The sequence below is a fragment of the Pristis pectinata genome, chromosome 16 (assembly GCF_009764475.1).
Source record: "Pristis pectinata isolate sPriPec2 chromosome 16, sPriPec2.1.pri, whole genome shotgun sequence".
Taxonomy (NCBI): Eukaryota; Metazoa; Chordata; class Chondrichthyes; order Rhinopristiformes; family Pristidae; genus Pristis; species Pristis pectinata.
Genome location: NC_067420.1, coordinates 43025786 through 43238250, shown reverse-complemented (window position 1 = coordinate 43238250; position 212465 = coordinate 43025786). Strand labels below are relative to the sequence as shown.

At 45.4% G+C, this 212465-nt stretch overlaps 3 protein-coding genes and 1 long non-coding RNA gene across 7 annotated transcripts; all 4 read right to left on the bottom strand.

The window, feature by feature from the left end:
• Nucleotides 1–565: 565 nt before the first annotated feature.
• On the bottom strand, nucleotides 566–3067 carry LOC127578684 (uncharacterized). Its single transcript, XR_007957558.1, has 3 exons — nucleotides 3013–3067; nucleotides 1457–1721; nucleotides 566–725 (listed from the first exon to the last, which is right to left on the bottom strand). It is a non-coding gene; the product is annotated as an uncharacterized LOC127578684 (long non-coding RNA).
• A 4020-nt stretch (nucleotides 3068–7087) lies between these two features.
• On the bottom strand, nucleotides 7088–8200 carry abraa (actin binding Rho activating protein a). Its single transcript, XM_052031686.1, has one exon. The coding sequence runs from the start codon at nucleotides 8198–8200 to the stop codon at nucleotides 7088–7090; it is 1113 nt and encodes a 370-aa protein (XP_051887646.1).
• Nucleotides 8201–25500: 17300 nt separating this feature from the next.
• angpt4 (angiopoietin 4) lies at nucleotides 25501–93627 on the bottom strand. 4 transcript variants are annotated; one of them, XR_007957556.1, is made up of 10 exons: nucleotides 93345–93627; nucleotides 75516–75671; nucleotides 70472–70593; nucleotides 62382–62614; nucleotides 55258–55376; nucleotides 52559–52660; nucleotides 44336–44502; nucleotides 36428–36558; nucleotides 25979–30839; nucleotides 25501–25818 (listed from the first exon to the last, which is right to left on the bottom strand). XR_007957556.1 is itself a non-coding variant. In XM_052030950.1 (9 exons), the coding sequence occupies exons 1-9, from the start codon at nucleotides 93624–93626 to the stop codon at nucleotides 30679–30681; spliced, it is 1473 nt and encodes a 490-aa protein (XP_051886910.1). In that variant the 5' UTR covers nucleotide 93627; the 3' UTR covers nucleotides 25501–30678. The 4 variants fall into 4 exon arrangements, 3 of the variants coding, with proteins under 3 accessions (XP_051886910.1, XP_051886911.1, XP_051886912.1); XM_052030950.1 differs by having other exon boundaries at nucleotides 25501–30839; XM_052030951.1 differs by having other exon boundaries at nucleotides 25501–30839; nucleotides 55258–55373.
• A 13394-nt stretch (nucleotides 93628–107021) lies between these two features.
• Nucleotides 107022–147070, bottom strand: rspo4 (R-spondin 4). Its single transcript, XM_052031685.1, has 5 exons — nucleotides 146866–147070; nucleotides 128809–128988; nucleotides 123972–124115; nucleotides 116403–116591; nucleotides 107022–107383 (listed from the first exon to the last, which is right to left on the bottom strand). The coding sequence occupies exons 1-5, from the start codon at nucleotides 147068–147070 to the stop codon at nucleotides 107292–107294; spliced, it is 810 nt and encodes a 269-aa protein (XP_051887645.1). The 3' UTR covers nucleotides 107022–107291.
• Nucleotides 147071–212465: the final 65395 nt, after the last annotated feature.

Below are 212465 nucleotides of genomic sequence, written 5' to 3'. Positions count from 1 at the left end.
CCCTCACCATCCGGGACATGCCTTCTCCTCATTACTACCATCGGGGAGGAGGTACAGGAACCTGAAGACCCACACTCAACGATTCAGGAACAGCTTCTTCCCCTCCGCCATCAGATTTCTGAATGGTCCATGAACCTATGAATGCTACCTCGTTATTCCTTTTTTTTGCACTATTTATTTTGTAATTTATAGCAATTTTACGTCTTTGCACTGTACTGCTGCCACAAAGCAACAAATTTCACATCATACAAGTCAATGAAAATAAACCTGATTCTGATAGCAACCCAGCTGTACAATACTGGAAACTGAGACCGTGATACCCAGAGGTTGGAAGCAGGGTGCTCCAGTTTCCTCTCACATCCCAAACATGTGCTGGTTGGTAAATTTATTACCCACTATTAATTGTTCCTATTGTGTAGCTGAATGGTGGAATCTGGGGACAGCTGGCGGGAATGTGGGGAGAACTAAAAAGGGATTAGTACAAATAGGTGCTTGCTGGTCAGCACAGACTCGGTGAGACACAGGGCCTGTTTCCATGCCACGCAACTGCACGACTCACCACAGCTTCCAAGCGATTTCTGTACACCTCAGCCTGGCTCTGCTCAATGTAATGGATTTTAGCATGCCGAGCAGCGGGAATGCCACCATATACCATCCCAACAGCTCCAGCCACAATGGCACTCTTCCAGATGTTGATTATTTCCTCAGGATAATTCTTCATCTCACTGTGTGCACAGTACGTATTCAATTAATGTTTAATTGTTGCTTGGTCAACCTCATTCTCATTTTAAAAAGGAACTGTTGTGAATTTTAGAATGTGAAGGATGATATTGCCGAGGAATAAAGCACACTACTTTTAATGGAGACACAAAAGACAGAAGATGCTGGAAATTTGGAGCAACACACAAAATGCTGGAGGAACTAAGCGGGTCGGGCTGCATCTATGGAGGGAAATGGACAGTCGATGTTTCAGGTCACGGCTCTTCATCAGGATTGCTTTTAATTTTAAGTCCACAATTGACAGATTTTGTTAATCAAATATATTTAGGCTTACAAGATAAAGGCAAATATATGGTCACAAATCTGACAATCTGAAATATTAACTCTGCTCTCTTTCAACAGATGCGACCTGATGTGCCGAGCATTCCCTAAAGTTTCTGCAGTAAAAACAACCAAACTGCTGGAGGAATTTAGCAGGTTAAGCTGCTGCAGTACTTTTATTTAAGCTACTTATCAATGAACAGATTAGAGAAACTAAATTGTCTCCCTCTGTTAGAATGTTTCATAGCCAGAAAGATTGAGACCATCCAGGTGATTTCAAAGGACCTCATTTCACCACTTAGTTCCCTTCTCCTCCCAACTTCTGCTTTCTCAACAAGCAACTTTCTATGAATACATGTTAAAGTGACTACACTTTTCCTGGTTTGCACCAAAAACTGACTGGATTTATACTTACCCTCGATTAAACAGTTCCCGGATTCTATCCCATCCAGTCTCAGGGACCTGGGGGCTACCAATAAATTTTGGAAGCTTTTCATCCTGTCTTCCGTCTTCCGCAGCACATACTCGGGGTAAGCGGAACATTTTACAGAAGCAGGAGTTGTGATAAATCCACAAATGACCGTCACCTGGCAGTCTGTGATGCAGAGGCAAGTTTGAGGTCTGATGCTTTATTTCTCCACCACAATTGCCCTTCATTTAGCCCAAGGTGCAAGGACTCACTGTAAATCAACAATACAAACCAAATCCCATCACTTCCTTCACCAAACTAGGTTCCAGCAGCAAAACCAGTCCTCAACATGCTGACTATAATTGACAATACACATTACAGGATCTCCTGGGTTACAAACACCCCGTACATACGATGCAGCTGTTGGGAGACCAGCGGATGGATTTGCCGGCTGCTGCAGGTATCTTCTGCTGGGTGGGAATGGGGCACTTCTGCGTGCCTGCTCTCCCCAACCTACCCCCCCCCTACCTGAGCCTTAACAATCGGTGGAGCCGAGCAGAGCCAGGAACACTGAGCAGACTCACTAGCTCACTCACTGAGTCAGTGAGGCCAGCTGGAGGCCACTCTTCCCACCACCTGCTTGCTCTCCCATCACACTGTTTCTGTGATCCTCTTCCCCACACTTGTTGTTCGTTTCCGACTAATGGACAGTTCGGGTTATGAAGGAACCCTGTTGTGACCTGGGGACTGGCTATACCCATTTATGCTTTACAAACTCCCACCCCCTCACCCCTCCACCCCCCTCGCCACCACTCACCCCTCTCCCTTCACCACCTCCCCTTGCCCCTCTCCCCACCTTCACCGCCCTCTCCCCAACACCCCTCCCTTCACCACCCGCTTGCCCCTCTCTCCCAACACCCCTCTCCCCATCACCCCTCCCCCCTTGATCTCTCCACTGACCCCTGCCCCTCGAATCCCTACTTCTTCTAATCCCTGACCCCTTGCTTCACCACCTTGCCCCCCCTCCCCTCCTAGGCCTTTCCTCCCTAATTACCTTTCAGCCCTTACCCCATCTCATCATTCCTCCCTCCTCCCCCTCCCCCTCCTCTCCCCGTTCCCCCCTCCCTCCCTCCCTCCCCCCCCCCCTCCCTCCCCTCCCTCCCCTCCCTCCCCCCCTCCCTCCCTCCCTCCCTCCCCCCCTCCCTCCCTCCTCCCCCCCCCTCCCCTCCCTCCCCCTCCCTCCCCTCCTCCTCCTCCCTCCCCTCCCTCCCCCCCCTCCCCCTCCTCCCCCCCTCCCTCCCTCCTCCCCCCCTCCCTCCCTCCTCCCCCTCCTCTCCCCGTTCCCCCTCCCCCTCTCCCCGACCCCCCCCCCCTCTCCCGACCCCCCTCCCCCCCTCCCCGACCCCGGTGACATTGGCGGCTCCGCGCCGTCCTGCTTGAAACCCGCGGCCCAGTTGCCGCACGTTGCCGGCCGGCCGACGGACTATGAGCCACTTCACCCCCCCCCCCCCCCGGTCCAGCCAGGAGATGTGCCCCGGTGCCCGGCGTCAAGGAACCAGCACCTTCCACCGGCGTCCGGCACCACTTCACACCGGCAGGCAGGAGCAGGCCCGACGGAGTCACTGCGCAGACTCGGGGAATGTGGCATCATGGGAATTGTAGTCCAAGGCCAGCAGAGAGCGCATGCGCCCTCTGTCCGCAGCAATTTGGGTGCAATGGGGGAAGGTCAAGGCAATGGAGTTGAATTGGAAAGGTGGTTCTTTATATTTGGCCCCTTCGTGTGATCCATGGGAATGGCTGGTGATTTTATTTTGTAGATAACTGTTCCTGGGGTGGCTCCCCAGTCCCTCTGGTGTCCTTGAGGATGCCAGTGCAAACCCCATGCTCCCCTTCAGTGGAAACCTGGGAGCAGACAGGAGACGCAGGCAATCCTTCCCCAAGTGCCCCTTGCTGTCTGTTTGCCCTGTGGAGCAGCTCCACTGGGAGGTCCCACAATGGGATGGATGTTCCTTCCCCCTGCCCCTTGCATCCCCATCACAAGTACTCTCTAACCCCACCATCGATGAAGGGCAGCCAATAATTGAAGCACTTTTGAATCGGAACGGGTTCCTAGTGTTAGGAATGGAACGTTGACTCCTCCAGGCTGCAGACTTTGTAACGAGTCCATGAATCTAATTGTTTGATGGTCAATTTGGCTCCTTGTAACATCCTCCATATTATACCCAGTGGAAAAGGTGGAGAGCCTTCCACTGGGGACACCCCCTCCCCCCTACAACCCCCACCCCTCCAATCCTGTTCTCAGGTAGCTCCTGAGTACCTTGGCCCTGATGGGACAATTGAGGGAAGAAATGGGGAACGATAGGCAGAGAGTGTGAAGGAGAGCACATGGAAGAGGAAGGTGAGAGAAAGGGGGGAATGGGGGAAGGAGGGAATGCAAGGGAGCAAGGTGGGAGAGGTCATACAGGAGGCAATGAATGGGGAGTGAGGGGCTGAGAGGTTAAGAGAAGTAGAATGTGTTGGGATGGTGGGAATGAGAGAAAGTGACTGGGAGCAAGAGGAGGACAGGGCGAGAGGTTTGAGGAGGAAAACCACCAGCAGCGTACTTAGTCCAGTCTGAAATAGATCTGTTTCCTCTATCTGTACGCACACATATGTCTGACTAAAAATAGACACAAAATATAAATACGTGAAGCAGGTGTTGGTCAGAAATAAAAAAAGGGGGAGGGTGTGGTTAAGGAATTAACAGAGGAATGAGTAAAGAGAGAGAGTGGATGGGATTGCGGGGAGTAAGAGAGGAGGGAGTGGGGGCAGGAGTGGAGTGAGGTGTTATTGAACAATTTAAATGTCCCCGATACATCCTGGGTTTATAAAGTTTACTCTGTAATGTTTTACCTTAAAATGTCATCTCCACATCTCCGTGGGCACCAACTGGACAAGGTGAACATATTGGCACAAGACATTATACTGAGTCCATTTCCAGGCACCTCGCTTTGCAAAGGAGGTGAATGTATCGGCAAAGATATAGAGAAGATTTACCAGATGGTACCAGGGATGTGGGTCTTCGGAAAAGTGAATGAGCCGGGTTAGTTCTTTTTAAACCAGAGTTGGATTTGACTGTTTTTAATTAGTTTTTTAAACATGTATAATGTTTAATACACCTCAAGTGGCAGCACAAGGAATGGCCGCTTACTAGCTTATTGGTTCGTCCATCAGGTGAATATGTGGTTTTTTCATTGGTTGGTTTGACCACAAGTATCTAGTAGGTTTCCTGATTGAACTATTGTTAGCTAAGGAGCGTCTCTTATCTCAGGTATAAAAGGTTTGGTGAGCTCATCTTTTGTTCCCTTTGTCTTGGCTCATCAAAACTGGTGACAAGTCCTCTGTGACTATTTCTTTGTTTTAAACTTTTCCAATAAAACTTTGAAGCACCAAGTTGTTTTCAACTCATTCCTGGACTCCTGAAAGAACCTGTGGATTCGAAAATAACCAGATCCGGCACCAGTGAAGTAATGAGATTAATAACGAGAGTCAAAATCATTAAGAGCTTGATAGAAAATGTCAGGACACGCCCGCTTCTCGTTACTGCCACTGAGGAGGAGGTACGGGAGCCTGAAGACCCACACACAATGATTCAGAAGCAGCTTCTTCCCCTCCGCCATGAGATTGCTGAACGATCCATGAACCCATGAACATTACCTCGTTATTCTTTTTTTGCACTATTTATTTATTTTTGTAATTTATAGTAATTCTTATGTCTTTGCACTGTACTGCCGCAGAACAAAAAAATTCACGTCAGTGATAATCTGATTCTGATTCTGGTGGGGGCGGTTGTATCAGTAAGTTGAAGAGAAAGCAGAGAGGACGTGAGGAAAAGTAAATTCTACAGTGGGTTGTGATCTGGGTCATGTTACCTGAAAGGGCAGTGGAAGTAGATTCAACATCAGCTTTCAATGAGGAATTGGAACAGGAAAATTATAAAGAGGGATGTATAGAAAGCAAGGTGAGCTGACCAATCGGATAAGTGTTTTCAAGATTTGATAGTATATAGGGAGTACTAGCAGATCTACAGCACCACAAGGATGATCTTCTTCTATTCTGAATTATTCCAAGTGCAAGGCTTTGAACTGGTAATTGGTTTATTAATGTCACATGTACCGAGATACAGTGAAAAGCTTTTATTTCCATGTCATCCAGACAGATAATTCTGTACATGTACATTGAGGTAGTGCAAAAGGAAAAAAAAACAGAATACAGAATATAGTGTTATAGTTACAGTCAGAGTGCAGTGCAGGTAAGCAAATAAGGTGCAAGGGCAACTTTAAGAGATCAAGAGCTTATCTTTAAGAGTTTATCTATAAGAGGTCCATTCAAGACTCTTTAAACAGTGGGATAGAAGCTGTCCTTGAGCCTGGTGGTACGTGTTCTCAAGCTTTTGTATCTTTTGCCCAATGGGAGGGGGCAGAAGATAGAATGACCGGGGTGGGAGGAGCCCTTGATTACATTGGCTGCTTTCCGAGGCAGCAGGAAGTGTAGACAGAGTCGATGGAGGGGAGGCTGGTTTTCGTGACGGACTGGGTTGTATCCACAACTCTGCAGTTTCTTGTGGTCTCGGGCAAAGCAGTTGCCATACCAAGCTGTGATGCATCCGAATAGGATGCTTTCTTTGGTGCATCTGTAAAAATTGGTGAGGGTCATCGGGGACATGAGAAAAAGAGGGTGTGTGAGACATGGAAAGATAAGCTTTAGTAACACTGGTATGATTTTATGAGTGTGAAGAATTCTGACTCTTTGCATGTAATGTGTTCTAACTATTTGACTGTGGGTGCATCACAACTGGTCCCCCTTAATAACCAGAGGTTCTCATGCCTGAGCAGTGTGGTGTTAGTGAGCAGATGCCCAGGCAACTTGTTTCTTCTCCTGCCAATGACAATCTGTGAACCTGGCTGAAATCAGCTTACTCACTATGGTTTGCAGCTGTAATATGGGACCTTCCAGTTTATTATTTGTGCATGAATTTTACCAACTGAGTCTCCAAGGAGATAACTGTCATCAACCAAAGGATAATTTGAAAATTCTCTTCAGAACATCTCTCCTCTCTTCCTCTCTCTCCTTCATGATGTTCCTCTAGCTGCCAGTAAGTTTTAAATTGCACCTGTGCACACATGTACTTGTGCATATGACAATAAACTCAACTTTGACTTTCACTTTTAGCCTACCTCTTCAGTCATCTGTCCCAATATCTCCTTCTGCAGTGGAATGTCAGATCTGGTTTGAAAATATTTCTGTGAAGCATGTTGGAACACTTTAATATATTAGTGAAGCTGTACTAATGCAAGTAGTTGGTCTCTAGCACATTTGAAGAAATGGGTTATCTTTAAGTACAAAGATGCTGGTCCACTGAGAATCAATCATTGTTCACACATGTTGAATGAATCTTTATTCAAACCTTGAGCACAGCTCATATTCAATCAAAACAGCTGACACAGGAATTCTAAAGTGCTAACATTGGTAGAAAAACTGTACAAAATATACTACAACAGTCTCTGCTCCAGGGAGATAAATACACTTTCACTTTGAAAGAAGTAGAATAAGAACCAAAATCTCTGCATTTTATTGAAAGGCACTTTTCATCTGATTCTAATGCTCTGGATTTTGTAAATCCATGAGAGTTATGATCACATCATCATCCTTTCCCTGCCATAACATTTCACCCGGAAAATCCACCAGCCCATGTTTCCTTGCCCTCATCAGAATCCCAACCACTTTATCTGAGATAGTGACATATCTATCAAACAGTCTGCCAAAGGTGACTCTGGTGTTCCCATCCTTCCCCTGTACCCCCAGCTCTCCGATGATGAAGCACAGTTCCTCAACCTCTCTGCGGATGTGTCTCTGAGCTCGCTCGCCCCTCTCTGCGGACTTGCTCCCCTCTTTTGGCTGCCCGTAGCCCCGGTCGCCCTTCTTTAGACGGAAGGACATGGCATAGTCGTAGTCAAAGTCCTCACTGAAAGGGTTGAGCTTTTGCTTCTCGATGTGATCCTCTGCCCACCTCAGCCAAGCCTTCCTCAACTCCCCCATTGTGCGCACCTGGACACTTTGGACCAGCTTCTTCCTCTTCCCTCTATCGTCTGCCCCGTCCTTATCGTTGGACTCTTCCTCATTCCCCTCTTTCCTCTTCTCTCTTCCACCATCGCAGGCCACATTGCCTTTGGACAGCAGGTCCTTTCCTTCCTTCTCCGCTGTCTCCCACGACCGCACAAGCTCTGACGCCTTGCTGAGACGCAGCCGCCTTCGGGTGGGCGACCTGTCGCCCAGAAACGGCTTTGGTGCCTCCTCTGACACTGGCTGGTTGAACCGACCAGCCATCAAACTCACCAGCTCGTTGCCCTTCGCAGTGTGCCTGGCGCCGACTGTTTTATTAATGGGGACGGTCCTGATGGCCAATTCAGTTTTCTGAGTTTCCTTCAGCTCTTTGCTGGAAGCCACATTTTCCCCATTGAAGCTGCTGTTTTTTGGATTGATTTGTGGCACTTTTACTGTCTGGATTTCAGTCACGCATGCGTTTGACTTCTTGGCATCTTCCTCCACAGAACTACTGGGTTGCCAGCCGAGAGGTTGTGTTTTCTGTCTATGTGTGTGATCATTTGCCCACTTCTGCCAGTTTTTCGCCAAGCTGCTCACCATGGAGACGCACCGAAACCTTCTGACAGCTTTACTGACCGCTCTCGGAGACCTGAGCTCAACGTTCATCGTTTGAGTGTACGGACCCTTTGAAGAGCACGGAGAGTGAGGGAAAGGAGGCTCAGTCTTGATCCTCTGCTTCTCGGGACTGTTTTCAAGTGCTTTATATAGAGCACTGCCTGGAAGGTATTTTGAAAGTATGATCGGTATTTCAGATTCACGACAAGTCCCTGGTTCCGACTGGCTCCCACACATGGAAATGTCCCCTCCACATTCCCAGATGTGCCTTCACTCTCTCTCTCTCTCTCTCTCTCTCTCTCTCTCTCTCAGTTGGCTGTGTTCCAGACACTGCATCAATCTGCCAAGCTAGCGTCTTACATTCTGCAATGAAGTGACAGGTGAAGCAGATAGTGCCAACTCTCTGATCTAATCAGTTGAAGGCCAGTTAAAGTCGATCTCAAGATGAAAGCTCTGTCACATGGAGTAAGACAACACGACCGTGTAATGTCTGGAGAAGGCCATTCAGCCCCTCGAGTCTTTTCCATCATTCCAAGAGATACTGCTTGATATCAGAATCAGATTTATTACCACTTAACACACGACGTGAAATGTGTTGTTTTGCGGCAGCAGTACAGTGCAAGACATAAAAATTATTATAAGTTACAAAAATAAATAAGTAGTGCAAAACATGAATAACGAGGTAGTGTTTATGGACTCATGAACCATTCAGAAATCTGATGGCGGAGGGGAAGAGGCCATTCCTGAAACATTGAGTGTGGGTCTTCAGGCTCCTGTACCTCCTCCCCGATGGTAGTAACGAGAAGAGGGCATGTCCCGGGTGGTGAGGGTCTTTAGTGATGGATGCCGCCTTCTTGAGGCATCGCCTCTTGAAGATGTCCTCGATGGCGGGGAGGGTTGTGCCCGTGATGGAGCTGGCTGAGTCTACAACCCTGTTCACAAATCTGTGACCTTCCTACATTAATCCTCCCCACCAGCAGCGTCCATCTCCCCGAGTCACCATATCTTTCAATTCCTTCCTCCTTTGTGTTTATTCAGCTTCCCCTCTACAATTCACCTCAACAAATTCCTGGGGCAATGAGTTCCACATTCTCACGGCATTCCGGGGAAACAAAATTTCTGAATTCCATTCTGGATTTACTGCTGCTTATCTCAACTCGATGACCTATTCATTCAATCCCCCAATCATCTTTTCAAATTTCTCTCTTTTCTCATTTTTTCTTTTCCATTTATGTATTTTTGATCTTTGCAGTGTCACTTCCGGTTTATCAGAGTTTAGAACAACTGATGTGAAGAAAACAGTCCTTTCCATGTAGTAATTGGAATTGGTATTGGTTTATTATTGTCACTTGTACTGAGATACAGTGAAAAACTTGTCTTGCATACTGTTCATACAGATCAATTCATTACACAGTGCATTGAGGTAGTATAGGGTAAAAGAATAGAGAATGCAGAGCAAAGTGTCACAGCTACAGAGAAAGTGCAGTGCAGGCAGACAATAAGGTGCAAGGTCATATCGATGTAGATTGTGAGGTTAAGAGTCCATTTTACTGTACAAGGGAACCATTCAATAGTCTTATAACAGCGGGATGGAAGTGGTTATGATAAGATAAGATAAGATGTAGATAAGATATCTTTATTAGTCACATGTACATCGAAACACACAGTGAAATGCATCTTTTGCATAGAGTGTTCTGGGGACAGCCCACAAGTGTCGCCACGCTTCTGGCACCAACATAGCATGCCGACAACTTCCTAACCCACACGTCCTTGGAATGTGGGAGGAAACCGGAGCACCCGGAGGAAACCCAAGCAGACACGGGGAGAATGTACAAACTCCTTACAGGCAGTGGCTGGAATTGAACCCGGGTCACTGGCACTGTAATAGCGTTACGCTAACCGCTACACTACCGTGCCTGCTGATTATGGTGCAAATACAGACTCACTAAGGAAGTTGGATAAAACCTGGAAGGAGGAAAGAATTGCAGGGATATTGGGGAAGACTAAAGTACAGGAGTAACAAGATTCCTCTAGGAAAGGGTTGGTGTAGACGGAATGGGTCAACTGTCCCACACTGTGATGTGTGATCCTCACCAGGACTGTTAATGGTCAGCTTATCGAATGCATCTCCTTGTAATGTCTTGTATTGGATCCCTAAAGGCAGTAGAGAAGGACAGGGTGCATTGCCTTTGGATTCTTACACCATTGGTTTGGAGAAGGGCTGGTGAACCTCAGGCTGGTTTGGCCTTGTCCTTGGAAAGTTCACACTTCAGGTCGAAGTTTATTGACCATCAGGTAAATGGCTCAAAATGGTGAGAGTATTCATCGATAAGAATCAGGGGGCAATTAACAATGGATTTTGGCCATGACGGTTTCTCGTTCTGCAGCTTTGTGGGAGCTTGCTGTGTGCAAATTGGTTGTCATGTTTCCTTCATCACAAGATGCTGCACTTCAAGAAGAATGCCATCGGCTGCAATCACAAGAGACTGCAGATGCTGGAATCTGGAGCAACAAACAATCTGCTGGAGGAACTCAGTGAGATGAGCGGCGTCTGTGGAGTGGGAGAAAGGACCTGTCGACATTTCAGGTCAAAACCCTGCATCGGGACTCAGTCCTGTGTTCTGTCACTGAGTTCCTCCACCAGCAGATTGTTCGGTGATTGGTTGCAAAGTGTTTTGGAAAGTTCTGAGGCTGTGAAAGGTTCTGTACTCAAACGCAAGGGACTCTGGCAATGACACAAGTAGCATGGCATCATCCAGAACCTTTCTGGTAGGGAGGAATATTCCTAGACTCTTGCTTCTATGTGTCACTTGTCATGCCCTGTGGGTTCTTAATACTTCACAAGCACTGACGAATGGTCAATGTTTCTTGGTCAATACACGGCAATTGTAGTGATCAGCGCAGACAGTGTAAGTGGTAGGGACTGCGATGACCTCAGCCCAGTACAGAATGCTTAATGGGGATACTTCTGTGATGAGGCAACAGGCAATAATAGACAGGAAAATGACTTCAGAATGACCGGTGTGATATTTCTGTGTGGATGGACACTGCATGCATTCTCCTGTGTTCTTTTCCACTAATCCACAACAGTAGATTACATACACTGCTGTTCCTGATGAGTCACATGCTCCGTTCAGCCTCTTCCCTGTAAACAGTACCATAACTCCTGACATCATGTCCAGAAATGTAATGATAGGCTTGTCAAGCCTTAAAGGGGCAGCAGCTTCAGCAGATTTTGGTGCCTGGTGGATTTAATGAAGCTCTTTGTTATTAACGATTGATTTGTCCACTGATGAGACATGGTATGTGTGTAACCCATCCATCTCCTCTTACGTTAAATAATTGCTTTACACAATTGCGCAATGTTAAAATCTTGGTGGCCAATTCTGCCAATATTTGCCTTGACCATGTCACAGTTAGGACCCAATTCATTAGCCACGGTACTGCAACCCCGTGAAGCCGTTTTCATTGTTTTGGTGTTGGTGGCAAGACCAGCATCAATACCCATCCCTTAGCTGTCCATTGAGGTGGTGGCAGTGAGCTGCCTTCTTTGCACCACTGAAGGCTGTGTAGTCAAGATGGTGCCAGGAGTTTGGAAGGACCGGGATTCTGACCCGGTGACAATGCAGGAAGGGTTCAGGACAACATCAATAGGCTAAAGTAACCATTTCCCTATTGAGTCATACACCTTTCTATATTTGTCTTTAAGCAGAAGGCTGTAAATTACTTAATAAACTCTGACGATGGAGAGGGTACGATTCTACCAGCTATCTGGTAGCTTTGATTTCACTCACAATGTGATTTTAGTATAAATATAGATTGTCTTTCCTTTTAAACTGTGTCTGGGGAACCAATGCAGTTAATTCTCCTTGTACGTCTGTCACCAGTAATTTGTAACCAACACCATTTGAGAATAGCATGCAGTTTCCATTTAGTCATGGTTGGGAGGCGAGGACAGTGACAGACACTGTGGCCCAGACTCACTGCTTCTACCTGGCAGAAACTCGCTGGGAGACCGGGTGGTTACAGGTACAAAGAGTGCTGTTTCTATAGCACCTTTCAGACTCAACACCTCCACAGCCACTGCAAGACCAATGAACTAGTCACCATTGTAGTGTAGGAAGCAGGCCAGGTAATTTGAACACAGCAGGCTCCCGCAATGTGATAACAATCAGACGGCTAATGACTTCACTGGAATCAGATTTCTATCATATTGTGCAAAAAAAACAAACCTCTGGAGGAACTCAGCGGGTCAGGCAGCACCCATGGAAGGAAATGGACAGTCCAGGTGAAGGGTCTCGACCCAAAACGTTGACTGTCCATTTCCCTCCACAGATGCTGCCTGACCCACTGAGTTCCTCCAACATTTGCTCCAGATTCCAGCATCTGCAGCCTCTTGTGTCTACATCCTACAATATTGTGGTGTTTAGCAAAGGCAACCAAGGACAAAGTTCTACCCCAGTTTTAGTCATGGAATCATTGAAGTTTACAGCACAGGAGATATCTATTTTTCCCCATTGTGTCCATATCAGTGATGTTGATTGAGGAATAAATATTGGCTCAGAATACTGAGGTGGATACCCTGCTCTTTTTCAAAATATTGCATTGGGATCTTTTACATACACCTGTGAGATCAAATGGGGTTGGGAGTGGTGGAACTAAAAATCACTTTACACATCCCCATTCCCCATCCCCAGGAGCCCTGAAATTCCAGGGATCGAACTTCTGTCCGTTATGCTGGAAGCTACTTGCAAGGACATTCCAGGCAGGGGGAGACAGAGGCAAGGGATGCTGATGATCTCCCAGACCACCTTAGGATTTGGACTACTCTAGTCCTGTTGGCATGTCTACCACCAAGCCCCAAAGACGGAGACACCCCATCACCCGTGCATATGTTCCTCCCCACACCATTCAATCTGGCCAAGGCTCCAAGACACTTGTCCAATAGCCACATCCTAGCTGCCAGTTTGTCTTGCCAGAGTTGAGGAGTCTTTGGGGCTTGTAGTCCCAAGTAATCCCCAGTCATACCCTTCTCTGCCAGATAAATTGCTTGGCAGTCAATGAGATACTTTTGATCTGAAGCCACTGCTTAGGAAAACGAAGCAGCCAATTTGTGCTCAGCACTAATTTACATAACCTGATAATTAGCACTGGGTTGAGGGCTAAACATTGGCCAAGGACCCAGGGAGTAGTTTCCAGCTCCTTTTCCAAATAATGTCATGGAATTTGTTGTATCAGTTTCTGATTATGTTAATTGGTAATTGGTTTATTATTGTCACATGTACTGAGATACAGTGAAAAGCTTTGTTTGCGTGCCATCCAGACAGATCATTCCATACATAAGTACATCGAGGTAGTACAAAAGGGCAAACAATAACAGAATGCAGAATATAGTGTTACAGTTACAGAAAAAGTGCAGTGCAGGCAGACAATAAGGTGCAAGGCCATGATGAGGTAGATTGTGAGATCAAGAGTTCATCTTTATCGTATAAGAGATCGGTACAAGAGTCTTATAACAGCGGGATAGAAGCTGTCCTGGAGCCTGGTGGTACGTGTTCTCAAACTTTTATATCTTCTGCCTGATGGGAGAGGGGAGAAGAGAGAATGACCGGGGTGGGAGGGGTCTTTGATTATGCTGGCTGCTTTCCCAAGGTAGCAGGAAGTGTGACAGAGTCAGTGGAGGGGAGGCTGCCAGAATTGCACACTCTCAAGGGAATCTGAATTAAATTGTCCTGCAGGGACAACAGAGCAAGCTAGAGAATGGACTTCCTCCCCCCACCCCTCCCCGCACACAATAATAAAACTAGCATAGCAAGAGGTCATGGATGTGCTCCACTCTGATCTACACAGGCATGCTCCTCCAAAAACCAGAAAACCTAAATTCCTGCTCCCAGCCCTTTGTCCTTCTCTCGCTGGACCCAGGCTCCGGAATTCCTTCCCTAAATCACCCCATTTCTAGCCCTCCCCTTAAAATCTGCCTCTTACCGGGCTTTGGTCACCTGGTCTAATATCTCCTTATATGGTTTGATGTTAAATGTTATCTGAAAGTTCCTTCAGAGCATCTTAGGGCATTTTATTACATTGAGGGGATTATAAATGCAAGGTGCCGTTACTTGCCACAAACAGCCTTGGAAACGGATCTGTGCGTTTCCGGCTGTTGACAAAAGCGTTTAGCACACGGTGAATGGGACTGACTCACCTGCACACTCTCTGCACACACTCTCTACGCACCACAAGTATTTATCCAAATAAGGCAAGTGTTTCTTAACAGTAGAAGTGAAAGGGGGGCTGGTGACTGATTCTTGGGAACAGGTGGGTGGTTTATATTGTGGGGACACCGATCCAAGTATTTGAGTCGATGTCCCAGGGAGGTGATTGAGAGCTGCCCTCTCTCTCGGGTTAATTTATGAGACCCGCATTCTGCCAGAGATGTGTGCTCTCAAAATAAAAACAAGATTTGGACTCTGATTGATATCTGCAGCATATGACGGGCGCCAGTGTTCACTATCTATAGAATATGCTGTTGATGATGTTTGCCCGGGAATGTAATTGCACTAAGGTGTTCTTTTTCACATTATGCAGCTGAAAATGGAGTTTTTTTCAAAGTGAAACATAGCCTCTGCTTTCAGGTCACTCAGAAAATCTGAGCAGGACTTTCTCCCCAGAGTCCGACTTGTAATGTCCGTGTCACTGATGTGTGAGATGACTTCATTCCCAGTGCCGCAGGGGAGCTTGGAGCTGGATGTCTGGGTTGCGAGCTCCCAGGACAACATGGTTTGACTCCCCCGGCACTGTTGTCAGAGACCTACATGTTAACATGCGTATCTGTGGCTTGTTCCCTCACATTAAGGTTACAGCCCCCAGCTCTCTTCAATTGTGTTCAGTTCTGGTCACCTCATTATAGGAAGGATGTGGAAGCTTTAGAGAGGATGCAGAGGAGATTTACCAGGATGCTGCCTGAATTGGAGAGCATGTCTTATGAGGATAGGTTGAGCAAGCTAGGGCTTTTCTCTTTGGAGAGGAGGACGATGGGAGGTGACTTGATGGAGATGTACAAGATGATCAGAGGCATAGATCGAGTGGGCAGTCAGAGACTTTTTCCCAGGGTGACAATGGCTAACATGAGGGTACATAATTTTAAGGTGATTGGAGGAAGATATAAGGGGGATATCAGGGGTAAGTTTTTTACACAGAGAGTGATGGGCGTATGGAACACACTGCCAGCAGAGGTTGGGGGGGCAGATACATTACAGACATTTAAGAGACTCCTAAACACATGAATGATAGAGAAATGGAGGGCTATGTGGGAGGGAAGGGTTAGATAGATCTTAGAACAGGATAAAATGTTGGCACAATATTGTGGGCCGAAGGGCCTGTACTGTGCTGTAATGTTCTATGTTCTATCCCCACCCACACCCAACACCACCACTCTCCCCCCCTGCCCCCCCCAAAACAATCCCCCATCAATTCCTCGCTCCTCCTGACTCTCGGTCTCCAGCCTCTCTCCCCACAGGACCACGACACTACCAAGTCTCAGACTGTGAGCCCCCCGCCCTGCTTCGAGCCTATGGTCAGCCTCCCAGAGCCGGCTGCTGGACAGGATGGTTAAAATTCCCACTGGCCCACTGTCGGCCAGGGCACACAAGAATTTCCCAGTAGATGGGACATGGGAACAGTGGTGCCGATATTCCAGCATTCATAGAATCTTAGGAATTTACAGTGCAAGGAGGCTATTCGGCCCATCATGTCCATGTTGGCCAAATATGCTCTTCAGGTTAATCCCACACCTCAGCTCGTCATCCACAGCCCAGCAAGACCCACCAAGCCATCTGCCAACTGTACTCAGGGATTTGGCCTCCAACACCAGTGAGATCCACATAGCGGGGAGGGTTGTGCCCATGATGGAGCTGGCTGAGTCTACAACCCTCTGCAGCCTCTTGCGATCCTGTGCATTGGAGCCTCCATACCAGGCGGTGATGCAACCAGTCAGAATGGTCTCCACTGTACATCTATAGAAATTTGTAAAAGACTTTGGTGACATACCAAATCTTCTCAAACTCCTAACGAAGTGGATCCACTGGCGTGCCTTCTTTGTGATTGTGTTAATGTGCTGGTTATCAACCTGTTATTTTAATGCCTTCATTGTCCTCTCCAAGTGCATCACCTCATGCTTCTCCAGGTTAAATTCCACATTGTTTCTCAAATCAGCTGGTCTGTTGATATTTTCCTGTTACTTTACAACTTTCTTCCTCACTGTCAATCACACTGTTAACTTTGGTAGAAGCAGCAGATCGCTTAAGTATGACCCCCTACGTCAACATCCAAACCATAAAGGCCAGGGCCCAGTACTGAGCTTTGCAGAATCTCACTTCACGCAGCTCTCCAAGCACTGAAATTCCTGTCAACCATTATACTTTGTCCTCTGCCACTGATCCAATTTTTAATCCAACTTTCCAGCTTCCTTCGGGTTTCATCCACATGGTCCCATTTCCTCCCACATCCCAATTGTCCCTGGTGTAGATGAGTAGTAGAAAAGGGATTAAAGTCGCAGAGTCATAGAGTCATACAGCACGGAAACAGGCCCTTCAGCCCAACTGGTCCATGCCGACCAAGATTCCCATCTAAGCTAGTCCCACTTGCCCATTTGGCCCATATCCCACTAAACCTTTCCCATCCATGTACCTGGACAAGTACCTTTTAAATGTTGTTAATGTACCTGCTTCAACCACTTCCTTAATGAATCTTTTCAATAGCAGGGAGACCAAAACTGAACACAATATTCCAAATGCAGCCTCACCAACATCCTGTACAACTGCAACATAACATCCCAACTTCTATACTCAGTGCCCTGACTGATGAAGGCCAGCGTGCCAAATGCCTTCTTCACCGCCCTGTCCACCTGTGACGCCACCTTCAGAAACCATGTACTTGTACTCCTAGGTCCCTCTGTTCTACAACACTCCCCCAGACCTACCGTTTACTGTGAAAGCCCTACCCTGATTTGTCTTCCCAAAATGCAACACCTCGCACGTATCCAAATTAAATTCCGTTTGCTATTCCTCGGCCCACTTACCCAGCTGATCGAGATCCCTCTGTAAATCCGGATAACCATCTTCACTGTCAGTGACACCACCTATTTTAGTATCACCTCCATTCAAAAGGCCCCCTCTACAGTCCTGAAACAAAGTTTGGAATTCTCTATCAAGCCTGATCCCACTCCATCACAGCAGGAAGAGTTTCCAGAGTGTGAATCAAAATCAGATTCAGATTTATTATCATAAGATAAGATAAGATATCTTTATTCGTCACATGTACATCAAAACACACAGTGAAATGTATCTTTTGCGTAGAGTGTTCTGGGGGCAGCCCACATGTGTCGCCGCACTTCCGGCACCAACATAACATGCCCACCACTGCCTAATCTGTACATCTTTGGAATGTGGGAGGAAACCCGAGCACCCGGAGGAAACCCACGCAGACGCAGGGGGAGAACGTACAAACTCCTTACAGACAGTGGCCAGAATTGAACCCGGGTCGGTGGTGCTGTAAAGCGTTATGCTAATTGCTACACTACCGTGCCTGCCATATGACGTGAAACTTGTTGTTTTGCAGCAGCAGTACAGTGCAAAGGCATAAAAGCTACAAATTACTAAAATAAATAAATAGTGCAAAAAAAAAGGAATAATGAGGTAGTGTTCATTGGTTCATGGACCATACAGAAATCTGAGGCAGAGGGGAAGAAGCTGTTCCTGAATCATTGAGCTTGTGTCTTCAGGCTCCCGTACCTCCTCCCCGATGGTAGTAACGAGCCAACATGCACCTTTGATGGAGTCTCCTCACCATTTCACCCTGTGCACTGCTGCAAACCCTCCCCACTCTGAGTCTGGTCAGCCTTTAAAATGCAAACCAGCTTATTTATATCCTGCAGTGCTGGCGAGCAACAGAAAGTCACTGGCACAGGGCAGCTGAATAATTTGACAGGTGTTGGGGAGTGGAAACAAAAAATGATAGCTCTTGGTGTCAGGCAGACTTCATCGGATCATGGATACTGCTACAGTTTCAAAACCCGTTCCTGCGCAATAAGGCATCTGGAAAGCTACTCAGCTAACTTACATTTCAACATATTGACTGGCTTATGACGTAGAGTACAAGACATGGAAAGTGGCACTGGGTCACAGAACCCTACATATGGCATGAACGAGGGCGATTGACCCATTCCCCATCTCACCTCAAGACCTCTCCAGAAGATAAACTCCCCAGCTCCTTCCCACAACCTGCAGAATTTACATTTCAAATATATATCCAATTCTCTTTCAAAAGTTCCTGTTGAATCTGCTTCCACTGCCCTCCTGACCACACGTGCCAGAGTACAGCAGCGCAACGGGTGAAAGTTTTCTCCTCTCTTCCCACTACCTCTCTAGCTGAGCCTCAAATCTGTATCCCCTGGTTACTGGAGACACAAGAGACTGCAGATGCTGGAATCTGGAGCAACACACAGTCTGCTGGAGGAACTCAGTGGGTCGAGCAGCGTCTGTGGGAGGTAAGGGAATTGTTGATGTTCGGGTCGAAACCCTGCATCAGGACTGAGAGTGGAGGGGGGAGATGGCCGGTATAAGGAGGAGAGGGGGAGCGGTGGGACAGGAGTCCGAGGCGATTGGAGGACTGGGGAGGGGTGTAAGACGACGGGCGGATGGTGCCAGGTAGGGGAGGGGAGCGGGGGTGGAGTTGGGAGACGGCGGCAGGTGAAGGATAGATGGAGGCAGACAGAGAGCGCGGAAAAAGGGAAAATAAACAGATGGAGCGAGGAGGGGGAAAGGGGAGGGTGGAGGTGGCGACGGCTGCTGGAGGGAGATCAGCAGGAGCACAGAGTGCTGCCGGTGCTGGATTCGGGTAAGTCACGGAGGCGAGAACGGGATCCATCAGGGGAGAGGTGCACGGCAGTTGGACCCAAATGGAGGGGTGTGGGGAGGTGGGGGGGGGACCTGCGTGTGAGGTGGGCGGATGGAACCAGGAGGGGGGAGGGGACAAAGTGGGGCTGGGGGGAGGGTAGGGAGGGGGACAGAAGATTGGAAGACTGGAGGATCAGTGGGGGGGAAGGGGGGGGTGAGGGAAAAGGAACAAAAGTGGTGGGTTACTGACCCCCGTGGTTACTGACCTCCTGCCACCACTCACCCCTCCCGACTCACTTCATTGTTATCTCTCATGATTCTGGATAGCTCAGTTAAATTTTCCGTTAACCTTCTCTGCTCCAAGGAGAACAACCCCAGCTTCTCCACTCTCTTAAATTTACATTTTTTTAAATTTTTTAAATTTTTAAATTTTACTTACAGTGTGGTAACAGGCCCTTCCGGCCCAATGAGTCCGTGCCGCCCACTTTAAACCCAAATTAACCGACCCATACGTCTTTGCAATGTGGGAGGAAACCGGAGCACCCGGAGGAAACCCACGCAGACACGGGGAGAACGTACAAACTCCTTACAGACAATGGCCGGAATCAAACCCTGATCACTGGCGCTGTAATAGTGTCGCGCTAACCGCTAGAGTACCGTGCCGCCCTGGGGCAAATCTCGTCTGCACCATCTCCAGCATCCCAAGCCCAGACCGCGGTGGTACAAAGCATCAAATGTAAGAGAATAACAGGGCTGGATGGATTCCACTGAAAGAGAGCTGGAAAAAGGCAAGTTCAAAGAGCAGGCACGGTAGGGGGCAGGCATGGTAGTGTAGTGGTTAGCGTAACGTTTTACAGTGCCAGTGACCTGGGTTCAATTCCGGCCATTGTCTGTAAGGAGTTTGTATGTTCTCCCCGTGTCTGCGTGGGTTTCCTTCGGGTTCTCCGGTTTCCTCCCACATTGCAAAGACGTACGGGTTAGGAAGTTGTGGGCATGCTATGTTGGCGCCGGAAGTGTGGTGACACTTGCGGGCTGCCCCTAGAACACTCTACGCAAAAGATGCATTTCACTGTGGGTTTCGATGTTCATGTGACTAATAAAGAGATCTTATCTTATCTTTTGATTCAACTGAAGCAGAAAAACAGGAACAAAGATTGAGCCCAACGACACTTTGAGTCTGCTCCACCATTTTAAAAAACCATCGCTAATCTGAGCACTTCTGTTTACTTTCCCTGTCTACTCCTTGTTTGAAGTGGGCATGGCTTATGCCAGCTAAACCGGTGAAGAAGCCACAAGGCTTTCCTGCTCACGTCACTGGAGCAGGATTTAACCCACAGCTGAGTCAGCACAGCTCACTGAACGCGGCTGACGGAATTAGTTTATGAACAGGTCGACCAGCAGGTGGTGACAGAGTCACAGCTACAAACAGCTTCGTGATGAAGTAGAGACAAGAGGTTCTGCAAATGCTGGAATCTGGAGCAATACAGACAAAATGCTGGAGGAACTCAGCGGGTCAGGCAGTATCTATGGAGAGAAATAAACAGTTGACGTTTTGGGTCAAGACCCTTCATCAGGACTGGAAAGGAAGAGGGCAGAAGCCAGAATAAGAAGGTGGGGGGAAGGGGAGGAGCACAGGCTGGCAGGTGACAGGTGAGTCCAGGTGAGACGGGGAAGGTAGGTGGGTGGGGGAGGGGGGGAGATGTAAGAAGCTGAGAGGTGATGGGTAGAAGAGGTGAAGGGCTGAAGAAGAAGGAATCCGGTGGGAGAGGGCAGTGGACCGTGGAGTAAAGGGAAGGAGGTGGGGAATAGAGGGCCAGGTTTTCCGCCGTGGTAGTCTCCAACCTCGATTTCTCTAACTTCCAGTAACCCCTCGCCTCTTCCACCCCCTTCTTTTTTTTCCTCATCCCCCCTTTGCTTTCCCTCATTCCTGAGGCCCCCTCACCCCTTCCCTTTCCCCTTCCCCTGCCGTCATGACCTGCCCATCTATTCCCCACATCCTTGGCAGAAAGAATTCAGATTCAGATTCAGTTTAGTTTATTGTCATATACACCAGGGTGCAGTGAAATTCCTTGCTCGTGTGAAGCTCACAGAGTAAACAGTGTACATAGCAATAATAAATACACCAATAAATACAGCAATGAGCGCAAAACAATGGAATGGTACCAAGTATAGCAGCGAGAGAGAATAAATTGCAGGAGTACAGAGAAATAAGTGGATTGGGAATGGGACCAATGGGATTGCTCTGTAGGGAGACCAATGGGCTGAAAGGCCTCCCTCTGAGGTGTAACCAGTAAGTAAACAGTGCACTCTAACTGGTATGAACATGCTGGGCCGGATGGTCTCACTCTGTGCTGTTCATCTATATCATTCATTGATAGCGGTTTCTCTTGAGCCCAATATTTTCTAAAATTTATTCATTTTTGGAGATTTGGGCATTGCTATCAAGGTGAGCATTGATTACCCATTCATAGAGTCATACAGCACGGAAACAGGCTCCTCGACCCAACTTGTCCATGCCGACCAAGATGCCCCATCCAAGTTAGTCCCACTTGCCCGCATTTGACCCATATCCCGCGAAACTTTCCCTATCTATGTACCGGTCCAAATGTTCTTTAAATGTACCCGCCTCAACCTTACTAAGATCATGGCAGCTCATTCCTTATTGGCCATGATCTTAGTAAAAGGCAGGGCAGATTTGAGGGGCCAAGTGGCCTACTCCTGCTCCCCATGTGTAAGTCAGTGTCTGTTGCCCTTTAACTGAGTGGTTTGCTGGGTTTTTTCCAAAGAGCAGTTAAGAGTCAACCACATAAGTTGGCCTGGAGTCACGTACCGGCCAGACTGGGTAAGTTCAGCAGATTCCTTTTCCTGAATCAGTGAATCAGATGGGTCTTCACAACAATCCATCGGTTCCATCCCACCCACGGGCCAGAGTCGGCTCCCTTTTGGATCGTCACTCTTGCCGTGCATCCCAGCACAGAACCGGCAACACCAACTCTCCATTCAATCACGTCAGATAACATATTAACACACATTTTGCATATTGGGTGGGGGAGGAGCTCTAAAACGGGTCCTATTAGCTGCAGAAGATTTCCAAACCAAAACAAAACAAATGCTTGTGCAGATAGAGTCTTGGAATGCACAATGCCTGGAGAATGTCAATTGTAAGCAAGGCCCCGAACATGATCTTTGCAAGCTGCCGGGGCTGGTCTGACATTGTCACGGGAGAAGAATGTTGCTTTTTAAACGCGAAAGCCCTTGTTGATTTAGATCTGGGCTACGTGGTCAGAGCACGTCAGGCAAACCACCGGCAGTGTCAGGCCAGGAGCGTAGACTGAGTCGGCCTCTTACTGAGGGAATGTGCGGTTCCCACGGAGCAGCGTAGGAGGGAATGAGTGCGAGGTACGGTGTGCTGCTTCCCCACAGTGAGTGTGGGAGGGAGGGGAGTCTCGTCAGCTCTGTCTGAGCGGCTCGGTGCACTGATGAATAGACCTTTTCTCTCCAGTCTGCTGGTAAAAGTGAAGCCGTGAATCATGCTCAAGATTTCATGTCCACTCAACGGGACTCTCAAAACCAAACGGGACATGAGAGACCATCCCCATAAAAAAGGGCCAAGGACGGGAATGGTCTCCACTTAAAGGCAGGATCAAACCCAGGGTCTGGGTTACGCATTCCCATTGGCAGTTTATCACCTCAGCAAAGCCTAGAAGTGCCCCAAGTGTCCGGCTATAGCATACTGCACGCAGGCCCAATACACGGGCACAGAGTGGTACACGGGCCCAATACATAGGCACAGAGCAATATACAGGCCAAATACATGGGGAAAGAGCCATACACAGGTCCAATACACAGGGACAGAGCCATACACAGGTCTAACACACAGGCACAGAATGGTACACAGGTCCAATACACAGGGACAGAACAATACACAGGTTCAATATGCAGGGAAAGAACAGTATACAGGACCAATACACAGGCACAGATCTATATACAAACCCAACACACAGGAACAGAGCTGTACACAGGCTTCCCACAGGGGCTCAGTGCTGCTCATAGGCCCAACACACATGGCTAGACTGTACACTGCCCTTAGTGGAGGGATAGAGATGTACATGGGCCCATCATACAGGGACAATGATACATACAGAGATGACACATAAGGATAGTGTTGTACACAGAACCGACACGGAAGGAATAATGCTGTGCACACGCCCTACACACAGGGACAGAAGTGTCCATGCATGCAACACATGTGTAGAGACCTGTACACACAGCCCACTCTCAGGGATGGAGCTGTACACAGGTCTTAAACACATGGACAGACATTTACGCAGGCCAGACAGGCACACAGAAGTCTGGCACAAAGGGACAGAAGTATATACAGGCCGAATACACAGTTGCCGAGATGTATATAGAACAGGCAGACACAGGGAAGGAACCACGCACAGCTCTGTACATAACCCTACACAAAGTTTTGTACATAGCCCTACAGAGAGCGCTGTATTTAGCTCTGCACACAGGGACAGTTCTTTACACATGAATGACATATGGGGTCAGTGTTTTATAGAAACCTAACACAGAGACATGCACAGTGCTGCTGGGATATCTTTTTCTGGTTTAATGGAATCACTACTTGTCACAGGCCAACACCATTGATTAGGATGACTACTTGTTCTGCAGACTCTTTTGTTCAGAGCTTCTCACAGATCAGTAGAATCAATCTAGTGCTTCTCACCTGTTCTCAGTAAATTCAACAGGTCCCAGGTCATAATCATGGATCCTTGCATTCTTCCAGCACTTAGCCTCCAATGGACCTGTCTGAACCAGCCATTGCTTCCTCGATTTAAGACATTCATTTAATGTTTATCACATTGAGCATGATGTGGGGTTGCCAACTTTTGTTAGATATATTCTTGGAAGTTGCATCGCTATGACATCCCATTTATAACCACCCCACTTCACCGCTGCCCTGTGGACCTCTCAAAACATCCTTCTTCATGGTGCACTGCACTTCTGCAACCGATGAAGAAACAAATAAACTCTTCATTAGCCAATCAGATCCTTCTTCAGTCTTCATTATCCAGTCAGATGATTCTTCACACCTTATCCAACTGGATCATTCTTCATGCTTTCTCAAAACAGCCTTTACTTCCTACACCTCCCATACTCTTAAACCAAATAATTAAAAGTATTCAAAGAAAACAAAAAGCCCAATGTTTCAGTCACTTCTATAATTTTTCTCCTGGGCTTTGCTTGGGAGCTCTGTGCTGGAGATTAATCTTCCATTTCTGGAGGGTCCAAGTCCATTCTGGAGAATTGGCAACAAGTTGTGACAGGTTTACTGCTGAGTGGATTAAATTCTCCCATTATTTCCTCATCCTTGAGAAAAAAGACTGCCATGAATCTACCAGTGAAAGGGGACATAAAAGTGTGGCCCTAGCAGGGAGACCTCAGTACAAGAACCAGACTTGTTCTGTATTTCACAAAAGCCGGATGCGGGGATGCACTGTCACAGTGTGATCCAGAGGTTGCCTTTCCCTTTCCCAAGGCTTAATTTACTATCTGGCCTCAGAGATAGTCTCCAGGACAATCCTAATTTAGTTTCCTTATTTACGAGAAATATATGAACCCAGGTCTTATTTCAAACAATGAAAAATGAATATATGCAAGATTGAACGTTGGGGAAATATAAAAATCTATCTGGCAGGCAACAACGTAATTAAGATCAAAGTTTGACCTACAAACTAAAGAGAAAAACGTAGAACAGATCTCCTCATTCAATCGAAGTGTATGGAATTGTTTCGTTCTGTCTGAATGTCTGTGGGTAGGGCAAAACCAAATTAATCTGGGGTGGATTTTTTTGATTTTCAGTGTCTGGGCAAGAATCCCATGAAGTGATGCTCCCAACATCATCAGACCTGCCAATCAAATTAAAATCAGATCAGGTTACAAAGGACGGGTGACTTACTGACCCGGTTATCCTCGGCTTACCTATTATGTTGCTGCCAGGTTACTGGTAGTTTACTCCATTACCGCCAAGTTAATGCCGGGTTATCTGAAGGTTACTGCCGGGTGTAAAAGCCAAAAATTACCAGCGGAGGCAATGGAATCAGATACAATCACTATGTTTAAGAGGCATTTAGACAGATACTTAAGGCATAGAAGGATACAGTCCCAATGCAGGCAAACAGGATTAACGTAGCTGGCAGAAAGGTCGGCATGGACGGGGTGGGCCAGTTTTGGTGCCATATGACTCTATGAAACTCCCGAGCTCCATGAGGTTTGATTCTGTATGTGCAATATTTGAGATCATCTCCACTCTGTTCTCGTCTCCCAGGAACTCCCTTTGTTGGAGATCAGCCACATCTATCCTATACATTTTATTGTCATTTAAATCTCAAAGATAAGTTTTATGAACTGGAATGTTTTATTTAATAAAATATTATTTTAATGGATTTTCCAAAGTCATTAATATAAAGTTTTATTAATTGAATCAACAAGTACATTATAGTCATTGAGTTATACAGCACGGAAACAGGCCCTTCAGTCCAACTCGTCCATGCCGACCAAGCTGCCTTCCTGAGCTAGTCACATTTATCTGCGTTTGGTCCATATCCCTCTAAACCTTTCCTATCTTGCTACGGCAACTGCTCTGCCCATGACCGCAAGAAACTGCAGAGAGTTGTGGACACAGCTCAGCCCATCACAGAAACCAGCCTCTCCTCCACGGGCCCTGTCTACACTTCTCACTGTCTCACTAAAGCAGCCAACATAATCAAAGACCTCACCCACCCTGAACGTTCTCTCTTCTTCCCCCCCCCCCCCCAAGCAGGCAGAAGATACAAAAGCCTGAAAGTACGTACCACCAGTCTCAAGGACAGCTTCTATCCTGCTGTTATAAGACCATTAAATGGTTCCATAGTACCTAAGATGGACTCTTGACCTCACTATCTACCTCATTGTGACCTTGCACCTTACTGTCTACCTGCACTGCACTTTCTCTGTAACTGTAACACTTTATTCTGCACTGTGTTATTGCTTTTACCTTGTACTGCCTCAATGCACTGCTGTAATGAATTGACCTGTATGAACGGTATTCAAGATAAGTTTTTCACTGTACCTTGGTACATGTGACAATAATAAACCAATTTAAATTTATTTCATTTATCCACATACCTGCGTAATTGTACCCGCCTCTACCACTTGCTCTGGCAGCTCGTTCCACATTCCCAGAATCAGAATCAGATCACTGACATATGATGTGAAATGTGTTGTTTTGTGGCAGCAGTACAGTGCAAGACATAAAAATCTATAAATTACAGAAATAAATAAGTATTTCAAAGAAAGGAGTAATGACCCACCATTCTCTGTTGAAAAAACTTGCCCCTCAGGTCCCCTTTAAATCATTCCCCTCTCAGCTTAAACCTATGACCTCTATTTGGACTCCCCTATAAGTTTACAACCATTACAGCCATAACTTTGTCATCGGAATTGAAAGAGAACATTAATTCCTATGTCTCATGTGGAATATGCAATTCCACTGATCCACTGTTTTCTTGGGATCCAAACGCTCTCTACTCCCAATTTATTTCTTGAGAAAATGGTTTACTTTCCCAGAAATGGAGTGAGCTGGGGGTGGGGGGGGGGGGGGGTGGCTGGCATCTGACTGAGGTATACAAAATTATGAGGGGCATAGGCGGTGCAGATGGTGAGAATCATTTCCTCTTTAGAAACATAGAATATAGGTTTAAGTTAGGGGACAGGGAATTTCAGGGAGTTTCGAGGGGATTTGAGGAATGATATTTTTTCACGCAGAGGATGGTTGAAATCTGGGACACACTGTCTGAGGGGGTAGTGGACACAGAAACTCTCACAACATTTAATATGTTTTTAAATGAGAATTTGAAACACCGTGCGCAGAAGGCGATGGGCTAAGTACAGGAAAATGGGATTAGCATAGATAGCATCGGTACTTGATGGCTGGCATGGACGCAATGGGCTGAAGCGCCTGCTCGGATGCCGTGTGACTCTATGAACTGGAGAGGGGTTTTGATGGAGTAAATTAGCAGAAACTGTGGGGTCAGTAAGCAGAGGATGTGGATGAAAGTTAAAAGGTAAAAGAACCAAAGGGGAGAGGAGATGGTACTTGTGTAGTGTGTTGCCTGGAAGCAAATTCATAGGGATCTTTCAGAAGGAAATGGATAAATTAATTAAAAGAAGCTATTTCTGGGCGTTTGGGGAAAAAGCAGGAGTGGTAATTGGTGAATGGTTTATCATTGTCATAGGTACTGAGAAACAGCAAAAACCTTGTTTTGCAATGGCATCCAGACAGATCAGTCCAAGACATCAGTATGTCGAGGTAGTACAAAGGGAAAAGCAGAATACAGAATAAAGTGTAACAGTTACAGAGAAAGTGCAGTGTAGGTAGACAATAAGATGCAAGGGCCATGACGAGGTAGATTGAGAGATCAAGAGTTCATCTATAATGTACAAGAGCTCTGTTCAAGAGTCTTATAACATCAGGATAGAAACAAGTAATCTTACAGCACTTTCAAAGACCCCACAAAGGTAAATTGGACCAAACAGGCACTTTATTCTACATTGATTAAGGCTTTTCCTTGGAACTAGGAGGGGAAGGCCATTCGGCCCAACAAGTCCGCTTCACCATCCAATTTCCACATCTATTCTGTTGAGTTTCTTTTGTACTTTCTCTGCAGTCTCCAAATCCTCCCTCAGATTAAGCATCCGGTAACTTGGATCTAACCCATGGCTCTGTGGTCCATCATCTCCATCGGAAAGGCATCTGCACATTATTCCCACCCAGTTAGGAGTGCCATGGAAGCAGCAGGTCCATGGGATGTGCATTGACAGCTGGAAATGTATGATTCTGCATGGACGGGTTCATTGTCTTGAGCAGAACTCCTCTCCGCACTTGCAATACATCTGCTGTTTTTACAGAAGAATCCCAAAAGCACTCAGGCGGACAGATGGTGAAGGGCTCAAACGTTCAGGAGATAAGGTTCTGCCAGAACGTGTAACAAGTGTGAGCTGATTTATCCCAGTACCACAGACATCTCTTCATTTTCCAATGTATTTGGGATTTTCTCTTTATTATTCACTTACAGGATCTGGATGCCAGTGATAAAGCCAACATTTATTTCCCATCCCTAATTGCCCTTGAGAAGGTGGTGGTGAGCTGCCTTCTTAAACTGCTGCAAGTCTTTCTGGTTAAGCTTCTGTTGGGTAGGGAGTTCCAGGATTTAGACCCAGTGACAATGAAGGAATGACCATATATTTCCGAGTCAGGCTGGTGTGTGACATGGAGGGGAACTTGCTGGTGGTGGTGTCCTTGGAACTGCTGCCCTTGGCCTTCTTGTTGGTGGAGATCATGGAATTGGGAGGCATGATTGGAGTAAACTAAGAGAGTGACAGCAGAGCATTCTGTAGATGGCGCACACTGCAGTCACTGTGTACTGGCAGTGGACACACTGAATGTTTATGGTGGGTGGTACATTGGTGCAACAGTGACCTGGGTTTGATCCTAACCTTGGCTGCTGGTCTGCATGGATTTTTCACATTCTCCCTATAGTCGTGTGGGCTTCCATCAGGTGCTCTGGTTTCCTCCTACATCCTATGCAGATGATACCAAAATCAGTGGTATCATGGACAGTGAAGAAGGTTATCTCACATTGCAACTGAATCTAAATGAACTGGGGAAGTGGGCCAAGGAATGGCAGATGGAGTTTAACTTGGACAAGAGCGAGGTGTTGCATTTTGGTCAGTTAAGCCAGGGCAGGACTTGCACAGTAAATGGTAGGGCCCTGGACAGTGTTGTAGAACAGGGACACCTAGGAGTACAGGGTACATAGTTCCCCGATAGTGGTGACACAGCTAGACAGAAGGTGTTTGGCACGCTTGACTTCATTGGTCAGGGCATTGAGTACAGAAGTTAGGACATCATGTCGCAAGTTGTTGGCGAGGCCATTGTGTATTGCGTGCAGCTCTGGTCACCCATCTATAGGAAGGATGTCATTAAGCTGAAAAGGGTGCAGGAAAGATTCACGAGGATGTTATCAGGACTGGAGGGCTTGAGTCATAAGGTGAGACTGGATAGGCTGGGACTGTTTTCCCTAGAGCGTGGGAGGCTGAGGGGTGACCTTATAGAGGTTTATAAAATCATGAGGGGCATAGATAGGGTGGAGGGTCAGTCTTTTTCCCAGGGTAGGGGAGTCCAAAATCAGTGGACATAGATTTAAGGCGAGAAGGGAAAAATTTAAAAGGGATGTGAGGGGAAACTTTCTCACACAGAGGGTGGTGGGTATATGGAATGAGCTGCCAGAGGAAGTGGTAGAGGTGGGTACATTTACAGTGTTCAAAAGACATTTAGATGGGTACATGGAATGAAAAATTTAGAGGGATTTGGGCCAAGCGCAGGCAAATGGGACTAGCTTAGATAGACATCTTACTCAGCATGAGCTCCTGAAAACTTTCCTTCTTAAAACCTTCCTAAAACTCCAACCAAATATCTGGTCACCCATCCTCAAATGGCTTGTCCTCGAGCGCTGCCTGACAACGCCCCTGGGATGCAGCTTCAGATCTGACACTGCACCTAAGGTGCTTTATCAATGGTGGTTGGTAGCATTGGGTTTAACTGGTTAGGGGCATTGTGTTAACTAGTTGGCAGCATTGGGTTTAACTGGATTCGGGTATTGGGTTTAATCGGTCAGCAGAATTGGGTTTAACTGGTTAGTGGTATTGAATTTAACTGGTTAGAGGCATTGAGTTTATCTGGTTGGATGCATTGGGTTTATCCGGTTGGATGCATTGGGTTTATCCGGGTGGGAGCATTGGGTTTATCTGGGTGGGAGCACTGGGTTTAAGTGGTTGAGGTGCTGAGTTGATGTCGAAAGAACGGGTCAGATTTAATACTTGACATTTTTCCAAAACCTCTTGCATGGTGCCTGCATTTTGAGGGCCAGCCAATGGGAGCCCACTGTTATCAACATTTACACTTGATCCAAATCATAGCTGACATTTTAAATTAACAAGTGATTCATCGGTTGCAAATATCTTGTACAAATTTGCATGATTAAGTGGATTTGAAAAGAAGAAAAACATGCTTAATGAAATTCAGAACAGCTCAATAACAATCTTTCATTTACGACTCCTTCCAGAAGCATCAGAATTGAGTTAGTTCCACTGCAGGGGATCCTCTGGAGTTGACTTGTAAAATCTTCAATATCTTTGAACATTCATGTGCGTTCCTTAATGCAAAGACCTGTTCTATATCTCCTTCCAAAATGTTACAAGATTAGAGGACATTCATTTAAAACTGAGGTGTGAAGGAATGTCTTCTGGAGTTCTCTACCCTCAAGGGTTGTGGAGACGAGATCTTTGGGAATATGTAAATAGGAAATAGATTGATATTTGAAAGATCAAAGAATTGAGGGCTATGGGGAACTGGCACAGAACAGATCAGTCATGGTCTTATTGAATGGCAGGGCAGTTCCCCATACTCTTCCTGTGCCTGCCATGCCCCCCATCAGTGCTGACAATCCCACTCTTTGCCCCCAAGCCCACGTCCAGAGAATATTGTCCTTGGGCGCCCTTGACCTCAGCTTGGTGTCAGCCCCACACGTTCGGTCAGAAGTCCGAGGGCCTGATCATCATGGTGGTGGCCCGCAGGGAGTAGCTGGGGCCCCTGAAGTAGTGCCACTTGATGCCGTTGAGTTTTCGCTTGTGGTTGCCGGCTGGGTAGTACATCCCGTTGAGGTTGGACAGACCGCAGGCATCGAACCACCAGCCTGTGAGGGGAGAGGGGCTCAAGGTCAGTCATAACCCCAACTGCGTTGGTTTAACCTCACCCCCTCCCTTCCCCACTGTTTAGAGGGCTGAGGGTGGTCACATGGAGATACACAAGATTCAGAGGGAGTGATGCAGTGGATGCCTCAGTCCGGGGAACGGTCTCAGTAAAGGATTTACACACAAAATGCTGGAGGAACTCAGCAGGTCAGGCAGCATCTATGGAGGGAAATGAACAGTTGATGTTTTGGTTCAAGATTAGAGCACTAGGGTGACATAATAACACACAGACAGAGCCGCTGGCTCACAGCTCCAGTGACTCCAGTTCAATCCTGACCTCCGGCGCTGTCTGCACGTTCTCCCGGTAACCAGGTGGGTTTTTCTCAGGTGGTCCGGTTTCCTCCCACATCCCAAATCCTGGGTTAGAAGGTTAATAGGCACTGTAAATTGCCCCTAGTGTGTAGGTGGGTGGTAGGATCTGGGGAAGTTAATGGGAGTATGGGGAGAATAAAATAGGATGAGTGTTAATGGGTGTTTGATGGTTGGCGTGGACTCGGTTGGCTGCAGGGACTCTCTGACACTTACGGAGCTGCAATCATTTGGACTGAGGTTAAACTGAGGTCCTGTCTACCCTCTCAAATGTGCATTGAAGATCCCACAGCACTACCTTGGAGAAGAACAGGAGAGTTCCTCAGAGTGTCTGAAGGCCGATATTCATTATTCATTATCACAAAATCAGATTACCCGGTCATTGGTCCCTCTCTACCCGAGGGAGCTTGCTGCACACAAATCAGCCGCTGAGTGTTCGACAACAGTGACTACTCTTCAAGAAGTACCTCAGAGTCATAGAGCACTACAGCACAGAAACAGGCCCTTCAGCCCATCTAGTCCATGCTGACCTGATCTTCTGCCTAGTCCTATATACCTGCACCCAGATCATAGCCCTCCAAACCCCTCCCATCCATGTACCAATCCAAGCTTCTCTTAAATGTTACAACTGAACCCGCATCTACCATTTCCACTGGCAGCTCGTTCCACACTCGCACCACCCTCTGAGTGAAGTAGTTCCCCCTCAGATTCCCCTTAAATATTTCACCTTTCACCCTAAACCTGTGACCTCTAGCTCTAGACTCACCTAACCTGAGGGGAAAAAGCCTGCATGCATTCACCCTATCTATACCCTTCATAATGTTGTATACTTCTACAAGATCTCACTTCATTCTCCTGCGCTCCAGGATATGAAGTCCTAACCTATTCAACCTATCCCTGTAACTCAGGTCCTCAAGTCCCAGCAACATCCGTGTAAATTTTCTCTGCACTCTTTTCAAGCTTATCGATATCTTTCCTGTAGGTAGGTGACCAGAACTGCACACAATACTTCAAATTCAGCCTCACTAATGTCTTGTACAACTTCAACATAACATCCCAACTCCTGTACTCAATGCCCTGATTTATGAAGGCCAAAGTACCAAAAGCTCGCTTTACGACCCCATCTACCTGTGATGCCACTTTCAAGGATCTATGGATCTGTATTCCCTGGTCCCTTTGTTCTACCGCACACTTCAGAGCCCTGCCATTTACTCTGTAAGTTCTACACTGGTTTGTCCTCCCAAATAGGCTGCAACTCAGTTAGCGGTGTTGTAACCGTTGTGTAAGGCGATACAGGAATGCAAGGCTTTCCTCTCCTGGATGAGCAGGATTAGACCATACACCTCAGCCACACACGCCTCCTAACGGACTGAAATAGAAAGCAGCTGGGAGCAGGACACCTGTTGACCTCAGGACCAGCTCCCCCTATGAGGGGAGGTCTGAGGCAGACCAATGTAATCGCTCTAGATTTAGACCGCACTGCAATGAATACTTTACACGGACAACTGTTCCACATTCTGCCAGTCAGTCTGGCTGGAGGAAGCTGTCAATTTGACAAATTCTGCTGTGCGCACTTATTAAAACCCGTGAACGCAGTGAAATATTAGCCCCATGTGGTTAAATAGGCTGCTTTATTCCCTTCACTGGTGACCTGTATACCCCACTCATCTGTTTAGCAAGAAATCTCTCCCACAACTCATGTAACATTCCCTTCCCTGTGAAACCTGCTGCTTGTTGGAGCAACCCCCAGTCTCCTGTAACTGTGTCCGAGGACCCGTACTGACTGCTGGTTATAGGGACCTTGGTGGGGAAATGGGGAGCATCACAAAGGTAAGGGGATGGCCTGCAATTTAACCAGCACTGATAAAGGCCATACAGCACAACAATTCCGTGCTGGCCTTGCCTTTCACAACCTCAGGATGTCCCAAAGGACATCACAGCCAGTAAGTTACTGTTGAAGAGTAATCACTGTGTTAATGTAGGGCACACCATAGCCATTGTGAGCAGAGTAAGCAACACGATGATGACAAGATGTTCTGTGGTTTGAGGGATGAATATAGCCCAGGGCACTGGGAGATAAGCACACAAGAGATAGGAGCAGCAGCAGGTCCTGTGGTCCTTCGCGTTTATGCTTCCATTCCCCTGTCTTTGAACTGGTGATTGTAGAATCTCTTACATCCACCCAAGAGGGAAGATGAGGTCTTGGTTCAACAGAAGAATGAAAAGCAAGTGATTATTTAAATAGAGTGAGATGACAAAATGTTACAGCTCAAAGAGATCTGGGAGTTCTAGTGCATGAAACACTTGGAGTTGGCATGCAGGTGCACAAGTAATCAGCAAGGCTAATGGAATGCCGGCCTTTATTGCAACGGAATGGAGTGTAAAGGTAGCGAGGTCTTGATTCCATTTACAGGGTACAGGTGGGACTGTACTGGAGTACTCATACAGCTTGTGCCTCTATACTTAAAAGGATTGGAAGGAATCCAGAAAAGGTTCACTAGGTCAACTCCTGGACTGAGGGGGTTGTCACATGAGGAAAGGTTGAGCAGGTTGGGCCAATACTCACTGGAATTTAGAAGAATGAGAGGCGATCTTATTGAAGCAGGTAAGATTCTGGGGAGGATTGATGTTGGATGCTGAGAGGATGTTTCTCCTCGTGGGGAGCTAGGGGATATAGTCTCAGAATAAGGAATCATCCATTTAAGATGGAGATGAGGAGGAATTTCTTTTCTCAGAGGATTGTGATGCTTCAGAATTCTCCACCCCTGGGAGATTGACTATCTTCAGGATGAACATTGACAGAGATTTGAACTACAGGAGGAATGGAGGGAGCAGAAACGCGGAGCTGAGACCAAGACGGGATCCGACACAATCTGAATGAACAACAGAGCAGGCTCGAGTGGCTGATGCTCCTGCTCCTGCCGCAGTCCCTTGGTACCGCACTGGAAGTCCTAGCCTGGATTGAGTGTTGGTGTCTCTGTCATGGGCCTTGACATCCTTTCTGAAGGTGGGAGTGCTCAGCTGGAGGCAAGGATCTCAGGAAGGGGAAGGTGCAGGAATCTCAAGCAGTGAGGAATCTGAAAGGTTCTGAGGGTTACATGGGACAAAGAATCGCAGAATCTTTTGAACTGATAAGACACGGGAGGTGACCATTCAGGCCATCGTATCTATGTTAGCTTCTAGTACAGCAATTCAATCAGTCCCCCTCCATCATGACTTTCCCACTGCTTATCAATTCCCTTTCAAAGGTTCTAACTGATTGTGTCCCACCAGGCACGGAGTTCCAAGAACAGATCTGCTGGCCCAACCAATCCATTCTGGCCCTTTTGCCACCCCCCACCCCTCCTCAATTGAGCTCTAAAGGAACTCTGAATGTAAACAATGAGCTCTCTGGGTGTGACAGGAATCTCCGTTTGGGAGGAACCTGGGGAGCTGGTGGGGAATATGAGCCATGTTTAGTGAATTTAGGATGTGGAGAGTCTTGGGAAGTCCAAATGTCTGGAGACTATGGGGGCATCCTCCAGGTTATCTCGTCTCCAAAACTGCAGGCACCAGGCCCTCAAGTTTCTGATTCCAAGATCCAACTTCAAGGGAGCACAAGGCATCGTTGCCTTGGCACATCCTGGAGGATTCTCCTGATCTGCTGCTCCAGCTGCGGCAGAGGTTCCTGTCCAAAAGCTCATATTTCCAGAGGGAAACATCATCCGACCCCCTTCCCCAAAAGAAATCACCAGCGATAATTAAATAATTCACAAACCCCTTTGCAACTCTCAGAGAACAGTTGCAAAGAAAACTATCTCCTTTAAAACACGACTGAAACCATGGAGACACAAGAGACTGCAGATGTTGGAATCTGGAGCAACAATCTATCTGCTGGAGGAACTCAGCAGGTCGAGCAGCATCTGTGGGGGCAAAGGAATTGTTGATGTTTCGGGTCGAGACCCTGCAGCAGGGCTCAAATGAAACAGTGTCTCACGAGTTACATGGTCTCAGTGTGACAAAAGGGTGGGAGGAGGCACAACACAGCCTAGCGTTACTGTGACTGACTGTGGAGGTGGGAACACTTGGAAAATGGCATTGATTTATCGGGAGACTTTTGGGCTCAAATTCCTCTGGTGAGTAATTGCATCTTGCGCCAACTGGCCCATTTTATGAACTGGCAAAGGTCCAGTGAGTGACACCACATTGTCCTGGGGTTAGGGGAGGACTTCATGAGCAGGGGGAGGGAACAGCACAAACACTTCCTTCAGATTCAGAAAGACACATAATGCTTTACTAAAAAATAGAAAATTCCAGAGCTAGACATCCTGGAACCATGGCAACTTCACAGAGGGTTGGTTTATTTTGTGGCAGAATTGTCAAGGAATTTCACAGTAACAGGAGGAGGCCCTTCAGCCCATCGAGCCAGCCTCACCAGTCCTTGGCCGAGCCCTGGCTCGGCTCCATTCACCACTTGTTCCCCATCCCTGCAATGTAGAATTGGGGCAGCACAGCGACACAACTAGTGAAGCCTCACAGCTCCAGCAACAGGGGTTCAATCCTGACCTCAGGTGCTGTCTGTGTGGAGTTTGCAGGTTCTCCCTGTGACCGTGAGAGCTTCCTCCGGGTGCTCCAGCTTCCTCCCAAAAGATGTGCGGGTTGCTGGGTTAATTGGCTGCTGTAAACTTCCCCCAGCATGTGGGTGAGGGGTAGAATCCAGTGGGAGGAGAGAATGCGGGGAGAATAAAATGGGATCAGTGTAAATGGGTTAGTGGATGGTGCGGACTAGCTGGGCTGAAGGGCCTGTTTCCAGTTGCATGGCTCCATGAATTTCCAAGGAAAGGGTTAATTCTAGATTTCAATGGGCTACTGCCACGAATTTCCTGGGGTTGGGGAAGGTTCCTCTAATCAATTGCTGAAATCTGAGTGGTGAGCCCCATTTCCATGGTTTATCTGGAAGCTTCTCCCTGTGGTAATGATAGATATTTGGGAGATGTCTGCCGCAGCATCGAGGGAGTGCCCGAGTGAACGGAATCAGGAACGTTGACTCTGTTCCTCTCCTCACGGTTGCTGCCTGACCTGCTGTGTGTTTGCTGCTGTTCCTTTAGACTTCCAAAGATCTCTCAGTTCTAACGTTAAGCGTGCTGCATCGGGCAGGTGTACTGTCATAGTGATGAACTGGGCAGCGATTTGGTGGGGGGGGGGGGGAATGGAGAGTTGGGTGGAAACCCTCCCCACGTACCTCCAGTTAATAACTGCGCACACTTGCAGAGGCAGTTGTCGTTGTCTGCATCCCTGGTGCTGAAGCTTGCGCCATGCGCTGCCAGGCTGCTCCGCAGTCCTCCTGTCCCATTGTATCCCCTCAGGTACAGCCTGTGGGAAAGACACAGAGAACTGTGAGAGGCCCCAGGTACCCACCGTGGGAGAGGCTCCACGGCTGGGAACAGGATGCTGGTGTGGTAGCACATTGTCATAGGTCAATACAGCACGGAAACAGGCCCTTCGCCCCAACTCGTCCATGCTGAACAAGGTGTCCACCTAAGCTAGTCCCACTTGCCCATGTTTGGTCCATATTTAAACCTTTCCTATCCATGTAATGATCCAAATGTCTTTTAAATGTTGTCACTGTACCTGCCTCAACCACTTCCTCTGGCAGCTTGTTCCCTATACCCACCAACCTCTGCTGAAATTACCCCTCAGGTCCCTTTTAAATCTTTCTCCTCTCACCTTAAACCTATGCCCTCCAGGTTTTGGTTCCCCTTCCCTGGGAAAAAGTGTGCACATTCACCCTTTCCATGCCCCTCATGATTTTCTACACCTCTACAAGATCACTTCTCAGTCTCCTATGCTCCAAGGATTAAAGTCCCAGCCTGCCCAACCTCTCCCTGTAACTTAGGACAACATCCTGGCAACATCCTCGTAAATCTAGTGGAGTTCCCAGGTTGTTAAGGATTCTGGGCTACTGACCTGGAGACATGAGTTTAAATCCCACCACGGGAGCTGGCAAATTTTGAGTCAGTTAATTAAATAAGTTTAGAAAAATAAAACTAGGATCAGTAATGGTGACTGTGTTGCATGTGTGAGAGAGTGAGAGGAGGGTGTGAGTGAGTGATTGGGTGAGTAACTGAGAGAGACAGAGAGATTGGGCTTTGAAATTTTGCCCAAACTCTCTGCTAAAATGTTACAGGGAGGGGTCCTGAGGTGAAGGAGGGGTGACATGAATGGGGGACCGATGCAAAGCCTGTTGTCAGGAGAGTTTTGATGACAGTGTTGGATAAACACTCCGTTTGACAAGCTACCGGGCCAATCACATTCCTTATGGAGGAGAAACAAAGGACTGCAGATGCTGTAAGTCGGCTGGTTTGACGACAATGTCAGGGTTGGCGCAGAGGGAGTGGGGAGCAGAGCGTTCAGAAGGGGTGAGGTTGGAGTGGGTGAGAGGAGAAGAAAAGTCGAGACGGCTGATGTCACGCCGACAGTCGGCTGTGAATAGGTCCAGGGGAGGTCACAGGCCCGGCGGGGGAGTCCAGGTGAAAGAAGAGGGCTTGAGGTGGGAGAACGGGTCATCAGAAGGGGGAGAGGACTCCTTATCGAAGAAGAAGGCACGGAGGCGGAGGGAAAAGAGCTCGGCATCGTTCCTTCTGGTTACTGTACTGATTCCACCACAGAACACAGTGTCAAGTCTGGCTCAAATCCACCCTAGGAAAACACACTGCTGTTTGTGTTGGCTGCAGGATTGAGGATTTGTTCTCTTTTTGACAAAAATAAGTCCCTGATTTACTTAGTCTGTCAGTGCTTCACATGTCCCAATAATCCCAGTCACAATCACTGCTTTTGCTGCTCTCTCTTTTTCCCCCTTCTCTCGTTCCCTCTGCCTCTCAATTTCACTCTCTCCTCTCCCACTGCCTCATACTCTCACTCCATCGTCACTCACTGTGTCTCTGTCTTACTCTGGGTGCCTCTCCTTGTGTCTCACTGTGTGCCCCTCTCTGTCTCACTCCCTGTGCCCCTCTCCCTGTCTCTCCCTCAGCCTCTCTGTGCCCCTCTCTGTATCTGTCTCACTCTGTGCCCCTCCCTGTGTTTCTCACTCTGTGCCTCTCCCTGTCTCTCTCTCACCCTCTCTGTGCCCCTCTCTGTATCTGTCTCACTCTGTGCTCCTCCCTGTCTCTCTCTCACCCTCTCTGTGTCCCTCTCTGTATCTGTCTCACTCTGTGCCTCTCCCTGTCTCTCTCTCACCCTCTCTGTGTCCCTCTCTCACTGTTCCTCTCTCACCACATGTGTCTCTCTGACACTCTGCACACTTTTCTCTTGCACTTTTGCTCTCCCAACTGTCCCTGAACCTGCCTTTGCCAGTGTTACTGCCTCCACCTCCTCTCCCACTCCTACAGTGAGGAAACACACACCGTGCTGGGCTTCTCCCCAGCAGCATCCCCACAGCAGGGCAGCCCGTCTCCAAACCCCACGTCTGCTATCACGAGTGTATCCCAGGATCACTGTTGGAACAAGTGACAATGCTCCAACAACAACAGCCTTAAGGTTCATATACAGCCTGGAAGCAGGTCATTTGGCCCTACTGGTTTATGCTAGCCCACTCCGACCCAATCAGCATCACCTTCTCTTTCTTCCTCCCTCATCTGTTTATCCATCAGATCTTTGCTCTGTGACTCAGCTTTTTCCACATGGAGAAGGAAGGGAACAGTACGTTTTTGTGATCTATTCATTGATAACTGTTTTTCGTCTTTTGAACAATTGTCTAACAAATACAATTTGCCTAGATCACACTTGTTTCGATATTTGCAAATTAGAAATTTTTTAAAAGCTACTATACCCTCTTTTCCCACACCTTACGAAACTGAAATTACAGAAAAAATTTTTGGTTTTAATCCTTGTCAGAAGGGCTTGATAGCAATAATTTATGATTTAACTATGAAAGTTCGTTCAGAACCACTGGACAAAATTAAGAATGAATGGGAGAGTGAACTCTGGACATCTTTACCTACAGAGACTTCGAAGAAAATTCTTCATTTAGTTAGTACATCTTCAATGTGTGCCAGACATTCTTTGATACAGTTTAAGGTAGTTCACAAGTCCCATATGTCCAAAGATAAGTTAGCTCGTTTTTATCAACATATAAATCTTATATGTGACAGATGTAAATCGAAGGTGGCTTCTTCGACATATATGTTTTGGCCCTGTCCTCTTTTGGAAAAATATTGGAAAGATATTTTTAACATTATTTCAAATGTATTGAAGATTGATTTACAACCTCACCCTATCACTGCAATTTTTGGTTTACCAAGGATAGAGTCTGGCCATCTATCTGCCTCCGCTAACTGTATGATTGCCTTTGTTACATTAATGGCCAAATGATCCATTTTGCTTAAATGGAAGGATCCAATACCCCCGACTACTTTTCAATGGTTCTCTCAAACTATATCATGTTTAAACTTGGAGAAAATTAGGAGTGGTGCTGTCGATCCTTCACTTAAATTTGAGGAAGTTTGGAGTCTATTTATTCAATATTTTCACATGATATAGATCCCCTTATAATAACCTTTCAATTTAGAGGAACGGAGTTGATGACATAATATTGCTCTGTTTCTACTGAGAAATTTTAGTCCAGTTTTTTTTTGAATTTTTTTTCTTTAGCTTAATTTGGTTTGATATATTGTTTCTAGTTTTTCTTATTGTTCTGGGTTTTTTTCTTTTTTATATTTTATAATAAATCTTTTTCTTTTATATTATATTCATTCACTAACAGATCGTTGGATCTACAGATTTTTTTTATACTTTATTGTTCTTTATGATTATCCATGTCATGATTATTCTCCTGATCTCTTTGTATTACATGTATAAACATTGATATATTAATCTGTATTAATTTGAAAACTAATAAAAAGATTGAAAAAGAAAGATCTTTGCTCTGTTGGTAAAGTGAAAGAGTTGCATTCGTACTGCACCCTACACAATCCCAGGATGTCCTGAAGCATCTCACAGCCAATGAGAAACTTTAGCGTAGCTACCGTTATAATACAGGAAATGTGGGAGACATCTTCCCTGCAGCAAACTCCCACAAACCGTCATGTGACATTCTGCTTCAGTGACTTTGGTTAACACAACAACACAAGAAAAAAGCAGGAGTAAGTCACTTGGTCCCTCAAACCCCCGCCATTCGATGTGATCACGGCTCAGACCTCATCTACTCTTTTGTGCCAGTTCCCCACAGCCCTCAATTCCCTGCTCTTACAAACTACCTCTCTTTAAATACCCCCAGTGATCTAGCCTCCACAACCCCTAGGGCCAGAGAATTCCAGAGATCCACCATCCTCTGCGAGAAGAAATTCTTACACAGTTTTAAATGACCGGCCCCTTATCTTCTAACTACATCCCCTCATGCAGGACCTTCCCACTAGTGAAAACATCTCGACATCTACTCTATTATGCTCTCTTAGATTTTATATGTTTCAATAAGATCACCTCTCATTTTCTAAACTCCAAAAAAATACAGTTCTAACTATATTAGCCGCTGGTGATAGTGTAACCCTCTTTTCCCAGAAATTAGCTGAGTGAACTTGTTCTGGACTAGCTCCAAAGCCAATATCTTTCTTAAATAGGGGGACCAAAATTTGCGCAGTACTCCAGGTGCAGTCTCACCAGCACCATGTACAACTGGCACAATACTCTTCCATTTCTAAACTCAACCTCCTTTGCAATAAAGGCCACTGTACCGTTTGTCTTCTTAACTACCTCAAATAACGATGAGTCGGAGTACAGGAAGGAGATAGAGAGCTTAGTGGAATGGTGCCATGACAACAACCTTTCCCTCAATGTCAGCAAAACAAAAGAGCTGGTCACTGACTTCAGGAAAGGGAGTGGTGCACACGCTCCTGTTTACATCAATGGTGCTGAGGGCGAGAGGGTTAACAACTTCAAATTCCTAGGAAGCGAACATCACCAAGAACCTGTCCTGGTCCAACCACGTAGATGCCATGGCCAAGAAAGCTCACTAGAGCTTCTACTTCCTCAGGAGGCTAAAGAAATTGGCATGTCCCCCTTGACACTCACCGATTTTTATTGATGCCACCATAGTAAGCATCCTATCTGGATGCATCACGGCTTGGTACGGCAACTGCTCTGCCCGGGACTGCAAGAAACTGCAGAGAGTTGTGGACACAGCTCAGCACATCACAGAAACCAAGCCTCCCTTCCATGGACTCTGCCTACACTTCTTGCTGCCTCAGTAAAGCAGCTAACATAATCAAAGACCCCACCCACCCCAGGCATTCTCTCTTCTCCGCTCTCCCATCAGGCAGAAGATACAAAGCCTGAAAACACGTACCACCAGGCTCAAGACAGCTTCTATCCCGCTGTTATAAGCCTATAACAGTTCCCTAGTATGATAAGATGGACTCAAAATCTCACAATCTACCTCGCACCTTATTGTTTGCCTGCACTGCACTTTCTCTGTCACTGTAACACTTTATTCTGCATTCTGTTATTGTTTTCCCTTGTACTACCTCAATGCACTGGTATGCATTGATCTGTATGAATGGTATGTAAGACAAGTTTTTCACTGGACCTCGGTACATGTGACAATAATAAACCATCTCAGCAATGTATCTGCTGCACCTTGTTGCTAATTTCGTTTCATGCACAAAAACACCTAGTTTGTACTCCACTTATTTGCAACCTCGCTCTAGGTAATAATTGGCCTTTTGATTCCTCTTTTGAAGTGCATGACCTCACACTTTCCCCCATTAAACTTCATTCACCAAGTTTTCCCCCACTCACTCAACACACCTCTATCCAAACATGCTCCCACAAGAACTGAGGGAGGAACTTTTGCCAGGACACGAGGGAGGGTTTCTCTGTGCCTCTTTGAGAACAAAGCAATTTCTGACACCCAGTTTGAAAGAGAAACCACGGGCTTGGTTTACAGTGGCCGGTTCTGATTGTGTGGAGCTCCCTCGGTACTGCACGGGTCTCAAGTCTCTGCAGACAGATTTGAACCCAGAACCTTCCGAGGCAGGGGAGGAGATAAGATAAGACAAGGAGATAGGATAAGAAGCATTTCTAAGATTTGAGGGTGCAAGTGGGAATTCCAAGCCCACCCACTGTGGCAGAAACTAGCCAGGCTGGGGAGGGGTAATTTGGTACATTGGTTTATTATTGTCACATGTACCGAGATACAGTGAAAAACTTTGTTTGGCATGCCGTCCATACAGATCATTTCATCACATCAGTGCATCGAGGTAGTACAAGGGAAAAGCAGTAACGGAAGGCAGAATAAAGCGTTACAGCCACAGACAGTTTTCCTCACCCGCAGCCCCTGGACCTGACCAGTCGCCGAGTCACCCTGCTCACCTGAGCAGCCGCCGGGACACAGAGCCCTGCCCAGGAGGGAGGCGCTGGATGGAAAGATGGAGTCAACCCCATCATCCTCTGGATCAATCAGCTGCACTCCAGGAGACCAGGTGGGTAGTGAGCTGTGAGGAGGCCGAGAGATGGACACTCTGGAAGGAAGGTCCGGTAAAACCCCAATAATACGCTATTCAATTGTGTGGAAATCGATTACTCAGCAAGTGGCTCACCTGTGACCTGGTTCCCACTCCCATTGAACTGACTGGGCCCTGGTTCCTGCTCTCTTTAAACTCACTGGGCCCTGGTTCCCGTGCTGCCTTTACACTCACCTTGGCCCTAGTTCCCACATTTCCTTTAAACATACCAGGTTTGCTGGAAAATTTATTATACCATTGCATAACATCTGAAAAAAATGGGAATTAAAACTGTTTCCATTGGTAAATCCAATAGTCTAGAGAATCTATCAAAGTTCCAAGTGTGTCGATTAACAGAGTTTCACCACAATTGATGAATTGCAAGATCCTGAGGGGTCCTGGAGACACAGGGGATGCTGGAATCTGGAGCAACAAACAATCCGTTGGAGGATCTCAGCAGGTCGAGCAGCATCTGTTGGGGGAGAGGTATTGTCGATGTTTCAGGTTGAATCCCTGATTCAGAACTGGACAACTCTTTCATCCCAGAAATTAGCTCAGTGAATGGTTTCTGGACTGGCAGAGGTCCTGACGCAGGGTTTCAACCTGAAAAATCGACAATTCCTTTCCTCCCACAGATGCTGCTCGACCCGCTGAGTTCCTCCAGCAGATTGTTTTGTGCTCCAGAGGGATCTTGACAGGGTGGACGGGAGAATGTAGAACTTGGGGTCACTTTTTAAATGTACACGTTCACTCCTTTAAGAGGTAAGATGACTTTTTTTCCTCTTTCGGGTGGGGTTGGTGGGTTGGGTGCATCTTTGGAACCCTCTCCCTCAAAGGGTGGTCTTTAACAATGAGGTGACCTCCTCCAAACATCCTGGGAGAGAGGTTGACAGGATAGATGTCGAGAGGTTGTTTCCTCAGGCAGGAGAGACCACCAGGTGAACACAGTCCCAGGTGAAGGGCAGTCAGTTAGGACCAAGATGGGGAGAAAATTCACCAAGACTGAAAATCACTCCCATGGATCACTCTGAATGTCTCATTGATGAGAATATTCAAATCTGAGATCGATAGGTTATTGAACTTGAAGGTGGGTCAAGGGATTTGGCGATCTGCAATCTCATTCAATGTGTAGCAGTCTTAAGGGGCTGGTTAACCTACCTCCGCTATTATTTCTTAAAGCTCATTACGCACAAGGGCAGCAGCAGTGAAGTGGTAACAATAAGCTTTGTGTTCATCTAGTTCAATTTATCTTGCTTTATTTCTCCCATCTATCACAATCGTTCCGTGGAGAGATGTTCTGCCTATTTACTAGCTTTCCATTTCTACAGGGTTTCCTTAATAATCGTTACGAAGACAATAAATTCACTCATACAATCACTTTCTGTTCCTGCGTTATATTGGCCACACTTGGAAAATGTCTGGCAATCCAACTCCGATGACATGCTGAATAATGGGAGTGAGAGACCAGGTGGAATGTGATATCTCAGCCTGCGAGCTGTTCATTTTACTGTGGGTGACTTTTATTGGGCTCCCAGTGACTGGCTTCCAACCAGAACCCACACAGCAGTTGTAACAAGAACAGAAAGGCTCAGCAGGTCAGACAGCACCTGTTGAGAGAGAGGGGTTAAGTTTGGGCCTGGTGAACTCTACAGTACCTGTATTTCTGTCTCTCGCTGCTCAAGTGGAACTTCTCGTACAAGCCATAGACTTGGTTTTCATCCCAGTCCCTCAGCTCGATCCGTAAGGAGTAAGCCCGTTGATTGGTCAGCAGGTAGATGGCTTCATTCCCCAGCCAGTGCTCGGCTGAGATGTCCCCGAAACCCTACGAGAGAAACTGGAAGTTGAAGCTGTGTGCGGAGGAACATCGCTCTACTGAAGCAAGGCAGGTACTACAGCGTCACTGACACAACCTCAGAATGGGCCAAAGCCTCTGGCAGCCAGTACAGTACATTGTTGGTGTAGAAATACAATAGGAAGTCACTAACTTGTTGATTTGCCAACATTGTTTTTACACAAAGAGTGGCTGATATCTGGAACTTGCCAGCAGAGGAAGTGGTGGTATTAGATACATTTATACTTAAGAGGTATTTATTAAGACTCTTAAATATACAAGGCATGAAAGGATTGCTGTAGATGGGTAATAAGGTTGGTATAGACATGGTGAACTGACGGGCTTGTTTCTGTGCTGTACAACTCTGTGAAATAACTGTGGACTTGCTAGTTAATCAAAGTTTTCCCAGTACAATTGCAATCCACAGCTAATCCCTTCATTTAAAATGTAATTGAAAGCACAAAACTGTAATCCATTCACATCTCCTTTCAGGCGTCCCAGAGAACTTTACTGCCAATTAAGGACATCGAAGCTCCCGTGATGTACAGAACAGGGTAGGCGATCTGCACACAGCAAGCTCCCACAAACAGCAATGCAATGATGACCTAATAAACTGGATATGTCCAGCTTCTTCTCCAAAACAGTCCAATGAGATCTTTAGCTAACTCTAGAGAAAGCAGATGGGTCCCCAGCTTAATGACATCCACAGAGAGCTCCTCTGACACTGCAGCACTCCCCAAGTATTGAGCTGGAGTGTTGGCCTGGAATAGTGATGGGATTTCTGGGATCTTGCTGTGTGCTGGTTGGTTGCTGCATTTCCTGCTGTACAACAATCCCTCCCTTCCCCTCCAGTGTCTGAGGACATGGTTATCTACTATGTAAAATATTCTATGAGGAGAGAAAGGACAAATTTTTCAGAACGTTGATGTGGGAGCTACTATGCATGAGCTTTTTTAACTTCAGTAAAACCTTTGACTTTATTAATTAGGAAGGACTTTGGAACACCCTCCCAAATTGAAATGCCCATAAAAATTCACCTGTTTTATGTTTCCTCCAAGACAACATCCAAGCTGTGAGACTGGCAGGCATGGTAGTGTAGTGGTTAGCATAACGCTTTACAGTGCCAGCGACCCGGGTTCAATTCCGGCCGCTGTCTGTAAGGAGTTTGTACGTTCTCCCCGTGTCTGCGTGGGCTTCCTCCGGGTGCTCTGGTTTCCTCCCACATTACAAAGACGTACAGTTGTGGGCATGTTATGTTGGCACCGGAAGTGTGGCAAAACTTGTGGGCTGACCCCCAAAACACTACGCAAAAGATGTATTTCACTGTGTGTTTCAATGTACATGTGACTAATAAAGATCTTATCTTATCTTATCTTATCTAATCAATAGGGTCTACAGCAGAGCCAAGTGTCAAACAAGGATGCTCCATTGTCCCAATCTTCCTCTCAGCACTCTGTGGTGGCACCATGGGTAAAGAGAAGGACAAAAGAAAATAGAGTAAGGGTAAGATGGAAAGAATTTTAGAGTGAGTGACTTGAGAGAGGGTTACAAGGGGGCAGCTGAAATGGCAGTGGAGATCGACTGTGCTCCAGGTCAGGTCAGTTCTGTGGACTGGAGGGGTCTCGCTGTGTTTAAAAGCTTTTTTTTGAGCTGGGAGTTGATTTTGCTTTGCTCAAGGCTTTTTTGCCAAATTGTTTTGGAACGTTATCAATATTGCCCAAATGGGGTGCCCCGTGAGAATGCCCCGACCTGCTCTGAGCCAGGGAGATAAGATCACTTCGCTCAGTTCCACTCTCCCCTTCCACTCAGGCATTGGGGAGAAGGTACGAGAGGGAAGATCTACCAGGATGGTTGGTGAACTGAGAGGATCGAGCTGTCACGAATGAATGAGCAGGCTGGGTGGGTCTCTTCACACCCGTCGAAGGGTCCCAAGGGTTGCCCTGACTATGGCCTTTAAAGTACAGAGAGGGTTTGACAGGATGGACTTGTGGCAAAGCCAGAAGCTTAAATGTCATAAACTACAAATGTAAAAGTCTGCAGCTGCTGAAAATAAAAATCTGCAGGTCGGTAGATTAATTGGCCCCTGTAACTTACCCATAGTGTGGGTGGGTGGGCGGAGACTTGATGGTTTCATGAGAGAAGACGGGAGACAAGGTAAAAGTAGGGAAACGGGACTGATGGGAATGCTCTGAGAGCTGGCATTAGGTCAATGGGCCAAATGCCTTCTTTCTATGTCAGATGAGAATATTGAATAGGAAGCAATTGGGTGATGATCGGATCCATCTCCAGGTCATTACTGACAACAGAGGCAGCTGCCGGATCGAGAAGAAATCTTAGCACCTAAATGAACTTTGGAGAGCAGCCTAAACTGGCCATCACCTTCCACGGGGCTTCAGGTCTGACAGCGTCAAAGGCCATCAACGAATCAATGGAGATCCCAATCCAGCCCCAACACTTCCCCGGATTTGGTGGAGGATGTAGGGTGGAATGAGCTGAAACTGCACTGAAATTCCACTGAGATTCCCGGCAGTGTTCCCAGCCACACTGTGCTTAATGAAACTCTGAGCTGTTTATATTTCACCAAATCTTTTGATAAAATAGATCGGGAATTTCTGTAAAGATGTTTGGTGAAATGATTTGCCCCTTAAATGGCCTTACAATGTAACCACCCGACCTCAATATTCCAAGGCTGACAACTTAAACCAATCCTGCTGCTGATTTGAGGTATGAAGAAATTCCTTCCTTCCTTTACTGTTTTATATATTTTATCACCTCTGTGTGTACAAATAGGACCTTTTATGTTAAATTCCCATCTCCTTACCTGCACTGCTCCTCTCCCAAACCATCTCCACCCCAGTTAACGAAACCCCTTTCCCCACCATCCATCCAACCCTCTCCCCGTACCTGGACCAGTCAGGAGCCCCCACCCACTCAGACCTACCTTCCCCACCCACCCAAATACCCTGGCTTTTGCCCACCCATATTTACACCCCTGCACAATAAAGCTCCCCCCAAACCAAGCTCCCCCCAAGATCCCTGCCTCACACACACCTACTTCCACAAATCTCTCTCCTCCCCACCCTGTGCCTCACACTCCTGCTCCCCCCATAACCCCTTTCTCCCCACCCACCCAAAACATCTCCACTGCTTCCCAAATCCTTTTTGTTCATCATCCCGGCCAGAACAACCAGGCTCAAGGACAGCTTCTATCCTGCTGTTCAAACAGACCTCCTGTACGATAAGATGGACTCTTAACCTCACAATCAACCTCGTTATGGCCTTGCACCTTATTGTCTACCTGCACTGCACTTTCTCTGTTTATTCTCTGTAACACTATATTCTACATTCTGTTACAGCTTTCCCTTGTACTAGCTCGATGTAAGATATCTTTATTAGTCACATGTACGTCGAAATACACAGTGAAATGCATCTTCTGCGTAGAGTGTTCTGGGGTCAGCCTGCAAGTGTCGCCATGCTTCCGGCGCCAACATAGCACGCCCACAACTTCCTAACCCGTACGTCTTTGGAATGTGGGAGGAAACTGGAGTACTTGGAGGAAACCCACACAGACATGGGGAGAATTTACAAACTCCTTACAGACAGCGGCCAGAATTGAACCTGGGTCGCTGGCGCTGTAATAGCGTTATGCTAACCACTACACTACCGTGCCTGCCGTGTACTGATGTGATGAAGTGATCTGTCTGGATGGCATGCAGTTTTTCACTGTACCTTGGTACATGTGGCAATAATAACCAATTCCAATTAATTAACAATTACCTTCCACCGCGCCCCCCCCAAGATCCTCCACCTCTCTCACCCGCCCACACAAAACTCCTCCACATTCCCCCTTCCAACAGACTCTTCCAGATATCCCCAAAATCCTCCCTCACACACCCAACACACCTCCCTACCCTTTGCACCTCCCCTCCCAAGCAGAGTCCAGGAATTAATCCAGGGACTTCCAGTCTCTCCACCACTTCAGTAGTTTCAATCCCCCCCCTCTAATTTACCCAGGCAGCGATGCTCACAGATTTACATTCCTGAGAGCCCACACTGCATTCAGTAAAACCCAGAGCTCGCTGTTATTTTTAAACTTGGTCTGACTCTTCTGGGCTCAAATCTTTCAGTGTAATCGGAGATCGTTCCCACACTATCGGCATCCAGTCACACGCTGTTTACCCCAGAACAGGGGCAGTGACCTGGACCAGTCACGGAGAGCCGCAGCTTAAAGGCACATTGAATCAAGTCTCTACATCGTGCTGAGCTCTGGTGTCAGACCCAGGTTCATGAATGGCTCAAAGCCAAAGCAGCCAGAGGCTTCAAACTCTGGGAAGTGTGAGAACAAATCCTCATCTTGACCTTGATCACCTCCTGAAGGGAAAGGCTTGCCCTGAAGCACTGTGCCAAGGGATGTGATCACTGTTGCTTATCTCAGGACAAGGGCTGCTGGATCTCCCTGTGGTGACAGTGAGGGGAAGCTTGCAAGAGCAAGGGCAAAGCCAAGCTCTGTCTCCTCCCAATTGCATTTATTTGTGACTGACGCCCACAAACATAAGACAATCATTAATAATTCCTGCAGGTATTCTGGGAGAGATCTCCTTCCCTGGATTTTCTATAGATATATAAACAGGAAGAAAGTGGCTATGTTAGGTGTGGGACTTCCAGAGAATGAGGTTGGTGAACTGAGGAAACAAAAAATGAGCAGATATGTCAAATCAATTTTTTGCATCAGTCTTGTTCATGGAGAACACTGCAAATATCCTTAAGATAACAGATGGGCTAATTTCAAATATCAGGTCAGAACTTGTAAAAAATCCCAATCATAAGAGATAAGGTTTTGGAAAAACTCATGGGGCTAAGGATGGACAATCACCAGGATCCAATGGTCTGCACCCAAGGGTTTGAAAGGATGTGGTTGCAGAAATTCCCCTGGAATGCACTGCCGGGGGCGATAGTGGAGGCAAATACGACAGAGGCGTTTAAGAAGGTCTTAGGCACTTGAATCTGCAGAGAATGGGGGATATAGATGTGTAGGCAGAAGGGGCTTGTTTAGTAGGCTTTTAAATTGCTAGCTTAATTAGTTCAGCACAGCATCATAGGGCAAAGAGCCTGTTCCTGTGCTGTACTGTTCTATGTTCAATGCAGATAGTGGGCCCATTGGTTGAAATTTTTCAAAGCTTGCTAAATTCCAGGAGGGTACAAGAGACAGAAAACAGCCGTGACTCCCCTGTTCAATAAAGGGATGAAGACAGAAGGCAGGGACATATAGGCCAGTCAGTTTAACACTTATTGTTGACAAAATGCTAGAGTCATTTAGGAAAGCTGAATATCATCAAACCTAATCAACATGGTTTTATGAAAGGTAAGTCATGTTTGATGAATTTGCTTGAATTCTTTGAGGAAGTGACAGGGAGAGTTAATAGAGGAGAACCTGTAAATGTAGTATAGTTAGATTTCCAGAAGGCATTTGACAAGGTGCCACATAAGAGGCTGGTGCATAAATTAAGAGCCAAAGGTATTGGAGGAAGTGTGTTGGCATGGATTGAAAACCGACTGTCACGTAGCAAATAGAGAGCTGAAATCAATGGGTACTTTTCAGGCTGGAGGGACATTACTAGTTGAGTGCCCCAGGGACGGTTCTTGGCACTCAATAGTGTATGGTTTACATTAATGACTTGGCAGAGGGAGCAAGATGTAAGGTTTCCAAGGAGACACAAGAGACTGCAGATGCTGGAATCTGGAGCAATAAACAATCTGCTGGAAGAGCTCAGTGGGTCGAGCAGTGCGTGGCTTGACCTGCTGAGTTCCTCCAGCAGATTGTTTGTTGAAAGGTTTCCAGGTTTGCCAATGATACAAAAATAGGCAGAAGGACATGTTGTGATGAACACACTGTGATTCTGAAATGGGATATAAATAGATTGAGTGACTGGGTGAAAACCTGTCAAATGGAGATTAATGTGGAGAAGTGTGAGGTCACGCACTTCAGTGAGAGGAATCAAAAGAAAAATTATTATCTAAATGGAGAGAGACTGCAAATGAGTGAAGTTCTGAAGATCTAGGTGTTCTAGTGCATAAATCACAACAAGTTAGCAGGCAGGTCCAACAAATAGTTAAGAAGGCAAACAACACGTTGTCCTATTGTATAACTTGTGTTAATATAAGTTTACGTTAACATATGTTTGTAATGTACTGTGCTGCTGCAAAATAGCTAATTTTCATGGCATTTATCCCCTTGGTATGGATGCCTATGACAACAACAATAAATTTGAACTCTTGCGAAGAGTTTGGAGTTTCAGATTGGGGAGTTTTTGTACAGTTGTACAGGATGTAGGTGAGGGCTCACCTGGAATATTGAGCACTGTTCTGCTCCCCTTACCCAAAAAAGGATACAGTAATCCTGGGGTCAGTCCCAAGGAGATTCACCGGGGTGAGAGGGTTGTGTTATTGAGATAGGCTGGACAGTTTGGGTTCAGAAGAATGAAGGATAACCTTATACAAACATATAAAATTCTAAGGAGGCTTTTCAGGTTAAATGCTGAGATGTTTTCACTCGTGGGAGAGTCACGAACAAGGGGACATAGTTACAAGATAAGGGGCAGGTCATTTAAAACTGAGGTGCTACGAAACATCTTCTCTCAGAGGTGGGGTGAATCTCTGGAATTCTCTGCCCTGAGGGAGGTGAAGGTCAGTTCATTAGATATATTTAAGGTAGAGATAGATAAATATTTGAAAGATCAAGGAATTGAGGGTGATGGGGAGCTGGCACAGAAGAGGAGTTGAGGCCAGCATAGATCACCATGGTCATATTGAATAGGGGGTAGGTTTGAGGGGCCGAGTGACCTCCTCCCGCTCCTGTTTTCTTGTGAGCTGGAAGAGCAGGGAGTGGTGGGGATGAAGAGAAGAGATGTAGTTCAGGTGAATCTGGATAGATACACGAGGGGGAAAGGAGCAGATGGTGACTGGAAGAGATGGGAGAAGATAGCCAAAACGCTAGCACAGTGCAGATGGGCCGAAAGCTCGAACCTTTGGGCATTCGACATACTTCAATGAGGTTGGGTGGATGGGCAAAGGAAGTTGGGGAAAAGTAGACAGCACCTCATCTCCCTCATGGGTACACTGTAGCCTTCTCGACTCGATATGTGTTGTCCAACGTCTGATAACTCACACTCACAACTGGCCATCTTTGCAGTAAACTATCATCTGTGATAACTGCTCAGTTACATCCCCCCTTCCATTCGCACACCTTGACCTGCTACTTGGAGAAAAAACACCCCACTTCCTAGTCACCATCTAATTGCTCTTTTAACAACTCATCCACACAGCCATGTTGGGCTCAGCCTATCAAAGATATTCCCTTTGTCCTAGCCACTCTTTCCCTCCTTCTCCCAACTTAAAACTAACTTTTCTCTCTGATGAAAGATCTTCGACCTGAAATGATAACCCTGTTTCCCTTTCCACAGATGCTGCCTGACCTGTTGAGTGTTTCGAGCCCCTTCTGATTTCCAGCATCCCCGGAAGGTGTGGCTTTCAAAGTGGACGGCCCAATTCCTGCCTCAGCCCTGAATTAAATTCCCTCTTCTGCTCTGCTGGGATTGCTAACAGGACATACAATGAGAAATTTGTAAGGGTTTTGACACATTGCATAGGGATGAATGTTTTTATCAGATGAGGTGCCTGTTAGGCAAGGAGAAGTAATCGGGAATTGGCACTGAGTGTTTGTAGGCCCTTGCAGTACAAAACTGTAGGAGTCCTGCTCTGTTGGCAGTGTCTTCATTTGAGTGAGGCGTTAAACTAAGCCCACATCTGATGTCTCAGGTGGATGAAAATTCTGAGAAGACTCATTCCTCAACCAACTGCATTGATACAGATGATCTGGACATTCATCTCAGCACAGTTTATGGGATCTTGCTGTGCACAAAATGGCTGCTGTGTTTCATACATTGCAACTACACTGAGAGAGCACTCCATTGGCTGTGAAGTGCTTTAGGATGTCCTGAATCTGTGAAAAGTGTTGTAGAATTGAAAGAATTATTCCCTTTTTACTCACCAGTTTGTATTCCTTCCAGTTTTTCTGGAAGTCCAGGCTGCCATTAAATCTCCTCTGTATCACTGTCCAGCCCCCTGCACTCGTTTCCATGTCGCAGTAAACCTGCACGGGAAAGCAGAGAGAGAGAGAGGAACATTCATGGGAATCACACAAAGCACTGGAGGAACTCAGCGGGTCAGGCAGCATCTACGGAGGGAAACGGACGGTCGACGTTTTGGGTTGAGACCCTTCATCTGAACTGAAAGATGGAGGGGAGATGGCCGGTATAGAGGTGGAGGGAAGGGGTGGAGCAAGAGCTGGCCAGTGATAGGTGGATCCAGGTGAGGAGGGGTGACGGGCAGATGGAGGAGGGGAGAGTGGAGATAGTGACAGAGGCTGGGAGGTGAGAGGTGGAGGTGACACAGGGCTGGAGGTTGGTGAGGCTGCAATCGGAATATTGTGTTCAGCTTTGGTCCCCCTGCAATAGGAGTGATGCCATTCAGCTGGAAAGAGTGCAGAGGAGATTTACGAGGACGTCGCCAAGACTCGAAGGTTTGAGTTACGGAGAGAGATTGAACTTTCTTCATTGGAGCATTTGAGAATGAGGGGTGATCTTATAGAGGTGTATAAAACCACGGGGCATAGATAGGGTGAATGCACTCAGTCTTTTTCCCCAGAGTTGGGGAACCAAGAACTAGAGGGCATGGGTTTAGGGTGAGAGGGGAGAAATTTAATAGGAACCCGAGGGGCAACTTTTTCACCCAGAGGGTGGTCCGTATATGGAACAAGCTGCCAGAAGAAGTGGTTGAGGCAGGTACATCAACAACATTTAAAAGGCACTTGGACAGATACATGGATAGGAAAGGTTCAGAGGGATATGGGCCAAACATGAGCAAATTGGTCAAGCTTTATTGGGAATCTTGGTTGGCGTGGACCAGTTGGGCAGAAGGGCCTGTTTCCGTGACTCTATGATGAAGTCTGATAGGAGAGGAAGGTGGAACATGGAATCGAGTATGAACAGGCATTGAAGTGGAATGCAAACTCAAACATCCTGGACAATTCTGTCGGGGATCCTGGAGTCTAATTGCAACAAAGAGCAAATACCAAAGACATCACCATCTTGGGACTACTGTTCCACTTCTGCACGAACTCAAAAGGAAAATGGGGGGCTATGTGGGAGGGAAGGGTTAGATAGATCTTAGAGCAGGATAAGATGTTGGCACAACATTGTGGGCCGAAGGGCCTGTACTGTGCTGTAGTGTTCTATGTTCTATGTTCTAAAATACAAACAGCTCAGGATGCTGCCGACCCTGCCATTACAAGAAAGTCGTTCATTGTCCATCACAGAATAACAGTGTGATCACCTTAAATAGTGGCACAAATCTTTGCTTGACATTGACAGTATGAGAGTGTTGCTGACAAGGGCAGTACTTATTGCCCATCGCTGACTGCCTTTGGTAAAATGATGCTGAGTGGTCATTGTGGACCGCTGCAGTCCTCCTGGTGAAGGTGCTCCCACAGTGCTGGGGAGGGAGTTCCAGGATTTAGACCCAGTGAGTAACCAGACTCTTCAACCTTGCAGCAACACGAGAGGGGAAACTCGAAAGGCTGGAGGCCAGAGCCACACTGGAGGGGTACAGCTGGCCAGGCATAGCCTAAAGACCAAGCCCTGTAGGTGGTGGACCTGGAACTCCCATCTTCATCGGTAGGGAAGTCGTCCAGCAGATCACTTGTCCTCTGTACCACCTGTGACACTAGAACATGGTACAGGAGGCCACTCAGTCCAACATATCTGTGCCAGCTTATATTAAGTGATTTAGTCAGTCCCAGCTACCTGCTGCCAACAATTCTCTCTGAAATTCCCTCCTCAGAGCCCTGACTGACTGTTTCTATCTCCCTGTGCGGACAGTTTCAGATATCACCACTCTCCATGTAAAAATGTTTTTCTTCACATCCCTCTCTTGAATCTTTTTAATCCATGCCCTTTAATCTTTCTTCCCATCTCTGTCTGCCTCTTTGTTGGCTCAACAGGGTTGTCATTGCTAATTGGATGCAATTCTCAGGGTGTCATCACATGAACCCCCACCCCAGGTTCCAATCATCCATCTCCAGACTCCATGCCATGATCCCACCCACCTCCAGCTCCAACTCTGAGGTTCCATCCCATGTTTCCGTGGCGCCGATCACCCGGTCTCGGGTTCCCACCCACGACCCCCTCCCCAGCTCCAACTGTCCACTCCCACACTCCATCTTATGAGCCCCTCCAGCCCCAATCACTTGCCCCAGACTCCCACCATCGCTTTCCTTCTCACGCCACTTAGTGTTCCCACCACCAACCAGTGACCAAGTTGTCCACCGATAATTCCTTTCTCTCAAGTGAACAGCCTTCACTCCTCTCCACATTCTTAAAACTGAGAGGCAAACATGTTCAAGCAAAAGCTCTTTCTACACCCCACGATTTATCTGCCGTAGATCCCTCGGCACAAGGTCTTCGAGATTAACATACGGTCCTGGCAATTCCAGAGCCGTCTGGGAGATTGTTAGACCAGCTAATATGTAAGGGGATGATTTACAACTGGGAATGTTTAAAATGACAAAGTGAGTACATTGTGATGTGACTACCCACCACTACATTGCTGGTTCCCATTGGAGTCTGCTATTGATTTACTGATCAGTACTGGTGCAGGAAGCTTGCCAGAGGGATGTGTCTGACTGATTACCTTCCGAGGGTCTGTGGTGTTCTCAATACGGATGGTGTAAACGCCGCTCATGGTGGCACCAGACGCTGAGGCCTCTGCGCAGTCTCTGTAGACCTTCTCTTCTTCCTTCATCCCTGCTGCTTGATAAAGGGAAGGAGGAAAGTGGGAAAGGAGAGAAAGAAGGAGAGGAGGAGGAAAGAATGAAAAGGTGAAGGAATGAAAGAAAGGGAGAAAACGAGAGAAGGAATGAAGAGGGAAAGGAAAGAACAAATATCAACAATGAGCTGGCAAAAGGGAGAAGGAAGATGACTTGCTAGAAAATTGCTGTAAAAATGCAATGGTCGGTGAAGGGAAGGCAGTCGTTGCCTGAGGGAGGTGTGGGAATCCCTACTTCACCAATCACCCTGGAATTCAGGCACGGTAGTGTAGTGGTTAGTGCGACACTATTACAGCGCCAGTGACCTGGATTCAATTCCGGCCGCCGTCTGTAAGGAGTTTGTACGTTCTCCCCGTGTGTCTGCGTGGGTTTCCTCCAGGGGCTCCGGTTTCCTCCCACATTCCCAAGACGTACGGGTTAGGAAGTTGTGGGCGTGCTATGTTGGCGCCGGAAGCGTGGCGACACTTGCGGGCTGCCGCCAGAACACTCTACACAAAAGGTGCATTTCACTGTGTGTTTCGATGCATATGTGACTAATAAAGATATCTTATCTTTTCCTCCCAGATGGTCCCGTTGTGCTGGACTCCCACCCCAATCTCACCAACATTGCAGAGGCAGTGTGGGACCTGCACCGAGGGCAGCCCAGTCATCATAACCTGGCCTTCCGCTCACAGCTGTGGTGACAGAAGATTAAAGGTAGCAGGACAGCTCAATAGAGTGGTTAAAATGACATGTGGAATGTTTTCCTTTACATTGTCAAGGCAAAGATTGTAGAGGTTCTGAGAGTCAGTGACCTGAAACAGTAACTGGTTTCTCTTCCCACAGATGCTGCTTGACTGGCTGAGTTCTTCCAGCCAATCTGTTTTTGTCAAAGATTATAAGAGTGGTGAAGTTGGGCAAAATATTGTACAGAGATGAGGCACTATGGAAGATGATTTGAACTGGAGAGGGTGCATAAAAGATTTACGAGGATGTTGTCAAGGAAGAACTGAGGGAAGCTCAGATATCGAATAACGTCAGTAAAACACACGAGCTGCTTATTATTTCAGTGCTGTTTGTGTATAAATTGGACGTTTCCCACATTGCAACAGTGACCACAGTTTAAAAAGGCTTCATTGGCTGTAAGGTGCTTGACAAGTTCGAAAGGTCTTCTTAGAAAGGAGCTCTTCCGCTGGAAGTATCCAGACTGGTTGCATCACGGTCTGGGACGGCAATTCGAATGTGCAGGAACATAAGAAGCAGCTGGGAGTAGTGGTCTCTGCCCAATACATCACGGGCACATCCCTCCCCACCATCAGGAGTATCTACAGGAGGCGCTGCCTCAAGAAGGCAACATCTATCATCAAAGACCCCACCCTCCAGGCCATGCCATCTTCTCGCAGCTCCCATCGGGCAGGAGGTACAGAAGCCTGAAGTCCCCACACCACCAGATTCAGGACCATCTCCCCTTCACCCACTTGGTTCTTGAACCAACCGGCACAACCCTAATCTCTACCTCAGCTGAGCAACACTATGACCACTTTGCACTACAATGGACTTTTTTTTCGCTCTAATTGTGTTCCTTCTTGTAAAAATTGTGTATAATTTATGTTTAATTTATGTTTTTCTTGTGAATACTTCTTATACGATGCTCTGTGTCTGTGATGCTGCTGCAAGTAAGTGTTTCATTGCACCTGTGCACACATGGACTTGTGCAGATGGCAATAAACTCGACTTGTCTTGAAACCTAAGTTGGTTCATTTTCTTCACACTGCACCTGGGAATTGGCCTTACTGATACTTCGTAAGGTTTGGGCCTCTTGGACATTGTAGGCGGTAAAAAAAAGATCATTTTGCTTCTCGGGATGTTAATTCACATTAATCATCAATCAAAATGCCTGGGTTTAAAGTTCATTGGATCAATGCACCATCATTGTGCACGATCTACCTTGTCTCACGATCTACCTTGTTGTGACCTTGCACCTTACTGCACTGCACTTTCTCTGTAGCTGTGACACTTTACTCTGTACTGTTATTATTTTTACCTGTACTACCTCAATGCACTCTGTACTAACTCAATGTAACTGCACTGTGTAATGAATTGATCTGTATGAACGGAATGCAAGACAAGTTTTTCACTGTACCTCAGTACAAGTGACAATAATAAACCAATACCAATACCATTGACAAGGCAGATTACTCCTAGTGACTTGTCTTTACCCTGCCGACAGTGAACAACTGCACATAAGTAGAAATAGGACACATTTTTAGTTTATTTACTTAGGAGGGAGCAGTGATATGGTCCTGATCAGTTCAACACCCTCAATGGCCTTTAACTCACAGGGGCCAACACACTATACAGAACGGCAGATCTACCTGCTCAGTGGACAGCAGCTGACAGCACATCATTTACTGACCATCCTTCACTCTCCAGGGGTCATTGTTTACAGCCAGGCAGCTTGTAATTGAATGAACCAGCCTGAAGAGCAGTGAGAGTCAAACAACTGGGCTATGCCTGGAATGACAGCTAGGGTAGACAAGGGAACAGCTTGCATTCATTGGTTCCTTCAACAGTGCCTGGTCCCTCCCAAGAACCCTGAGAGGACACCTTCATCAGAAGAACTGCAGGCATTGAAGGTGGGGACATACCACTGCCCTCTCAAGGGTAGTTAGGGCTGGGCAAGAATGCTGTAAATCCACATCCTGTAAATCAATTGAAAAAAGAAAGATTTAGCTTCAGAACATCCCAAAGTACATAGAGAACTAACTTGGACCAGGGTCACCCTTCACGTTTTAAACTCAGGTGATACAAGGCCATTTTATTTATGCAACCTTTTCGTAATTCCACCCTTGGGTTGTGTGGCCTCTTGAACTGGATATTCTGTCCAATTTGCCACAGAGCCCAAGAGGTTTCCTCCCCACTGCTGCCTCCTCACAACCTGATCAGCCAACGTTGGAGCGTAAAGAGTAGATGGACAACAAAACGAAGCTTGCTCGTCAAGCCCACCCCCAACTTGCCTCATGACAGCCAGTCCCTCTCCCCATTCACACAGAGAAGAATGGGGTCAATAACTCCAGGACATGGATTTACAGACATTTGTGGAAGGATTAGAAAAATCTGAGGAAATTATTTTCGGACAAGGAGGGATGGGGGTCTGGAACTCACTGCCCGAAAGGGGGATGGTGGCAGGAAACCACTCCCCCTCCCCCGCCCCTCGCATTTAAAAGCCACCCACATCAGCACTTGAAGAAACGTTACACATTGAGCTATGGACCAAGATCTAGGAAAAGGGAATATCTGAATTAGAATCATAGAGCTATACAGCACGGAAACAGGCCCTTTGGCCCTACTCGTCCCTGCTGACCAAGTTGTCTACCTGCGCTAGTCCCACTTGCCTGCAGTTGGCCCATATGCCTCTAAACCTTTCCTATCCATGTCCCTGAACAAATGTTTTTTAAATGTCGTAATTGTACCTGCCTCTACCACTTCCTCTGGCAGCTTGATCCATATATGCGCCTCCCTCTGTGTGAAAAAGTTGCCCCTCGGGTCCTTGTTAAATCTTTTTCCTTTCACTTTAAAGCTACGCCCTCTAGTTTTGGACTCCCCTACCCTGGGGAAAAGACTGTGGCTATTCACCTTATCAATGCCCCTCATGATTTTATAAACCTCTATAAGGTCACCCCTCAACCACCTACGCTCCAGGGAAAAAACTCCCAGCCTATCCAGCCTCTCCTTATAACTCAAACACTTCAGTTCTGTAAACATCATTGTAAATAGTTTTTTGCACCCTTTACAGTTTAATAACATCCTTCGTATAGCAGAGCTACCAGAACTGCACACAGTACTCCAAATGTGGCCTTACCATGTCTTGTACATTGCTTGTTTAGTTGGCAGGTCAAGCAGCAATTTGTGCCAAAGATTTCCAAGGTTCTGTGATGTAATCTTCTAAGAAATTAGAGAAGGAAACCCAGAACAAACAGGGAACAAATCCCCTCTGATCACTTAGGCGACTGATCCCAGCTCCAGGAGCTGGTGGTTGCCAAGTGTTATTTGGAAAGACTTCCCAACAAGAGGCAAACATAAATGGCTGATCTGACGATGGGGCATCCAACCTCGGTGTTTACCCATTCAACTGATCCCCAAGTCTTTCCTCCCACTGCTAGAAAGTTCATCAGCAGCTCTGACCAGGGAAAAGCAAACCCAGTGAATTGACTCACGCACTGTAACTTAGGTTTAAAGTGAGAGGAGAAAAACTTAAAAGGGACCAGAGGGGCAACCTTTTCACATGGTGAGTGGTGCATAAATGGAACGAGCTGCTAGAGGAAGTGGTAGAGGCAGGTACAATAATGACAGGTACATGGATAGGAAAGGCTTAGAGGAATATGGGCCAACACGGGCAAAGGGGACAACTCATTTAGGCACATTAATCAAACACAGCAGATGCTGGAAACCTGAAACAAAATCAGAGAACGTTGGAAACACTCAGCAGGTCAGGCAGCATCTGTGGAGAGAGAAACAGAGTTAATATTTCACATCAAGAATTGGAAAAGTGAGTGTTTAAGTTACAGAGAGGGGGAGGGGTGGAGAGAACAGAGGGAGTGTCTGTGATAGGGTGGGAGCCAAAGTAGACCAGGTAACACAATGCCTTCAGAGCTGTGAATTAATGGATGAAAGAGGGCAAATAGGGAGAAAAGAAGAGGTTGGAAGCATTTGAAGCAACACGTAGAAGCTGCTGGAAACCTGAAACAAAAGAGAAGACTGGAAATACCCAACAGATCAGGCAGCGCCTGTGAAGAGAGAAAAACTGAGAGAAAAACCTTACAATAGAACTGGGAAGTTCCGATACAAAGAGGAATGGCTGGTTATCTGAAATTCAATATTGAGTCCCGAGGACTACAACAGCCCTGGATGGAAGACAAGTTGCTGTTCCTCAAGCTTACTCTGGGTATCGTTGCACCAGTGTGGGAGGTTAGAGTGGGAGTGGGATGGGGAATTAAAGTGACGGAAGTCACATGTGGCCCAATCTGCCTGTACATCAGCAGCTGAAGTGAGGTTATTTAAGGTGACATCTTGGATGAAATGAGTCCTTAGCCATCATTTTAAGCAAACTGAGACTGAGCACCAACAGCCACATCTCAGTAACAGACACGTTGTTGAAGTTTATATGTTCTGTTTGTCTGCGACAAACTATTTATCTTGCGATTGTTGTGAAGAAATTCCCTCTAACGACATGTCTTTCTTGAGCCAAACCCCGAAATATTTGCTGACTGCATTTCTGGGCTTGACCCCTGACCAGATTAAACATTCTTGCTCAAGAAACGCCTGAAGCTTCAATTCCATTTTTGGTAGAAAGCTTCGTTTAAGTGTTTCTGCACATTTCCACAGTCAGCACTCTTTAGATGGAAGATAGGAGATAGCGTTAACTTGAGATGTCTCTGCTATTGTCACAGAGTCATAGAACTACACTGCACTTAAACAGGTCCTTTGGCCCAACTCGTCCATGCTGACCAAGTTGTCAACCTCAGCTAGTCCTATTTGCCTGCATTTGGCCCATATCCCTCTAAACCTTTCCTATCCATGTGCCTGTCCGAACGTCTTTTAAACATTGTAATTGTATGCGCCTCTACCACTTCCTCTGGCAGCTCGTTCCATACACCCGCCACCCTCTGTGTGAAAGACTTGCCTTTCAGGTCTCCTTTAAATCTTTCCCCTCTCACCTTAAACCTATGTTTAGACTCCCCTACCCGGGGAAAAAGACCGTGACCATCCACCTTATCTATGCCCCTCGTGATTTTATTAAAAAGGTCACCCCTCGGTCTCCTACACTCCAGGGAAACAGTCCCAGCCTATCCAGTCTCTCCTTATAACTCAAGCCCTCTGGTCCCAGATTGTGTGGCACATCAGGGCATAAGTGCACCCTTGTTGGAGGGTGGGTTTCTGTCGCTTGCTAAGAGAATAAGAGCGTCTAGTTTATGAGTAATATACTGACACGGAGGGGGAATTAACTCATAGAAAACAGAGTCAGGATAAATGGCTCATTTTTGGATTGGCAATTGGTAACTTTTGGTGTGCCTTAATGTAGATTGTAAAGAGCTGACGATTGAGATTAATGCTCAATCTTCAACTCTTTCCGATCTACCTTAAGGACCTGGATGAAGGGACTGAGGATATTTTGGTGATGATTCAAAGATAGTGAGTTAGCAAGTCGTGCGGAGGACACAAAGCGATATGGGTGGGTGAAGTGAGTGGGTAAACAGTTAACAGAGGGAGTATAAAGTGAGAAAATACAACAGTAGGATGGAAGTTATTATTTAAGCTGTTGCTATACAAAGTCATTTGGAGATCCCAGTCATGAAACACAAAGGGTGGTATGCAGGTGAAGCGAGTAATTAGGAATGTTAATGGAATGTTGGCCTTTATTGCAAGTGGGTTGGAGTATAAATGGCGGAAAGTCTTGCAGGGTAGTGGTGAGTCTCCACATGGAGTACTCCATACTGTTTGGGTCTCCATAGTTAAAGGAGTGTGAAGGGGAGGTCCACAAGGTTAACTGTGGGGTGATGGGGCTGACGTATGACAAAAGGTTGAGCAGGTTGGGCTTTGACACAATGGAGTTTAGAAGAATGAGGTGTGATCCCACTGAGACGTGTAAAATTCTGAGGGGGCTGCTGAGAAGATGCTTCCCCTTGTGAGGGCTTCAGAATAAGGTGTTGCCCATTTCAGAAAGAGGTAAGGGGAGTGAACTTCTCTCTTTGGAGGACTGGGGCTCCTCAGTGACTGAGAATATCCAAGGCTGGGGGCGGGGGAGGAAGATATTTGGAGAGGAGTTAGGGATCGAGGGGGAAAGTCCGCGAGGCAGAGGATCAAGCCTGAGAGATTCCTGCTCCCGTCTCTTATATGGTTCTCTTCTTAAACGTTTGAGGACTGAGACGAGTTCTCCAGGGTAACCAGTGGCTTCCTCCTCCTCAGCCCCAATGGGTGACTCCAGTACTGGTTCCACCCTGGCCCTTACCTTTCCCCTGGGAGACCAGAGTGACGAGACGTTGGATGTTGTCCACCAGCTGCAGCTGCTGGTGCTGGAGGCCGCTGTTGTTCCTGCTGGCCGCATGCAGGCGTGTCTCCAGCTCCCTGACGGTGCTGATCTGCTGGGCCAGAAGGTGCTGCAGCAGCTCCCTGTCCCTCTTGATGGAGCCCACCTCACTCTGATGCCTGGCCTCCATGTCCAACACCTTCCTCTCTAAAAGGCTGAAGCAGGCGTCACAGTTAAGATCAACGAACCTCTGGAGTCTCAATAAGTTCACCGACAAACAATACCATACTTCTTCCATTTAGATAGCACCTTTTAGACAGCAATGAGCCCCCGAAGCCTCGTTAAACCAAACGGCTCTGTGGGCACATACAGTAAAACTCCGATATTCTCTGGCAGATTTTCCGGACTATTGGATGATATAATATTAATAATATTATAATAGTATTAATAATGTTATGTAATTAATAATAACATAATAATGTTATTATTAATTAACATTATTAATAATGTTATATTATTAATACTCCAGCACACTCTTAATTCATGTTGTTTTCGATGATACACAGCAGTGCAGTAAATTTTCCAGTCAACCCAGTGACTTTAAAGGGAGTTGAGGAACCGGGGTCCTGGTGCGTGGGAGGGAGAGCGGGAACTGGGGTGGGAGCTCAGAAATCAGCATCCAGTGAGACAGATGCCGAACCATTGGGTTTTCCAAACAATCGGATAGCAGATTATCAGAGTTTTACTGCATTCAGGCAAGCTCGGTCACAGAGCAAGGTTTTAAAGGAGGGTTGGAGAGGATTAGAAAAGATTTTTATTTTATTCATTCATTTTTCAGGATCTGGACATCACTGGTAAGGCCAGCATTTATTGCCTATCCCTAACTGCCCCTTCAGACCCACTGGCTTGATTGGTCAATTCAGAGAGCAAGTTTTTTTAAAGAGTCAGCTACATAGGATGTGTCTGGAGTCACATAAAGGCAAAACTGAGCAGGTTTCCTCCCCGGAGGACATTAATGAACCAGATTTTATTTTACAACAATCCAGTAGTTTGTGTGGTCTTTATAAATCATGGTAGTTATCGGAACCTCCAGATTATTACCTGGGTTCAAGTCCCACCGCTGCCGTGGTAAGATTGCAGTGACTAGGGCCCAGGCAGTGTGAGCATGGCTCACTGATACAATCCAGATGGACCAAATAAAACCAGCATCAAAGCAGAGCAGAGCTCTGGGATGGCTGGAGATTACAGAGGAAGGAAATGATGAAGACTGAGTTGGAACCCTGGGAGCCAACACAGGTGAGGGGTGAATGGGTCTTGGTGTGAGTTGGCACAAAGTCAGCGGAGTTTTGGTTGAGCCCAAAGTTTATAAAAGATGAGAGTTGGGGTTTGGAGGGGCTGCTGTGTGCTGGAATGGCTGAGTGTGGAGGTAGAAGGGATTCAGCAGGAGAGGAACTGAGGCAAAGATGGGCAGCGTATCCGAGGAGGCTGTTACTGCTCAGAGTGAGGGAGCGGTGAAGTGGTTGGAGTCAAACAGCAGAAAGCTCACCAGCACCTCTACTTCATCAGGAGGCTAAAGAAACTCGGCACGTCCCCTTTGACCCTCACCAATTTTTATGGACGCACTATAGAAAGCATCCTATCCAGATGCATCATGGTTTGGTACGGCAACTGCTCTGCCCGAGACCACAAGAAACTGCAGCGAGCTGTGGACACAGCTCAGCACATCACAGAAACCAGCCTCCCCTCCATGGACTCTGTCTACACTTCTCACTGCCTCTGTAAAGCAGCCAAAATAATCAAAGACTCCACTCACACCGGACATTCTTTCTTCTCCCTCCTCCCATCAGGCAGAAGATACAAAAGCCTGAAAGCACGTACCACCAGGCTCAAGGACAGCTTCTATCCCGCTGTTATAAGACTATTGAACGGTTCCCTAGTACGATAAGGTGGACTCTTGACCTCACAATCTACCTCGTTATGACCTTGCACCTTATTGTCTGCCTGCACTGCACTTTCTCTGTAACTGTTTATTCTGCATTCTGTTATTGTTTTCCCTTGTACTACCTCAATACAGTGCTGTAATGAAACAATCTGTATGGATGGCATGTAAAACAAGTTTTCACTGTACCTCGGTACATGTGACAGTAATAAACCAATTCAGTTCAGAATGTCTTAGTTACACACGGTCTTGTTCAACCTCAGGAAATGTTGAACCAGAAACTCGTTTTAACGGTAGGTAGTGACAAAGTAATCTCCACTAAATCAGTCCTTTAAGACAGGGATTTTGGACTAATAGCAGAGTTTCTTTGGAACCGCTGCAATTAACTGAGTCTTTCCAGGAGAGGTAGCAGTGGTGAGTAAATCTCCTTCATCTGTGGTTTCATTAACGTCAGACTTACTCTGGGTTATGTCCTGAATAAACCTGCCAGCAATAACCATGTCTGATGTGCCCAGATTAGATGCTGATTAAAATTCTCCCTTACATTGGCTCTATTAAGAAAATCTTGAAACAATTGCTTCATAATTAGGAAGCAGAACTGGAAAATATTAAGGGGCGCAGATCGATTGCTTAGTGGAGTCCATGCTCGGTTGGGGAGGAGGGGAGACACCATTTCCAGCCATTGCTTTACTACCGATGACAAAGATGAGACAAGAGCCAGGGTTAATACAAGACCCAAGTGTAGCAAGACATTTAACTCATGATCTTTGGCTCTCTCCTGCGTCTATTTCTTACCCTTCTCATTGACTCTCAGAGGTTGAGAGGAGATTTAGTTGAGATGTTCAAAATTACAGGGTGTTTTGACTGAGGAGAGAGGGAGACCCTGCTTTCAATGACAGGAAGCAGATGGACCAGAGGACCCTGATGGCACCAGAAAGGAGATGAGAAACATTGATTAAGGCAGTGAGAGTCTTTGGTCAGGAACACACTGCTCGGAAGATTTCTGGACCCTTAATAAAAGTTTTCAAAAGCAAACAGGGTGAATAATGGGGAAAATGCAGGGGAAGAGAGGAGGAGTGGGAGAATGGGATTAATTGTTCGTTCAATGATCTGCCATAGGCACAATGGGCTGAATGGTCTCCTGCACTGCGTCAGTCAGTGATTCTATGCTGTGTTACCTGGTTCACTGCATTCCACTTTGCTTTCTGTATGCGTGAGTGGCTGCAAGTCTACGCATGGGAAACGACTGAGAGTTTGGGAGATTGACAAATGGATTATATTACATCCTCAGGTCACAGGTCAGCAATACAAACCGTGGCCCAGCGACCTCCGTGAAGATGCTACTCCCAGTGCTGGCTTGGGTCCCATTCTGCTGAATGGATTCTGACACCTTTGTGCAGACTGGTCTCTCACATGGCTCCCCCATTAATCAAACCCCTTCCTCTCCCTCAGCTCAATCATCACAGCTCTGGCAGCAGCTTAAGGACATCAAAATATTCGGGGAGTTCATGTATGTCAAATTGATGGATGGATTTTCACCTTTGCTCCACCAACCCTTGTATACAGAGCCACTGAGCAAAATCTGCAGTTTTCGTAAGATCTTATCAGATGCAGAACAAATCGAATCATTTGGATCACCGGTTATTGTATCTTCGTTGTGCTCAGAGCCAAATAAGGCACAGTGGGTTCTGTGAGTATGCAGGACAGAGGACTGGGCTTCACAAAGTTGGCATCCAGGCCAAGAAAAGCAAACCAACTAACTAGTCTAAACCTTGGGCAAAACAGCACAGATTATACACAAACTGGTCGAAACACCATGCTGTAAACTACCCCCACATACAAACACATTTCTCCATACACAAACACATTCAAATATACTCACATATACATGCACAAATATACACACTCACATTAAAGACACTTACACATGTATACACACTCACATAAAACACATGCTCACACAAACATTCAACACATGTATACACCCACATTCACACTCATACAAACACACATTCAAACACTCATATATGTGTATATAAACACTTACACATATATACAAACAAATGCACATTCATGTGTACACACACAAATGCAAACTCATATAAAATGCACAAAGGCCTCGAACAAAAACTTCAATCAGCAGGGAGAAGATCCGACAAAAAGGGAGCTCAGTAAAATATCACTCACCCCAAGGGGTGGGCTTCCTGAGGAGTGAGGTTGCATTTAACATGTGGGCAGTGCCTCCTATCTGCGGGGGATCTGCTTTGCCCACTGATAACCCAGATGCAGTGGGGACGCATGGAGGGAGCTGCTTTAGTTTCAGATGAAAACTTCCTGGCGGAAGGTGAGAGCCAGAAATCGGTGGAGACGGAAACTGGCAACCGCTGGAAAGGTGAATGAGGAAGAATCTCTGCTTTGGTCACTGTTTCCTGCCCCATGATCCCATCTCTTCCAGATGTATACAGGCCCTGCGGGATTTTTCTTGGAACCCCCACCTCAGCTGCAAATTTTTCCAGGAATGCCGATAAAACTGAGGTTTTCTGGAACTTCCTTGGAAGTACTGTCCAGAGAAACCTCCTTTTCCTGAGCCTCACCAAGGAACTCTTCCCTTGAACTCTCACTCAGGAACAGCAAGAGGATATTCAGCCCTTTGAGGTTATTCTGCCATTCAACTGGATCATGGTTGATGTCTGGCTTAAATCCAATTAACTGCCTTGGTTCCATAATTTGGATTCCTACCTCAATGGTTCATGTGCTGCTCTTACCAAGGAGGATTTATGAGTAATCTGGCCTCTGAATCAGAGGATAGTGGGTCCAAGATCCACTCCAGACTCCTGGGCACAAACACTCCATTGTGGTACTGAGGACAAGTCACACTGTTGAAGGTGCTGCCTTTGGGATGTAAAAGATCCCACAACATTATCTCACCAAGAGCTGGGAAGTTCCTTACGAAAAGCCGGTGGAGGCAAAAACCCTCATCACGTTATCATGTTTAAGAAGTTTTTGGATGTGCAGTTGAAGAGGCCGTGACTTGCTACAGACCAGTGCTGGAAGGTGGGAGGAAGCTGGGAAGTCCCTTCTCAACCAGCATGGGGACAATGGGCAGCAGGGCCAGTGATGTAAATATTTACCGGCTCACCTATCACTTGAACAGAATATCTGGGTATTTTCACATTTTGGGAGCTTGCTCTACATAAATTGGCTCCTGGAAATCCTGCCTGCAGTTAGGGGGAGTGAAAAACCAGGGAGATTTATTATGAGAAATACATAACTGATGAACTAGAATGAGTCAAAATAAATGCAATTCACTTATATTGCACAAGGACTCTGCTGATTCACATCATTCAACACGTAGCTGTCTTTATTACCTCAATAAATGAAAGCTGTTATGACTTAGGATCTTGTTGTGTATTATAGCCCGGGTTCTTGCAGTAGATATTTCAGCTGGTTTTTGCTTGTTTAACTAATGGCTATTTTTATTCACTAAGCCCCGAGTGATACTTTCACTGCCAATTGACTAATGATTTACAGGATTGCTGGAATAAACAGTGCAGATGAGAGCTATCGCTGAATCTCTGGGAGTGTGACTGCCAGGGAGGTTAATGCTAATAGTTAGAAGGCTATTTCTGCGTGTTGCTGTCTAAACAGGATGTCTGACTAGCGACAAGGCCTTGAGTTAGCAGTGCTCACTTAATGGACCAATCTCTCTGGTTTCCAGGTGATGCTAACGACACAGAGCTCACAGCTCCAGAAACATGGGTTCCACTCTGACCTCCGGTGCTGACTGTGTGGAGTTTGCACGTTCTCCCTGCGACTGTGTGGGTTTCCTCCGGGTGCTCCAATTTCCTCCTGCATCCCAAAGATGTGTGGGCTGGGAGGTGAACTGGCCACTGTAACGTGTCCCTAGTTAGGTGGGTGACAGGAGGATCAACGGGGGAAGGAAAGTTGATGGGGATGTGAGATGTAAATTGGAATCAGTGGAAGTCTGGTGTTTGATGGTTGATCTCAAATACAGTGGACCAAAGGACATGTTTTCTTCCTGTATGACTTTAAGTGTGGTTGTCAGGATGCCCTGGAGTCATTAGAAATTCAAGGTTCAAAATGCACTGCAGCAACTCCTACACAGTCTCCCAAAGCTGCAGCCCCTTCTGCCAAAGAGGAAAAGGGAACTCAATAGGAAGGATGTGGCTGCACTGGAGAGTGTGCAGAGGAGATTCACCAGGATGTGCCAGGGATAGAGGACTTTAGTTATGGGGAGAGGTTGGATAGGTTGGGCTTGTTTTCCCTGGAGCAGAGGAGGTTGAGGGGTGACCTGATAGAGGTGTCCAAAATCATAAGAAGCCTAGATAAGGTAGATAGTTAGAATCTTTTTCCCACGGTAGGGGCATCAAAAACAAGCACTTAAGATAAGTGGAAGGCATTTTAAAGGAGATTTAAGGGAAAAGTTTTTTTTCCACAGAGAGTGGTTGACATCTGGAGCGCGCTGCCAGGGGAACTGATGGAATCCGATACAGTTACAATGTTTAAGAAGCATTTAGACAGACAGTTAAATAGGCAAATACAGACCCAGTGCAGGCAAATGGGACTAATTTAGTAGGGCAAGAAGGTCAACATGGATGTGATGGGCCGAAGGGCCCACTTCGGTGCTGTACAACTCTATGACCATTTGGCAGCAAACACACAGAACACCACAGCCTTCAGGTTCCCCTCCAAGTCACACACCATCCTGACCTGGAATTATATCCCCAGTCCTTCACCATCACTGGGTCTAAATCCCAGAACTCCCTCTCCAACAGCTCTGTGCAGTACTTTCACATGAAGGATTGCGGCAGTTCAAGGAGGTGGCTCACACCCGCCTCAACGGCAATTAGAGATCGGCAATAAACGCTGGCCTTGCCAGCGAAGCACGGATGCTGGGAATGAAGAAGAATCGTTCATCTCCTGGACTTCAGGGCAAATAATTAGACAATTGCAGTGTTTAACCACATTACAACACAGACTCCACTTTTAAAACTTTCCTTAGCCTGGAAGACATTTTGGGAGATCCCGAGGTGGTGAAAGGCACTACAGAAATGCAGGTTTGTTCTGTGTTGTGGAAGGTGAAGATAGGATCTGCAGAATCATTCAGGAGGAGCGATTGAATGATGGGTTAGAAGGATTGGTTTACGTGGAATAAAATGAGAAAACGCTGGAATTACTCAGCAGGTTAGTCAGTATCTATGGGGAGAGAAACAGACTCAGCGTTTCAGATTGATGACCTTTCAGGTGGATTGTACGGGCTGAAATAACTTCTGTATTGCCGCATCACTGATTATTTTTATACTCTCTTGAGACATGAATATTACAGGCAATGCAAGTACATATCTGAGGTCCGGATTTTAGACCCAGTGATGATGAAGGTCCGATGATTTATTTCCAACTCAGGATGGTACGTAATCTGGAAAGGAAACTGCAAGTGGTGGCACTGCCATACTCCCACTGCCTGTGTCCTTCTTGGCAGTGAAGGGGTTGGGATTGGGAGGGTGCTGCTGGAGTAGCCTGGGCAAGGAACTGCAGTGCATTTTGTAGATGAAACAGCCACTGTGTGCCAGTGGTGGAGGGAATCAATGTTCGGGGAGGTGGGTGAGGAGACAATAAGCTGGGCTGGCTGCTTTGCCCTCGTTGGCGTTAAGCTTCTTGGGAGCTGTTGGAGTTACTTCCATCCAGGCAAACAGGGAGTTTTCCATCACATCCTTGATTTGTGCCTTGTGGATGGTGGAAAGGTCTTTGGGTGTTAGGAGGTGAGTCACTCACTGCAGAATACCCAGCCCCTGACCTGTTCTTGTAGTCGCAGTAGTTTTGTGGCTGGTTCAATTGAGTTTCCTGGTCGATGGGTTGCTGATGGCGGGGGACACCAAGTGTGAAGATTGGAAGACTATGTGCCTGAGGAAGAACCTTTCAATCTGTACTGCAGTCAGCTCCGGCCTCAACACCACAACTCTGTGTGTCGACACTCTCCCACACAGCTCACTGGGGCTTCTACTGACACAAACCGCCAGCCAGCTCGGCAGTGTGCGATAATCCCTGCTAAAGTGAGCTCCGTGGAGACTCCAGGACCCCATGGACTGCGAAAGGAGAAGGAGCGAGGACTTACCGACTCTGCTCCTGCATCCTGCTGATCTCGGCGGTTTGCAGCATCAGCTGTTTCTCCAGCTGGTTTCTGGAAAGGGAAATCTCCAACAGCCGAATTTCAATCCTTGACGTCTGGTTTAAAACCTATCGGACAGAGGACACGGGTCAAGAGTCAGCCCTGTGGGGGGAGCACGGGGGCAGAGGAAGCAGCGGGGTTTGAAGTGGTCGAGCTGGGGCAGCAGGGAAATGGGAGGGCGGGAGGGGAGTTGATGTGGTGGTGGGGGGGGGGGGCGGTGGAAGGAAGGACCAGCACCTGCATAAATGTAGGATGGGGCTGAGGGCAGAAGTGGGAGGAGGGGGGCAGACGGTGGGGTTGAGGCTGGGGAGCAGAGCTAGTGTGAGTGGGGAGGACCAAGGTGAGGTTGGGGCTGGGTGGGAGCAGGGGTGTGGATTGGGGAAGGGCGGACATGTGATGGGGTTGGGGTGCATCGGGTTAGGGGCAGGCACGTGTTCTTTCAACAAGCTTCCCATTGAATGTTGCCCAGATGTCCCTGCAGAAACTCTGGAGCACTTTTCCTGACATGGTGGTCCCCTCTTTGCATGAATGTTGTTGGGAGCCAGACCCCAGAGAGCCAACAGGGACAGGGAACACTGCTGAACTGTGGCTGGAGTTCACTGAATTCTCACAAGGTCCCATTAGACTCATCTCAGCTGGATGTGAAGCCTTGAACAAATAAGCAGCTGCACTAAGAGCTGTTGGCTGATCGTAAACCGCAGTGGTGTTGTGTCCTCGTTAAATGTGATACCTTCAGTGCCCTGGTGCCGCTCTCACTAAAGGCACAGCAAGGACAAACTCCCACTCCTGACTGGAAGGGGGGAGTTGGTCTCCACTGGGCAGAGGTGAACAGAGAGACTATTCAATGCTTGTGGGCGGTTCCTTGGATGTCCTGCATTTACTCACGTCCCTGGAGCCACATTTTTAAATCCATTTGCCAATAAAATTCTTTCCAGCCCAATCTCCAAATGCCACCTGTCCCCCAGCCTTTTGGGGAAGGGAGCTCCTGACTTCCGTTACCACTTGTGGGCTCCCTGCCAGCACCTCTCAACAACCTGACATTGCCCACTTACTCTGGACTCCCCCCACCAGAGGGAATAGTGTCCCCGCCCCCCACCTCCCTCTCCCCCACCACCCCTACCTCCCCCATCTCCACCTCCCCCACCTCTGCCTTCTCCACCTTCTCCCCCATGATCATCTCCCTCACAACCGCCAACTCTACCTGACACAATCTGGCTTCACTAATTAACCCCGTAAGCCCTCCTATCATTGTGATTCCTGCCACCACTGTAGAACATGCCAATACTCAGTGTCCAGGTTCATAGAGACCCACAGCACGGGGGGAGGCTGTGAGGTTTGTGTGCCTCTGCCAAGACCACCCTGCTTTCACCTCATGTATTCTGCTCCCGATATTTATTTATTTATTTGTCCCTGTTTAAAAGCTGCCTCCCAATCTCTGGGGCCAAATGTACTGCACAAACTTTCTACATAAATCAGAGTTGTTCTTCTGCAAGGGTTCTGTGGTACTTACTCTTTGTCTTGAGTTCTTGGTGATTGTGAGTATTAAAACTCCTTCCATGCAGGAGCTCACCAATATGAATCACATACCAACCAGTGCTGATCTAGCTCTGTGAATGGCCGCCCTACATGGGGAACCTGGCCAGGGGAATCAATGGGGTGTGTTATCACTGGTGATTGTTCTTAACGTTCAATAGCATTGCTACCTCAGCAAGTCCCATGATTGTTCTTATGTTCAATAGCTTTAATTGCTCACCATTTGAAAATGTTTCCTGAAGCTGCTTGTTTGTGAGCCTTTTATTCTTCTGGTTCAGTTTTCCACCTTGCTCACTCATCTGCTGGACATCAGCTTGTCTCCGATGCATTGCTTCACTCTTTGTTCCACTTACGTCACTTCCTCACAGCATGTGTCTTAAATTTGATTATATTATGTAATAACAGAGTTCTGAGGTTTTTTTTAAGTCAAGTCCTTTGCCACATTTTGAATAGCAGGGTTATGGTAGCTTAGTGGTTAAGGTACTAGACCAGGACTTAAGGTTTTGGACCATTGACCCAGGGACGTGAGTTTGAATCCCACCAAGGCAGCTGGGAAACTTGAACTCATGTAATTAAGTAAATCTGGAATTTAAAAAATGAAAAAACTGGTCTCCAAATACAAGATAGACAAGATGTTTTAAAATGTTATTCATTCCTTCATACGATGTGGACATCACCAGCAATGCCATCATTTACTTCCCAGCCTCAATTGTCCTTGTACTATGGAGGCATTTAAGGGTCAATATTGTTGGGTCTGGTGTCACATAGAGGCCATAACCGGTAAGGACAGGAGATCATCTCCCCTGAAGGACGTTAGTGAACCAGGTGCATCTGTACAACACTTCATTGGTTTCATGGTCACCATTACCGTCCAGTTTTTTATTTTTTTTAAATTCCAGATTTACTTAATTTCATGAATTCAAGTTTCCAGCTACCGTGGTGGGATTTGAACTCGCGTACCTGGATCAATCGTCCTAAACTCTAGATGCTGGCCTCGTGCCTTAACCACTAAGCTACTGTACCCTCGCTATTCAAACTCTGGGCTAGACTTGGAGCTCTCTTTATAAATAACATATTCAGATTGAAGAGATAGACCTTAAGGGAGGGACATGTGGAACAAGGAGTGAAGCAATGCATCGGAGACAAGCTGATGTCCAGCAGATGAGTGAGGAAGGTGGAAAACTGAACCAGAAGAATAAAGTGACTCACAAACTAGAAGTATCAGGAAATATTTTCAAATGGTGAGCAATGGAAGCCAGGAGGAAGTCACCCTATTGAATGTAAGTACAGTCATGGGACTAGCTGAGGTAGGCCTTTTGGTCAGCATGGACGAGTTGGGCCGAAGGGCCTGTTTAAGTGCTGTATAATTCTGTGACTCGATGACAATCACCAGTAATAACGTACCCCATAAATAGCATCTGGGCAGGGCTGAAACCAAACACCAAACTCAGTGGACAAGAGCAGAGAGAATGGCAAATGATTAAGAAAGCAGTCACTAGAACAATTCAGAAGGAATATCATCAAGGGTAAACAGACGTGTGATTCAGAAACGTAAGCAGTAAAACTCAGGATAGGATCAGAGCCACTGGTGTATGCAGAGGATAAACTCAGAGGCAACTCAGATAGCTGGCTGGAATCAGGCCATGTCTCTGGATGACACCCGGCTGTTAAAATGGCCCAAATTAAGAAATGCAACAGGATCCTAGAGTTGTTTTGTAATAAGGTCTCTCAGTACGGTTGGTGTGTTTTTAAAGAACCTCATTTTGGGAGCTTGGACAGAAAAGTCTGAATTCCAGACGATATTTTCAGAAGGACAATATTGCTGCTGTTGTTGGTGTCACCGTTCCTTACAAGGATAATGATGATTCCTTGGGTAAGGCCTTCACTGAGAAGTCACATAATACAAATGTCTTGAAGATGCAATGAAGGAGCACAGCCTGGCAGAGGATTCATTTTCAATAGTAATTTTACCTCGGTGTTCACCAATGGGACACGGTTTGGTGGACAGAACATTAGAAGAAGTCAAGAAAGATTATTTAAGATATAAAGAGGAGAGGATAACTGGTAAATAAATCAAACATACGGAGGAAAAACCTTCTGGTCGAGATGGATTGTATCTGTGCCATTATCTATTAATAAGAAAAAGGAATAATGCCAGAAGTCTGGTGAGCTAAGTTTATTCCTCCTATACATAAAAAGATGGAACCAGCCAGGAAATTGCAGACCGATCAGTATGTCAGAGAAAGGCAAGGTAAATGGAATCCTTACTCGATGATCTAATAGGAAAATACCTAGAAGAGAAGCATATACTTCAGATCCATCAGCCTGATTTCCTCAAGGGAAGGCCATGCTTGAACAATTTTATTGAATATTAGAGCAGCTGAAGGTAATGTAGTAGATAGTGAGGCTTCCCAAAGGCCTTCAATAAGTGTCTGCGTAGTGGCGTCATGGGTAAAGATCAGAAGATGTGGGGTTGAGGCAATGAGAACCAGAATGAACAGGGAGATGCTGACAAACAGAAAACAGAGAGCAAAGGTTGAACATAATTATTGGGATTGGTAAGTGATGGGAGATGGGGATCCAGCAGCAATTGATGCCGCAACTATTGCATCAAAGGGGCTCTGCCACGAGATATCACACCCAAAACTTTTCACTTCAGTCACCACCTTTTCTGTAACACGCTTCCCTTCGAGAGTGCTGATCTTTCCTAAGATCCTTATCAACACCCAGTCAGCCAAAGCAGTCACCACCTACCTTCCACGCTTTACAGACAGTGGGAGCAGCTTGAATGGTGATTTTCAACATGAACTGAAGAGGAAAGGAAGATTTGTTGGGGAAAGAAGGTCCAACTGCAAAGATCCTCATCAGTGTTTCAAGATTCAAAAACAACCTGCAATACTTTGCAGCTTTTATGCAGAGAGATGTCCTAAAGAGCTTAACAGGAGTAACTAGAAGACAAGATTTGACACAATCCGTTTAAGAAGGTGGGATAGGTGACCAAAAGAGGTAGGGATTTCAGGATCACCTTAGAGGATGAAAGGGGGGTAGAGAAGTGGTAATGCTCAGGGAGGGAACTCCTGGACCTTGGCTATCGATCGTGGACTGAACTGGGAGGTATCCAAGAGGCCAGAATTGGATGATCACAGAGATCTCAGAGAAGGTCAGGGAAAGAGGCAGAAATGAGGTTAGGAACAGATTTTAAAGCTGAGAAACTGTCAGGCTAGCTGCCAATCCTGGTCACGAATTCAGGGAGAAATCTTCCCCATAAAAGCTGTGGATTTTGGAGTGGTTGAAGTGTTAAGGACTGAGAAGATTATTCTTTTATGAGGGGGCGACTTGGAGCAAAAGCGAGTAAATGGTGAGTCTGGGCCAGGAGGGGAGGGGAGGGTGATGGTGATGGGTCAGGACACTGGTGCAGAGATCTGAAGGCAAGGGGCAGTGTCTGCGCACACCTCACCTGAGTTTCAATGTCAGTCAGCTTGCGGGTCTGCTCCACCGTCTGGCTCAGCAGGTTGGTGCTGATCTCCAGCATGGTCGCCGTGTGGTTGTGCACAGCACTCTGCTGCAGCTGAACCATCTCTGGTCTGATGTTGTCCTGGATATAACTTTCAAGCTGCAAGAGGATTAAAACAAGGGTTATCGGAGCGACTGTCCAACTCCCTCTTACGTGAGGTCCACACATATATGGTCACAGACAGAAAAAAAAGTCAAACTGCAGGAGGAACTCAGTTGGTCAGGCAGCATCCTCAGGGGAAAGGAATCGTTAACGCTTCCAGTCGAGACCCTGCATCAGAACTAGGGTGGAGTTGTGATGCAGGGTCTTGACCCGAAGCATCAACTACCCCTTTGCCTCCACAGATGCTGCTCGACCTGAGTTCCTCCGGCGGTTTGTTTTTTTGCTCCAGATTCAGGCATTTGCAGTCCCTTGTGTCTCGTCACAGAGAGGGCTGGTCCAGGGTAAGGGGATGCGAACACATAATCAGAATGACGCTCCGGTTGGGTACTGGGGGAGTGCGGCTCGGTTGGAAGTGCTTGCACGAGGTGTTAACCTCAGGGCCACATTAAAGATCCTGCAGCAATCAGTCAAGAAAGTGCAGAGCAGATCTCCGCAGTGTCCTGGCCAATAGCTTCCCCTCCATCAACACCGTTATGAACAGTTTATCTTGCTTTATCACATTGCCGTTTGTGAGATCTTGCTGTGCAACCGTCGGCTGCTGCACTTCCCCACATTGAAACAACCACCAGCAAGGTGGGAGGGAGGAAGTTTAAAGGGGAGCTAAGGGGTAAAGGGGATCTGAGGGGTTAATGTTTCAACTAAAGAGTAGCTGGTAGCTGGAATGAGTTGCCAGAGGACGGGGTGGAGGCAGGAACAGTGATAATATTTAAGAGGCATCTGGACAGGTACTTGAATGAGCCGGGCACAGAGGGATTTGGAAGTGATACTGACAGTGGGATTTGTAAGGACGGGAATGATGGTCACATAGACATGTTGACCAAAAGGCCTATTTCTATGCTGTATTTTAATTGATTTCTAGAAGCTCAAGGAGTTTTTCAGTAAACTATTTTTAAAATCATTTAAATCTATTTAAGGATAGTTAGAGACATTTAATAACAACCCAAAGGCCGAGATTTTGCTCGTAGTCTGCTCGGTCTTGTGAAACGGTCATCACAGCTGGGTTTCTGGATCGATGTGTCCCACGGAGCCACAAGAAGGGGGCAAGTGGGAGCGGTAGACCAGAGAGCAAACCACTGGCCCTCCAACCACTCCACAATCCAACAAGGTCATAATTCATCCTTGCCATTAACTACTTTCCCATCCAATCCCATATCATCTAGTTCCCTCAGCACCCAAAAACCTAAAAATCTCAGCCATGGACATACTCAACGATTGAGCTCCCACAGTTTTCTGGAGGAGAGGATTCCAAAAATTCACCATACACTTTTGAGAGAAGAAATTCTCATCTCTGCCCTTATGGCTGAATCCTTATCCTGAGTCCCTGGGCCTAAATTTCCCCCTCGGTCTCCACCGTGGAACAAGTGTGAGCATCGAGGAGGTAGATATGGTTACATTGCTGCACATTGATGTGATATCAGGATGAAGTTAGCCTGAACTTATGCACTGGTCCCCTGGTGGAATTGTCTCAGAATTACTCAGCGGCTACAGTCTGGTTCCAATGGTTGTCTGTGGTTTGGAAAGATGCCCTAAATTCAAAAACCGTCTACTGATTAACCAAAGGTGATGATGTGGGTTATTCAAATACCAAAGGAATGAGTATTCCTGTTGTCTGAGCAGTACTCTTCCCCAAAGCCACGTAAACCTCTCCACGAGGGCAAGTAGGAACATAAGGGACAGGTGGAGTCCATTCTGTCCCTCAAGCCTGTTCTGCCATTCAGTGAAACCAGGACTGACCTATAAATCAGACTCAGTTACCTGCCTTTTGCTCCATATCCCTTGTTCACCTGCCCAACACCTGACTTCCAATCTATTCCAAGCTCTATCACAGGAAGAGATCACCAGGAGGAAACGATTCTAGGATGGGCTCAAAACTTCCTTGCAAAAAAATGCAACATTCCCACTGATTCCTGGGAATCTCTGGTCTGTGACCACTCAAAGTGGAGAAGGAACATTTGGATGCTGTTGAGAACCTTGAGTCAATACATCTGGAGCAGACAGAAGCCCAGCCTGAGTGGTGGAAGGAGTGCATCACCTAATGATCTACCCACCTGCCTGCCCTATCGGGTATCTCCAACCCCACTGTGGCAGAGTCTGTGGTTCTCACATCTGCCCCATCAGAGCCTACAGAATGGAGTGAATGCAAGTCACCCTCAATCCCAAGGAACTGCTGAAGGAAAGGAAGATCCTTCAACACCCTCTCTAACAAAAATCCATTGGCTTTGGTCCAAAGGCACTCTATTCACTTAATTCTGGTACAGCCTAGTCCTCATTTTAAGGATGTGCTGTTACCCTGGCTTCCCCAGAGGAAGCAGTTGCTCTGTGTCCAACCTTATCCTTACAGTGACTTTAACTACAGCACATCACAGTCTCCATATGCAGGCGAAAGAATGAACCCAATACTGGGAACCGGGTAAACGCCATCTCACGTTTTGATAACCTTGAGTTAACAACATGACATTTAAAGAAAGATTTGCAGGTTTGTGCTTCAGATTGATATCAGGCCCTAACTGTAACCAGATGGTAGGTACATTTCCAATCAAAACCACCATCACTGGCTCTCCCAAGCTAATTCTAACAATTCACTGAACTGTGATAACAGAGAGAAAGGCAATCAGGGAATGATTGAGGGGCCTGAGACGCTAGCAACAAGCTGCCAAACTGATAAAAGTTTGGAATTCCTCATAAAGTTCTGGAGCTGGGGGTGAGGGAGAGCTCACAGAATTCACAGCTCTGAGAGTGGTCCACCTTGTGTTTTTGCCCCCAGACCCTCTTCATCCCACCCTTCAGTGCTTCCTTCTGTACTTTCCTCTTTTTTTATCCACTTTCCCTCCATCAATCCCTAAGGGACCAACTCCACATTCCCATCACTCCTGAGTAAAGAAGTTTCTTCTGAAAACCGTTACATTTACTGGTGATTGTCTGATATATATGACCAGTTGTTCTGTTTTCCAAGTCCCAACCCCCCCTTGGTCCATCCTATCCAATCCTTTCCTAACTTTAAATTTCAGGTCACCTCAAATCTTTCTGCTTCCATTCAGCAGATTTCCAGCTGTTCAGTTTTTCCTAACAGCTACAACCTTTGGGGACACAAGACACTGCAGATGCTGGAATCTGGAGCTGGAGGAACTCAAGTGGATCAGGCAGCAGTTATGGGGGGAAATGGACAGTCAACGTTTCGAGTCAAGATCCTTCATCTGGACTGGTGGCACTTCAGCAGTCCTGATGACGGGTCTCAACCTGAAATGTCGACTGCCCATTTCCATCCAAAGATGCTGCCTGACCCGTTGAGTTCCTCCAGCCCCTTTGCGTGTAGCTACAACCTTTGGCTTTATTGTCCTGGATGGTGTTGAGCCTCTTGGAATCACTGGAGATGTACTCATCCAGGTAAACAGAGAGTGTTCCATCACAGTTCTGACCTGGAAAGGCTTTGGGGTGTCAGGAGTCGAAGCACTCACCACAGGATACCCAGCCTCTGACCTGCTCTTGTAGTCACAGTATAATACAATACATCCACAAATAAAATGGTAAATTGGTTTATTATTGTCACATGTACCAAGGTACAGTGATAAACTTGTCTTGCATACCGTTTGTACAGATCAATTCATTACAACAGTGCATTGAGGCAGTACAAGGGAAAACAATAACAGAATGCAGAATAATGTGTTACAGTTACAGAGAAAGTGCAGTGCAGGCAGACAATAAGGTGCAAGGTCATAACAAGTTAGATTGTGAGGCCGAGTCCATCTTATCCTACTAGGGGACAATTCAACAGTCTTATAACAGCGGGATAGAAGCTGCCCTTGAGCCTGGTGGTACGTGCTTTCAGTCTTTTGTATTTTCAGCCCAATGGGAGGAGGGAGAAGAGAGAATGTCCGGGGTGGGTGGGGTCTTTGATTACGCTTTACTGAGGCAGCGAGAAGTGTAGACAGAACTGCACATTCAATATAAATTTATTGGAATGGAAATTTGTGAAATTTCAGCAGGATCTCATTGAAGACTCTGCGAGATCTTTTTAGTATCTGTTTTGTCTGATCATTTATCGCAGTGTTGTTTGTGGGAGCTTACAATGCACGATTTAGACTCCATGCTCTGTCTTTCTTCCTGTCTCCCTGTAACCCTATCCATCACTCACACTGAAGGAACTGCAGTGCCTCATTTACTGTCACCAGGGAGATGACCCATTTAGGAATAAGACTGCAATGGTAACCAAAGGCAACCACTATGTATTTAACTGTTGGGTATTTATCCGTTGTAATCCCCCAGGGTAACAGGAGTGGTGAGAAAGAACTCATAACTGAGATGAAATGCAAACTAACTGAGAGTTGCAGAGTCCAGACCTCTGCTTCCCAAAGCTCTCCACCCTGGGCATCCAGACCCCGAACCTCTCTATCCCTGGGCATCAGACCCCGAACCTCCCCACCCCTGGGCATCTAGACACTGAACCTCTCCATCCCTGGGCATCCAGACCCCGAACCTCTCCATCCCTGGGCATCCAGACCCCGAACTTCCCCACCCCTGGGCATCCAGCCCCCAAACCTCCCCACCCCTGGGCATCCAGACCCTGAACCTCTCCACTTCTGGGCATCCAGACCTCTGCTTCCCAAACCTCTCCAACACTGGGCATTACTTTGCCTTACATTTAGGATTGATGGAATTTCATTAATTAAGACTGATGTTCAGGATTGGTCAACATGTTAAACATGGCTTTGGATTCCTTGTGCTTCTCCCAAGATGTCCCAAAACACCCTGTGAAGTGCAGTGGCTGCTATAGTACAGGTAACTTGGCAGTCAACCTGTTGCACAGGAAGCTCCCACTAACAGCACTGTGATTATGAGCAGATAATCTGTTTTAGTGATGTTTGGGAGATAAACATCACCCTGGACTCTGGGTCAACTGTCCACCTCTTCCTGGAGGGACACAAGATCTTTTATATCCACCTGAGGGAGAAGATGGCCATTCAGTTTAATGTCTTATTATGAGGAAGGCACCTCTGACCTTGTGACCCTCCTGCATTAAAGTTCCAGGACCGGGAAAAACTTGGGGTGACTTGCAATGTTCAAAGACGACTGTGTGGCATCGCTGCAGATCTTGCCGTGAGTTCCTTCAGCCACAGAGAGACAGGACAATGCCACAGAGTCCTGTAAACTGTATCCAAAAATAGACATTTTTATGCATTGACTCTGTCAGTGTGGAACAGATGATCCCTGTTAAACAGAGACAGTGCAATGCAAATTGAGATGAATGTTGACAGCTCACTGTGTGTACATTCCTCTCGCTTCTCCTCACCCTGCATCCCACAGAACTGCTGCTTCAATCTGCCTCCCATGTGGCTTATATTATCAGCAACCAGAATGGAATTCAATCAAGCACAAATGAGGCAGCAAAACTGTTTTAAAGTGCTGTGAAATAGCCATAGATTTACCAATCACAACAACATGGCCCATTATGCTGCCCCAAAATAAGAGATTCCTCTCATTGCCGTGGAATCAGACATAACATCAAATCAATGCCATACTTTGGCACATCCCCTCTGACCCGCACCAATTTTTATTGATGCACCATAGAAAGCATCCTATCCAGAAGCATCACAGCTTGGTACGGCAACTGCTCTGCCCGAGACCACAAGAAACTGCAGAGAGTTGTGGACACAGCTCAGCACATCACGGAAATCAGCCTCCCCTCCATGGACTCTGTCTACACTTCTCGCTGCCTCTGTAAAGCAGCCAACATAATCAAAGACTCACCCAACCTGGACATTCTCTCTTCTGCTCCCTCCCATCAGGTAGAAGATACAAAAGCGTGAAAGCACGTACCACCAGGCTCAAGGACAGCTTCTATCCCGCTGTTATAAGACCATTGAACAGTCCCCTAGTACAATCAAATGGACTCTTAACCTCACAATCTACCTCGTTATGACCTTGCACCTTATTGTCTGCCTGCACTGCACTTTCTCTGTAACTGTAACACTTTATTCTGCATTCTGTTATTGTTTCCCCTTGTACTACCTCAACGTACTGTGTAATGAAATGATCTGTATGGATGGCATGCAAAACAAAGTTTTTCACTGTACCTCTGTACATGTGACAATAATAAACCAATTTACCGATTTATTGGCCCAGATGGTCTACCATGTACACCTGTCTGTGGGGCAGAGACCAGCTGAATTTTATCCTCCACTAATGTTACAAGCAATTACCGTTTGTAGATTAATGTTGCTTTGATTGCTAAACCAAGCTAAAAAGCAGAGCGGTCCAAAATTAATTGAACATGAATTGCCAGGGGGCTGGTATGCTTGGGTCTTTGTGGGCAAATGGATTTAGTGAATGGATAGCAATCAACATTTAAAGATTTGTTTTAACAATTGATTTAAAAGCATATGGTTACAGTTAGTACTAATGACAACTTTCATCTTTTCTATAGCGCTTATAAACATAACAAATTATCCCAAGGGCCCTCTCAGAAACAATTACCCAACAAAAGAATTTGAGGAGAGGGCATGTTTTCTGCAATTTGATTGGGTCTTCTTGAAGTGCACTCTGATGCTCCTGGAAACAAGTCAGGAAGAAAATAACTTGTGGTTTATGGAATGGGTGAGAGAACTAGTCTAACAAATGCCGTACTTGGCTCCTATTTTCTACATTTCATTCAACGTACATTGGACATTATGGGCAGCACAGTGGCACCACTATTAGAGTCACTGCCAGAGACCCAGGTTCGATCCTGACCTCGGGTGCTGTCTGTGTGGAGCTTGTCGACATAACTTGTTAGGCTGGGCCCTCTGTGATGCAGGGAATAGCATCTGTTGTGCAAGTTAATACAGGTGGGAATCACTACAGTCAGATAACACTCACACTCTCAGCATGTTACTTTCCACTATGAATGGGAAATCTCTTCTGGTGACGGGTACCAACCCAATCCCTACTTCTGCTGACATCACTGACTCCAAGATTTCATTTTTCTCAATCTTGCACATACAAACACTGGAGGATTGGGAAGGGCAAGGCTCAATGAGAGAGCCCGGACAGCTTGGTTGATGTCTTGCTCTGACAGATTCTGATGACATCACTGACATAGCAGTGCACGTCAGTCTCTGCAACTGACTAATGATCCCCCCTGCTACCACTGAACTGTGGCCACAGAGAAGAAGCATTTCACAGAAGCAGACAGAACTCCCAGAATGATCAGCAGCAGAGTCAACCTATTTCAAGGAACCATTGATAATTCAGTATAGATTCTCATGCCCCTTCTCTGACCCTCTCTCTGATCACCCCCAGAGTTAACCCCTCTGTCACTGATGACAGTGTGTTCGGCCGCTGAGGTCCTGAGATCTGGAACTCCCCCCAGCTCCATCTATCTCCATTTCCTCCTTAAGTTATACCTTAAAATCTATCTCTTTGAGCAATCGTTTGGACACCTCCTAGCACCTCTTCAGTAAACATTGCTGACGAGAGGTCAACAACATGAGACGTTAACGCAGTTTCTCCCTCCACAGATGCTGTCTGACCTGCTTGACAGCACAACCATTTATTTCAGATTTCCAGCATCCGCAGTATTTTAATATTGTACAGATATTTCCGTGTGTGAGCCACTGTCAACTTCAGTTGCCAACCCTCCTGTCAAGCACACTGGGGTATTTGTGTTACAGTAGAGGCGTTATAAATGGTGGCATCGTGACCCCCTTCCCCACCCACCGTCTGCAGTTGACTGGCTTCACCATTGACCAGCCAGCCTATCCATCCTAATGACCCCCAGGTTCCCTCTATCATTGGTCACCTGCCCATGAAACCTCACCTCCCTATGACCTTATTACCTGATTGGCTGATCCTTGCCTCTCAGAGTCCTTGTACCACGTCTGAGATTTTAATAAAAATGTTGAAAGGGATTTTTCAGAAAGTACAACTATTAACGCCACTTTGATGTTTCCCTGGATCCACTTGCAGTGGGGTGAGGGAGTGGGCTTTACTTCTGAAGGGTGTTCTAAGGGTTTGCCAATCCAGCCTGAGGCTGTGTTACAGGTGCTATGTAAATGCAAGTTGTTGCTAGCAACCTCAAGAAAATTGGGTTGGTTGTGATTCATACAAGCTCTCACTGCCTGATCTCCTTTCATAGAAATTTTACAGAAATAGCAAAATAGACCAAGCAATCAAGGAGATAATGGTTATCTCTCTTGCAGGCTATCCCAATGGTAATCAACAACTCAGCCTCCTTGTTAGTGCAAGGCAAGTTTAAAGGGTCAAGCAATTCTTGGGGAGATGTAACACAGGACACCCTCAGTCAGAGTGACAGCGCGGAAAGCTGTTGCACTGTAGCCATGTACTTTACCTATCCGCGGGGTGCATTAGCAAGGGAAGGAGACTCCATACAGCCATGACGCTAAGGTCAGGGTGGTCTTTCAACACTGACTAACTCCAGTTACTAAAACACCCATGGTATGACACATCTGCACAGGAAGGATCTGAAAGTTGTTATGGTGTCATCACTATGTCTAGACAGTGTGGGGAAGCGATTAAGTCAGAAAACTGTGATGTGTCTGTTCAGTACTGTCCCACAGATTCTGCTAAGGTTTGAGAAAGCACAGCTACAGCAATCCCAAGCACTGAGTGACAGTAATTCGAGACCAAATGTGCACCAATTTCACACCAGATGAAACCTGGGTGGACACTGCAGTACAGAGGGAGTGCTGCTCTGTTGGGGAAGCTGTCCTTAGCTAAGCCAATAAACTAAGACCCAGTCTTCTGTCTCAGGATAGACCCTGGTCACCACCATGTGCTTTACTTGACCCTGAATTAAGTTGCTTGAAATCAAAGAATCGAAGAGATGTTCAGTTCAGAGTGACCATTGGATCCCTCCACTCTGAGCCCACACAAGTATCAGTCAGCTGTGTTCTGGACCAACCGTCACCTCTGAAGTGACCGGTCAGGGTGGTCCTCCTGACTGCTCACCCTAGGCCAACTCTCCAAACTGATGCTGTTCAAAAATCTGCTGCCCACATCCTCAATCGCACCCCCAACACCGACCTCTCCCCCTCACGCCGACCCCTCCCCCCCACGCCGACCCCTCCCCTCCACGCCGACACGTCCCCCACGCCGACCCCGCCCCCCACACTGACCCCTTCCCCACACGCCGACCCCTCACCCACACCAACCCCGTCCCCCACGCCAACCCCTTCCCCCTCACACTGACACCTCTCCCCCTACGCCGACCGCACCCCTCCACACTGATCCCTCCCCTCCACACACTAACCCCTCTCTTCCACACACCAACCCTCCTCCCCCTCACACTCTTTCCCCCTCACACCAACCCTCCTCCCCCTCACACTGATCCTCATTTCACACCGACCACTCCCACTCACACACCAATCCCTTGTCCTCACACATCAACCCCTCCCTCCTCACACACCAACCCTTCCCTCCTCACACTCCCCCCCAAACACTGACCCCTTCCTCCCTCACACCTCTGCCCCCCCTCCCCAGCTCCTATCCCTTATGCAGGCCCCTTCCCCTCCACACAAGGCCCTCACCCACAGTTAGTCAATGGTCAAAGTCAGCAACCCAAGTGGCATCGGAGGCCTTACATTGGACCAGAGTCCCACTGTAACGTTCTCCCAGATCCACCACCGATGAACCTTGTTTCCTTCAGCAATGCCTGACCTGGAAGTTTTGACCCCTTTATATCTTGTTTCTGTTTCTCTGGTCCCTGATTGGTCAATTGACCTCAGACCTTTGGCCATAGATTTGTCATCTGCAGAGCTTGGAACTGATAACTCACTGAAACTTCCACCTTCACATTAAAGAGAGGCAGCTGTCAAAATGTTACAATGAGTCCAAAGCAGGAAAGATGATATAGAACATAGAACATTACAGCACAGTACAGGCCCTTCGGCCCACAATATTGTGCCGACATTTTATCCTGCTCTAATATCTATCTAACCCTTCCCTCCCATATAACCCTCCATTTTTATATCATTCATGTGTCTATCTAAGAGTCTCTTAAATGTCCCTAATGTATCTGCCCCCACAACTTCTGCTGGCAGTGCGTTCTACGCACCCACCACTCTCTGTGTAAAAACTTACCTCTGACATCCCCCTTATATCTTCCTCCAATCACCTCAAAATTACGCCCTCCTTGTGTTAACCATTGTCATCCTGGGAAAAAATCTCTGACTGTCCACTCGATCTATGCCTCTTATCATCTTGTACACCTCTATCAAGTCACCTGTCATCCTCCTCCTCTCCAAAGAGAAAAGCCCTAGCTCACTCAACCTATCCTCATAAGACATGCTTATGGAACATTTAAGCCATAAACTATAATAATCTCACCCCAAAAATGTACTGCCAAACATCACTGAACACTCAACAGAAAACTAATCTACAAATGGCTGTCGAGGACTTTAGCAGCCCCAATGTCCTAAGCATTTGAGTTCCTTGGCTGATTGAAACATTGGTGATGATTTATACATAAATATGCCCACAGCTCAGTGAAGTAGTGGGCAAATTCTGACAACACTACTTCCTAAGTCTAAACCACTGCAGACTTTGTGAGCATCGACAAGGTCCCACGTCTCCACATTAGTTTTTGGGCTTGTCTAAGATGGAGTGTCAAGGGCATTTGTCTCCAAGTTGTTGTGCTGGGGTATGAACTGCAGACATTACATGATAGGTAGTGCAAGTTACCTGGACAGATTGATCCAGGAGGCAGTTGGTCCCCTTCGGTCAAGCAGCAGTGTAGAAGTATGCAATGGATATAAAGACTGTAAGAGTTGGGCAGATAGTGGCCTGATACAGGAAGCATGGCCTCTGTGCCTACTTGTTGCCTGTGTGGATGAGAACCAATGCTGAAGGAAGGGTGGGTACTGACAATTGCACCACACTGTAGTGGGAGGAATATTAAGTAAGGTGTTAGTGGGGGAGGTGAGTACGTGGGAAAATGGGAACAGCTCTCGGCAGCCATGTTGCCTGCCCTGTGTTGGGGCAAAGTGACAGAAAAGAATGGGATGGGAGGGGAAGGATACCATTGTTGTTGCCAAGATGGGAGTCAGTGAAGGATCTTCTTCTCAGAAAGCATGAGGAAGTAAGGACTGAATTAAAATGCAGAATCACCAGTGGATTCACCATGGACTGCTACCTGAGCCACCTGCAAAGGGTTTGGATGGATCAGAGAATTAATTTGTGGCACAAAACGATTTTTAAGTGGAGCAACAGACGTTTTCTGGATGCAATGACCTTGTATGTCAAGTTGATCGGGGAGATGGAGTGAAGACACAGATCAGCCAAGATCTCAGTGAACACTGGATTGGGCTCGAGGGGTGAATGGACTCCCTCCTTCTCCTGTTTGCTGACCGAGGATCCTCCAGTTACATCACCTCCAGACTTCTTTGTGAAACATGTTGCCTCCTGTCACGGGGTACGTGGGCGCAGCTGCTTCACACACCAAGGGCAGAACACCATGAGATCTTGCAGCTGTGGACCTTGCAGGTGCCTCCCTCAGATTCAGTCCCTGAACTCAGAGGGTGTGATACAAACCAGACTAGGACACTTACCCTGGCTCTCTAATTGTGCAGCCCACACCTCATCACTGAAACCCCACCCCTATCTCTGATGTGACCTACAACGTCAACACTGCCCTACTCCTGGTTGAAAACCACTCATAAAAATACCACAAATGAACAAGCAGCCCTTCATAAGATGACCAGAAAGGGCAGAGACATCTTTCTGCATTCATAATGGCACCTGGAGAAAATTTTCTCCCCAATACATTCCAGTTACATAAAATATTAGGGCCATCTGGTCCGGGTTGTTATCCACACGGACTTCCTGTTCCTCCATTGTCCACCAGATTCCTTCTTCCTCTAGTATTAGCTCCCTGGATTCCTGACCACATCTACTGGGGACGCTTGTTATACAGATGACTCGTAGTTCTGGCTGAAACCACAAGTGGAAACACCTTCTCACTGGGTCATTTCTCAGTCTCCTTAGGCCCTGGGGCAACAAACAATCTGCTGGGGGAACTCAGTGGGTCGAGCAGCATCTGTGGGGGGGAAAGGAATTGTCAACATTTTGGGTCAAGACCCTGCATTACTACTCTTAGTCCTAAAACATGGTTTCGACCGGAAATGTTGACAATTCCTTTCCCCCCACAGATGTTGCTCGACCCACTGAGTTCCCCCAGCAGATTGTTTGTTGCTCCAGATTCCAGCATCTACAGTCCCTTGTGTATCCCGTGGCCCCAGCTTGTTCCCTCAGTCAGGACATTCTCTCAGTTTTGTTATTATCTTTATGCATTTTTTTGTACTTCTATAGAGCAAGAGGCAGCCCTCTGCAAAAGTGCTATTGGTGGGTTCTGAGCGTGGTCTGTGACCAGACCCCAGCGCTCCTCGCCCTCCCTCTTTCTCCTGGGTCAAGGTTAACACCCATCTGAGGCATCGCACTCATTCACGGCCTCCTGCACCAAACTCCTGCACAGGCTCAGGCCCGTAACCCAGGCAGACACGTCAGCACCATCACCTGGGAGTGCCACAGTGCCAGAGGAGCTGTCCTTTCGGTGGCACCCGTTTTATGTTTCACCCAGCTCCAAAGAAAGGGAGTGATCTAGGTGTCCTGGTCGACACCCCTCCCTCCACCAGCCCCCATCACTTTGGGATCTTGCTGTGCAAAGTAGAATCCTGTATGTGTATGCAAAACCGACTGAGCAATTCCACTTTCACACAAACTGCCTTTTTATTAGGCACCCGGAAGGTGGGGGGTTGGGGAAATGGGGTTGCAGTATAGGTCAGCCACGGTGTATCTGAGTGACAGAACGCCTGCTGCCTGTATCGCTTGATACCCTGCAGTAATTTCACAGCATCTCCCAGGTCCACAACCTCTTCTGCCTGGGCAGAAGGCACAGGGGACATCATTGCCTGCAGATCCCCCAGCATGATTTGGAGATACATCACCAATGGTGTCCTACTTTAACAGGGGCTCCACAGTGGATTGGATTGCCCAGTCTGTTGACATCACCTTTCCAAGGGTGACTGCTACACCTGTGTAGAGATCTCTGGCCTTGCTCTTGGCCTTTCAAACCACAACAATTAATATGGTCAATATTACTCCTGGACAACTGTCCACAACTCAGTGACAATTGCTTGAAGTTCACCCTGTGATGTGGATAGGCTGCTTCATCATAATGGGGTCTAAATCCCAGAACTCCCTCCCCAACTACATAGTGGGAGCACCTGGACCAGGAATGCAGGACGAGTGGAGTCATCGAGCTATACAGCACGGAAACAGGCCCTTTGGCCCAACTCGTCCACGCCGACCAAGTTACCCAACTGAGCAAGTCCCATTCGGCCTAGATCCCTCTAAACCTTTCCCATCCATGTACCTGGATAACTAATAGAATAAAATTATAAGAGCAATAGATCGGGTAGATAGTCCGAATCTTTTTCCAGTGGTAGTGGTAGCATAAACAAGAGGGCGTAGGTTTAAGGTGAGAGGAAGGAGTTTTAAAGGGGATCTGAGGGGAAAGTTTTTTACGCAGAGAGTGGGTGATATCTGGAACGCGCTGCCAGGGAAGGTGGGTGGAATCAGATACATCACTGCGTTTAAGAGACATTGAGAAAGGAACGTAAATAGGAAAGGCATGGACCTAATGCAGGCAAATGTGTGGGCAAAAAGGTCAGTATGGAGGTGATGGGCTGAAGGGCCTGTTTCAATGCTATATAACTCTGACTCGGGAACACCCTGAGGATGGACGGAGTCCTGTCTTGAATTCACTCCAGTACGAGCTGAGATGCTGAGTTCCTGAGTTTTCTTTTCACTCAGTGTGTGCCAGGGCCCCTTCCCTTCCCTCGGTCTACACTTCTTGCTGCCTCGGTAAAGCAGCCAACATAATCAAAGACCCCACCCACCCCGGACATTCTCTCTTCTCCCCCGTCCCATCAGGCAGAAGATACAAATGCCTGAAAGCACATACCACCAGGCTCAAGGACACCTTCTATCCCAGTGCTACAAGACTCTTAAACAGACCTCTTGTATGATAAAGATGGACTCTTAGCCTTACCATCAACCTCGTCGTGACCTTGCACCTTATTGTCTGCCTGCATTAAACTGTAACACTTTACTAACACAGGGCAGGCACGGTGGTGTAGCAGTTAGTGTAACGTTATTACAGTGCCAGCGACCCGGGTTCAATTCCAGCTGCTGTCTGTAAGGAGTTTGTACATTCTCCTCGTGACTGCATGGGTTTCCTCCGGGTGCTCCGGTTTCCTCCCACATTCCAAAGATGTATGGGTTAGGAAGTTATGGGCATGCTATGTTGGCGCCGGAAGCATGGCGACACTTGCGGGCTGCTCCCAGAACATTCCATGCAAAAGATGCATTTCACTGTGTGTTCGATGTGCATGTGACTAATAAAGAAATCTCATCTTATCTTTATTCTGCACTGTTATTGTTTTCCCTTGTACTCCCTCAATGCATTGCTGTAATGAATTGATCTGTATGAATGGTATGCAAGACACGTTTTTCACTGGACCTCAGTACATTTGACAATAATAAACCAACTTACAACTGCACCCCCACCCTCTGCTGCCCCTGCCCCCACTTTGAGCACTTGTCACCTCCAGTACAGTTAATTGAGGGTGTGGCTGGTGAATGAGACCCCCAGTAATGTTGCAGTTTGGTTCCCATAATCCTCTAAAAATCCCCCCACTCTCTACTAACTGACAAAGGATATCGCCCTCCATGAAAATTTCTTCATTTTTTAATATAAATTGGAGGGACATTTTCTGAAGGTTGCAGCCTTTGATGTCTCCCACATCCCTACAGCTCTGGTTCCCATTAAAAGCTACACATCAAACCCCGGCTTCCCCTTTATATCGGCCCTGCATAACCTCACCACACAGGGTGCTGCTTCATCTGAGAAAGCCTGTGTGATGTTGTAAGGGATCCCTGGCCGCTGTGAGGGGAAAATCTCCAGTTCGGATTCCTTGGCAAGGAAAGGTGACATGACAGTGCCCAGTGGGATTGCCTCCCGAGCAGAAGGCTATTTTCCATAGGTCAACATGAGCATGGATTAAAAGCCGGTGCCAGCACCCACTGTGCCAGATATTCTGTCACATTCCACAAGTACTTCTGCTGGGAATAATGCAAGACAACAAGAACTGTTTGAACTCCCATCACAGACTCTCACAGCAGGGGCTTCCTTTATCTACAGCTGTACAAACACAGACAGCCCTTAAAGTTCTCATCCTACTTTTCTGATCCCTCCGCTACTGAGGAGACCCAAGAGACTGCAGATGCTGGAATCTGGAGCAACACACACTCTGCTGGAGGAACTGAATGGATCGAGCAGCATCTGTGGGAGAAAAGGAATTGGAGACGTTTTGGGTCGAAACAGTCCTGATGTAGGGTCTTGACCTGAAACATCGACAATTTCTTTCTTCCCACAGATGCTGCTCAACCCGCTGAGTTCCTCCAGCAGATTGCTGGTTCCTCTTGTACTGAACCTCCTCTTGGTGAGACCCCAGAACTCCTCCATTCCGTGACCACCTCTGAATTGAATCAGTCCACCACCAGCACATGTGCCTGGGCCCTGAGCTCCAGAATACCCTCCTGAAATCTCTGTAGCTCTCTTGCCCTTTACACGACCATCTCTGGACAAGTCATTGGCCACCTGCCCCAACATGGGTCAAGAGTCGAACTTGCAGTCAGTGACATTCGGAAGTCTGGGGAAAGCATCTAACCCACATAAAAGGATGATGTTCCTGGGATGTGTTACCAGAAAGGACACCATGAAAGTGAGCTGTTCGGTTTGTGTTCGCTCCTTGATCATGGTCAATGTTTGACCCATGAGGTGTGCCCAAACAGGAGTGCTCTTCCCTCTGTAAGTTGGTGGGTTGGAAGCTTTGCCCAGATTTCACCATGTCTCTAATGCAAAGTTCCATCACAACTGGATTTAGATGGGAGTTGATACAGAGACCTGCAGGATACCACACAGCTACCCCGTGTCCTATTTGACTGTGGGAGCCCGTGTGTCACAAAGTCACGTGTGGGTCCAGGCACAGCACTCTGGAGGGAGAGAGACACCAGGCTTGGGGGAAATTGGAGAAGATTTACCAGAATGGATCTCAGGCTCCAGGCATGAAGTTATGAGGAAAGATTCCACAACCTGGTGTTTTATTCTCTGAAATTTAGAAGGTTAAAAAGGATTGAAATTTCTCAGTCATTGAAGAGAATTGATGGGAAAATGCAGAGAGATACTATTTCCACTGGTTGGAGAGAGTTGGAGTCAAGTCTTGGATTGAACTTAGAACAGGACAGAGCCAGGAAACACTTCTACAGGCAGGGGAAATTTTCTAATCTCGTCATAAAAGGCAATTGATGATGTGTTAATTATTCATTTTAAATCTGAGACTGAATTTTTTTTGATAAGGACATTGGGAAAAAGTGCATGGACAGTGTTAGGGCACAGATCAACCACTATCCCATTGAATGGGGGAACATACTCGAGGCATCATGTGGCTCCTCTGCTCCTGTGCGCCCTCAGAGGGGAAAGGAGTCAAACATGGGGCAGGGAGTCAATGACAGGGGAACAGAGACAACTAAGAGAGCAGGGGGTAAACCAGAGGGCCAGAGAGTCAGCCCGGGGTGGGGGTGGGAGGGCAAGGAGTAGACTGTAGGGGCAGAGTGGCAACTGGAGAAAGTTGTGGGCTTGTCCTTAAGGCCAGGAAGGTTCACTGCTGGCCATTCAAGGAAGGGTCTCTCCTGTCTTCACGCACCCTGGCTTTGCACGTGACTCCATCCCCCCAGCCAGCTGGCTGACTCCCTGCATTTTCCCCGAGTGACCTCCTGCAGCCTCCCAAGCCAGTTGTTGGGTGCCCGTCGAATGAGTGATGAGTGCCTGTTTGGATAGTGATGGATGCTCGTGGGCAGCTGATGGGTGTCACTCTGGGAAGTAACAGGCACTGCCTTGGGAACGTTATGGGTGCTCCTGGGCAGTGATGGGTGCCCCCAGGCAGTGATGGGTGTCACCCCGGGTAGGTGGAGGGTGTCACTCTGCAGTGATGGGTGCCCCCAGACAGTTATGTGTGCTCCCGGGCAGTGATGGGTGTCACTCTGCAGTGATGGGTGACTCAGGCAGTGATGGGTATCATTCTGCAGTGATGGGTGCTCCCAGGCAGAGATGGGTGTCACTCTGCAGTGATGGGTGCCCTGGCCAGTTATGGGTGCTCCTGGGCAGAGATGGGTGTCACTCTGCAGTGATGGGTGCCCCTGGGCAGAGATGGGTGCTCCTGGGCAGAGATGGGTGTCACTCTGCAGTGATGGGTGCTCCCGGACAGAGATGGGTGTCACTCTTCAGTGATGGGTGCTCCCGGGCAGAGATGGGTGTCACTCTGCAGTGATGGGTGCCCCGGCCAGTTATGGGTGCTCCTGGGCAGAGATGGATGCTCCTGGGCAGAGATGGGTGTCACTCTGCAGTGATGGGTGCTCCCGGACAGAGATGGGTGTCACTCTTCAGTGATGGGTGCCCCCGGGCAGAGATGGGTGTCACTCTGCAGTGATGGGTGCCCCCGGGCAGAGATGGGTGTCACTCTACAGTGATGGGTGCCCTCGGGCAGAGATGGGTCCTACCTTCTGCAGCCACTGGGTGTTGTTCCCGGTCGCCGTCTCCAGCCGCCGGAGTTTCTGCGCCGAAGTGTCCGCCTTGCCCGGCGGGGCGTCCCGCTGCAGGGAGTTGGTGCCGCGCCGCTCGGCCGCTCCGCAAGGCTCCAAGTCGGGCAGCAGGAAGGTGAAGCTGCAGTGACCCCGCTGCACTCGGTGGGCGCGCCCCGCCGGCCCCCGCCGCTCGCCCCCGCACCGCCACAGGCTCAGCCAGGCGCCGAGGAGCGGCAGGGCGAGAGCGCGCACCCGCATCCTGCCCCTGCCCACCCCACCCCTGGCTCACCCCACCCACCCCACCCACCCCTGGCTCACCCCACCCACCTCACCCACCCCTGGTTCACCCCACCCACCCCACCCACCCCTGGTTCACCCCACCCACCCCTGGTTCACCCCAGGCACTGAACCCCAACTCACACCCAGACCAAACCCCGGCACAACTTCCCTCAGCTGATGCCTGCAACCCTCACCCCCTCCCTCCCTCACCCCCTCCCCCCTCACCCCCTCCCTCCCTCACCCCCTCCCCCCTCACCCCTTCCCTCACCCCCTCCCCCCTCACCCCCTCCCCCCTCACCCCCTCCCTCCCTCCCCTCACCCCCTCCCTCCCTCACCCTCCCTCCCTCACCCTCCCTCACCCTCCCTCCCCCTCCCTCCCTCACCCCTCCCTCCCTCACCCCTTCCCTCACCCCCTCCCTCCCTCACCCCCTCCCTCCCTCCCTCACCCCCTCCCTCCCTCACCCCCTCCCTCCCTCCCTCCCTCACCCCCTCCCTCCCTCCCTCCCTCCCTCACCCCCTCCCTCCCTCACCCCCTCCCTTTACCCTTTATTACTCGTTTTCACTTCCTCTCCTTGTATCTGTCGCTCTTTGACTCTATTTTTGTCCCCGTCTCTCTCTCTCCTTCTGTTTCTCCTTCTTTCTGTCTTCCTGATTCTCTCTCTTCTCCCTCTTTCTGTCTCTCTTTTTCTGTCTTTTCTCCCTCTCTCTCCGTTCCCCGTTCTACTTCTCTCTCGCTCTTGCTGTCTCTTCCGTCTGCCTCTCTCTCTCATTCATTCTCTCTCCCTATGTAAATATCGCCCCTCTCTCCCTATCTCTCCCTCTCCCTCTCTCTATTCCCCCGCTCTATCTACCCCTCCTTCTCTCCCTCTCTCTCTCTCTCTCTATTTCTCCCTCTCTCTCTATCTCTCTCCCCCTCTGTCTGTCTATCTCACCCCCCCCCCCACCTCTCTCTCTCTCTCTCTCTCTCTCTCTCTCTCTCCCTCCCTCTCTCTGCAGCGCTCCCAGAGTAGGACTGGGGAGCCAGGGAAGCAGCGGTGATCCCCTCCCTCCGACTGCCGAGCCGAGCGGCGGGAGACGAGCCGCTGCGTTGATTGGAGGTTCGGACCGACCCCCGGCGGCCGCTGTCAACCCGCCCACCGAGAGCTCGGGCGGGGAGAGGAGCGGAGGTCAACGGGGGGACCGGCATCGCCACCGCCGGGTCCGAACCGGGAGCCCCCACCCGACCAGGCACCAGCTCCACGTGTCTCAGTTCCAGACCGGTTGCAGAGTTTGTTTTAAAGTTTGTAAGTTTGTTTAAAGTATGGTGGAGGGGCGGTGGGGAGTGGGGAGCACAGGGAGGGGGCGGTGGGGAGTGTAGATACGGGGAGGGGGGTGGGGAAGAAGGTGTGTAGGTGGTGAATGGAAGTGATGATGGGGGTAGGGATGTACAGAGAGCACTCGCTTCACCTCATTAAGCATACACACACCTCTGCCCGTACACCTCCCTCCCCTGTAAAAAGAAAAACAATGCAGAATATAGTGTTACGGTTATAGAGAAAGTGCAGTGCAGGCAGGCAAATAAAGTGCAGGGGCTACGAAAAGCCAGGGAAGAGGTAGGGAAAGATAATGCTTTTGCAACTGTGGAATTTAAATTCAATTAGTAACCCAGAATTCAAAAAAATATACTAGTGATTGGCTCCAGACCAATGAAGTCCCCTGCCAACAGGTCAAACATAGTCTCATACAGCACAGAAACAGGCCCTTCGGCCCACCACGTCTATGCTGACCTTTTTGTCCATCTCCTGTGGTGGCATCCGTTAGTCTCGTGAGACTGTGGATCTGCACATGGAGAGTCTTGCTTCAGTCGGTAGTGGTAGAGCAGCGTCTCTTGTGACTGTAGAGGCTGACACGGGAGTGACCATCGAAACTAATCCAATTTGTCCTCATTAGGACCATCTCCTTCTCTGACTATTTAGGTGTCAGTCTAAATGCCTCTTGAACACAGTGATCACCTCCTCTGGCAGTGCTCTCCAGATTTCAACCACTCTGTGTAAAAAACTTACCCCTCAGAGCCCCTTTAAAACTCCTTCCTCTCACCTTAAACCTATGCCCTCTTGTTTTTGATACCCCTACGATGGGAAAAATATTTGGATTATCTACCCTATCTACACCTCTTATAACCATATATACTTGCAGCAGGTCACCCCTCGCTCCAGGGAAACCAACCAAGCCCATCCAATCCCTCCCCATGAACTAAAGTCCTCCAATCCAGGCAACATCCTGGTGAATCTCCTCTGTACTCTTACCAGTGCAACTGCATCCTTCCTATAGTGTGGTGACCAGAACTGCACACACTACTCCAAGTGTGGTCCAACCAGTGTTTTGTAAAATTGCAACATAACATCCTGACTCGTATATTCTCCGCCCTGACCTATGAAGGCAAGCACGCCGTGCGCCTTCTTCACCACCCTATCTGCCACGTTGCCACTTTCAGGGAACTATGGACGTGGACCCCTAGGTCTCTCTGTTCATCAACATTCCTTAGTGCCTCACCATTTACGTCCTACCTCTATTAGACTTACGACTGGAGGTAATGTACGGTAACCCACTTCTCATGTTCTATCAATCAGCTTTACTGTAGTGGGAAGATCGTTGGGGATGAGGCACAGCTCTGCAGTGAGAAAAATTGAGACAGGTGTTGGGGTGATGATGCAGTCATCAGCAACTGAGATTGAGCCTGCTGTGGACACATTGGTTAAGGTCATAGTTTACCCGCCACCATGAAGCAGTGGAGATGAATTTCTGTGGACAGCCAAATTTGAGAAGGATCTTCAACACCCTCTCGATGGAGTCAAAGCCTCCTGTGGGCCAAAGCCACTGGTAGTGGTTGATGGGACTTCCTGCTTTGCTGATGGAGTTGGTGGCCAGAAGATCTCATCCATTGTGTCTCTAGATGGATGGAATCCCCACTGTGATTTGGGGAGCAGCTCTTCAACCACTGGTTGGGGAGAATTCTGGCGATGACCTTCCCTGGGGCAGATAACCGGGAGACCCTCCTGTTACCATCGCTGGATTTGTCTCTTTTCTGGAGGATGGTCAGAATTATGTCTCTGAGGCCCGCTGGCACGTCCTCCGCTTCTCACACATGGGGGTGAGATTGTGAACAGGGAGTTGAGATCTCTAGTGAATTGTAGCACTTCATTGGGGAGACTAACTGCTCCTGAGACCGTGACTGTTCCCCAATTAACATTTGACATTTCCAGCTTCTCATAGGTCTGGGGTGATGTGAAACTGGGCTGGATAGTTTACTGTGGGATGGAGCCAAGGGCACACATCAGGGACTGTGTCTCAGATGTGCTTGGAAAAGCCTCGGGGGCATTGACTGCCCCTCTGCCCTAGATAAGCTCTCCTCAGGCATGGTAGTGTAGTAGTTAGTGTAACACTTTACAGCGCCAGCGACCCGGGTTCAATTCCCGTTGCTGTCTGTAAGGAGTTTGTACATTCTCCCCGTGTCTGCGTGGGTTTCCTCTGGGTGCTCCGGTTTCCTCCCACATTCCAAAGACGTACAAGTTAGGAAGTTGTGGGCATGCTATGTTGGCGCCGGAAGCGCAATGACACTTGCGGGCTGCCCCCAGAACACTACGCAAAAGATGCATTTCACTGTGTGTTTTGATGTACATGTGACTAATAAAGATCTTACCTTATCCATTCCTGCTCGCAGTGGGATGGGTCCTTGGGTGTTTGAGCCACAGATAGCTTTGACCTGTGCTGAAGAACCTATGTATATCAGTAAGTTCTCTCCTATCAACATTTGTGGAATTGGAATTAGTTTATTACTGTCCTGTGTACTGAGACACAGTGAAAAGCTTTTGTCTGCGTGCCATCCAGGCAGATCATGCCATACATAAAGTTCACTGAGGTAGTAAATAGAAAACAGAATGCAGAATATAGTGCAGGAACCTGTAGACCAGTTTCATTCCCCTTGAGTTGTGGTGAAGTTTCCAAACCAGGAGTGTATTTGCATTTGAGGTTAATTAGCCTCAGGATCTCTGGGTGCCTCTCATCAAACCAGTCCTGGTGTTTTCTGGTAGGGAAGCCAAGAGTCTCTGCACAGTTGATTGTGATGGGCTCTGGAGACATGTTGGTGTGTAGGCTTTAAATCTTCTTGTGTCCCTGTGGTCAGCCACAGGGAGAGTCATCGCCAGGGCCCCCCTCAGCCCCTTCCTCCCAGTGAGGGGTTCAGAGGGCTATGGGCCAAATGCAGGCAGATGGGACCAGCTCGCTGGGCAACACAGTCAGCATGGACGAGTTGGGCTAAAGGACCTGTTTCCTTGCTCTATGGATCTACGACTCCAAATGCTCCACTCCTTCTCATTCAGTGATGTGGGGTCTATTTTTGAGACCGAACAGTTGATTTACTTAGCAGATCAGTCAGGGCACAAGGGTTGGGGCATTATGTTGCAGTTGTACAAGATGTTGGTGAGACCATACCTGAGTACTGCGTACAGTTTTGGTCGCCCTGTATAAGAAAGACGTCATTAAACTGGAAAGAGTGCAGAGAAGATTTACGAGAGTGTTACCAGGACTTGAGGACCTGAGTTCTAGGGAGAGGTTGGGCAGGCTAGGACTTAATTACTTGGAATGTAGGAGACCAAGGGGTGATATAGAGGTGTATAAAATCATGAGGGGCATAGATAGGGTGAATGCACTCAGTCTCTTTCCCAGGGAAAGGGAACCAAAAACTCAGGATCTCTGGGTGACTCTCTGGGTGAGAGTATAGATTTAAGGTAAGAGGGGAAAGATTTGAAAGGGGACCTGAGGGGCAACTTCTTCACGCAGAGGCTGGGGGGTTTATGGAATGAGCTGCCAGAGACAGTGGTGGAGTCAGGTGCATTAATAACATTTGAAAGACATTTGGACAGGTACCTGGATAGGAAAGGTCTAGAGGGATAAGGGTCAGGCAAATGGGACCGGCTTAGATGGGAATCTTGATCAGTATGGACAAATTGGGCTGAAGGGCCTGTTTCCATGCTGTGTTACTCTATAACAACACAGAATGAGGCCATTCAGCCATCAGGTCTATACTGACTCCCACCAGAACGATCCCAGTCCAGGTTTTTGTCCAGTTATCCATTCTCTCTCACCTGCCAATCAACTCTCCTTTGATACTTTTTTTGGCACTTACCTGCACTTATTTACAGCGGCCAATTAACCCATCGACCCGCACCCATCGACCTGCGCGTCTTTGGGATGTGGGAGGAAACCGGAGCACCCGGGGGAAACCCACACGGTCACAGGGAGAACATGCAAACTCCACACAGACAGCGCCGGGGGTCAGGATCAAACCACTGTGCTGAGATAATTTGTTGATTGAGGAATAAATATGGGAGATTGGACACCATCCTAGTGAGGTTTTCCTGATATAGTCTTCTGAAATGTTTCACATTCACCCATTGTATCAGCTCCCCTGGGACTCAGCACCTTTGACTGTGTGGCACACCCTCTTTGTCACGCTCCCTGGGTGTCCCTCTGGGTCATCTGCAGTTGCTCACCACCAGTAAATTAGGGAATATGTGTGGAAATGAGGGAATGAGTGAGTGTGACTGAACAGGGGTGAGGGGATGTGTGAGTGCGGGCATGAGTGTGAGTGAGTGTGGACTGAGAGGGTTAAGTGTGAGCGAGTGTGAGTGAGTGTGCACTGAGTGGTGTCAGCACCGACCGAGGACAGTCTCCGGGACCGGGGTGGACACCCCTCCGCTTCCAGCAGCGAGAGCTCAGACAGTCCCGGGGAGGTGGATCCGGAGACTCCTGGACCGTGCAGAGGGAGCTCGGGGAGGGAGCGGGTCGGTGGGAGCTTCAGCCCGACAGGTGCCCGGGGCTGCTGCACCTTTGCCCTGCCTGTTGAGCAGAGTATTAAGGGCCGATTCCAAAGCAAACGCCAGTGGGTTTCCTATCATCAGGAACGTTCATCAGGACAGATGGAGTTACACTGACACCCTGTGGGCATCGCTGGAACGGGACAAGAGGGCCAGAACAAAGAGGAATCATACACGCCGGGCACTCCTGTGTTCATGGCGTATCTGTGTGCTTTAATGTAGCATTCACAGTGTATCTGTGTGCTCTAATTCCGTGTTCACAGTGTAGCTGCGTGCTCTAATTCAGTTCACAGTGTACCTGCGTGCTCTAATTCAGTTCACAGTGTACCTGCGTGCTCTAATTCAGTGTTCACAGTGTAGCTGCCTGCTCTAATTCAGTGTTCACAGTGTAGCTGCCTGCTCTTATTCAGTATTCACAGTGTACCTGGGTGCTCTAATTCAGTGTGCTCAGTAGCAGACTCAGCTGGTAGCCAGTTTGAGAATTATTTATTGCCATAATATTAATGGTTAAATAAAAAGCAGTGAAATATCCACTTGTTAAATGTCAGTGCAAAAGCTCAGAAAGAAACATATTTTACATTAGGTTTTTGCACATTTCTGATGGGGATTAAGCACCTAATCTTTCAAAAGCTGCAAATATTGTTTAATGTGAACTTTAGGAGCAGGTAGGTTGCTTTACAAGGAAAGGTTGACAGGCTATACTTTACACCTCAGGCAGCTGAGAAAAGTGAGAGGAGCCTTAATTGAAACATATGATCAGCTCGAATGTGGGGAGGATTTTTCCCCTTGTGGGAGAATTGGGAGCAGAGTACTGCTGGTTAATAAGGTGTTCAAGATAGAGATGAAGCAACATTTTTTCTCTCATAGGGCAGTGAGTCTTTGGAACTCTCTTCCTCAGAGGGCAGTGGAAATACTGCCCTTTAAAGGCAGAGGTAGATGGATTCTTGACAACAAGAGGGGAAAAGGTTGTCATGCATAGATGGGAATATTGGGCTGAGGTTACAGTCAGATTGGCCATGATCTAATTAAACAGTGGGTCAGGCTCGAGGGGCCAAATGGCCTACTTCTGCTCCTGATTTGAATGCCAATATTTATGAATGTTTGTATGTTTCTGTCACCTTGCATCCAACAGTTAATCAGCTCAGGGATGATCTGTGCCATAACTACTGCACTGATCTACCTTTCTTTAAAATTGCCCAATGAAAAACTCTCACACTCAGAGTTTTCACTGGGTCCCATATACACAGTAGCTCATGGAATACATACCCTCTGCTGCAAGGTCCTGAATCACAGTTTCCACTCTGCACAGGCATCCCCGCAAACATCTTGCACACTAACAGACACTCCCACCTCACCCCCACTCTCAACCCTCTCCCACAAGGACTGCCTGCAGCTGTCAAATGATGAGCTGGGCTGTGTTACAGGAGCATATCCCTCCTCTGACCTCTGAACAATACATTACTATAGACACAGGGAGAGGAAAAACAGTCCTTGTAAGCAAAATAAATACAGTGGTTTAAGTAGATAACAAGTTTGTTACTTTATCTGATCATGTTAAACACAAAAAGGGTTAGAATTACAAAAACACGGCAATAATAGTTTATCTACAACATAAATTTTCACTGGGAAGAATATATTTATATAAAGCAAAGTGATGCATTAATTGCACCATGAAAATCATATTGCATATTATCTTAACAGTTAAATAACTCTCTTCAATACTGTAATCTTATTCTACATGCTGGAGTGCCAGGGATCTGCTGGGTGAAAAAGATTGATTTGCAAATGAATTTAGAGTTTACAAGGATGGGTGAAGTCAGCACAATTTTCTTGTATTTTTGTTAAAAAGTAGGAGGCCATTTGGCCCATTGAGTGTATACTGGCTCTCAGAGCAACACCATCAGTCCCATTCCCCTATATATTTCCCTATAATCTATTCTCTGTCACATGCCCATCAATTCCCCTTGATTTCTCCTGCAACCCACCTACACTAGGAGTAGCCTACAGTGGCTAATTAACTTGTCAACCAGCACAACTTTGGGATGTGGGAGGAATCTGGAGCATCCAGAGGAAACCCACACAGTAACAGGAAGAACATGCAAACTCACACAGACAGCAGCAGAAGTCAGGACTGAACCCGGGTCGCTGGACCTATGAGGCAGCAGCCCTACTTGAGACACCATCGTGACATCCCAGTTCTGATGGGGATTATCTCACAGATCGAGTTTGAGCTCCATACCACCAATTTTTGGAAGTTTTTTGTGTGTCCATGTAATAGTTCAATTGACACATGTTGTGCATAAACTATTGCACTGGACCACCAAAAATAGAACCTAGTGCTTGACTTTGAGACTCAACTGGTCAACATGTTACATTCAGTAGGTTTAAGACCCTTGAGACGTTAATGCTGTTTCTCTATCCACAGATGCTGCCTGGTCTACTGAGTGTTTCCAGCATGTTCTTTTTCTTTTTCAGATTTACATCATCTGCAGTTTTTTTTAATGTGATTTTCAATTCATCTTTCAATCCGGGTCCACCTACTGCAACTTCGTACTTTGTCTGCCTTGACCTGGATTTTGAGTCAGTGGTGACGAAACAGCACTCACTATTCATTTCCCCCCATAAAACGTACACAGGAATTGGAGTAGAGACTTGTGTAACAAGGTCTCTGATCCACAGGTCAAGCAACAATGAAGTTTGTCAGCCAGTCAGAATAAAGAATCCTCACCGAGTTCGTGCAGGGGAGAGATTGTCTTTGGCACCGAATTGGTGGAAGAGTTTTGTCTGCACCTTGTACTCTCTTCAGTCCCACTGATGTCAACTGATGGTCACAATTAAAGCAGATGTTTATCCCAAAGGCAAATTTCTGCCACATAACCAATGTCGAGAACTGTAAATTGGACTTAAATTTGGTCTGGAATTAGTGATAGAAATTATGAAATAGAGAATGAGCTGTGAATGTGAATGAGAGAGGGAAGAGCTAGAAAGGAAATATTTATTTTCAAAATCTGGATGCTGCTGGCAAGACCAACATTTATTGTCCATCCTTTATTTATGTTGGTTTATGTTGGTGTATTATTGTTACATATACCAAGGTACAGTGAAAAATTTGTCATTCATACACATCAATTCATTACAACAATACATCGCGGCAGTACAAGTTAAAACAATAACAGAATGCAGAATAAAGTGTTACAGTTACAGAGAAAGTGCAGTGCAGGCAGACAATAAGGTGCAAGGGCCATGACGAGGTAGATTGTGAGGTCAAGAGTCCATCTTATTGTACTAGGGAACCATTCAATAGTCTTATAACAGTGGGATAGAAGCTGTCCTTGAGCCTGGTGGTACGTGCTTTCAGGCTTTGTATCTTCTGCCTGATGGGAGGGGGGAGAGGAGAAAATATCCAGGGTGGGTGGGATCTTTGATTATGCTGGCTGCTTTACTGAGGCAGTGAGAAGTGTAGACAGATTTCCCCAGAGAAGGTGGTGGTGAACTGCTTTCTTGAACTGCTGCAGTCCTTCTAGACTTAAATCTTATCTTCTTAAGGAATGAGACTCCACATTTGTAAAATTACATTTTCAGATCTGGAGAGGTTTTTTTGACTTTAATTATCATGCTGTTAAACTTTAATTTATCCCTGAAAGCAGTATGCCAAACTTTTCTGCAAGAGTGGGTCATCTACCTCAACTTTGAAACGCTGAGTACTTTGGTCAGGATCGTTACGGTGTGTTATGGTGAGGGACATATCACTAACAGTAACCTCCAGGTTATTGCGATTAACCCTGCACATACAGACACTGTAAGCTGCTGTCTGATTCAGTTCTTAGACGCACCATTATTTCCACTATAAAATCTGGGTCACTGTGTTTAATTGGGGAGATGGATGAGTTGCAGGATTCAAATTCTGAACCCATTTCCAATTTCTTAACAACATGAATAACAACAGCTGCATAGGTATCGCACCCTTAACATCCCCTAACTGGCTTGCCACCAAGGAGATATCAACAGCTTGGTCAAAGAAGTAGGTTTTAAAGTAGAATTGTGGAGGTGGGTTGGAGGGAATTCCAGAGCTTAGAGGGTAAAGTCCAATGGTGGAGTGAAGGAAGTGTGGACAAAGTATATTTGTCAGTAGGCACAGGAGTTTTTGGAAATTAAAGAACGAAGAGGTGAATTAATTGAGGCCAAAAAGATGAAGGCCGATATGTTAGATGTAGATGTTGGTTCCTCCAGCTGGAGACCCTAGAGCCAAGGGGAACAGTCTCAGGATAAAGGGCCAGAATTTAGCTCTTGGAGGGGGAGACACGCCTTTACATGAAGGGGTATCTATCTAACTTGGAACTCTCTGCCGTAAAGGGCTGTGATTGGTCAGACATTAAGATTGATAGAGATTTTGAGCACCAATGGAATCAGGGGATATGGGGTATTGGGCAGGAGTGTGGACGTCACAGGCTATGATCCTGTTGAATAGTCGAGCACATTGTAGAAGTGGAATAGCCAATTCCTATTTCTATATTCTATATTCCTATTGCTTGATCAAATTGGTTGTGGGCTTTTGCTGCCAAGAATGACATTTGTTGCCTACATCTCGTTTCCCTTGAGAAAGTGGTGGTGAGCTGCTTTCTTGAACTGCTGCAGTCTTTCTGGACATAATTCTCCAAAGAAAATGAACTTCTGAAGGAACGAGGCTCCATGCTTGTAGAATTACATTTCCAGAACTGGAGAGGTAGTGGTTATTGTGTTGAATCACATATCCCTGAATGCAGCAATAGAAGCTTACTTAGAAAGTGTTTCTCACAATGTTGATCCAATTACATAGTTCAGTCGTTCTTTGCTTTTGCGTCTTAACCTGGGCTCTGATGAAGGGTCTCGGCATGAAACATCGACTGTTCACTTCCCTCAAATGACCTGCTGAGTTCCTCCAGCATTTCATGTGTGTTCCTCCCCTCCATGGACTCTGTCTACACTTCTCGCTGCCTCGGTAAAGCAGCCAACATAATCAAAGACCCCACCCACCCCGGACATTCTCTATTCTCCCCCTTCCCATCGGGCAAAAGGTACAAAAGCCTGAAAGCACGTACCACCAGGCTCAAGGACAGCTTCTACCCTGCTGGTATATGACTATATAACAGTCCCTTAGTACAATAAGATGGACTCTTGACCTCACAATCTACCTCGTCATGGCCCTTGCACCTTATTGTCTGCCTGCACTGCACTTTCTCTGTAACTGTAACACTTTATTCTGCATTGTTATTGTTTTCCCTTGTACTACCTCAATGCACTGTGTAATGAGATGATCTGTATGGATGGCATGCAAAACAAAGTTTTTCACTGTACCTCAGTACATGTGACAATAATAAACCAATTATTTACCAATCTATGTTACAATTAAAGAATTACTTCAGTAACAATAACGTCAGTAGCTAACAGATTGTGAGGAAGGGGTTCAGTAGTGGAAACTGCAAAAAAATGGTGACTATTTTGAGAATGGAAGACTCCAAATGGTGTACACTGTTGAATCACTCGGGTTTGATTACTATTGTATGAAACTAAGCCCAACAGGTAGTGTCTGTCAGGTAAAAGGAAGGCAGGAACGGAGGGAGAGAGAAAGAGAGGGAGAGAGAAAGAGAGAGGGAGAGAGAGAGAGAGAGGCTACATTTAAATGGCTACATTAAAGAGATTGTAGATGCTGGGATCTGGAGCAAAAAACAAACTGCTGGAGGAACTCAGCGGGTCGGGCAGCGTCTGTGGAGGGAGATGGACTGTCAATGTTTCAGAAGGGTCTCAACCCAAAACGTCAACTGTCCATTTCCCTCCACAGATGCTGCCCGACCCGCTGAGCTCCTCCAGCTGCTTTTTGATACATTTAAATGGTGCCTTTCACAATTGCGTAACATGCCTTGTTTTGTTTGAGGCAGTGATCAGGCTAACAAGAGATGGAGTGGCTTTAGGGGACAGAAAGGGGAGGGGAGATGCTGAGGTACAGAAGGGAAAGGGAGATGGAATCAAGGGAGAGGGGTAAGGAGAGAATGGGGGAGGAGGGGCGGGGAGGGGCAAGGGAGATGGCATGAGCTACAGGAAGGAGAGAGGGGGGCACGGGACAGAAATGAGCCATTTAAGGGGGAAAGGGGTGAGGGGGAAATAGGAGAGCATGAGTGGGATGTGGGGGATGGTGGGCTTTGTGAGGAAAGGTGGTTGAACTTACCTGGTTTTAAAAATGCCCCAGTTATCAGCAAGAAATTAACAGACCATAATGCAACCAGCAACATGAGTGCACTTACAGCAGGGGTCATGGTGCAGTGAGATCCACAACCCAGCCTTTCCCCACACCCCAGCCCAGCAATACTGAGACTAATTGCTAAATCTTAATGCATTGCTCCACCCCGATCTCAGCCAGGTAGGGTCCTGGGGTTGTGTCTGGACACAGACACAGAGCTGGACCTGATCCCTCTGTAAGTGAGACATCCTAGTGGACGAAGGGGTGTAATCCATGGAGCAGAGATGGAAGAGTTGTAGGTGGAACTTTCCAAGCCAAAGAATCATGAATTCAGCTGATCTTGCACGAGTTCACAGCTGGGCCACTTCTTGTTTCTGTTTTAACTTTGTTTGTTGTTGAGTGTAGAGTCCAGGATGGTCATTTCCACCTCTGTCCTGCCCATCTTCAACTCCTGTTCATTCTCAGCGAAAATATTCACCAAAGGCTGTTGTTCTAAATGGTTCCAGATGAGGGAGCAATGTTCATTCCTGTGGTCTGTCTGTTAGTCTTGGACAAGCCTGTAATTGGCTTTGACAAAGTCTCCTGCTAAGGATTAACCAACACAGTAGTTTGGGATTTCTAATATAGCCTTGGAGGAGCAGTGGGGTGTAGTCCAGGCACGTGCCGTGGATCAGTTAATGTGTGCAGTTAGGAAAGGAATGCAGTGCAAAGGTTGGAGCAACATGCAAACGTTATTCCCAACATGGAGATGTTGTTTTCCCAGAGGCACAGCATAGGATGGAGGAGCAGAAGAGGCCTGCAGCCTGTTCTAATAGTTCGACAGATCATGGCTGATATTTCCTCTCCTTCTCTGACATTGGTCTATATCAGTACAACTCCTTACACATGGTAACATATCCAAGACCACCTCAGAGGGACAGAGCAAGTCAAATTCGATACTGAGTCATGCAAGGAGACATTAAGAGGTGTCCAAAAGTTTAGTCAAAGAGGTAGGTTCTGAAGAGCTTTTGAAAGTGAGAGGATGTGGGGAGGGAGAGCCAGGGAAGCAATGATCTGGGGAAGAGGGCAAGGAGAGGTGAGAGAAGAGTTCAGGAAGGAAAGTTGTGGTGGGTATGAATTGAGGCAGGGAGGGGAGAGGTAGAAGCATGGAATGGGTAGAGATGGGAGGGGGATGGAGGTGGGAGGGGGTGGAGGTGGGAGAGGGGTACGTGGAGTGGGATGGAGGGAGGGTTGGTGGGTTAAGGACTGACAGTTGATGACACATTTACCATTGGTGGAGGGACGGAACTCAGGCTGTGCTTGGGGCCCAAACCGGCTCTGTCACTGACTATCGCTCCTCCTCTCAGTCTCAGCATTGATGACTCGCTCTGACCCCTGGCATCGACGGCCTTCTGGAGGGTGAAAGCAGTTCCAGGTTTGGGGAAATCTACACAAAGTCCAGCATCTGCTTCTGACAGGAGGATATTCCTCCTGTTGGTCCTTGGTGCAACTTCATTGTACTCCCGAGTCCTCAGGTTCCCACCTTAGGTCTGGGACACTTGCCCCCTCCCCCTCTTGATCGGCGAGTCCCGGACGTTATGAGGAGTCGTCGAACTCCTCTGATCTTTTTCCATTGGCCAGACCTTTCTTCTTCCATTTGTTCCCTCTGGTTTTATGCACCTTTTTGTCTGCAAGGCAAAAGGGAAATAATTTTGTGGTTCTTATTTTCCTTTGATGATAACCTGGAGTCAGACATGTTACCAAGAACTCACTAGCCTCTGGGACTCGTGTCAAATTACCTGGGCTCACCAACCAGTGCAAACCACGAAGTGGGTTATAGTGTCTTAACAATTGCAGGTCCACCAGGAAGCCTGAACTAATATATTAATGAGAGGGTCTGTAGCCAACTATGACAGGATATATTCCTGGAGATTGGGTCATGTGACACCTCATTGAGTATCTCAATATTACCAAGCCTTGGAAGGAATATTTGACTTCCTCTTTTAAAGAGCAATGAACAACACAACTTTGAATTTCAAGTAGGAATGGAAAAGACTTCTTACAGCAACAGTTCAACATGTTCGACAAGCCAACCATGTAAAACCCAACCTACTCAAATTTGAACACAATAACTACAAACTTTATAGTTACTGGAAGCAGACCGTAACCAAACCTAGAACACTTCAGGAGTAAAAGGGCACTAAAGCTATAAACAATTCAGTTATTGTGCACATATTTTTCTAATCTGTGGCCGGCTCCATCAAGAGGTAAATTAACCCACTAAGCCCAGCATGGGGCTGAATGTTTGAAGGGAAAATAAAAAAGTCATAAACCACTGAGCTCCAGATTCTTCACACTCACGATCCAGTGGGCAGCAGGAAGGGAGAGGGGTGAATTGGGGCAGTGTTTGGGGAGGGGTTGGATGGGTGGCAGCCATCACTGAAAGTCAAACATCTCACCTTGGTCGGAGTTGGATTGAACATCTCCTCCCTCACATCACTTACCTCTCCCACCACATACATACCCCCATAGTTCAAGGGCTAAGCAATGATTTTTAGCACTAACCAGGTCATGGAGCACCCTATACTCCACTTCTGATATTCAGTCCTAATTTCACCCAGCTGGAGGACATCGGCTGTCTGGTACTGCACAACTGTATCCTTCACATGGCTGACTTGGAGCAGTGATCATAAATCCACTTTGTTTGCCTACAGTCCTATACTCTTGAGAAGAGGGCATGTATCCCTCTGTAGAGTGGGTGTCAAATTAGCAGAGGGAAGAGTATTGTTTGATTAGATTAGATTTAGTTAATTATTGTCATATAACACCAGGGTGCAATGAAATTCCTTGCATCAGGCAAAAGGTACGAAAGCTTTAAGGCACGTACCAACACACTCAAGGACAGTTTATATCCCGCTGTTATCAGATTCTTGAATGGACCTCTTACACGATAAAGGTGAACTCTTGATCTCCCAATCTACCTTGGATCTTGGCATGGCCGTTACACGTTATTTGTTTACCTCCACTGCACTTTCTTTGTAGCTGCAACACTATATCCTGCATTCTGTTCTTGTTTTTACTATCTCGATGTACTTATGTATGGAATGATCAGTCCAGATGGCACGCAAGCAAAAGCTTTTTACTGTATCTTGGTACATGTGACAATAATAAACCAATACCAATAGCTGACAGAGTAAACAGTATGCATGGTAATGATAAATACAACAATAAATACAGTGAGCACAAAAACAGCAGATTATATTGCAATCTGAGGTAGTGCAAAAAAATACTAAAGTGACAATAGCAGAATAACCAGGGGAGGTAGAGACAAGAGTCTGAGAACGTAACTGAAGGGGATGTGAAAGAGATGATTAGTTCAGGAGTCTGATAGCAGTGGGGAAGAAGCTATTCTTCAGTCTGGTCTATAGTTGCCTCAGTCACGCTCTGCAGAGCTTTCTGTATAAAATGCTTGTATTAAATAGCCACAGCTATTTGAATCTCCGGTTCAGAGAGTCCCATGTTTTCTGTGGCAGGTTAAAGCAGGAGGCTTCATTTGCAAGTAGGAAAGTTTTGATGCAGAAGTTAGATGCTTATTCTGGATGGTGACTTTATTCCCGTTTTCTCTGAGCTCCCGCACCCTTGTAGCAAACAGAACATGCAGCATCTGTGGGGGCAAAGGGATTGTTGACGTTTCGGGTTGAAACCGTGCATTAGGACTAAGCCAATGACTAACAACTGTCACTGGAAAATGCTGGAATACATTATTAAGGATATAAAACAGGACACTTTGAAAATCATAAGACAATCAAACAAGAGTCAACATGGTTTTATGAAAGGCGTATCATGTTTGACAGACTTGCTGGAGTCCTTTGAGGATGTAACAAACAGGGTGGATAAAAGGGACCCAGTAGATGAAGTGTATTTAGATTTCCAAAAGGCATTTGATGACATGCCATATAAAAGGTTACTGGAATTGGTGAACTAACAACAGAGTTGGGACAACCAGTTAGTAGTGGGGGTGCCACAGCAATCAGTGCTGGGGCCTCCGTTATTTATGTTCTATATTAATGTACAGTTCTGCAATGTTAACCAAATTTGCTGATGATACAAAGACAGGTGGGTTAACAAATTGTGAGAAGGACACAATGAACCTGTAAAGGGATATGGATGGGTTAAGTGAGATGGAATATAATGTGGGAAAAACTGAAAGTAACCTTGGAATTTCCTTCCACCTTGGAAGGAAATTCTTATTTAATTTGGAGTGGGAATATAAAGATTGCCACAGAAAAAGATCTGGGGGTCCTATTAAATGAAACACAAAGGGCTGGCATGCGGGTACACTAATGGAATGGTGGCCTTCATTGCAAGCGGTATGGAGTATAAAAGTAGGAAAGTTTTGATGCATCTTTGCAGGGCACTGGTGAGTTCACTCCTGAAGTACTGTGCGCAAGTTCCGCTCTCCTCATTTAAGAAGGATGTCTCTGTATTGGAGGCCGTGTAGCGAAGGGTCACTGGGTTAATTCTAGCATGAGGCGGGTGATATATGAAGAAAGGATGGACTCAAGGAAGTTAGAAGTACGGGAGATGACCTTGTTGAAACGAGTAAGATTTTGAGGGGGATTGAGAACATGGATGCAGAGGAGGCATTCCCCCTAGTTGGTGAGGGAGGGGTGCTAGAACCTGGGGGGCATGTCTTCAGAAAAAGGAGCTGCCCATGTCAGACAGAGATGTGGAAGATTCTCCTCTCTCAGAGGACTGCGAATCTTGGAGCTCTCTACCTCTACTCTGTAGCAGAACTGTTCATTTTATGTAGTCATTGAATACATCCAATGTGATTGACAGACACGGAGACTGAGGGGTATGAGGTGAGACAGGGAAAGCTGTGTTGAAGCCAAACGTGGACCAGCGTTAACATTAGATGGTGGAGCAGGTTTGAGGGGCCAACAGGCCCATGCCTAATGCTTGATTCTTAGGTTCTTAGAAGCTCAGGTAGGCACCTTGGTCGGCATGGATGAGTAGGGCCAAAGGGCCTTTTTCCGTGTTGTATAACTCTATGATTCTTAACTGGTGTAGAATCCAGAGTTACAGGGAAACAGGAATTGTGAATATAGCTTGGCAGCCATGCTTAGTGGAATGAATTTCCAGGCAATCTTTAGTTTCAGACAAGGGTTATTTATAACTATTCCCTAAGAAAGGTCCTCTACTGAACCGGGTAAACAAGCAAATAAGTGATTCTAAAAATGATCGCAGTCTGACCACAGCCCAGGACTAACCTGCAATAATTCTGAAATGGCAGTTCCAAAACTCTGAGTTTATCACAATTAAAACATTCAGGAAATATTCCCCACAGAACCACTTGCATAAACTGGCCATTAAAAGTAGCCAAGACCTCCCCTGCATCTGACAGTAAATTACATCCTACTTAAATCTGGCTATTAAATGGATATATAAAAAATCTGGAGCAGAAAGAATATTTAGACATTTCTGCAGAGTCTTTTTTGAGGATTTTGGGAGAATCTACTTAAGGTGACCTACCATTGACACATCCACGAACACGTTAAATCACTTCCTAAATCATAGGTGAAATCTCTCTCAGTGTAGACACAGTTGTGATGGAGGAAACAGGACAGCCAATTTGTACTCAGCAAGCTCCCACGAACAGCAGTGATAACACCAGATCACCTTCTTGTAGATGTTGGCCCAGGGGGAACTATTAGCCAGAACATCAAGAGAACTCCTCTCTGTTCTTTTCTGAAATAATACCACACAGTCCATCTACACACAGGGGCAGACTGTTCTGCGTATCTGTGTGGGGTGATCTTGGAGGACAGGAGAGTCACATGGTGTGTCTGTTCTGTAACAGTGATGGAGATTGGAACCCATAGTCTGCTGCAGGACAATACTCACCGTGTATGCAGATTAAGTCTTTTGCCTCGTAAATAAACCACAGCAGCTTTAGACGGATTTGGTCAGTGTCTTCATACATTTCCAAAAACATTTTACATTTACTGGAGGGAACAGATAGGGCCTGAAGCCTCTTTGTTTAGTTGGATACACAAGATTCTATGTACATAACTATGCATTAAGAACTAACCCTGATATCATCATCAAACCTGCTGACAAGGGTGGTGTAGTGAACTATCTTGCAGGGACCAAATGTTAGCTCTCAGACATATTTTCATATCACCCTATGGAGGTTCAGCTTGTCACTGAACACTCTAACAAACTTCTACAGACGCACTGTTGAAAGCATCCTCACTGGTTGCATCACGATCTGGTATGGCAACTCGAATGCACAGGAATGTAAAATGCTGCAGAGAGCAGTGGACTCAGCCTATACATCCTTCCCCACCATCAGTGGTATCTCAAGAAGGCAACATCCATCATCAAAGATGCCCACCATCTGAGCCATGCCATCTTCTCGCAGCTACCATCGGGCAGGAGGTACAGAAGCCTGAAGTCCCACACCGCCAGGTTCAAGAACAGCTACTTCCCTTCAAACATTCAGTTCTTGTACCAACTGGTAAAACCCTAATCACTACAATTTAGCAACACTATGACCACTTTGACCACTTTGCAATAAAATGGACTTTGTTTTTTTGTTCTATTTGCGTTTTTTCTTGTAAAAATTGTGTATAATTTATGTTTAATTTATGTTTTTCTTGTGAATGCTGCTTATATGACACTATGTGCCTGTGATGCTGCTGCAAGTAAGTTTTTCATTGCACCCATGCATACATGTACTTGTGCAGATGACAATAAACTTGACTTTGACTTTGGACCATGACCCTGCCATCAAGTATCAGGCCATTAGCTCCCAGACAGTCAAAGACCTCTTCTCCCCAGTCTCCAGCCTTGTTTTGCCCCACACTTGCTTCTACCTCCATCCCAAGATCCACGAGCGGGGCTGCTGGAGCAGACCCATTGTTTCCATGTGCTCTGGCTCTTCCCACCTTAACTTTATCCTTTCTCCTCTGGTCCAGTTCCTTCCCACTTACATCTGGGACACTTCTGATGCCCTCACCATTTTGATTCCGATTCAGAGTCAGATTAGTTTATTGTCATATACACAGGGTGCGGTGAAATTCTTTGCTTACATGAAGCTCACAGAGTGAACAGTACACATGGTGATAGTAATCACAACAATAAATACAGTGATGAATGCAAAACAGCAGAATGGTGCCAAGATTGTCATGCAATCTGAAGTTGTGCAAAAAGAAATGCTAAAGTGACAACAACGGAATAACTGAGAGAGGGGAAGTTAAGAGTCTGAGAACATGGCAGCACCACCAGGAAGGGGGTGTGAAAGAGGTGATTGGTTCAGATTTCCGATAGCAGTGGGGAAGAAGCTGTTCTTGAGTCTGGTTGTCCATCCTTGATCCGACAGTTTCCAATTTCCTGGTCCCAACCAGTTCTCCTTCACATAGACACACAATTCCTCTACATCTTCTGCCCATACCAGCAGGGTCTGGGGACCTTCTGTTTCTCCTGTGTCCAGACACCCAACCAGTTCCCCACCGCCAACACTTACTCGCTTGGCTGAACTCATATCGAACAACCCCTCCTTCAACTCCACTCACTTTCTCCAGATCCCAGGTGTAGCTGTGGGCACCCACATGGGCGCAAGCCCTGCCTGTCTTTTTGTGGGATACGTGAAGTAGCCTTTGCTTCTGTCCTACTCAAGGCCCCTCCTTAACTTTTTTTTCCAGCACATTGGATTGTATTGGAGCTGCTTCCTGCACACTTACTGAACTGCATTACTTTTGCTGCCAATTTCCACTCCGGCCTCACCTACACCTGGTCCATCTTTGACTCTTCCCTTCCCTTTCTGGATACCTCCATCTCCATCTCAGGGGATAGGTTAGTGGCAAACAGACTCCCACAGCTAGCTCAACAACTTCTTCCTACCCTGCCTCCTGTGAGTAACTCCATTCTCCAACTTCCTCCATCTCCATTGTATTTGCTCCTCTGAGGGACTTTCCACACAGGTGCACCTGAGGTACCTTCCTTGGAATGGGTTTATCATTGTCACATGCATCAAGATCCAGTGAAAAACTTAGTTCTGCATGCCATCCATACAGATCATTTCAAAACATAAGGGTAGTACAAGGGAAAACAATAACAGAATGCAGAATAAAGTGTTACAATTACAGAGAAAGGGCAGTGCAGGCAGGCAATAAGGTGCAAGGGCCATGAACCTGGTTTTCCCTCCATCATAGTTGACAGAGCCCTTGACTGCATCTCACCTATTTCCTGCAACCCCACTCTCACCACCCCTCCTGCTAGAAAGAGCAAGGGTAGAGTTTCCCTGGTCCTCACCTTCCACCCAACCTGCATTCAGTTCCCATCAACTTCAACAAGAATTCACCACTAGACATATCTTCCCCTCACCTTTCAACATTTTGAAGGGAGTATTCTCTTTGCAACTCCCTGGTCTGCTCTTCTATCCCCATCAACCATTCCCCTTCCTGCGGCACTTTCCCGTGTAATCGCCTGTCCTTTCACCCCCTTCCCTTCTCACCACCAAGGGACTGAACAGTTTTTCCACGTGAAGTGGCAATTCACTTACACCTGTTCCAATCTTGTGTACTGCATTTGTTGCTCACAACGTGATCTCCACTACACTAGAGAAACCAAACTCAGATCGGGCGGCCGCTTTGCGGAGCACCTGCGTTGAGTCCGTAAAGGCAACTCTGAGCTCTCCGTTGCCTATCACTTTAATTTTCCATCCCATCCCACTCCGACCTTCCTGGACAGTTATAATGAGGCCCTCTGTAAGCTTGAGGCCCAGCACCTCAGCTTCTGTCTCAGCACATTGCAGCCTTCTGGACTTAATATTGAATTCTACAACTTCAGATAACTTGTTTACTCTGTCTGTAGCAGAACTGTTTGTTCTCTCTCTTTCTCCCTCTCCCCCTCCCCCTCTCTAAAACTGCACTGTTTAACTCATCAAACAGAGGACAGCACCTCCTTACAGCAAGCCTGGCCCCACCCTAGCATAGATGTTCCCTTTGTCTTATCCACCCCCCCCCCACCAATCTTCTCTGTAACTTCTTTTGTCTCTTTCCCAGTTTTGATGAAGGGTCTTTGACCCGAAATGTTAACTGTCTTCCTCCCTCCACAGATGCTGCCTGACCTGCTGAGTCCTTCCAGCATTTTCTGTTTTTATATGAGATTTCTAAACATCCACAGCTCTTTAAAAGAAGAGATTCCACCCCAACTCTGTCTTAAGTGGGCAACCCCTTACTCTGAAACTATGCACATACTTCTAGATTCCTCACGAGAAAAAACATCCTCTCAGCACCCACCCTTCAGAATCTTATCAGCTTCAATGAAGCCATCTTTTATTCTTCTAAACACCAATGGCCTGACCCAACTTGCTCAATTATCCTTCATAAGACAATTCATTTGAAGAGTTAACCCAGTGAACATGGTGGAAGTACATTCCTCCTTACGGCGACTGTCATAAGAGAATGTGAATGTGAGGTGTGCTCTCATTGATTGTCTGTATAGATGTGGCAAGACTTCCATCCCTCCTTCTTGCAACAAAGGACAACATCCCATTTCTCACCCTATTGCCGTACTTACAGGCTAGCTTTCTGTGTGTCGTGAGTGGCATTAGTTTGAATAGGAAACTATGAAAGAACATAACAACAGCTTTAGAGCTATAACAATCACATTGGAAGCTATAGAGAAGGTGCAGAGGAGATTTACCAGGATGCTGCCTGGATTGGACAGCATGTCTTCTGAGGAGAGGTTGAGTGAGCTAGGGCTTTTCTCTTTGGAGCAACACAGGATGAGAGGCGACTTGATAGAGGTGTATAAGGTAATGAGAGGGACAGATAGAGTGGACAGATAGAGTGTAAAAGCACCTTTTTCCCAGGTCGGCAATGGCCAATACCAGAGGACATCCGTTTAAACTGAGTGGAGGATAGTTTAGGGGAGATGTCAGAGGTAGGTTTTTCACACAGAGTGGTGGGTGCCTGGAACGCACTGCTGGGGGTGGTGGTAGAGGCTGATACAATAAGGACAGTTAAAAGACTCTTAGATGGCACATGGATGTAAGAAAAATGGAGGGTTATGGGCTGTGTAGGTGGGAAGGGTTAGATTGATTGTGGAGTAGGTTTATATAGGTCGGCACAACATTGTGGGCTGAAGGGCCCGTACTGTGCTGTTCTATAACAGAAAAGATGGAGGGGTGCTGATGGGTTAGGATGTGCCTTGGTCCTGGATGTAAAGACTGAGCTTCATAGACCCATACAGCACGGAAAAGGAACATTCAGCCCACTGCATTCACACCAACCATCAGGCTCCCAAATGCACAAATCCTCCGGTAAATCCCATCTTCCCATCTCGTGTCCCCATCCAGTTCCCTCCCCTGATTCACCTGACACTCACCTACACAACTAGGGGTATTCACAACTAGGCAACTAACTTACCAAACAGCACATCATTGGGACGCGGGAGGAAACTGGAGCATCCAGGGGAAACCCACACGGCCACAGGGAGAACGTGCAAACTCCACAAAGACAGCACCCAGGGTCAGGATTGAGCCCGGCCTTTGGAGCTGTGATGGCAGTCCCACTGTATGGATCAATTGTCCTTGATTATCTGTAATTTTACTATGTGACTCTGGTAATGTAATTTATTGTGCACAACAGTCCAACCGTTCCAGGAAGGAATCACAAGTCTGTTTAAGCATCTTACCTCCGGGGCAGTGTCTTTTCTTTATTCTGCACTTCCTTGACATTGTCAGGGCGACACAGGGCTCAGAACGATTCAATGAGGGTGAGAGCTCTTGCCGTGACCTGGACTCAGACCCCCACTTGTAGCCACAAGTCCGCTGGTTCCTCATGCAGGGACTCCACTCACTCCATGGCCCAACTTTGCATCCATCTAAGGAAAAGTCAGAGAACCGGCAAAATAATCACCAGATACCTGCCATCCCAAGAGGACTTGGTTGTGGTGCTGCCAATGGTGACAAGGTAGGTCTGTTTCCTCAGGCTACAGAGTCTAAAACTGGGAGCACAGCCTCAGGGTGAGGGGTTTATGGCCGAGATGTGTGGCGCTGCAGGTAGAGCTGCTGCTTCACAGCTCCAGTGATCCCAGGTTCAATCCTGACCTCTGCCACTGTCCGTGTGGAGTTTGCACGTTCTCCCTGTGGCCAAGTGGGTTTCCCCCGGGTGCTCCGGTTTCCTCCCACATCCCAAAGACGTGCTGGCAGATTGATTGGCCACTGTGAATGTGTAGATAAGCAGCACAAAGAAGTATCAAAGGGGAGATGCCGGGAGGTGAGAGAGAATGGATAACAGAAAAAGAAAGGGAGGACTAGAACTGATGGGATTGCTCTGCTGGGAGTCAGTATGAACCCGATGGCTGAATGGCCTCATTCTGTGTTGTGGCAAATAAATCAACTGGTTGGTCATAAGAACATAAGAAATAGGAGCAGGAGGAGGCCATCTGGCCCATCGAGCCTGCTCTGCCATTCAATAAGATCATGGCTGATCTGGCCGTGGACTCAGATCCACCTACCTGCCTTTTCTCCATAACCCTTAATTCCCTTACTGTGCAAAAATCTATCGAACTGTGTCTTAAATATATTTAATGAGGTAGCCTCTACTGCTTCCCTGGGCAGAGAATTCCACAGATTCACTGCTCTCTGGGAAAAGCAGTTCCTCCTCATCTCCATCCCAAATCTATTCCCCCAAATCTTGAAGCTATGTCCCCTAGTTCTAGTCTCACCCACCTGTGGAAACAACTTTCTTGCCTCTATCATATCTATCCCTGTCATAATTTCATGTGTTTCTATAAGATGCCCTCTCATTCTTCTGAATTCCAGCAAGTATAGTCCCAGGAGACTCAATCTCTCCTCACAGGCTAACCCCCGAGGAGAGATTGAGTCGCCTGTTCTCAAAAGTTGACCCCACATCACTGAGTGAGGCATTTCTTCAATGCAGCTGGCTAACCCAAATGATACCTTCAAAATAGACCAACGAGTATTTATCTGATGGGATCTTGCTGTGCATCAAATAGCTTCAGTGTTTCCTGCATTATTCTTCTTTGTAGGACGTCTCTGTAAATTACCCTAAATGTATGTGGGTGGGTGGGAGGAGAACCAGGGGGAAGTTGATGGGTATGAGAGAGAGAATGGGTTACAGGGAAATAAGTGGGGGAATAGGACTGATGGTATTCCTCTGAGAGCCAGCATAGACATGATGGGCCAAATGGTCTTTGCCTATAAGAAGACATGAAATAATATGAAATATATCAGAAGATTGAAGATCTTCAGAATTCTCCACACCAGGTTGAGAACTTTCCTGGCTGAGACCTATAGATTCTCGGGCTAAATTGGAGTTCTGGGGACTGGCTGGGAGGTGCTGCTGAGGCAGAGGATCTTATTACAGGATAGAACTGAATCCCGAGGGACTGAATGGCTGACTCTTACTTCTTATACAAGCTTAGAAGTTATTTAATTCTAACCAGCTCCTCGAGAGCCAGGTACAGAAACTTTTATTCAGACAGTCTTTATTACTAAGAAAGGGAGACTTGAATTTCTATAGAACCTTTGCCCTCACCATCCTATTCAGATACATCACAGCTTGGTATGGCAACTGCTCTGCCCGTGACCACAAGAAACTGCAGAGAATTGTGAACACAGCTCAGCACAGCATGGAAACCAGCCTCCCCTCCATGGACTCTATACCTCTCGCTGCCTCGGTAAAGCAGCCAGCATAATCAAAGACCCCTCCCACCCTGGTCATCCTCTCTTTTCCCCGCTCCCATTGAGCAGAAGATGCAAAAGCCTGAAAGCATGTACCACCAGACTCAAGGACAGCTACTATCCCACTGTTATGAGACTATTGAACGGTCCTCTGGTACAATAAGATGGTCTCTTAACCTCACAATCTACCTCACCTTATTGTCTACCTGCACTGCATTTTCTCCAGCCATTATCTTGCATTCTGTTATTGCAAGATCTGTAGGGATGGCATACTAAACAAAGCTTTTCACTGTATCCCTGTAATAAACTAATTACCATTAAACCAATGCCATAGTGCTTTAAGGCTAATGAAACATTGAAATGAAGTTAATTTGTAATGAAAGAAAAATAGCAGCCAATGTGCTTCCATAAATAGCAATGTGACAAGGAACCTGATTATTAACATCTTATCCAAAAGAGTGTCTCTAGCAGTGTGGCAATCCCTCAGTACTGTAGCGCAGTGTCGGTCTAGCCTGTGATCAAGTTCCTGGGGTGGGGCTTGAACCACAACCTTTTGACACAGAGACGAGAGTGAGCCAATGCTGGGATGTGTTTTTATGTGACTTGAGGTTGAAAATGTTTCATGCAGGAACTGCTATCTGGGGTGCACTGTGGAAGGAGATTGGAGAGTAATTTTCAGAAGGAAATGGAATAAATAAGGGGAGAAATTTGCAAGTTCTGGAGAAAGTAGCGGAGTAGGTCTAAATGGAACTCTTTCAGATGGCTATCACAGACAGGTTGGACTAAATATCCTCCCTCTGCTCAACTAATTCTCTGATTATATAATTTGGAATCTCTTCAACCAGAGCACTCGAAGTAATGGAGGGGCAGGAAGATTGTCTGCAACTGGAATCACTGAGGCAGGAAAGAGGTAGAAAGGTGAGGGCTAATGTCATGAAAGAGGTTTAAATAACTCATTTGATTCTCCTCGGGGTGAATAACTCACTCCGAAATTCCCTCTAACCTTTGGTAACCTTTCCCTCAGGTGGAAACACCTCCAGTTCTACCTCACCAAATCTCTTCATCCTTTCAAACGCTTTCTTTCAGGTCTCACCTTCCTGTTCTGCAGAAACTTTCCTAAGGCTGTTCAGATTTTCCAGATGATTGGAACCTCTTGGTTCTAGTTCTATTTTTGTGGATAAGAAAATAAGAAAAAAGGATCATATTTGGGCCACGACCCCTCAAGCCTGCACCGTCACTCAATGCAGTCATTGGTGACCTTCCCCAAGCCTCACCTCCTCCTGTGCCACTTCCCCAGAGCCCTCTATTCCCCACTTTCCAAAAATTTAGCTGTTTCCGCTTTAACAACCCCCAATGATCCAGCCTCAGCAACCCTCTGGGGCTGAGAATTCCAGCCTCTGTGAGAACAAGTTCTGATGGATACATCTCCATTTTAAAAGTGCCCATTTATCTTGTAACAGTAGCCCCCTGTTTGGGGTTCTCCACTAGTGGAAACATCTCCACATCTACTCTGTTGGGCCAATCAAGTGGGCTGATTTCAGATAGGTGGCATCGAGCTTCTTGAGTGTAGTTTGAGAGGATGGAGATACTTTGGAGCATCAGGAGGTGAGTCAGTCATCACATGAGAGCAGCCTCTGACCTGTTGTAGTTGTAGGGCTGTTCCAGTTAAGTTTATTGTCAATGTGACCCCCAGAATGTGATGGTGGGAGGGAGCAAGTGATGGTGATTAGGTGGTTAGACTTTCTCTTACTGGAAATTGCCATTTCCTGGCAGTTTTGTGCTGTGAATGCTGCATACCACTTATCAGCTCATGCCTGAAAATTAGAGTCATAGAGTCATACAGCACGGAAACAGGCCCTTCGGCCCAACTGGTCCTTGCCAACCAAAATGCCCATCTAAGTTGGTCCATTTGCCCATGTTTGGCCCATATCCCTCTAAACCATTCCTATCCTTGTACCTGTCCAAGTACCTTTCAAATGTTGTTAATGTACCTGCCCCAATCACTTCCTCTGGCAGCTCGTTCCATATACTTGGTGAAAAAGTTGCCCCTCAGGTTCCTATTAAATCTCTCCCCTCTCACCTTAAACCTATGCCCTCTAGTTCTTGATTCCCTAACCCTGGGAAAAAGCGTGTACTTGTTCACCCTCTCTATGCTCCTCATAATTTTACACACTTCTAAAAGATCACCTGTCATTCTCTTATGCTCCAATGAAAATAATCCCAACCTGCTCAACCTCTCTCCAGTCCCTCGAGTCCTGACAACATCCTCGTAAATCCCCTCTGCACTCTTTCCAGTTTAATGGCATCTTTCCTATAGCAGTGTGATCGAAACGGAACACAATATTCCAAATGCGGTCTCACCAATGTCTTGTACAACTGCAGCATAACATTCCAACCTCTGTACTCAGTGCCCTGACTGATGAAGGCCAGCATTCCAAAAGCCTTCTTCACCACCCCATCTACCTGCGATGCCTCTTTCCAGGAACCATGTACTTGTATTCCTAGGTCTCTCTGTTCTACAACACTCCCCAGGGCCTTACTGTTCAGTATGAAAGTTCTACCCTCATTTGTCTTCCCAGGTTTGCCGAGGTTTTGCTTCACACAAGCCTGCCTCATCCTCTGAGGAATTGCAAAGGGAATTGAACATTGTCCATTCGTCAGCAAATATCCAAACTTCTGAACTTATGATGGGGGAAGGTCATAGATTAAGAAACTGAAGATGGTTGGGCCTAGGGCACTACCCCGATGAACACCTGCAGTGATGTCCTGGGGCTGGGATGATTGACCTCCAACAACCATACGTTATGGTATGACTCCAGTGGAATGTTTCCAGGACTCTGCCTGAAATGTCTCTGTGGCAAGGAGTTCCAAAGACTCACAACCCTCTGAAGAAATTCTTCCTCATCACAGTCTTAAATGTTTTCCCCCTTATTATGAGACCATGCCCTTTGGTTCTGGACTCTCCCATGAGAAGAACTATCCTCTTTGCATTTACCATCTAGCCCCTAAGAATCTTCTGTGGTTCATTCTTCTAAACTAAACGAGTCCTAACCTGTTTAACCTTTCCTTGTCAGACAATGCCTCCATATCCAGGATTATCCCAGTGAAACTTCCCTCAATCGCCCCCGATGAAATAATATCTTTCCTTAAATTAAAGCAATCATTTCACCTCTGGAATTCAGTTCTTTGGTCCATGTGTGTGGACCACAATGATGCTGGAGGCAATGATCCAGGCAAAATCCAAACTGAGCATCGGTGAGCAGGTTGTTAAGTGCCACTCGCTGGTAATTTTGAGGACACTTGCAATCACTTTGTTGATGATTGAAAATAGACAGATAGGGTGGTAATGAGCCGGATTAGATCTGTTCTGCTTTGTGCACACTGGACATACCTGGGCAATTTTCCAAAATGTTTGTTGGATGCCAATTTTGGAACTGTACCAAAACAGCTTGGCTAGAGATGCAGCTTGTTTTTTTGGATGCTATGAACCCACTAGTCCAGGGTGAATTTAATGCATGGGTCACAAATAGGGGAAGTCACTGAATTAAACTCAATCTTACAACAATCTCAAGGCTCAAAGTCTTTACAATCTAAATTGAAAAGGTCTTCAAAAATGTTTCATCAATTTCCACTGAATATCCAGCTATCATAAATCCACAGAATAAAACACTGTATGAGCCCTACAATGGGCCAGGTGAATTACTGATGAAAGAAACTCTGTGCTCCACTAAAAAAATTGATATAAACATTGGCACAGTTCAATGGAACTTTACTCCCTCGGTCATTCTGGATTGGGAGCTCTGGAGAAAGGCTTGAATCTAAATACTGGGCCAGGGTGGACAAAACCTTGTGTCCAACCCATGCTGTCCCTGTGCTGGCAGTGATTGACGGGACAAGGTAGAGGGAGCTTTACTCTGAATCTAATTGGTCTGTCCCTGCCCTGGGAGTGTGGGGCAGGACTGTGCAGAGGCAGATTTACGGTGTTGGAACAGGGTAAGAGTGGAATTATCTCAGAAGTTATTGTTTTTCTTTCTGATTTCCAGTAGTTTTGCTTTTTAATCTCTGGTCAGTTCTGATAGAACCTTATCTTTCCTGTCTCCACATGGGCTAACTGAGCAGCTGGAAAAGCCCAGCACTTTCCTTTATTTCAGGTTTCCAGCATCCATAGAACCATAGAACAATACAGCACAATACAGGCCCTTCGGCCCACCATGTTGTGCTAACCATGCCTAAGACTATCTAACCCCTTCCTCCCACATATCCCTCTACCTTAAATTCCTCCATATGCTTATCTAACAATCTCTTGAACTTGACCAACGTATCAGCCTCCACCACCACCCCAGGCAGCGCATTCCATGCACCAACCACTCTGGGTGGAAAACCTCCCTCTGACGTCTCCCCTGAACATCCCACCCATTACCTTAAAGCCATGCCCTCTTGTATTGAGCATTGGTGCCCTGGGAAAGAGGCGCTGGCTGTCCACTCTATCTATTCCTCTTAGTATCTTGTACACCTCTATCATATCTCCCCTCATCCTCCTTCTCTCCAATGAGTAAAGCCCTAGCTCCTTTAGTCTCTCCACATAATCCACACCCTCTAAGCCCTTTGATTTTTTTGTCTGTTTTCTCTCCCTCCGGTTGTTCCTCTACTCCAGACAGATTGGCTGCCACAACAAGCTTTCTTCACCCACTCTCAGTCAACACCAGTCCACACCATCTACTTTCTCTTAGTCTCCATCTATCTCAGATATTTCTTTTGTTCTTCCCGCCCTTCCTCTGTTTTCCCAATGTTCCCAGTTGTGATGGAAGCCCATTGACCTGAAACATTAAGTCTCTCTCCGTCTCCATGGACGTTGTCTGACCTGCTAATTGTTTCCTGCATTTTCTGATGTTACTTCATATTTACAGCATCTGCAGTATTTTATCCTTCAGTCGTCCCACAACCTGTGCATCACCTCACCTACAGCAGAAGATTGGCAACAATTTCTAAATGCAGGTGACCCCTGCATTACAGGCACTCAGGTAACAGAAATTCGCCCTTACAGGATTCACAAATCACTGCCCAAAAAACTTGAGATACAAAATAAAATTCAGTCTTACAGAATCTATGTGAAAAAAGTAAATAAGAACAAAATTTATTCTTTTTTAACTCATGTTTCACTCACAAACTATCACACCTTCAGTCCCACTGAAGCAATGTTACAGGTGACCTCCACATTACAGCAGATCAGTTAACAGAAATTCACCCTTATGGAATTCACAAATCCGTCCCAAAATTTTTGACACAGGGAATAAAAATTTACTCATGGAATTTACGTGGAAAGAAAAAAATAAACACAAAGTTTATTTCCTTTTCTTGACACATGCACAGTTGATGTGGCTTTGCATTACAGAAAATCACAATACTGACCATTTGGGGTTTGCCTGCATTTCCTTTACATGCATTTTGCAATTATAGTGCACCGTGGATCTGATGTTCCAGACTGTGAGACTTTATTCTGTAATGGAACAGTCACACCACATCAGCATTAAGAGGATGAAGGGTGAATGACATACCCACACATTCCATCAGTCGGACCTGTGGAGCTGACCCTTTTGGACAGGCCGTGTAACATTTGCCCTTCAGCAGGTAGTGGTCGGGACTACACTTGATGCAGAACTCTCGGCTGAAGCAGGTTTCACAATTCGTGGCCTTGCATCCTAGCAGAACGAGAAAATGGAGAATAAACCTTTTACTCTGGAATTGAAATTGGTATTGGTTTATTATTGTCACATGTACCAAGATACAGTGAAAAACTTTGGTTTGTGTGCCATCCAGATAGATCATTCCATACGCAAGTACATCGAGGTAGTAAAATGGAAAACAGAATGCAGAATATAATGTTACAGTTACAGAGAAAGTACAGTGCAGGTCGACAAATAAGGTGCAAGGGCCACGATGAGGTAAGTTAGGAGTCTTTTAGTGTGTGAGAGGTCCGTTCAAGAGTATGATAACAGCGGGTTAGAAGCTGTCCTTGAGCCTGGTGGTTCAAGTCTCCCACACTGCTCGGCACCTTACAGAAGGTATCAAGGTGTTCAGGAGTAGGTGTGAAAATGAGGGTTGATAAACATCAGGAAAGCTTGGGAAGGCTAGAGCTCTTTAGAAAGGGAAAGATGAGGGTTGATATGATAGGGGCTTTAAAATTAAGACTGGCTTTGATACGTTAGATGTAGAGAAGGTGCTTCTGTTTGGGGAAGGGTTCCAGACCAGGGTCCATTAGTTGCCAAGTGCTGCTGAAATCTCCTCCAACATTTGGTCCCAGTGACATGAATGGAGACAAACATTGGAAAGGACCACACCAGGAGACCAAATCCCTCCCATTTGTTCAGGACAACAACCTAAGATGAATTGCTAGTCCTTGGATAATCAAGCTCTTAGTCCACCTCTGTTTCCCTCAAAGAGCCAGAAGCAACAAATTTCAGCATTGATTTTCATAGTAAGACAAATTTAACATACTGTAGTTTGAGAGTTGAATTCCTTCCCTAACTTCAATGGAACCAAATTTCAGAAGTGGAGTTGAGAGACAGAGGGAGATGATCAAGAATCCCTGTTATTGGAACTGATTCCCTAAGCACAGCACTAACTAAGCTCTGGAATGCAGGGCTAAGCATGGAGAATGCACTTCAACCACAGGGATTCCCCAATCTCCTCCTCCCTCTGCCTCTCCTTTTCAAGAAACATTGTGGTCCTTTATGTCTGTAAGCTGGTATCAACAGCATGACATTGAGAGGTGATGTCTGTGTGGTGGCACCTCACACAGTGAGCTGACTCTGTCGGGATCCCTGGATTGTTTCAGTTAGGAAGGGGTGACAGAGCCAGATCCCACAGCTGGTCAGGGGTGGCACATTACTCAAACCACCAATGCAACCCCAGTTAAAATAACATCTGGTAATCACTTCATCAAAGCTTGTCAATCTGAGTGGCTGGATCAGAGCTGAGCAGCCATTACTGGACAGGTCTTTACTATTAATCCATCTGACCTTCCCAGGGTCCTCACCACCTCCAGCCACATCTACCTTCGCCCCTGTAGTTAGTGGCTGAGATTCTAAGCTTGTCCCTGATTCACTGCCCTTCTTGGCACTTCTCTGGCTTTTCATTCCTTGCACTGGAAAGAGCAAAGAGTTGAAATAGTTCCTTAAGTGAAAAAGTGGCCTTAATTGGCTGCAGTTTGGAAGGAAAACAACTTTTTAAACAGTGAAGCCTCTCACCAAATCCCACTCCCTTAAGATCTCTCCAACCACAGCCCTGAGCCAATCATACTAAATGAGGAGGTTCCAGAGGGATAAGTATGTCTTCATTTCACATTTTAATCCCTATGCCCCAGGGTTGCCTCTTGTGTGGTTACAAAGCAACAGTAGGAGCAACCCAGAGCAGAGATAAAGCCCATCTTGTTCACAAAATTGTGATCTCAATCAATTTCTGCCTCCCTTTTTCATAAGTGCAGTGTTGGACACTGAGTGGAATCACTGACTCCACTCCCATTTCCAAGTTGGGTCAGGTGTAGACAATGGGGGCTTGGTCAGGCCAAAGTCACAAACCCTGAACTGCTCATCAGCAAAATGATCTCAAAGGCCAAGTTTCCATTTACCCCCAGCAGTTATATCACCAGAATCACCCAAAGGCTGGGGTTTCAAACTGGATTAAGGCAAGAATGTTGGAAGAGCTTGGCAGGTCAGGCAGCATCCGTGGGGAGAGAAACTGCTGATGGTTCTGTTCAAGGACCCTTCATCAGAACCAGAAAAGTGAGAAGACAAGTGTGTTACACTGCAGAGAGGGTGAAGGCTGAGACAGAGGGAATGTCTGTGATAAGGTGCAGACCAACACTTGTCTGCAATTACTTAAAAAACAGGCAGTTGGAGACAGAACAGAAAAATGAAATAAATTGAAAGAGGAAAAATGTAAACCTGTCAGTGGAGAGAATTACAAAGGATTTTCTCAAGTTGTTAGATTCCATATTCAGCCCCAATGACTGTAACATCCCCAGACGAGTAGTTGTTACCTTGACAACTGTGCTCTGCATCCTGTCATAGACATTCCCTTTGCTTGGTGCACTTCCTCCTCTGGGCACCTTTAATAACCTTGTCTTTGTATTTCTCCTGTGCTGATAAATGTACCTTGACCCGAAATATTAACTCTGCTTTTCACCGCTCACCCTAAATCTATGTCCCGTTGCAGAATCTTGACCTGAAACATTGGCCATCCCTCTGCCTCCACAGATGCTGCCTGACCTGCAGAGTTCCTTCAGCAGCCTGTTTTTTGCTCTAAATCTATGCCCTCTAGTTTTATCCACCTCTGATATGGGGAAAGGTTTCTTGCAGCTTATCTTATCAATACCCCTCTACCTTGTCCCCTCTTAACCCGCTCCACTCCAGAGAGAACAGACCCAGTCTCTCCTCATAATTGAAACACTCCATCCCAGGCAACATCCTGGTGAATCTCCTCTGCCCCATCCAATGCCATCACATCCTTCTTATAGTGTGGTGACCAGAACTGCATGCTCTAGCTGAGGTCTGGCCAATGTTTTATAAAGTTGGAGCATAACCTCCTTGCTCTTGTATTCAATGCCCTGACTAATGAAGGCCAGTATCCTACTTGCCTTCTTAACCATGTTACCTACTCATTTTGCCACCTTCAAGGATCTTTGTCCCTATTGGTAGTGAAGGTTGTGGGTTTTGGGAGGTGCTGTCGGAGCAGCCTGGGTGAGTAACTACAGGACATTTTGTTGACGGTACTCACTGCAGCCACTGCGTGCTGGTGGTGGAAGGAGTGAATATCTAGGATGGTTGATGGGTTGCCAAAGATTTTTTGCATAGGTTTACATTATACTTTGGCAATGGAAATATGCTAACCAGTCTGACAGGTCCACATAAGGCCCCTCCCACCTCTTCATCCCACCTTTTCTTCATAGTCTAATATTCCTTTCCCCCTTGAGCTATTATCCAAGTCCCCCTTAAATGCAACGAACTCAGTCGCCTCAGCCACTCCACTGATAGTGAGTTCCACATTCTTGCTTTTCTCTGGGCTTCTCCTGAATTCACGACTGGATTTATGAATGAGAAGCTTACATCCTGAATCGTACCTGCCCTAGCCCACACCTTGAGACTGCTCCTTGTGGCCTGACCATCCATCTGTGGATGTGCAACTCCCAAACGCCTTGCAGCTGGACTTGTCCCTGAAAGTGGAGCTTTCTGTGAGTGGTGTCCAGGCTTCAGGTAGTAGAACCTGAGGCCCTGACCCGAGACTGCCCTGATCTTCTCAATGGATGAGCAGAGACATTTCAAGACAGTTGAAAAAGAGGTAAATAATTTTCATAAAATTAAAACTTGTTACATAATAATATAAATATATTATATAATATATATTATATAAATATAATAAGTTCCTGCAAAAACACATTCATAATTAAAATATTAACATTAAAATAAAACCAACTACGCTGCTCTAACCCAGTGGGTGACCCCATTCCAATGGAAAGGAGTGAGCTGGTTATACCGGCTATACAAAGCTAAGGAGAATCCAAAACCATTCCTGAACTTAGTGACGGATCGAGGGGTGCAGCACAAGGCAGATCTGCCCTCCAGTGGTTCCACACCATCAGGCTGCTGTGCACTGGTATGGACGCCACCAGCAGGGCAACTGCTAGGAACACCTCACCAACAGATCTCTCCACACCACTGGGAAAATTAATTATGATTCCACACATTGTTGTGGCTTCTTGTTCTATTCTTCCCGCAGATAGAAACCCATCCTCGTCACTTGTGTTAAACAATGGTCCTGTGGAGCTGAATGTTGAAAGTGGAGTGAAGGGGGCTGTGTTACCAAACCTGTGTGTTTGGAAATGTGACCCAGCATAAACACAGCCCTGCACACCCTAATAAACTCACTCAAAGTCTTAAATGCTTCCATAGATACTTTGCAGTCTTTCTCTTCCTGGAGAAATGACTCCCACCCTGTTCAATGTTTCCTAACGTGCAAGATTTTTTTTAGCAGTATTGATACCATAAAACATCTTGAGGCATTTCAGGGAAGTGATTATCCAACAGAATTTGACACTGGGACACATAAGGAGATATTTAGGACAGGTGGGCCAAAGGTTATTAAGAAATTTTCAAGGGAGGAGGGAATGGTGGAGGGGGTTTTAGGGAGGCTCTGGCAGCTGAAGACCTGGCTGTCAGTGGTGGAGTGGCTAATATCACAGAGGGATGTTGGGATTGGAGGAGGGAAGAGATCTGGGAGGAACTTCCAAAGATGGGAGGTGTCCTGGATGGGAATTTTAAATTCAAGGAGCAGCCAGAGGGAAATCCAAGGATTTCTGGTTTCTGTCAGATTGTCAGCACAGGAGCATCCACTTACTCAGGCAGCGGTTGGCATCTTTACCCCTCAGGCTGTAGTGACCCACGGGGCAGACGTGCACGCACTCCCCATGCTGCCGGATTCCCTCTCTTTTGATCAGGAGGAAGAGTCGGTGTTGGCAGCTCAGGCAACCGTTGTCCACAGAGCAGTCCTGGCAACTCCTGCACTTCTGGAGCAAGCCTGTGGAGACAGGGAAGGGGGCAGAGCAAGGGTGAGGACAGGTGGGATCTCTGCAGGGCCCACAGAGGCAGAGCTGGGCCAAGGCTGCGATTCCCCTGGCTCGGTGGCCTCCCTGGTCAAAGCACTTTGAGAAAATCCCACAGGTGCACGGAATGAATATACCTACCAGTCAGGAGCTTTACAGATAAGTGTGCAGTAGGCAGCTGCATTCCACACATGTGCACAAATGCATTGTAAACAGGCGCAATGTGAACAGGTTTGTCATAAAGTTACACCTCAAACAAGTCAGCGGGTTCAGTGTACCGTGTCCAGTGGCAGGCACGGTAGTATAGCGGTTAGCGTAATGCTTTACAGTGCCAGCGACCCGGGTTCAATTCCGGCCGCTGTCTGTAAGGAGTTTGTACGTTCTCCCCGTGTCTGCGTGGGTTTCCTCCAGGTGCTCCGGTTTCCTCCCACATTCCAAAAAGACATACAGGTTAGGAAGTTGTGGGCATGTTATGTTGGCTCTGGAAGTGTGGCGACACTTGCGGGCTGCCCCAGAACACTCTACGCAAAAGATGCATTTCACTGTTTGTTTCGATGTACATGTGACTAATAAAGAGATCTATCTATCTACATGGGTGTACGGTAAACATTGCACTTTGAACAAGTGCACAGTAAACAGGTCGACGTTAAACTGGAGGCTGTAAACAAGTGCATCATAAATCAACTGTATGTGTGCATAGGAAACATGTCAACAGATACACAGTGAACAGGCACAGAGTAAAGTGAAGCACAAAAAACAGGGCACAGTAAAAAGGCCACAATAAACAGGGGCACTTTAAACAGGGGCACAACATGTAGATATACTATAACCTGTCAACTGTGGATTGTTGAACCAACATGCAGCAGATTAATTGTAAACACTGCAGTCTGCACAGTAAAAGGGAGCTGAGAATATGTATACAGTAACCAGCTGCATCACAACAGGTGAACTACAGATGTGTGCAGAATGAATATGTGCACAGGTAAACAAGTACACTGAACAACTGCACAGATGCAGAGTAAATGGGAACACAGCAAATAGGTGTAAATAGGTGCACAGTAAACAGAATAGAGGTGCACTGTGAATTAATGCGTAACAAACAAATGTATAAGGTGTAGAATTAACAGATACAGGTGAACTGTGGATGAATGCAGAGTAAACATGTGCATAGTAAATAGGTGCACGATAAACAGGTTCACTGTGAGCTGCAGACACAAGAGAGACTGCGGATGGTGGAAATCTGCAGCAACACACAAAGGAGCTGGAGAAACTCAGCAGATCGGGCAGCATCTATGGAGGGAATTCTGCAATTCCCCAGGCCTTCCCCTCACCTTCTTATACTGGCTATATCCCCTCTTTCTTTCCTCCTGATGAAGGGTCCCGACCTGAAACATCGACTGTACGTTTCCCTCCATAGATGCTGCCTGACCTGCTGAGTTCCTCCAGCATTTTGTGTGTGTTCACTGTGAACAGGTGCATTGCGAACCACTGTAACACTGCACAGTCAACAGGTACACGGCAACTACTATCAACAGGGCACAGGTACACTGTGAACTAATGCATAATAAACAAGTGTATAAGCTGCAGAGTAAACAGGTGCATCATAACTATGCACACTGTGAACTGATCACTGCAAGCACATGTAGCTGGTGTACAGATGTTCACTGGAACAGGTACACAGTAAACATGCACTGTGAACTAATGCATGGTTAACACACGTAACTGATGCACAGTGAACGGGTCCACCACGAACAAGTACACTGTGAATAAGTGTAACAGATGTATGATAAACAGGCGCGCAGAAAGCAGATGTCAGGTTAACAGATGTAGCAGGCTCGTGGTAAACAGGTGTAAATGGATGCAGAGTCAACAAATGTAACAGGTGCATAATAAATCAGTGCAGCATAACCAGGTACAAGGCCAACTGGTGAACTAGGAATGTGCAGCTGGAATACAAGAAATAGGTGCACAGAAACAGTTGTCAGTAGTTGCCCTGTAAACAGGTGCACTTTCAGTTGGAGAACTTTGCAATATTATAAGCAGGTGCACAGTTAACAGGTGTTGAACAAACAGGTTCACTCTAAATAGGTGCACCTTAACCATGTGTATAGAAACCAAGTGCATCATTGTGTATAGTTTCATCGTGACCAGCTGCAGTGTGTATGGGAGCACCATGAATAGCTGTACTATACAGGTGCATCATGGCCAGCTGCGCCATAAGTGAGAGCACTGTGAACAGCTGTATATACACAGGTGCAGCAGAAACAGCCATTTCAGAGAGAACTGCTGGCCAGGGTGCTATCATCTACGTCTAATGACTAGATCAGAGGGAGAGCATTTATCCTAGAAATTAATCCCAGATGAAGCCACACATGTTGCAAATGCCTTTCCCGGAATGGAGTTGGTTTACATAGAGAGATTATTTACCAGGAATAACTGTTCTCCACCCAGAACATGACAATTTATCTGTCCATAATGAGAAGAACAGACTAGCCCAGCAATCAGCTGGGAATCTGCTCCAGAATGGAGTCTCATGGCGGTAAATTGTAAATTTATTTTATTCAAAATGTAAATATTTAAATTTAATTTTACAATTTAAATTCAAAATAATTACGGCAGTAAAGTCCTTGAATGATATTCCCTCTGCTTCCCAATTGCTTGGAAGTGTCTGTGTAGTGGCATTGTCATCAGCACACACTTGTTTATATCTGTGGGTGTTATCACAAGGACTCTGCTTAAATCAAAGCATGAACTATTCATTGGAGGCTGTGCCATGCCATTGCAATTGTGTTAAGCTGATAGCTGATAGAGGGATGTAAGGTCATGAGGGGCATAGACAGGGTGAAAGCATGTAGTCTTTTTCCCAGGGGGGGAGGTTTACTCCTAGGAACTTGAAGCTCTCAACCCCACCCCCTTTTCATTTTTTCCTCCCTATTTCAACTGAAAAACTGTAACCAGGAATGTTAAGTAGCTATTTTTGACCTTCCTCAATTCATGCTTCAATAAAGTGCCATACCTCCACATTCGTATTGTGCCTTCAGCTCATCTCCTATGTTCAGCAAACTTGCAATTAGTACAAAAGCGATAGAGGATAGGTTATGGGGGTTTAAAGAATTAAACTGATGTCTTCATTGTCAATAACAATGTCACCAACAACATAGACATCATCATCATCATCAATGACATCATCTGCATCACCAGTGACATCATCATCATTGATATCACCATCAGTGATAATCTCATCATCATTGATTTTATCATCACCATCATACTGATATTGTGCCGTTAATGTGGAGAAATTTTCCAAAGTTTTCCAATGGGAGCAAATTCAGACAAATTGATTCAGAAGGAAGGAAATTATATTTGACAAGTAATAAAGTACCGGCTCTGAAGGGAGGAGAGAGAGGTGGAACATCAGAGAGGAAAGGGGATAGAACGTCAGGCTTGTGGGGTGAAGAGGGGCAAGGATGGACAAAGAGGTAATTGTTGGAGAAATGGGTGTTACATCTGGAAGGAGAACTCGGTGAGCTGCAGATCAGGAAGGCAGCTCAACAACACCTTCTCAAGGGTAATTAGGGATGGGCAATTAAATGCTGGCTCAGCCTGCAAAGCCCATGTCCCTTGAATGAATTAAAAAAGGAGATACTATGGTCCACTGAGCACAGGGTTGAATGCAATGATTGTGTGGAAGGGAACAAGCAGAATATTTTTAGATGAACTTATCTGAAGGTGAATACGAAATACCTCAGCAGTCAGCTTGGAATGAGAGGAACATTCAACCATCTGTGGTATCTGTTCTATTCAATCTTAGGGTGTGGGCCAGTGTGGAACTGGGTCCAATGGATTGAGAAGTTCCCAGACTCTCTCCCCAGCCTATATCAGGTTGAATGGGCTTGGTTGGGACAGGTGCCAGAAGCACCCTGAGCTGAGGTAACCTTCTCACCAAAGAATGTCTGAGGCTGCTTATGGAAAATGGAACAAGGGTTAACACCCCAAAAGGCAGAAGGAAGGTGCATTTCTATAACTCCTCAGCACGTCCCAAAAACAAATTAAAAATCCATGGAGCATTTTTTGAAATGTGATGAAGATGAAAGAGCAACTTAGTTGCACAATAAAGGTTTCCATAGTCGACAAAATAGTAGGAGTAAGCCATAGCAATGAGATGGAGCCTGATACTCAGTGTCCTAAGATCTATCAGTCTCAGCCTGGAATATACTCAATATCTGAGCATTCTCACTCTCTGGGGAAAAGGCTTCCAAAGATTTGCAGCAACTCAGTGAAGAAATTTAGTCATCGTCTTAGAGCACAGAAACAGGCCTTTCAGCCCAACTGGTCCATGCTGACCAAGTTTCCCATCCAAGCTAGTCCTACTTGCCCACGTTTGGCCCATATCCCTCCAAATCTTTCCTATCTCTGTATCTTTCTAAGTGCATTTTAAATGTTGTTATTGTACCTGCCTCAACCACTTCCTCTGGCAGCTCGTTCCATATACATACCACCCCCTTCAGTTATAAGTAGCTGACTCCTTACCCAGACACTGCTCCTCTTAAGTTCTAGACTCTCCAGCCTGAGGAAGCAGCCTCTCACTCCATTGGGAGTTATGGCTCAATATAGGATGGGTTTTTGCCAAACCCCTAGGCAAGACTTCGGAAGAGTCTTCTCAGAGGAGCAAGAACTTTTCAGAAGTTCAGTCACTTTGTAGGAGTTAATAGCTCTTGACATCAATGCCTGTTCCTCTTCTCGTGGGAGCAAGAGTAACGAATGATACTTCACCTCTTGTTGTTAACACTGCCATTTCTTAAAGTTTAACTGGCTTTCAGCCACTGTTTTCAGTTTAAGAAGCTTTGCTGAGCCAAGGAGTGTTAGTTGTGGTTCAAGGGGTCTGAAGGTTGTTGGCTCAAGACCCACTCTATAGATTTAAGCACGACAATACATTTCCATGCATGGATGAGGGAATAATGTGAAATTTTATGACAGTGTAGAGTAGGATCTTGTAGGAGTAACGTGTACAATTTAGTTGTTGTGTTCGGCCTTCGTTATAAATCATTGTTGTTCTTTGATAGCCATTACGTCCGACTGTATGGTTGGCACAACATACAGGAGACATTACCCGCACAACAGTTGCTGATGCATTACTGTCGGAGCCCTGTACTGTCAGTGGTTCTGTCCACAAAATGTTAAACTGAGGCCCTACACATTGTCTCTCAGGGATGTGAAGAGCGGGTGAATTTTGGCCAATAATATCCCTTCCTTAACATTATTAAGAAACAAATTACTGATTAGTCTTTGTAGACATCCTGAAAGGGATGTTATAGGAATGCAATCGTGTAAACAAGAAACGTGGGAAATGCTCATATTCACATATCTGACAACATAGGAGGCCATTCAGCCCATCAAGTCAATAGCAGCTCCCAGAGTGATCCCCATTTCTTTCCCTGTAGGCTGTTCTCTCTCACATGCCCATCAACTCGCTTTGATTCTCTTGCCACTCACCTGTATCAGGTGTAATTTACAGTGGAAAATTAATCCCACCAACCAGCACAACTTTGGGATGTAGGAGGAAACCGGAGCACCCAGGGGAAGCCCACACAGAAGAAAACCACCATGTCTCCCTGGTCTGCCAACATAGATGGAGGCAGAAGCAGAGTTAATATTTCAGATCAATGACCTTTCACCAGAAGCATTAACTCTGTGTCTCTCCCCACAGCTGCTGCCTAGCCTGCTGAGTATTTCCAGCATTTTCTGTTTTTATCTCAGATTCCAGTATCTGCTAGGTTTTGTTTGCCTATAGAGGTACAAGCCATTATTTCAGGTTTATGCACACTTGCAATCACAAAATACAGTCTGAAATTGTCCCTCCAGCCTCCCATCCACCTCCCTTCTTTGGCTCTTACTCACTATCTTCAAAAGACCCATCATAGCCTAGATCCCTGTCCAACTGTGATTAATCTAGCAGTAAACAATGGACAGAAATCAGGAGCAGGGGTAGGCCATAGAGTCTCCCAAACATGCGGACCTGATCTTGGCCTCTCTTCCACTTTCCTGTCTGGTCCTCCTGATTCCCTAAAGTCTGAACATCCTGAATATATTCAAAGTCTCAGCCTCCACAACTCTCTGGAGAAAAGAATTACATGGATTCATAAATCTTTGAGAGAAGAAAATCCTCCTCATCTCAAAATTAGATGGGCAACATCTTTTCCCAAGAGCATGCCACCTCGTTCTAGATTCAGCCACCAGAGAAAAGAGTTCCAACCTTGCCCAGCCCCTCACAGTCCTAGATATTTCAATGAGATTTTTCCAAGTTCACAGTGTTTATCCAATCTGCTTAATTTTTCCTTGTAAGGTCTAGAATTGCTCTAGTACTTAAAACAGTCACCAAATTATGACTGAGCTGTACTGGGTGCACTCTGTCCATCAAGGTTTGTGTAACAAACCATGATTGCAAGTACCTAGGACAACCTAAAGAATGTCCATCCTTAACTTACTGTCTTACCGGGTCAAATCTGATCAAATCATGTAGATGCCACAGCCAAGAAAGCTCATCAGTGCCTCTACTTCCTCAGGAGGCTAAAGAAATTTGGTTTGTCCCCTTTGACTCTCACCAACTTTTACCGATGCCCCATAGAAAGCATCCTATCTGGATGTATCACGGCTTGGTATGGCAACTGCTCTGCCCAGGACCGCAAGAAGCTGCAGAGAGTTGTGGACACAGCCCAGAGCATCACGGACACCAGCCTCCCCTCCTTGGATTCTGTCTTTACCTCTCGTTGTCTTGGTGAAGCAGCCAGCATAATCAAAGACCCCACCCACCTGGGACATTCTCTCTTCTCTCCTCTTCCATCAGGTAGAAGATACAGGAGCCTGAGGGCATGTACCACCAGACTTAAGGACAGCTTCTACCCCACTGTGATAAGACTATTGAACAGTTCCTTTATACAATGAGATGGACTATGACCTCACGATCTACCTTGTTGTAACCTTGCACCTTATTGCACTGCACTTTCTCTGTAGCTGTGACACTTTACTCTGTACTGTTATTGTTTTTACCTGTGCTACATCAATGCACTCTGTACTGACTCAATGTAACTGCACTGTGTAATGAATTGACCTGTACGATCAGTATGCAAGACAAGTTTTTCACTGTACCTCAGTACAAGTGACAACAATAAACCAATACCAATAACCGCTGGTAATTGAAACCAGTGCCAGTAAATTGGATCTCTAACAAATAATTACAACTTGCTCCTTGTAAATACTTGGCTCACTCCTTTCTAAAGAACTGATGCAGCCATTGGGATCCTTGTAATAAAACAAAATAACTGATGAGGAACACAATGAGTAGGTAAACTAGATTCTGCTTTACAGAAAGAGATGTTTCAAAGATGTTTTTTTATTGCCCAAACCAAAAGGTTTAAAGAAGGTTGCAGTCTGAGAGGGCTGGATAAACATCTCAAAAGACTAAAGAAATAAATTGCTTCTGAAAGAAGACTTCCAAACTGGGGATGTGTTTTCAAAGACCAGCCTTTCAGACATCCAGCTCCTCAATGCAGAATTTGGTGGATGAACTGTGTGTTAGAACTAACATCTGGAGAGATAAAAGGGAGGGTCAGGTAATTAGAAGGAAGGGAACCACAGGCAAATAATTAATGCACTGATGGGCTGGAGTAAAATGACCATTCTTGGAGGGAGGCAGGGGAGAAGACCTCGAGATCCTGTGAATGTTCCCAAAGATATTAAGCTCACCAGCTCCCCGAAGGACTGAAGATTGAGCTTAATTTTTTTTGGCTTGGTGGTGAGTCAGTAACACTCTCCCTTTGAGTCAGGTTGTAGGTTCAAGTCCTACCTCAAAGTCGTATCTGAGCAAACAAACTAAGAATGACTCTCCAATACAACCCTGAGGGAATGCAAATTAAGGTCCTCACTGCTCCCTACGATGGACATAAAAGACACTATGGTGCTATTTCAAAGAAGACCAGAGAAATTGGTCCTGGTTTATTCCTGCAACAACACTACTAAAATGTTGCTCTACTCTCTGGTCACTCTCACACTGCTGTTCATACATTACAGCAGTAAGGACAGTTCATTAGCTGCAGGTCGGTGAAAAGTGCTGAAGAAATTCTTCTATGCTCAAACTACCTTGTTCCTGCAATTCCGTTGGCTAATAGCTCAAGAACGCTGCGTACTCATTAAACATTTACTACTACTTTGTGACTGATCAGATATCTTAAAGAACAGTTTTGTCTGCCTATTCCTTCTTTAATGACTTTGGCAAGAGCAGGTAATTCATCCACACCAGTAAATACTGTGCTGCCTCAAGCTGAGCTGGTTTATATCATTGAGTTTCTGACATAATTTGGGCCAGTGAATCGGTTCAATCAAGCCAAGTTTTGGACAGACAACAAAATGTGGATAAGGGCAGTAACCCATTTGTTGATTAAGAGTTAAGATAAGAGTATTAAAGAATTGTGGCAGTTTTATTTAAGTATTTCTTACCAGAGTTTATGGATTGCTACACCCAGCTCACTCTTGTCAGCCAAAACTCTCAGCCACCAATTGTCACTGTTAACTTTTTAACATATTAAAGGTGCAAGTTATAACAAGTTCATCATGATAAAGTTACAGCTTCTTGTACAGTTTGGCAAGATATATGTCCACCCATGTTCTCGCAGAGTCTAATGTGCAAATATTAAAGAGTCAAAGAGTTAAAATGTCCGTCCTGTAAAGGACTAGGCAGGAGAAGCAATGAGGTGTGCAATGTGTGGTCACTACTTTGCCCTCCCTGCAGGCATTCAGGTCATTTGGGGGTGTCCAGTCAGATGGTGAAGAAGGAACACAAAGATTGGCTTCTAGTCACTGAGTGTCATGACATCTTGATTCTATTTATAAACATTTCTTGTGAGATTGGGAACACATTCTAAATTTACAATTTTACTAAAACCAAGGACCAGAACACACCAGCACTTGACATTCTGTAACTGTTCAATGTTAAAGAAAGGTACATTTCTACGGCATTTTACACACCTCAGAAGTTTCCCAGCCAATGAAGTATTGCTGAAGTGTTGTCAGCGCCGTCATTGGCTGTAAAGATTACTGATTCACCTTGAGGATGTGAAAGGTGCTTTCTAAATGCATCTTCCCTTGCTTTATTCATTCCCTCTTTATCCCCAGACTCGATTATTCCAATGGTCTCCTGGCAAGCCTCCCATTTTCCACCTTTCAGAAATCTGATCCAAAACTCTACTGCCTAGGTCCCACATCATAAGAAGCCCCATTCATCCCATCAGTTTTATACATGTTGAAGTAAATTGGTTCTCTCTGGTAACGCATTAATTTTTTTTTGTCCTCATCCAGTTTTCCAATCTCTCCATGACTTTCCACATTCCTACCTCTGGATCTCTTCCAGCCCCACAACCCTTCCTTCTTGGTCTCTTATACATTCCTGATTTCAATTACCATACTGTTGGCAAACATGCCTTCAGATGTCTGGACAATAGGTCCTGGAATTCCCTCGCTAAACCTCTCTCTCCTCTAAGATATTCCTCTCTGACCACGCATTCTGAATTCATATCTGACGGTGTTGCTCAGTGTCAAAATTTATTAGATTTTAGGTGGTCAAATGAAAAACCTAACTCAAATGTTATTTCCCTTTCTTTCTTCCATTTGTAAGCACACATATAACTGCAAACATACAAATGCACATACATGTTTCCCTTCTCTTTGCATTGTAGTTACACTTTGGCATGCAATTTACTCAATAGCCACTTGCAAAGTAAATATCTGTGGTGATCAAACTGTTCTCTATTTAACACCGCTCTGTTGAGAAACAAGCTGCTGCCAAGAGAGAGCTCACTCTGGGCGTGCTCACTCACATAATCCTCTCCTTGTGATTGTTTATCATCTGAATCTCACTCCGCTATCAGTTTTAAGCTTACCGCATCCCTTCTGAGATATAGGACCCAAAATTGAACACACTACTCCAGATGGGATCTGTGCACAATAACCCAACAACAGCTTGACATCCTGTAGAAAATCAGCACCACCTCCCTGCTTTGTATTCTGTCCATAAGGTGTCTTCATTTCTAAAGTCTAGATCACTTATTGAGATGGTAAATAAGAACAGACCTGGTGGAACATCTCGCCACATCGTTCCCGTCTGACTCTGCTTTCTAATCTCCAAACCATTCTCCACCCACGTGGCCTTAATTTCATGGGCAATCAGCTTTGTCTTAAGTTTCTGTTGAGTATATTGAAGACAGAGATCAATGGATTTTTGGACACTATTGGACATGAGGTATGTTGAACGAAATGGGGATCAGGTGGGAAAGTAGAATTGAAATGGATGATCACCCATGGATTTCTTGACTAAAACAGCAGGATTCAGGGGCCATATACCTCACCCTGATCCTTTTGTTTTAATGTTCTTATTACATATTGAAGTCTCTGGGGTTGGACCAAATCCCATGACCTTCCAACTCAAAGGCAAGAATGCTACCCACTGTGCCATGTCTGAAACCTGACCTGTCTCTGGAAACTCAAGTGGAAGCAGCTAAGGCTTTCTGCTCCAGCAGGTTTCTCTGGGAGTTGGGTCAAATTTCCACGCTGCACCATTGAAGGAAAAGGGAGGGAGTTCCAGGCAGATCCTAGCCCTGTACAGAGCAGCTGCTCGCAGACACTGATGCTGAGAGTGCAGTGGACTGAAACAATTATACGTCGGCTTAGTAAGCAAGACGAAATCTGGGAGAAATGGTGGAATCTCGCGTTCAGAGCTGAATATAAAAGCCCAGAGACAATACACTGGAAATACACAACAGATCAGATCTTGCAGGGAAAAAGCAGAGGTCCATTCAACATGATCAGGGTATGATGGCTCTCTTTACAATATTTTTATTAAATCCATGAAAAAAATACAGAGTACATACATCAAAAAAGAAAGTAAAAATACTACTGAATACATTGTATTAAGTCGTACTTAGGATTACAATACTCCAAATCAATAATCACATATAGAAAAAATTGAAATATTTTATTACAAAAAAAAATCTACCCCCACTACCAAAACCCGAAGCTGTTGGATAGAAGAAACAGAAAGGAAAAACCTTAAAAAAACATAAGTGTCAGCCAATATCTGCATTTTAGTCTCCAAATCAGAGATTTTGAAAATAATTCAAAAAGGGTCCCCACAGGGTTTGAAAGTCTAGGTTAGATTCAAAAACTGAACAGCGAATCTTCTCTAGATTCAAGTATGACATAACATCCCGTAACCATTGAACATGCGTAGGTGGAGTAGCTTCCTTCCATTTAAGCAATACTGCTCTCCTGGCTATAAGAGAAATAAAAGCCAGAATATGTAAATCAGAAGCCTTCAAAGTTATATCTTTTTCTCCAACAATCCCAAATAAGGCAGTCAAAGGATTAAGTTTAAAATTTATTTTAAAAAGTACAGAAAAAGTATGAAAGACCTCTGTCCAATATTCTTTAAGACTCTGACACGTCCAAAGCATGTGAATTAAGGAAGCCACTCCGTTATTGCATTTATCACAGTAAGGAGATATCAGAATAAAAACGGGATATTTTATCTTTAGACAAGTGAGGTCTATGGACCACTTTAAATTGAAGGAGAGAATGACGGGCACATAATGAAGAAGTATTAACCAACTTGAAAATTTCATTCCAAGTTTCCTCAGAAATTGATATCTGCAAATATTGTTCCCAAGCGTTTTTAATTTTATCTAGCGGCACCTTACTCATTCCTAGTAATCTGTCATAAATATTAGATATTGAGCCATCCTGAAAGGGTTCCAACTTAAAAATTACATCTAATAAATTCCTATTGGGACACAAAGGAAAAGAATGTAATTGAGATGGAAGAAAATCTCTAATTTGTAAATATCTAAAAAAATGAGTTTTTGGTAAATTATACTTGGTAGACAATTATTCAAACAAAGAAAGATTTCCTCCAACAAACAGATCCTGAAAACAAGTAATACCTAATTTGTCCCACTCTTTAAAAACTACATCAGTCATAGAAGGTTTAAAAAAGTAATTAGAGAAAATGGGACTGGACAAAGAAAAACTCAATAAACCAAAATATTTTCTAAATTGTAACCAAATCCTCAAGGCATGTTTAACTACTAAATTATCTGTTAGTTTATTTAATGATAAAGGAAGTGGAGAACCAAGCAGAGAAATAATAGAAAATTTCTTAACAGAGTTAATTTCCAAAGAGACCCATACTGGACAAGCCTCTCGATTAATGTAATGTAACCAAAACGTAAGATTTCGTATATTGACTGCCCAGTAATAAAATCTAAAATTAGGTAAGGCTAATCCTCCATTCTTTTTAACCTTCTGAAGGTGAACTTTATTTAATCGAGGATGTTTATTATTCCATTTGTAAGAAGATATAATTGACTCAAGAGAGTCAAAGAAAGATTTAGGAATAAAAACAGGTAAAGCCTGAAATAGATATATAAATTTAGGTAAAATATTTATTTTAATAACATTAATTCGGCCAATGATTTAGAGAGGGGAGACCAACTTGAAAAAACCCTTTTCACATAGTGTAATAAGGTAAGAAAAATTTCTTTAAATAAATGCTTATAATTTTTAGCAATTGACACTCCTAAATAGGTAAAATGATTTCTTACAATTTTAAAAGGAATATTAATATCAAATGGTACCAAATTATTCAGAGGAAAAAATCCACTCTTGTATAAGTTCAATTTGTAGCCTGAAAAATGACTAAAGCGAGAAAGTAAAGAAAGCACAGGAGGTAAGGAGGCTTCAACATGAGATATAAAGAGTAAAAAATCATCAGCATATAGAGAAACTTTATGGTTAATACCTCTTCTGGTGATACCAAAGATATCTCTAGATTCTCGGAAAGAAATAGCTAAAGGTTCTAATGGACTCTTGACCTAGTTAATCTAGTTGTAGAAAAATGCCCATGGTGATCTCCACACATGGGCACTGACGGGTAAAACAGGTGTGTCTGGAGAGGGGCAGTGCCAGTTATAAGGAAAGGACCCCTTACATCCAGTGCTATTAGACAGTGAGGTCAAGTTCAAACAGACTCTTCTCATGCTCTTGTTGGAATCCAGTGAACCTTGCTTTTCTCCCTAGTTTCCACGTAACTGATCTCTCCCCACCAGGACATTCTCTCTTCTCTCCTCTTCCATTGGGGAGAGGATACAGGAGCCTGAGGGCACGTACCACCAGGCTTAAGGACAGCTTCTACCTCACTGTGATAAGACTATTGAACGGTTCCCTTATACAATGAGATAGACTCTGACCTCACGATCTAACTTGTTGTGACCTTGCACCTTATTGCACTGCACTTTCTCTGTAGCTGTGACACTTTACTCTGTACTGTTATTGTTTTTACCTGTACTACCTCAATGCACTCTGTACTAACTCAATGTAACTGCACTGTGTAATGAATTGACCTGTATGATCAGTATGCAAGACAATTTTTTCACTGTACCTTGGTACAAGTGACAATAATAAACCAATACCAATAAGGAAAGGACCCCTTACATCCAGTGCCATTAGACAGTGAGGTCAAGTTCAAACAGACTCTTCTCATGCTCTCGCTGGAATCTACTGAACCTTGCTTTTCTCCCTAGTTTCCATGTAACCCGTTCTCTCCCCACTGACTGTCTCTCTTCCTCAGATCTGCCACCATTATTATTGCTTCTTTTCAACCCCTCCAACCCAGTCTTTGCAGACACCAACCCAATCATGACCTGCCTGTCCTCTCCAGGGTGCTGTAACCTCCTGGATCCCCACCCAGCTTCCCCGGAACTTTGTTTAATCCTTCCTAACAGGTTTCCACTTTGCACGATGTCACTGTGGTCTGTCCCTACACGTCCTGCACCACCTGCCCCCTCCTCCTCCACACCCCCTCCACTATAGGTTGGACTGCCTGTGGCCACAGTGGTTCCAGAGAATCACCGGCAGTGGACAGACAGAGTTAACGTTAACTCTTGTTCCTCTCCCTACACATGCCCCTGACCAGCTGAGTGTATACTTTCTGTCATTTCCAGCATCTGCGGGGGGTTTTTTGTTCTGAGTTTCAATCCCTGACAAGGGCTTCTCTCCCCGTAACTGAGAGTCTGGTGCTCCCCAGACCGGTCCTTGGGGGTCCATCAACTTCACACCGCTCAGCAACACCATCTGCAAATGCAACACTTGCCTCATCGCCTCGGCTCCCTCCCTTCTCCCTAAATCCCAGGACTGTTGGTCCAACATCCAGAGCTGTTAAGGTTAGAGGAGGGAACTCGAGAGGCGACATGAGGGGCAAGTTTTTACACAGAGAGTGGTAGGTGTCTGGAATGGGTTACCAGGGGTAGCAGTGGAAGCAGACAGTTTGGTGGAGTTTAAGAGGCTTTTAGATAGAGACATGAATGGAGGGATGTGGATGATTCACAGGAGGAGGGCATTTTGTATAAGCCCCACACAACATTGTGGACTGAATGGCCTGTCCAATGCTGGACTGTTCTATGTTTGGACAGGAATTCCATCCATTTAATATTCGGAAGACGGAATTTGCCAACCACCAGCTCCATCCCTCCCCCGGTACCCGTCCCAACTTGTTCCAGAGGGTTTACAACCTCGATGTCCCTTTTCATTTGTTCCAGGATTCAGACCCTGCATCTAGACAGCCAGGCACCACTGGAACCTCTCCCAATCTCACTCTGCCCGGCATCATAGACTCATACAGCACGGCAACAGGCCCTTTGGCCCAACTCATCCGTGCTGACCAAGGTGTCTTACTGAGTTAGTTCTACTTGCCCACATTTGGCCCATATCCCTCAGAACCTTTCCTATCCATGTACCTGTCCAAGTACCTTTTAAATGTCATTGTACCTGCCTCAACCACTTCCCCTGGCAGCTCATTCCATAAACTGACCACCCCCTGCGTGAAAACGTTGCCCCTCAGATCCCCTTCAAATCTTCCCCCTTTCACCTTAAGCCCATGCCCTCTAGTTTCAGACTCCCCTACCCTGGGAGTATCGTTCACCCACCTTATCTCTGCCCCTCCTGATTTTATAAACCTCTGTAAGGTCACCCCTCAGCCTCCTTCGCTCCAGGGAAACAGTCCCAGCCTGTCCAGTCTCTTCTTGTAACTCGAGCCCTCCAGTCCCGGCAACATCCTGGCGAATCTTTTCTACGTCCTCTCAGCTTATAGCTGGGTGACCAGAGCTGCACTCCATCTTCCTTATCTGCCACTGACATTGTTGTTCACCTATCCTCACCTCTGTATTCCCCACCCCCAGCCCCCGACTCCCGCCCACAACCCGGGTAACCAAGTGCCCGAGTGCTAAAGTCCCCTTCCTTCCGAAATCCCCGGCCAGTCTCAGTAACCTCCTCCAGCCTTACAACCTTCCCGGGTGCCCGCTTTCCTCCGGTTCCAGCCTGCATTCCTAGTCACCGGCTGACCCCCGACCTCCAGAATCCCCTCCCTCGCCCTCTCTACCCCTCGGTCCTCCAGGACGATGCTTCTGAGAACCCACCTCCTGCTCACACACCCCGGAGCCACTGAACCTGGGTCAGAAGTTCTGCCCCCAATGACTCGGTTACATTCAACCCGAAGTTTATTTAAACTCCCAATTTTCCCCAAAGTTTTAATGCAGTCCCGATCGCATTCCTGGTCTACACGCCATCCCAGCGCCAGGAGCCTCCCAGCACTCGGGGATGTGCCGCTGGTCCCGGCCAGCCGCAAACACTGACCCCGTCCCAGGATGGGATGGGATACACCCTCGGCCCCTGATTCAATGCAAAGTATCCAAGAAACAGCTCCAGAATTCACCCCACACACTCCCCACCGGCACCGGGGGCAGACCACACCCCACCTCCCCAACTCCGGGGCTCAGTCTCTCTCCAGAGAGGGGAGGGGGTGAAGGGTGGACAGAGGGGCAGAGAGAGATGGAGGGAGGGAGGAGAGGAGAGAATAGAAGGGAGGGATAGGCAAAGGAGGGATGGAGTGTTGGAGAGATGGACGGAGGAGGGATAGTTTTGGAAGGAGAGACGGATGGAGGGGAAGGACAGTGCTGGAGGGAGGGAGGAATAGTGTTGGAGGGTTCAACCGATGGAGGGAAGAAGTGCTGGAGCAGGCTAACGGAGGGTGGAGTGCTGGAGGGATGGATGGAGGATTGAAGGGGTGTTGGAGGGAGTGGGAGGGAGGGAGGGAAAGTGTTGAGGGAGGGAAGGTGTTGGAGGGAGGGAGTAGGAGGGAGGGAGGGTGGGATGGTGTTGGAGGGAAGGAGGGAGGGAGGGTGTTGGAGGGTGGGATGGTGTTGGAGGGATGGAAGGTGTTGGAGGGAAGGAGGGAGGAGGGAAGGAGGGTGGGATGGTGTTGGAGGGAGGGAGGGAGGGAGGGTGTTGGAGGGAAGGAGGGAGGGAGGGTGTTGGAGGGAAGGTGTTGGAGGGAGGGAGTTGGAGGGAGGGAGGGAGGGTGGGAGGGTGTTGGAGGGAGGGAGGGTGTTTGAGGGAGGGGGAGGGAGGGAGGAGGGAGGGTGTTGGAGGGAAGTTGGAGGGAGGGAGGGATGGTGTTGGAGGATTTTGAGGGAGGGAGGGAGAGAGGAAGGGTTTTGGAGGGTGGGATGGTGTTGGAGGGAGGGAGGGTGTTGGAGGGAAGGAGGGAGGGATGGAAGGTGTTGGAGGGAGGGAGGGTGTTGGAGGGAAGGAGGGAGGGAGGGTGTTGGAGGGAGGGAGGCAGGGTGTTGGAGGGAGGGAGGGAGGGTGTTGGAGGGAGGGAGGGAGGGTGTTGGAGGGAGGGTGTTTGAGGGAAGGTGTTGGAGGGAGGGAAGGTGTTGGAGGGAGGATGGGATGGTGTTGGAGGGAGGGAGGGTGTTGGAGGGTTTTGGAGGGAGGGTTTTGGAGGGAGGGTTTTGGAGGGAGGGTTTTGGAGGGAGGGAGGGTGTTGGAGGAAGGGTTTTGGAGGGAGGGAGGGAGGGTGTTGGAGGGAGGGTTTTGGAGGGAGGGAGGGAGGGTGTTGGAGGGAGAGTTTTGGAGGGAGGGAGGGTGTTGGAGGGAGGGAGGGATGGTGTTGGAGGGAGGGATGGTGTTGGAGGGAGGGAGGGAGGGAGGGAGGGCGGGATGGTGTTGGAGGGAGGGAGGGAGGGAGGGAGGGAGGGAGGGAGGGCGGGATGGTGTTGGAGGGAGGGAGGGCGGGAGGGTGTTGGAGGGAGGGACAGACGGAGGCGCGGATGGATGAAGCGGGAAGGACTGAATGGGGCAGCGGGTCGGATGGACAAACACCAGAGCAAAGACACAACAGGAAAGCGGACACAACGGCAGATCGCGGCGGGGAAGGTGCGGAGGTGGATGAGAGCAGGTCGGGGCCACAGAGCCACCGACCTGAGACTTCAGCTCAGTGCGTCTCTCCACAGGCGCTGCCCGCCCCGCCGAGGGCCACCAGCAGTGCCTGTTTGCTTTGGACGACACCCTGAGATGGAGATGGAGAGAGAGCATGGACCCGGACGCAGGGCGGTGCAGATACCCAGACAGACAGCTGTGGGGGTGCAGGCGGGGGGTCGTTCCGCCCGGACCCTGTCGAGGTCTCAGAGCCGCAGGCACCCGTTCCCGTCCACAGCCCGGGACTGAATTTCAGGACCAGCCATTGGAGAGGAGAGTCCCACAGCGAAGGGTGGGAAGGCGCACAGGACAGGAGGTCCCGCGTGGAGAGGCGCAAGGACTCCTGCCCTTTCCTCTCGCTTCCCTGTGGGCATCTGGTGCGTGAGATTCCCCTCTCCCTGGGTCCCGTCCCACACCCGGGAAACTAGCTGGACCACCAGCCGGTGTCCCGAGATGCCCACTCTCCCTCTCTCCCCCTCTCCCCCGGGATTTACCTTTGTCCTCTGCGCCCGCTCGCTGCCAGCACCCCAGCAGGACGATCCCCAGCACTAGAGCTCTCAGATCCATGTGCGCGGCTCGGCGGAGACGGGTCGGTCTCCGGCCACTGCCTCCCTCGGAAGCCGGAGCCACTGTCCCGGGACCAGCCGCGACTCCGCTCGGTCCTGGAACTCGGCTTTGGCAGTCTGAGCCCCGTCCCATCTACACCAGGACTACCCCCATCCCCAAACTCTCCTCCAGACCGCAGCCCGAGCGTCACGGGGTTGGATTAACCCATTGGGCCCCGGGAAGACTTGCTCCATTATCCGCCTCTCCCCACCACCCCCCGCCACCCCACACACACACACTCTCCCCCTCCTCCCTCGCCAGGTCGTCTCCTCCCCTTCAACACGATTCGAGCTCTTTAATCTTGGTTCGGTTTCGCGCTTACTGAGATGTTTGGTAAATTGGTTTAATATTGTCACATATACGGAGGTAGAGTGAAAAACTTGTCTTGCGTACTGTTTGTACAGATCAATTCATTACACAGTGCATTGAGGTAGTACAAGGTAAAAACAATAACAGAATGCAGAATAAAGTGTCCCAGTTACAGAGAAAGTGCAGTACAGGCAGACAAATAAGGTGCAAGGTCACAAGGTAGATCTTGAGGTCAGAATCCATCTCATCATATAAGGGGACCGTTCAATAGTCTTATCACATTGGGATAGAAGCTGTCTTTGAGCCTGGTGGTAGGTGCTTTCAGGCTTTTGTATCTTCTGCCTGATGGGAGGGGGGAGAAGAGAGAATGCTCGGGGTGGGTGGGATGTTTGATTATGTTGGCTGCTTTACCAAGGCAGCGGGAAGTGTAGACAGAGTCCATGGAGGGGAGGCTGGTCTGTGCTGGAGGAGAGATCCTTGGGTCCACTGAGAACCTCTCTGCAGCCCACACCCCGCCATTGGAGCCAGCACTCCCTGAAGGTGCGCCAGCTGCTGGCGGTTGTTGGAACAGAGTGAACACGGTGCTTCCTGTCATGGAAATGGATGTCCAGTGGCGGTCCTGGGATAGGCCAGCACAGTTCAAGGCAGGAGAGAACTGTAAATCTGAAATAAAAAACCAGAAAATATGGAACTATTTAGTGGGATAGACAGCATCTGTGGTGAAATGCTCAACAGGTCGGCAGCATCTGTGGAGCAAGTAACAGAGTTAAGGTTTCAGTCCATGATCAGAACTTTGAAGGGTCTTGGATCTGAGACTCTCTCTCTCTCTCTCTCTCCACAGATGCTGCCTGACCTGCTGAGAATCGCCAGCCTTTTCTGTTTGAATTAACAGTTGGCTCCAGCTCAGAGCAGCACAGTTTGGAGTGAGTTGTCCCCCCTGCTGCATGGGTCCAGAACTGGAGCAAAGGTGGAGTGCCAAAGATAGACAGACCGCAGGGTGAGTTACATAGGTCAGCGCACAGGTAATCTCAGCGCACAAGAACAGGCAATCCACCCCCTCCACCTACCCCTCCATTCAAAGACACTGGTGTGCTTTCTTGGCCATGGCATCTACATGGTTGGATCAGGGCAAGTTGTTGGTGATATTTACATCTAGGAACATGAAGCTCTCGACCATCTCCACCTCAGCACCATTGATACAGACAAGAATATGTACTCCACCCTGCTACCTGAAGTCAACGACCTCTTTTGTTTTGCTGACATAAGAGAGAGATTGTTGTCTTGACACCATACCAGTAACCTTGGTGCACAAGAACAGAAAGAGGCAATCCAGCCCCTCCACCCATCCCACCATTCAAAGGGATCATGGCGGACCTCATTTCACAGACCCACCTTGCCCTCTGGGGCTGTAAACCGTCATTTTTGGCAGTTAACAAATATATACATTCCCAAAGGCTTTCAATACTCTTAACCTCACAATCTACCTTTTTTGACCTTGCATCTTATTGTCCACCTGCAAAACACTTCCCGGTAGCTGTGACACTTTACTCTGCATTCTGTTACTGTTTCTACCCTGTACTACCTCAATGCACTGTGTAATGAATTGATCCGTACGAACGGTATGCAAGACAAGTTTTTCACTGTACCTCAGTACATGTGACAATAATAAACCAATACCAATACTCCAAAGCATTAATCTGTGCTGTTTCAACTCTGTGACTTGTGGCAAAACTTTTTTATTGGGGGGGTGGGAGTGATATTTTCAAATTCCAGCTAACTGCTGTTGTATCAAGTTCAAATAAAGTTCCTTTTAGTAAATTAACTCTCCCTCAGTTTACAATAGCTAAGCAAATCGCTGGAGTGTGGAAAGGTAGCACACAAGATGTTTGTAATTTTGCATCAGCCAACTTAAGTGTGCTGGGATTTCATCATCTTTCTTGTGCATAAGTGTTCCTGAAAAGGCCCCTCTAATCTTTAGACTCTGGCCCTCCATCTCCCACCCACCTCAACCCTGTCTCAAGCTGTCCAACAAAACAAAACTGTTTGTCTCTCTCTCTTTCCTGTAAGTAATATCTTGTAGATTTCATTCAAATCACTCATCAATCTTTTAAACTCCAGGGAACACAATCCTGATTGTGTTCTCTTCCCTTAATGTAGCCCTTGGAGTTCATCTAACATCTATGCTGCTCCTTCCTCCAAGTCCAATGTATCCTCACTAAGGTGTGGCCCAGTACTGCTCAAAGCATTCCAGGTGTGGGCGAACCAGCAATTGGTAAATTGGTTTATTACTGTCACATGCGCACAGGGACAATGAAAAAGTTTGCTTTGCAAGCCATCCACACTGATCATTGCATCGCATTGGTTGCAGAATAATTGGTACCCACCTCATTTTCTAGTCTTCTTGATATAAAGAGCAGCATTTCAGCTGCTTTCAGGCTAATTTCTGAACCTCAAGGAATTTCACATTTCACATACATCGAGCCCCATCCCTTGGATTTTCCACTATTTCTACCTAATCCTGCCAGTATGAGTACTTTTCCATTAACCTGACCGTCTTTCTCCTGCCAATATTTTGCTATCATTTCGATCAAATTTTCCAAGCTGTTTTGAAGGACTTTACTAAATACCCTTCTGGAAATCTATGGACCTTTCTATGTCCACAGCTTTAGTCACCTCTTCAAAAAATTCAACAAGGTCTGTTAGGGATCACCTGGATTTTACAACTCATTAGAGTCATAGAGTTATACAGAATGGAAACAGGCCATTCAGCCCAACTCATTCATGCTGACCAAGTTACTTACATCAGACAGTCCCATTTGCCTGCATTTGGCCAATATCCCTCTAAAGATTTCTTATTCATGTACTCGTCCAAATCGTTAATATAAATGAAACACAACAATGGACTGATCCCTGCGGTACACCACTTGTCACAGGCCTCCTTTTTGAGAGTAGCCAAAAGTTGTCTGGGTGCCCAACTGCTCTGTCTTTAAATATAGGCCTTAGTAATTTCCCAACAACAGATTCAGGCTGACTGTTCAAATTGCCAATTCATTTACAACTGATTCCCTGGTTCTCTCACCTTTGTAAACTGTGGAAAGACAGGTCCAATTTTCTGGTCTAAGTCTGGTGTTCACCATCACCTGAACTACTTCCTGTAGTTTTAACTGCTCTTTCATTTAGTTTCATCTTTCCCATCATCTCACTAGTAATCTTTTATCAAGTAGAGCAATTGGCCTAGAGGGGTATAAACTGGCTCTGTATTCCATTAAATTCTCTTTGAACACCTCCCACTGATCCACTAACAGAATTGTGTGGTTTACTGTTGGTTCTGTCTTACTCATCCCATTGAAGTCAGTCTTACCTAAAACTAGAATTTTAGCAGCTGTTTCTTGTTTCTCTCTTTCAAATATACAGTGGATGCAATCATATTATGATTGCTATTAAATAAATGTGTGCTCACTGTTTAGCTGCTAACCAAATCTGGCTCATTATTTATCATTAAATCTAGTACAATTTGCCCTTTTGTGGGTTTTCAAATACATTGTTCCAGAAACCTAACCAAATATATTCCAGAAATTTATTGAGTCTATGACAAGAGCTTTTCTACTTATCTCAATTTGTGTAAAAGTACAAGCATTGTGTCTTTACTACATGCTTGTCTAATCTCTGTATTTATACATTCTACCATTTCAGCGTTGCTGCTGCAAGGCCAATACACAACTCCCATCGAAGTCTTTTCTTTTGGTTATTTCTTCCAATAGAAATTCCATGCTTGCTCATCTCTCCTATGTCCTCCTATATCATTGAAGTGACATCATCCTTAATCATTCAGGATATCTCTTCTCATCTTCCACTATCCCCATCTTTCAGTAACTTCATAACAGGGGATATTCCACCCTCTCTCAGTAATGGCCACAGTGTCTTTCTCCAAGTTGAATTTGTGCCTGCACTTAATTCAAGTTACTACCTATATTCCTTTCATTCTCAAGGAGGATTGGGAAAAGGCAATAAATGTTTGACTTGATAGTGACAGCAAAATCCCATAGCATAAATTTTAATAATTCATAGACATACAGAAGTGTTAGTTACCGACAGTTCCAGCACCTTTGCTCCGTCTACCATTACCAGCCAGGATCTCCCAGTGGCCAGCCATTTTAACTCCTCTTCCCATTCCCACACTGACCTGTCTGTCCACAGCCGCCTCTACTGCCACATTGAGCTAGACGCAGATTAGAGGAACTACACTTCATGTTTTGCCTTGGTAGTCTCTAACCTGACGGCATCAACATCGATTTCCAGTAACCACTCCCCTCTGTCCCCCCCCCCCACCCTTTGTTTTCCCTTAACCCACCAGGCCCCATCACCCCTTCTCTTTCCCCTCCCCTGCCCCCTCCATCTGCCCCTCACCCACACCTTCCTCCCTCCGGTTCCCCTCCCCACCTCCCTTCCCTTTATTCCATGGTCCACTGTCCTCTCGTATCAGATTCCATCTTCTTCAGCCCTTTGTCACGTCCACCTATCATGTCCCAGCTTCTTACGTGATTCCCACTCCCCCCTTCCCTCACCTCCCTATCACCCCCCTCGCCTGGATCCACCTATCACTCGCTGGCTCTCACTCCACCCCTTCCCCCACCCTTTGATACTGGCCGTCTCCCCTCTTTCTTTCCAGCCCTGATGAAGGGTCTTGACCTGAAATGTCAACTGTCCCATTTCCCTCCGTAGATGCTGCCTGACCCACTTTCCTCCAGCATTTTGTGTGTTGCTGTTGATTACTAATACAGGTTTATTGATCTGGAGCTACAGATGTGTTGGGCAAAGGAAACAGATACGGTGAATTCAGGATGCAGAAACCATGAGCCAGGGATAACAACAGATCCAGTTACTTTTTCTGGATTTGTATATAGAATCTCTAATATGGGATTATATCCTTACAGTTCAAAATTGAGATCAATCAGACTGATAATGAATTGGTTTATCAATGGATAGTCAGCACAATGGTGGGAATAGTCAGCTACTAATGGATTATATAAGATGGCATCCTTAAACCACAGAGCAGAATCTTTACGCTGAAGCTCACCCTTCTTGCTTAGAAACAGCAAAACATCTTGAAACTCTCAGAGCACACACTCTCCTTTGGACTCATATTCAGATTGCAACTCTTGCATGGAATCAGATATTTTCCAGAGTGTTCTTTAGCCATTGAGTGGCAAAGCAGAAGATCATGAGAGAGCCTAGAGAGAGCCAAGCACTGCAGGCTGCCTCTACTTTGAAATCTGGCGGACACAATGGAAATTCAAAATACATTTTCTGAAATCAGTTGAAGCTGCTGATCAGAACCACACCTCTTATGAGTTTAATGGTGAAATCAAATGGAACAAGAAATGGTCATTTCTGGTGTAAAGATTGAATGGCATCCCTGTGTCCCCAGCAGTCACATTAGTTAAAACCAATCTCCACTTTCAATATAAGTCCAGGCCCTCAGTTAGACACCATGGGATTTTCACCATGCAGGTCGATCTTGCTGAAAGCAAAGGGAAGACTTAAAGCTGGCCTGTCAAGCTATGCTTTCCTTTGACCAAATGAGAGAAACATCGTGAGTTGAAACATTCTATCACAGGAGAATCAAGTGAAGAAAATTTGGGAAGAATTATTTTCCTGGGTATCTGAACTGGTAACATGGGATCATAAAAGAATTAGCCAATATACGGAACTGTGAGATGAAATTCTTATTTATGCCAACTTGGATCCATGATTGGCAGTGGGATTAGCCATGTTTAGTCGATGAACTGATTTTTTAAAAAATGCAGAGTTAGAGACTTCAAAAAGGTAGCCCTAAAGAACATCTTAACTAACAGAGTGTGAGTTTGTGGGTGTGTATGTGCATGTTTGTCTGTAGATGTACATGTGAACATGTAAAAACAAGATAATCTCCAATGGACTCTGTCTACACCTTTTGCTGCCTCGGTAAACCAGCCAGCATAATTAAAGACCTCACCCATCCCAGGCATCCCCCTCCCATTGGGCAGAAGATACAAAAGCCTGAAAGCACGTACGACCAGGCTCAAGGACAGCTTCTATCCCGCTGTTATAAGACTATTGAACAGTCTCCTAGTATGACAAGATGGGCTCTTGACCTCACAATCTACCTCGTTTTGGCCTTGCACCTTATTGTCTACCTGCACTGCCTTTTCTCTGTCACTGCAACACTTTATTCTTATTCTGTTATTGTTTTCCCTTGTACTACCTCGATGTGATGAAATGATCTGTATGGGTGGCATGCAAAGCAAAGTTTTTCACTGTACCTCGGTACATGTGCCAGTAATAAACCAATTTACTAATTTAACGTGTAAGGGATTGCATGTGAGTGTCAATGTGAAATGGGATGGTATATTTTTGCTTGTATAAATGTGGGTGACTATGTGTACATCAACATGTTTGTGTCAGTATTTGTGTTCAGGTCAGTGTGTGCATGGGTGTTCAAAATTATGTAAATGTACAGGCACATGTGAATTTGTTTGTATATGTGAGTTTGCATTGCAAAATTGTATCAGTATTTATGAATGTGACTATATGTATAACTGTGCACACATGTGCTCGTGTGATCATGTCAGTGTTGGTGCACATGTGTGAGAATGCAAAATTTTAAGTATCCGTGTGCACAAAGAATTGCTCGCAATTATATTGTGTCTTATTCATTCTTTTCAGGATATCCCAAAGCACTTTGTAACCAATGAAGGTTTTGGAAGTGTAATCACCGTTGAGGTGTAGGAAACAGAGCAGCCAGTTCACAGGCAGCAGGTGGGTCATAACCAGTAAACCTGCCTTTATGATGTTGATTGCAGGAGGAATAAATATTGGAAGAAGCAGAATCAGGTTTATTATCACTGACATATATGACATGAAATGTGTTGTTTTGCAGCAGAATTACAGTGCAAAGGCATAAGGTCACTATAGATCACAAAAATAAATAAATAGTGCAAAAAAAGGAACAATGAGGTAGTGTTCATGGGTTAATGGAGCATTCAGAAATCTGATGGCGGAGGGGAAGAAGCTGTTCCTAAATCGTTGAGTGTGGGTCTTCAGGCTCCTGTACCTCCTACCTGGATGGTGAGGGTCCTTAGTGATGGATGCTGCCTTCTTGAAGTACCACCTCTTGAAGATGTCCTCGATGATGGGGAGGATTGTGCCCGTGATGGAGCTGGCTGAGTCTACAGCCCTATGTTGGGACACCATGGGATAACTGATCAGCCCTGTTCTTCTTTGCAAGTTGTCCTGGCATCTTTTACATTCATCTGAAAGAGCCTTGTTTTAATGTCTCACCTGAAAGACAGTACCCCAGCCACACATACTCCCTCAGCACTGCACAAGAGATAAGCCTGGACTTTGGAACTCAAGTCTCGGGAGAGAGACTTAAACCTGCAGCCAAGTGAGAGTGCTATCAACTAGCCCAAGGCTGACAATGCATGCATATGAATCGGTTTGTGACCATGCAAGTAGGTGCTTTGGTGTGCAAGATCTGAAGTGTCAGTTTTAATACAGGAGTGTGAGAGTGTGCTTGTGAATTTTTGTTTGGGGGGGATACATTTGGATATCATGGTCTTCCCAGCTGCCTGTTCTGAACAGGAATTTTATGGAAGTGTTGCAGCATTGCTGTGATGGAATGGATCTGAGAACCCTCAGATGAATCACTGGGCACTGTCTGCTCTGGCCTGGGCATTTTGTGGGAGGAAGTGGAGGGGAAGGAGCCTTGCAAGCATAGTACCTGATTCATACAAATCTCAGCAGTTAGAGAAACATCACAACTGGTGCAGCTGTAAGCTCCTGTTTAGGTCCCCATTGTTCTGCACCAACAGGGAAGAATGCCACAATCATTTTCAGCTGTTTGAAGGACTGATAGAATCTTGTTATTTCATCTTAAACAAACCAGCACTTCACTGAAACAATACAGTGATATGGAATAATTACCACTTGCCTGGATACCAGCAGCTCCAACAACGCTCAAGAAGCTCAGCACTATTCAGTGCAAGAAACCCGCTCGATCTGCACCCTGTCAATCACCCTAAGTTGGCAGGCAGACACAGTAGTGCAGCAGTTAGCATAATGCCTTACAGTGCCAGTGACCCGGGTTCAAATCCGTCTACTGTCTGTAAGGAGTTTGTACGTTCTTCCCGTGTCTGTGTGGGTTTCCTCCGGGTGCTCTGGTTTCCTCCCACATTCCAAAGACGTACGGGTTAGGAAGTTGTGGGCATGCTATGTTGGCGCCGGAAGCGTGGTGACACTTGCGGGCTGCCCCCAGCACACTCTACACAAAGATGCATTTCACTGTGTGTTTTGATGTACATGTGACTAATAAAGATATCTTACCTTATCTTGTCTTATAAATGCTCATCCTGTCCATGACCGATACTTTGTGGCTGCAGCTTGCACCACATGTAGGATCCATCGCTGTAACCTTTCGTCACTTCTTTGACAGAGTGATTCACCTGAAACATTCAAAGGGAAACTGGGTAAGTGTTTGAAAGGAAAGGATTTGCAGGGATATGGGGAAGATGGCAGTGGAGTGAGAGCAGCTGGATTAATTTAATATAGGACTAGATTGCATTCAATCTGGTCAAATGATCTCCTTCCAAGACACACATCACCCTGAGTTGGAAATATATCACCTTTGCTGGGTTTAAACCCCCAGCGCAGTGCAAGCACTTGCACAGGGAATGCACCAGTCTGAGAAGTGGCTCATCACCACCTCCAGGACAATGACGGATTGGTCTTGCCAATGACTCCCACATCCCATGAACAAGTAAAGTAAAAGCTAATCCCACTGCCTGCTGTCTATCCTTTCATCCCTGTTCTCCTCTGCTTCATATACGTATTTATCTCAACTTTCATAACAAATGCAATGGTGTTTCCTAATGCTAAGGCACACCTTGCGAAGTTAACAAACTCTACAGGTCAAGCAGCATCTGTGGGGGCAAAGGAATTGTCGACATTTTGGGTCAAAACCCTGCAAAAGGACAGTCGACAGTTCCTTTCCCCCCACAGACGCTGCTTGACCTGCTGAGTTCCTCCAGCAGATTGTTTGTTGCTCCAGATCCCAGCATCTGCAATCTCTCTTGTGAGTCCTTGCTGTGTTAACCCTAGATAAAGAAATAGTTATTTTATTCTTCTCACTCATGCGATTATTACAAACTACTCAACCAATAACATCATGACAGTGATTATTAATGTGACATTTAGCTTCATGGTATAACATCTTGAGAACTTTGTAAAATGTTGATAAACGCTGATGAAACTGATTCATGCTCTGACATACTGGACTGATTAACTACATATCTATTTTAAGTACACCATTCTGGCAATGGTTTGTTCCTGTCTTTTTTTTGCATTGCTCTGCAAAGCATTTGTTCTTGTACAACCCAACTTATAGCCTCCTTTTGGAGGATGGCATAGACCTAACTCAGTGACAACCCTTTCTGCCTCACTGAATCTGCCCTGTTTAGTATTCCATTTACACCCACACTGATAAAGCCCCGCCCCCCCCCCCCCCCCTACCCAGCCCCAATGGCAAAGCACAGCTGCACTTTCCAGGTCCAGCCTTCATCTGTTTCCATATTTATAGAGTTGTACAGCACGGAAACAGGCCCTTCAGCCCAACTGGTCCTTGCTGACGAAGGTGCCCCATCCAAGCTAGTCCCATTTGCCAGCGTTTGGCCCATAACCTTCTAAACCTTTCCTGTCCATGTACCTGTCCAACTGTCTTTTAAAAGTTGTTGTTGTACCTGCCTCAACCACTTCCTCTGGCAGCTCATTCCACATACATAACACCCTTTGTGTAAAAGAAAGTTGCCCCTCAAGTTCCTATTAAATCTTTCCCCTCTCACCTTAAACCTGTGCCCTTTAGTTCTTGACTCCACAACACTGGGAAAAAGACTGTGTGAATTCACCTTATCCATGCCCCCTCATTTCTCTGGTCTTTCCCCATAGTCCAAGAACCTTGTCCTTCTGGAATACCAAAAGTCCTCTTTGATCAAACTCTATACTTACGGCTATGATTCAATGGATTGCAATTCATTACCACCCAACTTGAAAGGTTGTTGATGGGACTTGGAAGAGGGTTGGTTCAACCCCCTCCACAGGCTTGAGGATGGAAATGAAATTATGATGCTGTACAGTTAAAGTTGCCACATTTTAATTAATTATGGGATATCTCTTTTAGATGAGATCTAGATTAAGGCTGTGGGATAGAATTAATCATATGATTAAGTTATGAGGTAGAATTAGGTTTAGAGCTAGGACTTTGAGGTAGAGTTAAGTTTAGGTTTGGAGTTAGAGCAGTGAATATGTATTTAGCTAACCGAAACATAGTTTTGGGATTTCTCAGTAGCTTGCCTCTTGAATGCAATGTTTAGTTTCCACATATTCTTTTGTCCGGGTGACAAAATATTAACATCCAACACCTTAATATGTTGTCAAAAATGCCATAAAAATATACTTTGTGGATTCATCTCCAGGGAGGTTAGACATGTGTGAGTCTGTTTGTGGTACACGTGTTAGTGTATTTAGCAGGGAATTGGCAACATGATAAACAATATTATTTCCAGCTGGAGTGCCTCAGTTGTACTGTAATTGTATAAATATGAAATGAAGGAACTATATGCCGTGTATTATAAACATAGTCACACTGGCAGAAAGAGTTTGTTTTTACATCAGCACATTTAACCCCAGGACATCCCAAAGCACCTTGAAGCTAATTATCCACTTTGAAGCGAAGTCACCATTAGTTTGTTGGTGATTTGAGTGCAGCAAGGTTGCACAGTCAGTGTGGAGATCATTCTCCAGTTAATTTGCCCTGGTGGTGTCAGTTAAAGGCTCCATGTCATGAGGAGATTCTACCCTATAGGAAGGGTGTGACTGCACTGGAGAGAGTGCAGAGGAGGTTCAGCATGATGTTGCCTGGATTGGAGGACTTCAGTTAAGGGGGGAGATTGGACAGGCTGGGCTTGTTTTCCCTTGAGCGAAGTAGGCTGAGGGGTGACCAGATAGACATGCGTAAAATTACGAGGGGCACAGGCAGGGTAGTCATTTATTTCTTTCCCCATGGTAGGGGTAACAAGATTTAAGGAAGCGAGGAAGGAGTTTTAAAGGGGATCTGAGGGGTAAGTTCTTTTACATCAAGAGCATTTGATATCTGGAACTCACTGCCAGAGGAGATGGTGGAATCAGATAAAATGCATTTAAGAGGCAGTTAGACAGACCATTAAATAGGCAAGACATAGAAGGATACAGTCCTAATGTGGGCAAATGGGATTAGTGTAGATAGGCAAAAAGGTCGGCATGGACATGGTGGGCCGAAGGGCCTGTTTCTGTGCTGTACAATTCTATGACTGTGAAAGTGGGAGACCATAGAACCATAGAACAATACAGCACAATACAGGCCCTTCGGCCCACCATGTTGTGTCGACCTTCAAACCACTCCTAAGACTATCTAACCCCTTCCTCCCACATATCCCTCTATCTTAAATTCCTCCATATGCTTATCAAACAATCTCTTGAACTTGACCAACGTATCAGCCTCCACCACCACCCCAGGCAGCACATTCCATGCACCAACCACTCTCTGGGTGAAAAACCTCCCACTGACATCTCCCTTGAACTTCCCACCCATTACCTTAAAGCCATGTCCTCTTGTTTTGGGCATTGGTGCCCTGGGAAAGAGGTGCTGGCTGTCCACTCTATCTATTCCTTTTAATATTTTGTACACCTCTATCATGTCTCCCCTCATCCTCCTTCTCTCCAATGAGTAAAGCCCTAGCTCCTTTAGTCTCTCCTCATAATCCATACTCTCTCATCCAGGCAGCATCCTGGTAAATCTCCTCTGCACCCTCTCCAACGCCTCCACATCCTTCCTATAATGAGGCGACCAGAACCGGACACAGTACTCTAAGTGTGGTCTAACCAGAGTTTTGTAAAGCTGCATCATTACTTCGCGGCTCTTAAACTCGATCCCACGACTTATGAAAGCTAACACCCCATAAGCTTTCTTAACTACCCTATCTACCTGTGAGGCAACTTTCAGTGATCTGTGGATGTGAACCCCCAGATCCCTCTACTTTACTCTACACTGCCCAGAATCCTGCCATTTACCTTGTACTCCGCCTTGGAGTTTGTCCTTCCAAAGTGTACCACCTCACACTTCTCCAGATTGAACTCCATCTGCCACTTCTCAGCCCAGCTCTGCATCCTATCAATATCCCTCTGTAAGCTTCGACAGCCCTCCACACTATCCACAACACCATCGATCTTTGTGTCATCTGCAAACTTGCTAACCCACCCTTCCACCCCCTCATCTAAGTCATTAATAAATATCACAAAAAGTAAAGTCCCAGAAACGATCCCTGTGGGACACCACTAGTCACAGCCCTCCAATCCGAATGCACTCCCTCCACCACAACCCTCTGCTTTCTACAGGCAAGCCAATTCTGAATCCACATGGCCAAGCCTCGCTGGATACCTTGGCCTCTGACCTTCTGAAGAAACCTACCATGTGGAACCTTATCAAACACCTTACTTAAATCCATGTAGACCACACCTACTGCACTACCCTCATCAATCTGCCTGGTCACCTCCTCAAAGAACCGTATCAGGCTTGTGAGGCAAAATCTTCCCTTCACAAAGCCATGCTGGCTGTCCCTAATCAGTCCATGATTCTCTAAATGGTCATAGATCCTATCTCTTAGAATCCTTTCTAACAGCTTACCCACCACAGACGTAAGGCTCACTGGTCTGTAATTCCCTGGACTATCCCTGCTATCTTTTTTGAATAAGGGGACAACATTCGCCACCCTCCGATCCTCCGGTACCATCCCCAGGGACAACGAGGACTCAAAGATCCTAGCCAATGGTTCAGCAATCTCCTCCCTCGCCTCCCGAAGCAGCCTGGGGAATATTCCGTCAGGCCCCAGGGACTTACCTGTCCTAATATTTTCTAACAGCTCCAACGCATCCTCTCTCTTGATATCTACATACTCTAGAACACTTACCAACACTGTCCTCAGCGTCATCAAGACCCCTCTTCTTGGTGAATACTGAAGAGAAGTATTCATTGAGAACCTCACCCACTTCCACAGCTTCCAGGCACAGCTTCCCACCTTTGTCTTTAATCGGACCTACCTTTACTCTAGCCATCCTTCTGCTCTTCACGTACGAGAAAAAAGCCTTGGGATTCTCCTTAACCCTATTCGCCAAAGCCTTTTCATGTCCCCTTCTCAGTCTCCTCAGCCCCTTCTTAAGTTCCTTCCTTGCTACTCCATATTTCTCACGAGCCCTATCTGATCCTTGCTCAGATTTTATTGAAGATGATTTTTGATGATTTTTATTTAAAATTATACAAGATGTATGACATTTCTCATCTTCAATAAAATCATACATTTTGCACGGCAAGATCACTGTAAAGAGATAAAAATCCATTATGAGCCCAAAAATCAGATGGTGTGGTTCCATATTTCTATGTGCAACCTGATTTAATTTAACAATAAATTAATTGCATTGGAAAATTGTGGACAAAGACCTTGAATTTATTTCTGGTCCTCTCAGCACTTGGGGCACTATTTCATGGAGGACCTCAGATGTGGCAATGATTGACACCTGTGTAGGACAGTGTGAGCCACATGGACCTTAACAGAACTTGTGAGCTCTGCTTCGGCTATGCTGTGGAGTCTGGCACAGGGAACCCACCTCCAGGAAACCCCTCCAAAATGATCTACCATCACTCTTATTACCAATCCAGTGGCAGTGCCCTATCATCCTCCTCTGATCCCCAATTCCCTTCCAATCCTTGACTCCCTCTGATGATCAACAAACCCTTCTGATCTGCAGACGCCTCTGACTCTGAATCCCCAGATCCTTTCCCTATCCACCTCTCCCTTTCTGACTACCAGCTGACAATCACCATCCCTCCACCTTTTCGAGTTCCAATCCTTCTCCCACACTGCTTTCCATCCCTGCATTATTTTGGGTGCTGTGTGTTTTAAATTTTATGGGTGTGAACCTTGGAATACAACATCTGTAATCTGCTGCACACCACTGGTTTAACTCACCTTTACTGGTCAGTGTCAGTGATACTAGTTGAGGCATTACTAATGGCTGGTAGACTGGGAGAATTCCTTTGCTTCACAACACTGCCAAGTTATCTTTTCTTTCCTCCTGAGAACAGATAGGATTTTGTTTAATCTCTCACCAGCACTTCTGACAGTTCGGCACTCTCTCAGTATGGTATGAGGGTAGCCAGCTTTGTCTCTAGAGCAGGTTCTCAGAGTAGGTTTCAGGGAGTTTTCAGAATATTTCTTTCTTTTTCAATCTTTTTATTAATTTTCAAATTAGTACAAAATAATATATATATATCTAACATTAGTAATTATACATATGGTGCTAAGAGATCAGGATGGCAATCATAACAGTTAAAATATATAATCACAAGGAGTAAAAAAAAGTAATCTGGACCTCCTGCTCTCTTATTAACTGAACAAATACAAAAAGAAAGATTGAAAAGAAATGAAATTTAATTATATGAAAGAAGAACCCCCAAATCAAAAAAAATATTGATAATAAACCAAAAAAAAACCCAAAACTTCAAAAAAACTGGACGGATATTTCTTCAATTAAAAAGAAAAAGAAACAATACTATGTCATCAGCTCTGCTCCTCTACATTCAAGGGTTATTGAGAGGGATCTGAAAAAGGTCAGCTTATATCATGTGGAAATATTGAATAAATGGACTCCAAACTTCCTCAAATTTAAGCAAAGCATCAACAGTACCACTCCTAATTTTTTCTAAGTTTAAACATGCTATAGTTTGAGAAAACCACTGAAAAGTGGTGGGAGGCATTGGATCCTTCCACTTGAACAAAATGGACCGCTTGGCCATTAATGTGACAAAGGCGATCATATGACAAGCAGGAACAGATAAATGGCGAGATTCCATCATTGGTAACCCAAAAATTGCAGTAATAGGATGAGGTTGTAAATCAATATTCAATACAGATGAAATAATGTTAAAAATATCTTTCCAATATTTTTCCAAAAGGGGACAGGACCAAAACATATGTGTCAGGGAAGCCACCTTTGAATTACATCTGTCACATATTGGATTTATATGATGATAAAAACAGGCTAACTTGTCCTTGGACATATGGGTCCTGTGAACAACCTTACACTGTATCAAAGAGTGTCTAGCACACATAGAAGATGTATTAACTAATTGAAGAGTTTTCTTCCATGTCTCTGTAGGTAAAAGTACCTGGAATTCTCTTTCCCATTCATTCCAGAATATTTCAATAGATCTCTGGCTTGGCCCAGTCAATCTATTGGCTGTTGGCATAAAATCAATCATTTTCATGTTTAATTATGTTTAAGTAGCATTCCTTAAACCATGTTATCCTCCTTATGTTTCCAAGTGGACCTCTCTACAAGTGCGTTAATCTTACTTTGCCTCTTACCTATCAAATGTCTAATAATCAGGTTTCATCAGCACCAAAGCCCTGAGTAGCTCTTTCAGTTCTCCATATGTGAGCGCAGACAAAGAGTATTGGTGGAATATTCCACAATATAGGCATGATGGACAAGCCTGAGCTTATTCTTGCTCAGCTTCTGAATGTTCACACTTTCCAGCAGATGTCACTTAGTATCTGCCAAGAGTTGAGATTTGGGCCAAATTCTGAATGAGGGACTAGATGTGCTCAGAGCCATTGTGTAGCTGCCTCTGTTCTCACCTCAGCCAAGAATACCTCTGCTCTCCAACAGAAAGAAGCCAAGGGGTGACCTGATCTTAAGATGATGAAAAGAGCATTATCTGTCTGGTAACATTCCGGGAAAATATCCTGGAATACTCACTGCATTAAAGATGCCTTACAAATGTAAGTTGTTTGTTGTTATTGAGCAGCTTGTAGCAAGTAACATCCAGTTCGAAGTTGAGAATTAGCTTTTTCAGTCCAACTAAACCATAATGTTCATTTTAGAAATGTACCTTGGAAAGCTCAGCAAATTCTTCAAGAGTATGTCTCAAGTCTGGATTTCACAATGTCAGTTAATCTATAGACCAGGGCAGTGGGAAGCTGGAATACTCAAATGAAGATGTCCAGTGGATTGTCAATTGGAGCTTTCAAGACAGATTGATAGATTCTTGTTATTCAAGACCCATCAGGGGACAGGGAGAAAATGCAGGTAATTGAGGTTCATTTCAAGGGTCCAGAAATTGAGAGTGTGGAAGGAATGTACCCATATGCCTGAAAGTGCAGGGTAAATCAAAACAGTATATGGGACCCTTGGATTTATTAACAGAAGCATGAAACACTAATGCAAGGAAGTTGAGGATCTATATAAATCCCTCATCTGGAGTACGTGCTCAGTGCTGGAGCCCACACACTTTAGTAAAGTTGTCAAGGACTTGCAAGGGTGCAGAGGAGATCCCAGAATGATCCCAGGGATAAGACTGGAGAAATCAGGGTAGTTTACCTCAAAGCAGTGAGCCTGCAGAAGCATGCTGGAAGTCATCAGCCTGAAACGTTAACTGGGTTTATCCCTGCACAGTTGTCTTGGCCACCAAACATTCTCTAAGTTTGAGGGGTCATCAATGGATGTGCTGAATTTCTGTAGCATTCAAAATCATAATTGTTTTTGATAAACTAAGACAAACTGTTTCCATCAGCAGGAGAGTTGTTAACCAAAGTTAGTGGGATTCAAGTTGATTTGTAAAAGACCCAGAGACAGCACAAGGAAAATGCTTTTCTGTAACGAAGTGCTGTGATCTGGGCCTGAAAAGGCAGTAGAAGTAGATTCGATAGGAACTTTCAGCTGATCACTGGATAAATATTAAAGGGAGAAATATTGCAGGGCAAGGGAGAAAGTGGAACTATTTTGGAGAGCTTTAACTAAGAGCTGTCACAGCTATAGTGGGCTAAAAGGCCCCTTTCTCTGTCAACCTGCAAGCCAATTATCTACATTAATGGCAAAGTCAAAGTCGAGTTTATTGTCATATGCACAAGTCCATGTGTGCACAGGTGCAATGAAAAACTTGCTTGCAGCAGCATCACAGGCACAGAGCATCGGATACACAACATTCACAAGAAAAACATAAATTACACATAAATTATACAAGAAAGAACACAAATAGAACAAAAAAAAACCAAAGTCCATCGTAGTGCAAAGTGGTCATAGTGTTGCTGTACTGAGGTAGTGATTAGGGTTGTGCAGGTTGGTTCAAGGACAAGCTCGTGGGTCTGAACAACCTGCCCCTGTTCCAATTCTGGTATAAATTGTGAATAGCATTCAGAGTTCCTTGATTTTTCCAAAAAGAAAGTCTTGCAGCTGTTCAAACCTAACTGAACAGCTGGTTCCACACTCCGTGGCTTCTGATTACCTCCGAGGAACAATATTTGTAAGTGGGTTAGTGCACAGCTGTAGTGGTCACAGAGCATTGCAAGCACATGGTTACAGAATAATACAACAGCTTCCCCATCAGCACAGCTACAGGCACTCAGGCATACATCAGGTCTTTGTCTTCGTTTCTGGGGACAGCTAAGATGAAGGAGCCAAGTAACTAACACAAATGCCAACATTCCTCATTTTACAACTCATGTGAATGGCATTCCAATAATAAAGGAGTTGGAATAATGACAGAATCAAGGAATGGCTCAAAGTGCAGAAAAAGGACATCATGCTTGTGTAGGTTCTTTGGAACAACTCTCCAACTGCTCCCTATCTTCCTTCCATCCCCATTCCCCTGAAGGTTTGTTGCCTTTCCTGGTTTATATCCTTCTGACATCACTATTGAATCTGCTTTTAAGGTGCTTTGTGGCTTTATAATCCAGATCACCACAACTCACTGCATTTAAAAAACTTCTCTACAGCAAATGGATCTGAGCTTGAGGTGTGAAGATATTTGGCTCTATTAAATCTTGTGGAAGGAAAGATTGTTTACTGATGGTGGTGAGTGTTTGTAGCTCATTGTCCAATTATTTACAAGTCCAAATCCTGCCTCTGTCCCATCATAGATGTGGAATAGGAATTCACCCTTGGTCGAAAGAACCAAATTTTGGAACCAGAGTGTAACGCAGATGCTTTGTATGTATGACCAAGGATGACCTGGCTTTTCAGTGGAGTCCTGAAGAAGGGTCCTGACCCAAAACATTGACCATCTGCCTTTCTCCATGGATGCTGCCTGGCTTGCTGAGTTCCTCCAGTATCTTGTTTCTTCATCTAGATTCCAGCATCTGCAGTTCTTTGTTTCCCTAGTAGCCACATTCATATCTAAAAGGCCCCCGAGGCATCAGATCCTGACTTAATAATCCTTCTTGGTTTTGTTCAGAGTTCCAGCATTGATTTTAAATCCTGGTTTGACTTGGATCTTGGTTTGCTGCTGATTCCTGATTTGGTTCCAGGATCTAAGTCAGATCCAGGTCCTGATCAAATTCTGGATCCAGAGTTATTTTGTGGTCAGATTAATTAAGAGGGCTTTATATTCCGTTTGAGAAAACAAATTTATTAGAGATCTACTCTGCTTCTAACCATTCAGAATTCCGAAAATTCATTGGAGCATTTGACTCCACCTGCAAATATTCTACACTTTCAGTGAACATTCTCCTAAAGAGATATCAAAAATACTTTTAAGACAAAGTCAGGATTAGAACACAAATAGAGTACATATCAATATTTCAACAGCGATGAACCCAAGATTCCTGCTAGTAGTCTTGTTGCAGGGTCCCGACCCAAAATGTTGACCATCCCTTTGTCTTCACAAATGTTGCTTGACTGGCAGTTCTTCCAGCAGTTTATCTTTTGTTCCTGTTTACAGAGTTCAATCAGCTTCCTAACTGGCATACGAATATACAAAATACAAAGTAGGAGTGGGAATAAGACACTCCACTATTCAAAAACAGCGTAGCTGACAAATTTGCAACCTCATCTCCACATTGCCACATCTCATGCCTTATTTATCAGCCTCTGCCTTAAAAACATTCAAAGACTTTGCTTCAACTGCATTTTGAGGAAAAGAGCTTCAAAGACTCAAAACCTGAGGTTTCACCTCAAATTTGACTTAAATGGGTGATTTATTATTTTTAAACAGTGACTCCTGATTCTAGGTTCTCCCACAAGTAGAAACATCTAGCTTCCCCCCACCCTCCACCACCCCCCCCCCCCCCACCACCACCACCCCTGTTAAGACTCCTGAAGATTTTGGCAAAGTGTAACTAGTTCGAAAGAAAAAACTTATTTTCACTTTTGCAAGATCTATAAAATTTACCATCCAGCATGTCACCCAATAAACGAGTGTTCCAATTGGACCAAATTTTGCTCCAGATTCCAGTATTTGCAGTCTCATGGGTCTCCATATTCCAGTTGGAACTTCCCATCCGGAACCAGCATTTGCCAAGCTCCATACTCATGACCAGGGTCTACCTTGCCTTCAGGTACGGAGCAATGAGACTCTCTCCTTGATTCTGTGCCATTCCTAGCTGTTAAATTATAAATATAAAACAGGGGAATAAAACGAATGGGTATTCTCCTCCAGATGGCCTTTAAAACCGCCTACTAGAGTAGGGGAGTAAGATTTTTAACCTTTCATCTTTTTGATCCTGTTCTTTCTCAATAAATCTTATACACTGGCTTCAAATTACTTTACAAGGGACAGTCTTTCAGGCACATGTAGTCATTCAGGTGGATCACAGATGATCATATTTCAAACATTTTCCATGCCTCTGTACCCTACGACTGCAATAGCCTTCCCCAATAAAAATCTACCTCAGTCCTGAAATTTTAAGTCGGACTCTGGCATCCACAGCAGACGTTTTCAGATTCCCACTACTCTTTGGGTAAGCAAATGCTTCTGATAGAACCCTTGAATGACCTTGCTTTAATCTAAAGGTTATCTGCCCTTATTCAGACTTGCCAACTGGAGGGAATGCTTTAATCCCTCTCTCCCTATTGAGTCTTTTAGTTCTTTTAAAGATCTCAGTTAGTTCATCTCTCAAACTACTACAGTAGAGTGCCTAGTCTGTGCAACCTGCCTCCAGTCGAAAATGAAATGCTAGGGAAAATATTGCATCAGAATTAGTCACCCATTGCGTTATTGCAATGTGTTTTGCCTCCGACTCTTTTAAACTGATGCAGTCTACACAGAAGTAATATATTAAAATACTGTAGTCTCCCAAAGGTACCCTGGAGAAAGAGCCACACAACTCCAGAGGAAGGAGTGAGTGACAGGGCTGCACATGTTTGCATTTAAATTGCATAAACTGCCTGGTAATTGCATTCTTTGGAACTGCCAAGTTTAAGAAAGGGGGACATTTCCAACTGTTATTTTACCAGATGATTTGGCTCAGTGCTGACCTGAAAAACTCTGTAGTAAAATGTACTGTTTTTGTGATAGAAAGGGTTGATAGTCATTCATCTTCGTGCTTTGTAGCAATTACAGTGAATTCCGAATGAGATAACAGTGTAACTTGTGTGTGACTTGTTATATAATATATAGTGTGCTCCATGTTCTGTGCTTTTTGTTCTGTTCCACATGTTTTGTATTATGTGATTCATGATCTGTGTTCCATGTTATTTGTACCTCTTCTATGTTTCATGCACGTGTTCTGTTCTACTCTGTGTTTCATGCTTTGAGATCGATGATACCGGGTTGATGTTCTGTGTTCCATGCTATCAATTATGTTTTCTGCCTTCAGTGTATGAGGAGAGCAGAGATGTTACCCTGGAATGGGTTGATTTTAGTTCAGTGGATTCAAATCCTTTCACGGGCTCACCCCCCACCACCTCTGTAATCTCCTCCCGCCTTACAACCTTCCATATTTTCTGTGCTCCTTCAAATCTGGTCTGTGGAACGTTCCTGACTTCCTTTTTCTCAGTGCTGGTGGTCACACCTCCAGCTGCCAAGGACCTAAGCTCTGGAATTCTCTCCCTAAACCTCTCGACCTTTCTTTCCTCTTTTGGGTTGAGGAGTGAATGTGACTTAAATTTCTTACAAGCACAGTTGTATCGCAAACATTGATGATTTAACCCTCTTGTACTTATTGCATTGGCCACTTGCTTACCCTTACATGTTTGCTTTCATCTCTCTGTAGCTCTGCCTAAAACCTACCCCTTTCACAACATCTCCAGTCACCTGCCCTAAAAGAAGCCTAGTGGTACTGATTTTGCTCTTGTGAAATGCCTTGGCATGGTTTACTCCATTGAAGGCGCAAAATAAGTGCAGGAGTCTTCTTTCCTGTCCACCCGAGAATGTTGATATAGTTTAACGTAATGTCCTAAAGGTGGTGTCTGCAGCTGTGCAGCACCCCCTCAGTACTGCATTGGAGTGTCAGTTTGGTCTATGCATTCTATCCTTCTGAACGAGAATGAGAGAAGTGCTAATTAAATCATGCCAGCTAAAAGCTTACACAACTCTCACTGACGGGGAGGGAGTGGGTCAATAGCATATTGGTTAAATTACAGGATTAGTATCCAAAGGCCTTTCAGTTGTAGGGCTGTCGAAGGTGAGCAATTAATGCCAATCAAAAAAAACCCTGCAGATGCTGGAAATCTGAGACAAAAACAGAAAATGCTGGAAAAGCAGCCCAGCAGGTCAGGCAGCATATGTGGAAAGAGAAACAGTCAATGTTTTGGTCTGCAACCATTCATCAGAACTGAGAAAGAGAGAGATACAAGATAGACTGCAGTAGGAGTGAAGATGGGGGAGGAATGTTTCGAACAAAGGGAGTGTCTCTTCTAGGATGAGTCAAAATGACTTAATGGGGTCAGTTATCAGCACATAAAGCTTTAGGTGTGTGTAATGAGTTGTTAATAGTACGGTGGTGGGACCTGCCTGGTGGGCTAGACCTATGAGTGTTGGGTAAGAAAAACTGAGCCAACACGATATTAAAACAGAACGTGAAAAATGCTGGAAAAACTAAGCAGGTCATGCAGCATCTGCAGAAAAATAAACAGTTAACATTTCAGATGAGAAACCCTTCATCATGCTCTTAACTGGCTTAATTGACAATAAAACACATTGGGGTGTCTGGGGATTGCGAAAGGTGCCATAGAAATGTAAGTTATTTGTTTTGTTAGGTGTTGGGTCATTATAGATGTGGCTTTGCTTTGATATGTTGTGAGTGTATTGCTTTTGTAAATGATTGTAATGGAAATCAGTGATGTTCATCAGACCATATGGACTGGCAATGGGTTATTTTTTGCTTACAGTCATAGAGTCATGCAGCTAGAAATCCCTGAAGGGTTAATACTTTCTGTTAGTTTGAAGTGGTTGAAGGCAGCCAAGGACCCATCAGTGAGGAATGGACTTCACTTCAAATTATTTTTCAACAATCCCACTTCCAGGAAGCATCACTTTAACCTTTATTGAATAGAATCCATTTTGAAGCTTGATACATGTGACTGCTGGGCATGTTGTTGGTCTTTAGGGGGAGTGACACTTTCTTTGAAAGGGTACCTGCTTCCTAATTGTGCCACAAAAGATCAAATCCCATGGTACTATTTTGAAGAAGGGCAGGGGAGTTTTCCCAGTGTTCTGGCCAATATTTGACCTTCAACCAAAAGAAAAACAAATGACATGATCATTAGCACGACACTGTGGGATCTTGCTGTATGCAGATTAGTGTTAATTTACCTTAGTTGTGCAACATGAAGCAAGTTCTTTTCTTCCTTCTGTGAGTTTGCCTCAGTACTTTTGCATTGGTGTGGACAACTCTGAACTTAAAGATGTGAGCTAATTGTTGTTAAGTGAATGATGGAGATAAAGAACAGTTTTTCAGAACAGCTACTACAATTGAGAGGCATTTAGACAAATAAGCAAAGCATAGAAAGGTACAGCCCTAATGCAGGCAAATGAGATTAGTATAGATAGGGAAGGTTGGCATGGACAAGAGGTTCCGAAGGGCCTGTTTCTGTGCTGTACAATGAGTCAGGGTGTTTTTTCTTGAGAGTTCTCTACCAACCTGAATGTTAAGCTTGCACAGATTACTTTATCGCTAAGAAAAAAAACAGGGTAAGAGAATGAACTGGATAAATGGAGCAATCCTTCTGAGTCCTACAGACTTGAAGTATATAAAATTATGAGAGGCATAGGTAGGGTAGAGAGTTAGAATCTTTTACCCATGGTGGGGAGGTGGAAAACAAGAGGGCATAGGTTTAAGGTGGAAAGGGAGGAGTTTTCAAGGGCATCTGAGGTGTAAATTATTTTACACAGAGAGTGGTTGATATCTGGAATGCGCTGCCAGAGGAGGTGGTGGAGGCAGGTACAATCATTATGTTTGAGGCATTTACACTTGAATAGGCAAGGCAGGGAAGAATACTGATCTAATGCAGGCAAACACGATTAATGTGGATCAGTGAAGGGCCCGTTTCTGCACTGTACAATTCTATGACTCTATGAAGTATGAACAGAACTGCCTCTGAACTAAATTGCTAAGGATCTATTCGAGTTAATTCATATTAAGTCCAATGTTAAATTTAAAGTGAGTCTGCTAATTAGCAATTTAGAACTCCTACCCCATTTTGGTCCAATAGTTTGCCTTTGTCTCAGGTATACAAGTCTCTCTTTTCCGCTTTGCCCCCACAATCTGCGTCTTTCCTATTTTATGACCCGACTCATTACTCATAAGTTGGATTTGTCCGCATTGGGCAAAAGTCAATAGGATAAACTGTGCAAACACAAGGCCCAATCATATTGGCGGATACTCAGATACCAATGGCCTGGCTGGAAACGATTGGGTTGTTTTGGAGCAGAGAAAGGAACTTAAAAGAGACGTTCAAAAGTATAAGGCTATTTTGTCAGAATAAATAGGAAGAAGCTGAATCCACTGGCAGGAGGGTCAGCGAGCAGGTGACAAGGACTGAAGATAATGGGCAGAAGAAGCAGGAGGAGATGAGATAGCTTTATCCAGTAAGCTGGAGTGCACTGTCTGAAAGCACAGTGGAAGCAGGTTCAATAGGAATTTTCAAAAGGGAATTAGCAACACTGGAGATGAATCATTATGTCTCCATCTCTCCAGAGATTTGGAACAATTTTTCAGACAGCCTATATTCTCCCACTCCATTGGAAGAATTCCCACCCACTGTACCAACTTGACTTAATGAAAATACATCAAAGAAACGGCATGGCCAAGAAGAAACAGTCCTTGTTTCAGGCCTACTCAGGCCCCCTCCCTCAATCCTTTTGATATTGATGCTGCTTCCTATAGTCATACAGAACTCAAAAAACATTTTTTTCTTTTGCTGCTCATCACCTCCCCCCTTCCCCCCAATTTGATTCCACCCATCACCTATCAAGCCCTATCTCACCCCTCCATCTCGCTTCTATAAACTGGCTATTTTCCCTCTACACTCTCAGTCACAGAGTCATACAGCAAGGAAACAGGTCCTTCAGCCCAACCCGTCCATGCCGACTGTGTTGCCCAGCGAGCTGGTCCCATCTGCCCACGTTTGGCCCACAGCCCTCTAAACCTCTCCTATCCATGGACTTATCTAGATGGCTTCTAAATGTTGCTGATGTGCCCGCCTCAACCACTATTTCTGGCAGCTCATTCCACAAATGTGTAAGAAACTGCCCCTGATGTCCCTTTTAAATCTCTTGCTTCTGATCTTAAACCTCTGCCCTCTTGTTTTTTAGCATGCCCTCCCTGGGAAAAAGACTATGTGCTTTCACCCTGTTTATGCCCCTCATAGAAAATCTACAGCACAATTCAGGCCCTTTGGCCCACAAAGCTGTGCTGAACATGTCCCTATCTTAGAAATGACTAGGTTATAGAAACATAGAAAACCTACAGCACGATCTTATATCCCTCTGACAGGTCACCCCTCAATCTCCTACGTTTCAGGGAATAAAGTCCTGGACTATGCAACCTCTTCTTGTAACTCAGGCCCCCAAGTCCAGGCAACATCCTAGTAAATCTTTTCTGTGCTCTTTCTAGTTTAATAACATTGTTCCTATAACAGGGAATAGAGATTTTGCTATTTCCCTTTCCCATAATAGATGTAATGTAGGGTCTCGATCCGAAATGTCAACCGTCCCTTTGCCTCCACTGACGCCGTTTGACCCACTGAGTTCTTCCAGCAGATTATTTTCTGCTTGTAATATTCGGGTTTATTGTTACATTTTCTCATTTTGCTTCAGAATCATACTGTGTGGGAGAAATGCTAAAATTGATTGGCCATCAGATTAGATATTTTCTGGATGTCAGTTGTTTGAGGCTTGGTTGTTCTGCTAAAAGCACAACTCTGTCCATTAGTCACTTCTATTTAACTGCTTTTATGTGCCATATGTTAGTGTAGTTGAAATTTCAAAAGATACATGAGTCAAAAGCACTGTAATATTTCTGTATATTGACAGAGAAACATGTACAAATAACATGTTATTAGTCACACTAGAGAAACAAAGGACTGCTGGAATCTAGATGAAAAACATGACGACGCTGGAGGAACTCAGCAGGCCAGGCAGCATCCAAGGAGAAAAGCAGGCGGTCAACGTTTCGGGTCAGGGCCCTTCTTCAAGAAGAAGTCTTCAGGTCCTGAAGAAGGGTCCTGACCCGAAATGTTGACCGCCTGCTTTTCTCCACGGATGCTGTCTGGCCTGCTGAGTTCCTCCAGCATCATCGTGTTTTTCTTCATGGTATTAGTCACATCTTCCACTTGGGTGGTTGTGGTATGAGCCCCACACTGCACACTTATGCAGAATCTTGGCTGACACTTTGGTGCAGTGCGCAGAGAGTGTAGCATGGTTGGAGTTGCCATCATTTTGAAAAGATGTAGTACTGAAACCATGTCCGATCTCAGGTGGAAGTGTGTAAAGAGAAAATGCTGGGAACACTCACCAGGTCAGAAAGCACCTGTGCAGAGAGAAACAGAGTTACAATCCAGGATGGTCACCTTTCATCAGATGGAAGTACTTCTCCCGGAAATGTTCACTCTGACTTTCTCTCCATTATTGCTCCCTGATCTATTGAGTATTTCCAGCACATTCTGTTTCCAGCATTTGCTGTTGTTTTGCTGTTGGAAGTGTAAATACCTACTGAGTTAGTCTGAAGAAGTAGGAATTCCAGAATTTAATATTTGGGCAACAGAGGTCATGGCTACCAATAGTGAACAATGGAGGTCGGGGATGTGCAAGAGGCCAGGATTGTAGGAGTACAGATATCATGAAGGTGGTTAAAGGGACAGGGGGCAGGGAGGGGGGAATGGGGTGGGGGATGTTGTTGGTCAAGGCAGTGGAAGGACTTGAAAACAGCGATGATTATTTTGTAATCCAGTCACAGCTGGTCTAGGAGCAGAGGAGGTTAGTTAGCACAAGGGTGATGTTTGGATGTGATGGTTAAGGTTAGGACACAGGCAGCAAAGTTAATGCAGGTTTTCACAAAGTCAGCAGAAGGTATGACATGGAATCAGAAACATTCTCACTCTCCAACCCAGGCATCCTTCACCTCCCAGAGCATAAATTTAAAAGTTAAAGGAAATTCAGTGTTACCTTTCTGCTTAATTCGTTGAAAATGATTCCTGCAGTATTAAAATTGTTTAGGAAACGTGAGCTGTTGTTGGAGGTCACAGATGCTCTCATTCTAAAATCTTTGTAAAACGGTTTATAATTGAGAGTCAGTAGGCCTGAGTTATACCGCTTCCTGACGAAATGAAGTGGACCGACACCTAAGTGTTGGCCAAATCTGAAATTTCCTGTGTCCTGTGAAACATGTGACTCTAGTTTAAAGGGAGGTTGGAAGTGATTTAATTAAAAACATGTCAGTTGTCTGCCAAAGCCCATCTCCCCTTTAACATCGTCCCTTTCCACTTAACAATGTACTAATTTGTACTCAGTAATCTCCCATAAACAGCACTGGATTAAATAACAGAGTTCCAATAAATGAGTTCCTGTTGCTGTGCTGCCTGTAATGGAGTTGCCCAAACTGAAGGGATCATCAGTGGAATGACGTTAATTGCAATGGTGTTGTCTGATCTATCAGTAATTGATTTAACTTGTAATTAACTCTGGTTTCTATTAAAGTTCTAGGAAGATTAATTTGGATTTAATGTAAGAAAATGTTTTCCCAGATGATCTGACCAGAAGGATGTTGGGAACACTCGGCAGGTCAATCAGAGTAATGTGTCGAATGAGGTCAAATCCAATTCAGACCTCAGACTGTCACTGACAGACCTGCTTTGTAACTTCGGCACTTTAGGCATGACCCACCCCTCTGCTACTGACCAGCATTGCTCTTGTGCACTGTGGAAACAACAGCAGGAAACAATAACTGGGAAAGAATTTATTACTGTGTTGCCATTTTGGGCCCAATAAAATCCTGGATCATTTGGTCTGATTCCTGACATACAAGCCCTGTTGCTGGAAGAAACCCCTTTCAGGATTGGAAGCCTTTCCCAAAATGATTTCAATGTGTTTCAGAGTCTTTAGGCCACCTCCCACAGCTCACATTTCTCAAACACAACACACAGGGTTAGCTCCTCACCAACTCAGCGCCAATCCTTGTCTTGGTTACGTTACATGCACTTACAAGTTGTTTAATAATGAGATTTAAGTTATTTAAGGTAATTGGAAAAAGCACCAGAGGGATGGTGAGTGGAAATTTATTTCATGCAGAGAGCTGTTCTGATCTGTGTGTGATGGAAACAAATTTAATGGGAACTTTCAAAAGAGAATGGTTAAATATTTGGGGAAAAATTGCAAGCTTGCTGGGAACGAACAGGGGGTTTGGGACTAATTGGAAAGCTCTTTCAAAGAACTGGGATGGATGGGATGGGTCAAATGGCCTCCTCCTGTATCTGTGCTTCAAAGTACTTGCAGCACAGAAACAGGCCATTCAGCCCAACAGGTTTGTACTGGTGCTTCCTCTCCACTCAAACTTCTGCCCACCTCTCTCCATCTTCCCATATCATCAAACGCTACCTCCCTCGTGTTTATCCAGTGTTCCCTTCAAGGCATCTGCATCACTCCCCTCAGCCACATTCCCACTGATCTCTGAGTTAAAGCATTCCTCCTGAATTCCCTTTTAGCAACCATTTAGATTTCTTCTCTCTGGGTCTCTGTGTCCAACCTATAAAAATAATTTATGTCTCAAATTACTTCTATCATTCCCAGAAAATACTTAAAATATGATTCAAAATTAACCTGAAAAGAAAACCCACAAATAAAAATAATCAATGATACTTATCAATCAGAGAGCTTTAAGAAGGTGCCTTTAAGAGTGAAACAGATTGAAGAGATATACTCATTATTATGATAACTCCAAGGCCAACACACATCTATAAGGTGGGGGCGGCTCCTTTGAGGGAGATACAGCTCTTTTGAGGGCAGTACAAATTCAAGGGGAGGCACTATTGAGTGTGATGTAGGTTTCATGCAATACTTTGGAAAATGATACGCCTTTAAAAGATATAAGATAGGAGGTGACATGCCTTTCAGGACAACAGAATGTCACCAAATGAAGCAGGGAGTGGGTCACTTTACTCCCTGTGTCTGGCCCAGTGTAAATCTGGCTCCACATTCCCGTTTTCCTCTTCCGTCTTGGTTCTGGAGACAACTCCAGGGTCTTTATTCCTGGTAGCTAGATCTAACCAGACAACTCCCCACAGTGATCTACTTTTGTGATTTAAGATCTGGGATTTGATTAGATTGTAGATCAATAGGTTCAGCTGGTAGTGTCCCAGTGTGTTGGAAGGGCTAGGGTTCAAAATAAAGGATGATACTCCCATACATTGATAGGAAAGGTTTAGATACATGGATAGGAAAGGTTTAGATACATGGATAGGAAAGGTTTAGGTACATGGATAGGAAAGGTTTGGAGAGAGATGGGCCAAATGCAGGCAAATGGGACTAGCTTAGATGGGAATCTTGGTCAGAATGGACCAGTTGGGGCAAAGGGCCTGTTTCCGTGCTGTATGACTCTATGACTCTACACTATCAAAGGTATGCTACACTGTCTAATGTGCCATCTTTCAGATGAAACATATCTTCCCTAAATTTGTACTGAATGTTCCACTGATAAAGTCCAGAGTTGTGGATGCCTTATTAACTGTCAATCTGCCCTGCCACTTTCAATGATTTGTACATCCATACCCCACGTTCCTCTGATCCTGCACCCAACTATAACAGTAACCTTTATTCTATATTGGTTCTTCTCTTTCTTCTAACCAAAATGCATCACCTCACAATTTTCCACATTAAACTTCATCCCCCAAGAGTCTGCCCATGCCACCAGCCTGGTTATATCCTGCTGCAACCGATCACTATCTTCTTCATGGTTCACAATACCGCTAAGTTATCTGTGCTTCTCAAATTTAGAAATTATGGCTTACAGCTCCAAGACTAGATCATTAATGTAGATCAAAAAAAGCAATGGCCATAACACCGATCCCTGGGGAACATCACTACTCACTTCCCCTGTCTGAAAAAACAACCATTCACCATCACCCACTGTTATCTGTTGATTGGCCAGATTCGCATCCATACTATCCATGTTCCTGTTACACTATGTGCCTGTTATGTGGCATCTTATCAAAAGCCTTCTGAAAGGCAATATTGACTGAGATTGCCTTAGTGTAAGAGGCCTAGATGGGGTGGAATTTGTTGGATGTATCCAGGGAAGGTTTTTAAAGCAGTACATAGAGTGTCCTACTAGGGAAGGAGTTGTATTCGACCTTATTTTCGGGAAGGAGGATGGGCAAGTGGTGGAAGTCTCTCTGGAGGAACCATTGGTGGACAGTGACCACAATTCGGTAAGCTTAAAGGTAGTCATGGAATAGGATAAGGCTGGACCTGGAGTTAAGGTCTTAAATTGGGGGGCTGCTAACTTCAATAGTGTAAGGCAGGACCTGATGAAGGTAGATTGGGAGCAGCTGCCAGAGGGAAGAACATCCGATAAGTGGGAGCAACAAACACTCTGCTGGAGGAACTCAGTGGGTCAAGAAGGATCTGTGGGAGGAGAGAAATTGTCGACGTTTCGCATCGAAACCCTGTATCAGGAAAGGTTCAAAGGAGATCTGAAGGCAAAGTTTTTCACACAGAGGGTGGTGGATATACGGAACAAGCTGTCAGAGGCAGTGGTAGAGATGAGTACAATCACAGTGTTTATAAAGCATTTGGACAGGTACATGATAGGAAAGGAATAGAGGGATATGGGCCAAATGGGATTAGCATAGATGGACATCTCAGTGGTGTGGATGAGTCAGGCCAAAGATCCTGTTTCTGTTCTGTACTCCTTCGACTCTAAGTCCACGTATGCCACACTGTCTGCATTACCCTGATCAATTCTCTCTGTTGTTCATCAAAAAATCATATCAAATCATATCAAATCATATCAAGTTGCTCTTAACAAATCCACACTAGCTTCACTTAATAATTGATTCTCCCCCAGGTGAGTATTAATCCTGTCCTGGATCAATGTTTCTAAAAGCTTTCCCAACACTGAGGTTAAACTGACTGATGGTTTGCTGGGTTTATCCTCGTTCCCTTTATGAGGAAAGTTCTGACGTTTGCTGCTCTCCAGTCCTTTGCCACTATTCCTCTGACCAAAGAGAAAATTAGCTTGGTTTATTAAAGACCACTTAAACAGTAAAAAGTATTCATGACAGGTCAGGGAAAAGTGTCCCTTGAAGCTCTAAGCCAGCCTTTAATCGGAAGTGTTGGCTAGTTCTGCATATGTCCTTGCAGTGGAATGGATGGAGCTCCAGATCAGCACCGGGCTATAGATCTCATTGCAGGCATTCAGTTTGTAAAGACACATCCTTGGCTCTTGAACCAATTTTATTCTAAGATACTTGGTTATAAATGGCAAAAATACAGTGGGAAAAGAGAAGAGATATTTTGGAATAGAGGATTCGTAGAGTTCATAGAGTTATACAGCATGGAAACAGGCCCTTCAACCCAACTGGTCCATGCCGACCAAGGTGCCCCATCCAAGCTAGTCCCATTTGCCAATGTTTGGCCCATAACGTTTCTAAACCTTTCCAACCCATGTACCTGTCCAAGTGTATTTTAAAAGTTGTTATCGTACCTGCCTCAACCACTTCCTCTGGCAGATCATTCCACATAAATACCACCCTCTGTGTAAAAAAAGTTGCCTCTCACGTTCCTATTAAATCTTTCCCTTCTTACCTTAAAACTATGCCCTTTAGTTCGTGATTCTCCAACCCTGGGAAAAAGACTGTGTGAATTCACCTTATCTATGCCCCTTATGATTTTATACACCTCTATAATATCACCTCTCAGTCTTCTATGTTCCAAGGAATAAAGTCCAAATCTGCCCAACCTCTCCCTGTAACTCAGCCCCTCAAATCCTGGCAACATCCAGGTTATCAAGATCTGGAACACCCCATTTGAACTTGTTGTGGAATTGGTTCCATTGAACTTCCAAGGGATAATTGGACAATGCATTGAAGAGAATTCTTTGCAAAGAATGCTGGGGTGGGGGGGGGGTCGGGGTGGGGGGGTGGCGGTTGGTGGTTACCTGTCAGAGATTTTGAGATCCAGAAAAGGTTTGATCAGTCGATGTGAGATGTTTCCATTTGTGGACAGTACATAATTAGGAGACAGAAATATAAGACACTCATTTATGAATTCAATTGGAAATACAGGAGAAATCCTTTAATGAGAGAGTGGTGAGAATGTTGAAGTAAACAAAATAGATGGAACCTGAGTAAATACACAAGGAAGAAGGGAATAGGAGGATATGAGGTGGATCTAGCTGGAGAGGATACTCCTATGCAGCATAAACAACAGCAAGGACCAGTTGAGCTGAATCAATGGATTAGTTCTGCATCACATGTAATTCTATGGGCTGGCAACCCACTGGTAAATGACAGTAGCTCCTTGCCAAGCTGCAGAACTTTTTCAGTATGACTGCCTCTAAGTTTGGGACACCCACACATACATAGAAGTCCCAAACGTTCTGGGCACTCTTCACTGGTGACTCTCCAAGTGCCATTCTGATGTTGGCTACTTCACAGAACCTAATGGTGGAGCACAAACTTACTGCAGCTCTCCAGCAGTTACCCTTTGGAATTTGCCTTTTGTTCTAGGTACACCTGCCACAAGAAGAAATTCATTGAATGGAGAGGAATGGCTATAAGGGATCTAGGTAGAAATAAGGCACTTTACATTTATGTAATCAATTGAGTTTCCTTAAATTATTTTAATTATTTAAAACTATTCTAAGATTTCTTAAAGTATTTTAATTTTTATTAGTTTTTAATTCATAATTTGTTTCATTGATTTTTAACAGTTTTCACATACTCCCAGATGTCAGGGGCACCCAGAATCATTCAAAATCCTTGGCAGGTTAGGCAGTTAGCTAATCCTGGGAGTGATTTTTTTCTACTTTTTCCTGGCTGTGATTTGTTCTGGTCCAAACGTGTAATGACATTCTGATCCAAAATACCAGGAAGGCCGTGGTATTTTGGGTTAGAATCGCTTCAGAAAGCAGATCCAGACAAGGCAAATTTGAACTCCCTCTGTGGGTCAGCAGTGGATGCAGGCACAGGCTCTGGCCCTTTGTTTAACCCACCTGTTGACTGCCCTTTCCATCAGCTGGAGAGTGCATGGCTGAAGGATTTTGCAGGGTTTTGACTTATTGTTATTCTGCAGTCTCTGTCTCTGATTGTTTGAAGTGTTTTGACATTTGACTCCATGAGTCTGGAATCTAATAGAGGGATTCTACAGTTTAGAGATGGAATAACAGACACTTAAAAGCAAGTTCCAGGATGGAATGCATACAAAGGGCTTGTATGTTTATGCATACAACAAGAGATATCAGGGAGTTAGTTGCAGGTGGGAATCTAACTGAAGGGATTGGGTGTTTATTTGTAAAATATAAGGGGAGGTGTTACGAGCTGGAATCCATTCTAGAGTTTTAAGGTTCATACTTACAGGTTTGTTTTTCACACAGAATGTGGTGAATATTTGGAACGAACTGCCAGAATAGATGGTGGAGGCAGGTACAGTTACAATGCTTAAAAGGTATTTGGACAAGTACTTGGATAGGAGAAGCGTAGAGGGATATGGGCCTAATGCAGACAAATGGGACCATGGTCGGCACGGAGAAGGTGGGCCAAGAGGGTCCAATTCCGTGCTGTATCTTTCTGTGATTGTATGAAAACCGGAAAGCTGAATATGTTTCTGTTCTGACTAGTCTTGCTAAGCCAGATGAAGGTGCGAGTTTTTGGACCTAATGCCTCACTAAACTGTATCCAGGCACATTCTCAAATATTCTGCACTTATTATTAACAAAGAGAGATGTGTATCAAAACACTCTTTAGAGCTGAAATCATTTTTTGGAATTCATTGGTTTTAAACCAATGATGTAATTTGATTTTCTAAGGATGTATTTACTAACGTATTTTCTACTGGGAGTTCTGGGTTATTTGTGAGGCGTCATGGTTAACTGGGCAACCTTTGAGCAGCTGCTGTACATTTGACAGAATGCAAATGAGGCATTCAGTTCAGGATCCTGAATCAGGTTTAGACACTCATTGCCCTGTTAAAGTGTGTAAATTGGTACATCAAGACTTGGGGGGCAATCAGCTCCCTTCTGTCCTATTTTATGTCTTTATCCTTAAGGCAGATAATGGTTGCAATCTCTCCACAGATATTTCCCTCAACTTCCAACCAATAACAGGTCCCCAGCAAAGCCCCAGTACCTCTAAACTCGAGTGAGAGGTCACACAGATGGAATGAGATGATTTTCACAGCTTTGTCCTTATCCCCTACTGCAACCCCAGTGGGAGTTGAGCATAAATCTCAGAGAAACAGAAGATCTGTTGATCTTTGCCTAGATTATACTCATAAAGATTGCAGGTGATAATATCTGGCAGTGTGGCAGTGTCCATGTGTCAAATGGAAGGCACAGCAACATAGCAGTTACTGGACCAGTAGACAGAGACATGAGTTTGACTCCAACTGTGGCAAGCTCAGGAAATTAAGTAAATAAAATCTGACAGAACAAAAAAAAACCTTGTCTCAGTAACAGTAACCATGAAACTACTGAAATGTTGTAAAAATCCAATATCCTTCAGGGAAGGAAGTCTTTACCTTCCTTACTTGGTCTGGCCACCATGTGACTCCAAATCCACCAACATGATCGACTCTTAACTGTTTTGTTAACACAGAGGCAATTAGGGATGGACAATAAATGTTGGCATTACCGGTGACATCCACATCCCATGAATGAATCAATTAAATAGAAGTTACAGGATCCTGAGGGCATGCACAACCAGACTTAAGGACAGCTTCTACCCCACTGTGATAAGACTACTGAATGGTTCCCTTATACAATGAGATGGACTCTGACCTCACGATCTAACTTGTTGTGACCTTGCACCTTATTGCACTGCACTTTCTCTGTAGCTGTGACACTTTACTCTGTACTGTTATTGTTTTTACCTGTACTACATCAATGCACTCTGTACTAACTCAATGTAACTGCACTGTGTAATGAATTGACCTGTACGATCAGTATGCAAGTTTTTCACTGTACCTCGGTACAAGTGACAATAATAAACCAATACCAATATTCTATATTTATTATATTTAATATAGAGAGTGCACTGTGTTTGTGTGCAATAGTGAATGAATGAGTATATTATTTCATGTGTGTCTGTGAGTGTGACAGTGCACGTGTGTTTATTTGAGTAGGTGTGCACATTTGAAAGTGGTTGGAAGCAACTGTATTTTGAGTGTGATTGTGAGCCTGAATGTGCATTTGTGTTTGATGAAACAAACACAGACCTAACGATTTAGGGGATAGTTAGCCGATTTTACTGTCTCACTCAGTCCCAACTCATCAATTTTTGGTGTAGATTTTATCCCAAAGCTTTAAAACTAAATGTTAATTCTCCATCTCACTCATTCTCCATTATTCTTTGTCCTTGGCCCCCTGTACCAGAAGTTCCCTAAGTGTTTGCTTCTGAGACTCTGCTCTATGAAACTCTGTAAGACAACGTGAGAGGGACCCAAGCTATGGATGGAGGAGAATCAGCCACGAGGAAAACAATGTGTTCAAGCAGATTGTGTCATTGGCAGCAGCATCTGAACCATGTTACCTCCTGCAAAATAGGACAAGGATGGGTTTGCACCACACAGAAGAGGGCCAGGGTGGAATTCAAGATCATTTGAAAAAGGGAGAGACACAGTCACAGCTCATACCTCAGCCCAGCGTGCTGAACATAATGTGTATTGACACCACGGAGCCCCAGAGTATTGGTTGAGAATTTCTGTCCTGCTCCAGTTGAAGCTGATCAGGTGCCGAAAGAGATTTACCAGGTTGTTGCCTGGAACAGAGGGCTGTAGTTGAGATTGGATAGGCTGGGTTTATTCTCACTGGAGTGTAGGAGGCTGAGGGGTGACGTTATGGAGGTTTATAAAATTATAAGGGGCAAAGGTAGACTAGACAGTCGGAATCTTTTTCCCAGGGTAAGGGAGTCTAGAACCAGAGGGCACAGGTTTAAGGTAACAAGGGAGAAATTTAAGGAGATCTGAGGAGTAGGCTTTTCCCACTGAGAGTGGTAAATATCTGGAACCAGTTGCCAGAGGAGGTGGTGGAGGCAGATATAATTACAATGTTTGAAATGCATTTGGACAGGCACATGAATAGGAAAGGCATCGGGGAATACGGCCTAATGCAGGTAAATGGATTAGTGTAGATAAACATGAGAAACAATTGAATTATTGTGTGAACATTTATTCATTTTATTGTGGGAGGGACATTTTTAACTCAAGTCACCCAGTCAACTACTTAGAGAGCAAAGAAATCAAAGTAATTTTAGGGCATATGTCAAAAGGATTCTATGAACAAGGGTGTGGGGTAATCACAGAATGATATAGCACCAGGTCTAATTGTCCCATTGTTCTTGAGCTTTCTCTTTGACAGAATTACCCACATCTCTTTGTTTCTTCCTCAGTACTCTGAGAACATTTTCGCTCTAAGTACTTATCTAATTCCCCATTGAAAGTTACTCTTGGATCTTGTATTGGACAAGGACAGACCTGCTTCCATCTCTAAATCACACCCCCCACAAATCTTGGCAGATGCAGACAACGTTGTACAGCTGGAAATTAAGAACCCTCCAATGTGTGACATGTTATCAGCAAATGACCGTGGAACACATAACCCAGTGCACAATCCATATGCATAAAGGAAGCGATTCACTCTGCCACCCCTGATGCAATTATCTGGCTTCAGTACCCAATTGCAAAATTACAGTTGTTGTTGTTCTATGGTTACATGAGATAATCATACAGAAAGCAGGTCTGACCTTAAGTAGGAAGGCTGGACATTAGTTGGATCCTCTGCTGTGTAAGTGGTACCACCCAGGGAGTGACTGTGAGGAAAATTCAATGTTTTGTGAGTCTAAGGCTAACATTTCTGCTATTTCTGAATCATGCAAGCTCTATAATAAAACATGGTCTTGTCCAATTATGTAGTCTGCACCTCAGGAAACTGGAAAGTGATTTACCAGAGGAATATTGTGCCTGAATTGCACATTATAAATAAAAAGGATAGGCATGAGCGTAACATTTACAACAGATGCTTTCCTTTTAAATGAGGGTTATGTCTTTATCCATGAGATGACAAGAGTGCAGGTATCTGGATTGTGTTTAGGAGATACTTGTACATGATCCCAAAAGCTGCACTCTAACCACACTTGAGGACTGAAGCATCTCCTGTATTTAATAACTGACTTTGACTTGAGGACACTGGACAATCTGTGAACGTTTTAGGCTTTGCTCACACCCTAGGGCTTGATTATTGGGGAATGAAGGCCAGATGACATGAATCACCAATCGGTAGCATCGTAGGAAGAGGAATACACAGGAGATGGCTCCTGTAAAATACTCAGTCATGCTTGGTTGATCCGAGTTATCTGATGCCCCACATTTATACATCGAAGTTTCTGCTAATTACTTACAGGCAAGGCATTGATTAACTCATGGTGTGCTGAATGGTGTAAAATAATTACATTTAAAATTCAACGATAATATTTTAGAAAGTGTGGATCAAATGATCAAACAATCCTAGGTCAAAGAACACATTGAATTTAAGTAATGCCCCATTGAAAATGCTTCCATAACTTTTGCAAAAGAGTACCAGAATTACATCTACATTTATGAAGTGCCTTTTATAACTTCAGGATGTCTGAGCACCTGATGAAGTAATTTTCAAAGCACAGTCACTGTGTAATGTAGGAAACTCGGCTGCCCATCTGTGCATAGCATGCTCCCACAAACAGCAATATGGCAATGATCAGGTAGTCTGCATTGTAGTGATCCTAACTGAAGAATGAGGAATAAATGTTGGCCAGGATGTCGGAGAGTTCATGCTGTTCTTCAGACAGTCCTATGAGGCATGTGAGCTTGGTTTAAAATCTCATTCAAAGACATTTGACTGTGCATTTAAATAAAGGTACATTCAGAGAACGCAGACCCTGAATTTCATCAGTTGTGAACTAGGTTTTATGTTCCCTGCAACCTCCCCGTTCACATTGATCAGGGATGATAAAGGAAGCATAAGAAGTCTGAGTTGGAGGAACATAGAGATTTTGGATGACTGTAAGCTGGAGGAGTTTAGGGAATTAGAAGGCGTGAAACCACAGAGGAACTTGCAGATGAGGGTGAGATTCTTAAAATTAAGGGTTATTGGGTTGGGAGCCAGTGTGGGTCAATAAGCACAGGGAGTGTGGGCAAATGGGATGTTGTGAGTTAAGACACAGACGGCAGAGATTTGGATGGCCAAGGGTTTATGTTCAAGTTCAAGTTTATTGTTGTCAGAAGCATACATACACAGGGTACAAATGCCATGAAAATTATCTTTTTATAGCAGCAGCGCAGTATGTTACAAGACAGGTATGAGAGGACATGGCTTTAGGGTGAAAGGGGAAAGGTTTAGGGGGAACCTTAGAGGGAACTTCTTCACTCAAAGAGTGGTGGGAGTGTGGAATGGGCTGCCATCTGATGTGGTAAATGCGGGCTCGCTCTTAACTTTTAAGAGTAAATTGGATAGATACATGGACGAGAGAGGTCTGGAGGGGTATGGGCTGGGGGCAGGTAAATGGGACTAGCAGAATAATGTTTCGGCACAGACTAGAAGGGCCAAATGGCCTGTTTTCTGTGCTGTAGTTTTCTATGGTTTCTAAGGACAAACATAAGTTGACATAGACTTAAATTAATATTGATTAAAGGTGGAAGCTAGGAGTGAGTCGGAAGGGGGGTGCTTGAGGGTTTCGGCAGCAGGTGAGTTGAGTTGGGAGGGTGGAGTCAGATAGTTTTATGGAGGTGAAGGTAGGTGTTCTTAACGATGACCCTGATAAATGGTTGGCATGTCAGATAAGAAACAGAAATGAATAGTCTTGGACAGCAGCTCGGGTGAGGAACAGGATTAAGAGTAGAGCAATTGGATTTGGTGCCTGAAACCTTTATAACTTAAACATTCAAACTCATTATGTCTGATGGTTGTGTTACGATGAAAAGCTTGAAATAACTTTGCTAATTGCAAGTTACCCACTTGCAATCCACTGAGGTCTCCTGACAAAAGCACACTGTATTTTCATAGAAAAGTTATAAAGAGGCAAAAAAAGAATTTCAGGTACTGGAAATCTGAAACAAAAACAGAAAACACTGGAAATATTCAGTAAGTCAGACAGCATCTGTGGAGAAGGTCTGAAGATAGGCCATCAACCTGAAATGTTATCTCTGTTTCTCCCTCCACAGACGCTGGCTGGCCTGCTGAGTATCTCCAGCATTCCCTGGGTTATTACTATTTCCCATGAGTTGGTTTAATTCACCAAACAAAACTCACACAAAGAAGCTGTCTCAGATGTCTTGGCTAATGCCTGGACATCAAATGGTGCATTTCTCCCCATCTTAGCACACAGACACAGTTCAACGTTATTTGTGGCTGTTAGACAACACAACTGCCTTTGAATCAGTGCATCACAGGTTCAAGTCCCAAACAGCCGCACAGCAGATTGCTGCTTCAAAGTCGTTTGTGCTCTTCTGTCAGACTCCTTATGGATTCCAGAGGAGGAACGCAAACTTAAAGGTTTCTAAGAACTCAAGCTGGGAAATTTGCCCACATGAGCCTGCGCCTGGTTAAAAGTCTAGCAGGCCCACTAGAAGAAATAGTCACAAACAGAAGCTTAAGTAGCCGGGAATTTACTTTTTCATTTAATTCAATTGATTTAATTGCTTTAATTGTTTTCTAGCATCTTAACTGATTTTTTATTTATTAAAAGTCTTTAATCATATTTTAAAACTTTAATAATATTTTTAGTATTTAGTGTTTTGTTTTAACCATTACTTAATGTCAGAGATACTCATAGTATTTCACAGCTTTGACAGCTAGTATGCTTTGGGTGTGGTTAAACTAGCCACCAAAGCAATTCTGGAAGTGGAGCTTATCAGTTTCGAGCAGAAGGTTGTGTGCTGTGCTGGGCCTCATTGATACAATGGCAGCCAGTTTCCCAGCCATCCGATAAGAGGCTTTGAGGGCAGTTGACCAGTTAACACTCACAGCTCACCACTCAGCAGTACATCCAGGCAATTAAATGGGGCTCATCAGTCACACAAGTGCAAGTAAAAGGCACCAGAGCACTAGATTTATAACAGAACAGAAACTTGCCATGTGACACATCTGGCCTTTGTGAGATGATTTCAATTATCTCATCACCCTGCTCTTTCCATGGGGCCCTACAATGTTTTCCTCCCTCAAATATCTAAGTGATTTCTTTTTAAAAGCCACAAATGAACCTGCCTCCACTGTCAGGCCTGAGCACATGATGAGGAATGACTTTCCCCCAAGTCACAAAGGTCTTTTGCCAATCATCTTAAATCTATGCCTCACTTGCACTAAAATGGACTTTGTTTTTGTTTTGTTCTAATTGTGTTCTTTCATGTAAAAATTGTGTATAATGTTTAACTTGTGTTTTCCATGTGAATGCTGCTTATCTGATGCTCTGTGCCTGGGATGCTGCTGCAAGTAAGTTTTTCATTGTCCCCGTGCATACTGTACATGTACTTGGGCATATGACAATAAACTCGACTTTGACCTTGACTTTGACCTCCTTGTACTTGACCCTTCTGCCACTGTGAACAGTGTTTCTTTTTTCACTTTTTCTGCATCATGAAAGATGAATAGTTCTAGAAAACCACTTCTGTGCTTTAAGTGGAACATCCCCAGCTAACAGGAGGTAATATTCAATCACAATCAGCACACATCAAGATGCCACGCACAGCACTTTTATGATTAGGTAATCATAGTGACCTTGCACCTTACTGTCTGCCTACACTGCACTTTCTCTCTAACTGTAATACCTTATTCTGCATTCTGTTATTGTTTTACCTCGTACTACCTCAATGCACTGTGTAATGAATTGATCTGTATGAACAGTGTGCAAGACAAGTTTTTCACTGTACCTCAGTACCTGTGACAATAATAAACCAATTTACCAGCTTATCCCTTTTCCATGTTTGTTAAGGATAAACATTGGCCAGGATACCAGGAAGAAGACCATTGCTCTTTATTGACTTGTTCTGTGGGTGGCACAGTGGCACTACAGGTGGTGCAGCTGCCTCACAGCTCTGGTGACACGGGTTCGATTCTGACCTCTGGTGCTGTCTGTGTGGATCTTGCATATTCTTCCTGTGACTGTGTGGGCTTCCCCCAAGTGCTCTAGTTAGCTCCCACATCCCAGAGATATGACAGTTGATAGGTTAATTGACCATTGTAAATTGCCCCTTATGTTGGTGGCTGGAGGGAAAATAAGGGGGCTGTTAATAAGCATAAAGGAGAGAATAGGTTATAGGGAATGTTGGGGGGGGTGGGACTGAGGAGATTGCTCTGAGTGCTGGCATAAACTTGATGGGACAATTAAACTTCTTCTGTGTCATGAGGAAATATGGGATCTTTTAAAACCATCTGAAAGGGCAGGATCTCAGTTAACTGACCAAAGTCAAAGTTGAGTTTATTATCAGATGCACAAGTACATGTGTGCACAGGTGCAATGAAAATCTTATTTGCAGCAGCATCACAGGCACAGAGTATCAGATAAGCAACATTCACATGAAGAACATAAATTAAACAATTTTTACAAGAAAGAACACAATTAAAACAGAAAAAACAAAGTCCATTTTAGTGCAAAGTGATCAAAGTGGTCATGGTGTTGCTAAACTGTAGGAACTGAATGGTTGAAGGGAGGTAGCTGAACCTGGTGGTGTGGGACTTCAGGCTTCTGTACCTCCTGCCTGATGGTAGCTGTGAGAAGATGGCATGGCCCGGATGGTGGGGATCTTTAATGATGGGTGTTGCCTTCTTGAGGCAGCACCTCCTGTAGACACTACCGATGGCGGGGAGGGATGTGCCCGTGATGTATTGGGCAGAAGTCCACTACTCTGCAGCTTCTTATGCTCTTGCGCATTCAAATTGCCGTACCAGACCATGACGCAACCATGGTCATATGTCAGATGTACTATGCTTTGGAACGTCTCTTCCAAAGCATGGTCTATCTGACAGTGCAGAAGTTCCTCTGTGCTGCATTGGAATGTCTGCCTTTAGTCTCATCTCCAGAGTGCAGCACGAACACAAAATGTTTTTGACTTAAGCCTACATAAGAAATAAGAGCAGGAGTAGGTTATTCAACTACTTGAACCTGCTCTGTCACTCAACAATACTATGGCTGATCTTCCACCTCAAACTTCATTTCCAGGAAATAAAAACAGAAATGCCAGAGATAAAGGGCCATTGTCCTGAACTGTTAATTCTGTTTCTCTCTTCACAGATACCTCCTGACCTGGTAAGCATCTCCAACATTCCAGCATTTGCAATGTTTTGCTTTTCAATCACCATTTTCCTGCATTATACTTTAAGATCCCGATATTTATTGATCAGTATTTTGAAAGTTATCAAAGCCTCCATGCCCTCTAGGCAAGAGACTTCCAAAAATTCACCACCCTTTGAGTGAAGAAGTTTATTCTCATTTCAGCCAGGGGAAACATGCACCCCACATCTACCCTGACAAACCCTCTACGAATTTTGTAATTTTCAGTAAGGACACCTCTCATTCTACAAAAATACAGACCTAGCCGACTGCATCTCTCCTCAAGTGACAGATCTGCCATCCCAGGGCGAATCAGTATTCAATTTAACATTGAGGCATTTCAACTACCAACACACCAAACAATGGCAGGTCCCATTAAGAAAACTTGTAACAACGTCCCAGCACAATAAATAGCAACACTTGAATTGTTCCTGCATACACATGATGTCTGGCACAATCAAGTGATTGGATTTCACATACCACCAATGGAAACTGGGTAAGATGTGTGACAATTGATATACTGGGTACTGCCGATATTTCACAGCTCTCTGCGGCCTTCAATGTGATTAACATTATGTGACAATGATAAAACTGTTTATCTATTTCTAATATTGAATATGGCAAAATAAAGTACAAGTAATCCATGTTGACACCCTCCAGTGCAGTTCTGAGAGACATGGGTTAGGATGTCAGCTTGTGGGCCGTAGGGAAATTGCTTCTCATGTTTGTTATTCTCATCACCCGAGATTACTAGCCCCACTAGTAACTGCCACTTTGATCTGGCCCACGTCTTCCTACCATTAGCTGCAAGGTCACATCGAGAATGAAAGATCCCACTACGGGGTCCACTGTGAGAAAGAGTGCAGAAGCTCTTCTCGGTGCCCTGAACAAAATATATTCCTCCATTAAGAACACCATCAGCAGGTTATCTGCACATTATCACACTGCTATATGCTAATTGGTTGACATGTTCCTAACAGTACAACAGTGTGTAAACTTCAAAATGAGCTTCATTGTAAATCACTTTAAGATGTGAAAGTTGTTACAGAAATGTAAATTCTTTCTGTAATACAGAGTAAGAAGTAAAATTGATCGCTGCCAAGAATGAATGGGCTATCCATTGCGTTCCAAGGTCCTGGAGCTGGTCAAAGTGAAGGAATAGCAAAGCATCACGTGTTGGGAAGATGTCTGATGGAAGGGGGCTGAGAGGTGAGGGGCTTTCCCAATACATCACTGCTGCTACCCTGCAGGCTAAGAGGAGGTCACAGGGATGAGTGCTCTGGAAGTGTTGGGTAAATGGTTGCAGAGCTTCAATACAGCACAAGAGCAGCCACAGTGAAAGTAATACAAGGTACCCTGAAAAAATAATAAAATGGCAGTCAACATGGATCTAGGAGTGGGAAATCATGTTCAACAAATCTATTACAGTTTTCTGAGATTGTAACAGTGGAATAGACAAGGACAAACCATAGATGTGGTGGTGCCACACAAGAGGTATTAAGTAAAACTGGAACACATAAAATTGAGGGTAATATATTGGTGATATCTGAGGATTGATTTTCAGACAGAAAATTGAGTACAAATAAATGGGTCAGTTTTGGGTTGGGAGACAGAGACCAGTGCCAAGGCCACAGCTGCTTCCAGTAATTTGGATGAGAGAATCAGGTGTAATAAAGCTCAAGGACAGCTTCTATCCTGCTGTTATAAGACCAGTGAACGGATGGACTCTTGACCTCACAATCTACCTCATTATGGCCTTGCACCTTATTGTCTGCCTGCACTGCACTTTCTCTGTAACAGTAACACTTTATTCTGCATTCTGTTATTGTTTTCCCATGTACTACCTCGATATACTGATGTAAAATCAGTCGATAACTGCCTTGAATATACTCAGTGACTGAACCTCTGCAGCCCTCTTGATTCCATTCCCAGCAGAGAGGTAGTATATTTGAAAATGCACAAAGGTAGAGAATTCCAAAAATTCATTACCCTTTGGGTGACTGGTCAGCCCCTTACCTTGAGACTCTAACCCTTGGTTCTAAACAGCCCAGCCAGAGGAAGCATCAATTCCATCAAGGCCCATAAGAACTTTATACATTTCAATGAGATCACCTCGCTTTCTTCTGAACTCAAGAGTACAGGCTCAATGTATTTAATTTCTCTTCATGAGGCAAATCCCTCATCCTAAGAATCAACCTGGTGAGCCTTCATTGTATACTTGTGATAAAGGGCTATTCATGTGCCTGTCTAAATGTCCCTTAAATGTTGCCATCATATCTGCTTCCACCACCTCTCTTGCAGCTGTTCCAGGCAACCACCGCTTGATGTGCAAAAAAACTTGCCTCGTAAATGTCCTTTAAGCTTTCCCCTCTCACCTTAAAGCTGTGTCCTCTAGTATCTGACATTTCCACCCTGGGAAACGACTCTTTCTATGACTCCCATAATTTTATTTACTTCTGTCAGGTCGCCCTTCCACCTCCGATGGTCCAGAGAAAACAATCCAAGTTTGCTCAACCTCTCTTTCTAGCTAATACTCTCCAATCCAGGAAACATCCTGGTGAACCTCTTCTGCATCCTCTCCAAAGCCTTCACATCCTTTCTGTAATGCAGCAACCAGGACTGCACACAATACTCCAAATGTGGCCTAACCAAAGTTTTACATAGCTGCGACATGACTTGCCAACTTTTATACTCAATGCCCCGACCAATGAAGACAAGCATGCTGTACACCTTCTTTACCACCCTATCTACCTGTGTTGTCGCTTTTGGGGAGCTATGTACTTGTATCCCAAGATCCCTCTGTACATCAGTGTTCCTAAGGGTCCTGCCATTTACTGTTACATTTCCTCTTACATTTGACCTCCCAAAGTGCAACACCTCTTGTCTGGATTAAGCTCCATTTGCCATTTCTCTGTCCAGATATCAAACTGATCTCTTTCCTGCTGCATCCTTTGACAACCTTTTTCACTATCCACAGCTCCACCAATTTTTGCGTCATCTGCAAACTTGCCAATCAGCCCACCTACATTTTTGTCCATAAATATATATAAAATCATAAACAATAGAGGTCCCAGCACTGATTCTTGTGGAACACCACTGGTCACAGACCTCCAGTCAGATTAACACCCCTCCACCACTAACCTCTGCTTTCAATGGCTAAACTAACTTTGAATCCAATCTACCAAGTCATCCTGGATCCTATGTGCCTTAATCTTTTGGATCAGCCTACCATGAGGGACCTTGTCAAATGCTTTACTAATGTCCACTGTCCTACCCTCATCAATCATCTTTGTCACCTCTTCAAAAACCTCAATCAAATTTGTAAGAAAACCTTCCCCGCACAAAGCCATGCTGACTATCCCCATAAGTCGATGTATTCCCAGATGTGAGTAGATCCTATCATTCAGAATTTTCTCCAATAATTTCCCTACCACTGATGCAAGGCTCACTGGATAACTTGCTGGATTATCCCCTTGTCCTTCTTAAATAAAGGAACAACACTGGCTATTCTCCAGTCCTCTGGGAATTTACCTGTGGTTAGAGGATAGAAAGATCTCTGTCAAGGCTCCGGCAATCTCCTCCCTTGTCTCTCTCAATAACCTGGGATAGATCCATCACCCCTGGTGACATCCACCTGAATGTTCTTCAAGAGACCCATCACCTCCTCATTCTTGATATCAATATGCCCTGGAACATCAGCATACCCCTCACTGATCTACCTATCCTCCATGCCTCCTTGGTGAATACTATTGCAAAGTACTCGTTTAGTATTTCACCCACTTCCTCTGGATCCAGGCATACATTTCTTCCTTCGTCCTGTATCACCACAGATGTAGGTTTAAGTCATTGAATCCTTGCCTTCTATCAAACAGTGATGCCAATGCTGCAAAATCCATCCAGCAGCAACCGTGTCCAAAAACAATTTGTACAAAGATCCAATCAACAAAATTTTTGTGTTGCTCCCTGCACCACATATACATTGGATCGTGCTGAACCACATTTACACGGATGTGCCTAATTATTAAACAAATGGGGCATCAAAGGTTTACCAAACTGCCTGTACCGAGAGTGCAGTCAATGAGCCACAATGCCCTGAGTCTCCGCATCACAGAAGAAATGATGCAATCCATTGAGCCAGCCCAGCTCACGAACTAGCAATCGAACCTCAGCATAAAACATTAGTTAACCTGCTATTTTTTAAGCTATTGCCTTATCCAGTCATACCGAAGTGGAGTATTGCACCAAAATGCCCGCTGGATTAAGTGGGTCTCAAATTCACAACCTCGTAGCTCAGATGCACATTGCATTTCCATTTTCTCATTTCTTGTAATCTTTGCATCAAAATATTTTAAATGCTCTGTTCACCTGGGACTGCTTCTCTAAAGCACACACTGTAACTGGTTCTTTCCTTATACCTCTGGGAATATGAAGTCCCTGCAGTCATTTTCTCTTCCACCGATGCCTCTCAGTTAACGGCCCCTGCTTCCGTCCTCAAAACCTTTAGTACTTACTCTTCTGAAGTCCGGAACTCATTAAGCACAGTTCTCTTTTGTCTTTTCAAGGTCCAAGTGCCAGGAAGAACGAACCACAAGTATGGATCTGCACTGTAATTATTGGAGATGTGTGCTGCAGATGCCAAAGTAAGTAGTTTCCAACTGTCATTACAGGATACCTTACCACATCTAACCAGCTGCTGTGGAAGATGGTCATGATCAAGGACGGGCTTGTGGGTAGCACAACAAAACGATAACTTTCATTTATACACAGTACCTTCAACTCAGTGAAATTTCTCAAGAAGTTTCACAAGAACATTGTCAAACAAAAGTTGATATTGAACATCATGGGCAGTGATCAATGTAATGGCTATAAATGAATAATTGATGTACATGATAACATGTATATACAGTAATGAGGAGTTGTGAGTGTGGAGCATTTGTTCTCTGTGGACGTCTTACATATAACAAGATTCACTGCAAAGTGTGCAGATGTACCTGAAAACAAGGCAGGTTTTCCTTATTCAAGGAGTCCTCACACACTACCTCTCTGGAAACTTCTATAAGCATTATTGCAGCCCAGAGAATAGTTAGTCACACGAACCAACAGCCTTAAAGCAACAATCATTGTTTATAACCACTGTTACATGCACTAAACTGGTTCCTATTTTATAAAGAAAGAAAAGGAACTACATAATAGATTTTCAAACTTTCCACATTTTATGAGTTTAATTTAACCAAGTCATTAGTTCAGAACCAGAATCAGGTTTATTATCACCATCTTATATGACATGAAATTTGTTGTTTTGCGGCAGCAGTACAGTGCAAATTCATAAAATCACTATAATTACAAAATAGGTAAATAATGCAAAGAAAAGGTGGTGTTATTCAGAAATCTGATGGCGGAGGGGAAGAAGCTGTTTCTGAATCATTGAGTGTGGGTCTTCAGGCTCCTGTACCTCCTCCTTGATGGTAGTAATGAGAAGAGGGCATGTCCCAGATGGTGAGGGTCCTTAATGATGGATGCCGCCTTCTTGAGGCACCGCCTCTTGAAGGTCTCCTCAATGATGGGGACAGTTGTACCCATGATGGAGCTGGCTGAATCTACAACCCTCTGCAGCCTTTTGCAAGCCTGTGCATACCAGGCTCTGATGCAACCAGTCAGAATGCTCTCCACTGTACATCTATAGAAGTTTGCAAGAGAAAATTGGAAATGCAACATGATCTGGTGCTGGTGCTACTCATCTTACCCACTTCAGAAGCACAGTTCTCCTTGTTGTGGTCTGGGTATCGTGCACTCGGCACTCGTGGTAAATGTCGGTTTTGTGGAAACTATTCACAAGATGAGGGTACCACAATAGAGCAGCAGGCAACGCTGCTGTCTTATAGCTCCAGAGACCCAAGTTTGATTCTAATCTTGGGTGCTCTCTCTGTGGAGTTTACATGTTCTCCCTGTGACTGCATGGGTTTTTTCTAACAAGACATACTAGTTGGTAGATTAACTAGCTATCTTATTAGCATTCTGACTGGTTACCTCACAGCCTGGTATAGAGGCTCCAATGCATTGGATCGCAAGAGGCTGCAGAGGGTTGTAGACTCAGACAGCTCCATCACGGGCTCAACCCTCCCCACCATCGAGAACATCTTCAAGAGGCAGTGCCACAAGAAGGTGGCATCCATCACTAAGGACCCTCACCATCTAGGACATGCCCTCTTCTCGTTAATACCATCAGGGAGGAGGTACAGGAGCCTGAAGACCCACATTCAATGATTTAGGAACAGCCTCTTCCCCTCTGACATCAAATTTCTGAACAGTCCATGAACCCATGAACACTACCTCGTTATTCCTTTTGTTTTTGCACTATTTATTTATTTATTTATTTAGAGCAATTTTATGTCTTTGCACTGCACTGCTGCTGCAAAATAACAAATTTCATGACATATTTCAGTGATAATAAATCTGATTCTGATTCTAAATTATCTACAGTGCGGGCAGGTGGTAGGAGTATCAGCGTGGAATTGACGGGTGTACGACAGAATATGGGGAAATAAGTGGGGAAATGGGATTGATGGGAATGCTCTGAGAGCCGGCACAAACTTCTGTGACATAAGAAATATAAGTAATTCCTAGCTCCATAAATCAACAAGATCTCCCTTCATCTCATCTCAAGTTCAAGTTTATTGTTGTCACAGGCATATATACCCAGGGTATAAATGCCATGAAAATTAGCTTTTTGCAGCAGCAGCACAGTCTGTTACAAGATGAGGACAAACGTAAATTAACATAAACTCAAATTAACATAAATTATGCATAATTTACATGTATGCAAAATAATGGGCAGGCACAGTAGTGTAGCAGTTAGCATAATGCTTTACAGTGCCAGCGATCCAGGTTCAATTCCGGCTCCTGTCTGTAAGCAGTCTGTATGTTCTCCCTGTGTCTGCGTGGGTTTCCTCCGGGTGCTCCGGTTTCCTCCCACATTCCAGAGGCGTATGGGTTAGGAAGTTGTGGGCGTGCTATGTTGGCGCCGGAAGTGTGGCGGCACTTGCAGGCTGCCCCCAGAACACTCTACGCAAAAGATGCATTTCACTGTGTGTTTCGATGCACATGTGACTAATAAAGATACCTTATCTTAAATAACAAAAGAAACATAATGACACTGGTGCAAGATTGAGAGAGAGGAAAAAATGTAGTCCAAGGTAGAATTAGGGTTTCTCAGGTCAGTTTAAGAACCTGATAGCAGTGGGGCTTGGTATGGCAACTGCTCTGCCCATGGCCGCAAGAAACTGCTGAGAGTTGTGGACACAGCTTGGCACATCAGGGAAACCAGCCTCCCCTCCATGGACTGTGTCTATACCTCTAACTGCCTCAGTAAAGCAGCCAACATAATCAAAGAACCCACCCATCCGGGACACTCTCTCTTCTCCCCCCTCCCATTGGGCAGAAGATACAAAAGCCTGAAAGCACGTACCACCAGGCTCAAAGACAGCTTCTGTCCTGCTATTATTAGACTATTGAACGGTTCCCTAGTACAATAAGATGGACACTTGACCTCACAATCTACCTCGTTATGATCTTGCACCTTATTGTCTACCTGCACTGCACTTTCTCTGTAACTGTAACACTTTACTCTGCATTCTGTTATTGTTTTCCCTTGTACTACCTCAATGCACTGCTGTAATGAATTGACCTGTATGAACGGTATGCAAGAGAAGTTTTTCACTGTATCTCGGTACATGTGACAATAATAAACCAATTTACTAATTTACATACAGTGACAAAAGCATCACAAAATCCCTCAGATGGAGTTTGCCAGTGACTAGAAAATTAACTGGAATGTGCACATATAGACTGTAGCTTAAAGAGCAGGTCAGAGACCAGGTATCCTATCAAAGCCATTCTGTCACCTGCAAGGCTCAAGTCAGGTACATGATGGAAAGCTGTTGCTTGGATGAGTACAGCTTCAATAAAACTCAACAAGCTCAGCACCATCCAGACCAATACAGCCAACTGGCATCCTATCCACCATTCCAAACATTTACTTCATGCAACACTGGAGCACAGTGGCTGCAGTGCGCACCATCTACACAATGTACTGCAGTAGTCGCCTTGTCTATTCCAACAGTACCTCCCAACTTGTGACTCCTACCACCAATGCAGGAGGCACATGGGACACCACGAAGTCATACTTCATCTTGACTTGGAAATAGGTTACTGATCCTTCAGTTTTTGTTGAGTCCAGGTCCAGGAATTCATTTTCCAACAGCATTGCAGGAGCACTCTTACTAATAGAAATGTAAAAATTCAAAGAGACGCCTCACCAGTACCCTGTAAGGGACAACAAATGTTGGCTATGCACATGGTGTGAGGAAGGTAGCTAATGGTTGTAATGTTGTGCAACAGGGAGCAATAGTTTTGATGCAGGGAAGATCTTGCCCTTTCTTATATAGGTGAACGAGCCCCTCCAGCTGTAGTTGGAGGACAGGGGGATTGACTCTGGCAGTGATTGGAGGAGGGAGATTTGCCCTGGTAATGATTGGAAAACACTTCGGCTGTGATTGGAGGAGAGGGTACACACCCTGATTGTGAATGGAGGAGAGAGGACAAACTCTGGTTGTGGTTGGAGGAGAAAGGACACATGCTAGATGTGATTGGAGGAGAGGGGGCATGCTCTGGCTGTGATTGGAGAGAGGGGACACACCCTGATTGTGAATAGAGGAGAGGGAACATACTCTATGATTGGAGGAGAAGGGAATCTTTGCTACAATTAGAGGATATGGGAGAGTGAGTCCTAACATGCTGCAATTAAATTGAAAATTAGAAAGCTGGAAATGCTGGAAACTTGAAATGCAAAGAAAATATCTCTGTGGAAAGAGAAGCTGAGTTTACATTTCAAATCAAGAACCCTTCATCTTAATCTGTGATTGGAGCAATGGGATCTGCAAAGTACGAAAATAAGTTAATGTTAGTTGCAGCAAGAGTAGGGGAGGGATGGGTAGAATAAGGGAATATTTCTGACATTTAATGTCAGCTGAGGCTAGAGTGCCTGTTGTAAAATGCTGTTTACAAAGACTCCTAATTGATAGATAAATGAAGTCAGCAAGAGAGTAACCAAACTAATTGACACGTAAAAGCCGTGAAATGTAGGTCTTATCTGTATCTGCTTGTATGAGAAATGATTAGATTTGCTGTTGAGTTATCCATATGCATTATTAACTTAGTACTTCACTCTCCACACATACTGCCTGGTCTGCTGGCCCTTTTCCACTTTCTCCTTTTGGTCCCAGTTCTCTGCAACAGCTCTGACCTCCATTTCACAGCTTTTACATATACCTTTGTTTGTTTTGTCTCTCTGTAACTGATGTTTAAACAACCAACCAGATAGCTTCATCAACAGCTTATCACCATGGTAATCCTAGCCGCACCCTGTCAGACATATTCCCTTTGTCCCTACCCATCCCTCCCCACCCTCTCTCAACTGAAAACTAACTTGCTTTCTCAATTTCCCAGTTCTGATGAAGGATGTTTGACATGAAATATTAACTTTGCTTCTCCTTCCACAGATGCTGTCTGATCTGACGAGTGTTTCCATCATTTTCTGTTCCTACTGAAATTATATTGTTCACACTCTCCCACCTGAGTTTTCTAGGCCAGAGTACACCTCCCCTCTGCTCCACTATTCAGGCTGGTCACTGAGTCTTTTGCAGGGAATGGAGGAGAGGAGAAAATTAATAAAATGTTAGCAATGGTTAGTGCCATGACGATGCAGCTCTTCATCTTTTGGTAGCATATAGGAAAAAGATTGGCCAAATGTTATGAGTTTCAGCCCACTTTTAATCTTGTTCTATTTAAATTGAAATCTGCTGCTGAAACTGATGCTCACAGACCCAATATTAAAAGGTTATAGTAAATAGTTTCTAATGATGTCATCCCACACACAGCAACAGAAATATGGATATTGCACGCACATAAACTATTCTGATCACAGTCCCTGTTCTGAAAATGTCCCAACTGGTTACGGGTGGTAAAACAATGGAATTCCAGAAATTTATCCATGAAATCTTGATGGAGTTTTGTTTAAGGTGATTTAAGTAATGTCTCTTCTAAAACACATGTTAAAAAAACCTCAATTTTCACATAAACTGAATGTTTTTATGTGTATAGAATGGCAGGAGTGGGAAAGTGTCATAGTTTCCGCCTCTGTCACATTGCCCAACCCTGCTGTTACTTAGCTCATCCGCCACTGAAACCCTTATCCGTGCCATCATTGCCTTTAGCCTTGACTATGCTAATGCACCCTTTGTCAGTCTCCTTCCTCCTTTGTTCTATTCTCCATAACCTGAGATCTTGCAAGGTTCTGCTGCCTTTGTTCTTACCCAGATCAAGTCCTGTCTCCCATCTTCATTTTCTTATATTTGTGGGTGACTTGCTTACACTCCAATTTTGTGGCTTCTGAGGTGACCGATGTGGGAACCACACACTCTTCCACAGACGGCACAGGCAAGTGGATACTTTGACAGTGGCCCGCTCTTTCCACATTTACGCTGGGCTTCTGGGTGCTCCTGACGCATGCATTCAAGGTTCTCAATGCCATCCTTTCATGCTTTCAGCTGTCATGGCCTGCAAATTCCCAAGAGTTGTTCTCCGAGAGAATATTGCATTGTTTCCAGAAGCCTTTGAACATATCCTTCAATCTTTTCTTCTGTCCTCCTGGTAATTAATCTCTTATGACAAAGTTCGGAATGGAATGTCTGTCATCCACTGATCTCATGGAGTTGTGAACAACTAAAGAAAAGCTGCCAGTTCTGGAAATCTGAAATAAAAACAGAAAATACGAGCAGGCCAGGCAACATCATTGGAGAGTAAACAAAGTTAAGATTTCAGCTCAATGACCTTTCAACAGATGTTGCCTGATTTTTTGAGCACTGCCAGTATTCATTGCTTTTATTAACTATTTGGCTTTTGGTTGGTGAAGCTTAAATTTAAGATTCTCAACTAGAGCTAATTAAAAGTAGCCTATTAACCTACTAGCACATCTTTGGGATGTGGGAGAAAACCAAAGCAGTCACAGGGAGAACATGCAAATTCTGCACAGTCAGCACGGAGGTCAGGATTGAACCCGGTTCTCTGGCACTGTGAGGCAGCAGCGCCAACTGCTGCATCTCTGCCCCCCTCTATTTGTAATATCCTCCAGGTTTATGAACACCTGAGGTCTCTGCATTCCTCCACTTGTCCTGTGCATTCTACAAATGATCTTCTCCACCTTCAGCTGTAAAGGCCCTAACCTGTGGAATTCTCTCCTTAAATCTGTCCACTTCTCTCCCTTACAACATTCCTCAAAACTCTATGGTCAAACTAATGTGACTAGGTGTGAACCTTCTTGATAATCGTCATAAGTGTCTTGGGATGCTTTTCATTCATCTATAGGCACAGTGGAAATGGGAGTATTTGTTACACAAGTAACATAAGAATGAGAAATAGGCTCCAAGTACCCGTTCTGCCATCTAATGGTCTCATCTGCACTCTCCTGCTTGGTCAGGTATTGAATGTGTTTTCAGTGTAAGTGCAGCAGGATACAGTAAGGCAGAAGCCAAAGTCATGAAACAAGCAGTTACTCATCACTCGGATGCCCTATACAAAACAAAGCTATTCAGATGCCAGCTGGAAGGAGAAAAAATTACTCAAAGATTCTGTCCAGGTTTTAGCCAAACATTAGGGGAAGGAATTGCAAGCTTGTCTGCTTAGGAAATCAACTGCCAAACAGTTCCTTTTCAGTCCATGCAACTGCATATTGATTGCTTTTCTAGAGAGAAATGCACAATCAGGACCACTCCCTGTGCTACAGCCAAACAATCACAAACTGGCTTCCAATGCCCCTGCCACCCTTCCCTGCCTCCCCTGGTCATAGCATAGGCTTGATCAGGCCATGATGACTTCCCAGATCCAGCCATGGAAAGGAGACCCAAGCAGGACAGTTTTGGTCATGTTTTTGGCAGAGCTACAATGATCAAAGCTGCCGTGCCCATTCACCACAACCCTTCGGCTGCACTCAAACTTCTAGGCAACCTGGTGCAAAAGCCTCCAGTTCACAATTTCTACAAACGTGATAGAGCAACGTCCTCTTTGAACATGTTTCTTTGGATTTCATCCTTGGGTACAACACTGCAGAAGAACCAATGACTATATGGAGATCTCATTATGGCAGTAGAAACCAGGAGGTCTGAGCAATGACATTTGGCAGATATAGTTTGTCCATTCCCTTGAACTCGGAATCTGAACCCAGAACTAATGCATTACAGAAAGAATGCTGCACCGCCAGAACTTCCAATGAGATGTTAACCTGAGGTTCCATCTGTTCTCTGAGGTGGATGTAAAATGATACCACTGCTCTAGTATTTTGAAAAAAACATAGGAGAGTTCTCCTGAATGTCTTAGCCAATTTTTATTCCGGAACAACTGCTGCGTTTCCTACAACAGTGGCTGTACTTTAAAACTGCTCCCATGTTTGCAAAACACTTTGCAAGGTTCCAAAGTGTCATGGAGATGCATTAAAATGGGTTACATCAGACCACCTTGAAACCATCCATTTGCGTGTGCCATCTGTGGAAGAGTCTGCAGTTCCCACATCGGTCACCCCAGAACCCTCAGGTATTTATAAACCTGGAGGATATTATAAAAAGAGGGGTTTGTGATTACAGCATCTCTGAGATCCTTGGCATGCTGTCCTCTTCCCAGATGAGGGAGCTTCTGTACATCAAGTTTTAGGACTATGGAAGGGAGTTGTAGTGGATGGAAGTAATGAGTTGCTCCAGAAACTTTGTTGTTTTTCATTTGCTAAATGGCCTTTCCAACTTCATCAAGGTGTTGTAGCATCAAGACTGGACTGGATATTGTGTTGTGGGATGGAGTTCAAGTACACTTGGAGTATTGAACAATCTGCTGGAGGAACTCGGCAAGTCAAGCAGCATCTGTGGGAGAAAGGAACTGCTGACGTTTGGGGTCAAAACACTGCATCAAGACTGAGAATGGAGAGGGAAGAAAGCCAGTATAAAGAGAGGGGCATGGTGAAACAGGAGCCAGTGGATCAAAGAGAGGTGAAGGATGACAGACAGAGTCATGTGTACAGTTCTGGTCACCCCACTACAAGAAGGATATGGTAGCAATTGAGAGAGAGAGAGTGCAGAAGAGCTTCACCAGAATGTTACCTGGAACAGCGGGCTGTAGTTACAAGGAGAGATTGGATAGGCTGGGTTTACTTTCATTGGAATGTAGGAGGCTAAAAGGTGACCTTAGAGAATTTTATAACATTATGAGGGGCATAGATAGAATAGATAGTCAGAAACTTAAAGGAGATCTGAGGGGTAAGCTTTTCACACAGAAGGTGGTCTGGAACAAGCTGCCAGAGGAGGTGGTAGAGGCAGATACAATTATAATGTTTAAAATGCACCTGGAAGTGTACTTAGACAGGAATGGCATAGAGGTATATGGGCCTAATGTGGACAAATGGGCCTAACGTAGATGGGATGCAAGATCTTCATGGACTAGGTAGGCTGGAAGTGCACGTTTCAGTGCTGTAGAACTCTATGATTTTATGACAGGGTCTTGCTTGAGGTGGCCTACAACGTGCTCCCAGCATATGGTGACTGCCTTGTTGTCCTGATAAGCTCTTCTCCTTTCTTAGCTCTCTGTGGGGTGTCTGCGCTGCAGATAATCATGATTTTAAGTAGAAAACTGGTACAGGCAGGAGAGTAAATTTACCAGAAAGAAACAAAGACTGAAAGCAAAATATTTCAAATGCTGGAATGCCTGTGATGCTGCTGCAAGCAAGTTTTTCATTTGCACCTCTACATATATGTACTTGTGCATATGACAATAAACTTGACTTTGACTTTGAATACTAACCAGGTCAGGCTGTATCCATGGTAAAAGGAACAGAGTTGAACATCTCACAGTCTGCATTTTAACAAATGGTCATCAACCTGAAACATTAATTCTGTTCCTCTCTCTGCAGCATTTAACCTTCATCACTCCACTGCAGAAGCAAGGTCAACGATTCAGAAACAGCTTCTACCCCTCCGCCATCAGATTTTTGAACGGTCCATGAACCCATGAACACTACCACATTATTCCTTTTTTTTGCACTATTTATTTATTTTCATCATTTATAGTAATTTTATGTCTTTGCACTGTACTGCTGCTGCAAAACAACACATTTCACGTCATCTAAGTCAGTGACAATAAATCTGATTTTGATTCTGATTCTGAAGGTCAGTCCAACCTCAGTCATTAACTGCAGTGAGCAGACTGTTTTTGCGATTGTGCACACTCAGAGGTCAAGCTTCAAGTCATCCTGACTCATTCACTGATGCTTTCAAGAGAATGGGCCTTACACAAACAACTGTAAGACAAAGATCCTCTACCAATCTGCCCCTGATCACTACACCCACACGTCACCCCCACCACCACCCTACTCCCAACAATAAAGATCTACAAAGGGACACTGGAAAATGTAGGTAAGTTAGCCTCTGTAACTTACCCCTAGAATCTGGGGGGAGTTGACGGAAGTGTGGGGAGAATAAAGGGGGAAGGAATTACAGGCTTGGTGGTTGGTGGGGACTCAGTGGGCTGAGAGACCCGTTTCTGTGCAGTATGATTCTATGTCTCTAAAGTCCTGTGTATGTCTGTGTGTGTGGAGGCACATAAAAGAACAATCTGAGAGGTCCATATTGCCCTCCTGTGGTTGAGAGTTCACCCTACAGCTTCAGTGACATCATTAACATCACTGAGCCCTGGTTTCTGTAGTGTAGAGAAAGAGCAGAGAACAGTACAGGAACAGGCCCTTCGGCCCATGATGTCTGTGCCAACCATGATGCCAATTTAAACTAATCCCATCTACCTCCACATGGTCTCTATCCCTCCATTCCCTGCCTGTTCATGTGCCTGTCTAAATGCCTCTCAAACATTGCTATCGTTTGAAATGCCTCTTAACTATTGCTGTTGTTGCTCTGTGATTATCATGTTGGTCTGGCACCAAAAGGTTCCTGGTTCAAAACTAAGCAGAAATATTAAAGAATAAAAATGACAGACTGAAAAATCATATGTTGGGATTCAGTTCATGAAACATAGTAAATTTAACAAGTGCTAATGAATAAATAAATTGATTTAATATTTTGGCACAGTTGCCTGACAGAAGATTAATAATTCCAACCAGTGATATTTAGAAAGCAGATTTAATCAATATGAAATGAAAGGCAACAAATGAAACATATACGATCCTGATGGGTCTTGACAATGGTGGATGAGGAGAGGTTGTTTCCTCCTGTGGGAGGATCTAGAATTAAGATCACTGTTTAAAAATAAGCAGTCATCCATTTAAGACAGAGGTGAATTTTCTTCTCTCAAAGGGTCACAAGCCTTTGAAACTCCCTTCCTCAAAGGATGGTGGAAGCAGTAATTTTAAGGTGGAGAGAGATAGATCTCTGGTAAGCAGAGGGGTTAAGGTTACCACAGGTAGACAGGAATGCAGAGTTGAGGTAACAGTCAGATCACCCATGATTTAATTGAATGGTTACAGCAGGCTTGAGCGGCTGAGGAGAATCCTGCTCCCAATTCGTAGGTTTATATGTCTGTATGTAACCAACGATAAACTCCACATCACAGAAACCCACATGCTGGGAGGAATATGTCAGCACTGCATTTTGTTTTGGTGTGAAACTGCAACAGATGAGCAGCTTTTGATTCTGTCTAATTGTGTAGAATAGTTGATAAATGATAGTTAATATTACATAAAATTATAGAGCAATATATTGCAAGAAGAGGTCATTTGGCCTAATAGGGCTTTTAAAGAGACATCCATTTAATCCCATCTCTTTTCCAATGGCCCTGCAATTTCTTTTTTGAGATTCAATTCATGTTTTAAAAGTTATGACTGAATCTGCTTCCATTATCCTTTCAGACAGTGAATTATGGAAGCACAGTTCAAATAAAACAGGAAGAAACCCAAAATGGGCTATCATTACTCGTCACTATTTTCTATTACTTGCGCCGAATCAACAACGGGACTAAGATTCCTCATTGCGATTGGTATGTTCACAGTTTGCTTTGACTGATTATGAATCCAGCCAATGCATCAACCCCAGGCTTGAATCTTCACCAGGGTTTATTCCACGTACTTCACAGCAAAATAGGGATGTGCCAACAATGCATGCTGCCACAGCAGAGAGAGGCAAAATGAAACCAACTAATAAAGTTCAGCTGATTTTCCAGTCCAATCAATTGGGAAATAGGAATCAGCATTTCTAGAGATATTGTTCACTAACAAGTTTCTGTATCAAATATGAGTTACAAGCATTTAAGAAATTTCATCAGAATCTACCACATCTCCTGGAGTTCTCTAATTACAGTGAAATGTAACAATAGCTTAAGTATATCCCATCTGTCATTAAGGACCCACACCATCTGGGATATGCCCTCTTCTCGTTACTACCATCAGGGAGGAGGTACAGGAGCCTGAAGACCCACACTCAGCGATTCAGGAACAGCTTCTTCCCCTCCACCATCAGATTTCTGAACGATCCATGAACCCATGAACACTACCTCATTGTTCCTTTTTTTGCACTATTTATTTATTTTTGTAATTGTAATTTTACACTGTACTGTTGCCACAAAACAAAAAATTTCATGTCATATGTCAGTGATAATAAATCTGATTCTGATTCTGATCCCAGAATTGTCAATATATTACCAATATATTTATCAAGTGTCAATCTCTGCTTGGTGGATGGCAATCTTGTACTGCGTCAGCAGATTATGGATTCACAGGTCGAAATCCAGTGTCTTGAATACAAAATCTAAAGAGACATTTCCTGAAAGAGTGGTGCACTGTCACAGGTACCAACAGTTAGACCAGGGCATTGTCTACTCTGTAAGTTAAAAGATCCATGGCACTATTTTGATGATTTTTCAAATGCAATATTTTTCAAACAATAACTAGTATTTATATGGAACTTTTAATATAGCAAATCATTCCCAAGCCTCTTCACAGGAATATCACTGAAATAGGTAATGTCCTTGTTCACATTGCTGCTTGTGGGAGCTTGCTTGACATAATTGGCTGCAGCATTTAATTACAACAGTGATTACAATTCAAAATTAACTACAAAACCTGGGATATCCTGAAGCAATGTAGAAATGCAAATCTTTTGGTTATTTTTTATTGATTTCAGCTTCAGAGCCTGTAGGTGCTGGGATATTGAGGTCCACCTGGAATGAACATACTCTTCATTAACCAATTCTGATCCTTCTCTTCTGGAAAATGGTAAATGCTTATTGGGTTGAAACTGAGGAACAACTAAAGAAAACTAACACACCAAAGGAATACATTTGCTGTGAAGACACAGGTAGCATCCAATTAATATGGGAGAATTTCTAAGCTAATTTAGAGCACTGTACTTGTTTGTCTCACTGGTGAGTCAGGTCAGCATGGGTTCCAGCTCCACTTCAGACATTCAAGCTGAAAGTCTTGAGATACAGAGCAAAAAATGAACTGCTGGAGGAACTCAGTGGGTCACGGACCATCTTTGGAGGCATAAGTATAGTCAATGTATTGGGTTGAGACCTTGTATCAGGACTGAGAGTGTAAAGATAGCCAGTACAAAGAGGTGAGGGAAAGGGGTGAGGCAGGAGAATGCAAGCAATAAGAGCAAGGTCTGGGCAGTCCCAGTGCATTACTGCAGATGCACTGCCCTGTCAGGGGTATCATCTTTTGATGCGATATTAAACTTTGGCCCCAGCTACCCTATGCAGGTAGCTGGGAGGATTAATGCTACCACTTCCATGCAGAGCATTAAGATTTCCCCTGCACTTTCTCCAAGGGTTTGAGAACCTTTCTGACGTGCAGTGCCCACAAGTGCACACATATACCGAGATGAAGCCTAACCAATGATTTAGGTTTAGGGCAAGAAAAGAATTTGCAAAATGCAGGAAAGTAAAAATAAACAAAATTTTAAAAATCTATCATTACAGTGATCTTATAGCTGAGGAAGGAGCTGGACAACATTACAAAGTGAATCTGACTCCGACAACCAGGCAAATCCAGACCATATCTACAATACCTGAGCAACAGAGAGGAAGGGTTCACAGAGTGGCCTCAAACACAGCAGAAGCCCTCACTCTCATCCAACATGGGCTTTCACCTGACTCTCTCTCTTACTGCTCCATCCATTCCATTTTGCTATATTGAGTTGCTCCCTGTCACATAACTACTCTACTGTCTGATTCAAATTGAAGAAGGTCCCAGGAAATAATTACAGCTGCTGATTGTTACCTTTGTGAGTGTGGGAACTGAAGCCCATGGACTAAACACTGTATCCAGCAGGGCCCTCTCCAATCTGTCTGTTTCAGTAAGGTGGGAGACCAATGAGAATAAATAGAAATTCCCACTATCCTCGATTCTGATAATAGGTCATTGACTTTAAACATTAACTCTGTTTCTCTTTGCCCAGCAACTTTAGTTTTTATTTGAGATTTCTAGCATTCCCAGTCCTTTATATTCATTCATGTGGCTGTAGATGATAAGGCTGGCAATTAACTTCCATCCCTAACTGTCCTTGAGTTGAGTACCTTGCCAGGCCACTTCAGAGACATTTGAAGGTCAACCATATTGGTGGGTCTGGGGTCACAGAGAAAGGTAGGTTTCTTGCACCACTTTTACAAGTCCTCAGTCAGAGTGTAACATTGGGAAGATACCAGTCCTTCACCAGAATAAACACAAATGGGCAATCCAAAAGTAACTCGGTGAGAAGTTTTGTCCAGCACCATTGAGCTTAGAACCATTCTGCAGCATAGCAATTGACTAAATATCCATCATAAAACTTTGGGATTAGCTCTCAGTGTCCAGACCGAAGCATTGGGATTAGCTCCCAGAGCTACCATACAGAGTTTTCAAGTAAAAACCAGACATGCAGGAAAACATCCATATATTCCAAGGGGAATATCCATTCAACTTCATTCAGGCGTCTGTGTCTTTTTCTCAACCCATCAATAAAGCCAATGAGTCACTAACATTTCAACAACAAAATTGTTTTGCTCTAGAGCTTTTCAGAATAATCTTTGCTCAGTTTGCAAAAAATAGAGTGGGTTTACTATCAACCAAAGTACCAGAAGAAGCAGTACTAATGACAGAGTCTTCCCCACCACACTAATACTTTCATTACAAATTACAAGTTGCTTTATATCCCCTGAATGAGAAAAACGTTACTCTGACTTAGAAGGGAAAACATTTGTACACAGTAGTTGTTTGTTCTTTGCCACAGCACACATTCCATTTAATTTCCTACACTGACCGCAGGACAGATCATCAGTAATCCCACAAACAGAGCCTCCCTGGGGGCCCGCACATCTTCACTGATATGTACGCCAGTAAAGCAGAAAGATGAAGGGTCTACTGCCCAATAACCAAAAAAATCTAGAACATGTTTTCAGCTAGGGCCTTAAGCACACATCTTATTAATGTTTCCAGTCTTTCTTGTTTTTATTTAAGACCACACAACTATAGGGCATAAGAATATAAGAGCTAGCAGGAGTAGGCCATTCAGCTCCTTGTGCCTGCTCGGCCATTCACTAAGATCATTGCTGATCTTTTATTTCAGCGTCACTTTCCTGCACTAACCCGTTGAGACCATTAATATCTAAAAATCTGTTAAGTCTGTCTTAGCTTGACCATCTGCCTCCAAGCCACTGCTTGGACATCCTGAGGGCCACCGATGTGACAAATAACCACTGTATGTTCCCCACGTTCCAAATGACATACTTGTCATCTAATCTCTCCTGCCACAATCTCCCCTTTAATTCTATTGTTCCCTCTCCTCTTCCCCTGCATCTCAAAACTTGTAACAACTCTAACTTTCTCTGACAAAACATCACTGGTATTTATTTAATTATTTCATATTTCCAGCATCTGCAGAATTTAGCTTTTGAATTAACAGAAAAGGCTTTGGTGAAATTGATATTTAAGAAATGTCTCATCACTTAAAGGTAACACTGGCGGGCAATGCCAGCTAACACCTTCCTTATTGTTAGCTGTAACTCAGTCAGTTACACTCCTGCTCACTGCTGTCAGACAGATGTGGGTTCCAATCCCACTCCCGAATATGGAGCACTAAAATTCTAGGCTGGTCCACCAATGCAGGACTAACTGGTGCTACACCATCAGAGGAGCAGTTTTTTGGACAGGGCTTTAAGCTGAGGCCCTGTCTGCATCCCTTGATACACATAAAAGATCCAGTGGTACTACTTCGATGGAGAGCAAGGTAATTCTGCCTGGATACTCGAGAGACTGCAGATGCTGGAATCTGGAGCAACAATCTGCTGGAGGAACCCAGCGGATTGAGCAGCATCTGTGAGGGGAAAGGAATTTCGACATTCCTGGGTATCTTCCCTGATGCAGGGGTACTTTCACCCTCCCCTCCCCACACCTCGCTCCCTCTGCCTTTTTGTATGCCTGCTTCCATCTATCATCCACCTTCACCCCTTCTCAGTCCACCAATCTCCACTCCCCGTCTCCTCTGGCTATCTTCCCTCTCCACTCTTAGTCCTGACACAGGGTTTCGACCCTAAACATTGACAGTTCCTTTCCCCCACAGATGCTGCTCGATCCACTGAGTTCCTCCAGCAGATTATTTGTTAATTCTGTCTGGTGTTCTGGACAATATTTATCCTCCGACTATATCAGTGGCACAGTGTTGCTGCTGGTTCAATCCTGACTCCGGTGCTGTCTGTATAGAGTTTGCATGTTCTCCCTGTGACTGTGTGGGCTTCCCCTGGATGCTCCGGTTTCCACCCACACTCAAAAATGAGGCAGGTTGTTAACTGGGAACTGAAAATTTCCCTACTGTGTACAGGAGTGGTAGAATCTATAGGGGAGTTGATGGGAATGTGGAGAGAATAAAATGGGTTAGGGTAGGATCAGTGTGAAATGGTTGGAACAGATTTGGTTGGCCAAAGGGCCCATGTATCTCTATGATACTATGATACTATAACAAGTACAGCAATTCCAACGCACAGGAACACAAGAGGCTACAGAGAGTAGTGGACACAGCCCAGTTCATCAAGGGCACAGCCCTCCCCACCACTGACAGCATCTATAGGAGGTGCTGCCTCAAGAAGGCCACATCTATCATCAAGGATCCCCACCATCTGGCTCATGCCACCTTCTCACTGCTACCACTGGGCAGGAGGTACAGAAGCCTGAAGTCCCACACCACCAGGTTCAGGAACAGCTACTTTCCCACAACCATCAGGGTCTTGAACCGACCTGCACAACCCTAATCCTCCCTCAGCAACGGGACACTACGGACCACCTCTTGCACTGCCGTGGACCTATCTCTGATTGTGTATCTTGCCTTGTCTTGTTTTGCATTAGTCTTTTTTTTCTTTGCTGTCTGGTAATAATTTATGTATAATTATGTTCTGTGTGTTGTCTGAACCCCATGTGCCTGTGATGCTGCTGCAAGCAAGTTTTTCATTGTACCTGTACCTCACCGTACTTGCGCACATGACAATAAACTCAATGTGATGACTTAACTTGATTTAAGCTATCATCTATAGTGTCCACAATATCAGATAGCACAGATGGACTGAATAGCAGTCCAAGGAGTAAACTGAGGTTTTTGGAAACTGTTACATAAACTGAACACAGCTTCTCAGCTGGTCTTTGCTCAAATCTTTCCCTGCCTGCAGATATCAAAAATTTTTCCCAGCTGGTGGCTAATAAACTCACCCAGATGTGACATCATACATCAGTGATTGGGCTCCGCAGGCCATGAGTCAGATGCTTTGTAGGAGACTTTCATTGCATGTGCACTGTTATAGGGTAAATGTGGAGAAACTAGGCTGCCTATTTCACCTGTCAGGTTTGATTTTTCTTGGCTTCTGTAACCATGAGATTTTCAGATGAAACCAAGGCAATGATGTGGCTACAATCTCATGAAATTAGCCCAAGGAGGAGGGTTGATGTTGATATCTCTGTTCACTGGACCCCTTCCTCCTGCCTCTCAAATTCTATCTTCAGATCTGCCTTTTGCAAGAAGGCGCCAGCCATGACATGGGAAATATATATGCCCCAAACCAAACGTGGCTTGAACACAACACTGCTAGGGCAAAGCCAGCCCACTGCACATCACGCTCGCCTCCAGAAATTTGTAGAATCGATAAAGGCCTGTGCCACTCTAGTCCATGCTAGTCAACGGGGCTATACCAGTCAAGTGGCAAATCACACCTGCTCAAGTGCTGCATTAATCATTTGCACCCCACTTGGTCTTGATGAGGGCTCTACTGAGTACCGAATAGGCAACAGTGGTCAAGTCAAGTTTATTATCATATGCACAAGTACAGTGAGGTACAGGTACAATGAAAAACTTGCTTGCAGCAGCATCACAGGCATGTAGATTCAGACAACACACAGAATATAAGCTATACAAGACAATGAAGGAAAAAAGACTGCAAAACAACATTCATGCAAAAAATAACACAATCAGTCAAAGAGTTATACAGCACAAATACACCATCCAGCCTACCACGTGCATGCTGGCCATCACGTACCTATCTATATTAATCCAAGTTTCCAGCTCTCAGCCTGTAGCCTTCTCTGTCGTGGCATTTCAAGTGCCCATCCAAATATTTCATAAATGTTGAGAGAGTACCTACCTCGACCACTCCCTCAGGCAGTGCTTTCCAGAATTCAACCACCTTCTGGGTGAAAAAAAGTCTTCGTCAAGTCCTCTCTCGATCTCCTACCCTTCCAACTTCTGGTTATACATACCTCTGATAAAAGGAAGATTTTCTCACTGTCTATATCCTTCTTAATTTTGTCGATATCAGTCAGGTCTTTGTCAGCCCTCTTCACTGCAAGGAAAACAAACTCAGCCCATCCAGTCTCTCCTCACAGCTGAAATGCTCCATCCCAGGGAACATCCTGGTGAATCTCCTCTGCACCCTCTCCAATACAATGCCATATAGTGTGGTGAGCAGAACTGCACCCAGTACTGCAGCTGTGGCCTAACTGATGTGTTATATAGCTGTGACTATAACTTCCTTGCTCTTCTATTGTATGCCCTGGCTCATGCCTTTGTAACCACCTTACCTACCTGTGCTGTTGCCTTCAGGGATCCTTGGATATTCCGCCAAGCTTCTTCTATTCCCCAGTACTTCCCAGTGTCAGGCCATTCACTGTGTATATCCTAGTCTTAATTGTCCTCCTAAAATGTAGCCCCTTACATTTTTCAGGATTAAATTCTATCTGTTATTTCTCCGTCTATCTTACCAACTCTTCAAT

Coding starts and splice junctions, on each gene's coding strand:
- abraa (XM_052031686.1), bottom strand. CDS start 8,200: ATGAACGTTGAGCTCAGGTCTCCGAGAGCGGTCAGTAAAGCTGTCAGA.
- angpt4 (XM_052030950.1), bottom strand. CDS start 93,626: ATGCGGGTGCGCGCTCTCGCCCTGCCGCTCCTCGGCGCCTGGCTGAGC. Junction 52,661..55,257: donor ACACCACAGACCCTCGGAAG/GTAATCAGTCAG, acceptor TTTCCCGTGCAG/GTTTACTGCGACATGGAAAC. Junction 44,503..52,558: donor ACTGGAAGGAATACAAACTG/GTGAGTAAAAAG, acceptor TTTCTCTCGTAG/GGTTTCGGGGACATCTCAGC.
- rspo4 (XM_052031685.1), bottom strand. CDS start 147,070: ATGGGACGGGGCTCAGACTGCCAAAGCCGAGTTCCAGGACCGAGCGGA. Junction 128,989..146,865: donor AGCGGGCGCAGAGGACAAAG/GTAAATCCCGGG, acceptor CTGTCTCCACAG/GCTTGCTCCAGAAGTGCAGG. Junction 107,384..116,402: donor GAAAAGACACTGCCCCGGAG/GTAAGATGCTTA, acceptor TTTGCCTTGCAG/ACAAAAAGGTGCATAAAACC.